General features: G+C 37.8%; 3 protein-coding genes and 2 long non-coding RNA genes across 8 annotated transcripts; 2 read left to right on the top strand and 3 right to left on the bottom strand.

Moving 5' to 3' along the window:
* Positions 1-27412: 27412 nt before the first annotated feature.
* On the top strand, positions 27413-40671 carry sfrp5 (secreted frizzled-related protein 5). The gene is made up of 3 exons (XM_059565842.1): positions 27413-28217; positions 34503-34580; positions 39473-40671. Exons 1-3 carry the CDS (start codon positions 27692-27694, stop codon positions 39799-39801), a joined length of 933 nt encoding a protein of 310 aa, XP_059421825.1. The 5' UTR covers positions 27413-27691; the 3' UTR covers positions 39802-40671.
* LOC132156810 (uncharacterized) lies at positions 29309-33063 on the bottom strand. The gene is made up of 3 exons (XR_009437500.1): positions 32292-33063; positions 30443-30559; positions 29309-29925 (listed from the first exon to the last, which is right to left on the bottom strand). It is a non-coding gene; the product is annotated as an uncharacterized LOC132156810 (long non-coding RNA).
* A 7031-nt stretch (positions 40672-47702) lies between the features above and the next one.
* LOC132156496 (uncharacterized) lies at positions 47703-84250 on the bottom strand. 4 transcript variants are annotated; one of them, XR_009437440.1, is made up of 6 exons: positions 84169-84250; positions 79114-79278; positions 74031-74137; positions 60827-60940; positions 48908-48989; positions 47703-48502 (listed from the first exon to the last, which is right to left on the bottom strand). It is a non-coding gene; the product is annotated as an uncharacterized LOC132156496 (long non-coding RNA). The 4 variants fall into 4 exon arrangements; XR_009437441.1 differs by lacking the exons at positions 60827-60940; positions 84169-84250 and adding exons at positions 55218-55336; positions 79376-79657; XR_009437439.1 differs by lacking the exon at positions 84169-84250 and adding an exon at positions 79376-79657.
* A 6013-nt stretch (positions 84251-90263) lies between these two features.
* On the top strand, positions 90264-189188 carry zgc:171482 (zinc finger protein). The gene is made up of 7 exons (XM_059565851.1): positions 90264-90704; positions 114684-114788; positions 120965-121057; positions 134411-134570; positions 149416-149640; positions 158086-158182; positions 186716-189188. The coding sequence occupies exons 2-7, from the start codon at positions 114684-114686 to the stop codon at positions 186735-186737; spliced, it is 702 nt and encodes a 233-aa protein (XP_059421834.1). The 5' UTR covers positions 90264-90704; the 3' UTR covers positions 186738-189188.
* A 56128-nt stretch (positions 189189-245316) lies between these two features.
* On the bottom strand, positions 245317-246995 carry marveld1 (MARVEL domain containing 1). The gene has a single exon (XM_059565844.1). It carries the CDS (start codon positions 246358-246360, stop codon positions 245872-245874), a length of 489 nt encoding a protein of 162 aa, XP_059421827.1. The 5' UTR covers positions 246361-246995; the 3' UTR covers positions 245317-245871.
* Positions 246996-256137: the final 9142 nt, after the last annotated feature.

The following is a 256137-nucleotide window of genomic DNA, read 5'->3' on the forward strand; positions in this document are numbered from 1 at the left end:
CCTAAATGTTGACTTAACAACAGGAGGAGATGGCTGGAATGTGATCAAAATCATCTTCCATTCCAGGAACGCAGGAAATGAGAATTCTGAAAATGCAAAAATAAAATATTATTAACTTGGAATTATTAGAAAACCAAATAGACATTTATCATAGTTTTAGAGCACAGAGGTCAAGTGAACTTTGTCACTTTTTCACCCAGTCATACTGAATTGGATGCAACATATATTGGCAAGGCACGTGGCATTGCTTCATGAAAGTATTGGACGATACAATAGACTCATAATATCTTATTACTCTGGTTTTTAATGTGTTTTAGGGAAATATGATGATTAAATGTTTATCCTAAAATCCAATGACGACACTGCATGGGAGCAAAGTAAAACAACATTCACTCTCAAAAGGAGCACACAATCAACAAGAATGTGATTAAAGTCCTTATTTGATAAATGGGATTTGATTAGTCAAAGTCAAGTCTGGCAGAATATACTGTTGCTAAAGGATCAGTGTAAGATGAAGAAAATACATTTGGCAATAAAACACTCCAGATAAATGGACCAGTAGAAAGATATATATTTTTTAATGGCCTACCTGTCTTTGAAGCAGCAGTGATCACAAACATGACCTCTTACCATAAGGAGAAGAGCTGGGCTTGTGGATTTTACACTCTACTATAATCTCTGCATGGAAAAGATCGCTCCACCTCTTCAAAATCTAAAAAAAATTTCAATTATTTCATATTTTTTATGAATAAATAACTATTCCAAAGTCCAATTTTGTACAACTTTTAATCTTAATGTATTACAACATATTGAACACACACACACACACACACACACACACACACACACACACACACACACACACACACACACACACACACACACGGACCTGTTTTGTTATGTTTTATCCCCATGTGTTGTCCTTGACCTAGTTTTCCCTCATGTTTGTGTCATTCTGTTCACCTGTGTTCTGTTAATTATCCTCCCTACTTAAGCTCTAGTCTTTTCAGTTTGTCTTGTCCGGTGTTACCTCAATGTTGTGTGCTACGTGTGTCTCCTGCCTGATCTGTGCGCCCTGCTGTTAGGTTCATTAAAGATTGCGAAGATAAAGCTCCTTCATCTCTGTGCTCCTCGCTCCTACACAGTAGTGACAGTTACACCTTCAGATAAACATTTACTTTTTTATTTATTTTATTTTATTTTTCCCCCAATGTCAAAAATGGCAGGTTTTACAAAACTAATGTTGAAATGTTCGGGGTCAGTAGGATTTTTTTTTTTTTTTGAAAGAAATGAATACTTGTATTTAGCAAAGCTTCACTGAATTGATAAAATGACAATACATGTATTTATAATTTCCATTTGAAATAAGTGCTGTTCTTTTAAACTCTTTTTTGATCAAAGAATCCTGACAAACATACTAAGCACATTAAAATTAAACATATTGCTGCAAACTTATTGAGCACAATTGTTTACCATGTGAGTGTGCGTGTGTGTTTATGCAGAAAACCAGCATATTAGAATGATTTCTGGGACACTGAAGACTAATTGCTGAAGTTTCATCTCTCCTGTCACATCAATAAATTAAAATATATTCAAACAGAAAAGTCATTTAAAAATTGTATAAATGTAAAAAAACATTAAAAAAAGCTTACTGACCCAAAAGTTTTGAACTGGTGTTGTGTATACAGTTACTGAGCAACAAACTCAGTATTCATACGTGTTTTTGTATTGCAACATTTACAAAATTTCAACTTTGATTGAATCCTACCGCTAAAAAGGAACACACAGCGAAAGTGTTTATATGATGTCATGGTGTGCTTTATCCAGTCTATACAGGAGAAATGAGAAATATTTATTAATTTGCTTTGACAGTGTCCTTTGCACAATCATGCAGCACCTTCTAAAATGCAAAAAGTCAATTAGACATGTAAAGGTCTAGTTGGAACTTTGGCAGACATGCTAACATATTATAAGGCAGCTATAAACCTTTCAAAATCAGCATTGACCAGACAGTGACAAGAATCTTTACCAGGAAAAATAATTCATCATTACATCTGCTGTGCACCTCAATGAACTGTGAATTCCTTCTGGAAAGCAGAGTTGTATATGGTGAGGCAAAGCTGAAGCACCATAAAACTAAGGGCCTTTCACAGGCCCCTACGGCCCATTTAAAAGGGAACTCAAAGGCTAACAGGACTCACATGCAGGTTTCTGTATCTATTAGGCCGGAAGAAGGGATTTAGATCAGAACATCTCCATCCTTGTGCAGACAGACATCACGTCTCAAATATCTTTTTGCTGAGGTATTGGAACTCAGTGATAATAATAATTGCTACTGGTACAAAAATCTAATAAAAGTGCTTCCATAAGTAGAACAGTGAGCAAATAATTTCTCTAACTGACATTACAAAAGCCAACTCATGTAGACGCACACACTGTTTAGTGATTAGAAGCATGCTAATAGCTGGAAAGACAAGAAAAATGTGGTTAAAGAAATGACTTTTGCTGTTTTTAATGAGTTTAGCCATGGTTTAGCTGTGCTGGGACGCTATTGTGTTTGCTGCGGCTTTTGGCGGGCCAAACGGCTTCTTGTCTGTTTCTGATTAATCCAAACCAATGACTTCAGAACACTATGTCCACTTGAATTTTCAGACTGCAATATTCTCTAGGTTGGAAATTTATGAAATGGCTCCGTTTTTGTCAAGACTAATTTTTTATTCATTATACAAAAAAAGAACAAAGATTTATTAGGATAAAAGTACTTTCAGGTTGCTTTCTTCAGATTTTGACAAATTTCTTTGGTTTGAGTATCAGTAGTCATTTTCAAGAAATATTGAGGCTCAAATGTTCAGTAGAAAGGACCTAGACCTTCTCCGTCGATGGAGCTCAACATCTAAGTTTGGTCACTGTATGCTTTCATTGCAAGTAAAAGAGCAGCAGGACTTCTCATTTTGTGTTACACTGAAGAAAGTAAGTCATTTAGGTTTCAGATGATACATGAGGATGAGAAAATTATTACAGAATTACATTTTCAGGTGATATTGTCCTTTAAAACAGAAAAAAATATGTAGTCTATTCAATGCCTTGGATGAGGCATTTGGTGTATCTGTTAGAACAATTTCACAGCATGTGTCTCTATCACTAATGGTCTCAACTCTGGAGGACAGACACTTTGCTTATAGATATCTGGCCGAACTTTCTGTATTACGATCTTTAAATTGGCTCACTAGGATCTTCTAAAAGCCAGTGCACCCCAGGTTCCTTTTTATATTAAGAAATCATTATTTCATCAGGAGGTCATGTGCCAGATGCAGTTCACATGTAACACCACGGAACAATACCCTTGGCAGAACATATCATAAATCAGTCAAAAGCTGGAGTATGTGCACTGAGGCATCATTGCCAACCTGGTTAAAAATGTTTTTTTTTGGCCGATGAGAGCTTTTTAATGCAACAGAACATAAATAAAAAATAAGAAAATTATTTAATTATTTACATGACCTTCATGCTGTTCCATTTTATTCTTTATCCTACAAAAAAAAAAAAAATGGTTTGAATGAATGTTCACGCCGCACTAATCCATACAAAATAAAAAATATAAATACATATACATTTACAGTAGTACAACTGAGAATTTTAGAGTCAATAACGTTTTTTAAAGAAATTACTACACTGTTGATTATAATAGTTAAAATAAAAACATTGTTTTAAATTAATAATTAATACTACACTTTATAAGTTTTATTTATTACTATTTATTTATTTTACTCTGTAAAAATATGTCGTAATTAATGAACAATTAATTAAATTACCCAACTTATGATGACTTGTATCATCAAACATCTTTTCTAAACCATTTTTTTTTCGGAGTACTTTCTCTCTAATACCATTTTAAACTTTTTTTATGTGACTTGCAATGCCAACAATAAGTAAATACATATAAATAAATAAATAAATAAATAAATAATAATAATAATAATAAATAAAAACCTTATAAAAGGTTTAAATTGTTTCATAGGAATATTTTATCACCGTTTTAACTATTTTTACCCCTCAGTTGTAGTGTCTCTCGAACAGGTTCCAGGCAGCCATTATAATACGGATGTCACAATTGCACAATTCCGAGAAATCCTGCCCAAAATTTCAACATGAACATAGTGTGTCAACAATAGCATCGTTAATTTCCTGTCATCATATGGCAGTGCAGATGGACATGCCCTCCAGGCAGAAATGACGGACTGTGCTTAACAATGGCAGGTTTCCACTATCCCGTGTGGACGCTCTGGCATGGGTGATACTTCCTGTTTGATGAGTCAGTGTGTCAGAGCCACAGTCTGTCCATTGTCCAGCAGTGACATAAGGACAACAGGACTGAATCCAGGGAGTGACTAAATATAGGGCAGATCAAAAGATGGGCAGAGGGAGGGCTGGACATCGGTCTGTGAGAACAGCGCCCTCAAGTGGACTAAAATATTTGAGCAAAGTTAAGAGCCAATTGTAAATTACATGCATGTATAAAGGCAGTGTAAGTTTTGATAACTTCTGTCACATGTTAGCTAAATTGAATGTGTAAAATAACTGATAGGCAGAGAGCGTTAATGGTTTGCTAGAATAGCATGTGCTCCAATTTTTTGTTCATTTTTTTATTTTTGCTGCTTCCAGAAGGACGTCACATTTAAAGGCATAAGCTAGCATAGAGAAAAACCTTGTTATATCTGTTAGCTGTTATCAAGGAGGGATATTTTATTTGTGACAAATAAAATAATAAAAAATAAAATAAATATGTTTTATTATGTGTGGTAAAAAAAAAAAAAACTTTGTATGTGTGTTCCTAAGAATAGAGTAGAATAAATTTATGTGTGGTAAATAGAATAAAATAAAATAAATAAAACAAAATAAAATAAATAACAATAATAATAAAAATATGTGTGGTCCTAATGAAATGAAAAATAAAATAAAATAAAAATTTGAAGTTCCTTAGCTACAGACTTTGGCTCTGGCATTAATTAAAATAATGTGCTATTTTTTTTATAATAAATACACGGAGTGACTGACAATGTTAATAAGAAGGTCATGATGTAACTAATTAAGGTTCGTTGAAAAATCTCAATTTACAATCTAAGGATAAAAAAAAAAACTATACTGAATTGCATTAACTTGCATACTTTCTAATAAAAGTCACTAAAAGCTATAGTTTCAATATAAGGGAAATAATATGATATGTTGTTGATAACTGTACATTTTAAACTATTAGAAGGAAACCCATTCAGGCTTCTGAGAGGAAACTGGAGGCAAGGCTGTTTGAGATAAGCTGCAAAGTTATAAATGCTAGAATGCAATGTGTGTTTATTAAAAGCTTTATCACTGTAAATCTCCAGAGTGGCCAGACTATGAATAGAGGTCTTCATGCATGCAACATGGAGGTTATAACCTCTGCATCCAGCCCTGGAACATATCCACACTGCCCACATCGAGCTGCTTACCCTACAGCGACAGACAGACAGGGCCTTATTAATCTCATTCAGGCTGGCTTAGTTCACCAAAGAAGAAAAAACACTCATTATTCAAGTATAAAGTAAAAGTGTAACACTAATATTCCCTCACCAGGGGAGTGAAATTACACCAACATATATTTAAAATCCATAGAAACTGCATTTACAGTACAAAGCAAATGTACAAGTTTTTGATCTTTATTAATTAGTGCTGTCATTTTAACTAGTCAATCTAGTGCTATTCATTATAAAATAAATCATGTGATAAAGACACTAAACATAATTAATCATTTCTTTCTGACTCACATGTAAATTTTGCCATTCAAGCCTAAAGTAAAAATTTTGACATGAACTTGAAATATATATATTTTAAATATAAAAATAAAAGAAAAAAAGAACACCTACTGTGCCAAGTAGGGCTATAACGATATGGAAGTACAATATGAAAATACAGTAAAACATACAGTATATTGACTTCTATAGCCCCTAATTGTTTACCATAACTGTATCTGCCACAATAATATATGCATTGTCTATGTATTAATTACATTTTTATGTTTTATTTTTCATTTAGAAAATGTCCATATATGAAATTAATTAATGTGATCCATTATTTACATATCATGTATTTAATTCAGTGCAGTTACAATAATTAATCTATTCACATTGACAGTATTAATGGATTGCTGACAAAGCTAGGAGCTTCCATGCATCTAATAGCGTTTTTTGTTGATTATGCAAATTATATTATCCAGAGAATAATATAATATAACAAATATGAGCACAACTTTAGGGTCTTGGGCATCACAACAATGGAATGCTTTTGTGTTGATTTTGAAATATGAAAAATTACATTCATTCTTCAGACTGCTGGATTTAAACAAAAGGATCCACCCAGATACTGTCATTGAAAGCTTATGGAAAATACTGTGCTAGAGCGCGGATGAATTTACATCAAACAGAAAGGACACCTTTCAACGCCAAACCCAGATGAGACAATTGTGAGTTGAAATTTTCAGTAATGAGGTACCAAGAGAACTTTGCACTTTGCTCTTGAATCAGATGTCATATCCATTCCTTACAAAAGGTGTAAGTCATGGTTCATTCTGGACTTCACATCATAGATTCTAAACATTGAATCCTTGCGAGAGTTACACGAGGGCCAAATCTCCTCCCTGTTCTCGGAAGCACCAGTTTTTTCTTTTTTACCTAATCAAGAACTGAATACATTTTGCACACTCCTACTTAACTGGTATTTTTGCACAAGAAGCTGCGTTCTTTCTCCTTTCTACTCTTATGCTTTTAAAAATTAAATGGGGGGGGGGGGGTACTTTGCAGGAACAGCCAAAATAATAATAACTCCCCCTGCTCTGGATTAACTTGTCAGACATTCCCTTTCCTTCCCCCTCTTTCCATCTTATGAAAGATCTGCCAACGTCTTGATGCTTTGAAGTCATGTCTGTTTTCCAAACTGCTCTAGCACATCCCACCCTGCTTTGGCTCTTTTCTGCACACGATGGGCCAGAATCTGTGGGGCCTCATTATGGTAAAATGGTTGATAATCACAGCAGTGTGAGCACAGGAAAATAACACCAACAAAACCTCATCCTACTCTGTGGGCTCACACGACTATGTCCTATGTTCCTGACTGGCTTGAGACTCCCAGAAAAGAAGATGTTGAAGGTATGTTGTCATCTCAAACATATTTTCTGACTAAACTTTCCTCTTTGCCGCTGTCTTTCCATCTGGAGGCCACACAGTAATCAATATCAGGAGTGCTATCACTCACTAATGTCAATGGACTAAGACTCTTCATACTGTAATATGAGGGGAAGATCCAATGGCTTGCCAATTTTTTATATCTGTTAAACATCTGCTTCAGCACAGCAAATTAGCCTTCTACAGGAAACAGCCAAGTTCTGGATGGGAAAGCATAATAAAAAATGAAAAAAATTTTATCAGGCTGTTTCGTTTTCAAACACTACTGCCAAGATTCCATAACTGAAGGACTACCAGAGCACCTTTGCAAAGGGTTTGTCCTGCTTGCTGGAAAATGAATGCTCTCAGCAAGCAGTGAATGATTTTGTGATTTAACGGAGGCAAACCCCAGGCCAGTTCCACGGGACTGGAGCGAAAGGCTTCTGTGTGGAGTGAGGGTGAGAAAGAATCACTGGAAATACTGAAATATTGGAACATCACAAGACGGAAAAAACGGGGCTACTGAATCACTGGAAAACGGGGAACACTGTCACTTTTATGTATGTAAAAACGAAAATGCATCAAATCACTGAATCATAGAAACAGTGACACGCTGGAAACATAGAAATACATAAAATGACTGAAACGCTGTAAGCACTGGAAACATACTAACGCTGAAACCCTGAAAATACATACAAAACTGAAACTGAGATTATTACAAAACAAAACAAAAATTATAATAATAATTTGTGAAAAAAAAAGTCTCTCACTTCATGTGGTTTTTGGCTTGTGTGAAAAAGAGTTCGTGCGAATAATGGAAGATCAACACATGCATATAAAAATATTCATGTAACTTGGCCCGATGGGACAGCATAACTTAACTAACCGGATTGATCTCATTGCACAGCATCTCAAATGTTGATGTGGTCATTACAAAATGCCTGACCAAAGTCTGTCATCAAAGTATTTCTGTATAACTGCCTCCCAAAACTGTCTTCCATGACTGCGTTACCAAACAACAGGTATCCACCTCCAAAAGCAGTGACCACATTTATTGCATTTCATCTGCCCTCTGAGGTGCAGAAGTCATTTATTGTATATGACAATTATAATATTGAGTGTCTTCTCCTACTTTTCTAAGTTATATTTAGTGCCAGTTTATCGGGACGTGATATTCACAGATGTTTTATGCAATATTCCAGTTTCGCACACAAGTTAAATTCACAACTTTGGATGGAAAATGAGCTATTAAGTCACTTAAACACTGGGTTAATGACACATTCAAACGAATAAAACACATACACACAAAATGGATCACTGGAAAAATGGATCAGACGCTGGAAACATGAAGCAAAACACTAGACTGGAAAGATAGAAAAGCATTAGATCGTTGAAACAATAGGGAAACTGAAAACAAAAATCCTGAAACACTCAGAATACATAAACTGAAAGACAAAGTCACTGGAAAAAATACAAAATAAATAAAACAATCAATGACACTAGAAGCATAAAATACTGGAACACTAGAAAAATCAAAACACTAGATCATGGGAAAAAACAGAGAACAACACTTAATCGCCATATTACTGAAACACTGGAACCAATGCATTTACTTCACTATATTACAATTAAATCTAATCTAATCTTGACAAACTATATATCGTTGGAGAGGTCTAAGTCTCCCAAATATATATTTTGCCAATGTTTTTTGTTAAATATTATGTAGGAAAAGTAATAGATTAATTTATGACAAGAATGCACCCTCAAAAATCTACATTATAACAGGAGTTCTGACCTTTGTTTAAAAAAAAGACTTCTTCGTTGCCTTTTTCTCTGTGACATTTTAGAAATCATCAGAAATTATATATCAACTTTAAAATCGTCTCTAGGTTACGTATGTAACCCTAGTTCCTCGAGGGAACGAGACGCTGCGTCGAAGCGCTTTGGGGAACGCGTTCAGCGTACGCGACTCTGAATATCGTGTGTAATCAGTCCAATGGAAGGGCGTGACGTCACCGACGTGGTGACGTAAGCGACCAGGAAGCTATAAAAGCACGTGCCACGCAGCTGGCGTCAGCTTCGAATACTAGCAAGCGCCGGCAGGGGTGCCGGGGGTATGGCTCCGAGACGCAGCGTCTCGTTCCCTCGAGGAACTAGGGTTACATACGTAACCTAGAGCCGTTCCTCTTCAGGAACTCGAGCTGCGTCGAAGCGCTTTGGGGAACGAGTCCTAACGCCGCCAGACTACCAAACCCCTGCCTGGTGTGTATCCGAAGAGCACAGCTCAGGACAGGAGGACAGAAGCGCCTGGAGTGACTGGCATATCTAGGCCATAGAACCTAACAAATGTAGAGGGCGTGGACCACCCCGCAGCGTTGCAGATGTCCAGCATGGATACACCTGCTAAGAAGGCCTTAGAGGCCGCCATACCCCGAGTAGAGTGAGCCTTGGCTCCCGACAGCGGGGGACGACCAGAGGACTCATAGGTGACGTTGATAGCCTCGACTATCCAACGACTAATAGTCTGCTTAGAAGCAGGAGAACCCCTCTTGGGGGGACAGTAGCACACAAGCAATTGGTCAGTATTTCTCCACAGGGCAGCTCTGTGGACTACTCCAGAACTGTACCAACTGGGCAGTTTGCTGGGTCTAGCTGGCGGTCTCTGCACCATGAAGTGAAAAGCTTCCACTTCAGGGCGTACAGTTTCCTCGTAGAGGGAGCTCTGGATTGGAGTAGGGTCTCCACAACCTCAGTTGAGAGACCAGCTGCTACCAGTTGTGCCCCCTCAGGGGCCACACCCACAGCTTCCACAACTCCGGGCGAGGGTGAATTATCGTGCCCTGCGCCTGTGAGAGTAGGTCTGTCCTGATCGGTATCTCCCACGGAGAGCCGTCGAGGAGCGAGACTAGATCTGAGAACCATACTCGGCCCGGCCAGAACGGGGCTACTAATAACAGACGGACCCCGTCCCGGCGTACTCTCGCCAGAACTCCCGGAAGCAGAGCGATAGGGGGAAAGGCGTACAGACGAAGCCTCGGCCAGGTCTGTACCATAGCGTCCAGTCCCAGAGGAGCTGGATGAACTAGAGAGAACCAGAGGGGACATTGTGACGTCTCCTGAGTCGCAAAAAGGTCTACTTGAGCCCTGCCAAACACTCTCCATATCTGATCTACCACCCGTGGGTGAAGTCTCCATTCCCCGGGCCTCGGCCCCTGCCTCGACAGTATGTCTGCTCCCATATTTAACTTCCCAGGAATATATACTGCTCTTAATGAGAGGAGTTTGTTCTGGGACCACACCAGGATCTGGTGCGCCAGCTTGTACAAAGGGCGCGAACGCAGACCGCCCTGGTGGTTGATGTAAGAGACCACTGATGTGTTGTCGGTGCGCACCAACACATGGTGACCTCTCAGGTCTGGGAGGAAGTTCTTCAGTGCACGATAAACTGCTAGCATTTCTAGACAATTGATATGCCACGTTAGATGGCGATCGCTCCACAGACCACGGGCAGGGTGGCCACTCATGACCGCACCCCAGCCGGTGAGGGACGCGTCCGTCGCTAGTGTCACACGGCGACAAGGAGCTCCCAGCACCGGGCCCTGATTCAAGAACCAATGTTTCTTCCACATGTCTAAGGCACGGAGGCAGCGCCGCGTGACCTTGATAGTGCGAAGCGGATTGCCCCTCGGGGAAAATCCCTTGGTCTTGAGCCACCACTGTAGGGGTCTCATGTACAGCAGGCCAAGAGGTATCACGTTGGACGCAGCTGCCATCAGACCCAACAATCTCTGAAATTGTTTGACAGCGAGTGACTGGCCTTCTCTGACTCTCTTGACTGAGATGAGGATTGACTCGATACGAGCAGGGGACAATCGTGCCTGCATCGCGGTCGAATCCCATACTACGCCTAGATAGGTGGTTCTCTGAGCCGGAGAAAGCACACTCTTCTTGGCGTTCAGTCTCAAACCCAGCTCCCCCATATGTGCGAGAACGACATCTCGATGTCGAACCGCAATCTGCTCTGACTGAGCTAAAATCAACCAATCGTCGATATAATTGAGAATGCGGATGCCCTGCGTGCGCAGGGGGGCCAGAGCCGCATCTACACACTTTGTGAACGTGCGGGGTGAGAGTGCGAGGCCAAAGGGAAGTACTCGATATTGGTAGGCTTCGCCCCCGAAAGCGAACCTCAGAAACTTCCTGTGTTGAGGAAGGATGGAGATATGAAAATATGCGTCTTTGAGATCTATCGTGACAAACCAGTCCTCGGACCTGATCTGAGCTACAACATGCTTGATTGTGAGCATTCTGAACTTCAGTCTCATAACTGAACGATTTAAGACCCTCAAGTCTATAATCGGACGCAGCCCCCCATCCTTCCTTGGAACTATGAAATACCGGCTGTAAAATCCGGACTCCCTGTCCTGAGGAGGGACCACCTCGATGCTCAAGGAGCTAGAGTGGAAGGAACCGCTGTGCGTGCTTCTGACTCTAGGGATTGGGTGCCGGATCTGGCAGAAGTGGAAGGAGATAGGGACTGGCCCGTCTCCATTCCCTCTACCAGATCGACTTGCGAACCCCACGAGTGCAGCCGCCGTTCTGCCTCGACAGAAGCGGGACCAGCACCGCGGGGAACGCTGGCGAAGGCCCCCTCCTCGAAGAGGGCCCTCCGGGAACGAAGCAGCCGCACCGACATTCGCTCACAGTGCGGGCAGTCAGCCCCCTCGAGAGCCGACTCAGCGTGCTTCGAACCCAGGCAAACCACGCACAGGTTGTGTGTATCCCCACCCGTTATATATCTCGGGCAGGGAGGAACACACCGCCTATAACGCGATTTGGAATCGCCATCTGAGTGCTTAACTTTCGCCTTGCTTTTTGGCATGTCTAGGAGCTCTTTTAGTGAAGTGAAGTGACATTCAGCCAAGTATGGTGACCCATACTCAGAATTTGTGCTCTGCATTTAACCCATCCGAAATGCACACACACAGAGCAGTGAACACACACACACACTGTGAGCACACACCCGGAGCAGTGGGCAGCCATTTATGCTGCGGCGCCCGGGGAGCAGTTGGGGGTTCGATGCCTTGCTCAAGGACACCTAAGTCGTGGTATTGAAGGTGGAGAGAGAACTGTACATGCACTCCCCCCACCCACAATTCCTGCCGGCCCGGGACTCGAACTCACAACCTTTCGATTGGGAGTCCGACTCTCTAACCATTAGGCCACGACTTCCCCATGGACAGACAACAGTAAATAAGACTCACAAGACGGACAAATGACATTCACACACAGAGCGCTTGCTGAAAGACGCGAAGCTGACGCCAGCTGCGTGGCACGTGCTTTTATAGCTTCCTGGTCGCTTACGTCACCACGTCGGTGACGTCACGCCCTTCCATTGGACTGATTACACACGATATTCAGAGTCGCGTACGCTGAACGCGTTCCCCAAAGCGCTTCGACGCAGCTCGAGTTCCTGAAGAGGAACTCAAAATTATACATTGCATTACCATGTAAATGATACATCAATATCATGTTACAAAATGTTTTCATTCATGAATTATAAAAATTGAAGTTTGAATCGTGCACTACAAAGTCTATGTTCAAAAATGTGAGTGACAGTTTAATTACAGAGGTTTAATTACAGTATTCAGCAACAATGATTTCTCGAAAATGTGTCTAAAATGTAAACAATCGCAATCTCCTGACTTAAAACAAAGATGTATCTTTAGAGAAGAATGACTCCCTTCTGTGTTCTACCAGGAATCAATACTAGCCAGACTCAGAGAAATATGGATGTCTGTTTTCATAGGAGTATTTTTTCTAATCATCAGTCATTTGTGTATGTTAGAGACTGACTGAGGTGTTTAAATCGCTTGTAACAGTAAAATGAACCCATTAGTCAAGGCCCCAGAGTTAACACACAAAGTCTATCTTGTTTACAACAAGATTTACTGTCCTGTGTCACTCAGTTCCCCTCACGCCACTGTCATCGCTTTATTCTGTGACTCCAAAATAGCATAGTGACATCAACTCAAAATCTATATAATAATAATTAATTTGAACGCTCTTAATTTTCAAAACATACTGTGCATTGCAATACATAACCATGTGTCTAGAAGAAATGTTGCCATGGAAACAAAACACGTCATTAAGTTTAATTGTATTTGACAGCTTTTTAATGCCATGCTTACTGTAAGTCCCTTGTTTTTGAACAATTATTACATTGAATTGCAAATGAAGTGATGAGAAAGAGCTGAAAGTCTAAATGGAAGTAGGACATGAATATGGGGCTAAAGACTGGATGAACAGTGTGCTTAAAAAAAAGAAGAAAAAAAAAAAGAAGTTATAGAAGTTCAGATCCCCTTCTAATGAGGGAGTTTTTCTTTTACACAGAAGACTTATATAATAACCCTTGGGGCGTTTTAGAAAAAGACTGACAGAATGTAGCACCATCAGATTTAATAAACTCTTCTCTTCCAGAGGGAAAAAGTTTTGTTTAACTCTCCAAAAACATACTGGAAAGGCTTAAGCTAAGGCTTGAACTATTCTCTTTGGCCTTTTTAGCATGCATTAGACCTGATTACTTTTGGACAATTTGTATCCAAACAAGCGATTATTAGTTTAAGAACTCAATCTTCAAAATGCATTTTGGATGCTTGAGCAAAACAAAGCATTGATCGTCAAAGCAATTCTTGGTCCATTTTAGTCATCCGTCCATGTAGTTTATTTAATTTTGTACTCAACAAAATTTAAATATGCTTTGCTGCCAATAGACAATACAGCTCAAAAAATTTAATTCAAAAATTTCAAAAGAACAAAAACTCATCAGCACATGAGACCTGACTGAACAAAAGAAGATTCTTCTGAGAGTGTCATCCAGGACTTTGGATGATCTTTGTTGTCTCTGGGTTAATTCTTTATGTTAGGATATCCCATGACCTTCATTGGATTAAAGGAGGACATTTTATGGACTATGCGTCCATTCCCACAGGTCAGATCTTTGATAAGAAAAGCACACTTCCCAAACATGAACTTATAGAATCTAGATGATTACAATGTTGGGCACAGATCCAGCTCTGATGGGGGGGGGGGGTGTTTGGGTTATATTGCAGTGCTTAACTCTGAAACTCCGTCTCAGTCATGGTCTGAGACATACGAGACATTGACTGATGCTCTCACTCCTCAATAAGAGATTATATTACTGTTTCAGATCCCAGAAACGCTTCATTCTGCTGGGAATATTTTTGAAATTTCATCAGATAAGAAAGACCTCAGACCGAGCAGTACTGGATAGCCATGTTATTGCGACAACAGTACAAGGCCTCAGCACAGAGACTAGTTAAAGCTAGAATTCCAACTGTGACACAAATTTGATCTTGTAGATTTAACAATCTGTCAACAAAATACTTTTTTAACATGGTTAAGGACTAAAACAGAACAGTGTGGGCAGTAACATTGTTTCAAATCGTTATTAGTTTAACTGAATTTCTCTATAAATATTAATAGTACACAAAAGCACTTAAAGTACATAAGTGTTTTTGTAAGATCTATAGACCTTCAAACTTTAAAGAGACTGTCAAACCAAAATTTGATAGAAAAAAAAATATCACAGAACATGAAATTAAGAATTTCAATTCAGATTCAAGAATTGAACTGGAATTTAAAAAGCAATCTCAAATTATTTCTGAATGGCACACAACCCTGCTAATAAATACAGTAAGTAAAAATAAATTATATGAGTACAGTATATGAAATAGCGTAGAAGTAGCAAACTATGTAGCTTTCAGCTTGTAGTGTAACTAGATTGTGAAAACTAGTGTAAATATTTAAATTTTTTGGCGAAATACAGTTGTTTCAATAGGAATCCAAGCAAACAGAAGTTTTTTGTAAGGGTGCAAAAGGGGCCCACATACATTTTTTCATTTGCTTTTCTGAAAATGTTCATGAACCAACAAAAAAACGATAATTTTTAGCTTAGTTAACTTTCATGTTTGTTGCAGATCTAGCTATATATTTTGAGTAGTACATTCAAAACTGACTAACAATAGCTTAAAAGCATAATTCTCTGGATAATGTCCAGTGAAAGCATTTGATTTTACATTTTTACAGATCATAAAACATGACATGCAATTGCTTCAAATACAGAACCAGAGTATTCTCCTCTGAAAGTCCATACATCAACCTCTGCAGTTGCTGCTCTTGGAAAGTGTTGCATTTTGAAAAGGAAAAGGATCATTGAAACACAAGGCCACACATCCTGAAGACAAAAACATCATCCCGAAGGTGGCCAGTTGAGCAAAGCAAAGGGAAAAATAAAAGAGCATTCACATTTTCATCAATAAGGTCCTGTGTCTTCTGAATATAAGCTGTCAGAACGGAGCAGAACAGGCTGGTTTGGTTTTGTTCCAGTTTCCTGCTGGTGTTGAAGAAAAACTACACCAAACGCATGCTCTCGGAGCACATGATTGCACAGCAGCTGTGACTGATCAAATGCCGTATGAAAGCATATTCGGTAATTATACATCAGAGTTCCTATGCTGATGTTCAAGGGGACAGATCCAGTTGCACACCCCTGGATTATGTCAAACTGGCTTTAGCCAGTCTTGGGACATAATAGATTCAGTAAAAGTTTATGACTTCATATGCAGTAACCTGCTCTGGAGCCTGACCACATTTAATCTCAATTTATGCAAAGGCTCTGTCCGGCATACTGTGTGAGCCTTGTCTTGAAGGAGTAGCTGTCCCTTGGTAATGTCAAGAAAGGTCTGCTATATCCGTCCTGTTTCCCTTCATACTGTCGACCCCCTCTTGTGGTCGGGACGTGTAATCTCAAATAGCTAGACTTGTGACTAATGGCACAAGGTTTGGTTCAAACTTTTGAAAATGTTACTCTGTCCAAGAAAAGCTTACTTGCACAAAAATCACCAATGTTTAAAGCAACCAATCACAGTTCACTTTGTTTTTATGTGCCATTTATATAAAATGGTTGACGCCATCATAACAGAGTAGCGCTGAAAAAAAAAACTTCAAAGAACTCTATATTGTAAATTGTACTGAAACATCAAACAAATTAACAAAAATGAGTGCAAACATTATGATCAGATTTTATGTCCGCTCGTGAACATCTAGTTAACTGGCAACTAAGCAGCTCAAACAAAACTAAACATCGGCCAAATATTTTATGCTGATAATTTATCAAAAAGAACTTGTATAAACCAAGTACCTTATAAACATGGCTTTTCCAGTTAGACTGAACCCCAATTGCCAGAAATTGCATAAATGCTAGCCAATCAAATTGTAACTGCCTATTTCCTAATAGTACTGTACTTGCCAGATTTCTGTAAAATATGCATCATATGGTTAGTGAACACACCGTGGGCTGTGCCATCTGTTGCTAAGTCTATTTATTCTGGTTTTGAGTGCATAATGCTTTTGACTTAATATGAAAGTGCAACTTGAAATCATCCTCACTGCTGCTTTCTGGCTCCTCACACCACAGGCAACCGCGTGATCTTGTTTCACCTGGCAGCCACATGAAACACCTCAAGAAAAAAAGAGAGTGAAAGGCAAAGAACGACATTAGAAATAGAATAGAATGAATGTGATTCTGTGTGGTGAAGGAAAACAGAAGAGATCTGGTAGACCTCTGGGCATCTGTAATTGTTCAGCAAACAGGGAGGTTTTAATTGCATTAGAGCAAATAACAGAGTATGACAGCCATGTATAGAACAAATGCTCCAACACCTTTCCAACAAGGACATGTTATTTCTGTAGGCTTTATATCAAAATCAAATCAGCATCAAAAAGCAATGTATCCATATCCAAAAAATAAAAAATAACTATTTTCCATTCATGATTCCATCAGTTTATTAATAACTAACAGATATAAGTCTTTGGTGGAGCACCAAATTAGTTATTTTGCAGAATGACTTCTGCTGCTGTTTTCATATAATAAAAGTAACTTGAACAATTAACAAAAATGCATCATAATTGTACAATAAGAATATAAGCTTCATATTTCGCCAAAATTTTCTAATTAATAATAATAAAAATAACTCTTTTTTTAAAAACACACCATAGCATATTTTTTATATATGCAATGACACAAAGTACTCAAGTTCTTCTGTTACAGCAATTTTACTGTAAAAACTTAACGGGGCCTCAAAAAAAAAAAAAAAAAAAAAAAATGAAGAAATGAGCCCATTTTTTAGAATAGTTTACCCCACATAATTGTACAACCTGCCTACTGGAATAGATGTACAGTGTACGTGCAAAGGTGGTCCTTGTGGATATAGGACACAAGGGTTACACACAGAGTAAATAATTCACATTGTTTGCACTCTTGCTGTACTGGAACACTCTTAGGAAAACTATGAGTCATATGAGAAGATTCTTGAGGAGATTCATGAAGATGAGTCACCAAGTTCCTTAACACCTCTTGGAGTCATTTATCCACATGGGTAACACCACTATGAAGGTATTTTTGGAGTGTCTGTGACAGCGGAATTTGTAGTTGCATAGAATAGCCACACATTTTTTAATCTTCCACAAACACAACAGTTACACCTTCTTGAATCCATCACTGCAGGTGCACAAAATCAAGAAACTCGTATGCTCGAATGTTTTGCTACTATTGCTGCAGTGAATATGGTGCAAAACACATTCAACCACCTGCATCAAAAATGTAAACTCGTAGGACCCGTAACTTATCTTCTTCGTGAAGCTTGCGTCCGAAGCATGGCAGGGAGCTAGAGGACGCAGTGTCCCCTTCCCTCTCAGGGAACCATGGTTACATTCGTAAACCTGAGACGTTCCCTGTCAAGGGAACTTCGAACTGCATCCTCTAGGGGTCGCTTTGGGGAACAGTATACCCACGCCGCCATGCTGAGGGGAGTGCAAGCCAGAATCATGGCAAACACTAAGTACCAACTCTACCATTTCACTGCGAAATGGGATACGGCTAAGAACCTAGCATGTTCTTTACCAAGTCTTCCCTGTCACACAGGGGCTACCGATAGCTTTCGCAAAAACTTGCCGAAAGAGCTGTCTCAACAGTTCTTTAGTAGCAACGCCCTGTTCTAGATAGGTATCAGAGGATACCTGGGTGGAGTGGCGCCCAAGATAAACGGGGCTTTAACCGACTCAAGAAAGGGCCCGAAGCAACCGCGCAAAGCCCTCACCATATAGGATTTTAGAAAGAACGCAGAGTACTAGCGTGCGAACTTACCACAGTGTGGATTTCAGAAAGTGTGCAAAGACTTCACGTGCACACTTACCATAGCATGGATTCACAAATACTGTTCTAAGGAGGGGCTCTCGTGGCACTCTGATAGAGCAGCTCATAGATGGAATGGCCCGGGAGCAGAGCAATTGGAGGAAGAAATGTACAGATAAAGCCTCGGCCATGCCTGTACCATGGCGTCCAGCCCCAGTGGAGCTGGATGAGTCAGAGGAAGCCAGAGGGGATAGTGCGATGCGTTCTCGATTCGCAAACCGATCCACCCAAGTCTGGCCAACCTCTCCAACTCTGCTTCATCACCTTGGTGCGAAGGCGCCATTCCCCAAGCCTCAGCCCCTGCCTCAACAGGATGTCTGCTCTCACAGTGCATCTCAAAAACAGTATGTAGTACTGGAGCGCTCTGGTGAAAAAAACGAGAATTCAGTCTCATATGAGAGGAGGACTCTGAGCTCAGAGTAGCACGCTCACATGCGACCCTTTTTCTTTTGGAAAAGGGGAGCGCTGCTAAACTACCACGAGAATTGCCCAAACAGCCCCTCATGTTGAGGGAAGCGATGCTTGAGATGTATAACAAATACACACTGGCTGAATGAAGCCCAAGGAACCCAGGGCTAATCATCTTAAGAAAGGGAACGAAGTGGAGCGCGTAACCCCTACCGTACAGGATTTCAGAAAGTGCGCAGAGTCTTGCGTGCACACTTACCACTTACGTGGATTTCAGAAAGTGCGCAGTCTTGCGTGCACTCTTACCACTTACATGGATTTCAGACAGTGCGCAAAGTGTTCAAGTGCACACTGACCACCATGTGGTTTTGAGAAAGTACACAGGCTTAGCATGTGTACTGAAAGGTTCCTAAGCATCGCAGAGGCGCTGGATCGCATGGGAGAGGCCAGCTCCAATTTTCCAAACCTCAAGCGAGGGGAGCATCACCTGAGGCAGTACATACAGAAAGACTTCCGTAACTACCACCTCCACCTTCCCATTGGACGTCGCTAAACGTCCAGGAGGCCCCTCAGGGTGACCTGGCCGGACATCCTGCCGGATGCGCCAAGCGGCCAGGCGGCCCCTCAGGGTGACCTGGCCGGACATCCATGAAATTCCCTGCAGTGCTGCAAGGACACTCACAGATTTTGTTAGTAGACATATAACCACCAGCAATATAACACCCATAATCAGATAAAGAAAGGGTTACATACTCACCCACCCTCCTGTACCGGAGTCCCGCTTACGGGGTGCCCCCTTTTGGTCCGGACCATCAGTAAGGTGGTTACTATGAATATAGGACCAACCAAAAACATCATAGGTCCAGCATAGGAGACTGTTATGTGAGAAATTTTCCACCTAACCTCGATCAGGTGGAGAGCTGGTGGTTACAGGGGAATTAGGCAGGGGAGGATAAAAGCAGAAGTTAAAAAAATCCAAAAGAAGTGAGTAACTACTTAGGCATCGCTCCGATCCGGACGAGAACGCTGCTTCGTCTGAATCACATCCCTCAGGTCCTGCTTACCTCTTCGTGACCCACGATTCCTCTTGCCCCTGCACTTAGGCGGGGGAGGAGCGCGAGCCGCAACACTAGCCTTCTGTGCCCGTCTTTGATCCTCAGATCGAGATGGGCCAGGACCCCTTTGTTTTCCGTGCTCAGACCTGGACCTTCGTGGAATGAAGGATTTAAAGGCAGCTGAACACGCCTTTGCCTCCCTGAACTTTTCGACCACCATCTTGACGGAGGTACCGAAAAGCTCAGAAGGCGAGACCGGAGCATCGAGAAGAAACCCCCTTTCTTCCCTCCCGATGTCTGCCAGGTTCACCCACAGATGTCTCTCCGTTACCACCATGGCCGCCATAGACCTACCCTTGGCGGAGGTGGCCTGCTTGGTAGCACGGAGAGAGGTCTGTGGTGCGGCGCAGCTTGGCTACCTGGTCAGCTGAAAGGCCCTCGCCTGTATCCAGGTCCTTCAGCAGGTCAGCCTGGTAAGCCTGACGCACTGCCATCGTGTGCAACGAAGCCACAGCTTGACCTGCTGCTGCGTATGCTTGACCATTTAAGCGGGATGTATCCTGGAGGGGCTTAGATGGCAAAGAGGGAGATTTAAGAGAAAATGTTTCCCCCACAGAGAGATAGCTAGCCAGCGTCTCTTCTACAGGGGGCATCCTCTCATAGCCATTTTCGTGCACACCCTCGATATTAGCATAACTCGTATGCTGAAACCGATGGATGCGAGAGGAAAATGGCCTCTTCCATTCCTTTTCGACTTCTGCATGAAAGTCAGGCAAGAATGGAAGGCTCACCTGGGCTGGAGGGCTATGAGCACTTACTTCAGTATCAGAATGGGTTAATGACAACGCATCTTCCTCCTGAAGTTCATTCTCGTCTGCCGCCGAAGAGTGTGAAAGGAAAAGTCCCCCTCTATACTCTCGAAAAGATAGACAGACGAGAGCGGAGCTTTTTCACAGAAAAACGCTCGCAGTGCACACAGATTGCCCCCTCAAGGACATCTCACACGTGCTCTTCGCCCAAACAAGAGACGCAAAGACTGTGTGTGTCATCAGGTTTCAAATAACGTTGACATGGATGCACACACTGTTTAAACGCCTTGCTAGTGGATGCCATGATAACAATGAAGGATCGCTCTTGCCGTTTTGGTCATTTCTCAGATGCAGCTTCAAACAAAACAGTCAATGAAGACGAAGAAGATGAGTGACGGGTCCTACGGGTGCGTATTTATAGTCGCACCGGTAGTGACATCAGAAGCTGTCGCTGGCCAACACTTGGCGTTTTTCAAAGTATGCTTCAAACACAGGTCACGACGAGGTGTTCCCCAAAGCGACCCCTAGAGGACGCAGTTCGAAGTTCCCTTGACGGGGAACATTATGTGAATTCTTATAAAGAAATTTTTTACATATTTTTTTTTAAGTAAAAACACAAGTGCATAACAACAATGGTGTGAATCTGCTGCTACGAGTCTCAAACCTGTTTTTCACTTGCAAATGACAAGTTTTGCGCACTCTTCCTTTTACACCATATATCTGTGGGAAATATGGTGCAAAAGTAACAAATGCCGGGCACTCTTCAGAGATCAAGAAAATGTTGGGCTCTATCTATCTATCTATCTATCTATCTATCTATCTATCTATCTATCTATATACACACACACACACACACACACACACACACATACAGATAGGTATAATTATTAGCCTTATCATTATTTATTTATTTATTTATTTTCTTATTCTGGTTACAAAAGTGATTTAATCAAGAGCAGTGAGAGATTTTTGATTTCTAGTTTGTGGTCTGTATCATGTAATCTGCAATACATCCCATTTGGAGCCTTTTCTTGTGATTGTCAATGTATCAGTGATAACATATACTGGTAAGTTAGCCAAAGTAAACTAGTTACTAAGTTTTTTTTTTTTTTTTTTTTTTTCATTATCCATCCCTTCAGAATCAACTCCATTATTTCAGCAATATAACATTGAGCTCTCAATGGCAAATGCAAAAATATTAATGCATGCATTCATGACCTAAAGGTTAGATTATTGTAGTGCTATATTGGGTGGTTGTTCTGCACGCTTAATAAACAAGTTAACGAGTTCTTACCAGAACCAGGAAGAATGACCATGAGGGTTTTAGGACTTATTACTGTGACAGTCTATTGAGCCTAGAGGTCAGTCTGTGACATTTACATTCACTTTTGATTATGCAGCAGAAACCAAAACTTTTCTGCGTGTGTTTGCATTTCTTCTCTCCCACACTGACATGCCTATGAATGGAAGTGAAGGGAGTACTAAGACTTGTGTTAAAGTCTCTTTTGGGGGAGTTCCTGAATAGCTAACATCATTTACAGCACTTTTAAAGCCCTCTCCATTCCTCTGCTGTAGACTGTTATGGCAGCTGAGCCACAGGCAACCTTGCAGGGTATATAAGATGATTAAGAAAATCCTCTGGAGGGAATTCGAGTCTGCCTGTTCAAAAGCCACATTCTGCTGAAACATTTTGCCAGCGAGACAGTTGAGGAAAGTCTGAAATTGTCTGAATACCCATTTTGTTTCAACACTGCTGACACTTGCCATGTGAAAAGAAGGCTGAGTACTTCATAATTACTTTAGGTATGGCATTAATCAATTGACACATGCTAGACTATTATATATCAGAGATTTTGCCCAACATAAACTGTCATTTGTTTGCTAAGTTAGTTTGCTATTATAAGTAGAAGCAACATGCAAACTAGCATTAAGGAATGATGGATTGATCTGTAGGGGCTGTGTGTGTGTTTCCTTAATATCTTCAGCTTCCAACGGCATGTCATTTGGAAACCCCATTTTATTATGATAACATTACAAAACATGTTAAAGGTGCACAGAAAATGGCAGTAGTGTGATTTAGTACAGTATTCCAATTCTTCCACCTTGTGCTGACAAAGTAACACAGATGCCAAGCTAATGGAAGCTTGTTTCCGCCAAAGGATAAAGAAAAAAGAAAAGAAAAAAAAGATAATTGTTACTCTTAATACACTCCTTACTTTTTTTCCTTGCAATTCTGAATTTATATTTTAAAATTCACTTTTTTGAAATACCTGAGGAAAAAAAAAACATTCAGTGGCATAAATATTAACACACACACACACACACACACACACACACACACACACACACACACACACACACACACACACACACACACACACACACACACACACACACACACACACACAACAGAATTTAGAGTAAAAATTCAAAATTGAGAGAATTCTGATGAATGTCAAGATGTAAACAGAATTTTAAGGAAACAAAAACATTAAATTGTGAGATGTAAACTTAGAATTCTGAGAAATAAATTCTAATTGCAAGATGAAAAAGAATTTCAAGAAAAAAGTAAAAGTTGCAAGATGTAAACTCATAATTTTGAGAGAAAAATTTGGCACATTTTATTCTATTCTATCTCCTTGTGTGAGTCCACTAAGCCTTCTTATAAATGTTTTATTAGTATTATTAATTCCTTTGACATATATATCTTGAATACACTTCAAGTATACTGCATTTTAATCTATTTTAATGTTTTGTTTCTCACGTGGCAGCTCGGGCATGTCAGTGGAAGTTTCACATCATCGCCTGTATGCAGACCCCCAGGACCCCTCCATCCTCTGCAGAACCTGGCTTTGAGGGCCCTTTATTCTCTGATCTGTCCCTTTGAATTCTGCTCCATGACCACAATCTTTTCAAGAGTCTCTTAAAGACCCGCTTGTGATTGGGGCAAGCGCAATCCAAACTGAAGTGCATTTCCCGCAAGCATGCCTGACTCCATGGCTGCCTCGCAAGTGTGGCGTCCCTTTAGCCGTGCCAGGCAGTGTGCCTAATACAGTGAAAATGTGATCTTGCGTTTCCAGGGATAATAAATAAATTGGTTCACAGTCCGGTGCGTCCAAGTGGTTTTTGTGGAACTCATTTGCCAGCGAAAGTACTTATTTTGGGTCTATCTCAAGTCAAATCTGCGGTAAGAAATGTACCCCTGCATTTCATCACATTTCAGCGACTATATGATTTTATAACAAATTTCCCTTTAGATATGCAGTCGGTTGAATTGCATTTTGTGATTAAAACTTTAGACTCCAAACATCAAATTTTAACATCATCAGGCCATGTATAGGAAGTCAAGAAAACCAAACATTTTTTAGATCTTGATTTTCACTTATAAAAATATAAAACATACTATAAGACTTAAATAAAGAAAATTGTAGGAATAAATTGAAGGGAATGCAATTCGTCAATAAGTAAATGTATATGTTTAGAGAACACACATTAGAGAACACTTCAAAGTTTCAAAGTTTCAAACTTCCAACCGATCTCCATCGCTTTTTAATTCAAAATCATTTTAAAAATGATAATAAAGCTTAAGCTCTGCTCCCAATATGAAAACAACTGTTACTTTAACTTCTGATTGCACTGTCTTGTTTTTTCAGTGCAAATGTCTGGAGATTCTTAAATCTACGATGCATTTACTTGAGAAACACAATGACATGAGATGAGAAGTCTTGTGGATCTGCCAATGGGCTCATAAAAATCTATTTAATTCAAAGGGAATAAGTTTCATACCTCACTGATAGATGGTATCCAAAACAAATATCTAAACAGCTATTTGGCCTTAAAACAAGAACAAATAGCTGTTTAGATATTTGTTTTGGACAACAAGACAAAAATACCATGAAATATATTAATTTGTAGCAATGCATGCAACATTCACCATGCCTTGACTTTATGAATTTAAGATGCTTTTCTCTTTAAGTCCTTAATTTGTGAACTCTTAAATTTTTGCACAAGACCTTCAGAAACACTGTATACAAACAAGCATTGGATTTACCTGGTCATGTGGCAGATAATTAAAAATTCATTAAGATCATTAATCATTAAGAACATGTAGGTAGTGGATGCAAAAAAATCTGACCTTTTGCACAAAGTTCACATGGTTCCAAATTTACTTATTAGATTGGTGACCTAGAAATAGTGATTTTTACTGATATGGCAGATATGAACTTACATTCTTATATCACAGTCATTCTGTTAGGACGGTTTGGCCATCACAACCAAATTACATTAACTTCACCTCAAAGCAGATAACTTCCATCTAAAACACAGAAAAACAATCTTCATTGATATTATTTTACCCAACCTAAACAAATTTGGCCCTGTTTGTACACATATTTCTATTGTGCACTGTGTTAACATTCACATTTTCTTTTAAAATAACATTTGCTATGAAGAAATAAACATCCCGTGCCCTCATTTGACCAGAGAGGTCTCTCCATTCTTCAGGGTTTCCTTGCCCGGCTTATCAAGAATTTACTGAGCATATCTGGGCATTGGGCCACCTCTCCAGCACCCTGAAACGAACCCTTTTAATAGTCACTTCAAATCCATTCTTTACGCGTTTGGCTGAAAGTGCACTTCCAGCGGTGCTTGAACTTAATCTCTAAATGCTGAGCCAATCACAAAGATGGAGAAAGTTGAAGTGTAGAGTTGAATAGCCAATTAACACAGCCCTGCATGCTGAGGAAGCCTGCTGAAGGAGTTTGTGTTTTACCGAACTACAATGAAAAGCATGTCCATCTAATGAGAACCTGCTCACACAGCAGTTTCCACTCACTACATCTGATAGTAAGGAGCTATATTCAACTAAGGATTATTTATTATTAGATTGGAATTAAATTACAGCCATAAAACTTTTATTGAGTTTTTATAAATATCCTTTTGACCCCAAACAATAAGTAAAAGAAAATGAATGCCAGTTGATTATAATTGCTATTAGATGATATACTAACTCATTAAATAAATAAAAATTGCATATTTAATAAAAAAGGAATGAATGATTGCATGCATGAATGCCAAAAATTAAAAACAAAAACACCTGTGACCTTGTCTTGGTGTAGTAAGAGTGAATGATACATTGTTTTTGATTTATTATTATGTCTCTGTGTATCAAATGCTACAAAGTATTATTCCTATCAATACATAAACCGCACAAAGTTGACTTTTTTGGGATCTCTTGGTATCCGATTTATATGCTGATTTCTGAAAATTCCTCATTGTCACAAAATATCATAGGAATATTTGTCCCAAAAACATTCCTCATCATCACTATAATCTCATTTATATCCGCTGCGGTGATTACTGATTTCTAAAGAGCATAAAATTGTGCCTCTTTCAGTCTTTGACACAATCTGGGCAACACACAACAGGACAGAACGAGTTTCCATTTCTAGAGAGTGAGTGATTATAGTTCAGTCCCACAGAGATCAGTCCTGGATGAAACATTTTATGAACTTCGTAAAGAACCAGCTATGGAAGTCTATCAGAAAAAAAAAGTATTTCTGTATTTTTTACAGCATTTACTGTCACATATAAAACACTTATGCAATGGTCTGACACTCTCTGCCAGCTTGTAAAACTCCAAGAAGTAAACATTCAAAGAGCCTGCTAACCACATTTTGTTAGCTTTCTAGATTTACTGTAACCACCGTTTGCTGTGTCATTTGTATGCCGCCCATCTGATGAACTATTTCTGGCCTTTTTCCTTTTTCTCTGCACTGTACTGTCCACTTTTTTTTCAATTCAATTCAATTCAATTCAAGTTTATTTGTATAGCGCTTTTTACAATACAAATCGTTACAAAGCAACTTTACAGAAAATTATGTTTCTACAATATTTAGTAGTAGTTTGTGCACGTTTGACAGGATTTTAGAAAAAATAAAAAATAATAATAATAATACAAGACGTAGTCAGCTAGACGATGAACTATCAATATTATTAATTAATAGTTATCATATGATGCAGTCACACATGTAGCTGTACTAAGGTCTAAAGAAAAGACCTACAGTATCGATCTGCTTTTTCCAACACAGACAATACAAAAAGGAAAGCCAACTGAAATGCACATTCAGTAAAGTGTATAAAACCTGAGCTAATAGATAAAGATCTATCTGCAAGTTTGCTCAATTTGGGCGGCTGTAATATGGCAGTACGGCCCCCTGCTGCTGGGTGGCTGTGGGTTGAATTTTGGGCCCCACGGTGTGACAGCGAATGATAGAAGGAGACACAGAGAAAGCCGGTTTCTATTCACATCCAGCGGCAGCATTAGCATATCTCAAACAGCACAGCCCAAAAACCCTGACCAACTGTAGATGAATCTTTTTTCCGCCTTCTGATTATTTCCTAATAAAGTGGAATGTGAAAGGCAGCGGCAGAAGATGTGTGTGGAAAATGTGTGTGTGTTCTCTTCTCTTAAGAGAAACTGAATGAGCCCAGCGCACTCCACACACGCATTGTGCTGCAGGACAGCGCATGGTCTGTCTGTAGAAGTGTCTGCGAGGGGGGTGGGCTGCAGGGGTGCCGCCCACTGCGCAGCAGTTGGCTAAGGCTGGGAAGGGGGCGGGGCTTAGAGTAGACAGGGGGAAACCAGTGGTAGGTGGGTGGGCAAGATTTACTCAAGGGTTGTCAGCTCATAGGGCCCTGAGTCCACTGGCTTTTATACACTAGGTGCACTTGAGTCAAGCTAGAGAAGAGCTGAGCTCTGAGATCTGCCACTACTGCCTGCTACCAGGAGTTTAAGTGCTTTAAACTGCAGGTCAACCAGAGGGAAACAGGGAAAATCCAGCACTTTTATCCTTTTTCTTGTCAAACACAACAACAACAAACAAGGATTAAAATTCATCTTTTTGATCCACCTCCCCCAGTTCCTCTTCTGAATTACACCAGGACTTTATAAGCATGGCAGAGCAGAAGAGGCAGGTGTCTCTGACCCAGGCTGTGACCCTAGCGCTGGTTTTGCTCACCTCAGCCGCTTCGGCAGAGGAGTACGACTACTACAGCTGGCAATCGGACAATTTCCACAACGGCCGCTTCTATGCCAAGCAGCCACAGTGTGTGGATATTCCAGCCGACCTGCGGCTCTGCTACAACGTGGGCTACAAAAAGATGCGCCTGCCAAACCTACTGGACCATGAGACCATGCCTGAGGTCAAGCAGCAGGCGGGCAGCTGGGTGCCCCTTCTGGCAAAACGATGCCACGCTGACACGCAGGTGTTCCTCTGCTCTCTTTTTGCTCCAGTGTGCCTGGACCGGCCCATCTACCCCTGCCGGTCTCTGTGTGAGGCGGTGCGGGACAGCTGCGCTCCGGTCATGGAGACCTACGGCTTTCCCTGGCCAGAGATGCTGCAGTGCGAGAAGTTTCCCATCGACAATGATCTGTGCATTCCCATGCAGTTCTCTGCGGGTCACGCCACTCAGACTCCAGGTAGGACCTATAAGAACATTGTTTTATAGATTCAAATGTTATTGATTCATTCAAAGAAAAGCAGAAATGAATTTACACAGGGGACATTTAATGAAATTTTGTACAAATTATTATTTTTTTTAACAGCAATACACAGATCCAAAACCAAATGTACCAGTGTTTTAATAAAACATAAATATCCAAGTTATATTTTATCATATCCATAATAATTAAGCATAGTTTCTTAATTATATTTTTCATGCTCTATAAAAAGCATTATTGCTTCAGTCTTGCCTTTTGTTTAAAAAGTGAAAAAATGATAATCATTAAGTCTCCATAAATCTATACAATAGGGCCCATTGGTGGATTTCCTCTTGCTTTATTAAGCCTAAGGCTCATGAGAAAGTAAAATTAAGGAAAGCTCTCGGGAGGACAAAAAACTTTCACTATCTAAAGCAAACATCTCATGTGGAATGTGGAGAGGAGCGTTCCTGCTGCGCCCTGCCTCTCTCTCTTTATTTAATCATGCATTTAGGTTTCCAATTAGCCAGGCAGCCGAACCCTTTGGATCACTAATTAGTCTGCAAAGTTTTACACTACTTTGTCTCACTGAGATGAGAAGGACTTTTGTAACAGACAGAGGAAGGACAAGAGTAGTTAGTGCTCAAGGGAAGTTTGTGGATGGCGTTGAGCCATATTAATAGCACAATATGCTATAAAAAAAGCATCTTAAAAAATGTGTTTATTTTTTTAACAATTTTTACATTTTAATACAAAGTGTTCATAATTTCTTTTTATTGTTTTGTATGGGGATGTGTCATTTGTTCAACAAGTGATGCACAAATGACACATCCCTAAAGCAATGAGAAGAATATGAATGCATCATACTGCAAGCTGAATACACAATGAATCACATTTACTGTAAAGTGCAGCTTTCCTTTTAAATTAAATATAAATAAAAACTAACATAACAACTGGACTATTGCCAAACGGCATCAAATGAAACTTTATTCAAAAAATATTACACAGAACAGAAAACCTAAATGTCTAATTATTCTTAAAAATATTAGAAGTAAAATTAAGGATTTTTGTTAGTTTGTAGTCATAATTAGCTTTATATAAGAACAACATAAGTCTGGTATGCCTCCAAGTATATGTGAGTGTAAACATGCACACAACTTCTATTTTCACTACTAAGATTTGATGGATTACAATGTTCTTAAAGAAGAAAAAAAGTGGCTTTTGAAAAATGTGACTCCAAAACACTGTTTTCATACTTCCAAGTTAAGTAGCTCAAATAAGCTCCTTCAATTGCAGCATACTCAAGAGCAAGTACAGAATGAGTGGGACCTTTGAGACAATATCAATTAAAAACCATAGCCATTCTGAAATGACATGATACTGAAAGCTTGAAAACTAGCAGAAGTCAAATGTGCGTTCAACATCGCAGCTGGATGGGAAAGTAGCTCGGGGCCAAGTGTTTCCAGCGCTGTGTTTTTGGTGAGTGTGCACATCGACGTGAAACAGGATTCTCGAGGTAACATGACAGCACAAACTCTCGCTTGACACGGCCAGTCACTCTGGCCTGCAGCCGTCAGCTCCTGCACACATGAGCGGTGGACCAGGGACATGAAGAGCTGTTTTTTCCCTTGTGGTTTGAGGTGAAATCCTGGGAAGGGGCCCGTTCACAGCCAGAGCCACAGACATGCATCAGGGCTGTTTCTGGAGACTGACAGTAAATGGTACATTCCAGTAAATCACATTGGACAGAGCAGCAAAAAGCCTCTTTAAACAATATTGTTCATTCTACAAATAGGAGACTTTTTGTCTTAGCAGAAATAGTCAAAAACAATCCTACTGGCTCCTCTGAAAATATGATAATATTTTAACATTAATTATAAAACGTGACATATTTCATGCTTAAATTCTGTGAGATAAAACCTGAAACGTGTCAGTATTTATGAAAATGTAAAAAGAAATTATCATAATCTACTATCGTAGTTTTAAATGCAGAGACAACTAATAGCAGTGACATTTGTTTAACCAATGGTGTGAGTTTGGGGCGGGGCTATTTGTTAGTCTGTGGAAACCTGTTTGAAAATCATTATTTTTGCAGCTCTGCTTGATGACATCGTTGGGTTAGAAAGTATACATGTTACAAAAAGGATTACATTTTATTATAAGAGAAGGACTAGACAATTAGTTTGTCTATATGTGATAATAAGTACAAGATAAAACAAACTTACCGGCTCAGATGGAGAGAATGTGTATTCCATTGTTTGCAGTATTCTGATGAATGCAGAGGCGCTGCTGCCTGAGGGGTGACTCAAAGAGACATGTAAACCTGTATCTGTCTCTGCTCACTGCACATTTAAACAGAGATAAATCACAGCAGTTTTTCATCCTGATTAATGTTTTATGTCCAAAGTGTTGCTGCTCATAACTTTCAAGGGCCCAGATGAGCCATAAAATTATGACCTGTGCATAGTTTAAACAGAACATTTCCCTCATAAACTGTGATACAGAAAGTCAGCGATGCAGAAATTGTTCGGACATGGAAACACATGTAGGAAGTCTCTCTGAGGAAACTGTGAGGACTTGCAATGGACTCGTATACCCAACATGACAAACTGTGAGAAGTAGTAAGTGATGGATTTCATCGCTTAAGGTTTTAGTCGAGATCTTTCAGTAATAAGGAAGACCACTGGGGTTGTCACAATTAATATTTACTCCTGTAAAAATTTGAGTGAGTATATTATAGTTTAAAGTAAACTTTTACTTTACAAAAACAAAACTATGACTTGCATTTCCAACATTATTGGCCAGGAAAAAAAGATTGTTTTCGACAATATAGTGGGGCATGTTGTCCATGCATTAAAGGGTTAGTTCACCCAAAAAAATGACCTAAAAAAGACCTTAGTTCATCTCTGGAACACAAATAAAGATATTTTTGATGAAATTCGAGAGCTCCAAGACACTACATAGACAGCAATGCAAATAAATGTTCACAGGTCCAGAAACATAGTAAGTATCTGTAATCTGTAAAGTAGTCCATGTGACAACAGGGGTTCAACCGCAATTTCACAAAGCTACGAGAATACTTTTTGTGCGCGAAGAAAACAAAAATAACGACTTTATTCAACAATTCTTCTCCGCCTCATCCCATCTGCAGTGGTGAGCTGCCACTGTTCTTCTGCTATATGTCAAAAACGCATATTTACCAATGTCCTTGCTAAGTTTTTGGACCTTGGAACATTTCAGTTGTTTTGTTGTCAATGCAGGGTCTGGGAACTCTCGAATTTCATCAAAAATATATTAATTTGTGTTCCAAAGATGAATGAAGGTCTTTTTTTAGATGAACCTTTTTTAGGTCATTTTTTTGGGTGAACTAACCCTTTAATGCATGGACAACATGCCCCACTATCCCCAAATAAATTAAGGGTTTGGAACAACATGATGGTAAGTAATTAATGACAGAATTTTCAGTTTTGGGTGAGCTATCCCTTTTGTAATCACCCATTACAGGCTTTTTTTTTTTGTATCAAACCATTTTTTGACCAATAATTTATGAAAAAATACCCTTGTTGTGAAAACACAGTTCAGCCTTTTAGTTAAAATACATTTTAATTAAATCACTAATTAAATCTTGCTTGAATGTGTGGTTTACATGTGGCCACAAAAGTATGTCACTAATCACTAAATAAAAAAATAATCTAAATAAATAAACAATGAATAAATGCCATTATGTTGACTGAATCAACCAAATCAGTACAGTAGGATATATAACTTTTAGTTTCAACTTTTCTGGTCAGTAAACTTGAATAAAAACAGTTTTTAGGTTACCTGACAACAGGTTTTACATTGCAGAAACCGGTTTAGGAGTGAGCTTTTAAGTGTGTCACTAAAGCACTCTTGCTAATTAAAAAGTTTCCTTTCAGAAGGAGTTCTTACACGTTTCAATGAACATGAGAAGGAATTCAACAGGAAATTTAGGGAATAGATTACAACAACAACAACAAAAGCCAGTATTGCTCTGATATCACTCAATCTCTGAATTGGCACTTGCACTTGCAGAAACTCAGTTTGCAGAATTACCCTCACTCAGTCTCCTGACACATGCTTTGGCTCCAATTCCACCGGGCGTCCCGCCAGCAAGCCACCCCACAAAACAGAATAAATCGCTCTGCAGTGCAAATAAGACATTTCAGCTTCAAGTATGCAGTTTGCTACAGCCTGCGAGTATGAAACAAAGTTTCCTCCACAACACGCTCAGTGTGTGCAAGTCACCGCACACGTCACGTCGCCGAATATTGAATGGATGGGAATGTCTGCTCAGGGACCAATTGACTGTAGAAACTTACAGAGGGGTTCAACTCCCCACGACCTGTGCATTGAAGCCTGGTGAACTTTGACCTCTCTCCTCATTATCTACCGCTATGGCTGTGCTCGAGGCTGGGGTGATAAACTCTGACCCTTGGTTTTTAACCTGGAAGGGGGAGTCTGGAAACGAGCCATGTAAGTTCTTGTTACCAGATGCTTTTGTTTTGTGAACTCAAGGGAGGACCTGTGCTGAGTAAATGACCAATCATAAAAAATCATATTCGCCACCTCAGAGATCAGATCTAACACACATCATTGTGTGGGTGATATCAGTGGAGAGTTTCAAGCTTCAGCCATTCTGGTCACGGTTTGTTCTGTTAGAACCACCACACAGGGATCGAATAGAGCTCTCTGTATTTTTAGCTGAACAAATGAATGACTTTTCCAAACCTTAACAAGCCACATCCTGCCTAATTACTCAGTTAAGTGGATCGATGATGTGATGGAATCATGGAAGCATGAAAAAGCATGGAAGCTTTCGCAACTGGAAAATTATGCATTATGTGTGAATGAAATCACTTTTAAAAAAATTATTTAAAAAATCCTATTAACCCCCAAATTTCCCTGGATTTCCAGTAAAAATACACATCTATTAAAAGATTAAAACATTTCTGCAAAGTAAAATGATGAAGATATTATCAAGTTTAATTTTATTAATAAGGGGAAAAAAATATTGGCCATTATATGCTTGTTATGCCAATTAAGTAAGAGTTGTGCAAGAAAAACTATATGCCTGTGTAGTATAAGGAAATGCACAAATTAGCTTCTTACATAAATTATGTTTATAATTGAAAAACAAGAAAAAAAAAGCTAAATGGCATTGTTTTTTTATTGATAAATGTGAAATTGTGTATGTTTGTAAGTGTGTTATACAGTAATATAAAAGTTAAAAAAGCTGATACTAGGGGTAGGTGTCGCAATAAACATCTGTAGCTTCACTTGCCATGTGTGACGTCTACAGTTAAAAATAAGATCAGCAAATAACTATCCACTCCAAGAAGGTCACATACAGCTGTTTGCATGTTCCAGTGAACATTTTCCCTGTCAAACTGCTGAGAAGTATGTTTTCACAGTGACCTATTGAAAGTTTACCCCTGCATTCGTCTTCGTGCATCTGCGGTGAGTGTGAAATACTCTGGTTTCTATACCATCCTGAGACATCCTGTGTTAAAGAGAGGCCAAAAATATTTTCTCAGGTCCAGTGATATGTAGTTATACATACACTAGTGACAGTACAGATCTGCAGGGATGTGATTTCACAGTGATAAACCACTGGAAGTCTTAATCTTGTTTTATAACTTCCCTTCCTCTGCAAGGAAATAAAACTAGCAGCTGCCAAACATCTCCCTCTCATGGCTTCAAAAGCTGTGGATTAAGCTCTATTAGCACTGGCCTGTTACCCCCGCATGAGTCCAGAACCAAACCAAACCACCTTCTAGAGCTGTTAGAAATAACATTATCACATCATTTTAGTGTCTCCTTTGGTTAACCGAATATAGGCCTCTCTGAGTACATCTTTCACTGTACTCATGCATCATTGCTACTCACCTCAAATAACAGTTCAGTGCACCAACAAAGAAACAAAATAACAATGAACTTATTCATAACCTTTCAATTATACCTGTAAACAGGAGTGAACAAAACTCATTCTTATGTGTTTAATCATCCCAAGCATTCTGACACAGCAACATTAGCTCAAATAATGGCAGAAGTGGCATGAGGCTGGACTATATGTTAGGCAAAAATACATGTGGTTGAATTAGTCATATTACAGCTAAATTATATTTCTGACTTGAATGATGTTACCATGTGAAGCATGCAATATTTTCAGATTTCCCCCCAAAAAGTATTACAGCTCTCTTTCAAATACCAAGATGTTTTGGCTAAATGCTCTAGACACTAACTTTCTCATTCTTTACCCTGTAGTTTCAAAAGTGTGTCCACCCTGTGACAACGAGTTGAAAGCCGACACCATAATGGAGCACTACTGCGCCAGTGATTTTGGTAAGATATTAACTTTTATTGAGACATTATATTTGACAACTTCAATAACTTGTCTCTAGAGGAATAATCCCTTTATAATTACATAAAAATATGTGATGAAAAAACTGATGAGAAAGGCTTGCATGGGAAATTGGTCACATTAATATTTAGGATGAACATAAAAAAAAATGACCTCATGTGAAAAAACAGATACAATATGAGGTGGTTCTGCTATGCATTGCTTTAACGTTACTGTGCAATAATATGTAATTATTATTATTAAAAATAATAAGATAAATTTAAAATAAAAATTCATATATATAATTTATATTATTTTATTATTTTTTTTAATAATAATAATGTCATATTGCATGGTAATCTTAATGCAATGCATTGCAGAGCCACTTCATACTGTATCTGTATTTTCTCATGTATAATATATATATATATATATATATATATATATATATATATATATATATATATATATATATATATATATATATATATATATATATATATACACATTTTATTACAGTTTTTCTCAGTTTCTTAAACGCATTTCTTGAAATGATACCTCTTTTTTTGTGACTGAAATATCCAGGCAGACTTCTTCCATGGCCTGGATGAGGTGAACACAAATGTGAGGTTTAGAAAGGGAGAGTATGCAGGCAGAAAGATGTTTGATAACCTCTTTTTTTCCTCTTCCTCTCTGTACTCCTCCTTCACCTCCTTCTCTTCCTCTTCCTTCATTTCTTCCTCTACTCCCTCCTCCTCCTCCTCTCTGGTGTCCTCAACCTCTTCCTTCACATCTCTCTGGATCAATTTTTCAAACCTGAATGAGTTGACTTTGGCACTTTTATCTATCCATTGAACTGATGGGTGTGCTTTTTTAAAAACGGCGTTATGGTTTTGAAATATTAGTTCAAAAGCCTGGTTATAGTGTTTTAGCAATCGAGAAAAACGGTAACAGTTTTCAAAGTATGGGACACATTCACGAGTTTGGAATGGACATCCAGTTCTAAACGGCATCAGAAGATTCCTGTTGTGGATTCTTTATGGTTCGTTTAAAGTGATGCATTCTGACAGGAGTTCCATTGATCTGTCTAAGGTGAATCTCTAGAATGAGTCTCTGGCACTGAATAAAAGAGCTTCAAGGTTAAAAGTCATTTGAAATCCTTCCCTATAGAGAGCAGAGGATTACAGCACAGTAGAGCCACACATACGCCTGACTTATCTTTGGCTGTGAGGCCTATTGCTCTTGGATGTGCGTGTATTTTCTTTAATAACTATGACAGATGACACTAGAAAATATTGTTAGTAGTAGCTTGAGTGTTCGATGTTTTAGATTTTATACATTAAATTCAGAAAGTGTATCACAAACAGAGTTATGTTTAAAAAATCTTAAGATCTAATAGTCCACATACTGAAAGCATAATGCATGGCAGGATATTACAGCTTGATTCATTTCTTTCCCTGATCGCCATATCATGCCATTTTACTGGTACATGTTCAAATGATTTGTTGTTTGTTGACTAGTGCTGTTCAGTTTATTATGATTGTAAGCTTAACTGCATGCTCTATTAGTCTTACTTGATATTATGGCCAGTGTAGCAGTTTTCACTTATCAAATAATTTAAGGTTAGTTCAGACAGCTGAAGCTGATTTATATATTTTTTATCCGGCTAAAGAAGTTTTTGAGATTTTAAATGGCTCAATTTTGTTTATATGCGATTTGTCACTCTCCTTTTTTAGTGAAGACAGTTTTATGACACAGAAAAGTTTTCAGTTCTTCAAATAACAAATAAAAATGTGGAACATTTTTTTGTAATAAAATTCCTTCAAAATTATTGTTTTTTAGTAATTTCAGTGATTACTGTTAAGTACAATGACTAACTAATGACTGAATAAGTTGGTGATCTATTTCTGTTAGGACAGAACAGAGTATACCACTATAAAAGGGATAATAAAATAAAATGAAAAAAAAAAAAATCTGTCATGTTGTTCCAAATGTCTATTGCTTTTCTTTCTTTTCAGGAACACTAAAGAAGATATCTTTATTGAAAAAAAAATCAATATTTCATTGTTGAAATCAATATAAAAAAAAAAAAAAAAGATGAAAAAAAAGACAAACTCTAATCTTCAATCAAACCAAATATACATATTATTTTTCTTTTTTCATTAATTAATTCAATTTAATTTTATTTTAAAAAGCCTCTTTCACATTTGCAGCATTTAGTGTGGGCAAAAAATATTTAAACCTAAAACCATTTTGCCCAATTTTACAAGAGTATTTAAAGGGGTGGGACTACATGACCTCATGGGTTTTAACTCATGTTTTCCTATCTTTAATGGTGATTTTAACCTTAAAGATGAATGATTTTTAATCACATTATATAAAGAATACCTAATTAGGCTAAAGCACAGCAATACAGACTCGTTTCTTTAAAGATTCATCACAGCTCTGCACTGACAGGACTTTGAGTAAAAAAAAAAAAAAAAGCCAGCATAATTAGAGGATTACCCCCGAATCAGCTAACTGTATATATAGTATATATCATTTCTAACATGATAAATGCTATTAAACTGGTCCAGAATGACTTCATTGTTAATGTTGGTCTACAATTTTAATCGTTTTCGCAGGCTAGGCTAAAATTGGACACAGTTCATTTAGAAAATAGAGTAGTAATTATTGTTTAATAATTCAAAACAACAATGTAAATTGTTTGCATTGATGTTACCTGCCAATACAGAATATTTTCAACTCTAAATGCTATTCCATCTGTCTCTATTGATAACCTCTCACCCCCAAAGCCCTCTTCAAGTCTAGGGCTGGTCTATTCAAGTTTAGAAAAGAAGGCTGCAAATGCTCAAGGTGACACTTTTCCTTCTTGCCTTTCTTCATCTGCTGTCTGACCTACTGCCAACAATTCAGCTCTTGTGGTTTTGGCTTGTCACCACGATATTGCCCAGGCGTGCTCACTCCCCACAAGCATTATGGGTCATGAGCGATCACCTGAATCAGAGAGAAAGCCCCCATGTCCAGTTGAACTACAGTTACCAGTTACAGTTATTCTGTGGTTTTGCAAGTACTCAGTTGTGACTTAAAGTTAATGTGTTCTTTTTTACAGTTAAATGTTTTAAAATACATTAAATATGTCTGCTATATAAAGAGCTACAGATATTTAATTTGAATTCCAATTTTTCCAAAAAGTGTAAATAAAAAGTGGCTCTGGGAGACTTCAGACCTTTTGTTTGTTTGAGTGGCTTGAGACAGCAACAGCACTACTCTCTGAACAAGACTTCTTCTAGACTTACACTGAAGGAGGGACCTTTCTATAGGTACAAAATAATTACTGAAGAATTGGCGGCACTTTTGATTTGACTAAGCAACACAAAAACCCTAGCAACCAAAATGCATTAAAAAGGTCCTAGAATTGTGGCATCATGAACTCACATTTTCTTCTGGCCTTCTTTCTCCATCTTTACTTTATCTTGTCATACACTCTTTTCTTTAATTCAAGTTCATATTTTTAATTTCTTTTCCTGCAAGGAATCTCATAAGATTTAAAATAGTATTTATGCCAGTACCAAACATCCACATGCAGATGAACTAAAACGGTGATCAGTGAGACCATTTAAATGTTCACTTCCAGAGATGCTTGAATGTTTATGATAGTACACATAAAGCAAAGCTTACCCTGATAATGCTTTCAAATTCTCTAGATGTTTGAGAACAAATGCTGTCATTGATTAATGTGCTTTAAACAAGCTTGCAGCATGAGTTCTGTTCCACAGTATCAATTACAGCTTTTACTTTCCACTTTCATATTTGATGTTAAATGTAACTTTTTTCACTTTTTTATACATTTTGATTTGAAGCAGAGCTACCTCTTTAAAATGGTTTCTAATTTATTAAATTGTTCCATATCGTGTTTGTTAAATTAATTTGATCGCATTTTTTATAAATAAAAGTCAGATAGGTTGTCACAATAATGAAAAATTACATATGAAATTGTAAAAAAATGTAATAATACTAATACTAATAAAAGCCACAGCCATGAAATAGTGCTAAAGATTATTGTGATTATCTGAAATGGGACATCTGGATAAATAAGACTTTCGAAAAGAAAATGAATATGCTTCCAACATGATGTTTTTGGGGATTTTTTTCAATCACTAAAAACGAATAATAAGAAGAATTATTAGGAAAATTAGGAAAAAAATATTCAACAAAAACATTTTGGTAGCTTGTGTGCTCAGCTACTGAAGGGGTGTTCACTTTTCACATCTGTCTTTGGAACTTTCCATTCTACTCTCTGTCCTCTCCCGAGTGAGAGCAATTAGTGCTGTCCATGTTTAAATGATGCTCCTCCGGGGAGGTGTAAACTATTCCAGCATTCTGGATAGCCTTGGTTCTTCCTGTGTGCTCTTCGTGAAAGGTCTTGTTGCCTGAGACAGCAGAAATATATGGGAGAACTGGAGTGTGACCAAGGGTCCCATGAGAAGATTTCCCATTCTTTCCAATGGATAAAGTTAAATGGCGACAAATAGAACCCAGACTTTTCCCCAAAAGGTCTCTCTGGTCTTTCCTTGATGTTTTTAAAGGGATAGTTCCCTCATAAATGAAAATTCTGTCATCAGTTACTCACCCTCATGTTGTTCCAAACCTGTTAGGTTTTCTGTGGAACACGAAAGCAGAAGTTTTTGAAGAATCTGACACAAGTGAATAATGGCAAACATGTCATTTTATGTTTCCCTAACTCGGGTTCACAAGAGAATTTATGAAAAGCTTCTCATTTTTAAATTAGCTTATTTACCTGCTTGTCATGTGACCATTAACCGACATGAGAGAAACATGAACATGCAAATATGTTTAAAATTACTGAAATTTATCTATATTTTATCTACAGCACTCAAGATGAAGATTAAAGAGGTGAAAAAGGAAAAAGGCGACCGCAAGCTCATCGCAGCACAAAAGAAGAAGAAGGTTCTGAAGATGGGAATACTGAGGAAGAAAGACCTAAAGAAGCTCACGCTATACATCAAGAATGGAGCAAACTGCCCCTGCTCGCAACTGGACAATCTCGGGAGCAACTTCCTCATCATGGGCCGCAAAGTGGACCAACAGTTACTGCTCATGTCCATCCACAAATGGGACAAAAAGAGCAAGGAACTCAAGTTTGCCATTAAATACATGAAGTCTCATCAGTGTCCCACCTATCACACGGTCTTCCAGTGACCAATGACTCTTCAGTCTGTAGCGGGCCCGGAGTCTTCCAATAACTCTTTCAGAGACTGTATCCCATGCCTAATTCCAACAGTTAGTACAGATGTATTTCATTACTCAAAAAATGGCTTTTGGAAACTGCTTAGGACTTAATTCATCATCAAGTACAGCTACATTCTGTTGGCAACTGTATCTACATACAATTTATTGTTTATGCAGCAATCAGTACACTTATGAGACTCATGCATATTTTAGTGATACTTTCCTGGTTCCCTCATTCAGAGTACAAGCTATGAGACTTTTTGAAGACATTGACATTGACCACCCTTTCAATCGATGTGAGAAAAAGAAAATTGTGAACAAGAGCTTTAAAGAGTGCGGTCGGTTAATAAGCACATATTTGATTTCAATGGCCAGATCCCATCAAAATAATGAAAAGGAACAAACATAGTGCCAACTGGTTTTTATTTGTATCTTTTATTTTGTAGATAAGGAATAAAAACTTTTTATTATATACTATGAAGATACAGTCGTGATCATTAGCGCCAGGATGGGACACGGCTGCAGTTGTGGCTTGAATCGTTGGAGGTAAGAAAGCTGATTGATTGTAAAGTGTTGGTCAGGACAGTGGCCCAAATACTCCAACCGCAGCCCTGTGAGCAAGTCCGGACCATTTCTCTGCTCATCATATCAGCCAAGCTTATAACAGACTCTGGACTCATTCAAGCAGTTTGGTTGGTGAGGTGTTTGTTTATGTTTTCTATACAATATGCAACATTATTTTTTTACTAAAATTATTATATATTGCTACAAATATACATGGTATGGAAAAAGCATTTAAACATTACATCTGAGTTCTCTGTAATAAAAGTTCAAATCTAACTGATAGTTCTGTTTAATCAGAGATCAGGAAGCTTTTTAAAAATATTATCTTACAAGGATTTTCTCAGTTTGTTATTTATCTTCCGGAATTAATAGTTCAACCAAAAATTAAATACCTGTCATTTACTGTCCTCTAATCATCTCAAACGATAACATATATATTATCCTTTTACGGTGCTTTATTGTCATTTTTGGAGCTTGACAGCATATATACCACATTCACTTTCATTGGAATAGAGCATCTCCAAAACATTCCCTGATGATTACAGAATTTTAGTTTTTGGCTGAAGTAACCCTACGGCTATTCATTTAAATGACGCTGCATGACATAAATACACATCAAAACCACAAATGGAGATGCAATGAGCTCAGTCTAAAACAGTAAATGTACAAAATCAGATAAAGTCAAGCATTTCCTTTGCCAACATTTGCTCTTAAGAACAAACCTAAGTGCCAACCTGTTTAAACAAGTCAGGCAAATGCCCAATTCAGTGCCAGTCTCTGTAAAAGTGAATAGGCAATGACAAAAGCAGTGGAGTTTATCTGAGATCGAGGAACAAATACCTCCTCCAGCCTCCTGTGGATACTGGTATTGTGCCTCATGGATAAGCAACCTCTCATTACTGGCCTATTGTCTGTGGGGATCTGCCAGCTCATGCCACCCCCGCCTCTCACATTCAAACACTCTCCACAAAGCTTACATCACACCACACAACACCACAGTTTGATCTGGGCTACCTCAGAGTCACAGTGCCGTCTCAAACATCAGCTGATCACCAGAGGTGTTACAGAAACAGTCGTGCTATACAATTACAGGACGTGCAACACAACATAGCTTTATTCGTACAGTATATGTGCATGTGTTTCTGGACATAGAAATATGATTGAAGGATTTAGTACATCTTTGGTTTGGCCACATCTGCTAACAACACATCCTGTTCTAAAATGTTTAAAAATACTAGCCGGCATTTAATGAAAAATTCACCCTATATCTGTTTTCTAAATGCATTTAAAATATTTAAAAAATGCTGTCCAGTGAAACAATGCTGCAACTTTTCTCCGGTGATGTATGCCTGACTCCTCCAATAATATTTTAGTGCAACACCACATCTTAAAATCCAATCAGCAACCAATGCATAGAACCAAGAACCTGCCGTGCATCTTTTTTCTTTTTCGATAATGTTACACTAGGTTGTACATCTGTCGCTACGTCTGATTCATCACAAGATTCACTGATAAAATGGTACTTGTTACAACTTGTTTATAAGATCTTAAAGGCTTTCCGGAGTTCTTTAAACTACTACAAAATAACTTTTTATTCCAGCAGATCAAGAGCTAAAGGTATTAAAATGTGTTTATCATTCACTCACCCTCACAACTCTTTCTTCTCAAGAAAATAAATTAGAAATCTTGGGGTCCATATGACTTTTGAGCTAAATACAGAGTCTTCTGAAGTGATGTGATAGCTCTGTGTGATGAACAAAATTAATTTTAAGTAATTATTTACAGATACCTTTTAGTGAGCTGTTAAGCACTGCAGATCACTGAACCTGTGAGTTAAATTCAAGAACCAGAACACTTTGACTTATGAACTAATCACTAATCAACTGATTCATTGAAAACATCTGAGCCAAAGAATTTAAGTCAAGAAGAGCTAGGAGGATAAGATTTTTCAATTGTGTTTGTTAAAGCCATAGGATTAATTTATAAGACTTGGAGTAGAACAGTATTTCTGACCACTTTTCTTGACTTTTTGATGCTTGATCTTCTGTTCTAATGTACAAATTTGAAAGTAATAGAGACGTGCTCAATTAGACTGAAAAGAAAGAGAGGAAAGATCCAGTGAGATGTGAACATGAGATAGCAGTGCAGAAGAGAGAGACAGGACACCAGAAGAGAAAGAGTCTTCTTATAGAAGCTTATCAGACGGACAGTCCTGGCCCCTCACTCTGATCCTTCTGTCAGCATCACCGCAAAGGTCACTTACCGTAATTAAAAAAGGCCTGATGGCAGCAGACAGGGGGAACAGGGCTCTGCTTTGTGCCAGCTGACCGATGATATAAACAGCCCACCACACCAGCAATCAAAAGATAATTTAGACCCTCTGTCAGCTTCTGTGTCATACTGATTTCCTTGAAAGGTTAATATCACCGGGAATGCAGGACCCAGCCAAGAGCAGCCCCCAAACCCTCACTCTCTCTGGTTTTATCTCACCCCAGTAATCTCGGATCCGTCAGCAGGGATGGAGAATGGCGCCTTTGTGTTGTTCAATTGCTGCTACTGTGCTTGCAGGCGCGTTGTTGATTAAAAACTGGCTGAGAGGTCAGATGTACCTGTTGTGATACTTTTTCGGGTACTCCAGAGCAAAAACGAATGTTTTAATTACTAACCTGCAGTTTTTCTAAAACCAGGCACTAAATGCATTCAAGGCTCATTGTCTGTGTCAAAAACTCGGATATTATAATATAATGTTGCTTCTTGAATGTTTCGCAATAGTTTCAAAGCGAAATGTTCAGCAAGTGGCATTAAAAGTGTGTTTAGTTTTATCTGAAATAGATGAACGTGAATCTGGCAACAGTTTATTATGATGGTCATTGTATGTATTTTGATTTCTGGAAATGAAACATCCAGTAAGTGGTGCTATCATATTTGAAAGTATCGTACTACTTACACTAAACTCTACCATAAACATAATTGATAATGTTAACAAAAGTATAAGTGAGATAAAGCAAGCATGACATTATCGCGCTTGCTTTTACAAGTCTTTGAGCTCCTTAATTATGACTTGTGTTTCACAGGACTTGTACACAGGTGATTCACATTGCAAGTGCAATGATGTACCAGGTGATCTACTGAGCAATTACTATGACAGAAAATCCATTTAAATAATACATATAAAATTATAAAAATACATCTAAAAATATGTTAGTTGTTTTGAAGTAAAAATACAGTATTTCTCAAAGTACCACATGAAAAAAGTATTTATTATTTAATAATCTGCTGAAATTATAATGTAAAGATACAATTTTGTAGATGCAGGCACATTTTTTCCATATGTGCTGAAATTATCGTTCTTGTTACCTTAAACTCACTTAGAATCACTTAACTGAGATGATTTGAAACAAACAAAAACAGGTCAGCATCATGTTTTACAGCACTGGCAGCTTTCAGTAAAATGATTTGAACCTTTTAAATATACACACAATACCACACACATTGGGCCTCATTCATGAAACATGAGCAGGACTAATTTTTGTGCAATTTGTTCATAAATCCATTATCACGTTGCGTTGAATTGAATGCAACAATTTAAGTAAGAATGTTTTCATGGATGATTTGCACAGAAATTCGTTCTGCTCATGTTTCATGAATGAGGCCTGATGAGTACATGTAAGACAAGGAATTACAAAGACAGGATGCTTTTGAGTCCTGGCACCAGATTTTAGCTTAAGGAAAGCACAAGAAACAGTGAGATCAGATCTTTTTTTTTTACATTAAACCTTTAACAGCATGTTTGGAGAGCTCTAGTATCTCTCAAAGAAATGATGGTCAGTGTTGGGTTTTAACCCAACAATACTACATTTTTTTTTCAGTAGCACGTAATGCAAGTAATGCATCTGTTTTTGAAATTTACTGTATCCCAAAATGCAATCCACTTGACTCAACATTACATTTTTAGTGTAATGAATAAATTACATACAAGGCATTTTTGTTTATTTATTTATTTTTTACATTTATTCATTAATTTTTAATCCTTTAATCTTCACTTGCTTTTTTATAATTTTATATTACTCATCCATCTACCCATCCATCCAATTCATAAACAGAAAGCTGTATACAGTGTGGCTGATAAAAATGGATGTTACTTAGCCTTTTGATTAACATATGTGGATATATTCAAATATATGTGAAATTACAATAAATAGTCTGAACTGATTCATGAAAAATAATTAAACAAACCAAACTGAAATTAGTGTAATAAAGCAATATTTAGGAAACTTGTGGTCTAACAAAAAAAAATCTCATTAAACACTGCTGTTTAATTTGATAAGTTATTTATAAGTATGTGATACATACACTTGAGAAGGCAAGACCTTGCACTAATTCCTGATGTAAACTATATAGAGACATGAATGTGTCTGCATTCCGGACAAACGGGATGTGTGGTGAGACAGCTCTGCTTTGAGAGATGGGTGTTAATGGGAGCTCTGTTCCACAGGATACAGCGAGACCCTCCGCAGTGTAAGCACTCATGGCTTCTGACTTGAAAAATCATTTGAGGCGGTCGCATTGGTCGACTCTCATCAGCAGTGCAGAATTAATTGCGAGCACAGGAGCTCATAATTTAAGAGCGCAGCATCTGTAAAGTCCATCATGCCGCTGCAGTCCAACCAACCACCTCGCAGAACAAACATGTCCACCGGGGAGATTTACGCCTCTACGGAAAAACAACTGAATCTGATAAATAAATCAATTTCCCTTGCGAATCGTCGACTGCGAGGCTTCTCTGTCACTGCTTTGTGAGAGGAACCAACGTGGGGGCCCCCGAGGGGTCAAGGTTGTTGGAAAGGTCACATAGGGCGACAAGCCTCTGTGTTTTGGCAGCAGGGTCGCAAACTTTAACCTCTGGGCCCTGAGAGCCCTAGCCTGGGAGGGTTGCACAGGCAAGAGTTAAAGTGGGACCACCGTCTCTCGCTAATTGACATAATCTGTAAACTCCAGTATCTGCCCCCGTTTCTCAGCCGAGCGGGTGGGTTAATCAATAGAGCTGAGACAGTGGAGGGTCTGAAGCCATTCATCCTTTCCAAAAGCTCCTCTATATACAGCTTGAAGAAACCTTGCCAAATAAAGCTATTCTCTGGCATTGTTCATTGGGAATGGCCGACTGCCATGTCTGGCTCTTGCGACCCACTCCTTACAGCAAACACTCAAAGTAAGTTCCCATGAGGCAAGTGGAGGAAAAGCACAATGCCCCTTTAGCAGGAGAAATACAGCTTTTTATCAGGGTGGTAGAATTGGGGTCATTAGGGTTGTGCCACCCCCCCACTAACCTTTACCTCCCTCATTGCTGTAGTCGAGCCCACCCTCCTTCCTCCAGAGGTTCTTCATTCATATGCATAAGTGGCTTGAGAAAAGTTGCTGGGGAGCTCAACCACTGATGACCTGCCAATCAATCTGCCACTCACAACTGTCAAACAGCATGTATATGATGGGCTATTGGACTAAATCGCTATGCTGAAAACCAGTGTTAGGCAGAAGCGTCTACAAATACTAAAGCTATTAGATGAGCTATGTTTCTTAATAGTGAAGTGATAGCACCACTAATTTTTAACCCTTATGTTCTTTTTGAGATGGACTGAAATTATATTAGAAATTTAAAAAATCTTTGAAATTCTAATTATTCTAATATTTATATAGCCTACTACTCTTTAAAAATTGGCATTTTTTTTAGAGAAGTATATTATGCTCTCAAAGGCTGCATTTATTTGATCAAAAACAGTAAAAAACAGCAGTATTGCGAAATATGATTACAACTGTTTTCTATTTTAACACATTTTAAAATGTAGAAATCATTCAGAAATCATTCTAATATGCTGTTTTGGTCAAGAAACATTTTATATTATAAACAATGTTGAAAACTTATTATGCTTAATATTTTTGTGGAAACTGTGATACATCTTTTTTTCAGGATTGTCTGATAAATAAAAGTCCAAATGAACAACATTTAAAATAGATTAAATAAAAATATTATCTTACGATCACCTTTAACCTGTTAACTGTCACTCACGTTTTTGAAGATAGACTTGAATGTGCATGATACAAACCTAAATTTTTATAATTCATGACTGAAAACATTTTGTAACATGATTTTGATGTACCATTTACATGGTAATGCAATGTCTGATTTTAAAATGGGTTTTAAAGGATGAATTTTGAGATTTTATGTTTTCAAGTGATATATAACTTCTGATGATTTCTAAAATGTGATAGAGAAAAAGGCAACGAGGAAGTCTTTTTTTTAAACATAAAAATTCATAAATTAATCTATTACTTTTCCTACATAATTTTTAACAAAAAATATTGCTAAAATATATATTTGGGAGTCTTAGACCTTTCCAACGATATATAGTTTGTCAAGATTAGATTAGATTTGATTGTAATATAGTATAGTCAACGTAGGCGTCCCGTATATGGGACGGGGTGACAGTTAACAGGTTAAGGCATTATTGCTAAATTAATTGTATTGTCCCTAAAACCTTGAACAGTAGTGTATTTTTCTCTGGCATAAATAAAGTCAAAACGCATTCAAAAATTGCAATAGAAAATTATACATTATACCAAATTAACACTTCAATGTTAAGTATATTTAAGCTATTGAAATGGCTGAACAAAATATGAGTTTTTTTTTTTTTTTCAAATGCAAAAACAGTTTGATTTATTCTAATAGATCACCAATGCACTAAACCTTTTGGAGATGTTTCTAACTCTGTAACAGTAACAAGATTTAGATCACAGAAAACGATAGAATGGATATGTATCTACAATCAGCTAAAACCAAACCTGGATCTTGTTGTTAGCCAACAATGAAGATGATTAAATTCAACATCTGAATGTACAACTTGTGATTGAGCATTTCAGCTGAATTTTTTTTTTAGGTGACTATTTTCTTATCTTACGTCATTTTTCTGTAGAGTATTTGTTAGCACAGCTAAATACACTTTTTGACTAGCTTACCCAAATTGGCTGGCACTGTAATCTATGCCTGCTGTCTAAACTCTTAGTCCAATGTCAGAGAAAATCACAAGGAACACTGACAATGGCAATGATTCAAACAGATGGTCTATTCTACACTAGTTTCAGCTAGACACAAAGCTGTAACACATTTAATCCGTGGTAAAAATCATGATGAGCATGTGACACCACATCTACATAACTGAAAAATAGAAGATAAAATCAAGTCACCACTTAAAAATAAGATGTTGGTGTGTCAAATTAAAGAGAAAAATCTATTTGCTTCCAGAGCAAAAACAATTCACAAATGAGGTCTGTTAAACATCTCAATTGCTTCTCCTAGACAGTAATGAGGTTAATTAAATTTTTGGCTGAAATAGCTTAAAAGGATTTGTCTCCTGAAAAAAAATAAAAATAAAATAAAAATAAAAGATAATGACTCTTATAATCTCATGTGTATCCACTTTGTATGTCTCAAATTTCCCAAGATACCAAAGACTGTGATCAAGTCACCAATTTCAATATCTTTTTTTTTTGCCATTGAAAAACACATCTTGGTCATCCACTCACTAATGGATACATTTTGCTTTTTATTATAGACATAATTGCATGAATGCCTTTTTAAACCCATTCCCTCAAACCGCCTACTTCCATCATTTCACAGTCCAATCAATTCCCAGTGGATCAAAGTCCCACCCTACATTTCTTTTTCTAGTTGAATATCCTGTTTCACTTAAAAATACATCAGATTACGTAAGTAAAATCACTTGTGAAGAGCCTGACTTTAATTTTATAGTTCTATACTCTCACTCTATGCCAACAATTGTCTCATTTATTAAAGGATTTCTATGAGATTCTCTGTGAGCACCTGGTTCTGTGGGACCAGCATGGATCTGTCCGCTGACCCCAGAGAGAGGAAAGTACATCCACCTGGCTCTCACTCAGTAACACTCCTCAATGCCTGCATTCAAGTGCACAGCTGAGCGTAACTTACAGAACAGCCATAATGCTGTCATCCCACACTTCACATACTGTAGGTGTTCCCATGGACTCCATCTGTAGCACTGAGCTCAGGTTGCTTATGCCCACAGGAAACAGACTGACAAACAGGAAGAGAGCCTTAGAGAACTCTGCAAACTTCACTTTAAAGAAAGAAGAATTTAAACAAAATCACATTTTTATGCATTTTATCACATTTACATTTACAGTGGTGGTCAAATTATTAGAACACCAGATAAAAAATGGTTTTAAGTCAGTTATTTCTATCTTTTGCTGTAGTGTGTAGTAGGAAATATCAGTTTAAATTCCAAACATTCATTTTGCCATTAATTACAATTATCCAGTGAGATTTTTGTTTGCACAAGGAGTCTGACAAGAGCCAGTGCTTTTATAAATAGATAAAATATAAATGTCATAAATATATTTGTGAAGTGTGCCACTATGCACAAATGCATGCATATAACACAACTCATATTAAACCCAAGCTAAAACCATACATGCAGACCTGATATATTGGCAATATCTTTGTTCTGAATCAGGGGCTCCACCTGCAGGAACTTGCAGCCCAAATTTACTGGCAAACCAATCTGGTAAGATGGGAAGAGCAGGTTTGTATGATTCACAACCTTTCATTACACGCTCAATCACTGTCACAATATCTCACTCTCACTTTTTAATTTAAATCCCTGCCTTACCCAAACACATCCATCCATTCGGTTGTGTCACTTCAAGGTTATCAGCTGCCAAGCCATAGCAAGTCATGATTACTTCCCTTGCCCAATTGAAGGTGGAAACTTCCAAGGAGAGTGTGTTAGACTCTTGGACCAACCAATCTGGGAAAATGTTGCAATTTCTTTTTCCTACATCATGGCGTTTCTTGCTTTTGAAATTTTAGAGGTAAGACAAAAGATGTCACATTTTACCTGTGAATGTGAGCATATATAGTAAGAGTGAAATGTGATGCTCTGTGAATAAAAAAAGATAGTGTACCAGCAAATAAAACGTCCATCTGTTCTATATATTGTGACTAGTAGCAACCTTATTCTTCGCGTAAAGTCTCACCAATAGGCTTACTTCCATGAAATGATTCTTATCAGATGTCGACAACTCTTTAAAGTGAATAAAGCAGTGTATTCAGTACAGTCTACTTCAAGAACTAATGACTCATACGAGTCTCAGTGAAGTGAATGATTTATATGAGTCTCGTTTCAGTACATTAAAAGCAGTGCAACCTGATACATAAACAAATGAATCTTATGAGCGAGTTCTTTTCGGTGACTCAAAACATACAGCACAATCAGTGTGGTCTGATTCCTGAACTAATGACTCATATGAGCCGGTTCAATTAATCTTGTTCAACAAGACAAGTTACCATTTGAATCAGTCTGATGAATCATCCAATGAACTAAGCCAATCAGAATGGTTACGGATTCAACATTTGATTTCCCACATTTGAAGTTATCATTAGTATCACCTAAGTGTGAAATACTTTTTAAAGGAATACGGTCCTGCTGAATTTCTATGTTAGCCAAACATAGTTTTGCTGGTCAATGCTAGTTTAACCTATTTGTGACATTCCAAATCATTAGTTTGAATTTGTTCATCCAAATGGCTCTCTATATGCTGCTTTGGAAAGTCTGAATCATTCTAATTAATTGTTTTGTCTTTCATTGTAAATTTTTTTTCATATGAAGCACTGGGAAGTGTGATTTTGTCTGGTGAATGAATTTGTAGAGACACTTGTTGTAAATATACAATCTGAAAAAATCTCTGGATGACATACTTTTTAAACAGCTTCCATTTTTAAGCTAAGTTTAATATTATAGTGCATTATACTGTACTGCATTCTTGTATTGTTGTAAAGTTTAAATGTTTATTTGATTAAAATAGTTTATTAAATTAAAAACTATGGCTCATTAATTTATGAGTTATTTAATTAATGTAATGACGCGGAGGCGGCGTTAGAATCCATGTGGAGTTTTTTAATAACATCCACAGCAGACAAATCCAAAACAGTAGGCAGATAATCAGAAACGTAGAAGGCAGAGGTACGTACACAGATAGGCAGTCCAATCCAAACAACAAGACAGTGGGCAAATCCAAAAGGCAAAAACAGGGAAACCAGGCAAAGATCATACACAATAAGGCAAACTATGGCAATGGGAAGAACGCTCGGTAAGGCAGACAGGCTGGCAATACTTCGCAAAGTACTCATGGCTCCGGCCACGCTAAAATGTCTACCAAACAGGAAGTGACAGGTGAAGCAGAGGGAGCGGAACACAGTCAGTACTCGGGTAAGGGCTCCCTCTGCTGGCGTGGCGTTACAGAATCCCCCCCCCCCTACGAGCGCCTCCTGGCACTCTTTCAAGGACGTCCCCGTGGTCGCGGTGCTGGACGATCGGGTCTGGCTCGATGAAATTCCTCGGTTAACGAAGGATCTAGTATGTCGTGGGCGGCCACCCATGATCTCTCCTCTGGTCTGTATCCCTCCCAGTCCACCAAGTATTGAAGCTGACCCCCTCTCCGTCTCGAGTCCAACAACTCCTTTACCACATAAGCTGGGGTTCCATCAATGTCCAGCGGTGGAGGTGGCTCCCGGTTTCTGACGTTGGGGTTAGCATCCGGGTGGAACGGTTTTAGAAGGGAAACATGGAAGGAGGGAGATATACGGTAATTAACGGGCAGCTCAAGTTCATAAGTGACCGCATTAATATGTCGTAAGATTCTGAATGGGCCTACGTACCGTGGACTGAGCTTCTTGCTGGGCAGCCGCAACTTGAGGTCCCGTGGAGAGCCTTTGTCCAGGTTGGTAGGGAGGATGTGGACGACGTCGTCGGTTAGCTTGGATCTCTTGATTCCTGATGGCTCTTTGCAGACGTACATGAGCGCTGTCCCACACCCTCTCGCTACGGCGAATCCAGTCGTCGACTGCAGGTACTAGTGATGGTTCTCCAGACCACGGGAACATGGGGGGTTGGTATCCTAGCACACATTGGAACGGTGTAAGGCCAGTGGATGAATGCCTCAATGAGTTTTGTGCGTATTCCGCCCATGGAAGGAATTCTGACCACCGATGCTGCTCACGTCCACAGTATGACCCGAGGTATCTGCCTGGCAAGGGAACTGGGATCCTCGGTTTGAGACAATGTCTTCGGGGATACCGTACATCCTGAAGATGTTGTGGAACATCGCTTGAGCGGTATCCATCACTGTGGGAAGACCTTTCAGAGGTATGAGTCTACATGCCTTGGAGAAGCGGTCAATGATTAAAAGGATTGTAGTGAAACCGTCAGATGGTTGTAGCAGACCTGATGGGAGTTCTTTGGGGGTTTTTGACTGTGCACACACAGGACATGACTTGACGTAATTTGCTATATCTTTGACAATAGCAGGCCACCAGAAAGAATTCTGCGTGAGGAGTAGTGTGCGAGAGATACCTGGATGCCCAGAGCACAGTGAAGTATGGACCCACTGTAAGACTCGTGGTCGAATCCTGGAAGGAACATAGTGTTTATTAGCGGGACAACCTGGAGGTGTGGGTTCGTTGTATTGTTCCTTTTGAATGTCATCCATTATGTCCCACGTGACTGGTGCTATGATGATGGATGGTGGCAGGATAGATTCAGGTTGGTGATCTGTCAATGGATGGTTATGTCTTCTGGAAAGAGCGTCTGCCTTGCTATTTTTACTGCCAGGGCCGTAAGTCACTGCGAATTGGAACCTGGTGAAAAACAAGGACCAGCGAGCCTGGCGAGGATTTAATCTCTTGGCACTTTTGATGTATTCAAGGTTCTTATGATCAGTGATTACCTGGAAGGGGTCCGCGGAACCCTCCAACCAGTGCATCCATTCCTCAATGGCCGCCTTCATAGCCAGTAGCTCTTTGTTTCCGACATCATAATTACGCTCAGCATCCGTGAGTTTCCTTGAAAAGTAAGCACAGGGGAAAAGCTTGCCTGGTTGTCCGTGGCGTTGGGAGAGCACTGCACCTATCCCACAGTTGGAGGCATCAACCTCCAGTACAAATGGCAAGTTGGGGTCAGGGTGTTTCAAGATGGGTGCAGTGGAAAAGCTGTTCTTGAGGTCAGAGAATGCTTGCGTAGCTCGATCAGTCCATTTCAACTTGGATGGTTTACCTTTCAATAGTGACGTCAAAGGTGCTGCTGTGATGCTGTAGTTCCTTATGAAACGTTGGTAGAAATTTGCAAATCCCAGAAAGCGTTGAAGCTCCTTCACAGTGGTGTGTCGTGGCCATTCAGTGACTGCCTTGATCTTGGACTAGTGGCAGTGGATAACGGAACTTGATAGTAACATTGTTCAAACCTCTATAATCGATGCAGGGGCACAGTCCTCCATCATTTTTCTCCACGAAGAAGAATCCTGCTGCAGCTGGGGAAGTGGATGGACGGATGAATCCAGAGCTGAGAGCTTCTATATGCTATATGCGTCCATGGCTTGACTTTCCGGACGTGACAGTGGATAGATCTTACTCTTGGGTGGCATGGCGTTAATAGCTCTATGGCGCAATCCCAAGGACGATGAGGTGGCAGTTGAGTGGCCTTAGTTTTGCTGAAGACCTCTTGAAGGTCCTGATAATGGGATGGTATGGTGACGGGCTTGCACTCTGGACTTTCGATGCTGGTAGTCAGACAAGGCTTAGAAAGGACGTTATTCAGACACTTTGAGAAACAGAATTGTGACCAATGTTTGATCTCACCACTCTGCCAGGAAATGGCTGGGTCGTGAACAGATAACCAGGGATATCCAAGGATGATTTCATGACATGGAGAGTCAATGACATAGAAGGTGATAGTTTCTTGGTGAAAGAGGCCTATCTGCATCTTCATGGGTTGTGTTTGTTGAGTTATGCCCCTTCCAATGTTATTCACAGCATTCACCTTGAGAGGTGGGTCACATGGTAGTACGGGGATGTGGTAGGTTGTAACAAGGTCCTGATGTATGAGGTTTAATGCTGAGCCAGAGTCAATCAGCGCTGTGAATTCAAACGAGTCGTTTTCAGTAGTCATCTTGACAATGGTAGTGAGAGATTTAACATTGCGAATGGGAATATGTTCAACACTCACCCGGCTGTTGTCAGTGAAGTCTCTCAGAGCCTTGAGTGGACACATTGCATTGTGATGGGCTGCACTACCGCAGTAGAAACATAGATTCTGGGTGACTCGTCTCGATCTCTCTTCAGATGACAACCTTGTCACTCCTAGTTGAATGGGCTCAGATTTGAAGAGCATAGGTGGTGGTAGCGATCGTAGATACTGAGTGAGATAGTCGTTAGCCACTTGAGCTTTAGCCAGTTGGTTACGGTACTCCTTGAGAACGTCGCTCTGATAAGCGAACGCGGCCTGTAGATTCCTTACTTCTGCTGGATTCTTCAGTGGCGAAGTATTATGTAATGACGCGGACGCGGCGTTAGAATCCATGTGCAGTTTTTTAATAACATCCACGGCAGACAAATCCAAAACAGTAGGCAGATAATCATAAACGTAGAAGGCAGAGGTATGTACACAGATAGGCAGTCCAATCCAAACAACAAGACAGTGGGCAAATCCAAAAGGCAAAAACAGGGAAACCAGGCAAAAATCATACACAATAAGGCAAACTATGGCAATGGGAAGAACGCTCGGTAAGGCAGACAGGCTGGCAATACTTCGCAAAGTACTCGTGGCTCCGGCCACGCTTAAATGTCTACCAAACAGGAAGTGAAAGGTGAAGCAGAGGGAGTGGAACACAGTCAGTACTCGGGCGAGGGCTCCCTCTGCTGGGGTGGCGTTACAATTAAATGTTTACACCCTTATTTAGTTTCATTATAATGACTTTTTGTGAACCATAGGAGGGAAAGATGGATTTGGGAACCACTTGGCTTGTGCTGTTGTGGTCATATCTAATTCAGTGGCATTACAGCAATAGAATAGGACTTATTTTGAAAGGGTAAGAAAAAAATTAGGCCCAAATATTGAGCTCTTGTGTTTGTACAGCAGAGCCAAGTCACAGATTGAAATGATTTATGTCCGACTATGTTGTTCTCTTTTTTTTTTCCTGCTCAGCTTTCAGAGCTTTGGAAGTCCAATACCCCAATCACTCTCTCTGACAATATACACTCGACTCTCTCTATGTCTACACAAATTGTGAATTTGAGATCTCTGTTCATACATGCCATGATCTCTTTCCAAGATGAGTAGTCATGCACTTCAAAGGAATCAGAAGGGCTTATCACAGTTCCAGTGTGCCCCTCTGTTTATGAGGCAGGCAAGAAATCATGCGACACATTTTAAGTGCCAAGAGAGACATTTACAGCAGCAACCCAAGCCAGATCTGAGAGATCTGAGGTTTAGCTGATATCCTTGGCAAAAGAGCACTGTGATGCATCTAACACTTCACGTTCCTGGTGCTCGATCTAATGAGCAGTTGGCACAAATTGACCAAGGGAGCCTTTTTTTTCCCTCAATACAGGAAAGATTTTTGACTGTCTTGTATGGGAGTCGAGGAAATGTGATGGTGGTGAGGTGGACATTCGGGCACGTGTAGCTCTGAAATGAAGACAAATTCTTATTTTATTTCTGTTTTGTTCATTTATGCTCTCATGCAACGTGACACAAAAGGAATCCACACGCAAAAAATTACTTGCTCACCACACCAGTCACAGAAAAGTCATGGTTTCCAAATACTAATGAGTGAATCCTGAGTGCACATAAAAATATAGCCCACCCTACAGTACATATATAAGTATAAAATCAGTTTTGGATTATGTTCTTTGGAATACATCCCAAAGTATGAAGGGGCCAAATTTATGAACTTACTTTAACTTTGTGCACAGTATTTCAGTTCAGTGTTTTACTTCTGTTATTAAATCTCTTTGAGTACTTCTCAATAGGTGCTTTCTGGTTTGCTTTTCCTCTTTCCTCAAGCAGCCCATGATCTGAAAATCAATTAAAAAAAGTCTTCCATTATGAAAGATATACCAATTCTCTAAATGCACTGCTCTAAATGAATTATCACTCACTGCTTCTTCACAGTGCATTTAGAGAATTAGCTTCGTTAGTGGTTAAAAACTTTTTACAAATGCTGCTGATGGAGTTAAATTTGTTTTTTTGTTTTTAAGACAGCTGGTAAAATGCATAAATGCATATATTTTCTATAGTTAAAAGAACTTTTTACCAAAATTGCTGAACATTTGCTCACCCTCATGTCATCCAAGATTTAGATGAGTTTGTTAACATTATGTTACTTGCTCACCAATGGATCCTCTTCAGTGAATAGGTGCTGTCAGAATGGGAGCTCAAACAGCTGACAAAACATCACAATAATTCATACGTACTGTAATCCACATGACTCCAGTTCTTCAATGAATGTCTTGTGAAGCAAAAATATGTGTTTGTAATTAATGGGCAGGAATCATGTTGATTATTGTGATGTTTTTGGACTCTCATTCTGACAGCACCCATTCGCTGCAGAGGATCTATTTGTGAGCAAGTGATGTAATGTTAAATTTCTCCAAATCTGTTGTGGCTTGAGGGTCAGTACATTTTCAGCTAATTTTCACATTTGGTGAACTATTCCTTTAAATTAACAAGACTTACAGAAAAGTCACGTTATTGATGTTCACATAAATGTTTCCATATTTTTCACAACTTATTAGATTTCTATATAGCCTTTCAGGAACTTCACCAAAGGTCATGGGTAATTACGAGCTTCTGCTAATGATGATCAAATTAATTCTGAACCTTGTGCTTTCAAAGACTATATGAACTCTTAATTAACTCTGGAGTCCGGCATTCACTTGAAATGTTTAATTAGTCTGCTGTCTCAGCTTTGGATGTTGTCTAATTGATCAAGTCAAAAAGGCAAAGAAAGCACATTTGATCCATGCACTTTGATTAACAAATAGTGCTATAAAAACAAGCCGTTTCGGGGTGCAGGTCCAAATGGTATGAACTATTCATTTAAATCAATATTCACCTCATTCAATCATTCTGTACATATACAGTATGATGTGCTAAACAACACCAGCAGCCACATTTTGTGTGTGTGTGTATGTCTATTCATTCCTATACTGTAAATTACATCATCTGAAAACAGGACAGATGTTGCATTCACATGTACTCTACTGTGTGGTCTGAAAACTTCTCTATGTAGCAGCATATGACTGTGATGTCATACTACAAACATTTAGCATAAGAAAAAACAAATGTTCTGAACACACATCATACTGGCCCTCTTCATTTAGACTGACATAGTAATGGGCCATTACTTTCATGCGTAATATGCAGGACTGTTCATATAAACATTAGACATGTCAATTGATTATTTTAAAGGGGTCATATGACGTTGCTAAAAAGAAAATTATTTTTGTGCATTTGGTGTAATGAAATTTATGCTGTTTAAGGTTAAAAAACACATTATTTTACACATAATGTCCATTATTGTTTCTCCTCTATGCCTCCACCTTTCTGAAATGCGTCTATTTTTACAAAGATCATTGTTCTGAAAAGCAAGGTGTGGTCTGATTGGCCAGCTATCCAGTGCATTGTGATTGGCTTAATTCCTCAAGCGTGTGACAGAAATGTTGCGCCCTGTAACATACTGTGATGCCGTGACCCGGCGCAATGATACAAAATCAATAAAACTCCTTACAAACTAGGCATTTGTTGCATCCAGTGGGGACATAATTACTGATTATAATGACCTATACTGTCTTTGTATGCGTTGTGTTGCATCATGACGCGTGAAAATAAAACCATGTCTGCAATCTGCCTTTGTGATCGTAGAAACGAAAAACAACAAGCACTAAACTGCTCAAAACTTGCGTTTGAATCATCAGTGGAAAATCCTTTAAATATGAAAACGTAGCCTACTTACAGGCTGTGAGTCAGCATTATTTGTCAGAACACCGACATTGTAGGCTACACTCCCAGGAAATGCGTGCAGGAAATGCACTGCACACATTTGAATATTTGGGTTGAACTGTTCTGAAACAGTGTTTGTAAATACAACTTAACCACTGATTTCTAGTCGTGTCCTCTTTTGGAAGGCCAAACAAAGTAGTTTCGCTTTCACAACGAAACACACAGCATCTCCACGACATGGTGTCGGCGTCTGCAACAATACTACAGCAAGGATAAAAGTTACACCTTCTTTCTTTGCATGAACATTTGGATGGTGTCATGCAAATCTTCTCAAGTGATGTAGAGATGTGGGGGTGTGTTTAAACAATGTGTTTTAGGGGGGCGTGGCTGAGTCTTAACTTTTATTAAGAGTATCTCTTTGGGTTTGAGACTTTAGTATGTATGAACAGGCCTACAGTTGATACATTTTAAGAAATACAGCTTTAAAAGAAACCAAGGCTCCTTCAGAGAGCATGATGAATAAACGAATAAATAATAATAATAAATAATAATAAAAACAACATGACAAGCTATTAATTACAAAAAACCTAGACTAATCAAAATAAATATATTGGATACAGAAAGGGAACAATATGACTCAGAAGGAAACTTAATGCACATAAATGCACTCTGTCAAGAAAAAACAGGAAAATAAAAACTGAAGAATCAGAAATTTTCAGTAAATCAAATCAGACGTGAAAGGAATCATTAATCTGATGTTTTCCGAATACGAATGATGAGTTTTAAATGCTTTTTTTCTGGCCAAGAGGGGAAAAAGCTTAAATGAGCTTCTGGGCAATTTATTAACCTTTACTCGACAAGCATTCTTGCTGGATTGTAACAAATCTCAATGTTGGTGGATGGTAACAAACCCCAAGGTGGTGATAGAGTTATTTTCTATTTTTGGCATTCAAATTAATGTTTATTATTAAGGATGCTAGCTATAATATTGCTTAAAAAAAACAGTTTTGATGTTTCTCAGAAACTCATCAAATGGAATTTCCCAACATGTTTCCTGAACACTTCCTATCTTGCACTGGTCACGCAACTCAGATAGTCCTGTTCCAAACTATTTCAAAAGTCTGAAATAGCAGAATGTAGAAATTTACTGCTGAAAAATGAGTTGAATATCCTACTCAATACGGATCTGAACCACTTGGAACACCCAACGCCATTTACAAAGGTTATCGGAAATTCACCACTGCGCTCAAACCAGAGGAGATTCATCTTAATTTATACCAATGCATCTGTCATGAACTACGTTTTTTATCTTATGCCGAAACCCTGTTTGTAGGTCTGCTGCATAGATAGCGCTGCCTCTGTTCTCTGGATCTTAAATCACCGGCTCTTCGCTTTGTCTCCAGCACTCAACACCTCCGTATAAAGTGAGAGGGATATTCTGCTGGCAGCCAGAAGCTGCTGAGCTGATGGCCTCTTTATTTGCTCAAAGCAGTTCATCAGTCCCTGGGCTAAACGTCTGTCTGCACGTGGACGTCACATACAGGTAAAGTTGACTCTGAGTCATTTATGAGTCAGTCCACATGTGAAGGATCAGAGCCAAGGACGATGTCCAACCTGCATTTGTATTGTGCTTTAGACTGAGCTCAGCCAAGGAGTTTATAGACGAGTGATTCCACCAGGTGATGTAATTCCCTGGAGAAATCAGCTGATTGCTGAATGTGACAGCAGTGTGTCTTTTGGAATATCGTTTTTGGATCACACCTGGGGGAATTAGTGGGCAGCAGAGGAGCCGTCAATTCCAGGAAACATGGAACATGATGAATTCCATCACAATAACCACGTTTCCACATCCAGGGTTCAGTCTGTGACACATGAGACTTGAGTCAAAGCTCAGGGGTGAGCCGAGACATGTCCAGATCTGGAGACAGTATGTCCAGGCAGGGTGTGATAGCTTCACTGTGTTATCTACAGTCAGGCCTGCCTCTCTGTCTTGGAATGTTTGGGAATATCCTCACCTTAAGGGGATATTTCAAGTTAATTTGGAATGATCTGAGGGGGCACTTCCAGTTCATAACCATGAAAAATCTCCTACTGCACAAGAACTCATTACTGGTTTAAGACAATCTCAAGACCTCCTGCATTATATATCATCAATTATATATCAACAACATCAATGTATATATGTATTTAAAATACGCTCATACGCTCACTAAGGCTGTATTTACAATGAAAATATTATATTATTATAAATAGTAAAAATATAACAAATAAATAATAAACATCATTTACAAAAACTATTTTCTATTTTAATAGGGACTGCAGATGGAAATTAGCATTTGCTAACTCTGGTACAAAACATCTTTTCGTAAGATTAACGTATTTTGTACACTGTCCCTGACAAATAAACTAATTAAATAAAATAAATAAAATGGAATTAATTCCTGTGATATCAAAGTCTTCTTTTCTTATTTTTATTGCCTTTTGTGAAACTGGGATGCATTTTTTAGGATATATTGATGAGTAGAAATTTCAAAAGAGCAGCATTTGTTGAAATAAATATTTTGTAATATTACAATGCCTTCACTTTTATAGCTATTAATCAATTTAATATGACTGCTAAAAATGATTTTACAGTATTCATTTCTAATTTCTTAAAACGAAACTTGTACAAATACATCTTGAGTGTATATTTTATAGGCTTTTCCTATAAACATATAAAAAAAACATACATTTTTAAATATATATTTTATGCAAAATTATTATAATAATTTTTTGAATTCAAAAGGGCCTAGTTTTGTTTCTGTGCATGGATTTATTCTCAATTGTGACCCTGGACCACAAAACTTCTTAAATTGCTTAAAAGTCTTAAATTGCTGGGGTATATTTGTAGCAATAGCCAAAAAATGTTTGTCTGGGTCAATTATCGATTATTAAATTTTCTTTTATGCCAAAAATCATTAGGATATTAAGTAAAGATCGTGTTCCATGAAGATATTTTGTAAATTTTCCACCGTAAATATATGATTTTTTTATTTTTGATTAGTAATATGCATTGATAAGAACTTTTTTCGATTTTCGATTTACTTGTTTTTTTTGCACCCTCAGATTCCAGATAATCAAATAGTTGTATCTCGGCCGAATACTGTCCTATCATAACAAACCATACATCAATGGAAAGGTTATTTAGTCTACTTTCAGATGCTGTAGACATCTAAATTTTGACACTGATACTTAAGACTGGTTTTGTGGTCCAGTGTCACAACTGCATTATTGGCACCCAGTGGTTGTGGACAAATTCACACAAAATTGTTATACTTGGAATTTATCTCATAACCAAACTACCTGTTTGGGACTGACTGAATAAAAATCAGTTTCTTTGCAAAGATTCCTCTCTCAAAAATGATTCTCCAATCCATTCCATGTGGCTTTCACTATCACTATTAAATTACCAATCCCTCAGCTTGGTGTCCCTTCCTGAGTCTCCATAAATCAGATGGCTAATGAGATCTGACCCACTGATGACTGGCACAGCAGCAACTGAAAAATGCTCCCTTTTGTCTCACCTGCTCTCACCTCACAGCTATAAATCTTCTGCTCCGTGTCTGTGCTGAATGTCTCTCTGATGACCTGACTGACGGGCTCCACAAAGACTCCTGCGGCAGGAGGGGGGAACTGGGCTGAGAGAGAGAGTGAGAGAGGGAGAGATTAAAGACTTCTGCTGTCCATGTGTAACTATCTGGCTGACAGGCTAATACATGAACATTCATCATGAAAGAGAAGCATTCTTGAGAGAAATAACAGGAAGAGGAATGAGGTGTGCCTGTTGGTTTAGACAGCAAAGAGAACCTAAGATTCAAAGATGATGACATCATCAGGAACTGTGATGGACTAAATCAAACAAGAACCCCTTCAAAACTAAACTTCCTGTTTGATGCATGCACAGCTACAAGTTTTCAATCCTTATTGAAAACTAGGTAAAACATAAGAATGCAGAAACATCTTGGAAATTTTGACTACATTAATAACAAAACCATTTTAATAATGTTTTGCTGTTTAAGTAACAAATGTATATCAGAGCATACTATTTGCTGAATTAAATACTTTCTTTCTTCTTCCTCTTCTTGCAAATTTTGGGGTGCTGATATAAAAAAATCATTGTGCTTATTTTGCTCTAGCACATCATACTTTCTCACAAAACATGATGTGCATTTCATAGCATTTTTGCTTTTGGTAAACATCCAAAAACATAACTTTTTTTCAAAGAAAAAGTCCATCCCCTGTCGTTCTCTCACATCAAAATCTGTTTCGAACTGTTTTAGTCTTTTTTTTTTTGCTTATTAACAGTGTTTGATCTATGCATATTTCTTTCCTGATTCAGACGATATATGACTTTTTCACTGGAGAAAGTAATAATATGGATAGAGGAACTGTATTTTAGCCAAAAGCAACAGCTTGAAGTTAAAAATGTCTTAATTGATGCACTGGAGTTGCAATTGGATTATTGCAATGTTTTTATCAGCAGTTTGGACTCTCATTCTGAAGGCACCCATTCACTTCAGTCCAAAAAGCTGCTCAAAACATTGCAATAATCCACAAATACTGTAATCCACATGACTCTAGTCCATCAATTAATTTCGTGTGAAGCAAAAAATGTGTCTTTATAATTAAAGGGTCTGGAATCACGTGGATTGCTTGTGGATTATTGTGATGTTTCATCAGCTGTTTGAACTCTCATTCTGACGGCACCCATTCACTGCAAAGGATCCATTGGTGAGCAAGTGATGTAATGCTGCATTTATCCATATCTGTTCTGATAAAGAAACAAACTAATCTACATTTTGCATGGCCTGAGGTTTAACACATTTTTAGCACATTTTAATTTGTGGTTGAATTACTCCTTTAAAACTTATGTTTGTCTATAGAATTAGAAAAATCTTAGTTCTTATTGAAAAATTTGGTAATATTAGGCCTTTTTTTGCAAATCAACATAAATCTTTCACAAGATGCAGGGTTGTGTATTTATACAACCACTGGCGTGTATATGAGATTAGATTTCTTTCTTTTTTGTAACATGAATCACACTGATGCTTTTGAATCCATCAGTATTGAGCTGGACCTCCATCAGTGTATGGCTCTCTTGTGCCGGCTGACTGCTGGCTGGCCTGAAAGTGTAGTTGACAGCAATTTAATCGTGTCGTCTAGTTCATCATCTCAGAGTGAAAGCTCAACAGATCTGTTGATGGAGAGGCACATGTAAACAAATCCGCTGCTTCCTGTGAGCGCTGACTACAGCGCCAAAAATATGTGTACAAGCCTGCACGCTTTCATCCTCACACACTCAGACTCAGACTCTCACACACAAACAACCAGTGCACACACACGCACACAGAACAGTTTCGGTTTATTCCATATTTGTGCAATGTCTTCCAGTTTTACTTTGGAGGGGCTAAAAATATGTTTTCAGATACTCGTCAGCCAAGGCAAATATGAAAACATAAACATGAAAACAAGAGTTGTGAAAGGCACACAGACAGACTTTCTGCTGATGCTGAACGTCTGCTAGTGCTGAACTCATCTAAAAAAGTTTAGGGTGTTGAATGAAATTAGTTTGGGCCATCAAACTAACAAAATAACAATTCAGTATAATAAATATATTTACAAAAAGTAAAAAATGAACAAAACATTTTCATGCCCTTCATCTGTATGTATTGTAAATTCCATTTGTAATCTTTGTTACTATATATATATATATATATAATGTACTATATATATATATATAATGTACTATATATATATATATATAGTATCAGATTTACAGATGTATTTTCCAGTAAGAAATATTGGCTGGTATAATTAAGGTTGCAACAGATCACTTTTTTTTTTCTTACATCAGAAACATCTTTAACATCTCGCCTGTGACCCAGACAGTAAGCGTTCAAAGAATGTTCCAGGCTTGTTTTCGTAGCACAGTTCAATCAAGATAATAATTCCAGTGATGATTTTCTTTCAGCCTCAAGGGGTTTGTTTCCACCGGCTGATTATTGACTGTGTGTCTTTGGTCTCTCTCCTTTCGTGCTGTCGTCTGTCACCAGTAAATGGCCTCTCTAAAACAGGAATTAGGAAAACTAGGCTGCTTTGCTGTGTGTAACATTTAATGCATGGCTAATCTTTATTAACCTCTCTTGTGAAATAATGCTCCAGCTTTTGACCCAGTCATTTAGATCTGCCATTTCAAAGCATTTCCCATCCTGCACATTTTTCAGCCTTGTTTGCTGCGACAAACATTTCGTCTAGACATCTAAAAGCTATTAATTATGAAACATGCATCTCATAACCCAAGCTGATTGACAAATGCATTTGAACTTTGTCGCCATGCTGTAAATATTGCAGGCACCACACAAACACTGATGGCATATTTTGTCTGCAAAGGAAATATTAAAGGGATCATATCACGAGGAATTACATTTTCATTCATACTGAGATAAATGATAGCACAAGGCTAACATTAAGTTAATTTCAGAACTCTAAACTCCCTATCCAGTTCAAATAGATCATTTACTAAAGCTACATTTTAAAATTCATACTTTTGAAACATGCTGACGTTATACAGATGAACGCGTTTTAACAAATAGCCGCTCACATTCAACTTAGACTTTTATTAATGTAATGCAGCTTTGCAAAATGAGATCCAGTGTAGTTTTGAACTGTCCCATCCATCAAAAACAGTCCAGTGTTAAAACTATACTGGACTCAACAGCAAACCAGCAGCTTGTGAATTAGCGCAGCACAGCACTGTATCTCATTTCGCATGCAAAGAGGGTGTTTACATAAAAGTCTACAGCAGCAGAAAAACTGCCTGTTTCATAACTAAATGTCAGAGACAGAGTGGAAAACGGTCTAAATTATGACTTTCTGGTGCAAAAACAAACTTACTAGCATTATAAGTGGCCCTCAGGGGGGAAAAAAATTAGTTGTTGCAACATTTGCCATTTGAACTAGATGACTGAATGCTTTATGAAATATGCAACACATAGCACTGACTAATCAATGTGTTTAGGCTCTGCAATATTACTTGGAAATAAATTTCGGTGGGCTTTTTTATTTCATTTATTTATTTCAATTTAATACATGCCAAAAGAGCCTAATTAAATTTACAAATATTTACACTCTTTCTTATCCTCTGTCTTTCCTGCTTAACTTTCCAACACTGAGAGTTTCAAGTCTGTACATGGTATTATTGACGGAGATGATGAACTTGCTCAGAGAGAAACTCCAATGAGAACACTTCCTGTATTTATAAACAGGTCGAGGGTGTTTAGTGGATGTATCAAAGACAAACACTTCTGACAGTTTCCTAATTGTTTTACTGCTCATTCTAAGGGAAAGGCAGTCATTGACTCCTTTATCAAGAGGCTGTTGAGTAACGCCCAGGCACTGTGAAAGCCAACACACCTCCTAACAGCTCCCGGGGTGAAGGGGCCTCAAGGAGAGCCAGGTCTGCAGTAATCATCGACTTATGGCTTTATTGGTTTCCTGTCAAGGGACAGAGCCTTTGAGCTGGATTTATCTTTTTCTGAAGTACAACCCGAATTCCGGAAAAGTTGGGACGTTTTTTTAAATTTTAATAAAATGAAAACTAAAAGACTTTCAAATCACATGAGCCAATATTTTATTCACAATAGAACATAGATAACATAGCAAATGTTTAAACTGAGAAAGTTTACAATTTTATGCACAAAATGAGCTCATTTCAATTTTGATTTCTGCTACAGGTCTCAAAATAGTTGGGACGGGGCATGTTTACCATGGTGTAGCATCTCCTTTTCTTTTCAAAACAGTTTGAAGACGTCTGGGCATTGAGGCTATGAGTTGCTGGAGTTTTGCTGTTGGAATTTGGTCCCATTCTTGCCTTATATAGATTTCCAGCTGCTGAAGAGTTCGTGGTCGTCTTTGACGTATTTTTCGTTTAATGATGCGCCAAATGTTCTCTATAGGTGAAAGATCTGGACTGCAGGCAGGCCAGGTTAGCACCCGGACTCTTCTACGACGAAGCCATGCTGTTGTTATAGCTGCAGTATGTGGTTTTGCATTGTCCTGCTGAAATAAACAAGGCCTTCCCTGAAATAGACGTTGTTTGGAGGGAAGCATATGTTGCTCTAAAACCTTTATATACCTTTCAGCATTCACAGAGCCTTCCAAACCATGCAAGCTGCCCATACCCTATGCACTTATGCACTCCCATACCATCAGAGATGCTGGCTTTTGAACTGAACGCTGATAACATGCTGGAAGGTCTCCCTCCTCTTTAGCCCGGAGGACACGGCGTCCGTGATTTCCAACAAGAATGTCAAATTTGGACTCGTCTGACCATAAAACACTATTCCACTTTGAAATAGTCCATTTTAAATGAGCCTTGGCCCACAGGACACGACGGCGCTTCTGGACCATGTTCACATATGGCTTCCTTTTTGCATGATAGAGCTTTAGTTGGCATCTGCTGATGGCACGGCGGATTGTGTTTACCGACAGTGGTTTCTGAAAGTATTCCTGGGCCCATTTAGTAATGTCATTGACACAATCATGCCGATGAGTGATGCAGTGTCGTCTGAGAGCCCGAAGACCACGGGCATCCAATAAAGGTCTCCGGCCTTGTCCCTTACGCACAGAGATTTCTCCAGTTTCTCTGAATCTTGAATCTGAATCTTGAATCTTGAATCTGAATCTTGAATCTCTGATGATGTTATGCACTGTAGATTATGAGATTTGCAAAGCCTTTGCAATTTGAGGTTGAGGAACATTGTTTTTAAAGTTTTCCACAATTTTTTTACGCAGTCTTTCACAGATTGGAGAGCCTCTGCCCATCTTTACTTCTGAGAGACTTCTCTAAGACAAAGCTTTTATAGCTAATCATGTTACAGACCTGATATCAGTTAACTTAATTAATCACTAGATGTTCTCCCAGCTGAATCTTTTCAAAACTGCTTGCTTTTTTAGCCATTTGTTGCCCCCGTGCCAACTTTTTTGAGACCTGTAGCAGGCATTAAATTTTAAATGAGCTAATTAAGTGGATAAAAGTGTAAGATTTCTCAGTTTAAACATTTGCTACGTTATCTATGTTCTATTGTGAATAAAATATTGGCTCATGTGATTTGAAAGTCTTTTAGTTTTCATTTTATTAAAATTTAAAAAACGTCCCAACTTTTCCGGAATTCGGGTTGTAATCAGCAGATGAGATAACCTGACTAGTGATGTCTAACATCGCTGTTTTTGTCTTATGAGATATCCAGAGCTTTTAAAAACTCTTTTGTGTCAGTGACTAAACTCTCCTGAGGTTAATCAACCCGAAAGTGTTTAGAGCTCAAGAGACAAAAAAAAAAAAAAACATATGAGTTGCTCAACTTCACATCTTGACCTCTTGATGGTCAGAAGGGCTTTTTGAACAAATAATGATAAAATAGGTTATACGTATTCTAAAAATGGAAGACCAATAAACAATTTCAGTCATCATTTACATATCCTCATGTCTCTACAGACCAGTATGCAGTGTTTTTTTTCATGGAACACAAAAGATGGACTCCCTCATCTCCCTCATTTTGTGCTCCATTCATTCTGACCTGTAATGACTTTGCTCATTCAGAGTATAACAACATTTTGAGGATTTTTTCCCCCATCGTGTTACACCTGCGTTTCTAGTCAAAATTGCTATTTTTTGTACTTGTTTTCTTTTAATTATCACAGAATTCTTTTTAGAACTGACTGAAGTTAGGCCTCATTGATCTCACCTTTCATGCACCTCAGTTAAGTGAATATTGCCTAAATTACCTACAAATAATGCATTTTTCAACCAAAATCTGAGGTGAAAAAGCTCAGATCAATGAATTGAATTGAAAATTGAAATAGAAAATCTATACTATCTAAAAGAACAATTTGACAAAGGACCAAATTCTAGATTTGGTGATGATATCATAATGAAGAATTTACAAGACAAAAGATTAGGTAAATAATTCATTTATATTTTAGGGACCTCTAACATATAACAGGCCATGGTTTTACTGACCATAGTAAACTCTATATTTGATAAATTCTATAATAAATAACAGCAACTTCTTCAAATTGCCTATTTTTGCTCAGTTTGGGCCTCTGAATAAAACTGAGGTGTTTTCCCTCCTTAAGTATGAGATCCATATTCTTATTATATCCACTAAATGAACCACAAAAGCCAGATGATGTATCAAATAAGATAGCGAACAAAAAACACATATGCAAATTCTTTTTAAAAGTTTGACTGAACCTCCAAAAAATTTTTACACGCTATTTTTTTTAATATTTTTTACAGTACATTTGATCTGTTACTGCAAAAGACCAAGGAATTTTGATTTCTCATGATATGACCCCTGAAGCCATGATGCTTTTTTATGCCATTTTAGCCTTTTAACAAGGACTCCATGAGGCCTAGTGCAAGAGAAACTGGAATTTTAATCCTCTTTGTGCCTCTCACAGCTATGATTAATCTTTTCAATATTAGGCACGATGAGAAATAATCGGTCTGAAAGGGCCCACGTCTACACAGGAGGAGGAAAATTCATTTTTTGAGCTAGCTGTGGATGAAAGTCATACTTTAAGATGAAGGGGGGAAAAATGGAAGCTTTGGTGGGCCTCCATAGTAGTAGAAGCAAAGACCTCTTAGCATTTATTTTCTAATTCATCTTGTTAAGAAAATCAAAGAAGTTACGTTAATGGTTTGGATATCTGGAAGCGTTCACTGTTAGAGTGCATGGATAAACTGAGTGTCAAATCAATTGAAAGGAAATAGCTTCTATTCCTGTAAGTGTTGCTGGCTGCCTTCAAAAAGTATTGGCAAAATAATCTAGACTAATTTGCGAAGTCAAAGAACAAAGGCTGTGTTGATGTGACCGTGCCAGCATTCTGAATGAGTCTGTATTTCCCGCTCACACAAGGTTTTTGGATGGACACCTGCATGTGGGCTGCCACTGAGTTGTTGAAATCCAAAGTTAAAGTCCCAGACACTTAGCGGATACGCAGTCCTGATGATTGTTCAAAGGCCACAGAGGACTGTGTTCTTAACCTCAGCATTTCCTGGAATGTGTTTGGGAGCTGAAGGCAAGCACGTTCTTTCCATGACCCTGAAATTCCATGGCTTTGTCATATCTCTGATTGCAACTGGTGAGAGCGGCTGAGCACAGTAAATGCAAACAAACTCAAACACTCGGTTAATGATTTTAAAGTCAGAACATTATTATACGACTTCATATAATAGTCCACCAAAAACAGTACAGCGCACGATCCAGAACACTCTGACAAGGAATGGCACTCTTATGGCTGGTCGCTAGAGACCTCTAGTTATATCAGCCCTCACCCGATTACAGTCACCTGACATGAAGGTGGTGGGTAACAGCACACCTCGGGGTCTGGAGAGATATTAGAGGCTCTCAAGCAACGTGTTGATTGACCGCTTCCAGTTCTGAGGGTGTAAATCCTTCTTGAATTGCATAAGGGTGACGGGGGAATCAGAGGGCTGAAGGTCAACTGAGGAAGTGTCATGGTACTAATCCAAACCAATGGGGAAGATGTGAGAAGACAGACAGCAAATTTGCTGAATGGTTGCATGCATTTTTTCTGCATAAAAACTTGCAGTTTATTCACACTTGTCATGTTAGGTGTTGTTAACAGGGTTGCCATTTTGATTTTGACTCAAATTAATCACTTAATTAATCAAAATAATCTCAATTATTATATATTCCAATTTATTAACAGCTAACCTCAAGTTTTTTAGCTTCCTGTATCAGTGATGTTTTTAGTATAATTTTGATACTATTATAATTTGTATTAATAATTGAAATAGTTTTATTTTTATATTTTGTTCCAATTTTAATTTTAGTTTTGCTCATTGTTTTTGTTTACTTTTTGGGTACTGAGGAGACAAGTTCCTCAAGTTTAGGAATTGTTGTCCCATTCTTGTCTAATACAGGCATCTAGCTGCTCAACTGTCGTAGGTCTTCTTAGTCGCATCTTCCTCTTTATGATGTGCCAAATGTTTTCTATGACTGCAGGCTGGCCATTTCAGTACCCGGATCCTTCTTCTACGCAGCCATGATGTTGTAATTGATGCAGTATGTGGTCTGGCATTGTCATGTTGCATAATGCAAGGTCTTCCCTGAAAGAGACGACGTCGGGATCAGAGCATATGTTGTTCTAGAACTTGGATATACCTTTCAGCATTGATGGTGCCTTTCCAGATGTGTAAGCTGCCCATGCCACACACACTCATGCAACCCCATACCATCAGAGTTGCAGGCTTCTGAACTGAGCGCTGATAACAACTTGGGTTGTCTTTGTCCTCTTTTGTCCGGATGACATGGTGTCCCGGTTTTCCAAAAAAGAACTTCAAATTTTGGTTTTCCACTTTGCCACAGTCCATTTTAAATGAGCCTTGGCCCAGAGAAAACGCCTGTGCTTCAGGATGTTTAGATATGGATTCTTTTTTTGACCAATAGAGTTTTAGCCGGCAACTGTGAATTGTGTTCACCGACAATGTTTTCTGGAAGTATTCCTGAGCCCATGTTGTGATTTCCATTACAGTAGCATTCCTGTATGTGATGCAGTGCCGTCTAAGGACCCGAAGATCACGGGCATCCAGTATGGTTTTCCGGCCTTGACCCTTACGCAGAGAAAGTGTTCCAGATTCTCTAAATCTTTGGATGATATTATGCACTGTAGATGATAATAACTTCAAACTCTTTGCAATTTTTCTCTGAGAAACTTCTTTCTGATATTCTGAATTCTGAGAGACACTGACACTCCGAGAGGCTCTTTTTATACCCAATCATGTTGCCAATTGACCTAATAAGTTGCAAATTGGTCCTCCAGCTGTTCCTTATATGTACATTTAACTTTTCCGGCCTCTTATTGCTACCTGTCCCAACTTTTTTGCAATGTGTAGCTCTCATGAAATCCAAAATGAGCCAATATTTGGCATGACATTTCAAAATGTCACACTTTCAACATTTGATATGTTATCTATTTTCTATTGTGATTAAAATTTAAGTTTATGAGATTCGTAAATTATTCCATTCGTTTTTTACTCACAATTTGTACAGTTTTATTCCGTTGAAAACTTTTATTCCGTTACTCCCCAACACTGATCTGCTGCATCCTCCATAACCCACGGTGGCACTCAAAACTAGCCTGCCAGCTGAAGAACTGCCTTGGGCAAATTTTGACCAACTCTAGTTTGTGCCACAGCTTGATTTGCATAATTCCTTGAGGGTGCAAAAATAATGCTGACAATGTGTGAAAATAAACAACACTATCGAATCCACCCCTTAAACATGCCTGTAGGCAGCAAGGATGATGTCCCACTGAACTTTACCCTAAACGTGACTGTCCTCTACTGGCCACAGCCACCTTGAGAACCACTGATGTTTTTGTTTTTGTTTTTTTTTGTAGCTTTTGTAGCAATTTTTGGATGACTTTCTAAACAAAATTACATGGGGGAAAGAGCAATTATGATGCTGTTCTTTTTATATGCTTAAAATATTTCTGAATGACTTGATTATTCATCTTTACTAAACATTTTACAGGATATGCTATACATGAGGTTTTTGGCTTGATTCCTTTTCTCTAAAGCGAGGGCTGAGCGACTCTATCTAGAAGTCTAGTATTACACCACAGGATGAAATGAGCTGCTAAGAGTCACATTTTGTAGTCTACAACAAAGCACACTGCACAGAATATGCGATCCCATGATGCACTGTATGCAGTAATCATTCATACCACTTTTGCTCCATTTCAAATCACAATTGCACAGCCATAATATCACTGACACCAATTTAAAAGCAAGAAAGAAACAAGTTGAACTTTTTTCCAGGATTTTTTAGAAATGTCCAACCATTAATGTAGCGAAAGAGTTTCAAATGAAAGTGTGTGGATTGGTGTAATGGATCAGAATGGCTTGAAGAGAGCATTTTATTTTCTGGGTTTAATGTTTTACATTCTGCTTGGCCACTGAACTGAACAATATTCCCCTCTAATATGCATTTGAAGAAACATAAATCGTGATTTATAGTTAGCTTGAGTTTGGTTACATTTGAATTGGATGGCAAAGATCACTGCATTCAAGCTTTCATTTCCATGCTAACATGTCTATGAAGTCAACAAATCAACAATAACTCACTCTGTGGTTTCAGTGCTGTCAGCTCCTGTCCAGCCCTCCTCTCCCCTCACACCTCAGGGTCCAGCAGGGAAAGTCATTACCTGCCCGCTGTATTGACCAGCATGCTCAGGGCTTCAGAGAGGAGCACAGTGACAGCCCACACAAGAGCCCAAGCAGGCCAGTGGCTAATTCCCAGCACAGTGTGACACACAAAACAAATCCACGGGTAGAGGATCTATGCTCCCGAGAGAGGAATTCGGCAAGTCTATGTATTCTACATTTTAGACTATTATGTAAGAGCTAAGAGGTCTGCTGATCTGAGATACCACTGTGGCTGACCAGTTCTGTCATATACACCTGGTTTTATCTATATCTGGTTTTATCAATAATTTATATCTTATTTTATTATATTCACTATATTATAGTGACAACCTATTAACACTTGAAAGTGAAAAATTGTATTATTTTCCTTGCTCCATAATGCATTGTACAAATGCAACAAGTCCCTTTTCATTACAAAAAAAATTATAATACAATATATTTGTTATAATACAAATATTGAACAACTTACAAGCGGTGTTATTTTAGTATCACTGATATTCTGTTAAAGTTTTTTTTTTTATCTATGAATTACATTTTTATTTTTGTGCTATTGTATACTATTGTACTACTATTTCATTTATTTATATACAGTGGTGTGAAAAAGTGTTCCCGATTTCTTATTTTTTTGCATGTTTTTCACACTTGAATGTTTCAGATCATCCAACAAATTTAAATATTAGTCAAAGATAACAAGTAAACACAACATGCAGTTTTTAAATGAAGGTTTTTATTATTAAGGGAAACCAAGCATTTCAAGCATTTGCGATAACTTGCAATGAGTCGGTTACAGTGCTGTGGAGGAATTTTGGTCCACTCATCTATACCCAATTGTTGTAATTCAGCCAAACTGGAGGGTTTGAGCATTAACCTCTTTTTTAAGCTCATGTCACAGCATCTCGATAGGATTCAGGACAGGACTTTGACTAGTCCACTTCAAAGTCTTCATTTAGTTTTTCTTCAGCCATTCAGAGGTGGACTTCGCTTCAGCTTGAGGTCGCGAACAGATGGCAGGACTTTCTCCTTAAGAATTTTTTGGTTAAGTTAAACTTTTGTCTCCTCAGTCCAGAAAGTATTTTCCCAAAAGTCTTGGGGATCATCAATATGTTTTCTGGCAAAACTGAGACGAGCCTTTATGTTCTTTTTGCACAGCAGCGGTCTTCGTCTTGGAACTCTGCCATGCAGACCATTTTTGCCCAGTCTCTTTCTTATGGTGGAGTCATGAACACTTACCTTAACTGAGGCAAGTGAGGCCTGCAGTTCTTTGGATGTTGTTGTGGGGTCTTTTGTGACCTCGTCGTCGCTGTGCTCTTGGGGTAATTTTGATCAGCCGGCCACTCCTGGGAAGGTTCTCCACTGTTCCACGTTTTTGCCATTTGTGAATAATGGCTCTCACTGTGGTTCGCTGGAGTCCCAAAGCTTTAGAAATGGCTTTATAACCTTTTCCAGACTGATAGATCTCAATTACTTTCTTTCTCATGTTTCTGAATTTCTTTGGATCACGGCATGAAGTCTAGCTTTTAAAGGATCTTTTGGTCTACTTCACTTTGTCAGGCAGGTTCTATTTAAAAGATTTCTTGATTGCGAACAGGTGTGGCAGTAATCAGGTCTGGGTGTGGCTAGAGAAATCGAACTCAGGTGTGATTAACAACAGTTTTAACAGGGGGGCAAACACTTCTTCACACAGGGCCATGTAGTTTTGGATTTTGTTTTCCCTTAATAATAAAAACATTCGTTTGAAAACTGCATGTTGTGTTTACTTGTGTTATCTTTGACTAATATTTAAATTTGTTTGATGATCTGAAACATTAAAGTGTGACAAACATGTAAAAAAATAAGAAATCAGGAAGGGGGCCAACACTTTTTCACACCACTGTATAGTTATCACCACGTTTTACTTTTAGTTTATATAGTTTTGTTACTTTTGTACTTAAACTAAACAAAATTGAGAAAAACTGCCTTGGCAATTAGTTGAACTAGTCTTTTCTTATGCATTTTTTTTTATTTCAGTTAATGTTTATTTTATGACAAGTAATGAAAATGCTTTCTATGGTTTTAGTTTTATTTAACGATAACGATAATGAATACTTTTTGGCTGTCAAACTTTGTGGTACAGTATATGTTCATGTGTTACTGTTAATATAATGTATTACACCAGTGGACATTCATAGGACACCTGTGTGAACTGACATACATCCATGGGAAATTACCCCAAGAACAACTGGTTAACAATAATTTAAAACAGTAGTTCTGAAAGAAGATCTAGAACCATTTCTTTGCAGATGTCCCTTAGTTTCTAATACAATGAAATCCATTTTTAAAGTGTGACTTTAGTGTCCGAATACAGTTATGTTTGGGGCCACTATATATAAATTTGATTATAAATCATGTGTTTGGAAAGCAAGTGGAGACACTCATTCCTAGTGCATCTTTGCTATAGTGGGACCAGATCATGTAGTTTCAATAATGACGAGCATCGGTTTCTTCAGACTCACTGAACACATTCGATCCTGCTGATGCTGCAGCGGTTTCCACCGTCTGGCTCTGATCTCTGGAGAGCTCACGCTTCTGGTTGTGCACAGATGGCAGTCTGCAGTCAGCCCTGGACACACACACATGTGTGGTCTAGTGTGAGTTAGCCAGAACAGGCAGTGTTTAATCACAGGTGTTTTCACCTCATGTGCTCATGGCTGTTCATTCATTTCAAAGATTAAAATAGCAATGAATAGCCAACATATAGTTATTTTTAAAATTAAAATGATTTTGACAAGATGATAAAAGACACAGGTGGATTGTAGAATTTCCCGTCACAAATGTGACGCAGACTAAAGGCATGTAATTACCGTAGTTCTGAGATGACAACAGGTGACGTTCTAGACTCAAAATTATGCTTTTCTATGGCAACACGTCCAATGCCACGTCCAGTGTTCACATGATCACAGAAATTGAAATTACAATTTGTAACCTAGGAATGTTCTGAGAGCCATGCTGCTCAGAGACGCATAACAAACAAAGGTAAGTTATAAAATCTGTTCAAAATATCAGACATGTTTTATAATGAAATTAAATTCTGACGTCTGTTGCTATCATACATTATGGAATCTAGCATCAACTCATCAAGACTGCAAACTGGGGCAGAAATCTGTACATTTCATTTAGTATATCCCAGCTATAAATCACTCTAAATTGAATAAAAATCATTCAGTCATTTCAGCTGTTCCATTAGCTAAAGTATGATGAATTATGTTAATAAATGTACAGAAATTATTTTACAAACAGGGTACAATAACGCATGACCTGGAGCACTTTTATTAATTATTTTATTTTTTGTCAGCCAACAGTTGGTGAAAAGAGGTGCTTGATCTTCAGAGACCTCAAGCATTCGAACTAAATGGCCTATTTTATGAGTCATTTTAATTTCTATTAATTTTACATTAAAAACTGACTTTGATCAACTTAAATATTTGAATACATTTTTAATGAAATAAATCTAATTATATATATATATATATATATATATATATATATATATATATATATACAAATTTAACAATTTATTTATATATGTATATATATATATATATATATATATATATATACAAATTTAACAAATTTATTAAAAAGTACACAAAAACATCACATCTATAACAAAGTAACATAGATTAATATGGATAAACTGCTTAATATGATACAAATAAGATTTTTGGTGATTAAATTCATAAAAAATGATTAAAATACAATATTTTAAGATAGATATAGGAGACAATTTATGTATTTAAACTGTAAACAACTTTGGCAACCAGGATTTGTTTTCTCACTGGTGGGCACGTCCTTCCTAAACTGCCATTTTTATAGTTCACTCTAAAGACTGCTTTCTATAACATCTATGGCTGAATCATGGAAATATAGGAAAACATTTAAAACACTCTTGACTTTAAAGCCCCCCAAAAAGGCAAGGAAACGCAGACATTTTTCCTTTCATCCAATTTATTGAACGCCATTAATCATTAGCTTACATATGACCCCCAAACAGCCAATTCAAACACAGAAACCAGAGAAAGATTTACTGCTGGGTCGTTAGAAAGACATGCAACACAAGGAAAAAATTCTCAGTGAAACAAGTGTTAAAAAACGAGCTCCAAAAGAACAACTCCCAATCATCAAGAGGAAGATGGATGTTAAGAGTGAATTTGTCACTGGACGTTCTTGTATTTTCATGCCGTTTGAGCTGTTTATCTTATTCTACATTGATTTAAAACTCTCTTTGGTCCAGAAAGAGAGAATTATGGGTACTGTGGACCATGTCCATGTGACTCTTATTGTTTTACTGCATGCTTGATTTTAAGGTTATTCTTGCTCACATGTTTGTCTGTCTTAAAGTTCCATCACGTTCAACGTGCTACCACAACTGGGCACACGAAGCCTGAACTGTGATGAACGTTGCTTTGGTCTAAACAGCTAAACATTTTGGGTTAAAACCAAATCCAGAAATGGAAAACTATGTGCATTCTGTTAATGAAGAACAGACAGTTTAGCCTCGATATTCAGTAAACAGGAAAACTTCACATGAAGATTCAAAAGCATAAATTCAACCATACTTCAAGCTGAATTGTTGCTGGGAGTTTTGCTTTATTGTTTCGGTGACAACCTAAAGAGAAGCTATTCAGGGCATTCTCTAATGGTTATTTAAAAGTTTTATTTTATAACCAATAACTAATGTTCCCAGAATGTTCTTAGCTGGTATAATGCATTCATCTGGTGTGGGATTGTCAAACAACAAGGAGAGATCTGAGGTCAATATTATAATTCTTTCAAGCCCTAAAGGGAACCTCAAAGCCTGGGTCAACTAAGCAGGACCAAATGGACTCTTTTAAAAGGGTGAGAGTCCAAAGTCCAGGCTTATCAAGGCCATTAACACCAGAGGCTGTGCTTTATAATTGACTTGGGGCTCATTGGAAAAAATCAAAATCATACTTTGCCTGCCTGCTACGACACAGAGGTCCAAATCCTATTGCTTTTATGTGACTTCAGAGGGCCGTTGACTCCAGCTAGGGCTCGTAGAACCGTGAGGCCCGAGCACATAGATCAAGCATGTAAGGACAACATTGAGACGTTTTGCCACCTTACTGGGATAATTATTTGACTCGTTCAAAATAATGATGGTCTTATCCTCAGAGCAGAGCCAGTGATGATTTAAACAGGAGAAGAAAACCCTCTGTATGGTGGAATAGAAGGCCAGCACATTTACTGCTATAAAACACAAAATCCCTCACAGAAAGAGCTCTATTGTTGTGGAGGATGGAGAGCGTGCCATATATACGCTGCTCTAATGAGACTGCTGACAGCACAGGCAGGAGAAATCAAAGAGTGCTGAAGGTGTTGAACTCATTGAGCAGTAAAGGAAGAAGCAGAACTGAACAGGTGCTGAGCTGACTGTTGCTCTCGCTCTTTACTTTTACTGTCCAAAAAAAACAAACAGAATGCAAAGTTATTTTTGTTTGTCACTTCATTTTGTGAAATCCAGAATTTATGGTGAAGTGTGTCACAAAAAAATGCAATTTTACAAAAAAACAACAACAACAACAACAACACATTACTATATAAACATATAAACATTTAGCATCTCTCAGTTAGGAGACTATTTATTTCTTTATTTCAATTAAACATTTTCTGAATATGTACAATTGCATTAAAATGTAGCTTTATTTCTTGCAAATAAAATGCAATTTATTGCAAACGGACAGATGCAACTGAATAAAATTTACACATTACTATAATATTAATATCATATGTTCATATATAATAATATGAATATATTGTTTAAAAATACTGATTAATCTAATAGGTTATATTTATTTATTTATCGTAAAAAGTGTGTCAAAAAATGCAATTGTAAAAAAAAACAATAACTATATAAGCATTTTGCATCTGTCAGTTTATAGCCTATTTATTTATTTATTTCAATTCAACATTTTCTGAATATGTACTGTGCAATTACAATAAAATGTTGCTTTTTTTGCTTGCAAATAAAATGCAATAAATAGCAAAAAAAAAAAACAGAAGTAGATGCAAGAAAATTTACACATTACTATAATATTAATATTATATAATATTATAATACTCCTATACATTAAGTAATATACTGTATATTCAATATTAATATTTTTTTTAAAATGTTGTTTCATCTATTCGGTTATTTTATTTATTTATTGTAAAATTGCAATGAAATGTTGCAATTTACATTGCTTATTAAATAAAAATAAATAATATATTGTGAATGGACAGATGCAACTATATTAAAAAAATATACATTACTAATATATTAGTATTATACACACACACATAGCACACATAGTTTAAAAATCCAATTGGATCTATCAGTTATATCAATGTTTTATATTTCTTAAAAATAAAAAATAATAATTTATAGCCTATTTTTACATTACTTGCAAAAATACAGTAAATAATGAACTGACAAAGATGCAACTGTATAGGAGTGCTTTGGGAAACTTTTCATTTATGAATTTCATTTGGTGTCATGCATAGATGGTTATATTTCATATTCAACATTGGCTCATTCTAGTGCAGGAATGCATATACTGTACAGACGCTCATTAGTTTATCATAAAAAAAGTAATATCACCAAAAATCTGCCATTTAGCAAAAATTATCCTGGAATCCTACTGATATAAATGCAGTTCATCTCATCCTGGGATCAGATCCTGACTGTAAAGAGTATTTTGTGGACAGTGTTCTGATGTTAGCATCTACAATCCATCACTTAAAAACTTTGACGCAGATTTGCGCTGTTAATATTCAGACAGTAAGATTTTTAGTTCATGTGAGATGCTCCATAGGCTTACCATTAGCACATACTGTATGCAATCCACCCTTCTTACATTACCAGTGAGAAAACACATACACACATCCCTAAATGGTCAATCATCTCTATGCAAGGAATATCTCCTCTGGTCTCTGAAAATGATGGCTATTGAATTAGGAGCATAACAGTCTTAGCTCTCACCGGTAATTAACTTTGCTGATTTTACCAAGCAAACTGAGCAGCATCCAACTTCACCTCCAACCAAAGAGCTGTTGACCCAAAACATCAACCCCAGTGGATTTGCTTCCCCAAACCACTAATGCAATTAGAGTTGCAGGCAAACAGAGGTGTTGAGGCCACGTCAAAATGTCCAAGCCAACATGGGTTAGCTTGCATGAGCAACAATAAATGCAACACTATAAAGAACCCTCATAAACGTCTGTGTCTTTCTCCAACCACAGAATAACACTTTATGATTTGTGAAATGAAGCCTTTGCGCAACTGGACGAAAAGCCAGGGGTGACGAACTGCATGCTTTTGCCCCCTTTTCATTAGTTTATTGTTTTATAGTCTGGTTTTATAGAAAGTCCTCTCTGGGTCATTAGAAATATCTGAAATGCTCCCAGAAAAAAATGCAGCAAAGATTCAGAGACACAAAATCAGTATATGAGAATTTGCTAAATGGAAAAGACGGCAGTCAAACGATGCACTCAAGAGAACCATAAAAGAACTGTAAAAATACACTTTCACTTCACCTTTAACTGTTCCACGGGTCCATTCCGAGGTCTGCGCCACTGCTTCCAGATATATCGGCTCATAACTTCATCCTCCAGCGGCCCAGACTCTAATCATAGAAGAACTTAGGTAGCAAGTTTGACCTTCATTCAGGAGAGCAGCAAGTGGAAGCATGTATTTCCTGTCTGAAACATTAAGAACAGCCTATCAACGATTTCATTAGACTACTTGAAACATCACTATGTGTTCCTAAAACATCTGAATAATAATATTTCTTGGTACATTAAATGGACTGGAAAGGCCAACATTCTCCAAAGGATGTCCGAGCTTGGCTCCCAGGCTGCTTTTTTTTTTTAAGGTACTGATTATTGGATGGGATTTGAGTCAGGATTATTGGTTGAGTTCTGTTTCATGAAGGGTGGAAATATTTGACTCAGTTCAACAGATCTAAAAATTCTGTTTAATTTTAATGACAGAACCCAGTGGAATGCCAAACTGCTGTTCTGTATCACGATTTTAGCTCGTTACCAATCAGACATGTGTGAACTGAGTGTTATTTGCAAAGCTCTCTAGTTCCCCCCAGTGATTAGAAAAGTTAAGTGCAGTATTATTCCTGCACAACCGGAGGCTGCAGTTTCAGGACCGCAAATCTTGGACCACAGCTTTAGGACCCTAGTTTTTTTTTGTGACAGCGCCACCTATCGTACTGGATCAACACCAATTAAAGATGGACGACGTGGACAGCAATCAGACGGTGAGTACCGATATTTAATTAAGTTTTATTTTATAACGTTTAAACGGTGCGAAGTTTACATAGTGAGAACTGCTAACTATGAATTAATAATTAATTCCCACCAAATTAAGAATTTGTGAGCTAGTTTTATTAATTACTACGACGTTAATTCGTGGCCATGATTTCATAAATCCTTGTTGAGTTTTAATGACGAAGTATTATAAGTGAATCTAGCCTGCACATTAATTAAACTTATCAGATGAAAAGAGCATGGTTTATGTAAGGGTTGTAAGATTTACCTGCAGCTTAATGTGTTAGTGTGACTACTGGCTTAATAGTCGTTGTTTTACCATATTTATGTATAAAATATCTTTCATAATTAAACTGCACTGACTGCCTAGTTGCAGTATGTGTTAGCCTGTTGTTTTGCCATTGTTTTGCAATGATGAATGAGGCGTTTGGCAATTTTAATAGCTTGTTACAATTTGGCCTAGTCTGCAGGTCTACTACACATACAGTCCATTGATATCATGTGTTAGTTTCTGTCATGTTCTGCATGGCCAATATGTGCCAATAAGTGATTTTATGGATTTGGTTAGGCTCAAGGCACTAGGGATATTTTCATTAGAGTTGTTGCGATTCCGATACTAGTATCGGAAATATCTCCGATACCACAACAAATTCTGGCATCGGCATCGGCGAGTACATGAACCCATATACCGATCCGATACCATTTTCAAGACCTAGTTATGAACGCTAGCTTTGCCTAACCGCTGCACGGTTCTTCTTCGCTGCTCAGAATGCATTGCAAACACAGGACGTTGTGCTGTAATGCCACAAGCAACCCCTGTTTAGAGCAGCGAAGAAGAAATGAAAACGCGTTAGCAGCACTGATCTATATATGACTGGATCGCTCATCGCGTTCTAAACTGCCAACAGACAGTGAAGCCGCTTCTATATTACAGATCAGTGGTTAGCAGTATTCTCTTGGTCGGCGTTACGTCACAAATCATGTGACCTGCATAGCAACAAGCCGCTGCCGTGTTTGAAGGGTAAAACAAACCGAAGGCAATCAAGGCAAAGCCCGAGGAAAATCAAAAAGGTATCTATTCACAGAAGTTTTGTTGTGGATTATGTCAGTTATGGATACTAACTGACTACTTTGTATTAATGATGAATGATATCTGTTTATGCGAATGTATGTCTGTGGTGAGAAGTGAAGTGAATGTAATAATAAAACACTCATGTAAAGCTCTTTGTGACTAACGTTAGCTAACGTTACATGTATGTGAAAGGCGCTAGCAGCTATACAAATACAGATCTTCTTTCTTCTATTACAGAATGTCTTATCAATATATAGAAAGTCTACTTGCGCCTGCATTGACCAGGTACCACAGAAAGCTGTCGCTTGTAGGTTTAACGTTACAATCTTGTCCCTATCGACATCCAGCTGAGTCCTGGGAGAACAACCCAAAGGCATGGCCCAGGCTCGAGTATCCAGACATATTGCAGTCATGTTTAAATACCCATCAAGCGTCGATTACATTAACTGTTCATTTAGAAAAAAAAATGTTTATTCAAAAGCACTGTGTTACACAATGGCTGTAATGAGCTCAGTCTGTCAGTGGCACAGCTTGTACAGTGTCAGTGAGGGACACGGTTTTTTCAAAAAAGCAAAAATAGACTAACTGCAGAAACGTATCTTATTCCCCACACAACTAGTGCATTTCATTGTTGCTTATCAGTGTAGAGCTGCCGACCATTATGCATAGCAATGTCATAACATAGCAACAGAAAATTGAGTGGCCATCTCTGCAGTGGTATTATTTTGTTATTCTTTGATTTGCCGAATCATTGCTAATTTTTTAGGCATGATTCTCGGCAGTTTCTCGACATATCTGCGCTCATTTGTCTTCCGCTTCGTGTTGCTTAATGGCGAGCACTTGTTTGTTTTACCCTTCGCCTCGGTTGCTATGCGCGCGCAGTGCATTATGGGAGTAAAAGTCCCGGATGTCCGACCTCGAGAATGTCCGCTGTTTAGCAGTATTTCAGACTGGACCAACCAGACAGTAAAACGGCGACTAGGGACCAAGACGGTGCTGAAAATTTTAAAATGTGATGATACCAGCGTCTCTGTAGAACCGGTAGTAAGTTTGAGTATATTCGTTACCCGCAGCTGCGGGTCGCTTCCGTGTTAGTCTAAGCGCAGGGCTCCAGACTGTAGCCGAATATATATACTAGTGTCTGTGAATATTAAACTGCAAAATACTATTTAAATATTACTCCTGCAAAGTCTACATCTCTGTGGGAGACGGGCACAGATGCACGGGAGCTCGCTGTTTTGTGGCCTCTGCCGTGTGTCACTATATGAGGACATGAACGCATAAACCGTCACTTCATGAGAATTTAACGTTTCATTTGAGAAAACTGTAATATCATAAACACAGACACTCAAAGATCTTCATGGCGAGTAAATTGACAATATATTAAGCTACTGTTGTAGCCTACAGTAGATTTAGCTACGTCTCTATGTAGTAATAATACGTCTCTATTAATAATAATAATTATGCCTAGACGGTTGCTTGTTTTTTACTTGTTTTGTTGTAAAGAGATTATCTGATTAATATAGAATTTTTTATATTCCTAGACTTATTTGTTGCAGTTTTTTATACACCAATATTGTAAAACTAAAATACTAAAATACCTTTTTTAGTTTGCGGTGTTAGATTTTTGGCTGCATTTGAAGTTCTTTTTCGCTTAAGAAATTAAATAATATTACTGTCAAATTCATGTCAGATAATAAAAATACTGTAATAAATACAGTAGTTAACCATGTATTTGTTCATGTTTTATCAAGGGATAAGTCTGGAGCACACCATGAAATAATTCTAGAAATTTACACAGGGCTAGTAGTATATACAGCTGTATATACAGATACACACCCAGGTATCGGATCAGTACTCGGTATCGGCCGATACCCTGAGCCCAGGTATCGGAATCGGTATCGGGAAGAGAAAAAGGGTATCGGAACATCTCTAATTTTCATGATCTCAAAATATTCTAACAAGTAGGCTACTAGGCTCTCTCTTTTTCAAGATACATATAACAATCCAAAAAGGGAGATCCCTGCCCGAATTGAAGAGATGCACCACATGCTGCAAAGACTTTTACTTTTCATATATATATATATATATATATATATATATATATATATATATATATATATATATATAAATAAACATTCTTGAATCATTCTTGTGTCTTGTCTTGCCTCTCAACAACTTTTAAAATATTGGCTGTAATTTAGTGACTCCATATGCTGATTCCAACTTTAACTTACCTGATAATGAGCTAATTCACCTTAAGGAGGTTAATCAATATACTGTATAATTCAAGAGACTAAGACTTTTGAGGTTCTTCTTTTTTTTTTTTTTTTTTTACAATTGTTTTAAAATTGATATACATCAATTTTACAAAATTGATATTTCATTTATATTTTTTGTAAATTCATGTTTAAATTTAAAATTGTGACTCAAAGCACACTTAGTAATTAACCTCTGCTGAATTTTGAATCAAAAATCACATTTAAAAACAAATACTACTGAGATTAATATATTGATGCTATATTAAAAGTTACGTGACTGCAAACTAAACCAACAGGGTACTAGAACTGCGGTCCTGAAACTGCAGCCATCGCTATATCGTCCAGTACGGTAGGTGGCGCTGTCACGAAAAACTAGGGTCCTAGAACTAGATCTGCGGTCCTGAATCTGCAGCCTCCGGTTGTGCAGTAACATACTATTGAATAAAATACAAAATAGCCAATGTTTCATTACTAAACCTATTCCCACTACTACTGTAGCATGAAATGGAGTCGAGTAACAGCTATTAACTGCTAGTAAAACAGCTAAAAAAGTCTCATTAGTGTCATTTTACAGCCAAAATGACTGGATGTTTTCAACTGATTTCCCAGTGAACTGTCACCAACTATAATGCAGTGGTCAAACTGTATAAAGTATAGTGATTTAGGCTAGAAACTCTAACATAATGCACAATGTTTTAATCTTGCATGCATTTTTTAGGTGTTTCACTTGTTTGCACTTAGCACTACAGTAAACCGGTTAGCCTACACTGAACCTCACCTGAATATTCGTAGATATTAACGTTAGATGTTATCTTTGGAATGGAATTATGGATATTTTATTTGTAAACAACTTGCTTTTTTCGCTTATTTCAGTTAATGTCTACATAAAACTAGCGAGCTAAGCCAGAGTAGTAGGCTGTCGTGTAAACATGGCTGAAGAAGACGCGAAAAGCGTAGGATAGGAAAGAACAGACAAACCGATTCAATTGAGTGAATGATTCGCGAACCGCGTTCCGAGGTCCCGATCAATGGAAATTATGGCTCGCGAATCATTATTTAGATCGGGAGCCCTGAGTTGTGAATCATTTGATTCGGTGCGGCTTCGCGAGTTCTTTTTTTCTGAGTTATTATTATTATTATTATTACTATTATTAGAAAGAAAGAAAGAAAGAAAGAAAGAAAGAAAGAAAGAACGAAAGACACACTTTAGAAAATTAGCTATAGGTTTTGTTTAAAGTGTAGTAGGCTAACCATTTTTTTTATAACCACAGTTTTACTACAAATACCTTTCTTATGGTTAGTGTAGCAAAATCGTTCATTTGTGGTTACCATGGTTTAACTATAGTAATGCTTTAATCTCTTTCTCTGTCTTTACCTTATGAGGACAGGATAGATATAAAGTGTTCACTGTTTTAGGATTAACAGAACTGTGTATAGTTAGTTTACAAAGTCGGACATCTATGGTTATGATTTAAGGATGTAAAATTTAGTAGGGTCAATATGAAATGTCCCTACCAATATCCAGCGGCTACTAAATTATCCCTAGCAACAATTTAGATCAAACAATTAAATGTCTGTTGTCTGGCATTGTCCCCCACCAATATGCCACAGTCAAACCTGTACCCTTTGCATTACAGTGCAAAAAAAAACTTGTCATCCAGTAAAAAAATACTAAAATTAAAACAAGAGATATTTACTTTTAGCAAAACTTAATTAAATATTGAGATTTTATTATCAAATAGAAAACAATATGTTACCTAGATGTAATCTGTCATTGATGTATTTCTCCACTAGATGGCAGAAGACACCGGTAATTGATATCTGACAATCTAATATGTGCAGCACAAAGTACAACTTAAGTCAGCACTGGCCTTGTTTACTCTGTTTTTCCATGTCTTGTTATGTATAAAGTTCATCAGTTTAAAAAAAGTTAATTTTTTTGTATGACATTATACTGTAGGTAGCCAAAAAGCTTTGTGGTCATTGCAATGTAATACAAGTTTGTGTTAATAATATTTGTTAAAGTAATAATACAAAATATAATTGATAAATAAATAAATAAATAAATAAATAAAAAATGATTACATTATAACACTATGGAGGTTAAATATCGGTCATATTCCAAAAAAAATAGGTGTCTAGGTGTTTCAAGTTATCTACACACTCTTGTGTCACTTAGAAATTATTATAATTATTATTTTGTTTACTTGGAGAACAAAATACATAGTTTTTATCGAAATATCAAAGTTACTCTTTTCCATTCAAACAAAAATGAATAGTGATCAACATAAAATTAAAGTGATTCAAATTAAATAAATTTATAAGTATTTTGATAACCAGTGATTTTATGTTAGGATGGGATTTGAAACCAGGACTCCTTGCAAGTGCCTGAAACCCCTAGTTAGGGTCAGTGAAGGACTTAATAGACAATGCCTTTCAACTGAAGATTAATATTTCACACTAGCAGGAATCATATCTTGCATTTGCATTACTGTGAGAGTCATGAAACTCACAGCTTGAGTTGAAATCTTGTTAATTTCTCTCCTCTTTCCATGTTTATCACCCAGTGTGAGAAAACAGAACTTAATGAATCGCTTTTTTTTTTGTCTTGCACTTTGATGAGGGCCTGAAGCTTGAATTACATATCAAACTTCTTTAGTGCAAACACAGACACTTACTCACTCGGCAGAGCATCATATCTCAGAGCTAGTTTATATGCAGACAGGTGATTGACAGGTCTCATTCCTGTATCAGGTGTCTGTTGGAGTGGGACATTCTCCATGCGTGTTGCCAAGAGCTGTAAAATCAAACAGCTGATGGAGATTAATGCATTAGATTTATCACAGCTCTTAATGACCAGACTATGACACACATTCACTTTTGGGCCAGAGAACTCAAGAAGTACTAACATAGACCTATCATATTTCAGATTTACAGATGAATGAAAGTGATGGTCAGTAATTGATATGCAATGTCATCACCATCCACTGCACACTCCAATTCAATAGCAGCCTCAGTCAATTTTCACTAGAAATAAGCCTTGAATTAAATGTATTTAATGACATCTTATTATAGTTTAGTTTGAAAACACACAATTTCACCTTAAATTAATTAAAATAAATAAATAAAAAAGACCAAAAACGGTTACAGAAATTATAAGCTGCATATTTTGAAGAAAATTTGAGAGGTGCTTGCATGAGCAATTTTCAGTTATGTTTTTTATTACGTAAAGACTGACACATACAAAAAAAAAAATCTCAATAAATAAATAAATAACAATCTAAACTAATCTATAACAGCTGTAAGCCAATAAACAGGCAGCTGCACCAAACAAGCATCATGATGTTAGTGCCATCAAGAGGGTTAATCTGCTAAAACTGCTGAAAATTAAACAAGATCTTTGCATGCTGTCGAGCTCAAATACAATTGATTAAAATAAGTTAATTAAATAGTAAGCATTTTAATGACCAGCATTTCCTAAATAAGTTCTGCAAATGACAAATAAACCAACTTTACTTGAATATAGGTCAGGATTCAAACCCTTAGTGAGGGTCATAAAGGAGTTAATAGACAATCATGCATTTTAACTGAAAATTAAAGGGTTACTCCACCCCAAAATGAAAATTTTGTAATTAATCACTTATCCCCATGTCATTCCAAACCTGTAAGCTCTGTTCGTCTTTGGAACACAATTTAAGATATTTTGGATGAAAACCATTGGAGGCTTGAGACTGTCCCATAGATTGCTAAGTAAATAACAGTGTCAAGGTCCATAAAAGGTATGAAAAGTCATCGTCAGAATACTCCATCTGCCATCAGACGTGCAATCTGGGTTATATGAAGCGTCAGGAACACTTTTTATAAGCGAAGAAAACAAAAATAACGACTTTATTCAATAATTTCTTGAAGAGCACACGCAACACAGTGATATGGAGTGACACAGAATAGACCATTGACAAAGGAATTATTGAATAAATCGTTATTTTTGGCAGTCTCAAGCCTCCAGGTTTTCATCCAATTGATCTTAAATTGTGTTCCGAAGACGAACAGAGCTTTTACAGGTATGGAATGACATGGGGGTAAGTGATTAATGATAAAATGTGCATTTTGGGGTGGAGTAACCCTTTATTAAAAGGCTTTATGACAACTACTGAATTACAGATTTTCTGAACTACAAATTAAACTACATACGGTTGAAAAATTATATATTTCTTTTTTACTTTTTCAGAAAAAGTTTAGAAAATATGAGAGGTGTTTGCATGGTGTTTTACTTAAACTTGATCTATATTTTTAGTTACATGAAGACTGAATCATGCAAAAGTCTTGTAGCAAAAGTAGTGTGCTTCAGCCCTGCAGCTATTACACAGAGTCCATTAAGCTCGCTGTTCACTGTTCTCACTGTTCACTGGCTCACTGTTTTTAGAGGCCAAATGGGTGCGGGTGGGAACTCACTCTCTCTCTCTCTCCTGCAGTCTAATGAGCTGTGCCTGGATCCTTGTCTCGTCAGATCTGAGGAACGTTAGGCGGTATACAAGCAGCATGTAACGAGTCCTGTTTGACCTCGTCTCGGCGGCGGGCCGGCATTTGGCAGCACCTGCTCTCAGCGGCTGTCATCAGATTTCAGCCACTGTCCAGACAGCCTGGCTTCCACCTCCAGCTCTGTCCTGCGGCACAGTCACGTGAGAGACCTACGGCCTCATCCCTGCTGATTCAGAGACACTAGGAGAGAAAGAGAGAGAGAGAGTAAATGCCAAGGACATTTCTGGGTGCCATCCAACATGCATGTGCACACATACACTTGTAAAAAAGTATAACAACTTTAAAGCTGAACTGTATATTAAATGTTTCTCACCCTCAGGCCAACCAATATGTTGATTAATTTATTCTTTATCAGAACATATATGGATAAATTTTGCAGTACATCACTTGCTCTCCAATGGATCCTCTTCAGTGAATGGGTGCCGTCATAATGAGCTGAAAAAAAAAAAACATCACAATACTCCATAAGTAATTCACACGACTCCAGTACATCAGTTAACATCTGGGTCCAGTGAAAAGTCATCTTATCTGAATCAGGAGAGAAATATGCACAGATAAACCACTGTTAACATGCAAAAACAGTTCTAAACAAATTTTTTTGGTGGATTTTTAAGGTAAAATTACACCAGGAAATAGATGTTTTCACTGGAGGAAGTGTTATTATGGATTATGGACTATAGTATTTTGGTAAAAAGCGATAGATTAAAGTTAAAATGACTCGATATATTTGTTAAGCACTTCACAAGACGTTGTTTGACTGACTGGAGTCGTATGGATTACTTGTGGATTATTGTGACATTGTTATCAGCTGTTTTGACTTTCATTCTGATGGCACCCATTCACGGAGGATCCAGTGATGTAATGCTACATTACAGAAAAGTCTCTGCTAAAGCTGCACATACACGACATACATGTTTCGGGGACATTCCAGTTCCATGACAACAAACAAATCATCTCCTAACTATTCTTTATCTCTCTATTGTAAAACAGATCTCTCTCTCTCTCTCTCTCTCTCTCTCTCTCTCTATCTCTCTCTCTCTCTCTCTCTCTCTCTCTCTCTATATATATATATATATATATATATATAAAGCAGTTTAGGCTAATTTGATTTGCTGATCTAAGTTGGTTTAAGCTGCTCTGTCTGGTCTCCCAGTCTGTCCAAAAAAAGGTTTAGCTGGTCAGCTATCTGATTCCAGCTTGACTAGCTAAAAAACATCCAAAAACCCCCATTAAATCAGGTTAGGAGCCAAGCTATAACCTGCAAAACCAATATATAAGTCTTGTTTTGCAACATGTAGGTCTTATTGTATAACTCAACATGGATGACTGACAACCGATGCCTTTTAAAAGAATACACACCCTCATAAAACACATTTTGTGTCTACTCTTTTGCAGTTCAACACTGAAAAAGAGTGAGAGAGCAAATGTACACAGTTCAACTTGGAATGAAACAAAATCAAAAGCATCTGCTTGTGCCAGAATGTGGTCCTACACATGACACTTGAGAGAAATGAACAGCGGCATCACTGATTACCAGGCGCTTGGATGATTTGGCTTCCTCTGTCTTCTTTGCATGTGCACTGTGATGGGATTTAAGTGTTTGGATGCTCTACAAAAGCAGCTGTCATATCTGCTGAGACACTATAATAGGACATTCATTTCTAAGATTCAATGCCGTCTTTTGTGTTCAGCAAAAAAAAATGTGACAATTTCAAGAACAGATTTTGTGTGATTAAACAGTGCTGTCTCAATATGGAGTTAATAAACTGTGAAGACAGAAACACATTTAGGCCTGTATAATATGCTTCGTTTAGAGGTAGTCACACTTCTGATTTAGAGTGTGAATTAAAGAGGGAAATACCTGAGTGTACATACAGTACATGATTATAATAGCTACTCTATAAATAACAATGGAAATAGAATAGAGTAGAATAGTTTTCAGTTGGCATTCTTTCAAAGCAGCATAAGTTTCGAAAAGTGCATAAGGTAAAATGGGAGTTTAATGATCAATTGTCATTTAAATATCAGGAAACTATCAATTCAAATCAACTAAAGTCAGTCAGTCATAAATTGTATTAATTTGCCTAACATTGGATGTCAAGTTCAAAATCCAGTCACTGAATCCAGAATTGTGGAAACGGAAAAAAATCTTGTTATATTAGAAACCCATTCTTGAAGTGAGGAGACTAATAATTTTCTATTAAAAAATAAATAAAAATAAAAATGCAGCAAAATAAAATATGCCAGAACAGGTATTTTTCCAATGGTTTTAGACATAATTCTGGAACATTTTTAATTATTAATTTAATGAAGTTAACATACTGCGACTGTCAATGCGGTCATTGGAACTAAAATTATACTACTATGGTTTTACGCAACTGTATTGCTTGAAGTATATGTAAATACCAAGTACCATGCAATACATCTGATACACCATGCTGCCATCAGTGTACCATGGTACCGTCACGCAGTAACAGTTTTACAACACCACACACCACAAAAGTAACCCGTTACAGTCACTTCTCTAGAGGGACGACCAATATTGCAAACGAGCTGTGAGAATGACACCCGCGCGAGCAGGAGTCTGTGTGTGAGCGCAGTGTAATCCATATCTCTGCTAGTAGTATCTCTGGATTACTGACGTGTGTGCCCGCGCTCTTATATCGGTGCGCTCTCGCTTTACGCGCAGTTTGATGGCGTCGCCGCGCGCTTCTCTCTGCGTTCTCCGATAATCGCTTACCATCTCACGGCTTATGGCCGGCGAGGACCAGATATTATGATAGCACATTGTCGGGGTTGGTTCTACAACATTTTCGCCAAAGTGTTCTGTGGAAACCGCTTGAGCTCCGAACTGAGCCGTGAAAGAAAAGAAGTTTGCCGGATACAGGTGCAATCTGTCTCTAACTCCAGCTGATGATCACAGACACAGATCTGGACTGCCGGATACCAGTAGATCATATCAGATCTAGCGCAAGGTGAGCTCAGACACACACTATTATAAATAACGAGGGGGATGTTGTTTAGAGTTGACTCAGTGCAGGAGATTCCTTACAGCAACAGTGATGCTCTACAGGAATAGAGAAGACTGGGACTAGTTGTCACACTTCTTACTCCACTAGGCTAAATATTTCGTAGGTCTGATTTGGGAACCGTCAGAATTTAAAAAAGGGCTGGATACACAAATCTTCTGAAGATTTGCATTACTGCACAGGAAAACGCACGTTGGAAGCGGGGTATATTGTCACACTTAGTTGCCAGGATCCGAACATTCTGTTTATTGACAGATTTTTTTTTTCATTAGCCAATCTAAAGTAAAAATAAAAATTAGCATCGTCCACAACAGCATAGCAATTGTCACACAAAAAAAATAAAAATAAAAAAAATAAATAACAAATAAATAAATAAATGATTTGCCAACAAACTGTTAAAAATTTCACTTTGTTTGTACAATGCAAAACAATATTAATATTTACAACTGTTTTAAAAGTGTTTGAAACCAACATACTAAACCACTGTTAAAAGAAGTAGCCTATTATAACTGGAGTTTTTCAGATCATTCAGATAAAACTTTCTCCTCCATAATTTGTATATTCTTTAATTTCTGTTATTATGGCTAAATATGTTACTTCTGTTATTAGACTATATTCTTCTTCAAACCAGTATCAGTGCGTTTAAGTGTCAAGATTCTGTCTAAACTGAAGTTTAAGCACAATCGGCAAGTACTTGAGAAACCTGAGATTGTTAAAGTTTTAGTTGCATTGATCTTTATCCATTCAGACACATATAAGCACATCCGCAGATAAGAGCTGCCGTTCAGTGTTATGTTACCTTAGTCCTGAGAACACGTTCATGTTAACAAGATGCAAAATATATCTTGTAACTGTCAACATAAGCCGTTGATTGGTAAGAGTGAATTTACCATTTATCACAGGACACTGAATGCAGGAAGAAATAGATACTGTTAGAGTGCTGTAATGTCTGTTTTATGGGCATTTGAAACTAATTGAAAGAATAGAAGCATGCTGACATCTTCAGCCTCTGCCACCTTGATTCATACTGTTCACAGATGGCACTATGCTGCCAAAATGTTATTTACAACACACTTCAAGCTCTCACTTTAACACCCCTGCTTTCCAGCCCTGTCTTTTGCTTTTAAACTGAAATTGATTAGAAGTGTGTCTAGTGTGGATGTTTTTCTTTTTTTTTTTTGGTTCAGGTCAGAATTCTGTTACAGTCCTGTAGGACCTGCTGTCAGCTACTTATACCGTCTCTGATATATTTCCATAAACTTTCACACTGTTTTATAGTATTCAAAGAGCAGAGCAGCTTTATAGCCAGGGATGAACTGATTTACATTTTAATTTTGTAGATGCTTAAATATAATCCAACTGTACGCTAACTGCATCCCATCATCTGTGAAAACACAGAAATACACACCATAACACAAAACTCTGTTTGGTTGAGCCATGTTCAAAGCCTCTGTAGAATGTTGATAAACATCTATCAACACATATTCTATATTAATACAATCATTTGCAGTCAGGCATGGTATCATTTAGCTGTTGTTACTGTTTTCTAAAAGTAGTATATTGTGGAAAGTAAACATCATCCAAAAAAGCTAGCAATGTCAGTGGCAATAAAAAGATAGATTTTAAACTGATAATAAACTAAAGTGCTGAAATAGTCTGTCAAGGTCAGAAATATTCCATTTCTGAATTTGTAGCACATTTAAAGTAATGCTCTGGGTCAAATATACCTGAAGCTGTATTGACTGCATGTGTGGAATGCTGTCGATTATCACAAAGTAATTTAGACTCGTCCCTGAGCAAACGTGTGAACGGTAATGCACTTACAATTGAACATTCTTTGACTTCTCCTTAATCCAGTTGCTATATAATTATGTTTCCCCTCTCTCATCTCATTGTGCTTTTTTTTTGAGAAAAAAAAAAAACATGAAACAATTGATCATGTATACAAGCGCAAGAGAGTTATAAGAGGAATTCACCCAAAAATGACAATTCTCATGTTGCTCTAAACCTTTATGCTGCAATTCTGTTCCTATGGGAGTCAAAAAGTGAGCAAAATGAAAATGTTCAGAAAATTGATTCAGCCTTAGGTGAATAAGATAAGACGTAGAAGGGTTTGTTTATTTGTCAGAACTGATTTGGAGAAATTTAGCATTACATCTCTTGCTCACCAATGGATCCTCTGCAGTGAATGGGTGCCATTAGAATGAGAGTCCAAACAGTTGATAAACACATCACAGTAATACAAGTAATACACACCATTCCAGTCCATAATTATTGTCCTGTGAAAAAAAAATCAATCAAGATTGTTAGCTTCAAATCATTGCTTCCAGGCTAAAATTAGTCCTCTGTCCATAATATTGCTTTCCCAGCTGCTTGGACTCTCATTCTGATGGCACCCATTTACTTCAGAGCAAGTGATGTATCTCCATCTTGTATTACCTGATTGTATTATTTTCCTTTTTGGGTTCATTTTTTTAAGCTTCAAAATTACAAACAAATGCCATAAAATAGTCTGTGATCCATTCACAGAATGCTGTAGGTGTGTGATCTGTTGAATTCATCTCACATATCCTCAGATAAACTCTAAGGGCGGTGCATTGCCATTGCGACTTCCCCATGATGAGTTCACAGCTGAGCGGACATTTCACTCGCTGGCTTCAGCGTCACATTTGCATAGGACGTACTTCTGGAATTCATGATTCATTGACAGCAAATGTCAAATATTAAATGGAACGATAAAATAACGTTATTAACTGGTTAATTGCCATTTCAAATTTTCAATTCTGTTCGGAACTATAAAATTTGATTTTGTTTCTGGTTCTGTTCCTGTCAAAATTTCGTTCGTTTCCGGTTTTCGTTTTCGTTCCTTGAACCGGTTCAGAGCCCTGATTGTAAGTAGACATAAAGTGTTCTGGTCAGTCAGAAAATAACTTTCTTTGAGGAACAGATTGATGTTCTATTCTACAAATGTATTTTACCCTTTAAACCTTTGTTCCATTTCAGTGCTGGAATGTACAGCAGGTTCATACTGTACGCTTTGTTCAAAAGTCTATTCTTCTATAATCTGCTTAGTTTTTTTTCTGGGCTTGGCTGTATTGTTTAATACTTTACACCTCTGGATGGCAGGTGTATGGGGCTTTCTCTAAAGAAGATATATTTGTCCTGTGCCCTCTGTGATTTATCTCTGGTGAGCAGGGATTCTCTTGCAGCTGTGACACCCATCAGTGCTGAATGATAGATATGGTGCCGGTGCACAGGGGAAGTTTATGGAGCAAATGATTTGCTGTACCATGCAATGCACAATCCGCTGACTCTCCTGCACAGAGATTCAATGCAAAAAATAACAACAGACCTAAAATAGACCTTTAATATGTGTGTGTGCAAGCAGAACCGCAGCTTGTTAGGATGCGCAAAACAAAATATTTTCTTCATCGACTAGTAGGTTAAAGGATAATTAGGCTGTTAGTTGTTTGCTTTATGACTTGTCAACTAGTTGAGCACCATAACTCATCCTTATACCCATCCAGATAACAGCAATATGATTATCCTTGATTGGTCTTAATGCGAGTGGAGTCAAAACCCATGTGACCTAGTTTAAACACCATATTTTTGTCTAATCAACACAATTGCTCCGTCTCAGAGGGAATGATAATTATGTGCCTTTCCTTTCTTTCTTTTTTGTCTAAGACAGGCTGATCTTTTGACCATGCTCTCTAGTTGTGTTTTTTCTCAACACTGCTCCATGGCAACAGGCATGACGATCCATCAGGAAAAATAACAAAACAAAAACAAAGACATGCATCTTTAGTATATCTCCAGAACTGCATTAATTGCTTTTCACACTTTAATCATATGCAAACCATGTAATCATTATGAGGTATGTTGTTGTAGATGTAGCCTAATAAAAAGACAAATGAGACTAAAAGAATGTAAATCCTGTGAGTTGCCAGTGTAAATGATAGATCTGATATCTTCTCCTTGAGTGTGCAATCTGAGCTTGCACATTAAACTACATCTATTTTAAAACGAATGTTCTCATATCATGCTGAAAAGCTTTTTCTGTGGTTTTTGACTGTGTGTTGGTGTGTACAGTACAAGATCTTTGTAAATGCTGTTAACCAGAGACATATCAAAGTGTCTGTCTCTGCTTCAGCTGTAAGTTCCTTTGGTAACTAAGATGAACATACTGATACATTCTTTGTGTATTTGTTTGTGTGTATGTGTGTGTGTGTGTGTGTGTGTGTGTGTGAGTGTGTAAGCTGAACAACATACACCTGACAGGAACATGGGCTGAAAATGTGAGCCAACATGCCAAAAGCTTTGAGAGGTGACAGAATTCTGTTGTGAATGTTTTCCCATTCCCATTTCCCATTCTCACATGTTTCCTGTGCTTTTTTATATTTTATATTTATGTATTTTTGGAGAGAATAGATATTGTTAGGAAATTCTAGGTGGTTTCTAGGATGTTTTTGGAGGTCTAGGCGGTTACCTACCAATCATATTGTCTGTACATCCTTCCTTGTGAATCACTGGCATTTTTTGCCAATTTTATCCACTAGGGGCAGTATAAATAAAATCTGTTACAGTGTAAGTGATTTAAGAATGGTGTATATATTTGAAAATAAAAATGATCTAAATATAAATAATATAAATTATTAAGTTGTAAAGTGACACTGAAGACTGGAGTAATGTCTGCCGGAAATTCAGCTTTTTATCCACTAGGGGCAGTATACCCAAAATCTATTACAGTATAAGCGATTTTAGAATGGTAACTATTAGGGGTGTAACGATACGCGTATTCGTATTGAACCGTTCGGTACGAGGCTTTCGGTTCGGTACGCGGTACGCATTATGGACCGAACGGTTCGTTGGACTAATTAATTATATTTGGAAAATAAAAAAAAAAGTGAAATATAATGATATGCGTTCAACAAGGTAGCCCAATAACCCAAATGACGTAACAGGCAACGCCCCTGACACCCCCGAAGAAGAAAAAAAAAAACTTATATGTTAATGTTAGGCTGGCACTCGCTCACTCAGCAATACAGGCTGAAGGCGCGTTGCAAAATGGCCAATGCGTTTAACAGGGAATCCAAAGTGCACCCAAACACCAGACCTGTTGGTTATTGGAGGATCTTCTATTACTGGTCTGTTAAACGCATAAGCCATTTTGCAACGAGCCTTCAGCGTGTAGCCTACTGAGTGAGCGAGCGCCTTACTCTGTAGTGCAGTGATCCTCACTATTTTTTTCACAAGAGCCACATTGGCAGAGCAAAATCAAAAGGCGAGCCACTTTTACGACAACATACTAAGTCACCTTTGCAAATGTGCATTTCTACATATAAATTGGACATCCCACAAAAAAGAAATAACAAGGCCAATACATTTTCGTTTAAGAACAGATTTACTTTAATAGTGGGATGAGCGAAAGCTGGCATGCATGTCAAACAAAATGCCCCCAAAAGAAAAAAAAAATCTCTATGTTTTCAGTGCTGATGCATTCATGTTACATTTAAGGGCACCTAAAAGCTGTCACAACGAACCGGCAAAATTACTAATGATTATGAATATGTAAAATATAGCAGAAGACATTTAATTTTTTTTATGTCTGTCGTCTAGAAAGATGCTGACTTGTGATCTTCGCAGTAGTGAACGCGCCTGAGAGAAATGCACATTTCATACGGGAGGGAGAGCAGTCTGTTTTCTTTCGTTTTGAATTGTTTTGTTTAAAAGTAGACATTTCAAGCTTTATATATAGCCTATGTGTCGGGTCTGTGAGGCAAGTAGGCTATACGCTGAGTTTCGGTTCATTCATGAGACAAACTCCAGGTTCACACCGGCTCCTTCGTATCGTGGTTATCTATTTTCTATTTACTTCTTATTAAATCCAGACAATTGGTTGATGAAACCTTGATTAAAATTAAGATACAATTAATACAAAACGAAATCAAATTTAAAGACAGGCTGTGTGCTTTCTGTTTGAGGTCTCAGTGAAAGTTTTAAAGAAGTCTTAGTGCGACTTATATTGATAGGCTACACCTGTATTAATTCTCATTTTACTTTTTGAACTCCATTATTGAGCCGAGTTTTGCTTGAAAATAGTCTACTGTTGATGACTATGCAAGACTAATGGATTCAGGGTCAGGCTTGAATGAGCATGCTTCAGACTTGTGGTGTGGGCAGAGCGAAATTGGAGCGGGAAATGCGACGCTCCGTCCACCGTCCTTTTGAAATTGCCGCTCTGCGCTCTGTCCAAGATCCGCCCGCTCGCGCTCCCCGCTCGCTCCCGCCTCACATGCTCTGAAGGCAAGTGGCAGTGTGATACTGTAAGCTACTATGCGAGCCGCCAGTTATAGCTTGACGAGCCGCGCAATGAGTAACTGTGCTGTAGTGGAAAACGTAGGTTTTAAGAACATGCTTAATGTAATTGAGCCCCGTTACAATATTCCTTCACGAGCCCATTTCAGACAGACCGTAATTCCTGCTTTGTTCCAAAAAACATAAGCCCTATAGAGAACCAATTGAGTAAAAACACACTCAATATAAAGAGTTATAGAGTTCCATATAAAAAGTTACATCTTTGTATTTGTTCATAACTAATATAACATTTTAATTTTTTTTATAAGGAGCTGTTTTTGTTTTATACAGTATGCTGCTAAGAAAACACCATAGAAGATGGGTAAAGAATAGCTCCATCATTGTTCAATGTAAAAAAAAACATACTTTGTTAGTTTTAATAAATAAAACATTTTTATAAAAATCAAGGAAATTTATCTGCTAATTTTTTCCAGTGTATTGTATCTAACCGAACCGAACCGTGAATTTTGTGAACCGTTACACCCCTAGTAACTATATATAATAATCAATATAAATGATATAAATAATAAATAAATCATATAAACTATTAATCTGTAAAGTGACACTGAAATCTGTAGTAATGGATAATAAAAATTCAGCTTTTTATCCACTAAGGGCAGTCTAACCAAAATCTATTATACATACAGTCGGCATCTAGTTATAGTTGGGGGCGTAGTCTGGCATGGCAAGGGTGGAGTCGGCGTGGGGGAAAACACAGTGAACATAGTGTGTACTTGAATGACAAAAATGCTCATATTGAGCACTCATTCCCAGAGATGCGTAGAACAATTTTAGTCTCTTTAAACTTGAATATTCATATACACAAGTCCATATCGATATTTGATTCATTGTACAGCCCTACTTTAGATTTATTCATTCAAAAATAACCAAATTCCGTGACATTCTGCAAGTTCCATTTGTGACTGGATTCCGCGATTCGATCCGTGTCGCTTCGCAAACACAGACTGGGTGAATTTATGAAAGAAAGTGTGAAAGTTCTGACACAAAATGAAGTTGTTATGTATCCTCACGCTTTTTTAAGTGGGTATACAGAAATCCTTGGCCTTTTCTAGTGGGTATACAGCTTATACCTGTGTATCACGTAGACTACACCTCTTAGCAGACGCGTTTTTATGCGAGTTTAGGTTCGACACTAGGCTACATAGTTTTGCTTAAGGTAGAATGATAAGGCTAATTATATATACATGCCACTTTCTGAAATAACCTTACACAGTTTTGATAACGTTAATAATGAACACAATGTTAACGTAGCCTGCCTGTGATGAAATGCCGACTGCACACATACACATGGTTAGTCTTGGGATTCCACAACTTCCCTTGATCATCCTCACAACTTATTGCTTGTAGCCATTTTGTCCTTCTATCCGGTTCTGTATGTTTATTAGGAAGGATGCATTTTTTTGCGCAAAATGGAATAACATTTGTCAATATTCCATTAAAGTGATCGCAAAAATAGTGGAATTTTCCAATCCCATGTTTTTTACATCACATAACCATGCACTGATGTCTATTAATCATAATCTAGTGACTTAGATGCTTTAATGGAATGTACATGATCATATATAATTCATTATTACTTAATGAATGCAAATCAAAAAGGAAGATTATTCATATCCGATGAATGATAAGTCAGTAAAATTAAAATTTTGACTGGAAGAGACACGTTTGAAGCTACTGTAAAATAGCCAAATGTATGCAAAGACATAGCAGATTATATGATGGTCTATCCTTCTCTCCTAATCAACGAGGCTATCTACACTGAAAGACCTGTGTTTTGCATGAAATATAAATTAAATTGCACTGTGGTATAAATGATGTAGAAGAATTTATCTTCAACAAACCACACAGACCAAAACCATTTTGATATAATTCATTTCCATTATACAAACATTTCAGGTTGAGTTACACAGTGTTAGGCATTTAACCCTTAATAAATTGCAAGAACCACTAGAAATCGCTTCACTGAATATCATTTTGCTTTAAACACATCTTAGTGTATTTGAGTTTGAGTCTACAGATACTTGTGCAGCAGTATAATCTCTAGTGCTACTGGGTTGATGGCTCTGTCTGCTATCTGTCTTCTGTCACTTGTGTTTCAAATGTCCTGTAAGATTTGGAGCTCATAGGGCTGTGAGTCATAGACTGCATGCTCTGGTGTGAACGAACCAACAGGATGAAAGGAATGCGAGTCTGCCTTTGTTACAGGATTTTGTTTGTTCTCTCTCCATCTCGCTCTCTCTCTCTCTAATGTTTTGTTTACGCTTTTAATGATATCACCTCAAGGTAAGCCACACCACAGCTGTTGGTGGAAAAGGACATCACTTTGTTCTTGTAGAAATTTGAGCATCGAAAGCTAAAAAGCAAATTAAAAAGCCCAGATTTATCTCTTTTGAAATGGCCAGGTGCTTAAAGGAATGTTATTTCAAACTTTTATCATGTTTCTTTTTTTTTTCTCTGTAAAACAAAGGGAGAAATGTTACAGAATGCATTAGCTATCACTAGCTATTTTTCTCATAAAAGTGACAACAAAAGTGCCATAAAAGTATAATAAAATTGGACCACACACACACACAAACACAAAGGTTTCTTATTGGCATTGATGGTTCCATGAAGAACGTTTAACATCCATGGAACATTTTCATTGCACCTAATATACTTTATAGTATTGAAATATTCTTCACTCAAAAAAGGTGCTTTTAACAGAAAAATTCTTGGGGGATCCAAAACGGTTCTGCTAATGAGTCACTAGTAAAACCCTCTTCTGGAACCTATTTATGAAAAGAATAGTTCACTCAAAAAAAGATAAATTTACTCACCCTCTAAGCGTCCAAGAATATGAGTTTATTAATTAATCCGAACAGATATGGAGAAATTTTGCATATGGGTGCTATCACAATGAGAGTTCAAACAGCTGATAAAAACATCACAATTATCCATGAGTAATCCACCCTACTCTAGTCCATGAATTAACATCTTTGTAAGAAACAAGCCAATCATTAAGAGGTTTTTCATTTCATTGTTTCCAGCTAAATACGAGTCCTCTTACCATAATATTGCTTTCTCCAGTGAAAAAGTCATCTTGTCTGAATCAGGGAAGAAATAGCACAGATCAAGCACCATTTAGATGCAAAAACAGTCCAAAACAGTTCAAAACAAATATGATTGTACATTTTGAAATGTCAGGACAACAGGCTGAAGTACTTTTACCTGGATGAAGCATGATGACGGGCTTAGTGTTTTGGCAAGAAACAACGGTTTAAAGTTAAAATATCTTGACGTATTAGTTTTTTACAAACACACAGCTTTTCACTTCACAAGACATTAATTGATGGACTGAAGTCACGTAGATTGTAATTGTCATGATGTTTTCATCAGCTGTTTGGACTCTCATTCAGATGGCACCCATTCACTGCAGAGGATCCATTGGTGAAAAAGTGATGTCATGCTAAATTTCTCCAAATCAGTTACCATGCAGAAACAAACTTATCTATATCTTGGATAGCTTGAGGGTAAATCACCTTCGACAAATTTTCATTTTTGGGTGAACAGTTCCTTTAAGAGTTTATAACATGTATTCCAAGAAAGAAAGCAATTTCTTCTGGTCTGGAAGGACATGAGAGTGAGTAAATGATAACAGAATTGTCATTTGTAGGTGAATTATCTCTTTAACCCAGGTACAAGTAAGGGTAAGCATGGAGGTGCCAAAGCCAATGACGTAGAGCTTCAGGGCCGCTCCATGCTTCCTGGCACATGAGGAGCCCAATGCGCCAGCGCCCCAGCAGTCTTTCTGCTCTTGCTACATCATGGAATCTGTCCTCATATGCTGGTATCCTGTAGGCATAACTGGTTCCCCCACATGCCTTTCCAAGAATTACATAGAAGGGAAATGCAAATTTACAAAATGCCCTGCAGGAAGTGACACACATGACTGTGGTTTTTCTTTACAGATATCTGGCAGTCATATACTGTATTTGGCTTTATGCCATAAAATGAGGAGGGGAAAATAAAACACTGTGACTGACAGGTTTGCAAACAAGGACATGGCACGGTGCTGCAGTTAAGAACAGAAAATTACATTTTTACTGAAATGCATCTCTGCAGTTATTGCTTCTCGGCCTTATTGCTGACTGAGGCCATATTCTCATGACATTTAGAATTATAGCACGTTCAATTAAGATGTGTGTAAGATCATTCTAAAATACCAGCCTGGTGTGAAGGACAAAGTACAGTATGTGTGAAAACGAGTTGCCGTAATTGTTCTTTAATGATGGCTTTATGAATAAAGCATGGTCATGCTTTAATCCTAATTAAGATAAATCCCTAAGTGACCGTTGTTATTTTTTATCATCTCTCAAAGCCTGTACCAGGCAGATAATACAAAAAGTGAATATTTTGCATTTCCAGAATGAAAAACTAGTTTTTGCAAGGCAGCAAAACTATAGTGTTAAAGGTTTTAGGCTTTGACTCTGCGTAGAAAAAAATGCCACATCAGAGCCGCTTTGCCACCGTTATGACATTCAGCACACATCTTGTTTTCTATCAGCTATGCCTGAAAATCAATGCAGGAAGCAGTGGCTAAGATGGCTAAAGATCTGTTAAAAATAGCTTTCAAAGACCAAATCTTGCATGTAAATAAAAGTGTGCTACAGGTTCGAGATGCTTAAAATTACACACCCACGATAATAAAGGTACAGGGCCCTTCTATACTGCATGTATCATAGACAATCTTAATATTTTTAGAATATATATATATATATATATATATATATATATATATATATAGTTAATGCAAATATAATACAAAATTTATTTATACAGTATATTCACACGTGTTTGTAATTTGTAATTGACGATGATGAAAAAATAAATATCATTACAGACTTGGGAGGCATTTAAAAAAAAATGAAAAAGCACAAACTTGTTTGGAAGGACATCTCTGATTAAATACCTGTAAAAGCATGATGTGACCCAGTGATTTTGAATAAACCATTCAGCTGTCATTGTGCATAAACTAAACTGAGCATTTTAAAGCACATGAGACATCACAGAATATGAACTGTATAACAGCAGAGATGGGTGTAAAGACTACCAAAATTAGTGTCCTGAGATATCACACCTGTCAAAAAATGAGACTGCTGTTGTTTAGCCAATCTGTCTCTGCATGTCAATCATTTTCAGCATTTAGTTTTGCCGACCAGTTCAGAGGATGCATTTTTTAGGGACTATGGTCTAATTCAGTGGCCAAGTCAGTGGAAGTTAGCGAAACAGCTGAGATCGTAGGATTGAAGATTGCTTCTCAAGAGACGTGTGGTAGAGAAAGAGCGTGGCATTTTAGAGTGTCCAACTCTCAGTGAACAGAAGTCAGTGTTGAATATGAAAATCAATATTTGTATAATCTAGAGGTCTGAGGTTTCACGACCTTCTCAGTAGCGCCTGCCTCAGCTTGTTTCTCTGTCATTATTATGACATTATTATATCAGAATCTAATGAACAAACTCTTAGGCTAAAATGTAAGTAAACGGCTTCCTTTTAGGAAATACATGAATAAACAGGATTTCAGCGTTATCGTTTGAGAGCATGTATCTAATATACAGTGCATGTGTGTTCCATCATTCCTAGAGAGGGTTTAGGAAGCAGGGCTAATCCTCTGTCATCTTGAAAGTGGGGTAAATAGGCATTTATTCAAAGGCGTATCTTGGAAGCTCCGATATCAGCTACAGCCCACATTTATCCCCAGACCGTATCCAGGGCATTGTGAAATGAACTTAAAAACCCTGAAGAGCGGAAGTGTTTGTGCAATAGCTTGCACAGAAACTGAATAATGGAGGAGATCGTGGAAAATATATCTGCGCTACACACTAACAGCCTGCACAAAAAATTAAGCCGCAAGTTTAACAAAGCGGCATTAGCTCTTTGGTGTCTCTCGCTGTTTGAAAGAGTGTTTCTCATGGCTCTGATTTCTATTTGGACTGACATGCTGTAGCTCTGCGGTTGGGGGTTGTTCATCCAGCTTGGAGGCTTTTGTTGCCGTGCCATCTTCATCTCTCATCTCTGCTAGAAATGGCCAATCTCACCAAGAGCTTCCACTGATAGGCGTGATGAATTTGGCAGGTGTAAGGACAGTGGGATGCTCCCAAAGGTCAAAGACTTTGGACAGCAGTGATGTGTGGGAGACTTCTGAAATGCCTCGTTGGGTTTGGGCTTTATTTCAGTCCCATTTAAATTCCTGTTCCAGCTCCATTTGATGTTTACGCAGTTTTATGGAACATAATTTATCTTACACTATAAAAAAGTAATTAATACTATAATATTTATCACCTATTATAATTTACATGCACACTATATTTATACATGCACAGTTAACGGGGTCATCGGATGGTACATGCACTTTTACAAGTTGTTTGAACTGAAATGTGTGTTGGTAGTGTTTGTACACAACCACATTATAATGATAAAAATCCACCCAATGTTTTTTTTCTTTTTGTTATCTCGCTAAATCATTTCCCCTTTCTCAAATTGAGCTGAACTCAGATGCTGTTTGACATCACTAATTAGTAAGTTTCCTGATGAATGCAGCTAAAGTAAACAGTCCCTCAGGCCCTGTCCACAATAATACGTTTTAGTTTGAAAACGCATCTTTTTCTCTCTGTTTTGGCCTTCCATCTAGACTGAGGCTTTTGAAATGATGATGCAAGTTCAGTCATGTGACGCATATTATAGCAATAGATATTCGTGTTTATACTGGTATTGTGCACGTTATGTGCTATGCATTTTCACACTATTGCTATAGATTTTACTTAGTACACTCTTCATATTACAGTCCTGCAAAGATGAAAGCAAATTTACTTGCGATGGCTATTTGCAGCAAAACATGAGGGCAGTTGCATTTTAGATCATACCTACAATCATGTGTGTGCGACCTGGACGCATCAGTGAATGGTGAGTTATTTTCACAAATAAAATAATCCTGTCAGAAAAACTGCATGAAAACATCTCATGTGTGTTCCATGTTTATCCTCTGCAGTGAGCTTTTCTGAGGATTTACGCATGCACATGCGCAGAAAGCGAATTTAAAGTTTTCTGATGTTTCAGTTTGGATGCGACACGTTTGCTTGAAAATGCTACTGTGAACAGAGACCGTTTTAAAACGAAAACGCCATTTTCAAATGTATGTGGATTAATGTATACATAGCCTCAGAGAGTGGCTTGGAAGAGAGGGGTGTTGTTTTACACATTGAGAAGTTTTAACCAAACTATGTTACAGACTTTTCATTAAGACCTAAAGAATCATATCAGTTTGTGGAAAATGGGCATCCGATGACCCCTTTAAATACTATAATAATAATGAAATAGTAATTTGTTACATTATAGCGCTTTTCTGGGTACTCAAAGTGCTTGACATGGAAGGAGGAATCTCTTCAAACACCACCAATGTGCAGCGTCCACATGGGTGATGCGATGGCAGCCATATTGCGCCAGAACGCCCACCACACATCTCTAACTAACACTAGTGACTAGTTTGAAGTAAAAGTACATTTTAAAGTAAAGTTTCATTTGCTAACATTAGTAAACAACTTATAAGGACTGAAAATGAAACTGAAAAAAAATGTTTTTCTCAACATTGACATTTAAGATCGAATTTTTAATTTTTTAACTATGGAATATTATTTCTGCTGTGGGATATATAAAGGTAAGTTTTATTGTAAAATTCTGACTTATCTTTCCAACTATTGCAAAAAGTCAGAATTGCAAGATAGAAACTGACCAAATTTTCATATCACAAGTGTCACAGAGTCACCAGTAACACCTGCCACACCATCAGAGTCCAATCACCCGACTCTGCCCATCCGCTCATTATCACCAGATTACTGAAGTCACCACACCTGCACCCGCTCATCACTGCCACTTCTTAAGCCCACACTTCCTTTCACTCTCTGTCTGGTCTCGTCAGAGAATCACCGACTCTACTCTCTGTACTACTCTTGGAATCATCTGAATACCTGAACGTCTGATCATCCTGCTTACCTACCACCATCTGTCATCCGTGTCCTGTCAGTTCCTCCTGTGTCCACCCTTCGTCTGGACAGCAAATATCCTCAAGTCATCCTCTTAACATCCCACTCAGCTCAACTATTCCTCTGCAAGATTGTGTGATACCATCTCCTGTCTCCATAATTCCAATAAACATCTACTTACCTGCATACCCTGTTGTGTCTCTCTTCTGTCCGTGACAACGTTCTTACAATCTTGCAATAAATGTTTGTCTTTCTGTTTTTAATGGAAAAAAGTAGTTGCAGTTCTGAGGAAAAAATAGAAGAAAAGCTGGAACTGTGAGATATGAGCTATATATATATATAATTTTTTATTTTTTTATTAGTTTTTTTTACCTTTTTTATTTCTTTATTTATTTGTGTGGCTAATACAAGCTTCCATAGTCAACATCAGTTAATGCACTGTTGAGCAATGTGAACAGAAACAAGTTTAACTTAGATTAACAAAGGGTGATAATGTTATATATTGCTCAGTGTTAATGTTATTATTATAATGCATTAACTAATTATTGTAAATAATAATACTATTTATTCAAACCAGTCACATCACATTTCTTCATTTTAATAGGGTTTCTTAATATTTATTTTCAATATTGTTATTTAATATATAGCCAGTTTTTTATTTGTAATGTATTGGATTGAATTTATGTAGGACCAAAAATAATAATTCCGTAAAAGTCTGTGTGAATACATATTTTGCAAGAGTCGTTGTATGTTTATTATTGAGATAAATGTATTGCATTACTTGGCAATGGAATTGCATTTCTTTTGTCCAAATTTTCCTTTTACCTCAAAAGAATAATTTATGGTTCCACAATCATTAAATTCCATACAATTGCATTTTTTTTTTTTTTACTAAATGTACTGTATATTCGTGCCAGGGGGCATTCTGTGTCAGTTCACTGCATCTTTAGCTCATATATGATTATTAATGAACACAACACAGCACATTTTCCATGCATGTGTATTTTTGAGAGAACTTAATGATGTTTCTGTCCATCTGAGGCATTCTTCTGGGGCCGTCTGTAGTTTGTAAATGAGCTTGTGATGCTAATGTTCTGGTCCATTACCCTCTGAAATGGAAGAATACAGTAGCTCACTCCTCGCTGGAGTCCTCAGTTAATACAGTGCTGTATCTGACTATGCAAATAGTGAGAGGGAATAATCTATATTAGCTCACTGGCTAGGTGGCATTTTCTCTTAATGAGCAGGTGAGTCACTGCATCGTATTTGCGGCTCTGAATTTAAATGTCACTGATTTTTGATAGAGTTAGCTGATTTCAGGGGGAAAAAATGTTTCATGAACCTAGTGTGTGTCTCCTTGATAAGTTATACTAAAATTAAAGCATGCACATGTCTCTGTAAAACCATGCATAAGCCAATAACATATGATGAAGACCACACTGTAGCACATATGGCTCTACATTTATGAATCTATGATGATGTCTCATTTCACTTTCTAAAATTAAAATCGAAAAACTTAAAGATGAAAAAGAAGAATTAGATAGTATCTTAAAGGCATTTTAAAACATAATATAATCTAGTTACAAGTACTTATTTTTGGAATTAAGGTTAAATGAAAATACAAAGCAATAAAAAAGTGACAATTTTATGAAATTTAAAAAACAATTTAAACATATTTTTCTATAATTTATTTGCCCTCAGCCAATGAAATTACTGTAGGGATTGCGCGGTATATAAACCACTGTTACTTGTGTTTTTGTCTCTCCTCATTTATTCTGATGTGAGGGTGTGTGGCAGATAAATACCTCACATACTTCACATGGCACATTAGTGGAGCTGCTTTCATTCATGATTGTTAATTTACCACACAAGAGTGATGGAAACAGGCCAACAATGTTTGCAGCAATACAGCACATGATTTAAAATCACTGTAAAAGGGAGAACCCCTCTTGCTGATGTTTTAATCAGCAGCCAGTCAACCTGTGGGACGGAATCAGACAGGAAATGTTCCTAATTGCAACAAGAAAGCGGAGCAGATGAAGAGATTTCTGGTGCTCTTCTCTGTGGGGTTGGTGGGGAAAGAGATTGCGAAGGGAGGACCGAGGCCCAGATCTCTTTCGTCTTTTAGCTGATGTATTTTTAATGCTTCTCTCGTGCTGGTGGATGGGCGAAAAAAAAAATTCTCATCAACTTTTTAGGGTCGCTTTGAAGAGAAGTGGCTGTGGGATTTGGTGCAGGTCATGGGAGCCTGAGGCTTTCAAGCCTGCCAAAATTAATTTAATTTACATACACGTTTCTCTACCTTCATATCAGAGTCTCTGCAGAGACTGATGTTCTGCTGGGTGAATATGGAATGCTGTGAAAAAAAACCCTATGATCTTTGATACTGTAACCCCAGTCCGTACAGTTGGAGCACTAAAGCATGTAATAGTGCTGATTATCAGATTACATGGAAAGCGTCCAGAATGACTGCCAATGTGTATGTCTTCATCTGACAATCAAATAATCCTCTCTATATTAGGCACAAGACAGCGCTTCATGATGCTCTGCATCATTTGATACATATGGCAGCACATGGTGCATTACATTCTGTTACACGGTGGTATTTGTAATTGTCATTCTAGACAGTATAAGCACATTTATTTAAAGAGGCCTAATGAAATCATGTGGTGGAAAACTTCAGCTCATTTACTGTGCCAGCAAATGTCTGTGCCATTCTCTCGTTGAGCCCTGAAGGTCATTCATGAGGGCTAAGCAGATACAATCATATATCTTGACACTTTTTTCGATACTTCTGATCCTTGTATTGGCATTTGTGATGAGTGGGGCGGAGCCGAGAGCCGTGGAAACGGAGCGAGTAATTGATAATGAGCGACACCTGCCCCACTCACTGGTCTCGAAGCTCCGGAAGGATAAAAGGAGGAATAACGTCAACACGAATGTTACAGTGTTACATTGGTGCCGAAACCCGGGAGGAAGGAGGGACAAGCTGCTGAGGGGGATCACTGTGCTGAGGAGATCTGGCAGCAGGAAGGTGCGGAGACCACGAGTGGCTGCCCGAGGTGGGACGGAGAGCTCGCTGCCATGCTTCTGGGTTGAGTAGGGGTGACCAGAGACTGCTGTCCTCCGCCATGATTGGGGAGGAGCAGGTAACAGGGTACTCGCTACCTACTGCCCTCAACAGGAGGAGCCATAGCCATCTGCCAGGAGGTGAAGGGTCAGGGGCATCCACCAAAGATGTCCAATACAAGTAGAAGTAGAGTGCAGTCTCGTGAGTACCCCCCGGCCTGCGAGGAGCAATGGGATAAAAGGAGGAGTAACAACAGTGAAAGACGAGAGAGGACAAGGCCTGCATTTTATTTTGTGTTTTGGTTATGTTTGTGCTCTTTTGTGTTTATTTTATTATTAAAGTTTTTTATTTAAATGTTTGCCGTTTCCCACCTCCTTCTTCCCATGACTACGAACGTTACAGTGTTACAGCATTTTTGTGTTCATTCGTATAGTTCAATTAATGAAGAAGTCAAAGCTGCCTGTTAAGCAGTACTGGACATAAGCAAACGTTGAAAATTAAACTTAAACCACAGATTGACTGTCTCTGCAGTTCCCTTTCAGTTGGTCTCTCTCGGCATCCCGTCGGTGATTACCGACAAATAGGGATCCCAATTCGTCTGTCATCACAGACATGACGTCTCCGTTCCCTCTTTCAGGGAATGAGGGTTACATAAGTAACCGAGACGTTCCCTTTAAATCGGTCTCTCTCAAAGTCACGTCCATGAAGACCGATGATTTGTGATTCCCATTTGTCGGTCATCACCAACGCAACGCAACATCTCTGTTCCTTCCTTCCTTTTACAAACTTAATTATAAAACTGAACAATTAGGAATCCAAACCAAAGTTATTTAAACCTGACTGACCCAAACGTGACCAGGTGGTTAAAAAGCTGCTGTAACCCATCTGGATTGAAGATAAATGAAACTCTTTTCTTACTTTGTTGGACCTATATGTTCTTTTGAAGAGCGAATGCTCTTTGAATACCTTAGTTGTGATTAAAGCGATGCATGAACTTTTGCATCCAGAAAGGAAGGGCGGCCCATTTCTCCTTTGTGTCTTTGTCCCATCATCCATCACTGCCTTTTCCCCCTGTAGAACACCACGCTTTATCAAGAAAACAAGTGTGTTAGTCCTCTGTCTGACAGTTGCATGAGGCGAAAGGAAAGGAGTGAGAGAGAGAGAGAGCTGTAGGGGAGGAATATGAAGCTGCTGCTGGTGGCTCACCACATGGGCTGTGAAATAAACAGGACAACATCAGCATGTCTGTCATGATAGAATGACCTCCACAAAGTTACATCCAGCTGTCAGAAGAGCAGAAAGCAGATGGGAGGAGGAGGTATGATGAAGAGGACTTTCGTGAGCAAAGTGCTTTAGAGAAGTGTGCCACATCCCACAGACAAGAATCAGCACGAATCGAAATCATGTATACCTGATGTGTGGTACGTTTACACTTACGCAAGCAAATGTGGACGCAGTCTGGAAAGAAACAACCTGTGGGATGTTTTGTGAGGGTTTTTTTATTTGTGGCTGTGTGATCATGAGATTTCGAGATGATTTGCTAACTAGATGAGAAATAGGAGTGCTTGCAGGGCAGCAAAATATTTTTTTTCTACTGGCTGTGTGAGGATCAACATATTTACTTAAAGGAATAGTTCACCCAAAAATGAAAAAATGCTGTAAAAATACTCATGCTCAGGTCATCCAAGAAATAAATGTTTGACTTGTTTTTTTTCATCTGAACAGATTTGGAGAAATTTAGCATTACTTCACTTCCTCTGCAGTGAATGGGTGCCATCCGAATGGGAGTCTAAACAGCTAATAAAAACATCCCAATAATCAACAAGTAATCCATGACTGTATTCGGTCAAACAACGTCTTGTGAAGGAATCTGTGCATATTTCTCTTCTGATTCGAGATTGACGAGATTTTTTTTTTTTTGCTAAAGAAAGCAAACACACAGCTTTTTGCTTCACACTGCAGATGAACCATTTTTAAGTAAGTGAGATTTTATGCTAAATTTCACCAAATCTGTTCCAATGACAAAACAAACTCACCTTAGAGGGCCTCTATCTATCTCTATCTACAATAGTCTTGCTCTTTATAAATGATGTGTCTCAGTCAGATCCTTTGTTCACAATCTTGTTTCAGGAAATTGAGTCATCAGTGTCTCACTGTTTTGTAGATGAAAGAACTTTCTAGTGCTGAGTCTGTGTTCGTGTTATAGGCTATTGATTCACTGCATAGGAATCCACCCTGTCATGGGTGGACATATATATATATATATATAGATATTACTGTTAAATACATTTTCATTGCAAAGTTGATCGCAAATTATATTTTCAGAAAGTTATGGTGCCCCTTTCTTAAACAGGGTTATTTAAAAAAAGTATGCAAATACTGTATTCAAATCACTTCTGGCATATTTTATGCCACAAGGGTGGACATGTCAAGCTTTGGCAAAGCAAGTAAGCAGACAAAGAAAAAGAAACATTTTCAATTAAAAAGTCACCAACTTATTCACCTCAGCCGTTGAAATTCCCGCTACTGAACAGACAAAAAAATCTGTTGTCCTGATGTCACTAAAGGGGATGGCCTTTTCTTAAAGGGGCAGATTCCCCCAATAAGACAGGGTGGACAACCATTCAAGGGACATGGACAAACTTTTATTTTTTAATTAGTATAAAAATATAGTTTGTATTACCAAATGGTCAATACACTCAAATTAAGTAAACTTTAATTTAACAAAATATTAATAGGGGAACTATATTTTTTTTATTTTATGATTTGACAATATTCTACTATAATTCAAATTTAATGAGCAGTGCATGGGACAAAGCAAAATAACATGCATCGTCTTACACAAAACAAAAAAACAAATTTAGAAAATGTATCTAAAGAGCCAAGTAATGCTTTTGTTATGAATATAAAAACTTAGCCTAATATAGCACACCCTTATGTAGTAATTTTTTATTTTAATTTTATCAAGGCAAATTAGTTATTTATGTACAGGACACCAAAAGGCACCCCACAGTGATATTGACCCTATTAAAATACGACCTTACAGTCATATCCCACAGTTTAAGAAATCTCAATCTCAGAGATGTGTAGAGTTTATTCATTTTGTGGTCATGTCCTTAATAGAAAGGCAAAATAAGTGCATTTTGAATACTTTCCCTAAGAAAAAGCATCTGCCTGAATGCTTTAAAGTGTTCTGTGTCGTATTCAATTAAACTATCATCGAGGTGCTGTGAGAGATCACTGATATGTCACACTACAATTATAATCACAGAAAATTAAATCGTATGAAACAGATTTTGTGTCTGAATGCACACGGAGGGCTTGTTTTCATTGCTCAGATAGAATGAGGTCTTTAATGAGACTGCAAAGTGAATCAGAAATGAACTTTATTATGCCACAGGATAATTTTCCTTCCAGATGATTTTAATCAATATTCTAACAACTGGCATCTTTGTTGAGGAATGCATCCTTGAAGCGAAAGCAAATGTTCAGTCATTAATCTCCCATTGACAAACAGTTCACTACTGGCCAAATCTAATTCATTTTGCGGCTTGAACCAGTAACATAGAAAGAGACTGACATTTAGGGACAGGTAAATCTGAAATCAGAGACTACAAGTGAAATATATGAGTGTGCTCAAGTTTATCTCATTCAGTTGCTACTAAGTGGCTCAAACAACACTCTTGAGGGGGGAATTCAATAAGAATGAATTGTGCTTGCTGATAATGTTGTTTATTTGCACACACTGTCAGCATTGTTTTAGCACCAGATAAAATAAAGGAATTATGCAAATCAGGTAATAGTGCCTACAAAATTGGTGCTGTTTGCATGGGATTTTACCTAGCTTGCGGGCTGCTGCTGTAGATTGTGGAGGATGCTACAGACACCTGAGTCACCTCATATGCACTGTTAAATGTGTGCTTGACTAAACTGTGTCTGGATCATTTTAATTGTTTTATTTTATTATTTTGTTATGTGCTTTTGTCATTTCTATTATTTTGTGTTCTTTATAAATATTAATCTTTGTGTTTTTTATATTTCCATTTTCCATTTCCAGTTTTTATTTGTTTCCAGTAGTAACTTTAGTGGTTCTACTTAATGTTATTTCACCCTAATGTTTTAGCTAAGTATGCATTTAATATTTATATTATATTTCAGCTTTATTTCAATTAACAAAAAAGTTTTGAATAGTTTTAGTTAACAAAAATAACTGTATTATGGAGTCTGCATATACTGTATGTCCGATTATTATGCTCTTCTCCATAATTTGATGAAATACTACTGCCGTTTTTTTAAATTACAAAAATATCAGTTTGAAAAAAAAAAAAAAAAAACCTCTAGAGATGCACAAACTATTGATATCATATCAATTAATAAATGAAAAAATCTAGGAAATTAACATGCTCAAAATTAAATCATATCAAATATTGACAAATGTTACTTATTTAATTGTTCATTCTTTTCTCTATTTTTATATAAAGATTTTATTTACTTTCTTCACAAAGTTAACCTTTAAAACACTGCAATAGGTAAGTAAGCTAGTAAGCTACATTATAATGCTGTTATAAAATTGCTTTGGTAACATCAATATGCTAAAAAATATTTAGCACTTAACGGTATGAGGCAGAATTTTGATATCGGTGCATCCTTAAAAATGTGCCACATTTTACATAATAATTCTCACATACATTCATTTACATTGAGCCAATAATACCAATGTTATTTTTGACACAAAAAAGCATTAACAAGTATCATTTGCATTGACAGAAAAAAAAAAAATAAGCTAATTTAATGTACTTAATTGTAGCATAGTGAAATGCTATACCAGCTCATATAACATATTTGGTTTTTACGTTGAAATACTGTGTTATAACTATTTAGTGCACCTGCATATCTTCAAAGATTTGCACAGGTAAGACATTATTGATCAGCTTGATACAAGCAATCAAACAATGACAGTATACTGAAGAGGAGGTCCAGTATGTTTTCCGCTGTCATGATAAGGACAATCTGATATCCGATTGTATACTCCGTGTTCCTTCAGTACCTCATGTTTTGGCCTTTATCAGAGATTCTTGAGCGCTCTGAGTCATTGGTGTGACACATGCTGTCAGGTTGATGTGTACCCATCAGTCCTCGCACACTAAGTTCACCTGAACTCCTCAGCACTGTATTCAGTCTCTTCGGGAATCAAGATTAAACCACAGTTGAATTTCACAAGTGCAAGACTCTAAATGATTGAACTTGCACATCAGAATCACCCTAACTCACAAATGGCAAAAGAGCGATGTTGAAGTCTTACAACACTTTGCTTTTCAATTATACATTGAGGATTTGGTTTGATGGGTGGTTTCTTCGAATATCTTATTCATTCTTGAGGAATCCTGCACCTAGTTTTCTTCTGTGATAAATGCTAAATGCCAATTCTTCCTCTGACTCAGGGGCTTTGTAAGAAAACATCAATGTACTGGAACAATGGGATGTGAAATATCTTTTCAAACATCAATCAAAATCTGTTGTTCTCTTTAATAAAAGAGTGGGAGTAAAACAATCCCATGTTTCCATAATGTTGGTCACATTCTCAATGTATGTGTGACCTTGAGAAAAGCAGGTTCCATTTACACATTGCATAGCTCTTTGCAAACAGTAGCCTGTGCCAAGGACTAACAAACATTCACACCTTTTCTAAGCGCACAGTAAAAAATAGCTTTCTACCTCAGTGGAAGGAAAACTAAACTGCAAACTTCAGCTTTGTTCCGAAACATAGTGAGCTGCATAGACAACATTTTATGTGTTCTCACTGCAATGGTTTTCCTAAAAGTTATGCAGCGTATATTGGAAACAACCTAAGCTAAATTACAATACCGCATCATATGTATCATTCATGGATAAAGCAATCCCATAAAAATTATATAATGGTGTTAAAATTATGTTTAATGCTTTTAAATATTGAGTTTTGGTTTTTGTCAAACACTATTCCCGTAACGGATTTAGACTGATGATCAAATCACAGATTTTGGAAAAACCCTGTTGGGGGAGAGACAAAATAAAAAGACTCAACCAATTTTAGCTTGCAGTCCAACTGCTCTTATAGACTGACCAACCAGTTACCAAAACCACTCAAAACAACCAATCAGACTTGCCTGACTATGTAAGACTAGCAGCGGCGAGAGCTCTAATGTCTTTGGTTCTATCTGTATTTACATTATTTATTGACATATTTATGTAATTTGTCACATGCTGTTGCAATGCAAGGTCTTATGTTACATCTTTGAGAAAAGAAATGTGTCCTTGTACATCCTAACTGAAGAAAAACGACAATAAACCAACATTGACTTGACCTGAAAATAAGTCAAATCAATCTTAACTTAAAATAAATGAGATACGAAGGAACTTTGTGAGTCTCAACTTTCTTTATGTGTGTGTGTGTGTGTGTGTGTGTGTGTGTGTGTGTTTGATCAGATGAAGTCTGCTGGAGCTGGTGATGAAGGACTCTTCACGGAGAGCTACTGTAACATCTGCAACGCTCAGTTGATCTCTGAGTCCCAGCGTGTTGCACACTATGAGGTGAGCACACACACACAGAGAGAGAGAGCAGTGATACACATTACGTTAAAAGCAGGCCTCATCAATTGATCATCAGGAATGTAATAATCATTTGTAACCTAAATGCTTCTCTCATGTATCTTTCAGTCGTTGCTTTTAAAGTTGTAATGCAGTGCACCTTTCCTCAGACCCACAACCCCTTTATAAGTAATCCAATGATTGACCATTAAATAATCATCGCCCTGCATTATTTACATCACTAACGCACGGTTCCTGAGACCACAGAGTACGCAATCACTAGATTAATGAGCGTGCTAATGAGTACAAACTCCAAAATCAGTGTAGCTGTGGGAACATGTCTGTTCAACAGGATCATTTGGCCAGATTGGTTTACGAAGAGAAGCTAGTGAGCTAAATTCAGTGTTATGGTAACACTTTAGCTTCTCTGTCATTGATCCCTACGGTCCCTCGGCTTGAATAAATGCTCTCAGATGTCACGGCGTGAGGCTGAAGTCCTGAATTATGCGTGAATGAAGGCTGGATTTACTTGTATTCATTTAAATACAATGATAAATTTTCCCTCAAATGGTTCAAAATGGTTATTTTTGACAGTCAGAAGAACATTTGTCATTTCAACCAGCTGAAAATGACTAATCCAAGTAAAATGACATTATTTATTTCAAAATAACCATGACGTATTTCACGCAATGCTTTTCACAAAAAAAAAAAAAAAAGATACTTAAATATGTAATATGCCCAAATAATTCAAAATATAAAGTGTGATATTCATATAAGGCATTATATAAAAAAATATACAGAAGAAATTCTGATATTCATAACTTATTATTATTATAAAAATAGTAATACATTTTAAATAAGTTTGAGTGAGTGAGTCACCAAAAATGTATTTCTATTTATTTTGTATATTAAATACATTTTTTACCACAGATGTTTTTTAACATTTATCATATAAGAAGTTTATTTCCTTTTGCTTTGTAAAAAATATATATTTTTATATTATTCATATTATTAACATACAGATAAAAAAATGATAGCCTGAATGCACTGTAAGTAGCTTTGGATAAAAACATCTGCTAAATGCATAAAAGTAAATGTAAATATTTATATTAACACATTTTCTAATTAACATATTCTATAATACTATTTTTTTAACCACATATGAGAAAGGACACATGGGGAAATGTTTTGAAGGTACTTTTTCATTAAATTTAATTATTCATTGAAATAGACAACTCAAAAATCTGTAGTGATGATGAGTAGAGATAATAAATAATAGTAATAGTAATAAATAATAAATGGCCTATTGAGCTTATTGGCTAATCACAATGTTTACATTGTTTAATCATTTAGATTTTTTTTTTATAATGTTAATAATGAAAATAAAATCTGATATATCATCCCTATACACCATACACTTCAGATGACAAATAATGCAACAATTTTATCCCAAGTATCCAGAAAACTGTGTGTCCTCAAGGCAACTCCAAGTTGATGAACTCGTCACTGTGACCAGTTCATTTCAGGTCCGAACCAACCAGCCATTTCCCTGGAGAGGTGAAGAGAAGGAAAGGGAGAGAATGAGAGAAAAACAGAGTGACAGATAGAGATGTTCTGTGTGATAACATGAGTCTGCCACAGCACAGCACGCATTAGAGACGTTCCCCTGGGACTGAACCACACAAACTCTGTCCACCTATCAGAGCAAGTTTAATGGACTTTCGGATATCTCTGGGCCTTTTCCTCTTTCAATTTCTCATGCTGCATGTGAGCCTGTGTGCGCATTGCTGATAATCTGATGGATAGCTAACGGACATATACTGAAAGCTTGGGTTTAATGTCTCATCTCAGTCCTGAGAGAAACCTTGTTACCTGTCGGTTGCCCTTCACTGTCCGGCTTGGACACTTCTGTCTTCTTTATTTCACTCTGTATTGTTTGTCCTGCCCATTTCTCCATTCTGCTTTCACTTGTTTATTTCAGCATTCACCTGGTTTCCCTGTAAACGTATAATTACAATGTAAAAATGTCACCTTAAAATAAAGCGCAACCAAATTAGACACTTAAACATCTAACATTACTTCTATAGTGGCTAGGAAGAATATATGATGTCAATTTGAACACAAGGTAAATATTAATCAGGTAATATTTTAATAATTTGCTTTGGCATCGGTAAATGACAGGATAAAAGCCAATTAGATGTAATATGGGGGTTATTTATTTTCTTACACAGTACTAATTTTAATGTGAAATTGTATAGCTGACAGTATACTGCAAGGGGATCATCATTTTAGCTCTTTGGCATTAAAAAGTTTGCCATTATGAACGGTACAGCACAATCTCAACCACATTCAGACACATTTCTATCTCCAAATGTACATACTGTACTGAACTGTCATACTGCTCTGCACTACTACCACTGTAAAATTTCAAATCATTCAAATACAACGCAACTCAACATTTTTAATAGCTGTATTATTTGCTCAGCCTCCTCGTAAACCATCAAATCTTTCCCAGACCAAATGTTGCCTCTTTCTCTTCCTCAGTGTCTGGTCTTTAGCTCATTCTGATTGTATCAATGGCCTCTTTCATCCGCTCTCAGAACTGAGCTCTTCACTAGACCAGCGTAATCCAGTCTGACTGCTTCAGAGACAACAGAGACTCTCCTCTCTCTCTCTAAATCTCACTCAACTCACCCTGAGCCCAGCTGTGCCTTCACTCTCCTCCAAGTCTATCAGAGTCTTTAACTCACTCATACTGTGGGACAGTAAAATCTTGCAAAAAGTGAAAATCTTGCAACAGCATGCAGTTTATACTGTGGCAGATATATTTGGGATATCTGTGGAAAGGGCTTCTTTTATATATGAGAGTGATATAAAATATTTCAGCCGTGGTGCTTTGAAGGGGATACATTCAGAGGCTAAATTTTGGAGAGGGATTTAGCGTTCTGACTGACTGTCAGCACACTAAAACCTACTTGGGAATTTCATCTTTAAATTCATTCCCTTTACTGTTAAATATCATTACTTTGGAGATAAATTCAACGACAAATCATAGATGGGGATGTTTTGGCTTTCATGGGGATTTATTGCTTTTTAAATGACATTAGAAATCTATCGTGTGTCATCCCAAGCCTAATAACATTCTGCAGATGCCAGTGCTTTTAATAACCACTGGTTCATTGCAGTTTATTTAATTACGTTTACTTTCCAAATGATTAAATCATGTTTTAGATTAAATTAAACTAGTACGCATTTCTTAAAGACTGAAGGACAGTTTTTACATGTCTTAGAAGTGTAATAATAATTCAAATTTAAAATATCAAACAGAGCAACAGAGAATCATTTTAAAACAACTTCTTGGTTGGTTTAAAGCAAGGAAGCATGGTTTCTTTAAGGTTGATATGCGACTAGTCATTCATTGACTACTCAATTTTGTTACCTAGTTTTGAACATCCCTAGTAGAAAAAACAAAACAATATACATAGGTTTTTTCTTAAGAGTAAAGATGGTTACCTTTTATGTCGTATCTTAAGGAATTCTTCAGTTCTCGTGAGGGGTCTGGCTCTACATCAGCTTTTTCTGAACAAGCAGAACTCTCCCGCAATCTGACTAAACTTATATCAGTCATTTCTTTAATACCCTCAGATGCTCACTTTCCAGTTTTTAATATCAAACATATTGCATATTACATTACAAATGCAAGCTATTCATCTTAACAATAGCATTAACAATCTGTTCAGGTTTGATTTCTTATCTATGCAAATGTGGCTGTGCTCCAAAACCTAGTAAACTGACTTGCTGCATGCTGCCTACATAGACAGCTACCTGAAACAGAACCTTGTGGGTGACTTTATGGACATTCTATATACACAGCATAAATAGATCTTCTCACTGAAAACAAATGAGAGATTTGCCTCACAACTGAGTCCAATAGAGTTTGCCTTCAGCGTGTTACTAAAAATGTGCAAAACTCAAATGAGCTCAAAACAAACATAGGCCATAAATACAGGTTAAAATGGTTAGTTTTAATTAGAGAGGGGTTGTGGTGACAGACCAAACCTCTAACAAACAATTAGCAAGGTTGAATAGTCCACTTGTTTGGAAATAGATTTGCCATGAAATTCTTCCAATTTAAAGCACTGTCTGCCACAAACATTTATCTCATTTTTGAGTGTCCTGGGTGTAGTGTTTTTAAGATGCTGTGATGAGTTAAAAATAATTCAACTTTTAAAAATCAACCTACTCTATTTTGTTGTGCAGTGTTATAACATGGAACAAAAGCATGCTTTACGTGTTCTACTAATACAAACACTTCTGGTTGCAGAAGCACATCTCTGTAATTGACTATGTAAATATGTTCTGTGATTTTATAGAGACAGAACTGAAATGTCATTCTGCAAGCCTTTCATTTTTCTATTACATTTTAAAAGCAGTGTTTTGAAATATATCCTCCCTCAGTGAGCTCAGGAAACGGCTCTGCATAAACGCTGTGTGAAGTGGAGTGTTTTGTCACAGCCCAACTTGAAAATGAAGAGCAGCCTTAAGTTCTGTATTAAAAAGAGAATATGGAAAAAAGTCTGTCTGGCAACATGGTGCACTTTACATCTCATATTCTTTCATATATGGCCTTATCTAATAAATGTAATATAGGGTCAGATAAGGGCGGGTAGAAAACTGTTACCAGAGATGCCGGCAGTACAAGTGGGGAAAAAAATGAAAAAAAGTCACAATAGACTGAACCCTGAAGTCTCGAAGCAGGTATGTTAGTGTTTTTTTTTTTTTAAGAAGGTCACTGGGGCTTTGCTCTTCTGGCCCACCTTGATTATTTGATATGTGTGTGGCTTTAAATGTTTAGAAAGCTAAGTAGTCACATGCATTTTTTAAAGTTCAACCGACTGCCAAACTATCATCAGATTTCTATGAAATAATCAAAGTGTTTGGGTGGAGTAACAGAAGACAGCAGTTAATATACAATGTAGATGACATAAGAAAGAAAGAACATACATATATATATATATATATATATACACAAAAAAAAACACACATGCACACACACACACGTCTGTCTGTGTTTGTCTGTCTGTCTCCTTCATACAGTATATGAAGTAAATATTAGAGCTTGTATAGTAGCAAAAGAACAGTATAAGATGGTGTGTTGATTCAGAGTAAATAGAATCCTGCATTCTGATGTCATGACACTCAGCAGACCTTTTTTTTCAGTCCGCTGGACACAAGATTCAGCACGAGAAAATGGGGTTAAATGCAGCATTTTTACTTAAATTGTCCTTTAGACAAGGCAAAATTAAAAAAGAACTTTAAGGATGAAAATAGAAGTAAGTGTATATGACACGAGGCCTTTTTAATATATATGATTTTAATATAAAATGTTTACACAAATAAATAAATAAAAATAAACTATATAAAATAATTAATGAAAATACTAAATAATAAAATGTATCACTTTTCTCATGTTTATCTCTGAATCACAGGCAGGTGTGATATATAAGATTGGCTATTTGTAAATAGGCCTACATTGTAAAAAATGTACTTTTGTCAAATAATTGTTCAAACTTTTGATCTACTGTATCAACCCAAAACCTGATAACAGCTATGGCTGAAGTCTACAAAGTATGAAAGGAGTTTTTTTTTAACCAGAATGTTTTAAGAATATCAATACAATCCAGTTTTGCAAGCACTGCAAAGTTTGACAGAGAACGAAAAAACTCAAAGCATATAATGTATGTAATATGTAAGATGATAGTCAGAACTGCACAGACACTAAAAATCAATAACAGCTAGAGGGAACAAGCAACCTCAAACGCTCTGAACAAAAAAAAGTCCCGTACAAACACAAACTTTCTTTTGAGAACTTTCAATAATTTTAGCAGGAACCAAAAGTATGCATCAAAATTATTATATCAATTGATGCTTCCTTTTATAACAGAAAAGTATGTCATGTTCTTATTTCATAACTGCTTGATTGTCCAGTATAATCCTCTGCATTGCAGATTGGATGTTTGATAATTAGCATTATTTTAAGTATTGCAGAATTGGATATTTACTGGGTGTCTGTCTTTTTCCAGCATAAAGAATTATTTTATTTATGCCAAATCAAGTGAGAAAACTTTGGATTATTATGTGTTAATATCACTCTACCTTTCTGTCTCTATTTCACACAGAGCAAGAAACATGCCAACAAAGTGCGTCTGTTCTACATGCTTCACCCAGAAGATGGAGGTCCACCATCCAAAAGACTGAGACCAGACAATCCGGTATTTTCTAAAGCACATAACATAATTTCATTACAATACCAAGCCAAGTGGCATCTGCAAATGATCTTTAATGTCAAGCCTAAAATACATGTATTTTGTGCAATATTTTACAAGTGATAAGTAAAAAATTTATATTTTTATAGATTTTTTTTCAACTGCTTACACACAAAGACTTTTCTTTTCACATAATTTCTGAAACCTGACACCCAAACACCAGAACCACACACCAAATCTGCAAAACCATACACTAATTCAAAAAACACTTTTTTGCAAAACACAACACACAATTCTCTACACAAAAATCTATCTGGAATTACAGTTTTTCTCAGTCACTTTGGTGCATTTCTCAAATCAGAAATGAAATTCTCAAAACTATTTGTACAACCTCCACATCAACTAGTCATTTATACACATTATAAAACCAGTTTCTCATTCTTTTGAACAAGTTGTGATTGCTTTTGTACATTCATGCAATTGATTATGCACATTTATCTGTGGTTTCCTGCATTATCAGTTGCTAATGTCATGTCGCTCAAAATGTATTACATAGTATTCTGTGCAATAGTCTTACCCCCCAAAACATCTAGTCTCTAGTTCATCGTATAAGTCATTAAATGCAAAATGGTTAATCTAGTTTTCATAAACTGCCAAGCACACTTTTTATTTTTATTTTTACAAATTATTATTAGACTTTTTTTAATTAGGCATGAATTGTGCAAGTGAATCTTTACTAATGAAGAGAATGTAGATGATAAACCAATGATAAACCATTTCTCTGAAATAGCTCAAAGGTTCATCTCATGAATCTTCAGTTGGAGAGCTTATACTGTATAGACAGAGGACAACACAAGAGTTACAAATTCTGAAAATTGACTTATTTTCATCTTTGTGCCCATATTTCTTTTTCCTTTTCTATATCACAATGACATTGTAAAGGTTTTTTTATTGTCATTTTTTGGGTCAGACCACTAGTAAAAGTGTAACTGGGAATTATGACATGTTCATTGACACAGATATTTATTTTTGAGAGACGAACTAAGGATTTTGAGCTAGAGATTGGCTTTTGCAGATAATCCATAGTGTTTTGCTATTTGTACGAGTTGTTTTGAGAAATGCACTTACTGTTTTGCAAATCTCAAGGATGATTCAAGAAATGTACCAAAGCAACTGAGAAAAACTGTAATATTATGGCAAGTTTATGTTATGGCATAATATTAAGGTGTTTACAAATGTTTGCTTTTGAGATATTTGTTTGATGTTTTGAATGCAGTGATTCATCTTTGAAAGAGATGTGAGGCATTTTGCATTTTGTGTGTGCAATTCTTGGATTTGTGTGTTAAGTTTGAAAAAAAAGGCAAAGATGTAAGTACTAATCAGTCAAAAAAAAAAAAAACCTGTTAACTAAATGCCATGTGCTTTGATATTTCATTAAGTCCCAAACAGCTATACTTAAATGATAAGTGATATTCCTTAAGGACGAAAATCACTAATAAAGTCTCCTCTCAATCATTTCTCCTATATAACAATGAGATTATATGGAAAGCAAGCTGAGACTTCAGTTATTTCTTTGAAAAAAATCCTTTCCCTCATCTGGAAAGTGTCTAAATTTGTGCTTCGATTTGCCAAGATACTAAAGTCAAAGATCTAAAAATGAACTCAAATATATCTCATGAAAATATCTGAATTATGCTGTCAACATTAATTTTACACTCTTACTATATCCAACTTGTCATAATTGAGAACAACTGATCTATAAAAAAAAAAAAAAAAACACTGAGCAATTTTTTCTTTCAGATAATATACTGAAGTTGATTAACCTCAAGAGAGACATTTTTGTCTTCAGTGAAATGCTAAATGAGGACAGTGGAGATTACAGGCCCTTGGCTTTGATTTTTCTGTTGTTTTCACTCCTCAGAGACAGAATGTTAATGTTCCATTCCCCCAAAAGGCAAATGACCGGCACAGCAGTCATCTAATGTCTTCATGGACTCTGAATTAAGCCATGATTAACACAAGCTGTTTAGAAAGCAGATAGACGACTTGGAGAGTCTATAAACCAGGAGATGTAGAATTCCAGGGCTCTTTAGTCTTTTCTGGCAGTGCTGAATATAACATAAAACATCTTAATGATCCCAGGGGGAATTGATTATTTGACATACAGACGCATACAGGTTGTTTTGACTGGTTATGAAGTGCCTGAGCTCTTGTAATTGCTTACTGAAGGGTCTCTGAGGGGTGGAGATGTTTATCACTCACATTCAGGCAAACCTCCCGGGCTACCATTCTGTTTCAATCGTAGTCTGTGCTCTTCTACAGAGCTCATTAGTGGGACTGTTTATGAATAATTCTTTTTGGTACCAGGCAGTCCTTGGCCACGACTGCATCTTCACTTTCAAACCCTCCATCTGAGTGAAGCAAAGCTGACGGGCCACAAATCAAAACCAAATACAAAATGAAGAAAGTACAAGCCTCTAGCCTAAAGAAACCAGTGCTGGTTAACATTTCACCGACTGAAACTTTGAGTCCTGTCACTTCACAACTTTTTTGTCCACTTCACACAAGTCAATTCAGACTCCTCTGTCAAGAATAGATGGATTGAAGCAAGTCAATGGCGTCTCCCACAGGACAGAAAATCATAAGATCTCCTTTCACATTGACATGTACTGAGAAACATACCGTCAAAGACTCAATTGTTTCGTTAAGACAGAAATGATTAAATCGATATATAAAATTGAAAACCATGCTGTTTCCTGATAAAAAGACTAGTAATCTCATATGCGTCTCCTTTACAGTTTGGAAATAGATTTCAGTGTCTCAAACGGTGCCCAGATTTGCCAAATTACCCAAGTCTACAATCAAAAGTCAGGGAATTTAATATGAAATCAAACATGTTTCTGTTTTTATTTAGGTGTTTTAAGGGAACACAACAGAAAAAGTCGATAGTTACATGAAAAATGTACATTTTCTCTGGCTTCAATTTCTCATTATGTTCATACCGCACCCAATCCCCAAATCCAAACTTTTGTACTGTCCGCACTGTCATTTTGTAAATGTAGTGTAGACAGTATCTTCTTGGTTAACTAAACTTCTTGGAAAATATGTTTTTCATTATTGATTTAAAATATCACAAACTGTGACTTGGTATCTTCCAACTTCATATCTCTAAAAGTGGCTTTATCTTACAGCGTGACATTATTTCAGTCGTTAAACTTTACCTCATAATTACATTTTTCCATTTTTTACATCGATGTGAAATCAGGCTTCCATAACATTCCATTCCAGCGTGTAAAAGCAGAGCCACCCCTGAGAATAACACTCAGTCTCGTTCTCAGTTAAACTTGCCTTGTTTTCACAACTCCTTGACTTCATCAGAGAGGAAGTGAGTTACACTGAGGCAATGGAAAGCATGTTTGAGTTTCCTTTTCAAAAATGTCAAGCAGAAGTACACAGACTCGCAGGAGAAGAACAAAAGAGGAAAGTAGGTCAGAAAGGTGCTCAGAGATATATATATATAAAAAAATAAAAATCTTTCTTTGCTTTAGTGGTTCTCCATTAGGTGGAATGACGAAGGATGTTAAATAAATCTCCTCTATTCTCCTCCGTTTTTCTAAATCTAGATTTTGTATGCCGTTTTTAACCGGCACAATTAATGTGCCTCTGTGACTTTCCTCCTTCTGTCTCTTATTTTTAGCTTGTTTTCACACCCTTCCCAACATTACAACAGAGGAATGAGAGAGTGGAGGAGAGAGATAAACAGACTCCTAATTAAATGCTCTGTTAACAACAGAACAGGACCAGACACTGCGAGAGCATCACACACACGTTTAAACATATTCATAACTTCACACAGAAAGCACCTTCACTCACACATGCTCACACACTCACTCACTTTGCTTTCATTATCAAACCTAAAATAGGTCATATGTAAATGTAATGTGTAGGTGACAATTCACTGGTGAGGAAGAAAATTACAAGTTTGAATGAAAAACAGAGAGGAAATATAAAATTGACTTGAAGAAAATTACAAGTTTGAATGAAAAACAGAGAGGAAATATAAAATTGACTTGCATTCAACTTTTTCAATGAATGCTGTAAAAAAAAAAACATTTCGCATTTAATCAAGCAGGAGTTCCGTTATGTTCAGTGTATGTTGGTCTTTCTCACCTGTGTTTGGTGGTTTATTTTAGATGTTGCTGTATGCTTCGATTTCCACAGTGTTATTTATTGGATTACACTCGGCTTGTCCTCTCTAGAGGTGCGAAGAGAATGTTTGCCCTTGTTCTGGGATCATAATCATCATAGTAATCCATATGCACAGGCCCTGCGGACCTGAAAACTATTGAGAGTATGCCAGGTTTCAACACACATGTCTGAAACGCAAAGAATCACCAAAAGCAGGCTTTTAGCAACTAAAATATCAAATTCAAACAGTTTCAGTCCCTGCTGGGGACCACTGCAGCCCTGATGGGTGTTAAAAGTTTAATCTTATTTTTATTCTGATTATGGTTTTCAAGGGCATATACGGTTAGAGCTGGGTGATATAACTAAAACCATTATCATGATAATTGTCAGCATTTTCTCCGAAAAGGATGGTTTTGTTTCACTCAGAGGAAACATCATTTCAACCAAACAGCTTAAATGCAAAATTAACATTTTATTTATTTATTTATTTATATTTTTCTCAGAGTCCTAATAGTGTCCTGAAGAGCAAGCTAATGATAATATCATTTTCATGTTATGGCCAACAATTGATACATGGCAAATATAAACATTCTCTTGTAATTTGTCTACATAACCTAAAATAACATTTATAATGTACAGTATGGAAAACAGATCATTTTAAGATTGGCTAAAGATTTTTTGACAGTGTTATTAAATTATTTATTTTACACTTATTGTGTACATACATGTTTTACATTGCACTTATATTTTTTTAAAATATCTTTATATGTAGTTAGATTTATAATTACACTGGTAACCCGTCCCTTACACCTTAACCCGCCCTTAAACCTACCCATACCACCAAACCTGTCCCTAACCTTACCCGTATCCCACCTCAGTAGCAGCAAAAGTGTATTGCAATACAATGTGAGCACAATAAGTACATTGTACTTATTTATTGATGTAAGTAAATAATAGTTAAGGCCACCTAATATAAAGTGTGACCATAACTTTTTGGTTTATAAAATATTAAGTCTTCTTTGTTGCATGCTCCTTCAAAAATCATTCTAATATGCTGATTTGATGCTCAAGACACGCTTTTATTATATCAATGAATATGTAAATCACAATAAAAATATGTTTTTGTAGATTTTTTTTCAGGATCCTTTGATGAATATAAAGTAGAAAGGAACAGCATTTACTTTGAATAAATTTAGTTTTTTTCTTTACTGTCAGCTATGATAAATTTAATGCATCCTTGTTGAATTGAAGTATTAAAGTTCTAAATGAAAACAAAACAAAACAAAAAAACCTTACTAATGCCCAAAAAGCAATAAGTTGCAAAAATATTGTGCAAATTGATCAGAAATATATATTTTATATGTCACTCAGCCTTTATACAACGTATATAAAGTGCCTTGGCTTCCAAAACAAACTGAACTGAGCTGCATGCATTGCACAGAGATCACATTAAGCACTAAAACACACATCATAATGAATGCAAACACACATATACAGTAATGGGCACAGCTTGAGCTGTGACAGTGAGCTGCAAACGGCCTGTTTTACACGAGCGGAGAAGCGGTGGGATGGAAAAACACGTCTGTGAGCTCAGAGCGCCACACACTCACCTCTCCTGCACACAGCAGTCAGAACACACATTTACTGGCCGGCTCACTGGAATCAGGTCACACGCACAGAGAAACAGAACTAGGCCATGAAGTTTGAACTTATTTGTCTGTTTCTTTTCAGCAGGGAGGTGACAGTGAACACTCTGGTCCTCTAACACACACACAAACACAGCCAAAGCTCTGAGAAAATCACTCTGGCCCAGACATGTAAAAGAGAGTCTGCTCCTGTGTGACAAATAGTGCAGTGAGAACAGGTTCACATTTCACTCAAATGTGCCAGCATGTGCCACTTCTGGCATAACACAGAAGTGAATTCGGCAATGGAACAATTCATGCATATACAATGCATATACAGTACACTGCCATTCAAAAGTTTGGGATCAGTGATAATGTTTTTAATATTAAAAAGTCTCTAATGTTCATCAAGGCTGCATTTATTTGATCAAAAATACAGAAAAATAATAACATTGTGAAAGATTATTATAATTTAAAGTAACTGTTTTCTATTTTAATATTCTTTGAATTTTCATCAGCCATTACTTCAGATCCTTCAGAAATCATTTTAATATGCTGATTTATTATTAATGTTGGAAACTTGTGTTGTGCTGCTTTATATTTTTTGAAAACTGTGATACTTTTTTTTCAGAATTCTTTCTGGAATAAAAAGTAAAAAATAAAAGCATTTACAGTACAGACCAAAAGTTTGGAAACATTACTATTTTTAATGTTTTTGAAAGAAGTTTCTTCTGCTCATCAAGCCTGCATTTATTTGATCAAAAATACAGAAAAAAAATGTAATATTGTGATATATTATTACAATTTAAAATAATTGTTTTTAAATTTAATATACTTTAAATTATCATTTATTTATATCATTTATCATTTATTATTATAAATTATGCTAGAGAGAGCCTATGGAATCACCAATAATTGAAAAAATATACTTTCAAACATACTGATAAACTAACGTTCACATCTGCAAACGGAAGTTATCAGTCTAAATGTTCTGCAGAATCAGTCAACGGTGAAAATCCATCAGTTTAACACTAATATTGGACATAAATGAACATGTTAAATATAAAGTATTAAAAACAGGTAAGTTCATATATTTGGAGTAAAGTTGAACTGAACTGTGTGTCAAAAAATGTGCATACGATGTACGTCTGTTTGTGGATGGAGACTCCTTCACTGGCTACAGGAACTGATCCTCATTTGCGTGTGCGCACGCGCATGTGTGTGTGTGAAATGTAGTGCTGAAGTGGAATAGTTGGGCAGTTTGATAGCCAAATTACAATAGGCCGCCCAATAATAATAATTAAAAAATTATATGATTATTATTATCATTTAATACATTAATAGGAGAATGAGCCTAATATCGTCTTGGCCATCGACAGAGACATCTGCTATCGTCGATAACTCTGACTATCGTCGATACATGATACTATCGGCTATCGGCACAACCCTACACAACATATTATTTACATATAAACCAATGCAATAAACCAAGCGCAGTTTTCAAATAATGAAATAGATAAGCCACAGTACGTTGAAAAAGAACCGGAGGCCAAAATATTAAGTGTTGCAAGAGTATTTGATAGACCTGGTATTGATTGACTTCTAGTTGAGGGTTCCCAGTCATCTTTTATTTCCTCAAGCAAATAAAAAATAACATGGCTTGGAAAACAATATGTTCGGATAATGTATTCTTTCCAAATAAATTAACGTGTAAAAAAAAAAAAAATTCCTCTCCCTTCAACCACATGCTCTCTGTTCTCTTCGGTGCCTCCTTCTAACAACAATAATTTCAGCCATTTCAAGCGTAAAATAGTTTAAGACATGCTTTTCTTGGGCATTAAATAATGGCGCAAATACCAGTAATTTGAGGAGCGCAAACATTAGTTAAATGCTTTGCGTGGTTCATTTGAATAATCTCCTCCCATAAATTTTTATATTATATTTTAATAAATGATAGATAGATTTTAAGTATAGTAAAATAGTAGTAGTACTAAAATGTTATTTGAAATAGCAAAAATATTTCACATTTAATGAATGTACGATATTGTTTCTATATCTTTATCGTTATCTTTAAAGATATTGTCCTTGGCGTGAACAGGCCTGAAGTGTATATTTTTGCTGAGATATATAATATTTTTGAAATCAGGTGCAAGCAGCACAAACTAAAAGAGAAGGCGTTCACTCATATATGGCTGGACTCACCTTGAAACGCTGATTTTACTGTAATGAATGTGAAAGCAAAGCACAGTTGAGCATGTGTTTGTCACTGCAAGGTCTGATACATCAACTTTAACCACACTAAAACAAAAAGTATTGTTTTATGTAGCTGAGGGGTTTGGGTTTATCTAATGATATTGTAGGACAGGACCCAGAGGAGCACTGTATTGCTCAATGGTTGTTCTTTCAGAGCTCAGAGGACCAGCTCTCAGTTGTTTCTTTTAAGTGTGTACAGTCTCAGATGTTTCTTCTAAAATCCCTTTGAGAAAAAAAAATGGAAACTAATGAGACATGTGTTGTCATTTAGTCAGTATAGAGCTATACAATTACAGTAATATTGATAGCAATGTGCAGAAGATTTAATCTTGGATACATTTGATGAGAAGTGTTCCTTTAAAATACTATAAATAATGAAACAAACATATTCATTAAATATTAAGACTGTTTTTACTGTCTAAACATTTTTATATATAAACATTTTCCTGAGAAACAAACTTGTGTAGGATAATTCTTACATGCTGCAAATATGGTAAAGCATGCTGACAACACTTGCTGTAGCTAATTTGCTAAAACATGCTATTAATACAATGAAACAGGAAGTTGCTATAACTCAGGTATGCAGTATCCAATCAATGCTGTCATGGGTGCTGTCCAGGTTTTCAAACTCACTGAACAAGCTGAGGTAGAACAGAGCTGTCAATACTAATAGAGATTTTTTTGACGGGCACCAAAAGTCATTGAGACGGCTGCCCCGAGGAAGCGTCAAAGATAGAGCTGTCTGGATATTCATTTGACAGAAAGCGACAAAGCCGAGATACTGTGAAAGAGAGAGGGATACAGAAAGAGAAACAGACCATCATACCTTCCAGTGGAAGTGCATCTCAGATTTTCCATGATTCCTATTTTACAAACATTTTGCTGATGAAGCGTCTCTCCAGAGTGTTGCTTTGCACCTTTTTTTTAAGTGCAGAAATCTCAGCAGTGATGGTTGAGCATAAGGCATAGATACAAACCTGGCCTAAGACTGGGGAAGTCTGACACAACATGTTTGAGCCAAACTTTTTCTCTACTCTGGAGTGAAAATATGGCGGATTTATTTTTAAATGTCTGATTCATATCAAGCAGATGCTATTTGCGTAATGAACAACAATAGTTCACCCAAAAATGAAAAATCTGTCATAATTTTACTAACCCTTATGTTGTTCCAAACTGGATGATGTGGGGTTTTTTTTTTCATGTTCTTTCATGGAAAGTTTAGCACAGTGCTAAATGTGAATTCAGTTATTTTCTTCAATATTACATTTTTTTTACACACATAAATGCATTGTAGGTGAATTGCGGTTAATTAGGGCTGGACAATCGTCAATCATTTTTCAATCGTTTGTTCATTATCTGGCTCGGCTCGGTGTTCATCTTCAGTTCTCTCTTCACAGCAGTTCAGTCAGTGTACTGTTTGAGTAAATGAATTACTCCGGGATATTAGTTTATTTTAATTCAGAGGGAGTTTCAGCCACATTAAAAAAGTTAACAGCTTAAGTCATTTGTGGATTAATGCTTATTGGAGACACGAACCGTTTAAAACGATTCAGTTCGATTTGGCGAACTGGTTCAAGAAGATCCGGTCACATCGAGTGGTTCGTTCGCAAACCAGATATCACTACACTGCAGTGAACGTGCTCACAACAGACACGTAAGAGAAGACAATGCTGAATAGTCGTAGTTTTTGCTATTTTTGGACCAATATGTATTTTTGATGCTTCAAAAAATTCTAACTTACCCTCTGATGTCACATGGACTATTTTGATGATGTTTTTATTACCTTTCTAAACATGGACAGTATACCGTACACACACTTTCAATGGAGGGACTGAAAGCTCTCAGACTAAATCTAAAATATCTTAAACTGTGTTCCGAAGATGAACGGAGGTCTTACTGGTTTGGAACGACATGAGGGTGAGTTATTAATGACATAATTTTCATTTTTTGGGTGAACTATCCCTTTAATTAAAAAATGTTGAAAATGTGAAGAATTTTATTTTTGGTATACTGAAGCATAAACATTGAAGCATCAAAGTAACCTGACACAATCCAGTATCTTTTTTGAAACACTCTTAATCATCGTAAACATCACAGATTGTCTGTTTTAAACTCACCCTCCATGCAGCTTCCTTCATGCTCTCAGGGTTTCCACTCCTCATTTCCTCTGATATCAATCTGGAAAGATCTCACACATACACACACTACATCACAACAGGAATCAGTCAGTCACTTCTTCAAGGTTCAAGGTTTTTCTGCTCTCTTCACTGAGATTCTGATTCTAATTGCACTCAGCAGCTATTGATTTTTTTCTTGCTGGAACTGAGGCTCTAGATATATAAATAGAAACATCAATAAAATATCCCACAATTATGCATTACATACAGATACTGCAATAACAAAACCATGTATTATTACTATTCTTAATATTCATATATATACAATATTTATTTGTAGCATTAAACAGATAATTACATTTGAAAGATCTTGCTGTTACTGTATGTAGGTCTAACAGTACAAAATCTTTCCAAGTTTCCCATGAAACCTGCTAAAACATCCCTTGGGATCCACTGATCTAAGGCTGCTCGAAAAGAGAATTCTGTGTGTTCATTCCAGTAACTAATTTTGATGTGTTTATAAGAGATGATAAGCTGGATTGTTGCTTTGAAAGGCAGGTCGGTGAACTGGGACAGTTCTTGGCTTCTCTTTTTACCTGATTTACTTAAAGCTGACCTCTTTCCTTCTGCACTGCATCAGGACCTGACTGAGAGCGGGGGGTTGGGAGAATGCCAAGGGCCTCGTCTGTGCTAGAATTGATAGTGGCCCCGTAATCCACAGTCCATTCTCCAGAGACGAGAAGGACAGTTCAAGCCACTGGCAGCAGCTCCCAGCACACACAATGTGGCCGTAATCATACGCTTGTCTGTGTGTGTTTTTACTGACATATGAATATTAAAAAATATCTTCTGGCTGTTAGATTCTGGAATCTGAAGCACATCTTATCCGTTTTCGATGGCCAGAAAACACTGGCTGAATGTTTTATTTGTTTGTTTTCCTACCGTCCATCTGAAATAAATGTGATGACAACCACAATCTTGGAACAAGTTTGAAACATTGTATTTAAGCACATTACTGACTCCTTTGAATGAATAGCAGTCATTGCATTATATATATATATATATATATATATATATATATATATATATATATATATATATATATATATATATATATATATACACTTATATATATATATACTGTATGTTTTATACTGTTATACATTTATACTGTAAGTTGTAAGGGAAACAGGTCAATTTAGCTCAAAGGGAATTATTTAGATTTTATTGGCAATTTGGACAGAATCACAGTTTTACGGCTGATCACTAAGTCAGCCTGAAATTCATTGAACGAGCCATATAACATCAACTCTATAGTGAAAACACTAATTAGCACATTAAAACGATTAGCAGTTTAAGACATTACCTTGTAAGCACCAAAGACAAGATACTTCTCTTTTCAATAGATATAAGGTTTTATTCACACAAGTTGCAGAAAGAAAGAACGTAAAGAAAGTATGAGTTTGAGTTTGAAAATGTGAAATCCCAAGTTCATAGAAATATGTGCAATTGCTTAGACCTGAACAACCATCAATCATTTAATGAACCCCCTGCATTGATTTCCTCAATGAGGATATAATTTATTAGATGCACCAGTTCAGCTAGAATCTGGAGGTATTTCAGTTGCTTGTTAAGGGGGTTCCCTTGTTGTCCTCATTGCAGAAAGGGGTTTCCCAAGTTTGTTGATTGGCTGGAAGTCCAGTTGTCATTCGAAGTGACGTCTTGGAAAGCCAGTGACTGGCTGAAGATGCAGAGTTGTGAACTGGTTGAAGTTTAAAGGTGGTCACAGACTCGAGGTGAACTCAGAGACGTTCGCCAAGAAAGAAAAGAGTAAAGTTTGAAGAGACTAGATGGTGTTTCTCCTCATGGTTTTGGGGAAAGCTGCTGGCATGCAAGCCTGGAGAGTACTCTGAAGTGCCACTCGAAGAATTCACTGGCAAAATGCAGTGGCAAAAAGCATAAAGCTAAAAAAGCATAATTTGATGGTGTCCTGAGTTTATAAACTGGGATGTTGGACACATCCCAAATAGTGTCTTTACCAATTAGACATTGTCTTAGCTTGGGGTGTTGCTATGTTTCTCCTCCGAATACATAAATCAACATGTTATCTTATCACTCACATGGGCCGAATTTTCCTGCTCTTGCAGTGTATAATTTGGATATGATTTATATAACAAAATATAATAGATATTAGAAAGTATTAATTGATAGAAACATTTAAAGCATGCATTTTTAAATTCATACATACAGTACCCAACATGAATATAATCCTATAAACGAATCTATAGTTATTCAAAATACAGACACAATGAGTGATTAGAACATGATCGTCAAATGTGTGGGTCACATACATGATATGGAGTTAATCAGTGGACTGATTTTCATTTATAAGTCCTTTTGAGATGATTTTGGTGCATCTATATCTGTAAAAGATAGTCTCTCTGTCGTTCTTTGAATGTGACGATGTGCTTTGTGGGGAACAAAAGGTCTAGAAGGAGCCTGGTCTTTGTCCTGGTTGGGGGAAACCAATCCGAGGAAGTCTTAAGCTCGTGATTTCTATCACTGATTTACATTTGATGGTCATGCTGTGTCATCTCTTTGACCTTTAATCTTGGTTGCTTACCCCAAAATTTACAATCTCCTTCCTGAGTTGGTATTATCAGTAAGTGTTCTGTTGTGTTAATGTTGCAAGCTGTTCGAACTGTGGAGTTGGTTGGTTAGGCTAACTTCAGGCTGGCTGACACTAGGGTATCGTGGACAGATTTATGACCTTGTCTTGTTATCCTGGGTCTCTGTGAAATTTGGCTCTTTGGGTTATTCCAACACCAATCTGATCAAATCTTAAATTGTCTGATTCACTCTGATACCCTACAAAATGTATATAATAATTCTTTCATATACACACATTTAATAAAAACATTTGTTTAATACACACACAAGACTGTACCTATTAAATGTAGTTAACCACAAATATTTAATCATTTATGCAAGAGATTAGATAAGATTGAACTTTTTGAAATTAAACTCATTATTCATTACCCTAAACCATCAGTAACCAAAACCTTTCAATGTAACATACATGTGTAATATTTTTTTTTCATAAATGCATCAAAAAGGTACACCTCGGAGGAAAAATATACATGTACTATATGTCCTGTTTTTCTATCTTTTTTTAGGACAGTGCAGAGAATGAGGTGGACAGAAATAAATGCTGTACGCTCTGCAACATGTTCTTCACATCTGCCATTGTGGCTCAGTCACACTACCAGGGTAAAACACACGCTAAGAGAGTTCGCTTGGTACTGGGGGAGACGCCAAGTCTGCCTACACCCACAGGTAAGAGACACTCAACTAAATGCATTCTTGTTTTGTTGATTGTTTCTTTTTTTCTTTTTTTTTGGAAACTACTTTTTCTGAGAGTAGAGAAACAGTAGTAGTGGATTAGTCTCAGAAGTGTGTTCAGACAGTTATGAATCACAGCTGTAGGAATATAGAGACTGATTCATGCTTGAAGCCCTGAGTGCTAAAGTTCAGCTCTGTCATGCAGGCTTTGTTTATGCACCACTGTATGTTACATAGAAAGGTTTTGGTCAGCCCAGTTGTGTGTGCAGCTGTAATGAAGCTATACACAAGCTGCAGTGAGTGTACTATAACACTACAGGTATACACAGTCATAAGACATCTAGAAACATACAGTAAGACTGCATTGTAGAATATTGAGTAGCTGTCTGTTGAATGTGCAAAACTGTGATAAGAAAGCCTTTCTCAAGCATTAAGCAGACAGTCACAGAATGTTCAGAATATGAGATCTTAATGATCTAGAATCTCATGTGTCACTGCTGAATCGTATTCTGATGCCTTGTTTGAACTAAGAAGTTTAACAAAATAAAAAAAGAATGAAAAAAAATATTTCGGTGTGTGTGTGCGTGTATATGTGCATGGCTGGACTGGCCATTGGGCATACCGGGCATTTTCCCGGTGGGCCGACGTGCTTTTTGGGCCGATATCTCATACTCATACTTTTTTTTTTTTTTTTTTAAACGGCCCATAAAATGTGTACATCGGCGGCCCATTCGTTTTGTTTTGTTTTGCTTAATTGGCGGCGCTGGGTTTGTGCCGGTGTAATGCATTGGTCAAAGTCAGTGTTAGTTTTTTTTCTGACAGACCAGCCCATGAAACACGTAGATCAGCGGCCCATTGGCTCTTTTCTTGATTGACAATGGGCTGGCCCAATCACAACTTTAAACGAGTGAGCGAGCGGCAGCAGTGTCAGTGTGTATCTGTAAAAAAAGATGGAGAAGAAACGCAAGGAATGTGCAGATAAATAGCGTGAAAAAATAGAACCAGGCCCTTAAAGCAGACACTGTAAACTGTGTCAAAATATATGTTTTCTGACCTTCATCAGCTCCTGTGGCAGATGATGATAGTGAGGACGGAGGATCAGGAGAGAGATGAGAAAGTGTAGAGCCTGCGGTAAGCATAACTACTTTCAAAACACTTAGGCCATGTCATGAGTGTAGGTTATTTCCACATCTGCATAGTTGACGATTACCGCAATTCACTAGAAATTTAATAAGAGGCGTTTGTAAACCATGTTTTCCGCCAAAATAAAAGCTTGATGCAGTTTGCGTCAAAATAAAAGATCATGTGCTTATCTCTTTCAAGTGTAGCAATTGGTACAACTAATTAAGAAAGTTTCCTTTATTTTTTGTGCATTTGTTTTACAAAATATGGCTATTACTGTCATTGGATTAACATTATAACGTCTCAGGTTACGAATGTAACCATGGTTCCCTGAGAGGGAACGAGACACTGCGTCCTCTGAGGGGACACTATGGGGAACACCTCGTCGTGACCCGTGTCTGAAGCATACTTTGAAAAACGCCAACGTGTTGGCCGGCGACAGCCTCTGACGTCACTACCAGCGCGACTATAAATACGCGCCCGTAGGACCCGTCACTATCTTCTTCGTGAAGCTTGCGTCCGAAGCATGGCAGGGAGCTAGAGGACGCAGTGTCTCGTTCCCTCTCAGGGAACCATGGTTACATTCGTAACCTGAGATGTTCCCTTTCAAGGGAACTTCGAACTGCGTCCTCTGAGGGGACACTATGGGGAACAGTATACCCACGCCGCCATGCTGAGGGGAGTGCAGACCAGAATCATGGCAAACACTAAGTACCAACCAGTCGCCCCTGGGACGGTCTGACGGCTGCCTTATGACATTATCCCTTACGGCCAAAGGCCTAAGCTACATACCCAACTTATCCTGTAGGGCCTTGGCCCGGGGTAGAGCTAAAGGCTTGGAATCACGGAGATTCCTTTAAAGGGATACGGCTAAGAGCCTGGCACTTTCCTCTACCAAGTCTTTGCCTGTCACACAGGGGCTACTGCTAGCTTTCGCAAAAACCTGCCGAAAGGGCTGTCCCTACAGCACTCTAGTAGCGGCGCCCTGTTCTAGATAGGTATCCGAGGATACCTAGGTGGAGTGGTGCCCAAGATGAACGGGGCTTAAACCAACTCAAGAAAAGGGCACGAAGCAGCAGCGCGAAGCCCTTACCATCTAGGGATTTTAGAAAGAACGCAGAGACTAGCGTGCGAACTTACCACAATGTGGATTTTAGAAAGTGCGCAAAGACTCCCGTGCACACTTACCATAACATGGATTTAAAATACTGTTCTAAGGAGGGGTTCTCGTGGGACTCTGTCAGAGCAGCTCGTAGAAGAATGGCCCGGGAGCAGAGCAATTGGAGGCCTCAGCCCCTGCCTCAGCAGGATGCCTGCTCTCACAGAGCGTCTCAAACAGTATGTGGTACTGGAGCGCTCTGAAGAACCGGGAATCAGTCTCCCAAGAGAGGAAGACTCCGAGCTCCGAGCAGCAGGCTCATAGGTGACCCTTTCAGAAAAGGGGGGTGCTGCTGAACTACCCGAGAATTGCCCACACAGCCCCCCCAAGTTGAGGGGGCTTGGGGTGTACAATAAGTACACACCGGTTGGATGAAGCCCAAGGAACACCGGGGCGAATCATCCCGAGAAAGGGAACGAAGTGGAGCGCGTAACCCTTACCATACAGGATTTTAGAAAGTGCGCAGAGTCTTGCGTGCACACTTACCACTTTACGTGGATTTCAGAAAGTGCGCAGAGTCTTGCGTGCACACTTACCACTTTACGTGGATTTGAGAAAGTACACAGGCAAGCGTGTGTACTGAAAGGTTACCTGACAACCACAGTATGTGGGAGCTCACATTCAGAGAGGCCTGTGAAGCCTGCTACCTGATAACCACAATATGTGGGAGTTCATCTACAGAGAGGCCTAGAGAGGCTTACTATCTGTTACCAGATAACCACCTCAGTGGAAACTGAAAGCAATATGGAACTCAACTCCAGGGAGGCTTGGTGAGGCCTACCACCTGACAACCACAAATCGTGGGAGCTCGTATTTTCTTTATGAAACGCACAGTATGTGGGAGCTAAATCTCCAGGGAGGCCTGGTGAGGCCTACCACCTGGCAACCACAGTATGTGGGAGCTCGTCTTCAGAGAGACCTGATGAAGCCTACTATCTGAAAACCACAATGTGCTATTTAGTGGAACGCACAATATGTGGGAGCTAAATCTCCAGGGAGGCCTGGTGAGGCCTACCACCTGGCAACCACAGTATGTGGGAGCTCGTCTTCAAAGAGACCTGATGAAGCCTACTATCTGAAACCCACAATGTGCTATTTAGTGGAACGCACAATATGTGGGAGCTAAATCTCCAGGGAGGCCTGGTGAGGCCTACTACCTGGCAACCACAGTATGTGGGAGCTCGTCTTCAGAGAGACCTGGTGAAGCCTACTATCTGAAAAAAGCCACAACATGCTATTCCGTGGAAACGCATAGTATGTGGGAGCTAAATCTCCAGGGAGGCCTGGTGAGGCCTACTACCTGGCGACCACCGAACGTGGGAGCTCACCTTCAGAGAGACCTGGTGAAGCCTACTATCTGAAAACCACAATATGCTATTTAGTGGAGACGCACAGTATGTGGGAGCCAAATCTCCAGGGAGACCACCCAGCCCCTCATGTTGAGGGAAGCGATGCTTGAGGTGCATAACAAATACACACTGGTTGGATGAAGCCCAAGGAACACCGGGGGCGAATCATCCCAAGAAAGGGAACGAAGCGGAGCGCGTAACCCTTACCATACAGGATTTTAGAAAGTGCGCAGAGTCTTGCGTGCACACTTACCACTTTATGTGGATTTCAGAAAGTGCGCAGAGTCTTGCGTGCACACTTACCACTTTACGTGGATTTCAGACAGTGCGCAAAGCGTTAACGTGCACACTGACCATTATGTGGCTTTGAGAAAGTACACAGGCAAGCGTGTGTACAGAGAGGTTCCCAAGCATCGCAGAGGCGCTGAATCGCACGGGAGCGGTGAGCTCCAACCCTCTTTTCTAGGCGAGGGGAGCATCACCTCGCCAGGCGGCCCCTCAGAGGACGCAGTTCGAAGTTCCCTTGAAAGGGAACGTCTCAGGTTACGAATGTAACCATGGTTCCCTGAGAGGGAACGAGACACTGCGTCCTCTAGCCGGACATCTATGGAATTCCCTGCAGTGCTGTGCCAATTCTTTGGCCACCTAGCTACTGTAAGGAAACTCACAGAGATTGTTAGTAGACATATAACCACCAGCAACCGTCCACCTAACCTCGATCAGGTGGAAGCTGGTGGCTACAGGGGAATTAGGCAGGGGAGGACAAAAAACAGAGGTTAAAAACAGAGGTTAAAAACATCCGGAGCTACTAGGTCATACTACCGCTCTGACCCGGGCGAGGACGCTGCCTCGTCCGAATCACGTCCCTCAGACCCTGCTTACCGCTCCGTGACCCGCGGTTCCTCTTGCCCCTGCCCTTAGGCGGGGGAGGAGCGCGAGCCGCAACACTAGCCTTCTGCGCCCCTCTACGACCCTCAGATCGAGATGAGCCAGGACCCCTGAGTTGCTCGGGCTCGGACCTGGACCTTCGTGGAATGAAGGATTTAAAGGCCGCTGAGCGCGCCCTTGCCTCCCTGAACTTCCCGACCACCATCTCGATGGAGGTACCAAAAAGCTCAGAAGGCGAGACCGGAGCATCGAGAAGAAACCCCCTTTCTTCCTTCCCGATGTCAGCCAGGTTCACCCACAGATGTCTCTCCGTCACCACCATGGCCGCCATAGACCTGCCCATGGCGGAGGCGGCCTGCTTGGTAGCTCGGAGAGAGAGGTCTGTGGTGCGGCGCAGCTCGGCTACCTGGTCAGGTGAAAGGCCCTCACCTGTATCCAGGTCCTTCAGCAGGTCAGCCTGGTAGGCCTGGAGCACCGCCATCGTGTGCAGTGAAGCCACAGCCTGACCGGCTGCCGCGTATGACCTGCCATTTAAGCGGGATGTATCTTGGAGGGGCTTAGATGGCAAAGCGGGAGATTTAAGAGAGGATGTTTGCCCCACAGAGAGATAGCAAGCCAGCGTCTCTTCTACAGGGGGCATCCTCTCATAGCCGTTCTCATGCAAGCCCTCGATATTAGCATAGCTCGTATGCTGAAACCGGTGGATGCGAGAGGAAAACGGCCTCTTCCATTCCTTTTCGACTTCTGCATGTAAGTCAGGCAAGAATGGAAGGCTCACCTGGGCTGGAGGGCTATGGTCAGACAAGTACCGCTCAGCAAGGCGACCTCGTGGCGCCACCTTGCTGGCACGCTTCCATGGCAAATCTAATTTTGCCGTGGCGCGATCCATAACCTCTAACAGCTCCTCATACGCGGGACAGGAGGATTGAGAAGGCTCAGCCTCAGCTTCTTCACCACTCTCAGACATCTCCTGCTCTTCCTGGGTAGAACCCAGCAGAGCACTAACTTCAGTGTCAGAATGGGTTAATGATACCACATCTGCCTCCCGAAGTTCGCTCTCGTTCGCCGCCAGAGAGTGTGAAAAGGAAGGTCCCTCTCTACACTCCTCAGCGAGATCCATTTGTGATCCCCACGAGCTCATTCTCCTCCGTGCCTCGGCAACGGCGGGACCTGAGCCGCGGGATCCAGATGGCTGTCCCTCTTTCCTCGAAAAGAGAGACAAACGAGAGTGGAGCTTTCTCAGAGAGAAACGCTCGCAGTGCACGCAGACCGCCCCCTCAAGGACATCGCGCGCGTGCTCTTCGCCCAAACAAGAGACGCAAAGAGTGTGCGTGTCATCGGGTGTCAGATAACGCTGACACGGATGCACACACTGTCTAAACGCCTTGCTAGTGGAAGCCATGATGAAAACAGTAATAGATCGCTCTTACCGTTTTGGTCGTTTCTCAGATGCACGCTTCAAACAAAACAGTCAACTGAAGACGAAGAAGATAGTGACGGGTCCTACGGGCGCGTATTTATAGTCGCGCTGGTAGTGACGTCAGAGGCTGTCGCCGGCCAACACGTTGGCGTTTTTCAAAGTATGCTTCAGACACGGGTCACGACGAGGTGTTCCCCATAGTGTCCCCTCAGAGGACGCAGTTCGAAGTTCCCTTGAAAGGGAACTATTATTATGTATAGGTGTAATGTAAATAGACACTGTAACTAAAAGAGGTTTGAATTTTTCTCTGTTTAATTTGCACACTGAATATGGGTTGGAGCTTTTAATTTTGAACTCTCAAAGTGCACCAGATTAATGAATTTAACATTAAAATGCACAAAATTTTCTCATGGGGGGGCATGCCCTCGAACCCCGCTAGAAGGACCGAGGACACACCACCATAGTTTAACAAAAATCCTGTAAGAAACACTGGTATTGCTATGCCAGAGCCGCTTATAGCTTGTTTTAGGATTCACCGCTGTGGAGTATAGTTTAACTGTATTAATAAATATAACATTTTGACTTATTTCATCTGTTAACTCTCACTCGTTCCTATACTCACTCATTACATGGCATTAGTGGTTTTAATGAATAGGAGTTGGTATGCATATAATTAAGGGCGTGCAAAGATGGGTGGTGTTTATGATCATATAGTGGGCCGGTCTGGGCAAAAATGCCCGGGCCGATTTTTTGTCCCAGTCCAGCCCTGTATACGTGTGTGTGTGTGTGTGTATATATATATATATATATATATATATATATATATATATATATATATTGTACATACACACACACACATACTCACACACACACACCACAATCTTTTGAAATGTTTTAAAAATATGATTATAATTTAAAATATATATATATATATATATATACATATATTTTTTTTATATAAATATAATTTACTCCTGTGATGCAAAGCTGAAATTTTCAGTGTCACATGATCCTTCTGAAATCATCCTAATATGCTGATTTGCTGCTGAAGATACATGCCTTTTAATCATCAATGTTGAAAACTGCTTAATATTTTTATGGAAACTGTTTTTCAGGATTCTTAAAAGAAAGCTAAAAAGAACAGCAATAGAAATATTTGACATTATTATAAATGTATGCCCTTTCATTTTGATCAATTTAATCTGTCTATGCCTAATGTTTTAAAAATAAATATTTTACTGACCCCAAACTTTTGAACAGTATTGTATATATTTCAGTATTATTTTTTTTCTTCTTGATAATATTGTATTTTGCTCTCAAACTTTGTAAAAAAAATGAAGTCTTGCACAAGTAGTATTTACATTTTGTCCATATAGAACTTTGTCAACTTAGAAACTGAATGGACAACTACAAAAAATGCAATAAACATTACCACATTACCATTACCACATTGCAATCACGTAATCACATAAGCATGCAAAAGGCTGAAATAGTAAAGAAAACAACATTTGAATGGATACCATCTGAATTAAATAGCATAAATTTAATACTTTGGGTTTGGTGTTAAGAACAGAGCATTAAGCAGAATGCCTAAGGAATATTAATAAAGTGCAGCCTGGAAAGTCAAAACTTTATGTTTATGTCTCTGATGATATTCATAATCCTAACAAATAGTTTTATCTTTGCTCATTGTCAATGAATAATTCAGAACCGTGGTTGTTTACAGATGACTGAACATAATGTGATTTATAGCAGTTAAAAGTCTGAGAAACATCATCATCATATAATTAGATTTCCAATAACAACAAAGTTTTGATTGTAGAGAAAAAAACTGTGTTTGACGTGATAAAGAGGACAAGCTCATGCACCGGAGGTATAAGAGATGAAGCGTGAACAATGATAAATAGCATGCATGTATGCTGCAGAAACAGTCAGATCAGACTGCAGAATGGTCTAGTATCTCTTTTCTTGTTTAAAGCACAAAACTGCCTGAGAATGAGGTTGTGCAAGAACTGCCTGGAGCAGAGTGAATTTGTGTGACTCAGGGTCAGTGTCAATGTACTAAACTTACTGGAAAATTATATTGAGCTTAAAAATGAATAATGGTTAATAAAAGAGAGTGTCACGTACGGTGATACAAGAAACACGGGAGAGATCCAAATGCAGGTATGCGGTTTATTTAGGGGCAATCCAAAAAGCATAAACAGTCCAGGCAGGGTCAAAACCAGAATATCCAAACAACATGAAAACAGACAATAACACACGGCAAGGGCAAGACTACGGAAAGCATGAAACATACACAAGGACTCCGTGACACAGACTCAGACAGACCGGGTATAAATACCCAAAAGGATGATGGGGAAACAGGAGACAGGTGGGGAACAATCAATTACCTAAACAAGGAGGAAGGTGACCAAATAAGGAGACAGGAAGTGATAAGGTGACAGACACCGTGAGAAAGGAGGACATCTAGTGGAAACCCAGGGACACAACCCAGACACTGTGACAGAACCCCCCCTCTACGGAGCGGCTCCCAGACGCTCCACGACAGACACAAAACAGACCAGGAGGGAGGCGGACAGGTGGAGGCTCAGGGGGAGGGATGGAGGGCCAGAAAAGAAAGACATTGGAAACAGGCACCAGAAAGTAACCACAAAACAGGAAGACCAGGAGGGAGGAGGACTGGAGGAGGTTCAGGGGGAGGGATGGAGGGCCAGACTACAGAGAGGAACAGGGACAGGAGTAAATACAAAAACAACAGACAAAAAACAACATGAAGCCCCCCAGGGCGGGGCAGAAGACCACCACGTCCTTGTGGTCGAGGCCAGAGTCCTCCAGGGCGGGGCAGAAGACCACCACAACCGTGTAGTCAGGGCAAGCGCCCCCCAGGGCGGAGCAGAAGACCACCATGTCCGTGTGGTCAGAGCAGAAGCCCCCCAGGGCGGAGCAGAAGACCACCACGTCCTCGTGGTCAGAGCGGACGCCCCCCAGGGCGGAATGGAAGACCACCACGTCCGTGTGGTCAGAACGGAAGCCCCCCAGGGCGGAGCAGAGGACCACCATGTCCTCGTGGTCAGAGCGGAAGCCCCCCAGGGCGGAGCGGAGGACCACCACGTCCTCGTGGTCGACGCCAGAGTCCCCCAGGGCGGAGCGGATGACCACCACCCCCCTGTGGTCGATGCCGGAGTCCAACAGGCCCGAGCAGCAGCCCACCCAGTGACTTGACTTGACTCTGAACGTCCAACGGTGACCCGCCCTGACTCTGGAAGGTCATCAGTGACTGGCCCTGACTCTGGAGAGTCCACTGGGACCTGACTCGACTCTGGACGGTCAACAGGAACTAGCCCTGACTCTAGACCGGTCTTGGGCACCGAATCGGGAACGGCATCGGGCACCGCCTCGGCCTCGGGAACGGCATCGGGCACCGCCTCGGCCTCGGGAACGGCATCGGGCACCGCCTCGGCCTCGGGAACGGCATCGGGCACCGCCTCGCCCTCCGGAACCGCATCGCCCTCCGGAACAGCATCGGCCTCGGGCACCGCCTCGGCCTCCGGAACGGCATCGGGCACCGCCTCGGCATCGGGCACCGCCTCAGCATCGGGCACCGCCTCGGGCACCGCCTCGGCCTCGGGCACCGCCTCGGCCTCCGGAACAGCATCGGGCACCGCCTCGGCCTCCGGAACAGCATCGGGCACCGCCTCGGCATCGGGCACCGCCTCGGCCTCCGGAACAGTATCGGGCACCGCCTCGGCATCGGGCACCGCCTCGGCATCGGGCACCGCCTCGGCATCGGGCACCGCCTCAGCATCGGGCACCGCCTCGGCCTCCGGAACAGCATCGGGCACCGCCTCGGCATCGGGCACCGCCTCGGCCTCCGGAACAGCATCGGGCACCGCCTCGGCATCGGGCACCGCCTCGGCCTCCGGAACAGCATCGGGCATCGCCTCGGCATCGGGCATCGCCTCGGCATCGGGCATCGCCTCGGCATCGGGCATCGCCTCGGCATCGGGCACCGCCTCGGCATCGGGCACCGCCTCGGCCTCCGGAACAGCATCGGGCACCGCCTCGGCATCGGGCACCGCCTCGGCCTCCGGAACAGCATCGGCCACCGCCTCGGCTTCGGGCACCGCCTCGGCCTCCGGAACAGCATCGGCCACCGCCTCGGTCTCCGGAACAGCATCGGGCACCGCCTCGTCATCGGGCACCGCCTCGTCATCGGGCACCGCCTCGGCATCGGGCACCGCCTCGGCATCGGGCACCGCCTCGGCCTCCGGAACAGCATCGGGCACCGCCTCGGTCTCCGGAACAGCATCGGGCACCGCCTCGGGAACGTCCTCTGGGCCTTGAGGAACGGTAGACGCCTGTCTCCTCCTCCTCCGCCCTCTATGTTGGCGAACCGGTGATACCTTGTCTGGAGACTCAGGCGTTGAGTCGGCCATCTTGTGCTGTGGCGCTGGGCTGGCGGCCATCTTGTGCTGTGGCTCTGGGCTGGCGGCCATCTTGTGCTGTGGCTCTGGGCTGGCGGCCATCTTGTGCTGTGGCTCTGGGCTGGCGGCCATCTTGTGCTGTGGCTCTGGGCTGGTGGCCATTTTGTGCTGTGGTGCTGGCTCAGCAGCCATGACATGAACAGTCTTGGGAATATCTAGGATCTTAGATAACATCTCGAAGTAATCGAGAAAGGTGTCAGCGGCCATCTTAGGCGTTCGTGTTGAGCTGGAAGCCATCTTGCACTGTGGTGTGAGGCCTTCCATCTGGCCTCGTGGTGCGGGGTTGGTGGCCATGCACCGCAGCGGCGCTGGGTTGGCGGCCATCTTGTGCTGTGGTGCTGGACCAGCGGCCATCATGGGCAGTGTCGCTGACTTCTTTCTTCTGCCCTGGTGAAACGGCGGCTCTGGTCCCTCCCACGTGAGCCCCGAGTCGAAGGGGGGCCATGGTGGAGAGCGATGCTGAGCTTCCTCTCGCCCACCTCCTCCTCGGCGACCACCCCTGTTCCCGCGAAACACGACCAGGCGGGTTCCCTCAAACCGATTGCTCCTCTCCCGCTCTGTGGCTGGGGAAGAAGCGTTAATCGACATACCGCTGGATCTCAAGGTGACGGAGTCCTTCTGTCACGTACGGTGATACAAGAAACACGGGAGAGATCCAAATGCAGGTATGCGGTTTATTTAGGGGCAATCCAAAAAGCATAAACAGTCCAGGCAGGGTCAAAACCAGAATATCCAAACAACATGAAAACAGACAATAACACACGGCAAGGGCAAGACTACGGAAAGCATGAAACATACACAAGGACTCCGTGACACAGACTCAGACAGACCGGGTATAAATACCCAAAAGGATGATGGGGAAACAGGAGACAGGTGGGGAACAATCAATTACCTAAACAAGGAGGAAGGTGACCAAATAAGGAGACAGGAAGTGATAAGGTGACAGACACCGTGAGAAAGGAGGACATCTAGTGGAAACCCAGGGACACAACCCAGACACTGTGACAGAGAGAGCAAGCCATTCCACCTTTCTGTCCATATCAAAACCATCAACTGATGTGTATTATACTTTCCATCAGCATCAACAAACATCAAATTATCTCTCAATTGGATTTTGCACTTTTTTTAAGGTAACTGATTTATGATGGACACTTTCAATCATCTGATGTCTGGTCGGTGGATATTTGCCAGTGTGGAAAGTCATCAATGTGGGTGGTAATAAATACTAAACCTGAACTGCTGCTGTATTTAGTGTCAGACAAATTTGTCTTAACAAGTTTTCAATCTCTCTGTCCATATTTGATTACGCTTCACTTTAAAATGATCTTAACCAGATTACAGATGTCTACTGCAGGCATCAGGAAAAATAGGAGGCATATGTTTCTATCTTTAGCCTGTCGATGACTATAAATGATTTCAATCAAGAAGGGTAGTGTTTGTTACAGCCCTCCAAACTAATTCCACTAATGTTCCTGGTGCTCATGTACAGTAGATATTATACGTAGTGCTCAATGGTGAGTGTGAGAATGCAATCATTGTGGTTCACTCTCAGCTTTATGTCAATTTTTTTGTCTTAGATGAATCTCAGATGGAGATCACATAGTAGATGGCTTTAGCAGAGCAATATGAAATGACTTTTCCACAGATTTAAAGAGAAAGTGGTGAAACGGGGGCTTCAGCAGAGATTAGAGTCAAAAGTAACCTTCGTGAAAACCCAGAGTGGTGTTCGCTCAGAAAAACTCATCAGACAAGGATCGGTGTTGACAGTCAAAGTGGATGTGATGGAGTTGCCCTTGAGAGAGTTTTTTACCTGCCCATCCCATTTCTGCTCATCCTGTCACTTCATCTTTGCTTTAGGGTTCATCTGTAACATCTGTCTCTGCACATCATGCGGTGCTCAGGAATACATACATAGATATGTGTGTTAGCGATGTGCAAAATGGATTTATATTCAGCCCAGTTTCAAAACATCCAACAGACCCTGATCAGATGCTAAAAGGATGTTCACACAACATGCATTCTTGCTTTTAAAAGTAGCTCAATAGAATGAAACAAAACGCAAGGGTCTCAAGATGTTTTTAAAAGTTTTACTATTTTCCACATGACATATCTTCCTAAAAAGACTCATAATTGCCTAGAAATGTATTGTTGAATTCTGTGAATCTGTTACAAAAGCGGTGCTTTGATGGGTGCAGCGGAAGTGCTTTAAAGAGGACTGAATTTGGAGACGCAACTTCAGTGGCAGTTCAGCACACTGTCAGCAAGCTAAAAATCCTGTTTGAGAAGTCCTCTGTATTTATTTATTTATTTTTTTCAATATTACAAATAAAAAAAAAGACAACAACAGAACAAAACTTCTGACCAATTTTAATGTGTGTATGCTGTTTTTTTCAGAGCTCTGAAAGCTGATTTTAAGTGATCCATGCACAGTGATGTGAATCATATTTGCTCATGTGAGTGAGATGTGGGTGGTGAGAACAGAGAGGTGTAGTTACTGGTTGCTAAAGTATGACAAATCAACTAAATCAAATGATCAACTTCTTGGCAACCACCATCCAATGTAAGATTCCATGCAACCGAGATCTGTATATATTCTTAAAGAATAAGGATATTGCCAAATTTTTATCAAAACAGATGGCAGAGGTGTCATGTTGAGTGACTTTGGCATGCTGGTAGATTCAGAGTTTTTTTTTCCCAAACTTGTTGCTATGATACATTTCAGAATTGAAACTGCTGTTATATGTACTTATAACCCCTAGCTATTAAAAATGTGTTACTCTACTGATTTAAATAGAGTATTAGTTTTACTACACTGGGTCTCTGAGAGTTAAAGGGATAGTTTACCCAAAAATGAAAATTCTGTAATTTACTCACCCTCATGTCATTCCAAACTTGTATGACTTTCTTCTGTGGAACGTAGAAGGTATTTTGAGAAATGCCACAGTGTTCATACAATGGAAGTCTATGGTCAGCAAAATGGAAGTCAATTGTCAGCAAAACTGTTTGGTTACCAACATTTTTAAAAATATCTTATAGTGTTCCACAGAAGAATGGAAGTCATAAAGATTTGGAACAACATGGGGGAAGGTGATAGAATGTACATTTTTGGGGTGAACTATCCCTTTAAGAGAAAGAAAGCTCTCTATAAATGCTTAAGTTTGGGAGAAAGACTAAGGCTGATGATACACAGGGCAATTTTGTGAGCAGTTTTGCTGGGCAACTTTTCTGATCAATGTTGCTTTGGCACTTTGCCATTGAGAATGGGTAACAAATTTCTATCTGTGTCTCATCTGGTTGCCCGTTTATGGCAACATTCCCCAAAATTTCTATCTGTGTCTCACCTGGTTGACCGTTTATGGCAACATTGCCCAAAATTTCTATCTGTGTCTCATCTGGTTGTCCGTTGATGGCAACATTGCCCAAAATTTCTATCTGTGTCTCACTTGGTTGCCCATTGACAGCAACATTGCCCAAAGTTGCCCTGCAACATTGCTAAAAAATTTGGCCCATATATCATCAGCCTAATATAGCATTTTCTCTTCTAATATCTGAAAAAGAGGTACAAAAGCTGTCACTGGAGTGATACCTTTTCAAAATGTAGGACAATTTGGATGATAATATGTATACTTTATAATGAACCAAATATGTACCTTTAAATTGCACCTTTTACGGGTAAATACGGTACAAAAATGTACCTTTTGAAAGGATACCATCCCAGTGACAGATTTTGTACCCTTTTTTCTAAGATTGAATTCATAGTCTTTAGAGTTAGTTTAATAATTCTGTTATCATTTACTCACCCTTACGTAGTTCCAATCCCCTTTTTATACTCTTTCCCTCCAGTGGAACACAAAAGTTAGATGTTTAGCAAAATGTTCACACTTCTCTTGTCCATACAGTGAACTCAATTAAGCATATTCAATTCCACTCCATAAATGACAAAAAAAAGTACAAATAAAACTAAATATTTCTATGTACTTCACAGCTTTCTTCGGTATCTATTGAATTTAAAAGTCCTGTAAACAATCACAGTGTGTTTAGCTCATTCTAACCTGCAGCAGTGTTGTGGCCTGTGGCTATTTGGGGTTGGTAACCATAGTAACAAGTCCCAGGGTGTCTTCGAGAGTGTCACCTGGAAGATCAATCCATTTGCTTGCTTTTTCCTCATAAGATGGAGGAGGGTAACCTAACTCAGGGGAAAATATTCATCTCCACATGTGCTGACCTTCTCTTGACCCGCATAACTCTTCAGTAGATTTGTCTTGGAGCCATCAGTGTGTTTGCCAGCAGGACAGTTTCAGCTGCACTCAACTGAATCCCAAACTGAAGTTTGTTTTGATGTTGAATAGGCTCATGAGGTTATCTATATTGATGGATATTTATAGATGGTGAATGTATATTCTGTTGTGTGCAGAGTCAGCCCCGCCCACCCCTCAGACCACAGACCCGCCCCCTCCTTCGTGGCAGCCGCTGGCCAATTACGGCGAGGCAGGCAAGTACTGCTGCTTGTGTGGCGCCTGGTTTAACAACCCACTGATGGCACAGCAACATTACGAAGGCAAGAAACACAAGAGAAATGCAGCACGGGCGCGACTCCTGGAGCAGCTGGCTGGCAGTCTGGATGCCAATGAAAGCACAGGTCAGTCTACACTATAAAGCTAAAATGAAGGATACAAGTTTTTTTGTTTTGTTTTTAGCTGAAAACAACCTGTCGTTGCCCTGAAACTGGCAAAAGAGGTACAAGGAATTCAGTGTCAATGCATTTTTGTAGCTCTCATGTTACCTGCATAAATCCACAATTTTTCAGTTAAATAGCCCCCCACTTTTGCTCCCCACTGTTGAATCCTGTCAGTGACTTTGTGCTCTTCAAATTCATACTTCACATTGCCGTAATCACTAGACATGTTAGTCATACAGTGTGTGATCCAGGTATCCTGACAGATCCCATAAGCCAGTTCAAATAAACCATTAGTCACATCGCAGTGCTTGCTCAAGGGTTTGAACAAGGTCGAGTTGAGTATTGCCTTCGGATACATCTCAAAAACTAGATCCGTAAGCCGTGAGACTTACTTTCCCCAAGGCAAATTAGCAAAAGGCTTGTCACTTGTCTTTAGGAACTAAGACTCAAAATGCTTTGATTTTGATTCACCTGCTACTGAAATAAACAAGTCAGTCCGATTCAGGCTTCTTTTGTTCAACAGATGTTTTCAAATGGATTCAGTGGCAATACTTAACAAAACTGCATAACCATTCCAATTAGTTGTAGAAATCAGAACATTTTTGAACACTTTGTCAAAAATAATTTGTCGATAACTTTTAGAGCTCTAAACCTAACAGAAGATAGAGTATCCTATTTTAATTAAATCAAAAACACAATAAGGGATTGTAAAGGGAATGTTCAATCAAAAAATGTCATTTACTTACCCTCATATTGTTCCAAACCTGCATTACTTTCTTTTTTTCTGTGGAATATAAAAGAAAAATGTTTTCTTCCATAAAATGTTGATTGGCTGATCAAGATGATTGGCATCTCAACTGAAAGTATATACTGTAGACACAATGCTGTTTGGACCCCACTAACTTTTAAAATCTTCTTTTGTGTTATATGTTTGGAACGAACATGAGTAAATATTGACAGAATTTTAATTTTCGGGTGAACTGTTACTTTAAATACTTCTGTTTCTACTTATATGAGTCTATTCTGGGAAACATTTTAGACATTATCTGCGCAAAAACTATGCCAAAGGTATTAAGAAGGAGACAGAGATAACTGATGTGTGAGGGTTGAAAGACTGGCCTATGTTCTCTTAAATACCTGCAAACTGATCAGTCCAAGGGTAATCTGAGCTTCGGTCTCAAGGGAAATCAGTCATAGTGAACAGTATTGTCCGAAAACAGCATGTGAAAACGTGCCAAGGCTCAGCAGGTAACTGAGATTCTGCATTACCAGAGATAGAAACACACAAATAACAATGCAGAGGATGAGCAAGCCAAGAAGGCATGTTTTATTTTTAACCGCTGTTCACAATCCTGTGAGTCTATCATAATGTCATGCATTTAAAAGGTCTTTGGGGACAAACCGGTTGCGCTTTACATATCTAGTGTGGAGAAGCACAGTGTTTTCCTTTCAAGTAAAATCCTGTAGAATCTGCAGTTGTTTTGGTCTTTGTCAAGACTAGAGACAACAAAAATGAATGCATTCTGTATAAGAAATAATCATTTTCCCCAGCCATGACACAGCAGGGTGCCCTTGTCAGGAGCTTTTCTCTGTAAATGTCACTTCTATTGAAATATCAACAGAAATGATTACAAAAGCCTTTCATCAAGGTGTTCCAAACATCACATCTATGGACAGGTGCTGTTAGTTCAGCTTATTCTGCGGTCCTGCCAAATCCCCACAAAACCTTATCCCCCTTGGACCCCAAAGGATAGCTGTTTGTAATGCTGGATGATGTGAGTCGAATAATTTTTTATTGTAGCTTATGTAAATGCAGTCATAATTTTGCCCAGATGCAAACCTTTTCTCATTTTCTGCTTTGGGCAAAATCTGATGATTTTTATCAAGCTACGTGTTTTCTGTTCATCATATAAAGGAATTGTCTCTCTTCACTAGACATACATTAAACCACTCTATTCATATGGATTCATTGTATGGTGCAATTAGAACCTTTCTGGATCTTTTACGTTTTGGTTACATGGACTTTCAATAGAGATACAGAAACCTCTCAGGTTTCATTAAAAATATGGGTTTGGAACCGTAATTTCATATAGTGCATATACAGTATTCCAATAATTATTTAAAATAAATAGGCAAATAAATAAACACAACTGAGATCACAAAAATGTATATGATAGAGTAGCAGGATTTCTTCTTATTCTTTTTATTTATTATTATTTTTGAGAGCACAAAATGGTAAACAATGGTTTAGTTGTGTACTTAGCTGGATTAGATTATATATTATAAAGTATTGTACAGGAAAAGTTGACCAAAAATTCTGTAATGTTCTGTCAAAATATGTCATTCCAAACCTGAAATAAATAAATAATAATCTCACATATTAAGAATGAATAAAATAATTTTTAGTAAATCTTGGCCATGTTGTACAAATTTGTTCCCTTGTTTTATTTCATTTAAAATGAGGCAACGAATTAGAACAATGTGGCAATGATTTACTAAAATGAGTGAATGAATTTAGTTGTGGGAACAAATTCTTAATTTGTGGCCATGAATTAACCAAAATGATGGAATGAATAGTAACTAAGGAATGAATTCTTAGTTTGTGATCATGATTAATATACTTTGGCCCACATGTTAAATGCAGGGCTTATTTTGGTTCTTTTATGGTGTTTTCTGGTCCATTTTGGAACTCGCTTTGGGGTCCAACTTAGGATAGGTTTTATCAAGATGACATTATTTAAAACACTGCCCAGCTTTGTATCAGAGTCTAGAGTGCCTCGATCTCCTGAGCTCTGCCTGTCAAGACTTCTTTTGGCCTGTCCTCTCTCATTCATCATCCTCATTAGCAGCCTGCACATGAACAAAGGGTACATGCAACATACAGACAAACACACATTTCCTTTTTTAAAAGGAAAAGACTGAAAAAATTGGAGAAAAGCAAAATAATACAGTAGCTTTTCACAGGGATGCAGCTATTCATTACCAGTCGAGATTCTCATCAGGTTCAGGAAGCCATTGCTAGAGCTCATCTGAGAGGTGACTGCTTACGGATCCCGGCCCAGACTCTTGGCTATTTTCATGGAGAACACTTCAGTGTAATTGCCTTCCAACTGAGGCTATATTTTGTTGCTGAGAAAATTGGAGCGGAGCACAGACCTCTCCTGCTGCAAACAGGTTTTCATTTCCCCCTAAACAAAAAAAGCAGGGAGAGTGACAAGCTTTAGGATGTAAATACCAGCTCGGCGCTGAACAGCCTCCTGCCATTTCGTGAAGGGGGATATTGAAAGTGCAGCTATTTGCACTGTTTAAAATTGCAAGAGTAGTTTATGTGCTTCACAGAATCTGTAAAAATTGAAGAACAAGCCATCGTCTCCTTCCTGCTCCATTCATATCCACCTTGACAGGCAGGATTAAAATTGACATTCATACTAGATTATTATTGGCGTGACTGTAAAAGAGAACCTCTGTGCTTGAAAGTAATGAAAGAATTAGAGAATTGAGTACAGGAATTCATTATCTTAACCCAGTGGAAATGGTCTCGATTGTGATATGTAGGATTTGATTAACATAGATATGAATCCTCCATAAAATGTGTATAATTGCTGGAGGAATCATCTTGGGAATTATCTTGATGTATTAATTTTGGTAGTACATGATTAGATCATTAGAATATCATTAGATTTGCTACAGTAAAATGAAAAGGCTGAGGCTTTGCTTATGCTACCATTTTTTTCCTCATATTTTGGAGTTTTGAGTTTTGTTTTAATATTTAAAAAATGTGATGGCAAAGCTGAATTTTTTAACAGCCGTTACTCTAGTCTTCAGTTTCAAATGATCCTTTAGAAGTCATTCTAATATGCTGCATTTGCTGCTCAAGAAACATTTCTTATTATGTTGACATTTTATATTTTTGTGGAAATCGTGATACATTTTATCTGAGGATTTTTTTTTTTTTTGATTACTAGAAATAACAGCATTTACTTTACTGTCACTTTTGATCAATTTAACACACTCTTGCTAAAAAAAAATAATAACAATTATTAATTTCTTTCAAAAACACACACAAAACTATGGACATTTGAACAGTATATATTGTACATCGAACAATATATAAGTGTATATTTTCAGCTAACTCAGCTTGCTAACATAAATAGAAAAACATAAATGACATAATTGAATACATAAATACATATAGTGTATCATACAAAGTGCCATCTAGAAACAAAAGTACTTTTTCTCAGAACTAAACATAATACATAGATAAACTAGCTAATGTTTTGTCATCAGGGAATGGTTTAAGATTCAGAGTTTACGAGCAAAATTCATCTTACCTAACAATAATCATTTTCCACACAATCTTCAAAATAATATTTATGTATATTCTGACCTACTTTTCAAAGTTTCCTTATTTTTTAATGAAACAGAGGCACTTTCGGCTGAGTTCTAATTTAATACTCAAATTCTGAGTAAAATAGCACCAGCAATCAAGTCTTTCTTTCTGTTTGATCGGGCACGATTAATCATTTAGTTGAATTTGACGAGTGTCTCATCTATTCGGTAGCAATTTCCTGGGCAAGAGAGGAGAAACTGATTGATGGCCTATTGTCGGAAATAAGTGAGACCTCTTTCCCACAAGCCAGCAGTTAGGAGCAAACTTTAATCTCCTCCTAGTAAACATTCCTCTTACCCTGAGCAACATCTCTCTATGGTTCTTTTGGCATCTCTGTCGGTTTAATTAACTGGGATTAAAAGCCACCACAGTGTCTTCTATGGCTGGTTTATGAGTAGCACACTAAGAGGTCATCAGGGGTCCTACATGAAGGACAATCCCATCACACAGAAGCAAACACTCAGTAAAGCTACTTATAAAGTCTGAAGGCCAAGTTTTACAATTGTAATCTTTGAAAGGGATTGGTTCTTCAGCTACTGATATACTGTCATAGCTGAATACTTTTCAGTTAAATGCTAATTCTTAATTAATAGACATGGCAAAGTAGCAAGAGTTTAGCAGAAAAAAACTGTTCTCAGACTAATTTAAGCAGCCTGTAAAGTGTGTTTTATAACGTCAGTTAAATTTTATTGCAATATTCCTCTGTCATGCCATACATCCTAGTTCATATTAATAGCTTACTATGAATAGTGTTTTGGATTCATTACACATACTTGCTCTCACCATATGTTTGGTGTACTGACACCACAAGCTGTCTGTGAACATGCATCACATCACTCTCAACTCACAGAAAGCATCCAGAATGAATCACTACAATGTACGTGTGTTTCTGTTTCAGTGATGATGAAGTATAGATGTTCAAAAATAAATTTGAAATAAAAGCACTAAAAGGCTGCTGGAAGTCATAAACACATGTTTGTCTTTTAACTAATATGGGGCATATCAATATGCTGACAACACCGGCAAAAAAAAAAAGAATAATGTCTTGATGCCCTTGAAAAAGCCACTTTAAATTACATAATCGATCAAAGATTAAGCAGATATCAAAGCGCAGCATTTCTCTCAGAATTTGCTCAGTTTCCTCTAATTTCCTCAGCCCTGGTAAGACTAAAGAATAAGGAAAAATCTTCATTTGATTTGTCTTCTTTTGTAATTACCATTCAGCTGATTTCTGTCAAGTATTCCAGACCTTGATGGAAGCAAATTGGTGAAAATTGTTGTCTTGTGAATTTTCAGAGTACCAAATGTAAGCCATGAATGGATGAGCATCACAGTGTTTTTACCATGTTTAAGGGCTGTTCTAGCTCCTTTAACCATGGTAAAGTCGCTGTAACACAAAACCTAACATCATCAAAATATACCAAAGTTTAGTTTATAGGTACATTGATTTGTTTGGGATCAGTAATATATATAGATATAGATATTCAGCATTTTTCTTGATAACAGAAGCATGCATTTATGTATGTATGTATGTATGTATGTATATATATATATATATATATATATATATATATATATATATATATATATATATATACATATATACAGTACAGACCAAAAGTTTGGACACAACTTCTAATTTTAAAGAGTTTTCTTTATTTTCATGACTATGAAAATTGTAGATTCACACTGAAGGCATCAAAACTATGAATTAACACGTGGAATTATATACATAACAAAAAAGTGTGAAACAACTGAAAATATGTCATATTCTAGGATCTTCAAAGTAGCCACCTTTTGCTTTGATTACTGCTTTGCACACTCTTGGAATTCTCTTGATGAGCTTCAAGAGGTAGTCACCTGAAATGGTCTTCCAACAGTCTTGAAGGAGTTCCCCGAGAGATGCTTAGCACTTGTTGGCCCTTTTGCCTTCTGTCTGCGGTCCAGCTCACCCCTAAACCATCTCGATTGGGTTCAGGTCCGGTGACTGTGGAGGCCAGGTCATCTGGCGCAGCACCCCATCACTCTCCTTCTTGGTCAAATAGCCCTTGATGCCTTCAGTGTGACTATACAATTTTCATAGTCATGAAAATAAAGAAAACTCTTTGAATGAGAAGGTGTGTCTAAACTTTTGGTCTGTACTGTATATGTATGTATATATATATATATATATATATATATATATATATATATATATATATATATTAATATACTGTATATAGAGAGAAAGAGAGAGAGAGAGAGAGAGAGAGAGAGAGAGAGAGAGAGAATTGTGCATTGTGCATTATGATTTTTTACTGCATATTTTATCAAATAAATCCAGCCTTGTTGAGTCTAAAATACTTATTTCAAAAACATAAAAAATCTCATAAATCACAAACTTCTGAACAATAGTGAACATTTAACAAACTACTTCAATTGTCTGTGTTTAGTCAGACTTACTGAATAGAAAGTGTTTATGTGCCTGTTACCGCATGTGTAGCTTCAAGTCTAACAGAAGTCTTTTCAAACAATGGACATTTTTAAAACAATCAATAAATCTGTATACAATGACTTTTCAATGTGTTTTTCCCTGAGTCAAAATATACTCAGCATGAAACTTTTCATGCAGCTTTGCAGTCCTTTCACTAGCAATATGTCGAAATATGTGCTGCTTCTGCATGTGGTGTGAGAAAAACCTCACTATGAGCTATTTACGGTTTCCAAGCAACACGCAACTTGTCACTTTACTTAACAGTGAAATTTGCCATAACAAGTAAGCATTTAGCATTGAATGCAGCTCATTCATTCAGAATTAAGATTTGGATTTATACAAGTATAATCTTCTGATACATAAAATGCATTTAATTTGTCTGATTAGCTGTCAAACAATTAATCGCGAATAATCGCATACAAAATAAGTTTTTATTGATATAATATGTGTGTATATATATACTGTATATATTTATTATGTATTTATATATAAATATAAACACATGCATGCATATATTTAAGAAAAACATATTATGTTTATATATTAAATATATTTATATATAATATAAAATATAAGGATTTGAATATATAAATGTATAAATGTAAATATTTTCAAAATACTGTATGTGTATTTATATATACATAATAAATATACAAAATACACATACATGTATAATGTAAACAAAAACGTTTATTTTGGATGCGATTATTCGCGATTAATTGTTTGACAGCTAATCAGACAAATTAAATTAATTAATCGTTTGATAGCACTACTGATTAGTATACTAATTTCATATGCATTTCTTTATATAATTGTCTTTCCTAACCTGAGAACTGTTCCTGATGGTGTGAGTGTGACAGTGAGACAATGTAAAGGTTGTGAAAATCCTGTTTTTGAACAGATCGAGGAACAGACAACACTGTCATCAAAAATAACTCTGCAGATGTCTGAGAGAAATATTGCCCAGAAAGAGCACACATGGTCTCTTCACATGTGATGAACGAGCCTCTGTGCATTTCTGTTCTACGTCTCTCTCCCATTCTTCACGTCCATCTATTTTTGGTCCAATGCTGTTCGTGATTTGTGGTACCACCTGCAAAGCTTTTAATTAGCTCACATCTGCTTCGCTCTCTCCCAAACTGATGCACTTGGCGCCCCTCCACTGTAAAAGACCATCATGAAGCATAACCCCCCAAATCAAAAGGCCATCAGGACAAAAGGAAGCTAAAACTGCTAATACTGGATTCCATGAAGATTGTAGAATGAGATGTCATATTATGATCGGTTGCATTTTTTTCTAACACACAGAGAATAGAGTCTTCAAACAAAACCCTCGTCATGTCGAGAGAAGCAAAACAACAGGGATTAAATATAGATTTCTCTGCTCTTTGTCAGCCAAGGCAATTTCAAAAACAAAAAGCAATCAATAATGCTCAAAAGAAAACGAGAAATGGTAAAAACAATTTTAAGAGCATTTCAGTGGGGACTTGTTTCTGTTCTGCTTTAAAGTTTTTTTTTTTCATTGTTTTGCTTTGTGTTGCAGGACTGCGCCGGAGTTACTCGTGCAGTGTTTGCAACGTAGTGCTGAACTCCATCGAGCAGTATCACGCACATCTCCAGGGCTCCAAACACCAAAACAAGTGAGTGTGGATTTTCTGTCCTGAATGATACTCCCCTCTTTCAAATCTTTCCAAGAGACTGCTCTCTTGATAGTCAAGGAGACTTAATAATGGAGTTACCATCAATGGTTCATATAAGTACAATAACAGAAATAAAAACAGAAAAAAAAGAAAAAAAAAACCCCACTGGTCAAATTTAATTTCTTACTTTTGATTCCACACATCTGTGTCTTGACAAATCTGACTTGAGTTTATGACATTGTTAAAATGTAGTATAGAAAAAGAGATGTCTTTCCAAACAAATGATACAATTATATAATATAAAATATAACGTCCCTAGGTTACGTATGTAACCCTAGTTCCTTGAAGGAACGAGACGCTGCGTCGAAACGCTTTTGGGGAACGTCCCTGACGAGACCGACTCTGAATATCGTGTGCAATCAGTCCATCGGAAAGGCGTGACGTCACGGGCGGGGTGACGTAGCGACCAGGAAGCTATAAAAGCACGTGCCGTGCAGCTGGCTTCAGCTTCGAGTAGGGAAGCAAGCGCCGGCAGGGGTGCCGGGAGTATGGCTCTGCGACGCAGCGTCTCGTTCCTTCAAGGAACTAGGGTTACATACGTAACCTAGGGACGTTCCTTTTCAGGAACTCGAGCTGCGTCGAAACGCTTTTGGGGAACGATGTGCCAACGCTGCCAGACTTCCAAATCCCTGCCTAGTGTGTAGTCAAAAGAGCACAGCTAAGACGAGAGGACAGAGGAGCCCGGCGTGGCTCGCATGTCAAGATCGTAAAATCGGACAAATGTGGAGGGCGTGGACCACCCCGCAGCGTTGCAGATGTCCAAGAGGGACACACCTGCTGAGAAGGCCTTGGAGGCCGCCATACTCCGAGTAGAGTGAGCCTTGGCCCCCAAAGGGGGGGGGAAGACCAGAGGACTCATAGGAGAGGTTGATAGCCTCGACTATCCAACGACTAAGGGTCTGCTTGGTGGCAGGAGAACCCTTGTTAGAAGGACCGTAGCAAACAAGCAATTGGTCTGATTTTCTCCACAGGGCAGCTCTGTGGACGTATGCGTCCAGTGCTCGCACTGGACACATACAGTTTAGCTTCTCTTGGTCGTGCTCCCGAAAGGGAGGAGGACAGAAGGCCTGCAGTACGATAGGCTGTGGTGTAACAGAGGGAACCTTCGGAACGTAACCCGCTCGAGGGTATAAAAATGCTTTGGCCATACCAGGGGCAAAGTCTAAGTAGGTAGGGGCCACCGAAAGGGCCTGAAGATCTCCAACTCTCTTTAGTGAGGTGATTGCCAGTAATAGGGCAGTTTTAAGTGTCAGATGTCTATCTGAGATATCTTGTATTGGCTCGAATGGAGCTTTACAAAGAGCCTCTAGAACCACAACCAAATCCCAGGGGGGAACACGGGATCGTACTGGAGGTCTCAGCCTCAGCGCACCGCGGAGGAAACGTGTAACTAGGGGGTGTCTGCCCACTGACTGACCATTGAAAGGGACGTGGAAAGCAGCTATGGCCGCCACGTAAACCTTTAAGGTGGAGTGGGATAACCCCGCAGAGAGCCTGGCTTGTAAAAACTCCAGAACTGTACCAACTGGGCAGTCTGCTGGGTCAAGCTGGCGGTCTCTGCACCATGAAGTGAAGAGCTTCCACTTCAGGGCGTACAGTTTCCTCGTAGAGGGAGCTCTGGATTGGAGTAGGGTCTCAACAACCTCGGTTGAGAGACCGGCTGCTAGCAGTTGTGCCCCCTCAGGGGCCACACCCACAGCCTCCACAACTCCGGGCGAGGGTGAATTATCGTGCCCTGCGCCTGTGAGAGTAGGTCTGTCCTGATCGGTATCTCCCACGGAGAGCCGTCGAGGAGCGAGACTAGATCTGAGAACCATACTCGGCCCGGCCAGAACGGGGCTACTAGTAGTAGACGGGCCCCGTCCCGGCGTACTCTCGCCAGAACTCCCGGGAGCAGAGCGATAGGGGGAAAAGCGTACAGACGAAGCCTCGGCCAGGTCTGTACCAAAGCGTCCAGTCCCAGAGGAGCTGGATGAACTAGAGAGAACCAGAGGGGACATTGCGATGTCTCCTGAGTCGCAAAGAGGTCCACCTGAGCTGTACCAAATACTCTCCATATCTGCTTCACCACCTCGGGGTGAAGCATCCATTCCCCGGGCCTCGGCCCCTGTCTCGACAGTATGTCTGCTCCCACATTCAATCTCCCAGGAATATACGCTGCTCTGATCGAGAGGAGCTTGCCCTGGGACCACAGAAGGATCTGGTGTGCCAGCTTGTACAAGGGGCGCGAACGCAGACCCCCCTGGTGATTGATATAAGAGACCACTGATGTGTTGTCGGTGCGCACCAACACATGGTGACCTCTCAGGTCCGGGAGGAAATATTTCAATGCTCGATAGACCGCTAGTATCTCTAGGCAATTGATGTGCCATGTCAGATGGCGACCACTCCACAGACCGCGGGCAGGGTGGCCACTCATGACCGCACCCCAACCGGTGAGGGACGCATCTGTCGCTAGCGTTACACGGCGACAAGGAACTCCCAGCACCGGGCCCTGATTCAAGAACCAAGGTTTCCTCCACATGTCTAAGGCACGAAGGCACCGCCGCGTGACCTTGATAACTCGACGTGGATTTCCCCTCGGGGAAAAACCCTTGGACTTGAGCCACCACTGTAGGGGTCTCATGTACAGCAGGCCAAAAGGTATCACGTTGGACGCAGCTGCCATCAGCCCTAACAATCTCTGGAATTGTTTGACAGTGAGTGACTGGCCTTCTTTGACTCTCTCGACTGATGTGAGGATCGACTCGATCCGAGCAGGAGACAAACGTGCCTGCATCGTGGTCGAATTCCACACTACGCCTAGATAGGTGGTTCTCTGAACTGGAGAAAGTACACTCTTCTTGGCGTTTAGTCTCAAACCCAGCTCCCCCATGTGTGCGAGAACGACATCTCGATGTCGAGCCGCCATCTGCTCTGATTGAGCTAGGATCAACCAATCGTCGATATAATTTAAAATGCGGATGCCCTGCATACGGAGGGATACCAGAGCCGCATCCATACATTTCGTGAACGTGCGGGGTGAGAGTGCGAGGCCAAAGGGAAGTACTCGATATTGATAAGCTTTGCCCCCGAAAGCGAACCTCAGAAACTTCCTGTGTTGTGGAAGGATGGATATGTGGAAGTATGCATCTTTGAGATCTATTGTGACAAACCAGTCCTCGGATCTGATTTGAGCTACAACCTGGTTGACAGTGAGCATCTTGAACTTCAGTGACATAACTGAGCGGTTCAGGAGACGCAAGTCCAGGATCGGACGCAACCCCCCATCCTTCTTTGGAACTATGAAATACCGGCTGTAAAATCCGGATTCCCTGTCTAGAGGAGGGACCACCTCGATGGCCTCCTTCCTTAATAGGGTATTCACTTCTTGTTCCATAACCAGAGCCTGCTGGGGGCCGACCACAGTCGGCGTAACCCCGTTGAACTTCGGTGGTGGATGACCCAACTGAATGCAATAGCCTCTTTCTATTGTACGCAGGACCCATTGAGATACATTTGGCAGTAGCTTCCACGCTGCTAAATAATCTACTAAGGGAATCAGTCTCTCGAGACTGACCTCTGGTGTAAGAGGCCCCCGCAGGGGCGGCGAGCATCCCAGCTCCGCTACGCTCACGGGCGGAAGTAACTGGGAGTGGTGCTCGCTGGAGGCCGCTGCGCCCTGAAACTCTGGCAGGGTTGGCAGACCGACCTCCTGAGGGTACTGAGGTGAGACGGGCACCGTGTAATGAGGTGAACCGCGCTCTACCCCAGCAGGGGCTACCCTCTGGATCCTGGCGTCAGGATCGTTTCGTCGAGGACTTCCGGGCTTCGATGACAGATCTTAAATCGGCTTTCGCCCTAGAAGCCCCCGACTCAGAGCGTCGTTGCCCTCGGTCCCGACGTGGGGGAGCACGAGTGGCGACGCTCTGTTTCTGCGCTACCCGGTGTGAGGAGCCGGTATGTGGCGTGGTCATCTCCCGCCCAGATGTACCACGAGAGCGACGAGGGAGGAAACTCTGGAACGCCGCCGCCTGCTTGTGCGCCTCCTGGAACCTGTCGACGACAGTATTGACTGTGTCGCCGAACAGGCCCGAGGCTTGAAGCGGGGCGTCCAGGAGGCAGACCCTGTCCCGTTCTTTAATTTCTGACAGGGTCAGCCACAAATGCCTCTCTGCGGCCACTAAAGCTGCCATAGACCGCCCAATTGCGCGAGCGGTCTCCTTAGTGGCGCGGAGGGAGAGATCAGCGGTCTTCCTGAGTTCTTCAATCTCCTCAGACTTAATCCCCTCCCCCTCATCGATATCTCTCAGCAGGTCAGCCTGATAAGCTTGCAGGACTGCCATAGTATGAAGGCACGCCCCAGCCTGACCTGCTGCCACATAACCTTTGCCCACTAGCGATGATGTAACTCGAAGCGGCTTAGTGGGCAATGTCGGAGCCTTTAGAGACGAGGCCGAACCGGGTGACAGATAGCTCGCGAGCGTCTGTTCAGCCCGTGGCATCGCTCTATAACCACGCTCTCCCAGCCCCATCACGTTGCCATAGTATAGTGAATCGGGGCCAAAGAGGCGGGTCGAATACGGGTGTTTCCACGATCTCGATAACTCGTCATGGAGATCGGGAAAATATGGAAGGCTCCGACGTGGAGTTGGTTGCTTCGGCCGCAGAAAGCGTTCGTCTAATTTGCTTCTCTGCGGCTCAGTCTGTTTTTCAGCAGGCCAGTCAATTTTTAATTTATCTACTGCCCGCGTGACCACCTCCAACAGCTCCTCATACTGGGGCGACAGGGGTGGCGAATCCCCAGCAACAGTCTCCACATCGACCTCCTCGGAGGACGAGAGGTGAAGAGCTGATCCCTCACCCTGGGGGGAAGAAACCGACGAGCGTGCTTCCGAACCCAGGGTTTGGGCGCCGGATCTGGCAGATGAGGAAGGAGATAAGGACTGGCCCGTCTCCATTCCTTCTGACAGATCCACCTGCGAACCCCACGAGTGCAGCAGCCGCTCTGCCTCGGCAGAAGCGGGGCCAGCACCGCGAGGAACGCTGGTGAAGGCTCCCTCCTCGAAGAGAGCCCTCCGGGATCGAAGCGTCCGCATTGGCAAACGTTCACAATGCGGGCAGTCGGCCCCCTCGAGAGCCGACTCAGCGTGCTTCGATCCCAGGCAAGCCACGCACAGCCTGTGTGTATCCCCACTCGTAATGTAGCGAGTGCAGGGAGGAACACACAGTCTGTAACGCGGCTTGGAATCGCCCTTCAAATGTTTGGTCTTTTGCTTTTGTTTAGGCATATTGTAGCTGTTTTAGCGATCTTTTTAAGCTAAGGGACAGACAACAATAAATAGGACCAACAGACAGACTTTTGCACATGCACACACAGAGCGCTTGCTGACAGATTCGAAGCTGAAGCCAGCTGCACGGCACGTGCTTTTATAGCTTCCTGGTCGCTACGTCACCCCGCCCGTGACGTCACGCCTTTCCGATGGACTGATTGCACACGATATTCAGAGTCGGTCTCGTCAGGGACGTTCCCCAAAAGCGTTTCGACGCAGCTCGAGTTCCTGAAAAGGAACTATTAGCATTTTAGAATGTTTTCTAAAAGATCATGAGACACTGCTGAAAATTCTGCATTGTTGTGACGAGAATAAGTACATATTTTAAATATTTTAAAATAAAATACAAAACAATATTACAACAATATTACTGTTATATTAAAAACTTGCATATATATATATATATATATATATATATATATATATATATATATATATATATATATATATATATATATATATATACATTTAAATGAAAAAAAAGAGCGAATAATAGTAAACAAAATGGTTCCTGGAATGAAAATGTCAACCTCTAACTATAGCTTAGAATTACAAAATCATAAGAAAATAACCCAGTTCTGCTTTTACCAAACTGTACTCTAAAAAGGTTATTAGCCTAGGACAAACCCATACTTCCTGTTTCACAATAGGTGTATATTGATACAGTCTTTAAAAACTTTCATCTTCTCTTTAAATCTCTTTTAATCCCTCATTTCTTCTCTAAGATTGGTTTATCGGTCATATTTCTTATACATAACCTGACATCTACTGCTTCTGTCCTCAAAGGGAACATCAGTGGTCGCCTCAGTTATCATAGTCTGCTCAGGTCTCCTGCCTCCTGTTGAGTTCAATAGAATTCAATGCAATACTGCCATAACTTTCCACACCTCACAGACAAATCCGGTGGGATATCTGTGATTAAAACACTCTGACTTAAGGCTGCAATTTTAAAACATCAGTTTCATTCTTTCTTTGAACTCAAAGCACAGCTTCCTACTAAGAACCATGGGATGTTACATTCCCATTAGCATTATTAAAGGGACAGTTAATTTAAAAAACAACTCACCCTCAGGTTGTACCATATGCTGATTTTTCTCACACAAGGAGAGGTTTTGGAGAAGTTTCACTGTAGCTTTAAAATAAAAAATGTTTGCAGATAAATTATTATAAACATCATTGATTCATGTGACTAAATGTAGTCATCAAACAAGACTTCTTACGCTTACTGTAAACAGTCAACAAGTCATTTGGAAATTAGAATTTCATCTTATTCTACTAAAGACTCTTTAAGGGAGGTTTTTAAGTAACCATGTAATGGGACAGTTTATTGAACCTTTCTACAAAAAATAAAATAAAATAAAAAAAATAAAATGCATGTGAATTTTTGTTGAGTGTATTTGATACATCAGGCTTGTATGGCTCATATAGCAGGATATAGGAAAATATGGAGCTATTTCCACTTGTGTAGGAATAAACCCCTAAATTTATTCTGAGCAAAAATATGCAATTTGGTGCAGTTGCTGATATTTATATGGCAAAACGTTCTTAGGTTCTGAGGTCTTAGAAATGTGCATATCAAATATTTACAGTATACATTTGATTTGCATATTAAATATATACAGTATGATTTGTTAACTTGACCAGCAAAATGTTTTTAACCAGCTTGTTTTCTTTCTGATTAAGTGAAGGAACAGCAAAAAAATCATTATGCTTCACAAGCTAATTTTTGCTGGCAAACATTTTGGCTAAACATCTAGATTAGCCTGAACCATCAGGAAAGTTCGTGCTAGACTACAGTGGTTATTTAAGCAGGTTGGTATAACATTATGTTTTCTATTCAGACCGAGGTGGGTAAACATTGTCAGCTGTGAGCACTTAGAAACAATTAAAGTCACTTCTTGTTTCCGTCTGGCAGAGTCCTCTGTGCATCGGCAGTGGTGTTTAGTTGATCTGCGGGTGGCGTTTGCCTCCAAATACACCCAACCACCTCTAGCAGGACATGCCTACCAACCTCATAATGAAATAAAAATGATTTAAAGCAAGAAAATGAAGTAAGAGAGAGGAAAAGAGGTAGCAGAGCTCCCGCTGTTTGTCCAATCACATACACGGTTGACAGAAATGAACCCACCTTCATACGAGGAACTGTAAGGTTTAGAGCCTGTGGTTATCGTCTTCACTTCGAGGCAGCTGGCCCGTTTCTGCAAGCTTTGTGAGACGATTACAACCGCTTCCAGCAACCCCTAATTGCTCTTCACAATAAACCAATTGATTAACATGCCAACAGAGTCGGGGTTGGGCAGGAGGACTCCAGCTGAATCCAAATCACTACTATCTTACAATCATTAATTGTAATTAGAGCTACATCCTCTCGTACTAGGAATCACTGACAGCCAGGAAGAGTATTGATTAAAGAGGATGTTTCCCTATCTTGTCGCTGCAGCGGGTCGCTGCGTATTCTGATTAAGCAGAGGAAAAGTTCATGTAAGGGTCTGTTTTGCATTAAGACAGCAAAAAAGGACAGTTTTTGTCTTGTAACCCTCCTGCAGAACATCCCTGCTCAGGATGCTGTTGTGGGAGGACAGCGTTTCCGATCTGTGCCCAACACAAGCAGCTTCCTGCTACATACACATTAACTTTCTTTGTTGTAAATGAACCGCTGCAGTCCACAGCCGTTAACATGCTTTGCCAACCTGCATTTAGCAGTGAATACAAACCCCAGCAAAACGAGAATATTTATTCATAATATAAAATGTATCTTAAAATGAAATTTTCATAAAATGTCCTTTCTCTTTCAAGTTGCATTTGTAAGCCAATTTTTTTTCCATTTATATGGACAGTTGAACTGGTTTATGCATTAAAAGAAAACAAAACAAAAAATCCTGTGCTGTTATCCTTTTGGTGGTTAAACATTGCATATATTTCTGTTTGTCAGCAGTTTTAGCTACTTTAAATTCTGAGTAGCATCCAGTTTATTTTATTACATTATAGCATCCATTGTCCTTCAGAATGAGGACATATAAAGTACACTGAGACACACACAACATTACGGGGGCAATTCTCTCTCATGCTGAGAAACACTCCCTCACACACACTCATCAGAGGGACTCCAGAGGCCCGTACCTCTCATGTTGAGACACAGACACACACTCTAATCAGAGGAGCTCCAGGGGCCCGTCCCGCTCATACTGATGCTCAGCAGATGGGCAAAAGGGGTGTAATATCTGCCAGGTAGGTTTCATTATGTAGGGCAGCAGCCAAAAATCACCTGATTTCATTTTAAACTGCAAGCATGCTGGGAGATATTGTAGAGTGTTGAACAGAACTTTAGCATTTACAGTCTGGACTGTTGTAGTAGTGTTTCAATATTTGGAATTGTAATTAACCATTATCACATACAAAAGGCACAGCAGATGCTCATAGAAACCCCAGCTGTGTTTACTACAATTTTTTCTTTGTTTTGAACCTGAAAACAAAAAATTTAAGTTGAGTCAGGAAGAGAAAGAAACAATTAAATAAAATTGTGAGATTTACCTGCATTACGCATGACTGTTTCTGTCTGGTGTCAGTCTTTATGGTAAATCAGATAGTACTGTTCTCTGTGGGCATTCTGAGACTGACACCAGACCTGATTGGAACCAGTCAAAGTTGCTGAATCATAAATGTTCAGAGTTACAGTATTACAATTTACTGCTAAATGATCAGCAATGGCACATTCAGTGCAGTATGCTGTGGTGCTTATATGAGTAAATAAATAAGTAAATTAATAAAAACAAATGATAAAACAAATGGAAAATAAAAAAATATAAGAATTGCTGTTTTTAAAAATATACACAAAATAAAAAATTAGTTGTGCACCATAAATGTAACTAAAACTTACAATTAAAAATATAAAACAAAATAAAAATGCATTGATCCATAAAGGTTGAAACCCTGAGCTTTATTAAAAAACAGCAAATAGAAACACTACACAACAAAACAAAACAAAAACTGGTTGTGCCCCATAAAAACCAAATAAAACTAACAAACTAACTCAATTTTACATAAAATAAAAAAGTCCATATCCAATAATTTCTATCAAATTAAGCTCTTAAACTTTAGGGAATTAAAGGTAATCTGTGAAGTCATTATCATAATTATTAAGATAATTAGCAAAATCTCATAGTAAATTTGTCAAGTGTGCAATAAGAGATAGAAAATGTGCTTCTATTGCACCAAAGAAAAAAAAAAAAGAAAAAAAAACTGACTTTTTGAATGCAGACACAAAGATTTTATAGAATCAGTGTTCAATATACTGTTAGTCGTAAAGTGTTTTTTTTTTTCTCACGCCATTAAATAAGAGGAACATTCAGCCAGAAGGAACTGCTGCTAATGTGAGGGAAATTGATTTTTGAAGACCAGGAAGGATAATGATAGCAGTCTAAAAAAAAGTCATAAATGAATCATGAATTCCCATTCAGCTGTACAGGCTAGTTGGAGATCTGAGCGTCTGAACTACAGACAAAAGCTTAACTCAATGTGAAAGGTTCTATGGGTTTTTAAATGCACTTTTAGGCATTCTAAATGCCTGTCACCAGAAATGCTCACTGGATTTAAAGCAGACATCATTGTCTCTTAATTTATGGTGAAAAATGTAGAATTGGACACCAATGTACAGATTAAATGCTCAGCCTGTCCTCTCTGACTTAAGGGATGTTTCTTGTCTTTTTCCTTTTATTTTCCACTGTTCAGTCTCATATTACACAATCAAGCGTTCCTTTGAAGACCATCAATGGCAGTCCAAACTCTGATGGCTATAATTATCTGAAAAGCAGGAAGGGAACGTCAGAGAGACTTCCTGCTTTAAGAGGCGGAGGAAGAGCTGTCACAACCCCTGCTGTAGCCAGTATGTGGAATGAGCTCTCAATCTGAAGTTAAATTTTCACCTGTCACTACTGCAGACTTCACAAAATTGTTGGTGTTAGATTAATGGAAAAGTTAATCCAAAACTTATAGTTATTATCATGTTGTTTCAAATCCATATGTTGTTATTTTCTCAAATCAAATTGAGTACATAATTACAGAACTCTGATTATAGTGAACTACTCCAGTGGTGAGTGAAATGTGAATTTTTGCATCAATCTACCTGGTTTTCATCACGATGGAAGTAAACAAGTGCTATCAGATGGCCACGCATACGGTGCATTTTCGGTTCAGCACACTTAACCATCAGCATCTCCTCTGCATGAGCAGCATTTAGCCTCTTGCTTATATCAGAGTTTAGTTTTAAGGTGACACTGTAGGACAGCTGATGGGGCGTTCACACATAGTTGAGATTTCAGCAGTTTGCAGTTTCTAGCAATGTGAGTGACAGGATGCAATACGAGTGTGTCCTTCAATGCAAAAAAAATGTTGTAAAAAGTTTACCCTCATGCAAATAACAGTGAATACACTGAAGTACACTAGTGTCATTATTATAAAATATTAAATCAACTATTATGCTCACCATTTTTATTTTGACAATTTAGTTGAACAACCGATGATGGACAAAGCTCTTTGCTTTAAATAAGATCTTAAATATATTAATATTAATATTATATTTATAATATAATAATAATTATATAATAATTAAAATTTTTAATATTATTATAATAATAATTATAATAATATAAAAAATTTTAATACCATAGATATTTCATAATTCAAGTCACCAGTGTCAATATCACAAAAGAACTAATACTAGCCTAAAATAATAATAAATAAAAGCTCACTAAAGACAGGTAGTCTTTAGTTAGTTTAGTTTAGTATCTATTATAGCAATTAAATAAAAATAAAAAACTAATTGCAAGCAATAGGACAAAAAGAAAAACGTAGAAAAAATAAAGAAATACTACATACAGTACATTATATAAAGTAATCAAATGTATAAAAACACTGCTATTCTTTACTTAGTAAATTAACTATATATTTCTTCTTATTAAAATGAAAAAAGTGATTTAGTTAAGAGCAGTGAGAGATTTTCTCTTTTTTTTGTTTATTGATTAACATTAATGATAGGAATATTAGACTGCTGTCACTTTAAGAGCTGCCCGGATCCAATATACAGTTACACGTTATCTTTCTTAGCTGTTTGCTTTCACTTAAGAACAATAATCTTCACCGGTTGACAAATTTCTACCGGTTAATCATGTCTACCAGTATATCGCCCACCCTAATGGAAATATTGAACAATAACCCCACTAATTATATTCATTATACAATTGGGGGGTTGGGCATATTACCCCAAGGTTATAATTTAATCTTTTTACTTCAAAAACTATAACTTTTATTTATATAACTATAAATTTAACAAAAGAGTGTCAAGAAAAAAATGTGTGTGTGTGGGTGGGTGGGGGGAGCATTTTACCATATTTGTCTTTTAGCTTAAGTATAAATAATATATAACATATATTATATATAAAATCATAATACTTGCATAAAAATAAAAAATAAATACATAAATAAATAAATGTTTGTTACTTTTTATTAATACAATAGAGCCACTCAGCAACCTCAATCAATACAATCAGTATGTGTGAATGTTTCTTTGTTGATCAATACCCAGGCACCCAGACCTGCATTTTCAACATTTCAGGATCTAAATCGTTGTCTCTTCAAATGCACATTTAGCACACTCCAAATTTAGGGATAATGATATGGCAGATAACAAGCAGCAGTTTGATTCAAGCTGTGCTCTTACATCCTCAAAGAACCCTGTGATTGTCTGCACATCTTTCCGGCTCTGATTTACCAGAGTGGATGATGCAGTACCTCACTGTCCCAGCACTGACCTCTGACCCATGCAGACTGCCAGACAGGTTGTTATAATCAGCCACAGACAGATGATACTGTCTGAAGCGCAGTTGGTGGCCAGTGATTGTCTCACTTCACTGTGACCAGAGAGCTTGTGGTACAGGGTCACGCCAGGCTGTGCTGACAGAATGTGTTAGCAGTGCTTACCCGCCGCTGGCCAGTGTCACCCTCTCTAGAGCTCTAGGGTGCACCACTGGAGAAAGACTGACTGGTTTAGCATCTGCGGCCCACTCCCACCGCGTCCTCTAAAAGCATTATGCCACTCTCTTTCTGCCACTGAGGCTTGGGCCATCATTTTCTGTAGCGTCACGCTAACTCTGCTGAGTCATACCGCTAACACCCAAACTCTCACTCAACCACAACACATCAGCCAAGATGCAACAACCACACAGTACTTGTTTCAAAACGCACACATCTACCTCCTAGGACACACAAAAATAGAAACATATGAGACAAGCACTAAGATACAATTAGAGCTGCATACATATTTAAAAAGACTCTGTGTTTGACATTTAAGAATGCATAAACATTTTTGAGGGTGCGGAGCGAGTCAGATTAGGTGGGAATGAGTAGATAAATGCCATTACTTTGAGCATTCTATTCATTCTATATATACATTTTGAAAAGGTGTATCATAAAGTGCACAAAAAATATTAAGCGCCACTGTTTTCAAACTGATAGTAATAATTAAAAAAGGATACCTCAACATCAGATTAGCATTTTAAAAAGATTTCTGAAGAAACATGTTACACTGGAGACTGCAATAATGGCTGCTGATGCCATGAAAGGAATAAATGACCATTTAAATGTAATGAAATAGAAAACAGTTGTTTTAAATTGTAATAATATTTCACAATATTTGCTGTTTCAAAAAAAAAATTTTTTTTTATAACATTACATTTTGAGAAAAAACAAACAAACACACACACACATATACTGTATATATATATATTACTATGAATATGAATATGAATATATTCATATTAATTGTATAATATTAATATTAATGTATAAAAATATGATCTGGTAAAAATAGAGGAATATAGCAGGATCTGCATTAAAACGTGCGAAAACATCTGCTTTAAAGGACACAAGTGAAATTACTGGTGTGTTTCACTGAAGTGAAAGGTTCGAGAAGCAGGATATTTAAGCAACAGTCTCCATTTGCTCTTTATTTACTCTCAGTGGTGTATTAGAAACAACTGATACACTGAAGTGACCTAATTTGCGATTTGCTTTCCAACAGGATGCTTCTTAGATGCATTGTGCTCATAAGAGTTGCAAGTTAAGTATGTTACCTAAGGAACTTGTGGTCTCCAAAACAGACAATAAGCTCTCTGATTTCAGTTCATTTCCTCCTGCAGTTGCAGACTCCAGCTCATCTATAACATTCCCTCCCTCTAATATTCTCCATCAAAACAGCAGGTGAAAATGGATGCTACTGCCTCTGTCATGTGTTTCAGTTGTTGGATTGCCAGTTGGATATGCTCTGCAGGTGAAAGTCAGGTTAAGAGTTAAAAACGTGTTTGGGAGCTGAAAGCACATCCTCTTTACTGGATCCCCTCTCCACCCACTAGAGTATACGAGCAGTAAAGAGTAGAAGCGTGAAAGAGGAGTTGCATGATTTAGCCTGGAGCAAGGAGTGAATTGTTTGAAAGTCAAAGCGCCTGTGTTTTCTCTTGCTCCAGGATTACTCTGATGTCATTTTAACGGGCCATTATGCAACAGTGGCAAAGTAGTAGTTGCCAGAATGGGAAAAAAAACATACTTTTTATTATTAATGGACAGAAAACTATAAAAAATACAAAATATACAGTAAAGATCAAAGACAAATGTACACAGGTGTAGAGACAACCAAATAGTCAGTAGCCACGTTTCCAACGGCCAGGGTTTTTTGGCCAGACGAAAACCTTGGGCCAAAGCGGGCCAGCTGGGGCTAGAGGAGGGGTTATGAACAAAGGCGGAGTTTCTCCGCGTCTGGAGAGCTCAGCACTGTGGATCATTTCAGAAAGATAACAGCTTTAACACCAGTATTAAAATAACTTTTTAAAATAACTTGAGCTCAAAACTCACTCTTAATCAGCAGCAAGTGTTTGAAATAACTTGTTCTGATGTGGATTATTATCACCATACAAGGCAGAAATATTTATAAGCGATGTAAAAGACTATGCACGCTAGACATAAACATTACCACAGTAAACATTGTAAATGTGACCGTTTAAAGAAATCTGACATCAGCATCATTCTTATTCTCACAATCGTGTATTTATTTAGTAACTTATATTATCTGTCATAAGTCTCGTCTCGAGAGTTTAGCTCCATGTAGCCTATCATAAAAATATAATGTTTTTTGTTCGGGAGCTTTCATAAAAATAGAGATATTATCATTCATTCTAAATGTGACATATAGGCTACTGTGGCTAATAAAATAAACAGAAACAGACTCGACTGCACAAGCAGGCTATTTTCATAAGCGTTAAAAATAAATAAATAAATAAAATAGAAATAAATTTATTCCTGGGTGATTAATTTGGAGTCCTGCTAAATTAATTCATTATGATCAATGTATCACTTATTCTATAGTAAAACATTGATGCTTTTGAAATTGAATATTTAACAAAGCATGCAAACAAACGGCCGCTTTTAACATGTTCGTTTTGTGATCGTGCTAGTTCCAGTGACTTATTTCTTAGTTTTCTGATAACTTCTATTTGTTGGTGAAATGATGAGGTTGCGTGACGTTGTTCCTGAGAGGCGTGTAAAGGGCATGTTTTAGTGACGCGCAGCGGAGCTTCAGGCACGACTGTGGAAACCCTGCGCTATTCTGGCCTCGGTGCTACTGGCCCAAGGCTATTAGCCCTGCCCGGCCCGTTTTAAGCCCTGGCTCGCACTGGCCCGACAGTGGAAATGCGGCTAGTGTGAAATTTTCCTTTTTTTTTTTTTTTTTATAAAATACTGCATAAATCAAATAAATTGGGGTGATATAGAAACCAGGCTACTCTCTGTTTTCAAATGTGTAGTCTGTTAAAATATTATAAAAATACAAATAAAAAACAAACAATAAAATAATATTAAAAAAAAAAAAGGATTTGATCTTAGTGACATAAAGTGACATTATATTTCGTAATTCCCTTTGAAAACCTTGATATTCAAATCCATAAAAAAAATAAAAATACATTTATTTTATCAGGTAGATATTGCAATATGTGAATAATTTTTTTTTTTTTTTTTTTTAGAAGAATATCTTTAGAAACCCCTGTAATCAGAAAAGTAAATGTAAATAAATTGGAGTTAAAAAATGTAAACACTGAATAATATTTAGCTATTGAAAGCTAAGGAATATTAAATTATGGAATGTAATTAGATAAATCATTTGTAATTATTTGAATATACTTGGGGCCTTGGAGCTCAATCTCAGGTGGATTCTGATTGGCTGTCATTGTTTTTATTCATCACATAGAGAAAATCTGAAAGTGAGTCCAAATATATTGTTCGTCTGAGTCATTTTCGTTGTGGTGCGGACTTCCCGTTCCTCATGGCATTGCAACGATTATATACTTATCGTTATAGTTGTCATCCTTGGTGTGAATGGCCCTTCACACTTGAAATTTCTCTCACCTTTGAGCACAGAGACACGCAATGTAGAAAACCTGAAGCGGAGCTGGAGCGGAGTGATTACAGAACACTTTGAACGAGGAGTGCAAATATCTGCCGCTCCAGTCCACTCATCGTCACAGCGCTCTCTGCTTTTTTTCTCTCTTCCCGCTAGTGTGTTTTCTTATCTCTTTTACAGCTCAGGAGCACACGGGTCTGGCCTGCTGTGATTAAACATCCTTTATCTTCCAGGCAGGTCGGCTCCGGCCTCGCTACATTACTCGACTGGGCTTTCACCTGAGCTCTGTTTGCTCGTCAGCACTATTAAAGAGATTTGTAGTACGTGGCCAGCGGTTGGATAAGTCAGTGATTTAGTGCAGGCGAGAGCAGGACTGCTGACAGTGTGGCGTTTTACTACAGATGGTGAGGACTGGGCACGTGAGAGCTCAGGATTCGGTGTTCGCTGACCCATTTTCTGGGTGTGACGATAATGTGAGTGAAGATACCTTTGTCTCACCCTGTGACAAAAATGGAAATAGAGGATGAAAGCAGACGGCAAGAGAATGAGGTTGCAGAAGGAGGAGGATGGCAGGATGCTTGAACAGTCATGCTGATTGATTAGATGAGAAAGGTGTAATCGGAGCCCTTCGTGCTGATGTTTAGACCCTCCTCTCCTGCTATCGATCCCCTGGGCTGCCTGGAACAAGATAGGAGGTTCCAGCTCATTGGGATCCCTCTACCTGTTTAATCACTCTCCACAACCGCAGTCGCATTCCTCAAAGGAAACCAGGAGACCAGGGCTGTGTTCTGGTGGGACAGAGCTGATCTGTTGAGACAAGACAAGCTCAGGCTTTTCAGCCCATAACAAAAAACGACACCGTGCCGTGTCAGGATTGGGATAAGAGTGTTACAATAAGCCATTATATGCCATTGAAGACTCAGTACACAAGATATGCAAACACAGATGCTTCTAGCTATGCAAGCTCAAATTTCACGTGTTGTTGTTTTAAAAAAAAAAATGTAAGAACACAATTTATGATGCAACACAAGGGGGTGTTTCTTTAACTTCGGTGACTAATTTCCCAGGGGTTGATTTATATTCAAATAAATATTTAGATTTGTTTTTCTTGTTTTATGAATGTCCCGTAAAAAAATAATAATAATAATAATAAATTAACAAAAATAACATAAAATACACATAAAATTTAATTAAAATAAAGTAATAAAAAAATTAATTGCGATTAATCGTTTGACAGCATATATATATATCATATATATGTGTGTGTGTGTGTGTGTGTGTGTGTTTAAATAAATATAAAGGTTCTGCTAAATGTCTAAATGTAAATATATATTAAATTTAACATACATTTATTTTTATTACTTTATGTGTTTGTAATTTTAGTGATGAAATTTCAATTGCAATTTAAAATGTAACTTTTAAAAAAGTTTGCTGTGTTTGTTTTTTGGCCACAAATTGCCCAAACTGTTGTAAATATGTATCAATAAGACTTAAAAAAATAAATAAACAAATTAACTAATAGTAGTTCATTAATATGCCAATTGCTTGTATTATTTTGCAAAGCCTCTGTGGGTTCTTAATAGGTGCTATAAAAATACAAATTATTATTATTATTGTTATTACTTATAATAATAATTTTATAATTACTAATAATAATTTTATCGTATGGTACCATTCCATATAAAATATAAAAATCAAGAACCAAATTATAGACCAAATTATAATAATAATTTCTATTTTATTAATTGTGCATCCTTATCTGTAAGTATGCACAAAACAACTGCGTGCTTGACTGGTCATATATTCACATCTGCATTTGCATTCTAGCATCAACTATGTTTTCTGGCCTCAGAGTTCACCTGGCTCACTCCAGTGGAGCAGGAACTCATTCACAGAGAAGATTGCTCATGATGGACAGGCAGGAATGAGTTTCATCTCATCTTGCTCTTATATAACTGAGGAATGAGCTGTCTAATGTGCCACTGGGTGCCGGGCGAGAGAGAGTGGCTTTGGGGATTAAATCACTCCGTCTCCAGGGAACGAAGGGACGGCAGTTGATGTGGACGAGGCTCCTGCTGGATGCGCGTGGAGTCGTGTAAGGAGCTTTAGTGGGGTGACGAGTATTCGGCTGACAGTCACTGGGGATTAGTTCCCAGCGCAGCACAGGCATAAAGAAAGGCTGGCTGTAAAAACACATTTCTCTTCCCATCCTTCAGTGGGGGCTAGTGTTGGTCTTTAATCTGACTGCCTTCCTCTATTGCCTTTCAGCTCTTTCAGCCTTTCCTGCTGCACCTTAGAAGTCTCGTAAAACTACTGGCTTTGCATTAAAGACAAGTTGCTTTTAGCAGTGTAATATCTGTGCAATTTTTTCATGTAAAAATGACACAGAATGCACATTTTAAAGTAGCATTGTTTTTTGTAAAATGTGAACTTAGCATGTGTTTTTTTATGTCTGCAAATATATTTTGGTATTTTTATGCTTTAGTAAAGTCAAAAAATTACATATGCCACTTTTAAAGAAAAGTTGTTTTTAGTAGTTCAAATATCTGTTCAATTGTGATTTATGAACATGAAAGTTCATGTGGTCATTTTTAAGCTCTCATCTCTAGCATTCATCAAGTTGAAGCATAATTAAAATCTTTAAAAAAATAATATTCACGTTATGAGCATAATTTTAGTGGCCCATCCCTGAATTATTATTTTTTTACTGCATTTCTAACTGTCCACTGCCATTGAAAAGTTTCTAAGATGCTTTTTTGGGTTGCTGGGGTAAAAAAAATAATAAGCAAGGATGCGTTCAACTGATTAAAAATAACATTGAAGACTGTTACACTTACAAAAATGTAAATTTCAAAGTAATACTGTTGTTTTCTATTTCAGCTTTCTCAGCTTTCCTGCTGCATTTTAGAAGTCTTTCAAACCTTGCAATACAGAGAAGTTGTATTTAGTAGTACAATATCTGAGAAGTTTTCATCTTTTAAATGTGATAAATGAGCATGAGACTGCAAATTGTCATTTTTAAGATTGTATACATCACTAGCATTCCTAAAGTTAAAACATAGTTAAATCTTTAAAAAATAGCTTATCCTATTTTAAATCCCATTTAGTAAAATCCTAGTTATGACTTGAATTATGCTTCTTAATAGTGCTATAAAAGCTGGCATATTTCAGTTTTGTAATGGAGAGATGAGTGCTTCCTAACCTCATAATGGATTTGAGACACATTAGCAAACAGTTCAACTCAAATTCCCTTAGTTTCATCATTTGCTCATGATGCATGAGTTAGTTTATGAGAACACTGGATATTAGAAGTGGATCTTTTCAGTGTGATTACAAAAAAGATTCCTCAGGATGCTGAGCAATAACGCTTGGATTTCACACCTTGTTAGGTCTAGTGTGTAAATACACTTTAAATGAGAGAGTGCGTGTTAGTGTTCACTAGGGAGGGCAGTACCATCATATATTGTATTCTTTGATAGTGTCTTTCAGTAATCGCCTAGATTGTTCATTTCAGAAGAGGAATATAAGCTGAAATGGCTGTTTTGAGATGCTAAATGGTGCAGTATGTTTCAAGACTATATTTAAACGTATTAGTAGTATCCTAACAGGTAGTGAATAATGAAGATACACTAAACCTATTTTTTAGGCTACATGTGACACATTATGTATCTCTTTATTTGTCTATGCCCCCCTGGTCAAGGCTGAACTGGCTATTTTTGAGGTAAAAAAAAAAGCACAATGCATATTTCACAAAAATGTTGTCAACCCAAGGGAAGCGTCTAACAGAAGTACCATCATATTGTCTTCCATGATATTGCCTTTCAGCACTTGTGCAACTGCACTCATATTCATCGCTTAAATATTTCACTTCAGGTGGGAGACGGAGGAAAATAAGCCAAAGTGGTATAGCTCACACAGGCCCTCCTCAGGGTTTGTTTTCCTCTTGGCCCTGCATGCAACACTTAAAAATATGTGCTGGTAGAGAAGCATGAAGGATAAACTATAATTTGAGATGCTAAATGATGCAGTAAGATTCCTCTCCTATTACTTTCAAACTTTTCTCCCTGTGCTCACGCACCAATAAACTCAGTATCGACTAAAGTTAAACTGGTCACTTTTTGTGCAATGAGAATGGCATTCAAATAAAGACTGCATAATGGAGTGGAATTCTGAGTGGCCTGTCCCTGAAAAGATTGGGATTAGTTTTCAATAAATAAATTAAGTAATAAATTAATAAATTAAACACAATTATTCACAAATAATGCATTAAATTGATCTTTAGTGAAATGTTACACTGAAGACTTTTAAATTAAGTTATTAAATTATTTTTCAATTATACTATTAAATTTAAATAAATGTTGTTCTTTGAAGAGTATCCTGAGAAATCCTGAAAAAAAAAATTATAATTATCACATTCTCACATATTAACATTATAATTGTGTTCAACATTTCTAATAATAGGAAATATTTCTTGAGCACCAAATCAACATATTAGAATGATTTCTGAAGAATCTTGTGACACTGAAGACTTGGGTTATGATGCTCAAAGTTTAGCTTTGCCATCACAGTAAAAAATTGCATTTAAAAATATATCAAAGTGCTCCTATTATGAGTAATGAAAGGTTCATATTTTGGTTTTTGGAGTCCCCAACAAGAGGTTAATGCATACAAAGTCTAAAAACACTTTCATTGTCTTATAATATGCATTTATTTTTACCTTACTTGCTCAACGACTCCCAAAAGATTCGCTCAATGATTCATTTTTCCAAACCCCTCGTTTGCGTGATGCTAATCTGCGGCGATTGGTTTGATTTGGATGATTTCATTTTCATTATATCTTGCCTGTAATGCCTGATTAAGCAGCGTTTGTAAGCGCAGTGCTGCTTTGTGTACAGCGTTACCAAGAAAACCGCTATTTTTACCGATCCAAAGGCATCTAATGGCAAAGAATGAATTTGCATTTTCATTCAAACCAACGTGAAAAAACCAACAAGTGGGCGGGTTTTATGTTGACGTCAACATGAAACGGCTTGGGGTTCATTTTAAAAATGACTCGTTTAAATGATTCAGAGTCGACTCTTTCTTTTGAGAGACAATTGCTTTGTCCCATTTCCCACAATTAGAGTCTTGGCCACTTAGGAGTGCATGGGCGCGACCGGAAGTTCGCAAGACTGTACCAGGCCTTAAAAACGCTGAAGTGCAGTGCCCTGAACGCACACTTAATCCACACTATCTCAAATGCTCCTCCAGAGCAGTATTCAAGACTTAGTGTATCCCATCATGCATCATGTTCTGGAAATAAATTGCGAGACTTTTTGCCAAGATCGCGAGAGGTCATGGAAACCTTTCCAATGTAAGTTAAATATTAATAATATTTAGATATTACATATAATTTGGTAGTAAAATAAAGTGCTATACGTTTTATTGGTGAAGAGGTTAGTATATTTATTTTGTACATCATTTGCAACTGTTTTTATCACTTAATTAGAAGCACCAGAAATTAAATGTGTCACTTGTTAATTAGGGTCTACTGAACAGACATTTAAAAGTTTATTTTAAAATGCAAAGTATTGAAAATAAACAATTAAACTCTGTAAACACTTGTGTTTTTACAACACTATAAGTAATATATTCCTATCAGGTAATGAAAAGTAGTACACACACTTGTGGTCTTTATCCTCACTTGAACACTTGGGCCGAATACAGGAAATATATCATAAAAGTATTCAAGTGATCAAGTGCAAAGACCACAAGTGTGAGTATTTGGACTAGGCAAATAACTTTACAAATGGTGCACTTCCAGATTTAAATCTCTGCAGGATGTTTAAATTCACTTGGAGCTGTGTTACACACTGCATGAAATTGTCATAAATCCATAATAGGGGCACTTTAAAATAGAAAATAGTTATTTTAACTGTGAAAATTCCAAATGGAAAAAAAACCCATTAAAATTAGTTATTTAAAAAAAATTATTAAATAAAAGGTTTAATTAAATACAATTATTTAATAATTTAACATTTTTAATTTCCGAATTCAGTGTTGCATTGTATATGTATATACATGTAAAGCTAAATATATTTATGATTGTACAAGTCGTGTACAATTAATCATGATTAATAAAACAATTTTTTTTTTAATAAATAAATAGGCCAACTTTTATTCAGCAAGGATGCATTAAATTTATCAAGTGACAGTAAAGACTTGTACATAACAAAAATAATCAATGTCTTGTTCAGTTAATCATGATTAATCAGAAAGTGTGCTAAGAATTCAACAAATATAATTCAACCTTCAACAAATTTACGTAATTAAAATGGGAATATGTGCATTGATGATTGTAATTTAGAGTGATATAAAATAGCTTGATATACCATAGATCATCACTACTACACATAGATTTCAATGAAATATTGATTGCTGAACTTAAAATGGCCCCTGTTCACCTGACAGTTTCAAAAAAGTTGCCAATATGTCAGGGCCCTTAAGATAAAGCGCATTCTTCTGCAGGCCAGCAAGCTGTCCAACCTCAGCCAAAGACAGAGAAATGAAACCAAAGGCACACCAATACTCTCAAGAGATGAGTCAAGAGATAAGTCAACAGCTGACAGGGTTTTTTAAAGCTCATGTAAATAGGGACCCGGGAGCGTCCAGAGCGAGTCTGGCCTCACAGCGACGCTGAAGGGGAAGGCTGATGTCAGTTCCTCTTTCTTCTGCTGTCACTCCAGCAGATTGGAGTGGATACAAGAGGATCGTGACCCCTCTGGCGCCCTCACATACAAACACCTCTGACTCATTTTGGCAATGGCTGATTGTGATGGCAGTTCCCCTTCACCTGGGATGTCAGGGTTAGCACGGTTTCCAAGGTGACGGTTGTCTCCATGAGTAACTAAACACAGCAGAATCCATGACCACACACAAAGAGAATATCCACACCATACAAACATGTGCAACTGCATTTTTCTCAATAAAACACAATCTTTTGATAAAACATCTACTATATAGACGGTTTCAATGGCAACAACATAAACAAACGTTACTGTGCATGCACGCTTTTGTGGCCCTAACTTAACTTCCGGTAGACTTCTAAATAGAATCAATAACAGCCAAGTCCCTCTAGAGTAGATATTTTTTTGATAACAAACAAAATATGTTTGCTGCGTAAATCAGGTGGACTTAATGAAAATGCAAATTAATTATTTGCCAGCAGAAGATGCTTTTAAGCGCGAGAAATAGAGGTTTCCCCAGTAACAGCTGTAAACAAAGCAGAGCTATGCTCACAAACACTGCGTTATCAGGCATATAACATGCAAGTCTTCCTTCAGAAATAGTGATATAAAAACACCCGTGCCTCGTTTTGATATTTAAACATATAAATGTAAGGAATTATTAGTAGTAGTAGTAAATGTGCATGACGTAACGTTACTCATGTTTATTCAGCGAAGCCTTTTTGAAAATCCATCAGTTTTAAAATTGTGGCGAGTCTCCACAAATAAATAAATGTATGGGAAACACATCCCACAGCACAACCGCCTGAGCCCAACTTCAGTCTGCTCATCACCTTAACTTTAACTGCGTTTGTAGAAGGCACCGCAGCCAGACCGATATACACAACACAGACCGGAAGTACTTAGGGCCAGGTGCGTGCACCCGATGAAACCGTCTATAGTAATATCTTGCAGGCTTATTAAAGTTTTTTTGTCACAGATATACAGTAAATTACATTTTAAAATATATTAAAGGAATAATGCTAAGAATTTACTCATCTTCATACCATCCAAGATGTTGATGAATTTGCTTGAACAAATTTGGAGAAATTTTGCATTACATCACTTGCTCACAAATGGATCCTCTGCAGTGAATGGGTGCTATCAGAATGAGAGTCCAAACATCACAATAATCCATAAGTAATCTACACAACTTCAGTCATTCATTTAACTTCTTGTGAAGCAAAAAGCTGCATATTTGTAATAAATAAATCCAGAATTTTTAAAATTCAATTCATTGCCTTTTTATGTCCTTTAACCCTTGTGCGTTAGGGGGTAAAGTTGAATCTTATTTTGGCCACAACTTTCTCTGTGTTTGAGCTAATGGAATGATTTTTGGTGACAAATCTTATTCTGACCCATATTTTGGGAAATATTTTTTGAAATTTTTCGAAAACTCAACGGTACACTGTGGGCAAATTCACTACCCTTTCGGGATGTTCTTGGATGAAAACATCCACTAAATTAAACTGCTGTAAAAATGTATCAGATAAATATTTTTTTCAATTTTTTTTGCATAAATCTATTAATCAACCTCAGTCCTGATCAAAACTACCAAATTTTTTTTTAAAATTCCAAGATTTTAACTTTTTAATTACGAAGTTCATAAATGATGTCACTGATTTGGGAAAAAACACAAAATTACATATTTTCAATATAAAAAGTGATTGTGGACTGGATTTTTTTTAACCTTTTATCACAGTCTTGGGCATGTCAAAGATTAGTAACAAGATTGGCTTTGATGCATTGTTAGTTTTTGTGCAGCATTAGATTTAAATTTTTTCTCCCTAATTTGTTGTTGGTGGCTGTTTTTGCCCCATTGACTTCCATTATAACGACATTTTTTGATTGCAAAGCCATGACACCATATAATCATGCATTCTTGATTGTTTGTGGTTTTCACTTTTGGGAAGAGGTAAAAAAAAATATTTTTACAGTTGATCACTAGGTGGGACCATTAACCCTTTAAATAGGCCTGTGCAAAAAAAGGCTTAGTTTCTGGCTTGTATGGAGTTATATGGAGTATAACAGCAAATTATAGTGTTTGTGTGTGTGTTAGATTCTTGATTGTTGGTGGTTTTCCCTGTTGGGAAGAGGTAACATTTGTTATTTTTTTACAGTTGATCACTAGGTGGGACCATTAACCCTTTAGATAGGCCTGTGCAAAAAAAGGCTTAGTTTCTGGCTTGTATGGAGTTATATGGAGTATAATAGCAAATTATAGTGTGTGTAAAAACAGCCACCAACAACAAATTAGGGAGAAAAAATTTAAATCTAATGTTGCACAAAAACTAAAAATGCATCAAAGCCAATGTTGCTACTAATCTTTGACATGCCCAAGACTGTTATAAAAAGTAAAAAAAAAATCCAGCCACAATTACTTTTATATTGAAATTAAGTCATTTTGTGTGTTTTTCCCCCAAATCAGTGACATCATTTATGAACTTGGCAATTAAAGAGTTAAAATCTTGGATTTTTTTTAAAACATTTGGTAGTTTTGATCAGGACTGAGGTTGATGAACAGATTTATGCAAAAAAAAAATATATATATGAATCTGATACTTTTTTACATTTTTACATTGTTTTCATCCCGAACAACTCGAAAGGGTAGTGAATTTGAACAATCCACAAGGGTTAAGTCCTTTATCCATAATATTGCTTTCTCCAGTAAAAAAGACAAATTCAGTCCAAAAGAGTTCTAAATATATATTCTGGAAGATTTCAAATGTGAATTATCAACTAGAGGAAGGACTTTTTCACTGGAGAAAGCATTATCGTGGATTATGAACTTATATTTTAGGCAGAAGTGACAAAAAAAAGTTAAAATGTCTTAATGATGGATTTGTTTCTTACAAGCACACTTTTCACTCTATTAAACATTAATTGTTGGACCGGAGTTGTGTCGATTATTGTTGATGTGTTTATCAGCTGTTTAGACTCTCATTCTGACGGCACCCATTCACTGCAGATTATCAATTGGTGAGCAAGTGATGTACATATCTCCAAATCTGCTCTTAAAAAGAAACAAACTTATCTTCATCTTGGATAGCCTGAGGGTGAGTAAAATGTTCAGCAAATAACATTTTTGGCTAATTCTTTCTTTCAAAATGGAAAACGGCTATTTTCATTGCTAATAATGTTTCACAATAATAGTGTTTTACTATTTGGATCAAATAAATGCAGTCTTGGTGAGCATAAGACTTCTTTATAACCTTACAAACCCCAAACCCTGTTTTCAGCAGGGAAATTTAGCAATTGTTAGCATAAGTAAATCCAAATCTCAGAGTTGCACATTAATGATCACCTTGTATCTTTTAACTTTCTTGTTTAACTTTCTTTCTCCACTTTGTCCTAAACACATATTTCAGTCTCCCGTTAGCTTACTAAGCTCAGATGTTTGACAATTATTTCTTATGTTTGGGAGGAAATAAGAAAGAATCCAAAATAAGTGGGGGGGGGGGGGGGGGGGGGCATATAAACTTCTGGAGGAGTGAGGTGCAGAAAGTTAAAGCTTCTTTCTATTGCTGGCTCTATTAAAATCTGTATTTCTGTCAGAATGATTGAAGATTGGTCTTCGTTTATGAGCCATCAAAGAAACGAGGTTAGGTATGGGGCCGAAACTCTGCAAATTTTATTCACTGTATTGTGCTCAATGAACTGAGTGACTCTATTCCCTCATGGCAGCTCTGATATTCTCTTTATAACTCTGTGGGCGAATAGACTAAACACTTCTACACTTTAGCATGCAGTATTTCAATACCAAACTCATGCATCTTATTTGCATGGCACCTGCAGTCCAACTTAACCAAGCACAGTAAAAAAAAAAAAAGCCTCAATACTGAATGCATTGTGCTATTGCTATTCACTATTACTATTTATTTACATCAGGCTGGTGGTAAACAGAATGTTAATAGGGACACTAATTTACTTTTTCTACCAATCTTGGCAGCATCAAACTATAATGATGCCAAATTAGGATCAAGTGATAGGTGATAATGCATAAACTATAGTCAAACAAATAAAACTGTAGCTTATCACTGGGACAGTTCCTTCAAACATACACATTTTACTTTATTAGCCCATAAAGAATGCATATTGTTACCTTAAGGGTGCATTTAAACACATTAAGGCAGGGGTTTTTCAAACTTCTGGATGTGTGAGATACTCTAATATAGCCATATATTTTAAGAGAATTAATAAGTACTGAGAAAAATATACATGTACCTTTTTACATTTTACCCTTGTGCAGCTCAAAGTGTAATAAAAGTCCTGCCTTGTACTAATTTGCAACTTTTAGAGGTACAGATAAAGTGCAAAGGTTTACATCTGCGAGTACTGCCACAGTGACAATCTAAAGTTATTATTTTTATGCATTATTACTGACAGGAAAAAAATTGCTATCAGCATTTATTTTGTGGTTGTGTTTGCACAATTACCTGATTTGCATAATCTCTTTAGTTGAATCAGGTGCTAAAACAAGCATTCAAATAAACAACGTTATCAGCGGGCACAATTCATTCCCCCCTGTATTTTCAGTCAGTCTTCTGTAGTCAACGTAGATAAGGATTATAAGACCGGCAAGTTTGCCAGACTCCAGGTTTGGGAAGGTTATTCTACAGGCAAACTAGCAGATGAGCAGATTTATTTTTGGTCCTGTTTGGGCAAGGGTGCTGAGAATGACCTCCCTAGAGACTGAAGCTTCCCCAGGTGTTCAGCTGTGTCACTGTTACAGGCTTGAGGACAGAACTCAGGCACTGGATTTGTATTTTTGTAATACCGGCAGCCCTGGTGGCTAGAAATAGAAATCTCGTGCATTTCTCCTGAGGTGTCTCTGTGTGTGCAAATTGATGTTTGAAGAAAGAAACGGAAATATTCATTGGAACAGTTTATCTACTGTGATGGATTAGATAGATGAGAGTAAATATATACACCGTGTCATTACATGCAAGCCAAGAAATATCCATCCTGAAACAATCTCACACTCTCTCCTCAAGCCTGGCAGGTTTTACTGAGTTTCAAATGAAGGCATTTTAACCAGGATTTTTTTCTCTGTCAAGATGAAAATTACAATATGATTCCTAATATTTCTACCTCTAATCACACTGTATTTGCATTGATTACAAAAAACAATAAGTCATATGAAAGCTTCAACAAATGTGTATTGAACAAAATCTGCTATTTCAGCTTTTTGAGTTCAAAAGAAATCCTCAATAATTGTAGACAGTTTTGGGGAAGCTTTGAAAGTCAAGCAACACAATTTAAAGTAGCGATTCTTCTGAAAAAATACTTTCCATAGTCTTTAAATAAAAAGACAACAGACAAAAATTAAACTGAAGCTACTTTAGGGTGTAATATATTTTTTAATTATTGCATGTTTCTCAGATATTTGGACCAATAAATGTCCATGACTGTTAAAGTTATTAGTGCCCTTAAAATTGGATTATAACTATTTTATTCACATACATACTTTACATAAATCAATGTATGTACATGCATACATATACATAAATCAACTAATCTACATTAAGATAATTTATAGTCACTGTAAAATATCTCAGCAATAAAGCTAACAAAAAGGAAGCCAAAGAACAAGACCAAACCAAAAAATAAATACATAATAAAACGAATCAACCCCCCGCCCCAAAAAAACAAGAACAGATCAAATAATAACAAACCCAAACCAAACAAAATTAAACAAAAACAAATAAACAAAACAAGACCAAAAACAAGACCAGACCACACCAAACAAAACGAAAACAAATAAAACAGAAACCAACATCCAACTAATCAAAAACCAAACCAACAAAAACCTAATTAGTAAAAGTTATTTGTAACAGAAAAAAAATAAAATAAATAAAAACGGATTTTAAAAACATGTTACTTAAACATACTTAAGTTAGTAAACTGGCTATGTTATAAATATTATATGATTATGTGTTTTTTTTTTCTTTTTCAGTTTAAAACAACATCAGCAATGAAGAACTGGAAATACTGAAGCTGAAAGAGGAAAAACAGACACAAACTAATTGTGACGTCTTGTTTGGCCACAGGAATTGTTCACCTACAACACCTGAGGATCCTCAAATGTCAAGTGTTTTATATTTTTTTGTTCACAATCAAAAGCTCAAAGTTCAATCTACTTTGGGAATATCGTCCATCCTTCCATGAGCATAAAGGATGCCTATGATCAATCCAGTGATATTCATCATGTAACATGAGTGCACCAGCCTGAACAGACATGCAGTGGTCCTGCTACTTTTATTTTTGCCTTTCAAACTCTTGTATGCAGTGGCCTGTCATTTTCTCTGCTCTTCGAGCGAGACATCGCTGATTTGGTTGTTGACTTTGGCATGCCTGTGACAGAACGAGATCATCAACCTTTTTCCAGTGATTTTGTTGAGTACATGTCTCACTTGTGTGTGAATGCTGCCAGTGAGGAATCAATTCAACTGCCTTTGAGTGAGATCTCTCTCAGCTGTGGTCAAAAGAATATTTCAGCACTTATTTCAGCACTGTTACCACAGACCCAACACACATCCTGTTTATTCACACCACAGTCAGTGTTGCATAGGACAGAACATTCCTATAGAGCTGTGATGCTGCTTAACCACTGATGTCAAATGGAATATGCCATCAATATAAAGGAGTCCAGATGCAAAGAGTTGGCATTTTTCACCCAGACTCAATCATGGATGATTCACAAGGACATAAATGTGTGAACCAGGCTCTGAGCTTTATCTAAATCTATGCCAAAATGACTGCCTGTAAAACCAGAGCTCAGTGCCTGCTGTTTTAAGAATGGAAGCTCTCTTTTATTTATTTTTATTTATTTTTTTGCTTTTCTGATGTGGCATAAGTGGTGTTTTTCTTTTTATCATAGAATAAATGGTAGCTACTAAACTAAAACTAAAAAATACGTGAGGCCTCATTTATATTAAATACATTTCCTAAATGTTCCTATGATTCCTAAAACAGTTCCACAAATCCACCCTGCTTTATTTTGGCATCCTACAAAAATCCCACAAATATCCTTATTAGTAGGAGAGTGTTTAGATTCATAAATCATCCCTGTTTACATGCGCATCATAATTTGAATCAAAATCATATTTTCTCAAATATCTCTAGTTATTTTTCAGTAGGTTTTTGAATATTTTTATAAAAAAAATTATAATAATTAGCATTTGTCATTTATATTAGAATATTAATGTAAATGTAAATGTTCTTACTAATTAATTTATTCAGGCAGTAACTCATTTGCATCACTTAAAGTCATCAGAAAATTCAGTGCGAAAAAAAAGAAGACTTTTTTTCACATTAGTTTCTGCCTTTATATATATGCCAGTTTGTTCATCACGTCAATTCATGGGATTTAGTATCAAGAATGTGTATATTATAAATGAGGCCTTGGTCAGAAAAGTGTGACTTTTATGCAAATCAGAGTATTACAGTAGCGACCAAGCCAGTTGTTTTAACATGGTATGGTAAAGTAATGCAAAAATATATACATATATTTTGTAAATAATCGATATACACAACAATATTGTTTAGTTTCAGCCTTCAACTGCTAGTCCGGGATGATTATTGTGAAGTATCTATTGACAAGTTTTTTGTGTGCTGTTTTCTGATCAATATGTGGTTGAGCTGAAATCCTGAACACTCTTGGGCTTTTAAAAATCTGTTAACAGCCATTGAAGACACAACATTTATGTCTAACCCCAAGGATGTCTCTGTTGAAAGAAGTAACATGTCATTTACTGCGAGCTAGACTACTGAATGGCTGTTATTTGTAACTGATGTCTTGGTTTCCAGTAAAAATGTCTACACATCCTTACAAGATGAATTTACTTGGAAAGCAACTTTTGGTATGGTATTTACTGGAAAACAAGAAAACAAATCATTTTTGTAGTGCTGTTGGGTACAGTGTAAAAGGACTCAGGATTACAGGAACCAGTTTGAACATGGTTTTGCGAATAATACCTGAAAGCTACTTCAGAAACACAAAGATTCAGTACAAAGGACATTACAGACACAAATGTATGATTCATTTGATGTGAAGTGTGGAGTGGCGCAGATCTTTGAGAACAAACTCAGGCTGTTAAGATGTATCACTTTGTATCAGTTCTTGTTTCACCTCATCTAAGTCTTTAGCATTTTTCTGATCGTGTAAAGTCAAATATCAGTCTTGGCGTACATGAAATTGAATGCAATTTCAACTACAAATGGATTTCAAAATATTTTATGGTCAATATATGCTGTGGACTAGAAATGATATATTTATTATGAAAAATATATATATTAAATGCGAACTATGAAAGCATATGTAAATTGAAAGAGTTGTGAGTTTCCTGTGAAAAAGTGAGAAATGAAGTCTGTACTGTGCACATTTATAAATACACTTGATAATGATTATTTTCACTTTCAAACTATAAATGTGTGTCTGAGAATTATTTTTGTGACATAAAAATATTATCAACAAGTCTGTATGTCCAACTGCAAAAGATTTAACAACAGAATGATAGAACAATGGACAAAAAATAGAACGAATGACAGACATGGTGTCCCATACTTGGAATTTGTGCTCTGCATTTAACCCATCCAACTGCACACACAGCAGTGAACAAGCACGCGCAGACTCACACCCGGAGCTTCACACACGGTTAACTTCAGGTTACAAGTCCGACTTTCTATCCATTGGGCCACAACTGCAAATGACAGAGACAGAATGATAGACTGAACAACAGAATGATAGAACGAAAGATAGAACTACACAATGACAGATTGATGGATAGATAGAACGATAGATAGAACGATAGATAGATAGATAGATAGATAGATAGATAGATAGATAGATAGATAGATAGATAGATAGATAGATAGATAGATAGATAGATAGATAGATAGATAGATAGATAGATAGATAGATAGATAGATAGATAGATAGATAGATAGATAGATAGATAGATAGATAGATAGATAGATAGATCTCTCAGAGATGGCAGACAGCTAGACATTCTGCAGATGTTCAGCTGGTCCATGGTCAAGACAGTCACATTTACATTATTTTGTAAACTGGTGTCCCATCGGCTGAGATTGCTGCTGAAGGATGCTGCTTTGGAGGAAAGGAACATTATGCACATTTTTAAAGCCTGTGGGTATTAGTAAGTGGTTGCCATATTGATCGTACATGCGTTCTGATTTCAGGGTTATTAAAGTTAATGTGTCTGCGTACAGTTAGCCCCCAGCTGCACTTTGTTGTGTGTTCAGACCTTACTGAGGTTGGAAACAGTCCATTTTTTCCTGAAGAACTGGAGATTGCAAAACCAGATTTAAATATTAATAGTTCACATCAAATAAAAAAGTGGTCAAACTATTATTTATATAATTTTTTTTTATTTTTAATTTTTTTGAAGTAAACGCATAAAAATGAAAATTCTGTCATGTAGTGCACTTGGATACATACAGTTCATTTGCATTAAGCAGTATTTACTACAGTATATAGAAATATATTTAAAAAAAATGGTAACTTTATTATCGCCCAACTGCAATCTGATAAATTACAAGTAATAAAGATATAAAGATAGAAATCATAAAGGTATTATAAACATGAACATCACAAGTTTCTATAAAGGTGCTTCAGTATTATATTGTGAAAAGTACAACAACAAATAAAATTGATTTGAACGGAAAAGAGCAACTTGAACATTTTACTAGATATCTCTTATGATACCATAAATGTTTTTAACAACATTAGGGCCAAAAAAGATGGGGTAAATTATTTCTGTAACACTGATAAATATAATTTCAATTCAAACTAAAGTAAAATATTTTAAGCATTTTTTTCTGTCTCTTGTTTCTTCAATCTCTATGTTCCTCTCCTTCAGATTGTGGCAAACTCAGTATTTTCAGGACGGCACCACTATAATCTAATTACCTGGGAAAATCAAATCACCTAACAACCCGCTAAGGAAAATATTTCAAAGGCTCTCACAAGGGCAATGACCTGGACTCTTAAAACAGCTTGATTTAATTGACATTCATTTGAAATCCTGTGTCAACGACGAAGACAGCCATTCCATGCATAACTAGATCATTTTCAGCAATAGTGAGCAGTCAATATTAATATTCCCTTCCTCTATGACATCAACAGAGGACAAACACTCACAAAAACACACAGTTCAACAATACTTTAGTCAAAAGTGACATTCACGTTTACAAAATTTGCCACTTTGAACTGATTTTTGAGGGGCATTTTGTTTCTTCCCTCTCACCATACACACAGTTTGCCTTAAACTTCTCTTAGCACTTATATTGAAAGTTACAAATATAAAGGAACAGGATTAAATAATTCACAAGATATCATAACACAAACATAATCACACACTGCTAATGCATTTTAAATAATTAATCAACCACTATTTAACAGTAGACAACTCTGTACTTTCCAGTGTTCTTTTAGTGTTATTTAATTATATTATACTTATATTTTAATATTTTGAGATAGCGTTTATCTATTATATAATATAGCTTTTATGTTTCATATATTTAACTTGTATTCTATTTTCAGTTTAATTGTAGTGTAGGTTTTAATAATTTTTTTAATTGTACTTTTTCTTAGTTCTTAACATCATATTTATTATTTCAGTTTTAGTTCAAGTAATTTTAGTACTTCAACTAAAACTTATTTTGCTAATTTCCAAGCAACATTTTTTACTTTTTTTATTATTAATATTATTTTTAAATCTATTTTTTATATTTTAGCTTTCTTTCAATTACTAAAAACTGGTACCATCACTTAGTTTTGGAGTTGCTAAGAAGTTTTTCATCACAATCAATGAAAAAAAAAAAAAAAAAAAAAAAAAGTTTTTTCTTCAGATTCATCTCCTTAAAGGAATAGTTCATCCAAAAATTACACTTTGCTGAGAGTATACTGACTCTCAAGCTAAGATGTAGATGTAGTTGTTTTTTATTTTTTTTTCTATATCATAACAGATTTGGAGAAATTAGTGTTACATCACTTGCTCACAAATGGATCCTCTGCAGTGAATGGGTGCCGTCAGAATGAGAGTCCAAACAGCTGATTAGAACATCACAAAAATCCATAAGTAATCCACACGACTTCAGTTACTCATTTAACTTCTTGTAAAGCAAAAAGCTGCCGACAACCAGCTTTACTTGTAAAGGATTACAAAAAAAAACAAGTTTTTAAATTATCAAAAACATTTACTTTGAATTGCTCACAATAAGAAAGTCAAGAGAGTCAATTTTGATTTGACATTAGAAAATGAGGTTTTCGATTATTGCAACAGCTTTCCTTACTTTCATATTCAGCTGCCGTCACAGATGAAAAAAAAATTAATAATACAGAATTGCTGAAATACTGAAGTGAAGCCAACATGTGGGACACCAGGATGTTGACGTAAAGAGTTTGTCACACTGGGGTAAAATGAACCGTCAAGTATCTTGCCTGTGGACATGTTTTCTTGCTCCCATAGCAGATAGTGCTTTTATACAATCATCTCGAAAAGCTTTTCTATGTTTCTGTGATTCCCATCTGGATGAAAATGATTTAATTAAAGTACAAATACACACTCACAGAGGGTCATCATTCAGGATGATGTCTATGCTGTTCGTTAGCTAGAGATTTTGCATGATTAAATATCAATTAATAAAACAAAATGTAATCATTTTATTCTTAAAGGATGCATTAAAGTAATCAGTAACAGCACACTATGCCTATTTCAAAAATAATAAATAAACTTTCAACAACAACAACAACAAAAATTCCCCCATAAAAATGCATCATGGTTTCGACATGATTATTATATATTATAATGTAAATAATACTAATATTTATGAATGTTTTTACTGTATTTTTGGTAATAATTAATTAACCAGCCCCAAAATTTTAAACAGTAAAATGATAATAACTGGATGGTTGTTAGTTTTGGATAAAATATTTCACAAATGCAAAAATGTGAATGTCTCATTCTTTAAAACAATCATAGGTATTGACAGTTTATTTTAAGAGCCCTTTTAATAAATATTCAAGAAAATTGAATATTAATTAAAAATATTTTCACTGTCAAGCTTCTGTTGTTTTTGCCATTTACTCACAAATCCTCACTGCTCAATGGATCGCAGGCTTTTAGTAGACTGTCAATACACAGCAGATGTCCTGTCACTAATCTGTGATGACAGTATTTGCATATCAAATTAAAACATAAATATGTCTTAATGAATTACGGAATCTATTTGTGAATATATATAATTACCATAACAAATAATTGTATTTTACGATTTACAGACAGTCTGCTCTGTCCGTATGCATAGTGGCATGGCATAACAAAAAAAAAAATACTCCCATTATAAGTGCTTGCGGCGTAGACAGCGATTTTGATTATAACTGGAGAATGGATAGTTTTGCTCACTCTCAGTGTAGACATGCGTTACAGCTGACACGCTTTCTTGCAGCAGAGACAGATTCATTTACTATAACAAGAGCTTTTTGATTTATCACGTCATTCTCTTGCAGTGCAGATACAGAATTTGCATGCAAATTGTCGAAAAATTTAAGCATTATGGTAGCAGGCTGGACTTTCTGTATCCCTAGTCTAGTCATTGGGCCAGGGTTAATAAAAAATGTGTCCCATGCATAAATAGACCTGACATCAACACCCTAAAATCCATAAAATCAGAAGCTAAAACGTTGCACACCTTTACCCCAATAATACATTTCCTGCAATTCATGGTTGATGATGAAATGCTGGCCGTCACTCAACGTAATAAGATTTTTATCAGTGATATTGGAATTGCCAGCGGTTGACTGAAATGAATGTCAGCGCTGACTCTGGAGTATTTGCTGTCTAATAAGCTCACTTCCAGCAGACGTCTGTATCATCTGTCACTGTCAGATGCATGCAGGCCTGCTTTCACACTGCTGTTCCCTCTCATATTGAAATCTTAGAACCGGACATCACTGACAAAACACTCATGTCAAATCTGACACACGCAAGACATTTCACACGCTATAAACATCTACACATATACACGCTATGAAGTAAGGGCAGATAAACAATGAGAGAATTTTTTAACAATGTTCATTTATAAATATGTTCAGGACAGTTGACAGAATTGCTGCATTGTCTTCATTTGCATTTTTCAATTTAAACATTTAAGCAATTTTAATCCAGGAAAATGTCTCATTGGCTTAAACAGATAAATACACACTGTTATGTCAAAATATTCATTCTGGACAATATCCACTGTGATTGTAAACCTAAAAAAAAAAAAACTTAGATTCTGTAAAATGTTTTTGCTTGAAAATTGTGTTTGTGCTAACTGTATTTAATTATAAATGTTTCTTGGTTTGATATTTTGTTATATAAGACATTTTTAAGTGTGGATTAAGTGGCCAAATTATTTTTGGACCCACTATATACAGGCTTCAAGAGAAGTGGTAACCTAATATCATCCCTTAAAAATCTCTTGCAGAACAAAACTTTACTCTTAACTGCAAGCTGAACTATTTAAAAAATATATTTACATGGTAAAATTAAGACAGGGCACTGGTGATGATTTAAGGTGAAACTCGCTGTATCCTATTACAATGTTTCTTAATCACAGGAGCCCGTGATGGTACCTGAGCAATACAGGCCAGCGAAAGTGTGAAATATAAGGTCACAAAATTTCAATTACAGATTTCAGCTGAGCAGAAAATTACATCTAAGGGACAAGGAGCAAATAAAACACTGGAAATATCAAGTGCAACACTACTGATATGTTTCCTCATTTATGTGGGTAACAGCAGCTTTTTTTTCTGTTGAACTTTCTTCAGTGTGGGCTAGATATATCCTAACGCTTATGAATCATCACTGACATTTACATATGAGAAGCAGATCGTGGTTTCTTCATTATATATTTGGTCTCTGACGTTTCACTACACTTTAAAAATATTAAATATATTTAAGTATAAATATATACTTAAATATGCCTTATTAAGATGTTATTCATTAAGTGTTTTCATATCAGTTTAATTTTAGATTGATAGAAAATAGTATGACAGATAGAACAAAAGAACACCAGACAGATAGACAGATGCTTTATGTCTAGTCTTGACTAAGACAGATTTTCCTCTACAATAAAATTGCAATAAAAAGCAACAGAATTAAATAATAGCGTTTACAAAGGAAAAGAAAGATTTGATGCATAGTGTGTAATTAAAGTTTCATAAGTCTAATTATTCAAACTATATTTTGATGGGGCTAAAGCTTTAGAAACTTTGCTGGAGATCAAAAGGAAACAGAAAAGAATGTCATCAAACTACTTTATGATGCTGATTTATTTATATGACTGAATTTTACATGAAAGGGGAAGAAATCTGATTCTTCTTCTAAAAAAAAATCTAGTTTCGTTAAGTTAAAAAAGGTAATTTTGTGATGATAAATTTAGGAGAAATGGGAAACTTGATGCAAAAATTCTTTTTTTATGTAAACAACCTAAAAGCATTTCTGCTCCCTAATTTAATGAAAACATTTTTACCTCTCTATAAAAAGTGCACCAAAATATCTATACAAATGACTGAAGACTCAGTCCCAAGTGTGCATACTGAAGACAGTGAAGAGTTAACAGAATCTAATACGGCTGTTACCCAGCACTTAACCCGGATTGCTCCAGGCGGGAATAAACCTGCGATCAGTAGTATTGGACTTAGAATAGCCTGTTAAGTGGCAACTAACTAGTCAACAAGTAACAGCTGAAGAGCTCACCATAAAACTTAAGAGTTGACCTTGATTGACAGATCAAACTTTCCTAGAGCTGCAGTGCGCCTTTTCCAGAATTGTCATTAGCTTGCCGTTTGATCCCGTGCTGCTTTCATCTCTACAGGGTTCAGAATAGCATGATCAATTGCTGCTGTGGCAAAACAATCTTGTAAAATGTCCATTTCTGAAACCATGATAGGTCAGTTCTATCTGTGGTCGTGCTAATATTGAGCTCAGCTTTGGTTTTGAAAAACGTTTATTTGATTTCTTTGGACTGGCTTTTCTAAAGTGACATGATAGCATCAGCTAGCAGAGTTTGAGGATTAGCATTTCAGGCAGTAAGATGACAAACACAGCAGGTCAGTACTAATGAAATCTAGCTTCATGCACTTTAATGAGCAGTTAAAGCAAAAGGAGATCTGGTTGTTGTGAAAGGGACAGTCAACTCAAAAATTAAAATCCTTATTTACTCACCCTCGTGTTGCTCAAAAAATGCTTCTGTGAAACACAAAAAAATCTACTTTGAAAAAGGAAATTAAAATTTCCAGAAAATACTAGGCATTTAGCTGATTTATGAAGACACAGACTACATTTCCCATAATTCTCTGTAATAGCATTATACTGATAAAATACACAGCTTAAAAAAATCAATTACACACCGAATGGAGAACCTTTGCTCTTCATGTCTTGCATTAGTGCTACACAACTCTTTGTAAATCAGTAAATGAAAAAGAGAGAAGATTATTCAGCATGCCACATTTCCATCCAATAAACTTACGTATCACATATTTTTGTTTTCCAAACTAGTAATTAGGAACTTAAAAGGAAAGCTTGAATGCATACTCCTACAGGTCATTTTAGATAAAGGAGATTTGCTTTTACTGCTAATTGTTTAGCTCAAGTTTTGTTTTTGTTTTTGTTTTTTTGTTTGTTTTTTTCCTGTTGGGAAAAGGTTGGAAATGAAATCTAATGACACATTGGCGGTGATTCAGACATTGTCAATGCTTAGGGCTGGGACAATATGCTAATATGCCGATACTTGTGTGCCGATTCAATATATATTACGATAATTGAGTATTGTGATTATATAACTACTGTGATTCGATATTACAATTTGTTGTAATTTTTATTTGCTTATTAGTCTAGACAATGGAAAATACTTGACTAAAGAAACTGTATACGATGAGTCATATTGGAAACAATGCATCACATCTTTCTGAACTTATATTTCAGGAGCAAACACATAAACAGTGTATATTTTAAAGTACCATGAACCATGAAACTTTCAAGTAGCCTACCAAAACCCTGAACTTGCACATGAATATAATAGTCAAATGTTCAACAAAATTTATTTTCTGAAATAAAATAAAGTGCTATGACACTTTGCATACCATTTTAGTCATGTTTAGTCATGTTTTCCCAGCAGTGGGTAAAATTATAAGTACAAGTTACTTTACAAGTAACTACTTAGTGTATATTAGTATTGGGATACAAAACATGAAGGTGCAGAAAGAATTCTTGAAGAGGCTTGATCCTCTCCCTCCGCCATGGTTTTGCTTTCTCATGCCGGCTGGAAACGTATACAATGTCATCGGCTCTGAATTCTTACGAATCCCTTTCGCGTTACATTGATGTCGCCGATCAGTCTGTGTGCTGCTGCTTCAAATTGAACACACCTATACATTTCACATTCTGTTGGAATAAAAACAGTAACTACTCCCCACCAACTCTTAGGAAAAGTAAAACAAAAAAAAACAAAAAAAATAATATATATATATATATATATATTTATATATATTTATATAATTTATTTTTAAATTGTTTTAAAAAGAATAGCGATAGTTAGGTGAATTGATTTTTTCTCCCACCCCTACTAATGCTACAGATGGAACTAGTCCTTTGGAAAAACTGTGAAAGTCACAAACATGTTGTAGAGCTATATTCATTGACGAGAGTTTTGGGATTATCAAAAGATTTGACTCAGAAATCATCCCCACGCCCTCCTCAACCTTCCAGGTCACCCTGAAGGACGAGACTCTTCAAAGGGAACTTCCTGTCTGGCTCTGTTACACACATTACATGCTTGAGTCTCTGCAGAGTGCAGATAGAGTTCTATAATTCTTAAGCAGCAGCAAGTATCATGCATTACCCCACCACTTCTTCATGGAGGGAAAGAGAACACAGGTTACAGGTGAAACTGGGGCAGGTATTCTCATGAAATTCAAGTCCACTTCTCTTTAGGGACAAATAGGGGCTATGAGCTATTTTTGCCAATCAGGTCTCTGCCTGCATCAGCATTAGAAACTGTGGGTTTACTTCCACCGTTTTAATTTCTGCACTTGACGAGGGCTGATGGTAGGCTTTTAAAGTTTTCATATTTTTTAGAAAATTAATTTTTTTCCTTTCTCTCTTAGTTTCACTTTATGACCAAGAAAGGAATATTTTGCTTTTTGCACTAATGTAACAAAATGAATACCACAGGATGAGCATTAGTTGAGTAATTGGTTCTTTACTTACATATTTGATTAAATCTGATGCTAGTACAGAGATTGATGGAAAATGTTACCTCAATCTGGCTAAAAGTGATAGAGAGATAGATAGATAGATAGATAGATAGATAGATAGATAGATAGATAGATAGATAGATAGATAGATAGATAGATAGATAGATAGATAGATAGATAGATAGATAGATAGATAGATAGACAGACAGACAGACAGACACAGACACAGACACAGACACAGACACAGACAGACAGACAGACAGAAAGATAGATTTGACAGAACAACAGTTAAGACCAATAGACTGACAGAACAGACTTACAGATAAATAGATAGAGAAAGACAGACAGACAGACAGACAGACAGATTTTCTGTCAAATTAGGGCTGTTAGGCATTAAAAGTACACAAACTCAAATGTCCAGTCAGCGATCTCAGTTACAGACTCTGATAAGCACACAAACAGCTCATGGACTCTGCTGCTCCTCTATTAGGTAGCATCTGAATTTAAGCTGCCCTGAAGAACGACCCTGCGAGGCTGTCACAGAGGTGTCAACACTTCCCAAGTCATTTATCTCACATAATGTCACTGCTGTCAATCACACAGCAGCTCAAATCTCCGACAGCGCGATGTGGGAGCCGTGCTAATGAGAAATGCATTGTTATTCTATGACAAAATCACCCCAAACCATATTCTCCAACTGAGGACACCAAACACCACAGGACTGCTGCTATTTAAAACACACTCAGAACACTATGCGCTGAATTCTGTGAGCAAATGAGGATGTATTACTGCACATGCTGTCATTTATTTATGTAACTAGTATTGTATTTAGCAAATGTGTCCAATAGACACTCAGGGGGGCTACTAAAATAAAGATAGCAGTATTCAACAACCCCTAAGTTAGCAGGCTACTGTTTTGACTGGAGTCTTCATTTAATGTGTATTGTACAGAATTTTTAAATGATTTTTAAAAAGCACTATTAATATATAACTGTAAAAGTTAATCATAAAAATGTAAAAATAAATAAATGTCACTGAAAAATGTAAATAAAAACAATTTAAATAATAAATGTAAATATTGTATATATATATATATATATATATATATATATATATATATATATATATATATATATGCCAATGATAAGAAATAAAGCTAAAATAAAAAATTGGAAATAAAAATAATCAAATAAAAGTGTGACACGTACTCATGGTCTTCCATTCTTATTAATTGACTGTCCTAAAATCACACAGATATGAAGAAACCCAGCACAAATCATATATTTACATAAGGATGAGAAGCCAGCCTCACAATAATCAATTTAAAGGAGTTACTGGTGACATGCTTCTGTCTGTCCCATGATTGCGTTTACACAATCTCCTTCACCATGGAAGATTAATGGATATCAAGGGGAATCTGCATTCTTCATTTTGCTCTTCTGTGTGTCCTTTTTTATCACCACAATCACAGCATGCTAAATTAGTTCGATCAAACAAATAATTCTCCTTCCATGCACACAAAGGCCTCTTAAAGATTTTATTGACTGAAGACACTAGAGGGTCTGTCAGATTGAGTATTGCCTGTGAGGGACAGTCCTTCAGTAAGCAGCCATTTCTATTAGCGGCCTATTTCAGCAGGATCTATCTGACCGTTGAAAGCTCGACAATGGCACTGAAGACCCAATGGAATGCAAGATGTGTACAAATCGATGCAAAAAACGGAATTGACATTTGCCCTAGTCCTAGGGCTCATGATCAGCCACTATAGTCTCTGCATGGAAGTCTGTAAAGGTTCACCTTACAATAGGACACAAACAGTGAGCAATGAAGCTGAGAGCTTCTGGCTAGAGAGATTGAGGTGAAAAGGTTCAGCTGTCCATAAAAGGTCTTCAGATACCAAATGACAAGAGATTTGTTGCATTTGTCTAGGAGTATCAGAAACTCATATGAGATCAGACCAGTTTGATGTTCTTTAATGTCCATCAACACATCAGCATGCTTCTCTGAGGGGATGGACGCCCGTTTACATACAAAAACAAGGTCGAGGGTGTCAAAATCTGGAAGGTTGAGCCACAGCCTCCTGACAAGCTTTATAATTGACCATGACAACTGATTAGTGCTGCTATCCGCAGGCAAAAGCCCTCAACAGAGCTTACTGCAGTTTATTTAAAAACACAAATAACAATACAGCTGCATTTAGAAATTAAAAGCAGCATCATCATACTCCACAAGGGTCAACATGGTCAAATCTCTCTGAGGATGCAAAAAAAAAATATTTATATAAAATAAAAATGATTATTATTGTTGTTGCTGCTGCTGTTGTTGAATATGCTGTAATACTCAGAAATAAAATAATTAAAGCTCATTAATGAGCCACACAACTCACAACAGCTCCAGTAGAGGGTATAATACCTAAACCAAATAATAAAGCACCATCCCGTATTTATTTGAATCTGTTTAGGGTCAAAAGAATATATCAAGCAGACTAAAATTTAATTGCTTGAGTTTATTCTTATATACTGTTTATTTGAGTATATACTGTAACATTTGCAAATTTATTGTTTTGTCTGACTTGAGCAAAAAAAAAAAAACATGCATAGAAACCATCTGTTTGGGTAAACATTAACATAATTTAAATCATTTAGTTATAAAGATCTGGCAATGAAATTTAATATTTTACTTTGTCATATAAAATTTGGAAACATCTCAAAGTAGGGCTGCACGATTATGATAAAAATCATAATTTTCGATTATTCCCTTGAAATTGTAATTGCGATTATTAATCACGATTATCACAACTTACACTGAATGATGTTTATACCATTGTTTGATGCAACTGCATGCCATACTTTAATATGAAAATAAACAAGCTGAAAACACTGTAAATCAAAAACTTTTAGTATTTTTCTAAAGTATTAAGCCTCAAAATTATTACAATGTTATACTAAAATTAAAATAATTGTAAAAACCCTTAAGATAAAGAAAGAAGAAAAAAATGCATCTTAAGCATGCAGAATAACATACGAGGACTTTGAAACTATTAAATGCCGCTTTGAATGATTACATAATTGTGATAAATAAACATTTTAACATTTGAATACTTAAAACAATGTAAATTATATTCATCAAAACTTATATTTATTAAAATCCTAAGGGACATACATATTGATAATATATATACCTTGTGATTGTGTACTGTATATGATGAAAAATTCTATTGTCAGATGAAATTATGCACAAGCTAAATTAGTGCCTCCCTGCAAGTTCTGGGAAGCATATGACACATGAGATGATTTTAAGTCAACACTTTAGGGTCTTGTCTCTGGACACCTTCATTTATCCACATGCCTTTTGGTGTAACGTTACACACTCATACAACAATCTTCTCCAAGGGACAGAAATATCCAGGGGAACCTATTAAGAGCATATCCATGCATTTATAAATATGCAAGCAAAGAATATGCATAACATTCATACTGAAGAAGTGATTACATTATGCTTGTCAGGATCAACTAGTGCTGCTAATGTAAAATTAATGTTTGCAGTCTGTTTTGATGATTTGATGCAGGTTAAAGGATCATGTCAGGCAGACCGACTGGCATAAATAAAATCAACACTAACAATGTTAGTGCAAAGAGTCAAATTATGAATATAAAAGTGAATTACATTTGACTGAAAAGCATACGGTCGCCTTTTTTGGCTGGATTTTTTTTTTTTTTTTCACATGCCTTTTCATCTGAAGTTCCAGGAACTCTTTAATTATGGGGTCTGAAGGTGATTAATTACAGTAATTTTCTTCACATTTATTTATTTTGTCATATTAAAAATGATTTTCCATTAATACTCCTAGTCTCATAGTTTTTTTTTTTTTTTTTTGCTATTTAGCAGGGTATTGTATGCCATATACCTTCTAGAGTTTACTAAGACAATAAATCTGGTGAACATTCAAATGTTTTGTAGAAGTTTCGGTCCAGTGAAGTGGCAAAATGAAATTATGCAACCATTTTTTATATCTTACCTATTACATTAGATATCTCAATACCTTTGATAATATTAGCTTCTGAACACTGTAGTAACAGTTTTAAACAAGATTTACTATCTATATCTGCACCAGCAGTCAAAATGACAAACAAATCATAAAAAAAACATAACAATAATTCACTTTAAGAAGCTCATACCAAGTTCAAGAGATACATATATTTCAAAACTACCATACATGGAAATAATGTACTGTGTTCTCTCTCTAGTCTGTTGGATATAATGAGTTTCCCTAGCAAACAATCAATAATTTATCAACTGCTTTTAAAATGTCTTCATACCAACAAACTTTTCACTGGACTTAAAAACTTCATCTAGATTTAATGTGTCAAAGAGCTAACAGGTTTTAAGTTTGCATGTACAATACTGCATACTAATAGACAATAACAAAAAATATTTTAAATAACCACTGGAACTACTGGTGTTGGAACCCAAATAACCTGCCACTGGTTCTCCAAACCTTTGGAAAGCAGAACAATGCAACCTTACAAAATCAGGCCAAAATAATCAAGACATTCAAACATGCTAATGAGCTGTTTAGCATTTTAATGAGGAGCAGAAGTGTTGTTGTTCTAGAAAACTTGGGTTTTCCAAACTCGTACCAACAAAATATGATGTTAGAGTTCTGGTGAGAATAGAATTAATGCTTAACTTTCAAATGTGCATAATTTAAAATGTAAAATTATTTCTATAGCTGAATATGCAGAAAAAAAGGGGGAAAAAATGATATTTATGACATTTTGGTGCATAACGGCATCAAAAGTGGCTTTTGTGAGCAGCTTTCTCTAATTTAAAGGGTTAGTTCACCCAAAAATTAAAATTATCATTAATGACTCGCCCTCATGTCGTTCCAAACCCGTAAGACCTCCGTTCATCTTCGCAACACAGTTTAAGATATTTTAGATTTAGTTTGAGAGCTTTCTGTCCCTCCATTGAAAGTGTGTGTACGGTATACTGTCCATGTCCCTGACCATGAGGGTGAATCATTAATGACATAATTTTGATTTTTGGGTGAACTAAACCTTTTAAAGACAAAGATGTGGACTTAGAGGATCCGTATGAATAAAGACCACAAGACTGCAAGCCTATATCATAACATAACAGATAATCACTGTACAGCCAAACTCAATGTGAAGATAATTGTTATTATTATTAAGAAATTAATATTAGTATTACCAATATTTATAATTACATTTACATTTATAATTATTTTTTAAAAATAAAAATAATGGTCTTGCATTAAAAATAGCCTGATTATTATTATTTGTATCATCATCATCATTATTGTTATTATTATTGTACAATTTTATAATAGTGTGTGGCAACAGATACTCTCGATAGAGTCAAACTCAACTTGGAGAAAATTTATTTAAAAATGTAAACAAACAATAATGTACGGAGCCCCACACATGACATGGCACGATTTAATTTGTTCCCTCAGTGTACTAAAACATGCACACGATTACTGTTGCGTTCCCTCAATTTATAAATTGTGCGCACAATTTGCTAATTAATTCCCTCGATTTGCTAAATTTGCTATCGAGGGAACGCAATAGTAAATCAAGGGAATGCAATAGTAATCGTGTGCATGTTTTAGTACAGTGAGAGAACGAATTAGTAAATCGTGCACACAATTTATTTATTTTTTCTTGCATGTCATGTGCGGGGCTCCGTAATAATATAACAATATGAACAATACTATTTATTATTATTATTATTAATAATAATACATTTATATTAGTATTACTAATAATTATAAATATTATTTATTTTATAAAAAATAAAATAAAAATAAAATAAAAAAACAAATCTTTTATTTAAAAAAAATAGCCTGAATTTTATAATAGTGTGTGACAACAGATACGCTCAATAGAGCCAAACTCAACTTGGAGAGAATTTAGAAAAACAAACAATAACATTTATTATTATTATTATTATTATAAATTTGTTTATATTAATATTGCTAAAAATACATATTATTACAAGAAATATATATTTTTTAATGATCTTGCATAAAAATATCAGAATTTTGTAATAGTCTGTGGCAAAAGATTTTAGAATAAAATAAATTTTGAATAAAATGTAAACAAAAATAATGTTAATCTAAAATACTACTACTAGTGTTATTTAAAAAGCAAATGTTTCCAAAACACAACTCCTAAAAGTCCTATGAAAAATAAATGGAAAAAAAAAACTGAAAATAGCTTGGCAAATGTTATTTTAGGCACAAGTTGTTTTGTTTACGTATTCTAGCTTTGGGAAGGCTGACAGGAAGACAGGATGAACAGGAGTTGCAGTTTATTTTTGTCTGTGTTAACTAGCATGTCTCAACACACTTTAAAGCATCCATGTTTAGTTTGTGCGTAAATGAGTGAGCGTGGTGGAGTTCTGCGTGTTTGTTTTGGTCTGTTTGTTTATTGAGTCAGCTGGCCTCTGGGGAAGAGGCAGGATTTGATGGAAATGCAGACGGGAGAACAGTGCTTAAAAGTGTGTAAAACTGGGGGAGGCGTGTTTTAGGAAGAGCAGCAGTTATTTGGCTGCTGAGGCTGACAAGAGAGCAAATCTCTGAAAGCATTAGGGGAGATCAGCGCTCCAATTCTGTCTGATCCGAGACGGACTGTGGGCAAACACTTGCAGAGAGAGTAAAGTACAAGGTCAGAGGAAATCATGACAGAATGAGAATGTTTGAGTGCATGGGCTGGGGTTGAAATGCATTGCCCACTATGCCACTGATCCACAGTCCCATGAGTCCATGCACCTGGGCACTTATTGCCGCATGATCGTGAGCACGGAGCTGACTGCTCCCTTCAGAGAGTTCATTACACACATGTGCAACACGCATTACCACACAACTACATGCAGCTGCTACATCAGGAGATGAGCGATTTGATCTGTTTACTGTACACATATCATGGTGGTGGCTAATCAGGACACAACATATTCTGTCACTCTCCTATATTTAACTATTTATATTATAGTGACCTAGTCTGACCTTTGACTAAAAACTGATCCACACTGAAGCTTATTTTGGCTAAAGACTGACAGTAAATGACCCCCTGACTGAAAATAAACAACAAAGATTTGTTAAACTGAAAATGTATTTATAGTCTATTGGACAATAAAATCGTGACATGGAAATTTTTTTTTTAAAAAATTGGTGACGGATTCTCATGAAAACTAGAATAAAATGTATTTCTAAAACCAATAAACACTATGGCTACAACTAATGCTTATTTTGCTCATTATCAATAATAATAATAAATATACAAAAAAAAAAAAGTTTGCCCATAGTTTGCAAGCAGAAGGAAATAACTACTAGATTACCAAAATAATATGAAACATTATACTAAATTATGAATAATAATAAATAAATGTAAAAATCAAAAGCACTCCTGTGATCCTATTAATGCATTAATTTTCTTCACATCACTATTCTTGTTGAAGTTACAGACCTTTTGCATTTATATCCAATTACATTTATAATCCTGTTCTCATTTAAATATTGCTACTTGCATTAAATGGAGAATTTCAATTAAATGTTTTTTATTTATTGTTGTTTGTTTGTTTTTTAATGCCTGACAACAAACATTTCATCAAATAGACAATTTTTTTTTTTTTTTTTTACATTAGTTTTTTCCCCCCCTACTCCATCTGTTTGAGACTCATTCAATATCAGCAAAGGGTCTGGAAATACTGACATATATTTATATAGTAGATATTACATATATTATTACATTAAATTAAATAATATTTCCTGGCATATCTCAGTACGTGTGTATCTATATGCATTGTTATGCATTTTTCACTACTGTAAACTGAAGGCCTGTCACAGAGCACACGGACACAACTAATTAATAATAAGCTTTGCAGTATATTATTTTCATTATACACTATTACTGAATTTATAGTTGCTGCAACAGTAATACATTTCTAGTGTAACTACCAGTGTTGGGGGTAACACATTACAAGTACTAATAAAGTAACGCATTACTTTTTAATTTACAAAAAAGCATATGAAAAGTAACTCCAACTGTTTTCCCATTTATTGATTGACAAGTCTCCTGTCCACATATTGGGAGAAATCAGAAGTACAGAGGCATTGTGTGTGCTGTGTGAACATGATGAGTTCTACACTAAATGTAAATGCATTAATTCATCTCACTCACTCACAAAAAAAAAAAAAAAACAGATTTAGTATTCATCAAAATGAATTAAAACAGTAAAATGCAAACTCAGAAACCTGCAATAATTAAATATTTTAAACAACACATATGTATCAAATCCCATTTTATTAACTAGTGCCTTCGCTGCTGACCTTTGATGTTCAAGTTCAACCATACTAATAAACAAAAATTACAATTAACAATTGTGCTTCATTTTGATTACTTTTTATTGCTGAATCTTCTTCTTCACGTGTACTGCTGTACAGACGTGAATTTACTTTTCCTCCAGCCTGAGGTTTATTCATTACACTTTTTGGTGTGAAAGGGCTTTTCCATTTGCTATAAATAGAACTTAAAAACAATCAAGCCCTGCTCATATTTAAAAAGTAACGCGAAAGTAACTCAAAAGTAACATAACGAATTACTTTTCATAAAAAGTATCTATCTAACATAATTAGATAGTTTTTTTAGGGAGTAACACAATATTGTAATGCATTAATTTAAAACATAACCTTCCCCAACACTGGTAACTACAAGTAACTGGAGCTAGTTTCCTCCAGATATTGACTGTTAAAATAGTTTTTCAGGTGGAAAAACCTTGACAACAGATTGGACAATCAGTTAACATACTATGCAAACTATGGGTGACCAAGAACCAGAATTTAATTGCAGAGTTCTTCACACAGAAAACATCAGAATATTAGTTAATTTAATCGTTCTTCTGAATAATTGGTTAGGGAAACAGAAGGAAAGGCCTGATGAAACACTGTACAGAACAGACCTGAATTCTGCTAAAAGATATCTTAGTTAGGATGGCTGGTTGATTGACTGGAGACGGATGATGATGCAAGAAGGATGTAACATAGTTGATGTGTCTCTACAGAGTCAGCCTGTCAGTAATTCTTCCACTTACAGACTTGAAAAGCAAGATAATTGAAAAGCAAGATAAAAGACATCAATCTGATCTAATGAGGAACAGTCTCATCTGGCATAACCATAGCCAGGGTTCAAATCTAACTTTTCGCCACATCTGCCAAATGTGAGCAAATTGAGAAAATGATTGGCCATATTTATTTTTTTACTGGTCATGGAAATGTGTTCACAGTTTTTCAACCCTCTGCATATTCACTACTCAACTAAATCTAGGTTGTTTCTCATTATTCAGCAATGGGATTAAATAGAGACCAAACTGTGTCTTTTGTTTGTCTAACATGTCACATAACTTCCTGTGGAGTCCCTGAGAAGATTAAAGGTTTGTCTCAAACTGTGCTGAAAACAAAGTAAAAATTCAAACAGATATTCATATTCCTTTTACAGGTTTACAATGTTTTTAAAAAATCATTTTTGAAATTATTTTTATATGTTCATTGAGGTTAACCTATAACGTAAATAAAGTGTTTTGCATATATTCACAAGTAATATTTTCAACCCTTATTCTGATCCTCTGACTTGTTGTGGCTACTTTAAGGATTGCCAGTAAACAGCCACTGTTATGACTGGCTAACATCATTGCATAGGAAATTGCATCAACGTCTCCTCACTATTCCATGTGAGTAAGTGTTTTGAAAACATTATCCATATAAATGACTGGATGACAGTGGGTGGAACAACAATTAAAAGCTAAATCTGGTGCAATATTTTTTCTCATTTTAAGACAGCTTATTTACCTGAGGTGATGTAAAACAATTCATCAATGTCTTGCTCTAGAGGCAGCCTTATGCAAATGTATTACCCCGTATGAAGTCACAATTCCACAATATCCAAACAAGCCATTATGAAGTTTGGTTAAATGCTTTTTTTGTTACTTGTTTTAAGATGTGATGCTTGCAGGACACTTTAATGGTACAAAGACAACTTATATATTTGATGTGTCAAAGTCGAATTCGATTCTCCAAAATGTATGTTTATGTGTATTTATAAGTCCTGAATCACTAGTGTTTTTTGGTTTTTGTTTGTTTGTTTGGTCTAAGGGGAATATCAGTCAGAAAGCTGATTATATTGGGCAGATGGCATCATCAAGTGTTCCCTTGCTATCTTGGGAAGGACTTGATTAATTTAATTTGAAGACGGGACGTTGCGCTTTGCCAGCAGGCTTAATATTTAATGACGGGTCACATTGGGGCTGTTGGCTACACCTATGAGCGGGTAAATAAGCTGGCTTAAATGCATAAAAAACCTTGTATCAAATTTAGCATGATGGGATCAGTAAGACAGTAAAAGCAGTATCCCCATGATTACTTACAAGCTCACATTAGGTGTAAATCCCAGTTTCCACCACCTGTCAAAACAGAACTGCAGACCCACACACAAAATGCGACGCACAAGGCCACAACTATTCACATGTCAGCTTTAGGGAAATCCTTACAGCCTATGAGATTCTTAGCATCATTACTTTGATGTGTTGGATATAACTTACCATATTAGTTGCTGTTGGATAGGCATGTTTTTTAAAGCATCAGAGTCTTATTCAGGTGCGAAGAGTTTCATTAAACTGAAATCCGATGGATGTTGGGAGGCCCGCTGTGCTCTCAGCTGGTGCCGTGTGTATGGAGACGGGCCCAGTAGAGCAAAGGGATTCAGAATCCAGCTGGCATCAGTCAATAATTCATTCCTGCCAAATCTCTTCCTGACCTTTTCCAGTGATGTGCATGACAATAGATGTGATGGAGCTCAGTGACGTCCATTAGGTGGAAATAAGGAGGCTGTATTGTGCCGCTGTAGCATAGAAAAGCTGCTTTCTGATTCACAGAGTGCTCACTGCTCCCTACACACTCAGCAGGGGATATCTGTAGGAGTTCACTTGACTTGAAAAAAATTAGCTTATTTGGAAATCTCTACAAGATCACATACTGTAATATTAAGGTCATGCAGATTAGGGAGTTTGATAATGTGCTTTGCTAATGTGCACATATATTACTGTACATGCACACATATTACAGTGTATATTTTTGTAAAAGAAAGGATGCATTAAACTGATCAAAAGTGACAATGTTTTTTTTTTTTTTTTAATTATGTGATAAATACGGCCACACAGGGTAACATGACCTCAGTTCTAAACATTTGATTAATGTTTTATTTCACCTCCTTAGTTTGTTGCACTTATTATTTACAGTCATCTAAACTATGATATTTAAATAAGGAACACAAAGTTTGATTTGGTTTATTTTGCTTTACCTTTACGTTGATTTACAGGGAGTGCAATAATCCCATGTTTCTTTGTGTTGAGTTACCTGGACCGGCAAAAGGAGCGGCTATGGGCTGAGGAGACCTATATCTGGGAGCCAGCTCATTAGGCCATACCATGTCTCACAATGTGCCGGGGGGATTTTTTCCATAGTTAGCTCTCAAGTTCCCAAGTGTTAGTTTTGTTTACCCCTTATATGTTATTTGGTTTTGTCAAGCTGTTATATAAGCTTTCTTCTGCGTCTTACCTTGCGTTATGAGTCAATGTATTTGAGCTTATATTCAGTTATTTTTTTGTTGAACTCTTTTTAGAAGGGATGGGCGATACCGCATTTTTCCCATGCGTTACGGTACCGAAAATTGTTACAATTTTAACGATACTGATACCAATACCGATACTGCTTATAATTTTAAAAGTGTATGTGATTTTTCAAAATAATCTTAATTAAATATATATATATATATACATATATATATATATATATATATATATATATATATATATATATATATATATATAAATTTGCAGTAACCTAACCATGGCTAAAGAACGATGATTTGTGGTGTTATTGTTAAAACCATGGGTAATTTTTGTAAGGGAACCTGAAAAAAAAAAAAAAAACCTTTCACAGGAATGTGCCTGAAAGTGATAAGCGGGCCTCGTTTTTACCTAAATGTTTTATAGTTTATTTTAATGTATATTAAAAATGTATAAGGTGTGCATTGTAGCTGACACCTAAATGAACACATTACAATTGTTTTATGACTGCAAGTCTTTCTCCTCAAATGCTATTGAGCTTCAAACTTGTGTTTGAGCCCATGTGAAAAAGTAGCACAATTTACATATGATTTACAGTTTATTTTAATAAATATCAAACATTCTATTTGTTCTATCTATCTATTTGTTGTGCCAAGAGAAATCTGAATCACCCACCGAATCTTGCAGAGAAGGCGAGCGTGAACAGGAGCAAATTTTGGTAAGTATTCTGATTAATTATCTCCCTTGACTTTATGCCTCCACGTCCCCCCGATAGCCTCATAGACAGTAAAAGATTGCCTGCGAGCTTCTCCTCCTGTCCATACGGTAATTTCTCTACTGTGTGTCAGAGAGTCGCCTGGTTATGATGCAATCGTTAGCCTATTTTTTACAAAAACTGCTTCTACGGGACCATAACGTAAGATACAAGGTAATGGAGCCTTTTATACATTTTCGTGATTCTTTAGAACTAATTAATGGACAAATGGAGTCTTTAAACGCCTCAGATGTAAAGTAATTCGCTGTCAAAGTGACGCCAAAATGAATGGGAGTCAATGGAATGCTAACAGCTGGTGGGGGTCCGCTAGCCAATGGCGGCGCCCAGGGGTGCTTCAAAAAAATATGAAACCCTGCCCCCCTGCGCAAGTCGCGACCGTGCATGCCGTGTTGTGATGGTGAATGGCACATTGCACTGCGCGCAGCCGCAGACCAATCGGTGTTAACGTCATACCACGTGTCCGCGAGACCTTTTCTTTTTATATCATACACATACCGTCCTGATTGGCCTGCACATACTGCTTAAAACATTTAGTTATAAAGAAATTATAAATATAATTAAGTATCGATACTTTGCAGAAAATATCGATACCAAAATAGAAGCTTTTGAGTATCGATATATAGATACTGCAGCATCGATGTGCACATCCCTACTTTTTAGGCCTAGTTATTAATTTTGATCCTTATGTAACTTTTCAATATTTTAGGTAATAAAACCCCACTTTTTGAAAAACCTCCTGTGTCCTCTTGCCTCACTGTCTTGGTCCCTGACAAATTACGAATGTATTTACTATTTCAAATGTTTTTTTGTTTTGTTTTTTTTACTATTTATCAAAGAATCATGACCAAATGCATCACAGTTTGCTAACAAATAAAAATTTAATTCATTTAAATTATTTTTTCAACATTCAAATTCTCTTTGAGCATGAAATAATCAAATTAGAATAATTTCTGAAGTATTAAGTGACACTGAAGGGTAGCTGCTGAAATTACAGCCATCACAGCAAAAAAAATAAATAAATAAATAAATTGAATTATATGTATATGTATATGTATATGTATATATATGTATATATATATACATATATATACACACACATGCACATGCTCACACACACACACACACACACACACACACACACACACACACACACACTCACATATTCATAGGTTGGTTAATTTGTAAAGTAAAGTAATATATCAATCTACAATTGTTTTTGTATTCTATTTGTGGTGCATACACACTCCTTATGATTCTGAAATCTCACTTAAGCTGGCCAAATACCCTGTGAAGTCCACTTCGCATGGCCCTATCAGGGATTGGATCGTTCCCAGAGTGTCTGACAGAAGGTACGTGAGTCAGATGGAGGGTGAGGACAGTCTCTGAAGAGGGAGCAGTTGGTGAAGGCTGTTGTGCGATCTCTGTGTGGCAGAACACTGCTATGAGAGAAAGTCACTCTGACACTTTTAAAGCCATTATGTAACTGCCCGTCTGTGTGATTGACACAGTTCCAGCCATTAAAACACCCAGAGACGAGTAGAACAAACTGGACCAAGTTTCCAAGAAATTCTGTGATACCTTCTCAGCCAAAAGCAGTGTGTAGAAGGCCAGTTCAAACTCTCCTCTCCATGAAGAAACATAACCGCACTACAGCGTTACTGCACAAAGGAGGAAAAAAGAGGAGTAAAATATGAATGAATGAATAAATCCACCAAAGCTGAAATCTCAGCTTCTTCTCCAGAGAGCGTGACAAAAGCCATCACATCATTCCTGGCCTGTTGCAGCCTGTCTGAGCATCACAGCACTTCCATATTTAATGTTGCTTCCTCTCATCTGTGAATATTGCGTGCTGCCTGACACCCTAGAAGCTCTTGCTTCTTTCCGCCGCTGATCAGAGTGCATTCCTGCTCTCTTCTCCTCCCTCACGCTCTAGCAGTCAGCCCGGCTCATGGTCTGTCGAGTTTGTTCCCTCTAACACAACACTAAGAGGGAGATTAGTCAAGGAAGCCTACTGCCCAGATCTATGCAAAATGGCATGCTTATCTCACATCCGTGAATGCTTTTAATCAATAAGTCATCTACATCTGCTGATTGTCTGGGTCCTCCTGTGATGCCTGCTAAGTGGGACATTCATTCTGTTTAGTCTCATTGAAGTTAGACTTATAAGAAGAACCAGAAAACCAGAAAACGACCTGCATATTCTTATTAGGATATACAGTACTTTAATTGCTGAAATGTAATTTGTGCTTTGTCCTTGGTGGATGTAACATTAAGAAAAGTTATTTTATTAAATATGTTAAAATATATTTGTTATCTGTCCATCCATCCGTCCATCTCTCTGTACATGTATTTGTCTGTCATTCTGTCTATCAGTCCACTTGTCTGTCAATCCGTCTGTCTGTCCATATATCATTGTCTATTCATCTGTTCATTTGCAGTGTTTCCACCGCTATTATATTAGGTATAAATACCCCCCTCCCCCCAAGGTCAAGTTAATTTTATTTTGTATATAGCATCAGATCACAACATAAGTAAGTTAATTCAGTTAAGATTACCTTTCCTATAGAACAGGTCTATACCTTGTTGTTTTATTAAAGAAACTTAATAGCCTTATTTATCTCATTTACACGACGGCATGTAATTTCTGTCTCTACATGGTCGTGCATTTACAATTCCCCTCTGTTTATCCCCGATGTGCACACACGGACACAAAGGTAGGGCCTTATACAATATGAAACTGTAAAAGTTTAATGGTTTTAATTAATTAGACATGCTTTTTGATTAATACAATTGTATTTAACCGTTAAAAATGAGTCCAGAAAAAAGTAAAATCCAGAAAAATGTAAACTGAAAAAAATGGAATTTGGAAGAAACATAAAATGGAATTTGGGAAAAGATTAAAACAGATTTCGTAGGGCCCTACACAGTTGAACACACTCCCACCAGCGGACAGAGAGTGTGTGTCGGAAAATATGTCGCGTCAATCATCATTGAATTTCACTTCCTTATATTCAAATTGTGTCTTTTTTTTTTACTTCAGTTCAAATAATGGCACTCAAACAAACTGATTGCAATTTCATTTAGCGTCACTAGTGGTGTAGATATCACACACTTCATATTTTAACTCTGTCAACTGCAGTAAAATTTAAGTATTTTATAATCACAAAACAAGTACTACTGCCTCCAAGTGCTTCTGACAAAAGATGAGTCATTCATATTTTCATAATCTTGAAACACTTCATTTTGTAAATGTATCTGTGTTTTGGAACAAATTTTTGGGAAGGGGATGCTTAAGTGGATGTTTGTCTGCTATATTTTTAACTGCTGTGTCTTGGCTTTAAATGAGAGGCAGGTCTAACCCATTAGCAGGCACATTTTAAAGGTTTTTTAGCTGACCTGCGTAATCTAAAACGAGACACATTGCTTCTATGCAATGTTTGGTCACATGTCTGTGTTCCTAATGCTTATGACGCAGAGCTGGTGGTTGTGCCATTATGCCAAGCAATTTTCAAGGCCACTTTTATTTAAAGTCAAAGTAATCCCTGGCTGCTTCTTGAAAAGAACACGAACAACATTAATGACGCCAACAATACAGCACAATTAAAGCAATAGGTCGCATACTTCCAGGTCTACATACACAAACCAATTGAGCAAATGTACATAAGATGAAATGCTAATGGAGTTCTTTGGTTTAAATGCAAAGCAAAAGATAGCATGGCAATGAATGGATGCGCGGATGCGCGGATAAATGGATATACTGGGGCACAGAGATGAGGAAGGTGACTGGCACTTTATTTCATCACTGTGGTTGTGAAAACTGAAGGGCTCTTTCTCCTTCTCGAGCACCTCCTGCCCCGCTGTTCCATTTTTCCTCTTGCTCTCACACATTGATTGGAACTCATGAATATTTCACTTCTTTTGTAAAAAAAAAAAAAATATATATATATATATATATATATAATAATATAATATATAAGTGGCTCGACATATTAACAGGAAACTCTCTCATAGTCTATTTTCAGAAAATATGAACTTGAAGAAAATGAACTTGGAAATGAAGGGCTGTAATATAAGCTGACTTAAAGATGCGTTTACAACACATTTACAACCCATCTAGTTTAACCTACCACTAAATGCACTATAAAATATTGATCAAAAGTTACAGTAAAGGCATTGATAATGTTACAAAAACCTTTATTTTAAAAGCCTTTATTTCAAATAAAACAAAAAATTTTCGATTCATCAAAGAACCCTATAAAAATGCATTACAGTTTCCACAAAAAAATAAATAGCTGCACAACTGTTTTTATCAATAATAAGAAATGTTAATAATAAGAAATGTTTCTTGAGCACCAAATCAGCATTTTATAATATTTTTTGAAGGATCACGTGACACTGAAGACTTTAGTAATGGCTGCTGAAAATTCAAGCTTTGCATCACAGGAATAAATAGAAAATTTTTATTTTAAGTTATAATATTTCACAGTATTTTTCCATCCTTGGCGAGGCTTCTTTAATCTTACCGACTTACCGATAAAAAGAATATTTTTTCTTAGTACATTTCCCCTTTAGTCTTTCAGTAAAGTTGAGGCTAGATCTGTAGGGCAAACAAGGGGTCAAAAATAGTGTCAACTCTCCAGTGTCACTTCAGAACACTGTTACTAGGCAGATTTGAAACTAGGTCATGACCACCGAAGAGAGGAGTTCAAGCAGGCTGTTGCTTTTCTGGAGTAAAGCAAAGCTAATTTAATTATGATGGAGTTATACTAGTCATCTTGCTGACATGGGTACCAATATTAGGCACATGATGATAGAAACCTTCAGGAGCTGCTTATTGCTTTTAGAAAAGTATGAGAAGTCTGATATCACTGTACAGAAGAACTGCTATAACACCTCCTCACAGGACTTTGAATAATTGTAAGTGAAATATTATTGGTCCTGACAGCCAGATGCCTCTGAACGCACACCTTCAGTGGTCTGGATAATTATGATTATATAATGTTTGCAAAAATCTGAATAGAGCAGATGTGCTGCTTTACAAAAGAGATCAAGCATCTAAAGCCCCACCTTACAGAAGCTTTCTCCTTGTGTCTTCCATATTTCTCTCTTCCTTTTCTTCAGAAGGTCCCAGGGACTGATCCATAAAACATCCAAAGCCTTTCCTGTTGCTCAGCAGATGTTATATTTAATAAATGAAAACATCTGAAGTTTTAACACTGGTAAAAAAAAACAATTTTCTCAGAACAGCAGTGAAACTCTATCTTACCTTGAAACTTTCTCTACCTAGAAAGAAATTTTACTGTAATCTCAGTGTTAAACTAATTAAACAGTACCTCCAGTCCATTTTTAGCTATTTGGTGATCATGGAACACAATCCAAAATGAACAAAATCTTGCATTCGTTGTAAAATGTAGTATTCAAATAGAAAATATTAAATGTACAGGAAAACCAATTGCAGTCTTTATTGGATTTTTATCGTTAAACAAAACCAAAGAACAATAATTGCTTTGATTTGAAAGACAATGCAATGAATATAAATGCAAAAAATACACCACACTCTTTTTTTTGAAAATGTGGTGGCCTCATCTGACCTTGTCACCATATTTTGACCCATCGTCCCATAGCCTGTGTGGGACTTCCCCGTTAGAGGGTGTTTGCTGTGAGGGAATTGTCAAATCTAATGAATTTGTTTCCTGACAGGAAGAGACAGAAACGTTTGGCCTGCGAAAGGGTCGTACTGATTGGTTTGAAGCCGGAGAGCCAAGTCAAATACGCGCTGCAGAATCACTTTGTCAAATCAGATGTGAAATGTTAAGTTAAGCAGACCGCAGGACTAAACGCACCTCTCTGTCTGCATTATTTTCAGTGCTTCAATGAGTGGTGGAGCTGAAACTAATGCAGTGGACTGTTTTCAAATCACAGCCATAATCAAATCAGCACGTCTGACTTCACAGTTACACTGAGTCATTTCTATCACATCCCGACTAGATTAGCAAAACAACAGAGCAAGGAAGCTGCAGACATAAAGCAGTCATTTATCACGATTGGTACATAATATCGCAGTAGGTTGTTAAAACCAGGTAACGAGGCAATATTTCAGCAGCTACACAGTGTGAACCTCACTGAGAATGTAATGCAGCTCATTTATCACACAAGGAGGCAATATCCTATTTTAGTAATGGACACGAACACCTTTGTCCAAATCAAAATGTGCCCTAACAGCTAAATATTCAGTTTGGCTCATCAGATAACAATTTGCTTTTTGCCTAAATATTCTTAAACATTCTTCTTAGGCACAGTGGGTCACACATACCTGTCCAGATCTTGACACCTTGCACCCTAAAGGGCAACGCTAAGTTCATTGATAATTGTAATTCACTAGGTGTACTGTATCTCTCTTTTATGCCACTAAATGATGTCAAAAGTCAAAAGACTGAAAGAAAAAAAAAGGAATGATGCCAAGTTCCTCCTCAAAGCTTACAACAGAGGTTACAACAGCCAAAACAAAATCAGAAATGGTATATATTGCTAAAAACTAAAATGTCATTATATTTTGACAACAAATACAGTAGTTTTTTTACTGCTAAAATATTTTGGACGAGAAGGTTTTTGAATGTATTATATTGAATGTGTATAAAACAATTATGAATGTATGAATAAACTCCTGATTCCTGACACAGTTATCCATGTATCATTATAAATGAATGACTTTCAGCTGCTTTGTCACTACAAATAGCTGTCAGTATGAACGTCCTTTACATACAGCCAAATATACAGTTAGCTATACGTGATAAGCAATTATCATTAGGCTTTAGAAAATCAGATGAAACAGATGAGTAGTAAGAAATGAGCATTATGTTTAAAAATAAATAAAGAATTGTGATAAAATGAGATGTAACATGCTCTTCCTGCGAGGACATGTATCTGAGCATCATGGAAACACACAGAGACTCATCTGTCTGATGAGATCTAAGCTGGCTACCCCATCATTATACAGCAACATCATGAATTTTAATGAAATATTCTCCTGTGGAAAAAAACCCCTCAGGTGTCAAAGACTGAAAGAAAGATCTCAGCGAGAAAATCTTGAGGGTAATTCAATTTTGAGGTCTCTCTGCCTTCTTTGACCTCTATGCAAATCCTTGGATATTTTTAACTGGATTTCATATTTTCAAAATTTCCATTTCCCTTTTATGTCTGCTAAGTTTTCAGGGAATACAACGGCGTGAAATAAAAACTGGAAAAAATTCAGATTTGCTTGTCCTACTGTACACAGAGCTCAAAGGATGTTATTTCTTCCGTCACAGTTTTAAGAAATGTTTTTGCAATAGGAAGAAGTCGTGCGATAACTCTACCGCTGGTAATAAAGTAAGATGCTTGAAGCAAAACATTATTTAATCTATTTCTGTAGTTTTCATTTGTTTTCAGATATGAAAGTACCTTTGTGACTTATATCATCTAAAAATTCTAGCCCCTCAGGTCAGGTAATTGAGGGCAGTAACTGCTGAACTAATTCGAACATTTTGAAATGCGCCTCAGATTGCAGCATGACACAGTTCCTCAAAAGTAATGAATAAATCATAAACAGCAATGACATGGTGGGATGACTTCCCTGCTTCTCAGAAACCCCAGAGAATCAATTAATCCTGATTACCAGCTCAACCATTTCCAGCATCGCTCTCCAAGAGCAGTATGTGAGCCAAAGCATCAGCTAGTCCAGTATGCAATATTTATCAACTAGATTTCTACATTTCCAAATGAGTATAGTGCATGGTGCTTGCCCATGTGTGGTTGCTAAGGTATTCTGAGCATATCTAGCACACTTCTGAGCAGCCTTCCTTTCCTCCTAGCTAAAATTGTGAAAAAAAAAGATTTATTATTCTGGCATGTAGCATTTCATTAAATTCAAAATTAATGAAACATGGTTCAAGAAAAGAGATTCTAATGCGCCAAATGAACAACCTGTTTTTCGTCATTTTCAATCAGCTGGTTCTGTGTCTGGCCGCCGCAGTTTCTGTGGTGTGGAATGGAGCTAAATTATTGAAGGGAGAGAAAAGATCCTTCTCAGAAGAAAGTGAAACTGCTATGGCAGCCAGCAAAGTGCAACTCAAGAGAGTTTACATCATGATAGCTTTACTACATATACACCAAACAAGTAAGCATCTAATGCTTTTCAACAAATCCGTGCAAAATAAGGCCTGACAAGGCCTCATTTTAAATGGTTTGGACTCATTTTAAAAAATTTTGGACAACTAAATAAAGTCTAAATATAGTTTTGGCAATAAACATGAAAATCTAAATTACAGTGGAATTTCTATTCAACTTTAAGGGTATAAATGTTAACATTTATACAAAATAAAATAATAACAATCAGTAATAAATTTATAGCATGTAGGTCTTAATTTATTATGAAATACGCTGTAAAATTGTTGGTTCATGATACTTTATTGATAAAAAAAAAACTTATGGTAAAGTGTTACCAACTAACATTTACTATTCATTAAAAATGAATGATGGGTAACATGGTTGAGCTTATATTTACTTGGAGACAGTCAAGAAGGTTAAGCAAAAACAATATGCAAGGGCACTAGAAATGTACTTTGTCTTTAGCATTAGAAAATGTGGTTCTTTGCCAAAACCACTCCCTAGCAGAATGATTTATTCAAAAGAAACAATATAGAGTAAATATAATAATAAGAGAAGTTATCAGCATTTGAGATATAATTTTTCTCTTACAAAACATTCATGGGACCTCACCAATATTCATGATTTAGTGGTGTGTGTGTGTGTGTGTGTGTGTGTGTGTGTGTGTGTGTGTGTGTGTGTAATTATATATTAGTATATTAATATCACTATTATTAGTATTACTACAATAAGTGATTATTATATGTATAATTTATTTAAGGTGGTATACAGGTAAACAGAACCATTAATCTTTCAGCTGAGTCAAATATTAAGTCTCTTTATTACCTTTAAGAACAGGGAAGTTGCTACAGTATGCAAATTGGCTATATTGTAAAAGGTAGTTAAATTATCCAAAATGACATTAAACTGTAAAATTATGCTGTTTAATTACAAAGGCAAAGCTAGTTTTTTTGTTGTTGTTGTTGTTTTTTTGGAAATAAAATGAAAATCGGCAGAACAGACAGGTCAGGGCTGTAAAAAAATAAAAATAAACCCAGTCTCCTGGCAAGCACAGGGTTTCGGCACACAGACACATATTTCAGTAGATGAATCCAGTGCTGGCAGCAGGCGCTATGCAGGGCATCACATGCCTTCACAGATGCCACTCACACTCACATTCCTGCTGTTTGTTTCTCTCACAAGTCAGGGTTTGTTGTTTTTAAGTGCATCAACTGTGTGTGGTTTTATTAAATATGAACAGTAATACAAAATACAGTGTGCTGGGGGAAAATCCATTCAATCATTGCAGAAACGTAATATTTATTGATCAGTACTTCTCTCAATAAAATGATCTCATCTCTGTTCCTCTATCCTCTTTTTATGGTTCCCTATCTTTCCTCTTCACACTTTTCCTGTCATCATGATATACTTCCCAGCAACACCCTAGCAACCACTCTGAACACTTTAGCAACTCCATGGCAACAACAATTTCCTGTCGTTTTGCCTGACCTACTATGTAAACCAGTTTTTGGACCAGATAGAATTGGACCAGGAAGAAACTGCAAAGCAACACCCCTGCAACCCCTCTGAAATTTTTAGGTTGTTGCTAAGCCAAGAAACCATTCTGAAAAGCACAGCAGTGCCTTCAAATAATTTTCAAAATACGATCTACCGTTTACTTCAAAACATCACCCCTTTGAACACAAGATGTCTTCAGTCTTGTTTAGACTGATTTTTCTGAATGCTCGGTAAACCAATCAGAATGTAATTGCTGCTTCTCCACTCTCTCTGTTTTATACTGCTTCTGATGTCAGTCATTCTAGACACTGAATGCAATTTTCCTCTGCCTTGCAAGTAAACATAATCAGAACAGTCTAATCTGTAATTATCACATGAAGTATAGATTCATGTGGGGGAGGGGGTATATAGTGAAAGTCATTTGGCTCAAATTATGTTTAGAAACCAAAAATGTTCAAATTAGATTGTTCTATAAACACGTTTGGGACAACTTAAAGGCATAGTTCACCAAAACTGAAAATTCTGTCATTAATTACCTCCTGTCATTTCAATCCTGTAAGACCATCAATTCATCTTTGGAAAACAAATTAAGATATTTTTGAAGAAATCAATAGAGTTTTTGGACCCTGCATAGACAACAATGCAACTGAAATGTTCTCAGACCCAGAGAGCAAGGACATTGAAAAAAAATAGTCATGTGACATCAGTGGTTCAACCATGTTATGAAGCTACGACAATACTTTTTGTGCAAAAATAACAAATTTATTCAACAGCTCTCCTCTTCCCTGTCAATCTCTTCCATCACTGAGAGATATCACAATTTTTACAATGTCCTTACTGTGGTGAAGTGAGTGACTCGTTGCCACGTCACCCTCATTACATATATGGCCAATAGGGTTCTGCCCCTTGGGGTATATAGACTCTTTGGATGCTCCCTGGGATACGTCATTGAAAGCCCGCCCCTTTGTCATTCATTCCAAGAGACCGTGGAGGTATGTGTGTTAGCCGTGTAGCCGGTTGTTTTGATGTTAGTATTAAGTGATGTTTCATTGTGCCTTCATCTGTATCTGTTTAGTGTGACACTCGGCCATCGAGGCTGTGCACGTTCTCGTGGCGACACTCACATTGTGGTAAGTTCTAATGTTAGTTTTTAACTTTGTGTAGTTTGTTTGTTTGAGCGACCTGCAATGCGTTTTAGTGTGGCGTGCCTTCGGTCTCCCATTGGTGTGACGTCTCCTCATAGCTGCGTCGGAGTATCAGCTGTTTATTGACTCACTAACATCAAATGACTGTCATATGATTTCCGTGTGCCTGTGATTGTTTGTGTGCGCGCGCCGAAATTGAATCAGGGTGAGTACATTTACGATCGTTTCTTTTAATCTGCAACTGTTTTTAATTAGATAGTTAATGAATATTTGTGTTTAGGAGTTCTCTTTTGCCCGTGTTAAAGCCAGGCTGAGCAGCTACTTTAGCAACTTGCTGTCAGCAATCCATGCTTCATTGAGCCACGTTTGCTGCTTTGTGGAAGCTGAATATCACTGCTGGACTCCACTTTATCTATTGCTCAGGCAATATGTTGTTTATGTTGTATGAATGTGGCTGGTTTTGTTACCAGTCCTTAGCCGCATGATCATCACTGTTAAATACCTGTGATTTATTACATGGAGTGATAATTAGCCTACCAAACTGGTCCCATCATTTGTGTAGGTTGGACTGATTGTGTGATTTTTGTGTTGTGACCGTTTGAATGGTTTATATTTATTTTCTTTGTCTTTATTATAGATGACTATTTATCTTATAACTTGATTTTTGTTTTCATTATTTGTCTCATTGTGATTTGGTTTATCTCTAATCATTTCTATATTTATTTCTTTTCTGTATTCTGCAGGAGCTGGGTTTTCCTGGAGGCAGGCTGGTGGTTTTAGCTGCAGGCCTTCACCCTAAGTAGGGGTTATAAGTGTGGTGTGACTTTTTTATCACTATTTTGTAGTGGAGTGATTCTTCAAAGTGTGTTTGATTGCCATATGCAGCTATAGCTAGCCTGCTTCTCTGTGGTCTCAGCCCCTGCAGTGATCATATTCTTTTTGTTTTGGTTGCCTTTTTGATTACGAAATGACACAATTGATTGTGTTATTTGTTTAATTGCTTTCTTTAATAAAAATTGCCTGTTTCAATGTGAACTCACGTCTCTTGCCTCTCCTGAGTAAACGGACTTGTGTCCTATTTATTAGATTATTTCCCCGGTAATTCGGGGTGGCGTAGTCACTACTAGACGGCCACGTATTGCTACATTACTATCTTTCTGAGCCTTGAATGTGGTAGCGCTGTTGCAGTATATGCTGTCTATGGGTAAGAAAGCTCTTGGATTTCATCAAAAATATCTTATCTTGTGTTCTGAAGATGAGCGAAGATGTTACAGGTTTGGAACACCATGAGGGTGAGTAATTAATGGCAGAAATTACATTTTTTGGTGAACTATCTCTTTAAGGGTGAGTAAATGATGGTTTTGGGGTGAAGATAATTTTTATCAGTTTTGAGTGAAGACTGCTTCGTTCTGCAGCTTATTGTTGTCAATCTCAGTGTAATTAGACTGAAAGAGAAAAGAGAATATTTGTTTTAGAGCATGTCAGTCTGCAATATACGAAATAATAATAATTAAAAAAAAACAATACAGAAAAAAAAACATTTGCAGCAACCCAATAACCATTTGAAACAACAGTTTAACAATTAAAACTTTGAGAACATAGTTAATACTAGTCTTCATTCGCTCAGTGAGATACCTGTAATTTTAGCAGAAAAGTCGTAAGCTCCTCTGTTCAAACAGTAAAGTAGCAGCATGACAGTTAATTTTATGTTGTATATGAAATTCCAGACAAAACATTGTTTTAAAGGCAAGTGATAAAATAAACTAGATTGCTCTGTTCCTTTCATGTAGAGATGTGCACCATTTCTGAAGCACCCAGGAGTGAACTAGATACAGAAACCTTTGATATGTGTTCCTGTTTTCTCTCTGTCAGAGCCTCTATCTCAAACATAATGCTCTGTTTCGAGAGCTCACCACTGAGAAAACATTTCTCTGTGACTTTTTTTCTACTCTGAATTTCTTTTATTTATTTTTTTCATGCTGTGTGCCCTCAATTCCTAGCAGGATCTGATATATTACTCTGTAAAAAAAAAAAAAGAAACACTAAGGATTTTTTTTTTTTTTACCTGGCCAGACCCTTAAAGTTTTAATTAAATCTTACAACCTAATATATTCAAGTTTATCAAATAATAATAAACCATTTATATGACTTAAATCAGGCTGATTATAAGAGTTATTTGCCCATTTAAGAAAAGGTTTAATTATTTAAAACAAAAAAGTAAACTTAAATAAAATACATTTTAACTTAAATTGCTAAAATATATTTTGAAACTATATATAGATGAAGAAAACTACAATTACACAAATAAACTAAATAAAACTTTACATTTAAGTGAAAACTGTGAAAAATATAATTAAAAATATTTGTTTTTTTTTAAATGAAAGATACTAAAATACTGACTTGAATAAAACTCAATTGGCTAATGTATTCTATGGCTTTCCCATGGGAACATTTCAGCCTTTCAAAAATATAAAGGAACTGAGAGGAATCTTGTTTCAGTATGTTTTTGAATAGTACATAAAGTACAACAATATATAGTGATGTTCTTAGTGTTACTCAGGATACAGGATACAGGTTTAACTCATTTGAAATAGTTCTGCTTAATCTTACACTGTCAGAAATGCAAAATAAAAATATTGTATATTTTGCTCTGTCTACTGTGTATAGACCACCGGGGCCATTTCCAGATTTCCTAAAATAATTTCCAGATTTCCTCTCAGACCTATTGGTTACTGTTGATAAAGCACTAATTGTCGGAGATTTTAACATTCACGTTGATTATACAAAATTATACATTAGGACTTGCGTTTACTGACCTAATTAACTCTTTTGGGGTCAAGTAAAACATCATTGGGCCCACTCATCGTTTTAATCATACGCTAAACTTAATTATATCAGAATCGATCTTACTGATAGATATCATCCCTCAAAGTGACAATGTTACTGACCATTTCCTTGTATCGTGCATGCTGCGTATTACTGATATTAACTATATGACTCCGCATTATCATCCTGGCAGAACTATTGTTCCAGCCTCCAAAGAAAGATTCACAAATAACCTCCCTGATTTATCTCAACTGCTCTGTGTACCCATAAATAGACATGAACTAGACGAAATGACTAGCAACTTGGGCACTATCTTCTCTAATACATTAGAAGCTGTTGCTCCTATCAAATTGAAAAAAGTTAGAGAAAAACATACAGTACTGTGCCATGGTACAACAGTAATACCCACTCTTTCAGAAAAGAAACTTGGGTACTTGTCTTGAGAGAAAATGAAGTAAAAACTAAGTTTTTAGAATTGCATGAAAAAAAAAACAGTATGTTCAACTAGTATTAGACATTCTCTAAAAGCTGCCAGAGCTGAGAATATCCATAAACTCATACAAAATAATCAAAACAATCCAAGGTTTTTATTTAGCACAGTGGCTAGATTAACAAATAACCAGACACCACCCAATTTAAATATTCACTCACAATTTAATAGTAATGGCTTAATGAATTTCTTCATTGATAAAATTGATATCATCAGCAAATGCAGATTCTACAACATTTAATACTTCAGCTTCATTCATCGCACCCAAAGATAAACTGCAGTGCTTTGAAACTATAGGACAGGAAGCGCTAAATAAACTTATCACGGCATCTAAAACAACATGCCTGTTAGATCCTGTACCCACTAAATTACTGAAAGAGTTGTTACCTGTCTCATAAGAACCGCTTCTCAATATTATTAACTTATCATTATCTTTAGGTCACATCCCAAACCCATTCAAGTTGGCAGCTATTAAGCTTATTATTAAGAAACCTCAACTAGATCCTAGTGAACTGGCAAATTACAGACCCATTTCAAATCTTCCATTTATGTCTAAAAAGTTGTGTCTGCTCAGTTGTGCTCCTTCCTGCAATATAATTCTCTATGAGGAATTTCAGTCAGGTTTCAGCCCCCACCATAGAACAGAAACAGCACTTGTTAAAATGACAAATGACTTGCTTCTTGCGTCAGATCAAGGCTGCATCTCATTGCTAGTTTTACTTGATCTGAGTGCTGCATTTGACACTATAGATCATGATATACTCATTTACAAATATAATCAATTACAAAACTATACAGGTATTCTAGGTCAGGCTTTAAGATGGTTTAGATCCTACACTGTACCTGTCCAATCGCTAGCACTTTGTTTATTTAAATGGGGAGTCATCTCAATTATCACCAGTAAAATATGGAGTGCCACAAGGATCTGTCCTAGGTCATCTGCTATTTTCAATATACATGTTGCTCCTTGGTAATATTATTAGAATATACGGGATTAGTTTACACTGTTATGGTGATGATACTCAACTATATATCTCAACCAGACCAGATGAAACTTCTAAATTATCTAAGCTAACAGAGTGTGTTAGAAATGTAAAAGATTGGATGGATCAATAATTTTCTCCTATTTAATTCGGATAAGACTTTTTGGACCAAAAAACAATACACAGAATCTCTTGGATTACAGTTTGCAACTAGACGGATGTACCGTTACTTTCTCTACAGTCAAAAACCTGGGTGTTATATTAGACATCAACTTGTCTTTTGAAAACCATATTTCCCATGTTACAAAAACAGCATTCTTCCATCTTAGAAACATTGCCAAGCTATGAAACATGTTACCTGTTTTTGATGCAGAAAAGCTACTGTAGCTCATGCATACATGACCTCTAGACTGGACTATTGTAATGCACTTCTAGTTGGTTGTTCTGCATCTTCAATAAACAAGCTACAGATAGTCCACAATGCAGAGGCTAGAGTCCTTACCAGGTCAAGAAAATATGATCATATTACCCCAAATTTACAGTTTCTGCACCGGTTACCTATTAAGTTGCATATCAGTTACAAAATATTATTTCTTGCCTATAAGGACCTTAATGGTTTAGCTCCTGCATACCTAAATAGTCTTCTACCATGCTACAATCCATCACACTTCCTGGGGTCATAAAACTCTGGACTTTTGGTAGTACCTAGGATAGCAAATTCAAACAATGGAGGTAGAGATTTTTCACATTTGGCTCCCAAACTTTGGAATAGCCTTCCTGATAATGTTCGGGTTTCAGACACACTCTCTGATTAAAGACTCATCTTTTTTTGTCAGGCATTCAAATAATGCATCTTATAATCTTGTACTGCAGTTATATCTGATCAAATGTGCATTATTATTCATTAGCTTGGGTTAAACAAATGAATTTTACTTGGTTGGAACAGCAGCTAGGCTAATTATGTCTCTATTTGTTTCTCTGTTTCTGCCACGGGATTGACAAGCTTCAGTCTGGATCCAGAACACCTGAAAAGAGATGATGCCAACCCTGAAACAACATACAGAAATACTTATAGTTGATATAAGTTTGATTGCATCACATAATAATTGCTGTTAATAAAATGTTCATTGTCTATTTGATTATGTCTTTAATTGATTTTTCCATGCATTTCTGCCATATGTACAAAAACTGACAGTCACCACTGATAAGCTACTACTAAATATTGTAGAAACTTAATTTTCTGGAAAGTTGCTTTGCAACTATTTGTATTGTAAAAAGCGCTATACAAATAAACTTTAATTGAACTGAATAAAGCTTTTTCATGTCAAAATATGACGTAGAAGTTTTATTCATCATGATATAACACCATATGATGTTTTCCATTTGGATGCATTACTGGCGTGGGTGTTGTTCTGTGGGTGAATACTCATTATATTCAATCATAAACTATATTAATGACTCCCAGAGATATAAACAAGATGTTCTCTGTGAGTTAAGATGTATACTTGATCACTCTGAGTGTTGTTTATAATTTATCATTAAACTCTATGTAGAAGCAACACCCACCATATCTGAAGTATATGACACAAATGTTAAGGCTTATCAGTCATCAAAATTCATAAGCATTTACATTCTAATATATATATATATATATATATATATATATATATATATATATATATATATATATATATATATATATCCCTTTTCCTTAATGATGCAGTAAAAGATGTCTTTAAACTCTGTTTGTTTGTTTGTTTACGGACACAAGTTTAAAAAGTGTTTTAAAAAAATGCATTTTGTGCATTTACTGTATGCATACTGTAACTGTACAAATTTTTAAACATGCCATCTAATTATTTTCAAAAAAATGAACTCTCTCATGTGATTCTGGATAAAGCAATGCAACAATATAAACCTCCCCAAGTTGCTAAAGCCCCAAAGGACCCAGCTGTAAACTGAAGGCAGTATTTCCAGATATATTAATATGAATTTGCAGTGACAAAACAGAGACAAACGCTATTTTTATCTCAGACCTGCGTGCAGCTTATTCTCCTGTCAGACTGTATGGTTTTTGGGCTCGTTTTGCATCAGGACTTGATTTGCTTAAGCTCAGCACGTCATTTACTCTCATGGCTTTTTCCCGAACATCAAAGGTGCTTCTGCTGAAGGTGCTTTGCAAACACACACACACACACACTCTGACAGAGCACTTGTCTCCTTTGAATGCAAATTAACATCTCAACTTGCACATCATAGTTTGTCCATTATTCTGCCTCCTTTATACACAGCAGAAACTGAAAAACTGTAACCTTAAATATCTATTTTAGTCTGTCTTGATCCTGTGGGATATTAAGTGATGTTCCATTCAGTAATATATTTTGATGTGCATAAATCCAGTTCACACAGAAGATAGGGTACAATGACACCATGTTGCTTTATTTTCTCCTAAAACACTAATTTACATGAAAACAGCACTAAATCTAAACAATCTCCTATTTTTCATTATACATTGCAATATTTATTAAATAAATATATGGTGATGTAGTCTGCTTTCTTAAGTGTCGCTACATGATTCTTTGCGACTTTTAGCAAAATATCTTCCTTAAAGAGAAATTTAAGAAAAAAATCAATACCAATCAATAAACTTATACTAAAAATAAGTACAATATAAAAAAATAAATGTAAAGTTACGGAAAAAGAAATAGAAAATAACATATAGCCATGAATGAAAAAAAAAGTTTGGCCTGTAGACTATGTACAGTAGTTACAATACTGGTCAACATGGTTTAACTGGATAGTGATAACAAGCCAAATCTAAACCTTAGTATGAAGATGCTCATCATTTGAGCCCCTAAAACACAAGTACAGTTCTCTTCTTTTAAACGAACAAGACATGGTTTAACAAGCTTAAACTAAATCATTTTTCTCCCCCTGCAGTGTGCAGTCAGGCCTGAGTCTGTTTTCAGCCATCATAATAACGTGCCCAGAAGCACAATGTCCAAATTTGTCAGGTCTATCCTCAGCAGTGTGTTTAATCTCTCCAGCTTTATCCCTGAACTTCAACCTAACAGCAGCCAGTCAGCAAATAAAGGTTAACTTTAGTCAGCATAAATCAAATGCCTGTGAGCAAGCTTTCATTTTTCTATTTATATGACCTTATATCATGCTCACGTTAACCTGTGTGCAGTTTCTCTCACTCTGTCAACACTGCACAGGCTCACACCACACATGCGCACAGTATGCTCCCATTTGGACTCCAGCTGTAGTTTTACTTTCTCTTGCATTTATCAATTATCTCAGTGCTCACAAAGGAACATTTTCCTTTGTTTAAAATGCATGGCCCCATTTAGAAATCATGTGCTTGTTAATTATTCAGACTGGTTTTCCTTCACTGTGCAAGCTAAATGGCACACTATTAGCCGCACATTTGACAGTTCTGTTATAGTGACATTTGCATGCAAAACAGGCTATCCAACAGAGAACAATTTTCTTTGTCGTTACATTTTAACAGATGTGGCACAGGGTATAAAAAAAAGACACCACGCTATAAAGTCTGCTGTCCAGTTTTGATCCAATTTAAAGTAAATCTGGTTAATAAAAAAAGTAAATGCTGACAATAAATTTCAAGCAAATTTGTCCTTGAAACAAAAACATAAAATGTATGTTAAACTTCAGCCAGTCAGTGTGGCGGCAAGCACATTGTAATTTAATCATGGCCAACTCCTCCCTGCTACTCTTATTCATTTTACCATTGATTGCTTTCTAACGAACAAAGGTTTGACTGTGTATTACAACCTCTGATTATAATGGTGACACCCCCAGTCAGAACACAGGCCCATACATTCAACCAGCTCGAAGCGTGCATTAAACACTGGCAGCCAGCAGGTGAGAGAACACAGCATTAGTGTTTTCATGAGTGCCGATTCTGTTCATCAAGACGAAAGAAAATATTTTAATGAATGCATAATATGTTGCTCTGAGGTCAGCAGATTGAAGATTTCATGTGTAATTACTGGTAAGCAGAGAAACAAGTTCATAAGCTCAGTGGTAGGAAACACAAATGCACCTATTGATCCAATTTGCATAAAATACCAGATGCTGTGAGTGCTTTCACTCCATCAAGCTAGTGTTTTCTTGTATTTTCTACAAGCATGTTGACCATGAATGGCTCTTTATGTAGATAAAGTACCCAAGTGCTAATTATGAGAATGCAGTAGGGGTATGTGTAATCAATCATTAATGAAATTTTAGGTCTGTAGTTTATTTATGTAATTAGCATAGTAACATAATTAAGATATTAATCATAAAATAATTAGGTTCCTGCAGTCTTGTAAAAAAAAAAAAGCTAGTTTAACAGTAGTTTTACAATGATAGGTAGCTATTATTAATAATAATAATAATATACAGTATATATATAGCAAACTGTTATTTTAAAAGGACTGTCATTGTTCACAACAAAAAATAGTCCTTATGTTAAAAGTTTTCTAAAGTTTAAAGGAATAGTTAAACCCAAAAATTAATGAAAATACATTTTGTGTAGTATTAAAGATTGAAAAATCTGTCCTTGTTTACTTATTCTAAAACTGTATACATTTCTGTGGAGGACAAATTATTTTGAAAATGTTGCCCCCCCCCCCATACAAATAATACTGGACCACACTGACTTTCACTGTGTAGACAAAAACTCATGGGATATTTTTTATAAATATATTCTTTTCACAAATGAAAGTCTGTCATACAAAATTTGGAATGATATTCGAATTTTCATTTTCAGGTGAACCATCCCTTTAAACCGAAAAGAAACCATGGCTCTTTCTGAGATCTCTAAGAATAAACAAGGCAAAACCACAATAGTTTAATTTGCAGAACACAGGTTGAGGACATGCTAATGTAAGAATCCTCACAATGACCCTCATACTAAATGTGTTTAATTCCTGGTTTAATACCTCTTATTCTGTGTTCTTGTTTATTTAATTGTGAAACTATATCTCTCATTCTGTCACTAACATCATTCCTCATTATATGCCCTTCATCCAAATGTCTTGTTCAACAAGCATAGGTTTTGCACGCTCTGAGCGTAAACCGTTCAGATGAGGTTTCTCTCTTTAATCTATGGCAGGAGAATTGACCAACCTCAGCCAATGAACCTTTGTAAAACAGGGCTAAATTATTGCTTGTGACAAAAGAAGCAAATTAGTGGTTCATCTCCTCCATTGCTACCCCATGGGATTTTCATTAGTCTGACATTACGCCCACAGCAGGAAGCAAATGAGATGTCATGCAACCTGGAGCACAAAGTCCTGAATGGTCCAGTGATCACAAATCACTAAAGGATAAAGGATAAAAAAAAAAAAAAAACCTTGCTGAGCATTTTTGAACTGTAGTTTGAAGTGTTTAAGGAACATTCTCCAGGGTAAAACAAAGACTCATTATTATGGTGCTTCTTAAACCAAACATCACATTTACTGTTGCTCATATATGATTTGAACAGCTCCCTAACCCTAAGTATTAACCCCTGGTGAGTAACTTGCATATCATTTGGGCTCAGATTGTTGAGAAGTGTGCTACTAGTGCCTTTCAGGGTGAAAAGGTTTATGATTACCACCTGCCAGGCAATAAAATATTGCCAAATGCTATATCTAGACACCAGAAGTTCATAAAAACCTACATTCTTTTAACTTGGACTTGTAAGTTACTACCTATAGTAACCAACAAATGTAGCAAAGCAACACTAGTTTTTCAGAAGAAAAAAAAAACACTTTTGCAGCACAACATAAACAAAAACAAACTAAAACAGAACCACCCAAAAAAGCAGTAAACACCTTTGTAACAAGAAAAAAACACCCTCAAAAAAGCTCTAAACACTTTTGCAACCACAAAAAACAAAGAAAGAAAGAAATCAAACAAAACCAAAATAAAATCAGAACACCAAAGCAGTGCCCTTAAAATCACACACAACACCAGAACAACAAAAAATAAAATAAGTAAATAAATAAATAAAAACACCTCCGAAAAAGCTCTAAACACTCTTACAAAGAAACAAACAAGCAAGCAAAACCACAATAAATTCAGAACATCATAGCACTTCCCTGGAAATCATGCACAACACCCTAGCAACAACCTAGCAATCCCCCAAAGCCACTTTGAAAAAATTAGCAACACCCTAGCAAGTTTATCAACTCTTGCATCACTCACAATTTATCTAGTCTCATTATGCTGTTATAAATGAAGGCCATGTTATAATCAAAAAATACGGTATTTGCTAGGATGTTGATTACAAAGACTTTGAAACATCAGTCATGTGTTTGAAACAGCAAGCTGATAACAGATGCGTGTCAGTGAACTAGGTCAAATCCCAGAACTGTACACAAGAATGAAAGAAGAATCCTCGCTGAGAGATGTTCATAAGCAAAATCCTACTTTGGCTACTTCTTATAAGCTACACTGCAGCATGTCCTTTTCTCTGACCTCAATCTCTTTGTGCCGCTCTGCATTACCATAGTAACAGTCTGCGAGAAAGATCAGGCCTGTATAAATACATTCATCCAAAGAATAATGAATCAGCCAGCCAAGCTTGTTAGTGTTACCAGACAATGCATTTGATTTAGAAACTATCCGGCAAATTCTGTCATACGGACACACAATTATCAGAGAGCTGAGGACGGGGAAATTAAGGCAGTGGTTCTCAACCATGGGGCCAGGGCTGAAGCCAAACAGGAGGCCTTAGCATCTTCCAAGAGGGCTGCAAATTAAATAAAATAATCAATTTTACATTTAAATGATACTAAAGTATAATAGTAAAATATTAAATGATTCTAAAAATCAAAAAGTGATTGCAATAATAGTAAAATAATAAAATCAATGCAATTAAAAAAATTTAAATGAATTCATTCGTTTATTCATCCTAGCCTATCTTGGACAATTTGGAGATGTGGATAGTCAAAAAGTCAGGGAAAAACTGGTTTACAGTTAATTACCCAGGGTTATTATTGGTTATTTAATCTTCCTGGAGTTCAAAAGACTCTTCATGGGCTGTGGGCTATAAAAAACTGTTAACTTTTGCAGTAAATAAATCTCTTATGTCGACTAGCTGTTAATGGCTGACATTTGTTGAAAAAATAAAAATAAAAAAAACCCTCAATGATTTCAAGTTCCTAAAGACATAAAAAAAAGACCTTAAAGTGACAAACACTTGATCTTAAGACAAGGTGATTCTACAAACAATTAACGAAAACTTGAGATTCAAAACATTTAATTAGCATTTCATATTTAGAGCCTGTCAAGAATTTCTGCAGCAACCCTGTAAATCTGTCCAAACAACAACAACAAAACACATTAAGAAAACATAAAACCTAAGATAAAACCCAGTAAAGTTCATGGAGCAAAAAGGAGGAAGACATTTTACTGCTGTTTTACTGCTACATAAAGTGGAACTGTTGCTGTTGATACGGAGGCTTTCAGCTGTATCTCTAGTGCCGTTTATCACTGCCATCATTACAAACAGGTTGTGTAATGAAGCTGTTTTCAATTTTGATGTTTACATGGGTCAGGACAATATGCATTAAAAGTATAGAATACTTAAGGTTTTTTATCTGTATGATTACAAATGTAGACTTTATTGATTTATAAATGTACATATTTTACAATATGTGACCAAAAAGTGAATAATAGACACATTTATTTCAATCTTTACTGCAGAAGTGCAATACCAGCATCATGACTCAATGCTTAGAAAACCTGCAGAAATATTGAACATCTCAAAATCATTACTGTGTGACAGTGCTTATCATTCACACCTCACACAGATGAGCCAAACACCACCATTCTATAATCCTGTAAAGCTCATAAACCTACAAATACTACATCCATCAAACTGAACATTGTGTGTGGATAATCTCAGACTTTTTGCTGTCGCCAGCAGCTGGTTTATGTAAGAGACAATCCTGACACCTAGAGGAAGACTTGAGAAATTACAGCTTCTCAGCAACAACCTAATTGTATTACCTGATAGAAATCACAGCCATCCTGTTCTTATTTAAAATAGTATTTTGTTCTTAAATGTACTGGACTCATGTGGCTTTGGCTTATGAATGCTAATAAAGATGGAGTGGTTCTTCATGCAAACCAAGTAATATTCATGAACAAACTTCAAAGATAGTAGAATGATGTCAAATGAGGTTTAAGGTCAAGAGGTCACATTTTGACTACACTCATTAGCTTTAATATGGTCAAAAAACATCTTACAATGTTTAAAAAAGACGTTTGGTTTGACATGTATAGTAAAGGTATCATTCATACTTTTTGTTCTATGGCGTATATTATTATACCACATTAGCACAGAAATAAACATAACGACCCCAATAAAACCGTAAACGCGGGCCAATTCGTTCCCAAAATTATCGGATGCCGGAGGTGGGGACTAACCGCCACCTCCACACTATGCTTTTGTCCCCGGAATTGAATCATAATTGGGACAACCGGATACTCCACCACATCCCCGTGTACGCACCACACCTTAACCACGCGGCTTGTATCCAATGCCCCCGGCTGAATCAGGCTTTGATGGATTGAGGTTTGGTTACATCCTGAATCCACCAAGGCCGGATATGTACTCCACTTGATACTCACTGGTATTTGGAAACGCTGTCGATGTTGCTCGGGCGACCGACTGACCCGTTGGATGACGGCCCTCTTTAGGTCGTCGAAGACCAGGAGGTTCGCCACCGGAAGTTGTTGGCCGGCCACCTGGGCCACCCGCACGCCTCCGCCGACTTCTCAAAAAGCTCCAGGAAGGCCTCTGGATCGTCCTGGGGCCCCATCTTATGCAGCGGTAGATGCATGGGCGCGGCGGGCGGCGCGGCGGCCTCGGCGCGAACCTCCCGATCGATCCAGCTCCGGAACCTCTTGCGGTCCTCCTGCTGGAAACGCCTCTCCTGATCAGTCCTCAGGTCCAGCAGGGCCTGGTGTTGTCCGCGGTGAAGGACCGTGAGGGAGGCGATGATATCCGCAAGCGGCGTGGCGGCCGGACTTTGCATGGCAGCGGCGACGGTCCTTCTTCCTCCCGGGTTTTGGCACCACTATAATAATAAAAACTCCATAATCATCGGGAAGAAGGAGGCGGGAACCGGCGGACAATCAAATGAAACTTTAATAATTCAAAATAAACACAAAACAGCGCATCAGCCCCTCACGGACGACTGATGTGCACAAAATAAAACCAAAACATAAACTAAAGCCCAGGCCTGGTCCTCTCTCGTCCTTCACTGTCGTCGCTCCAGTTTTATATCCTTCCATCTCCTCTGTTGTACTAGAGACCGGTGGTGGGTCGCAGGTGTCGCTGATTTCCCAATCACTCCACCGGCCTTGCTTGTGTTCCCACATCCCTCGGCCCCGCCCCACTCGTCACAGTAGTAAAAACTTTACATGTCCTATCAATCTAATGTTAACCAACAGAAATGTGCACTACTGAAGTGTGTGTGGAAGATGAACAGCAGCGCGCTCACTGCAGGACAGATGGAGGCACTCACTTGATCATTTTTGGTCATACAGATAAAAGTAATACATATTTCGAAACTGTAAAGACTCGTTTATTTTACGTTTATTTGTGTTCACTCAGAATGACAACGAAACGTTGAGCTTCTGTAAAATAATTCAAGCAAACTCCATCTCGATCTGTGAACTTGAGCGAAAAACTTCGAAACTCTGTGTATGAAAAATAAATCTATAGGGAGTAAAATATCTATTTTCATGAAAACGTGAAAACTCAAATATCTACTCAAATAGAAAAGGTGTGTGTTGCTGATTTACATTAAATTTAATGTGTGCAATAGGCTACACACAGAGCATTGTTTAAAATGACTTTCAGTTCAATAAATTATTAAAAAACTATTTATTTTTTATTTTTATTGTAGGCCTAACTGAGAGACTCCAGGCAAAAAACAAACAAATAAACAAACAAAACAAAAAACACAACACAGGAGTGGGAAGGAATGGGGGGCATTCTTCCGGGATTGGGATGGGACAGGATTTTCCCCCAGTTTTTTTTTGTGGGTTTTGGGACAGGACGGGAAATTATATATATATATATATTTTTTTTTTTTTTTTGCGGGAGTGGGACGGGAAAGCTTTGAAAATCCACTCTCGTGTAACCCTCTAGTGTAGGAATCCTACTATTTTACATGATGAAAACCAAGAAGAAAACAAGATACAATTACATTTTTCACTTCATGTCATTTTTGAATGTTGTGTGAATATGTGTGTGTGTATGTGTGTAGCAAAATGTAGAAATGTGTAGAAAAATGCAAAATGAGGGACTAACAATCAAAGCTTATTTATTCATTATAGCAACATACATTTTTATCTCAGAAAAATGTAAGTGTTAGAAACAGGGTTCTGTGGAAACCACAGCCGTCTTTTGCTAAATTAACACCCTTGATTTGCTGGTTTTTGGCTCATAATAACCAGGTACAGATAATGCCACGTCCTGCCCCAGGATTTTCCTTCAAGTCCAGACAATTCTAGAAACTCTGAGAATAAACTCATAAATAGTTGTTTGTTTATACACTTATTCTTACTAGTATAAATATGTGTGCCTTATGCACTGTTTATTATAAAAGTTAGTAATTAAGTGAATTCTAACCAAGTTTAATATAAAATAAATCTAAAGTAGCATTTCAATTACATACTATTAAAATGAACTAAATGTCAACTTTATTATATTTAAAACTGGATAACATCCATTGACAAAGCAGTCACTCTAGGTCAACAGGGACATTTTTGGTCATATGTGGGCAAATATTCTGTGAATGTGAGAGTACGTCTGGCCCTGTTCTGAACAAAGTGGGCTTGTTTGACTTTAACGCTTTCCATAACAAGCATGCCAAAGTCTGGAAGGCTTGTTTCCTTCTAAGGGCTTTGGAAAGCCTCCCTCTGCATTTATTGAACTAGACACGTCTGTTTGTTGTTTTCCCTCGCAAAGCGGTGCAGAGAGCCGAGAGGTGTGGATCAAAACGCAGTAAAGCTAGCTGAAATATTGATGTACATGAGGAGGATTCTCCACAAATTCAGCCTAATCAATGTATTTGCAGCACTTGTGCTGCCCCGATTACAATTAGCAAAGTTTTAGTTAAAGCCGAGTTAATAACACATTCTTGCCATCTGCAATAGGCTGGCAGCAAAAAGGAAGTCCTGGTATTTCCAGAACTCTATAAATAGGCCTCACAACCCAAAAGCTGCACAGCCCTCTGCCACAATCTGCTTGAACACAGCCCCAATTCAGACTGCTCTAAAACAGGATGTGACATCATTTCCTCTAGCCCATAATCTGATTCTGTCTCCTTGGATACAGGTTGTATGAAAGAGCTATAGTTACAAGACTTGCGCAAAAGATTACTCACTAAAACAAGAACATTACATGACATGGATTGTAAAACTGGGGGCAACAGCTTTAGACTTTGAGAAGACAGATTGATACATAATGTTTAAAGGAGAGAAGAAAAAAGAATAGAAAATATGTTTTTTAATTGACAGGAGTGAGATTAAATGCTAAATTCTAAACAAAACAAAAAACAAAAACAAAACATAAAAGAAAAAGAAAACTATGGAAGTCTGTTTCCTCCACTGAATAAAAAGGTAATTGCTTTAAGAAGTCAGAACTGCGTGATATAAACTCGCAATTTCCAAAAAAAGAAAAAAGTTCTAAAGTTTATAATCACACAATTCGAAACTTATAATTCCCAATTGCAAGTTTTTATCATGTTATTGAGAAGAAAAAAAAACTGAATTGCGAGATTTAAACATGCAATTGTGAGAAAAAAGTAAATATTATGAGAAAAAAATTTCACAATTACCTTTTTTTATACAATATCATAAACAAGCTTCCATAAAAATTAAAAAAAAAAAGTTAAAATCGCAAAATAAAACACAAAAATACTACATCTTTCTGGGGGGAAAAATATTCAGAAATCATGAGATTAAATTATTTTTGTATTTGGAGTCATTTTTTTCCATTTTTGTTTACACATCTTAAAGATGTCATATGATGTTGCTAAAAAAGAACATTATTTGGTGTAATAAATTTTTTTTATGTGGTTTAAGGTTCAAAAAACACATTATTTTCCATATACTGTACATTATTGTTTCTCCCCTATGTCCCGCCTTTCTGAAATGCATAGTTTTTTACAAAGCTCATCAGTTTGAAAAGCAAGGTGTGCTGTGATTGGCCAGCTATCCAGTGCATTTTGATTTGCCGAATACATCAAGCGTGTGACGGAAATGTTAAGTCCCTCATCATACTGTGATGCCATCACCTGGTACGATGAGACAAAACCAATAAAACCCATTACAAACTAAGCATTATTTGCATCCAGTGGGGACATAATTACTTATTATAGTGACTTCTACCAGGGTTCCTCAATAGAGAAAAATGTTTGGCCCATGCTAATTTCAAATAAAGTGTCATGAAAATTCAAACGCAGCATCAGAAAGCAACATTAACTCAACAAAATACAACAGAACTTATAATCAGTGATGCTGTCTACACTTGATGTGGCGCAGCGCGGCGTGACAAGTCCCCTGCTGAATCGTTATATTTATGACGCGCTGACACAAAGTTCAAATGATTTGCAATGCTTTGTCGCATCCAGTGTAAATATATAATGTGATAGCAAAAACATGGCGAGTGTTGTTAAGTAAAGAAAAATGGATCCAAAAATACAAAAAACGTCCAAACCAAGTTAAGATTAACAATTTAATTGAGGTTCAACAAATAAAAAACAGAAGCAATATGGATAAACAAATGATAAAGCTTGGCTTATTGAATATCAGATCCCTTTCTACGAAAACACTTTTTGTAAATAATATGATCACTGATCATAATATAGATGTACTCTGTTTGACAGAAACCTGGCTAAAACCTGATGATTACGTTATTTTAAATGAGTCCACCCCCCAAGATTACTGTTATAAACATGAGCCACGTCTAAAAGGCAAAGGTGGAGGTGTTGCTTCAATTTATAATAACGTTTTAATACTGTCACATGGAATTGATGTTGATGGTGTTGAAATTATTCAGCCAAGTGATGATATCTCAGATCATTATTTAGTTCTTTGCAAAATTCATATAGCCAAAATTGCAAATTCTACTTCTTGTTACAAGTATGGAAGAACCATCACTTCTAACACAAAAGACTGCTTTTTAAGTTATCTTCCTGATGTATCCAAATTCCTTAGCATATCCAAAACCTCAGAACAACTTGATGATGTAACAGAAACTATGGACTCTCTCTTTTCTAGCACTTTAAATAAAGTTGCTCCTTTACGCTTAAGGAAGGTTAAGGAAAACAGTTTGACACCATGGTATAATGAGCATACTCGCACCCTAAAGAGAGCAGCCCGAAAAATGGAGCGCAGCTGGAGGAAAACAAAACTAGATGGAATTTCGTATTGCTTGGCGGGAAAGTAACATATCCTACAGAAAAGCATTAAAAACTGCTAGATCCGATTACTTTTCTTCTCTTTTAGAAGAAAACAAACATAACCCCAGGTATTTATTCAATACAGTGGCTAAATTAACGAAAAATAAAGCCTCAACTAGTGTTGACATTTCCCAACACCACAGCAGTAATGAGTTTATGAACTACTTTACTTCTAAAATCGATACTATTAGAGATAAAATTGCAACCATTCAGCCGTCAGCTACAGTATCACATCAGACAGTGCACTATAGACCCCCTGAGGAACAGTTCCACTCATTCTCTACCATAGGAGAGAAAGAATTGTATAAACTTGTTAAATCATCTAAACCAACAACATGTATGTTAGACCCTATACCATCTAAGCTCCTGAAAGAGGTGCTTCCAGAAGTCATAGATCCTCTTCTGACTATTATTAATTCCTCATTGTCATTAGGACATGTCCCCAAAACCTTCAAACTGGCTGTTATTAAGCCTCTCATCAAAAAACCACAACCTGACCCCAAAGAACTAGTTAATTATAGACCAATCTCGAATCTCCCTTTTCTGTCCAAGATACTAGAAAAGGTGGTATCCACACAATTATATTCCTTCTTAGAGAAAAATGGTATATGTGAGGATTTCCAGTCAGGATTTAGACCATATCATAGTACTGAGACTGCTCTTCTTAGAGTTACAAATGATCTGCTCTTATCATCTGATCGTGGGTGTATCTCTCTATTAGTTTTATTGGATCTTAGTGCTGCGTTTGACACAATTGACCACAACATTTTTTCGCATAGACTTGAATACTTTGTTGGCATCAGTGGAAGTGCATTAGCATGGTTTAAATCGTACTTATATGACCGCCATCAGTTCGTAGCAGTGAATGAAGATGTATCCTATCGATCACAAGTGCAGTATGGAGTACCTCAAGGCTCAGTACTAGGGCCGCTACTCTTCACGCTTTATATGTTACCCTTGGGAGATATCATCAGGAAAAATGGTGTTAGCTTTCACTGTTATGCTGATGATACTCAGCTCTATATTTCTTCGCAGCCCGGTGAAACACACCAATTTGAAAAACTAATGGATTGCATAGTCGATATAAAAAACTGGATGACGAGTAATTTCTTACTGCTAAATTCTGAAAAAACAGAGGTGTTAATTATAGGACCTAAAAACTCTGCTTGTAATAACCTAGAACACTGTCTAAGACTTGATGGTTGCTCTGTCAATTCTTCGTCATCAGTTAGGAACCTAGGTGTGCTACTTGATCAAAATCTTTCCTTAGAAAGCCACGTTTCTAGCATTTGTAAAACTGCATTTTTCCATCTCAAAAATATATCTAAATTACGGCCTATGCTCTCAATGTCAAATGCAGAAATGTTAATCCATGCATTTATGACCTCAAGGTTAGATTATTGTAATGCTTTATTGGGTGGTTGTTCTGCACGCTTAGTAAACAAACTACAGCTAGTCCAAAATGCAGCAGCAAGAGTTCTTACTAGAACCAGGAAGTATGACCATATTAGCCCGGTCCTGTCAACACTGCACTGGCTCCCTATCAAGAGTCGCATAGATTTTAAAATATTGCTTATTACTTATAAAGCCCTGAATGGTTTAGCACCTCAGTATTTGAATGAGCTCCTTTTACATTATAATCCTCTACGTCCGCTACGTTCTCAAAACTCAGGCAATTTGATAATACCTAGAATATCAAAATCAACTGCAGGCGGCAGATCCTTTTCCTATTTGGCGCCCAAACTCTGGAATAACCTACCTAACATTGTTCGGGAGGCAGACACACTCTTGCAGTTTAAATCTAGATTAAAGACCCATCTCTTTAACCTGGCATACACATAACATACTAATATGCTTTTATTATCCAAATCCGTTAAAGGATTTTTAGGCTGCATTAATTAGGTAAACCGGAACCGGAAACACTTCCCATAACAACCTATGTACTTGCTACATCATTAGAAGAATGGCATCTACGCTAATATTTGTCTGTTTCTCTCTTGTTCCGAGGTCACCGTGGCCACCAGATCCAGTCTGTGTCCAGATCAGAGGGTCACTGCAGTCACCCGGATCCAGTACGTATCCAGACCAGATGGTGGATCAGCACCTAGAAAGGACCTCTACATCCCTGAAAGACAGCGGAGACCAGGACAACTAGAGCCCCAGATACAGATCCCCTGTAAAGACCTTGTCTCAGAGGAGCACCAGGGCAAGACCACAGGAAACAGATGATTCTTCTGCACAATCTGACTTTGCTGCAGCCTGGAATTGAACTACTGGTTTCGTCTGGTCAGAGAAGAACTGGCCCCCCAACTGAGCCTGGTTTCTCCCAAGGTTTTTTTCTCCATTCTGTCACCGATGGAGTTTCGGTTCCTTGCCGCTGTCGCCTCTGGCTTGCTTAGTTGGGGACACTTCATCTACAGCGATATCGTTGACTTGATTGCAAATAAATGCACAGACACTATTTAACTGAAAAGAGATGACATAACTGAATCCAATGATGAACTGCCTTTAACTATCATTTTTGCATTATTGACACTGTTTTCCTAATGAATGTTGTTCAGTTGCTTTGACGCAATGTATTTTGTTTAAAGCGCTATATAAATAAAGGTGACATTGACATTGACATATGTAAGTGCAAAAATTGTCATAATTGTTTGAATAAAACAGACTGGGGAGGGGGGGGGGTCTGAATATTTATCTTGTGACCATCTCTTGATTATTTCAACAAAAGCAACAATAATATAATAATTATAATAATAATTTATATATATATATATATATATATATTAGTCAAGTCCGAGGTCAGTGGCTTTTGGCTTGGTATCATTGGCAGAATTCGGCCCCTGACGAAAACTAATTGAGGAATCCTGACTTATACTTTTTAGGCATTGCGTTTCATCGCGCCGTGCCGCGTAAACATAGCTTACTCTACACTGCTCAAAACTTGTGTTTGAATAATCATTGGCAAATTCTTTAAATATAAAAACTTACTTAATGTCTGTGAGTCAGAACAGCCAGTTTTTTCTGCCGAACACAAAAGTTGATATTTTGAAAAATATGGGTAACCAAGCAGTTTATTGTAGCCATCAACTTGTGAAGTAATTTCTTCCAGTCTATGCAAGTCAATGTTTATCAGTTTGGTTACCAACATTCTTCAAAATGTCTTTTTTGTGTGTGTGTTTAACAGAAAGAAACAAATGCTTATGGTTTGAAACATCATGAGGGTGAGTAAATTATGACAAAATTTCCATTTGTGGGGGAACTATCCCTTTAAATAGAACATATATGGGAACTATGGAAGCTATGAAAGAGCAAGCACTCAGCAAAACCTTTTCTTCTGGGTGGATTAAAATAAGCTCTAGTTCCTTAAACACAGTTTCACACTGTTCAGAAATTCTGAATCACCTGCAACTTATAAATACAAAACCAGAGGAAATGACATCATGACAACACGAATGGTCCTTCGCTAGCAACTGTCCCGAGCTGTGACGTCAAAAGCAGCAGAAAAGAAAAAGTCGTGCTTTTAAGATCCCTTCAAAATACTGCATCAGGCATTTACTGTAACACAATTAAATATTACCCTTTCCTAACTATCATTTTCTCAAAGGTCTTGCATAATATTTCTTTCCTTTTATACTTAGTCAATTCAGTTCTGATTTAAACAGTTTTTTTTATGTTTTTTATTATGTGAAGCACATCACACAGGCACGTCACACAGGAATGTATGTCTCAGCACTCTGGGCAGAGCGTGTGGTTAACGGTCCAAATGTGCAGGCCTGGTCTCATTGAAGCTCTGATGACTTATCCTGTGAATACGGGCCCCACATGGAGCATTTAAACAAAACAACTCATTTAGTCAAGGGAGACAAAGCCAACAGCTTCAAAACACTGGAAGAGGCACTTGGATGATTTGCAAATGAGAAAATAGAATGAAGTCAGTCTTTATTTGGGTTTATTTGACAAAGTCATGACTTTACAGCCATTTCAGTTAAAGTCTTGGTATACATACAGTTATGTGTTACATGGTTTTCATTGGTTAACGCCATCCATGTGTTTCTGTCAACATGTTTGAACCGGAGTGCTTCCGCTGAAGGCTGTACCCCACTCTATGCTCCTGAGGGAATTCCTGTTGCTTCCTGTTTCCAAGCTGGACAGCCAAACTGTAATTCCTGTTGAATGGTCATTTGTTGACCTTACCTCTTGCCAAATATGAGTCATTATACATTCATTTATTTATATAGACTTGCTTCATAACCAGTGCTGGTAGTGAATGTTGTACAAATGTGTCCAAGCATTCGTTGTCTTTTAATATTTCATATAGTGAGTAAATGACCCATTATAGACCCATTTTAATATTTCATATAGTGTGCCAATGACCTATTCCAATAGATAAATTCAGCTCATATTGTTTGGCTCACTGTCTACCTCCTTTTGCTCTGTTGCTAGAGTGATAAAAATAACAATTTCCAATACATCTCTAATACAACTACGTTCACTGAATGTCCAAGGCACATTTATTTTTTATTTATGCATGCTTGCATGATGTTGTAGGCAGTCACTGCTGTGCAATTAAAAAAGATATTAAATTTGCAAAATTATTTATTATTATTGGCCTATTCTTGTGATATCAACTAGTTTCAGACAAACATCACATTAAAAGAACATGCCAAAATATGTAAATATGCTTAAATGCTGCAAAACAAAAGTTTGGCTCAAGACTAGGATGACACTGATGAGCAGCACATTTCCAGAGAACTCTTCACCAGCAGGAAATTTCTTTTTCAAGTTCAACAGTTTGTGTAAACACTGGTCCTCCAGCATTGAGAAATTTATGTCATTTAATAACTTTTTTTTTTCTTTTTTTTCCTTCTTCAGGGAGAGTGAACATACTGTTCTGTATTGCTAGAAAAAGCAATTACAATCATAGAACTCCATTTAAAGGAACAGGGTAGTAGACAAAACATGAGAAAACAGGTTGAAGAAATGTTTGTCCAGCAATCTGTTCTGCTAGTGAAGTGTTTTATATTCGGATTTGTGTTTTTTGTTTGTTTTTAAAAGAATGCTCACCAAGCCTTTATTTATCTGATCAAAATATAAAAGTAATTTTAATATATTTTAAAACGTAAGGAATTTTCAGCTGTCAGTCCTCAATTCACATGATCCTTCAGAAAACCTTCAAATGTGTAAATTTGAATTTTTGTTATTGCCGTTCAGTTATTAATAATAGTTATTATTATTGTTGTGTTGTGACATTCAGCCAAGTATGGTGACCCATACTCATAATTCGTTCTCTGCATTTAACCCATCCAAAGTGCACACACACAGAGCAGTGAACACACACACACTGTGAACACACACCTAGAGCAGTGGGCAGCCATTTATGCTGCGGCTGCCCAGGGAGCAGTTGGGAGTTCAGTGCCTTGCTCAAGGGCACCCAAGTCGTGGTATTGCCGGCCCGAGATTCGGACCCACAACCCTAGGGTTAGGAGTCAAACTCTCTAACCACTAGGCCACGACTTCCTCACAAAGTAATTATCATCAAAGTTAAAAGCTGCTGCTGTTATAATATAAACTATTGTTGTATAATATGTGCAATATAATATATTGTTGTGAAAACCATGATGCATTTTTTTCCAGGGTTCTTTGATGAAAAGTACAAAAGAACATGAACTACTTGAAATAGAAATCTTTTTACTTTTTATTTTTACTTGCACTAAACTTGTGAATGTGTATCATGGTTTTCACAAAAAAACCAACCAGCAAAAACTATTTTCAGCATTGATAGTAGAAAACATTCCTGAGCACAAAATTTGCATATTATGCCATTTCTGAAGGATCACGTGACACTGAAGACTGGAGTAATGACTGCTGAAAAATACAATTTCAAAAAAGAGAACAGATTAATAATAAATTATAATAACATTTCTCAAAATTACTGTTTTCACTTATTTTTTCATCCAATAAATACAGCATTGGTGAACATGAAATACTTATTTATTTTTTTTTAAACATAATAATTCTAGTCTTTTGACCAGTACTGTGTTAAACAAAGAACTGTATGTTATGACGTAACATTCTGAAATGTAGAAATACATTCACACACAATTTGCGGTTTGGACTAGCACTGTATTTCTCCTAAAACTCATGACTGCATAAAAACTGATCACAGGCAGCTGTCCCAACACCTCTGCACATTATAGCACATTATATTGTGGTCTGGCTAATGTATTACAGCCTATATTCCTAAATTTACCAAGCAAATTAGGAAACCATTTATTTAAACATCATACAAAACACAGAAATGAAGTTGCATTTACTTAATTTCTTTCTTATTTATTAACTGTTAACAGCCACATATTACATTTCATTCTAGAACATGATTGTCTGCATTAAATATTTCCTCTCTTTAAAAGTGGATCAAGTGGAGATCTTTGACCTGGTGCGATTCATTCTAGGATTGTCAAACAGTCAAATACATGTACACATTTGATGAAAGACACGGAGATGAAGCAGAGCCTTAGTGTTTAATCGCTCAATGTCATATCAAAAAGTTAAAAGAACAAAACATGAAGAATATGGTTTCGTCAAGCGACAAACTGCTCTTTGAGTTGTCAGTTATACAATGCAAAAAAATACAACTACTTATATATAGAGCTCCGGCAACATAAACACAAGTGTAAAATAGACTTTATGTGTGACTGCAGTACAAAAGCTCTATAAATTATTGTATAAAAAGCAACAAACAAACCTGAAAGCCTCAGGCAAGAGGATCAACCCTCTGCTTTGATAAAAAAGGAGATTTTTAAGTCTCCAAAAAGCTTTTCAAAATGTCTCGCAGTGGCAGGGTGTGAGGGATGCAGTCGGTTTTCACACGACCGTCCGCTCACCTCGACATTTCCTGTAGCTGCCGTAGACGGTGGAAAGCAGATAGACACCGGCAGTGAGGCAGGCGAAGACAGAGGCAGTGAGGTAGACCTTGTACAAGCAGTGATGTTTGTAGACATCCAGGTTGCAGTAGGAGTTCTTTTGGGTTTTGTAGATCATGATCCCAATGGTGGACAGATACAGCAGAGTGGCGGCAACATCGTGGATGACATTGCTTAACAACCAGCGTTCTCCTCCGAGGACGGGAACGAGGTCCTGCTTGTCCAGAAGCGTGAGGATGAAGATGGCTAACGTGAGGAGCCAGAAAAGCACGGCCACAAACAGCACATAGTGAATGGAGCCCTCATACTTGTTGGCAGCGATGGTGACCCAAAGCCCGGCTCCCAGGAGGATCTGGAGGACCCGTACAATCCCGATAAAGCTCTTGAGGAATTCCAGGAAACTTCTCTTCACCTGTGGCTGAGGGGGCATCTCCTCTTTTTGTTGAAAAAGACTTTCTCCTGGAGGTCAGGGTGGGCACTGTTTGCCACAAACAGAGAAACGAGGAGAAGAAGGAGCCAGCAGGAGAGGTAAGGAGCGGCTGATAAGGGTTTTGGAGGAGGAGAACCCTGCAAATGCACACAGAGTGATTCTTCTACTCGGCCCCGGGGTTTTGAAATGACTTCTGTTTGTCGGTCTCTTCCGTTTCCTGTGGTAACTATTGAGTCTTGTCTCCCTCCCCCTCTTTCCAAGCAGAGAGCAGGAGGAGAAACAGAACAGAGGGCAGGACTTGAAACACTAAGCCCTTTCTCCTCCTCCTCTTCCTTGTCGTCCATCACTCTCTCAATCGGCTGTAGTTAGAAAATTCCTGTGTGTGCATACAGTGGCCCCAAAAAGTGTTTGGATGCTTTAGCTACACTAAAGCTTGTGAATGCATTTTAATTAAAAGTAAAAAACAACTAACTTGGTGGCATTTATTTTAAACAAGGCATCTTAGGATAAATAATTCTCACAAAAGAAAAACATTTATTATAACAGAGTAAGTATTTGCTTATTTTCTAATTGTCATCATTGTTGGGAACTTTTTTAATAGTCATCTTTTCTTAGCAGAAAATACCTGGAGAAAAGTTCTGAGAAAATGTTTAGCCTCATTTGCTTTTAAATGCCACTTTTTATGGGGTTATATTTTTTTAAATACATTACATAAAAACATTGAAAAACATGTTTTACACTATTGTTACAGTTTCTTTTACTGAACAAGGCTGCATTTATTATATAAAAAATACACTTAAAGGCATAGTTCACCCAAAAATGCTTTCTTATGTTGAACATAAAATAAGATATGCCATTGACTTCCATAGTAGGAAAAAAGTAGGCTACTATGAAAGTCAATGGCATTGATTACCAGCAATCTTCAAAATATCTTATTTTATGTTCAACATAAGAAAACAACTCATGCAGGTTTGGGACGACATGAGGGTAAGTAAATGATGACAGAATTTTCATTTTTGGGAGAACTATCCCTTTAAGATTACAGATATTTTAATATATTTACATTTATTCTTGTGATGACAAAGCTGAATTTTCAACATCACTACTCTAGTTCTCAGAGTCACATGGTCCTTCAGAAATCATTCTAATAAGCTGATTTGCTGCTCAAGAAACATTTATTATTATCTGTGGTGAAAACAGATTTACTGCTTAATATTTTTGTGGAAACTTTCCCCCCCAGGATTCTTTGATGGATAGGAAGTTCAAAATAACAGCAAAAGATCAAGATTTATGTTTCAAATCATGTTTGAATCATGTAAAGCTGTCACCTTTGATCAATTTAAAGCATCCTTGCTGCTTAAAGTATGAATTTCTTTATAAATAAATAAATAATTTTGTTAACATCGTACTATTGAATGTATTGAAAGATTGAAATATGTTCAATTCAATTCAAGTTTATTTGTATAGCGCTTTTTACAATACAAATCGTTACAAAGCAACTTTACAGAAAATTATGTTTCTACAATATTTAGTAGTAGCTAGTAGTTTGTGCACGTTTGACAGGATTTTAGAAAAATAAAAAAATAATAATAATACAAGACGTAGTCAGCTAGATGATGAACTATCAATATTATTAATTAATAGTAATTATAGGATGCAGTCACACATGTAGCAATAATTGTTAGTTCTGTTTGTTGATTCAAGGTTAGAATCATCTGGGGTCCTCTGAGGGTCAGCATCATCTCTTCTCAGGTGTTCTGGATCCAGACTGGAGCTTGTGTAAATCCTAGTTACCACTGGATGTAAATCCCGTGGCAAAACATAGAAACAAAATAGAGACATCATTAGCATAGCTGCTGATCCAACAAAGTAAAATTAGTTTAACCCAAGCTAAAGAATAAAAATGCAGATGCAACTACACTCACAATTTAAGAGATACATTATTTGAATGCTTGGCGAAAGAGATGCGTTTTTAATCTAGATTTAAACAGAGAGAGTGTGTCTGAACCCCGAACATTATCAGGAAGGCTATTCCAGAGTTTGGGAGCCAAATGTGAAAAAGCTCTACCTCCTTTAGTGGACTTTGCTATCCTAGGAACTATCAAAAGTCCAGCGTTTTGTGACCTTAGGGTGCGTGATGGATGTAGCGTGGTAGAAGGCTAGTTAGGTACACAGGAGCTAAACCATTTAGGGCCTTATAGGTAAGTAATGATAATTTGTAACTGATACAAATATGTTCTCAGGACAATTATATTTTTCATAAATGTTAGGTTGGGACAAGTTGTCATATTTTATAGAATTTTATACAATATTAGAAATTATAATAGCATTGTAAAAAATGTTTAATATTGTTTTTTTTTTTTGTTTTTTTGTTTTTTTGCTGTAAATGTGGATACAAAATCTTATAATAAACATTTTAATGGTAGCTTTCCACTGTGACAACTTACCTCACAAGCTGTGTACAAGACATGGCTTTTAGATACATGTATAAATAAACCTGAGAAATATTTACCAGAAATAAAGTGACATCTAGCCCCAGTTAAATCTAAAACAAAGCATTATGGGATCTCCAAGCTTATAATTTAAGTCCGCACCAAAGTGCGTATTTGCCTCTCAATTTCTTCTCGTTGACAGTATTCTGCGTTTCCCAAACACACTGATCCAAAATAGATTTTCTGCCATAAGCCACTTTTGGACTGTAATTTATGTCTGGGGAAAATCCATGAAATGCACTACATTATCCATGTGTGATAGAGAAATATGCTTCAGATTTGACTTGTGCACTCAAACCATGACAGAAGCAAGAATGTGGGATCCTTTAGTTTTTTTCCAAACTAAACAGTCTTATCACCGCTGGTATGTTGCATCCATGAAATCAGTGTTTTTCATGGTCCATGACCGAGGTCTGACAGCTGAAATCAGAGGCTGATGCCCTTACGTCAGTGAATACAGACACACCCCTCAAACGACATGGCCATGTTAGTGCACCGCCCCTTTAAAGAATCTGGCCACAGAGAGACCCAGTGGGCGGGGTAAGTTTTAGATTTACATTCTCATTGGGAAATTTATTATGTTTCCTGCTGGTAGAAAAATGCAACTGTACAGCTGAGTGTGAATAACTGTAAAGACAGTCCACTGCAAACTGAGAAAAGATGTGATATTGTGTAACTGAATCAATCGTCTAATGCACACAATGCCATGAAACAATCATTTGCACAAAATGTGCTATGACAAATCATATAAATGATCCCAGAGACCTAATTTATTAAAAATATCTTGAATCTTTCAGGAAAGATGAAGATCATATTATGTGTTACAAACACATTTAGATTCATGAACTTGGTTTCAGATCTTAAAATTAACCATATAAACTCTCCATTCTAATGTTTACACCATTTTCCCTTTATAAATTTGAGTTACAGTGGTGGCCAAAAGTAGTAACACTAGTATTTTTGTCACACCCAGGGGCTGGCTATGCTTTAACTAAGCCACACCCCTTCTCAACTTCCACCTCGAGGAGGTCCCCAAACCCGACCCAATGGCCAAACAACACGAGAACAAGTAAGTGATAAAACAATCTTTATTTAAATATTTAAAAATAGCTTGGGGAATAGGGAAAGGGCAATTAAAACTAAACTCTGACTCGGCCCTCCAGATGGGCTATGGCCGGGAAGAGGTCAGGGAGCAAGGGGGCCACGGGGATCCGGGGCGTAGGACTCGGGCCCCGGCCTGAGTCTTAGGTATCCGTAGCGCCCTCCTTCTTCCTCCTCTTCGCTGAATACAGCTCACGGTAAGTACTGGTTCACACAGTTCGTTCTCGAGGTGCTCACTCTCTTTCTCTTCCTCCACAGGCAACGGGCTCTTTCTCTTTCTCCACAGGCAACGGCTGGGACACACAGGCACAGTTAATTCAGCTTGGTTTTGCTCTCACCTCTTCGCTGATTACAGCTCACAGTAGGTACTGGTTCACACAGTTCGTTCCTTGGGTGCTCACTCGCTTTCTCTTTCTCCACAGGCAACGGCTGGGACACACAGGCACAGTTAGTTCAGCTTGGTTCTGCTCTCACCTCTTCGCTGATTACAGCTCACAGTAAGTACTGGTTCACACAGTTCGTTCCTTGGGTGCTCACTCGCTTTCTCTTTCTCCACAGGCAGCGGCGTAAGTACAGGTTTCCTCAGTCTCTCCTCGTGTTACCCACTCTCTCTCCTTTTCTCTCCACAGGTATCAACTTGGGCACAATAGCACAGTTAGTTTGCTTTGAATGGCTCTCACCTCTGGGCTGGACACAGCGTACTGTAAGTACAGGGTTCGCTCTATTCCTCCTCGTGTTATTCACTCTCTCTCTCCTTTTCTCTCCACAGGTATCAACTTGGGCACAATAGCACAGTTAGTTTGCTTTGAATGGCTCTCACCTCTGGGCTGGACACAGCGTACTGTAAGTACAGGGTTCGCTCTATTCCTCCTCGTGTTATTCACTCTCTCTCTCCTTTTCTCTCCACAGGTATCAACTTGGGCACAATAGCACAGTTAGTTTGCTTTGAATGGCTCTCACCTCTGGGCTGGACACAGCGTACTGTAAGTACAGGGTTCGCTCTATTCCTCCTCGTGTTATTCACCTCTCTCTCCTTTTCTCTCCACAGGTATCAACTTGGGCACAATAGCACAGTTAGTTTGCTTTAAATGGCTCTCACCTCTGGGCTGGACACAGCGTACTGTAAGTACAGGGTTCGCTCTATTCCTCCTCGTGTTATTCCCTCTCTCTCCTTTTCTCTCCACAGATATCAACTTGGGCACAATAGCACCGTTAGTTTGCTTTGAATGGCTCTCACCTCTGGGCTGAACACAGCGCACTGTAAGTACCGGTTTCCTCTGTTTCTCCTTGTGTTACTCACTCTCTTTCCTTTCCTCTCCACAGGTATCAACTTGGACACAAAACACAGTTACTCTGCTTTGGATGGCTTTCACCTCTGGGCTGGACACAGCGTACCGTGCTATCTCCGGAGATCTGAAGCACGCTCACAACATATACTGTACTGAACTAGGCTAGGACCAGCAATCTCCTTGTCCTCCCACGCCGAAGTGCGTGAAGGCGGGGGTTTATCTGACAGGACACACGGCAATACACAGCAGCCCACAGCAATATACAGCACCACGTCAAAATTATAGGTTTTCACAGCACGAAGACTCACCCACCACACTCAGTGTACGGAAAGGACACCCGTCTTCCTTCACTTCGCTTGGTTCGGATCTGGCGATGGAATATGCGGCCTAGCTAGTGATGTCGTCGTTGTGACTACTTCAATAAGTATTCCTTCGGCTCTCCCACCACACTATATTAGGGGTAGGGCCGCCCTCCTCCTCCTGGAGAGATCTACACAACGCCAGGTCAATATACAGGGCACTTTCGACTGGCTCTTAGTACTCACATCAATGCCACTTCCAATCCCCTTTTTCACGTCGTCTCAGTTCGCCGTATAATCTGTTCACTTCTCAACCTTTAAGGTTCGCGATGTCTTCACAATCATACAATTCCAGCCTGAGGGAGAGAGAGAGTTAGACAGCTACCAGCAGCGTACCAAGACGGGCACAACCCAGTGCTTCACACACACCAAAAAGAGCTTCCCAGACTGGGAAATAACTTGGCCTTAAGTACTGCCTTGTCCAGCGTATCCTCCAATCACCAACCGCTGTCCCTAACTAGGCACAGGTGCATCGAATTCCCTGATTTTCCTTCTTACGGCGCTACCGGAAGTTCCGGTGTTCTGTTTTTCCGGTCCGGGCGGAAACGCTTCCGGGCGGAACCAAACTTCCCGAATTTTGGTTCCGCCCCTAAAGATCGTCACCTTGTGACATCCTCCCCCGCCAATCCGTTCTAGTCCCTAGAACGTCCTCGGGCTGTCCACTCCCCATAGCGGGCAGGGGGTCGGCCTCGGTTCTCTCGCCGGGATCGTCTCACTGGTGAATCGGGCTCAGCTTGTTCAGGGGCTGCTTCTGGTTCTCTCGGGGCGATCGGGGGTGGTGCCACCACGGGTCTCCCTGGTACCACAGCCCAACCTTCAATCCAGGGGGCCGCTGGTACAGGTTCCGTGGGGACTTCTTCCACGGCTTCAGGGTAGTTAGGGCATGGGCGAATCATGTTCCGGTGCACCACACGGTCGGGGCCTGACTTCCCTTCTGGCCGGATGGTATAGACCGGCTGCCCCGGCCTCTGCTGCCGGCAGACTACATAAGGGGTGGCCTCCCAACGGTCACTCAGTTTCCCCTTCCCCTGCCGCCGATTATCTCTCACCAACACCCTCTCTCCTGGCAGTAGAGGGGCTTCTCTAGCAGTCCGATCATACAACCGCTTACTTTTCTCTCCTGCCGTCTGTATCCTTTTCGACACCTGCTCGTAGGCGAAATGCAAGCGCTGGTGATGGCGCCCCACCCACTCCGTTACACTTGCTTCCTCTTGGTCGGCTATCACTCCTAGGACCAGGTCAGTAGGCATTCGTATGTGTCTGCCAAACATCAGGTAAGTGGGAGCGTAACCCGTAGTACTATGTATACTGTTGTTATAGGCCTGTAGGAGGTTTGGCAAGGCACTCACCCAATCGTCCTGCCGTTGTTGGTCCAAGGTCCCCAGCAGCCCCAATAGGGTCTGATTGAATCTCTCACAGCCGCCGTTCCCCTGAGGATGATACGAAGTGGTGTGAGTTTTCGTGCAACCGTACAACTGGCATAGTTCTCTAATTACCCTGGACTCAAAGTTGGCTCCTTGATCGGAGTGCAGAAACTCCGGGCATCCGAACGTCTGGAAGACGGCCCGCCATAAAACTGTAGCGGTGGTGGTTGCAGTCTGGTCGAGGGTGGGGATAGCCCAAGCGTACTTTGTGAACAAATCCGTTATTACCAAGATGTTCTGGTAGCGATCTCGTGGTCGGCCCAGTGTCAAGAAGTCCATAGCCATGATATGAAGGGGGGCCTTCGCATGGATGGGTACCATTGGCGCTCGGACCTCCCGTCTGGACTTAAACAATATGCATCTCGGGCAAGCTTGAATTAGGGCGTGCACCGATGCCTCTAGCCCGGGCCAAAAGAAGAATCTCCTAAGCAGGGACACGGTCCTCTCCTGTCCCTGATGCCCCAACTGGTTGTGGTACGCCGAAACTAAAGCCGTTACCTCATCTGCGGGTACCACGATCTGGCGTACTTCTTCGCCCAACTTCGGGTCACTGACCCTTCTGCACAAAACGCCATCTCTCAGCTCCAGCCTGTCCCATTGCCCCAGCAGCCTCCTCCCAGTATCCGTCTGGGCTAACCTCTCCGCTGGCGTCAGCCGTCGGCCCTGTTCCAGCCATTCTCTTACCAGCCGCACATCTTGATCCCTGGCCTGTCTCTCCCTCCACCGACGGGGATCCCATCCCCAGTTCTCAGGCACGGCCTCTTGTCTGCTGCCTGGTGCCTCTACTGCTCCTACCATATAGCCCTCCTCCGGGCTGGCCCCTCCGGGGCTTTCCGCTTCGGGCAGCCTTGAGAGGACGTCCGCGTTCGTGTGTTCACGCCCTGGTCGGTACTGTAGTTGATAGTCAAAGTTGGCCAGTTGGGCCACCCACCGCTGCTCCACGGCTCCCAGCTTCGCCGTCTGTAAGTGTACTAATGGGTTATTGTCTGTAATGATCGTCACCTTGGCACCCCAGAGGTAGTCTTTAAATTTCTCACTTAGGGCCCACTTCAACGCCAGCAGCTCCAATTTGAAAGAACTATAGTTCGCATCGTTCCTCTCGGCTGGGTGGAGGCTCCGGCTGGCGTACGCGATGACCCTCTCAACTCCGTCCTGCCGTTGAGCCAACACCGCTCCCAGCCCGAGATTGCTGGCATCTGTATACAAAAGGAATGGTTTTGTGAAATCTGCGTATGCCAAGATAGGGGCCTGTAGCAGCTCCTGCTTCAATGTCTGGAACGCCGACTCACAATTTGCATCCCAGTCTACGTTGGGCGACCCCCGGCCCCGGTTACGACCTGTGCCAACCAGCAACTGATTAAGGGGTTTAGCAATTTTTGAAAAGTCCTTTATGAAACGCCTATAGTATCCCACAAATCCTAAAAAGGATCGCACTTGCCTCACTGTCCTCGGGGCCTTCCAGTCCTTCACGGCCGATACCTTTCCAGGATCGACGGACACTCCAGCCGCACTGACCACGTGGCCCAGAAAGTTGACTTCTCTCCGTAGTAAGTGACACTTATTGGGCTGTAGTTTCAATCCGTACTTCTCCATGGCCCGAAAGACTTCCTCGAGGTGCCTCAGGTGTGAATCAAAATCTGGGGAGTAGACAATCACATCATCCAGGTAAACTAATACTGACTCCATTAACTGACCTCCCAAGCACCGCTGCATCAGCCGCTGGAAGGTGGCCGGAGCGTTACAGAGCCCGAAAGGCATCCGGTCCCATTCAAATAGTCCAAACGGGGTTGTAAAGGCAGTCTTCTCCCGGTCTGCTTCGGCCACCTGCACCTGCCAGTAGCCACTGGCCAAATCTAGGGTAGAGTACCATGCCGACTGCGTGAGGCTGGCAAGCGAATCTTCGATCCGTGGCAAAGGGAAAGCGTCTTTCTTAGTCACGAGGTTCAGCTTACGGTAGTCCACGCAGAATCTCCAAGCCCCCGTCTTCTTTTGCACCAGCACTATGGGGGCCGCCCACGGGCTGCTGCTTTCCCTAACAACTCCTTGCTTCAGCATGCCTTGCAGGAGTGTACGTACCTCGGTATACAAAGTGGGCGGAATTGGGCGATACCTCTCCCGGCTGGGCCCTGCATCCCCGGTAGGTATATGATGTTGTACCACCTGGGTGCATCCGTAGTCTTCGTCGTGGGTGGCGAACACATGCTGCCATCTCCGAAGGAGGGCCTGTAACTTCTGTGTCTGTGCTTGCTCTAAATCCTCCCCTTGTAACGACTCACCCGCCAGGTGGCTCGGCACACTCCTCTCCATACCACCCCATGGGGTGTCTACTTGTGTCAGGGCCACCTCGATGACAGTGGGGCACACCTGACGAAAACTAATATCCCTCTCTTCCCTTACTTGGTGGGATGTAACCGTTGTCAGACGGGCTAATCGTTGGTGCCGATGTAGTTGCACCGCGTATGGATGTACATTCCGTATCCTCACGGGGACTCTCCCCCGCCGGACCGTCGATAATCCTCGTGCCACTTCCACTTGTGGACAATCCACATGGGGCTCCACCAGCACCCACTCTTCTGGGCCCGCTCTTCGGGGCGGTACTCGCGCCCACACAACAGCCTCACTTTTTGCGGGGACAGACAAAGCAAAACGACACATCACTCTTCCTACCTCTTCCTGTTCCCTGCGGACTTGGCTCATTTGCACCCTTCGACAGTCAGCTACCACACACTCCCACTTGGGCCTCTCTGCAGGTGGTATCTTCGATACGGGCCTAGCCCGAAATAGCTCTTCCCAGCAATCAGCGAGGACATTCATGCCCAACAGGGCTCGATGTGCACCCAGACAATGGTCTTGCACGATAATCACACCTTTCTGGGGGACCATCACTCCGTGAACCTCTAGGTCCGTCAATCGGTAGCCAATATATGGGATGTCGAGGCCGTTTGCGCCCTTCAGAGTAAGCCAGGGGGCCTCCGCCCCTGGTGCCCCTTGTTTCCCAAACACTTCTTCGGATAAACTCTCAGCAAACAACGTCACTTGGGAGCCTGTGTCTACCAGGCATTGAATCTCCTTGCCGCACACTCTCACCTTCGCCACGGGGCTACGCCCAATC

This window comes from Carassius carassius, chromosome 14 (assembly GCF_963082965.1).
Source record: "Carassius carassius chromosome 14, fCarCar2.1, whole genome shotgun sequence".
Classification (NCBI taxonomy): domain Eukaryota; kingdom Metazoa; phylum Chordata; class Actinopteri; order Cypriniformes; family Cyprinidae; genus Carassius; species Carassius carassius.

What these genes read in the sequence shown, in the direction of transcription:
- sfrp5 (XM_059565842.1), top strand. Translation starts at nt 27,692, where the DNA reads ATGGCAGAGCAGAAGAGGCAGGTGTCTCTGACCCAGGCTGTGACCCTA. An exon ending in TCACGCCACTCAGACTCCAG is followed by an intron (nt 28,218 to 34,502) that starts GTAGGACCTATA and finishes TTTACCCTGTAG; the next exon opens with TTTCAAAAGTGTGTCCACCC. An exon ending in CTACTGCGCCAGTGATTTTG is followed by an intron (nt 34,581 to 39,472) that starts GTAAGATATTAA and finishes TTTTATCTACAG; the next exon opens with CACTCAAGATGAAGATTAAA.
- zgc:171482 (XM_059565851.1), top strand. Translation starts at nt 114,684, where the DNA reads ATGAAGTCTGCTGGAGCTGGTGATGAAGGACTCTTCACGGAGAGCTAC. An exon ending in GACTGAGACCAGACAATCCG is followed by an intron (nt 121,058 to 134,410) that starts GTATTTTCTAAA and finishes ATCTTTTTTTAG; the next exon opens with GACAGTGCAGAGAATGAGGT. An exon ending in GGCTCCAAACACCAAAACAA is followed by an intron (nt 158,183 to 186,715) that starts GTGAGTGTGGAT and finishes TTTCTTTTTCAG; the next exon opens with TTTAAAACAACATCAGCAAT.
- marveld1 (XM_059565844.1), bottom strand. Translation starts at nt 246,360, where the DNA reads ATGCCCCCTCAGCCACAGGTGAAGAGAAGTTTCCTGGAATTCCTCAAG.